This window comes from Aquarana catesbeiana, linkage group LG01 (genome assembly GCF_042186555.1).
Source record: "Aquarana catesbeiana isolate 2022-GZ linkage group LG01, ASM4218655v1, whole genome shotgun sequence".
In the NCBI taxonomy this organism is placed as follows: Eukaryota; Metazoa; Chordata; class Amphibia; order Anura; family Ranidae; genus Aquarana; species Aquarana catesbeiana.
Genome location: NC_133324.1, coordinates 40,910,074 through 41,198,431, shown reverse-complemented (window position 1 = coordinate 41,198,431; position 288,358 = coordinate 40,910,074). Strand labels below are relative to the sequence as shown.

At 44.7% G+C, this 288,358-nt stretch overlaps 1 protein-coding gene across 1 annotated transcript; it reads left to right on the top strand.

The window, feature by feature from the left end:
• Positions 1 to 109,809: 109,809 nt before the first annotated feature.
• LOC141140901 (vomeronasal type-2 receptor 26-like) lies at positions 109,810 to 283,583 on the top strand. Its single transcript, XM_073628474.1, has 6 exons — positions 109,810 to 110,027; positions 198,351 to 198,642; positions 203,124 to 203,906; positions 210,215 to 210,448; positions 224,569 to 224,692; positions 282,673 to 283,583. Exons 1-6 carry the CDS (start codon positions 109,810 to 109,812, stop codon positions 283,581 to 283,583), a joined length of 2,562 nt encoding a protein of 853 aa, XP_073484575.1.
• Positions 283,584 to 288,358: the final 4,775 nt, after the last annotated feature.

Sequence of the window (288,358 nt, the reverse complement as noted above, 5' to 3'; positions counted from 1 at the left end):
TCAATAAACTTCTTTTGACAAGGAGATAGAGAATATGAAAGCCTTGGAGAAAATTCTGATGAACTTATTTCTACCGCTCAGTGCCCTAGTCAAGCACTTGCCTCCTTTATTGAACCTTTGGTAAAGAATGACCTTGATCCGCCCCCTGACACTACTGGGTGGGCCACTAACTTGTTACTGACATAAACTGTCATAAACTTGATATGACTCTGCCTGATAATGTACATAAGTTTTTTTTAGAAGATCCCTCGTTGGATCAGTTGTTGGCTGTTGCAACTTCTAACAAGTAAATAAGTGTGGCGCTAAATCTTAATTGTGTGTTACTGGGCAAAGCCTGACAGAATGAATATCTGTGAGGACAACAGCCCAATAATGTGCATTTAATGAAACACAAAATCAATCGTGTATAATAATAGTGAGGATAAAGTGTGTGAAAAAGTTAAATCGATAAAGTATACATAACGGTCCTGTATACGCTGGTAACCAGTACTAGCAGGGTCCGATCGCCATGGGATAGTGATAGGAAAAAATATATTAAAGGGGTAGTTGATCACTATAAATCCTAAATTACTTTGTACATATGTGAAAAATTGAGTTTACATAAACTTATATGAAGTGTGGTAAAACATATAAATAAAAAGGATGAATAAAAATAATAAGACACTATAACAGCATACACCGCTGTCAAAACCAAACGTCCAGCATGTACTTAGAGGTAGCTGACATGGCTAAAAGTCCAACATCAGATAAATGAATAAACATTTAAAGATGTGGTTGGAAGGTCTACAGCAACCAAAACTAACGGTGTAGGGCCTTAGATCCGGGGATGACGTCCACAGGATCAGATGTCCTGCATATATGTAGACGGGATAGGAGAAAATACCCTTACCGGCAATGGTGGACCCCTCAGCCAGCCGCCTAGGGGTCAGACAAGCTTAAGGTATGGGAGGTGGTTCCACGGCAGCTGAAGATGTTGAAGGAAAACTGCAGCACTCACCAACCGAACCTCTCTGGTTACGGCGACTCCAGATATCCAAAATGCAAATCAGGAACTACTTATAAAGGAAGCCGCTTCCATAAATTGAATGTAGATCCTCAGAAAGAATGGGAATCAAAAAGAAGACCTCCCCATAGTGTGAATCCGCTTATTGGAAAGCATTTATTAAAAAATCGAGAGCAATACAATACACCATGACCTAACACTAGAGTCAGGTATAAAACAATAAAAAGCGCTTAAAATAAAAGTGGCAAGACAGGCAAAACCACCCGACGCGTTTCGTCCGATGGGACTTCAACTGGGGTACATGACTGTCTGCCACACATGCCTGTATATATATAAAACGTATGATTACCCCATATTAGCAGCTGTTCGCGCCATGTATGCCGCTACTTCCGGGTCGCCCAGAAGGTGGCGTCTGCATAGGTAGTACACCAATCACAGAGACTCTAGAACCGGCTATTAGCCAAGCCTCAATATGGGAAATCCAATGAAAATATGTTGTGGGCGGCGTCGACTCCCGAGCACCTCATTAACGGGCAGGTGACGTCCGTCCACCAATTAGATTGCGAGGCCGGGGAGCGACGCATCCAACGGAACACGTCGTCTCCCACAGCCAATCATAGCCAGAATGGGGGGAACGCACAGCATCCAATAGGAGGCCGCGCTAACAACGTATGACGTCAGTTCGGTAATAGCCAGAAGTGACGAGAAAAAAATGGAACGCAAGTGCGAACCTAGCCTCGCTATGATAAGGCTGCTGGTACGCTAGTGGGCGCAGATGGAACACATATTGAGGTCTGGAGCGCAAATGCGGTCCAACCTTCTTAATAGAGGGATAATTATGGAAAAAATAGCTTACCATGGCATAAACATTGCTAAGCTAAACAACTTTAAAAGAACTGATGTTCATAACATATTATTATCAAGCAAAATTGCAAAAAATTTACAAACCATAACTAAGTACAAAACAATACATATTGGAAATGATGTAACATTATGTATACACTGGTGATAAGAAACCCTTATAAGAGACTAAATAGTGAATAATATTCATATTCATTCTACAGTATATTGGACATACAGTGTAGAAAAAAGGCTACATCTACCTACACTCTGCCAGGAAAAAATAAATTGGAGTCAAAATTAATTTCTTTCTTTTTTCCTTCTTTCCTTCCTTAAAAAAAAAAAAAAAAGTGAACATATAAACTGCCAGTTAATGACCGATAGGTCAGATGGTAATCAAAGAGATGTAGGGATGGGGAAAAGGTTCCGCCATTTGGGCCTATGCTCCACAGCAAAGAAAAGAATAATGGGGGGACCAATTGTATATCAATTAAGACTGGTTGATAAAAGCATTTATATCCCAGTCGACATTGAGGCCAAATGGCAAGTAGCATTTTAATTGATGAAACTTTCTGGATAATTGATGAAACTTTCTGGATACATCAATTAAAATGCTACTTGCCATTTGGCCTCAATGTCGACTGGGATATAAATGCTTTTATCAACCAGTCTTAATTGATATACAATTGGTCCCCCCCATTATTCTTTGATTTGCTGTGGAGCATAGGCCCAAATGGCGGAACCTATTCCCCATCCCTACATCTCTTTGATTACCATCTGACCTATCGGTCATTAACTGGCAGTTTATATGTTCACTTTTTTTTTTTTTTTTTTTTTTTAAGGAAGGAAAGAAGGAAAAAAGAAAGAAATTAATTTTGACTCCAATTTATTTTTTCCTGGCAGAGTGTAGGTAGATGTAGCCTTTTTTCTACACTGTATGTCCAATATACTGTAGAATGAATATGAATATTATTCACTATTTAGTCTCTTATAAGGGTTTCTTATCACCAGTGTATACATAATGTTACATCATTTCCAATATTTATTGTTTTGTACTTAGTTATGGTTTGTAAATTTTTTGCAATTTTGCTTGATAATAATATGTTATGAACATCAGTTCTTTTAAAGTTGTTTAGCTTAGCAATGTTTACGCCATGGTAAGCTATTTTTTCCATAATTATCCCTCTATTAAGAAGGTTGGACCGCATTTGCGCTCCAGACCTCAATATGTGTTCCATCTGCGCCCACTAGCGTACCAGCAGCCTTATCATAGCGAGGCTAGGTTCGCACTTGCGTTCCATTTTTTTCTCGTCACTTCCGGCTATTACCGAACTGACGTCATACGTTGTTAGCGCGGCCTCCTATTGGATGCTGTGCGTTCCCCCCATTCTGGCTATGATTGGCTGTGGGAGACGACGTGTTCCGTTGGATGCGTCGCTCCCCGGCCTCGCAATCTAATTGGTGGACGGACGTCACCTGCCCGTTAATGAGGTGCTCGGGAGTCGACGCCGCCCACAACATATTTTCATTGGATTTCCCATATTGAGGCTTGGCTAATAGCCGGTTCTAGAGTCTCTGTGATTGGTGTACTACCTATGCAGACGCCACCTTCTGGGCGACCCGGAAGTAGCGGCATACATGGCGCGAACAGCTGCTAATATGGGGTAATCATACATTTTATATATATACAGGCATGTGTGGCAGACAGTCATGTACCCCAGTTGAAGTCCTATCGGACGAAACGCGTCGGGTGGTTTTGCCTGTCTTGCCACTTTTATTTTAAGCGCTTTTTATTGTTTTATACCTAACTCTAGTGTTAGGTCGTGGTGTATTGTATTGCTCTCGATTTTTTAATAAATGCTTTCCAATAAGCGGATTCACACTATGGGGAGGTCTTCTTTTTGATTCCCATTCTTTCTGAGGATCTACATTCAATTTATGGAAGCGGCTTCCTTTATAAGTAGTTCCTGATTTGCATTTTGGATATCGGGAGTCGCCGTAACCAGAGAGGTTCGGTTGGTGAGTGCTGCAGTTTTCCTTCAACATCTTCAGCTGCCGTGGAACCACCTCCCATACCTTAAGCTTGTCTGACCCCTAGGCCGCTGGCTGAGGGGTCCACCATTGCTGGTAAGGGTATTTTCTCCTATCCCGTCTACATATATGCAGGACATCTGATCCTGTGGACGTCATCCCCGGATCTAAGGCCCTACACCGTTAGTTTTGGTTGCTGTAGACCTTCCAACCACACATGTTTATTCATTTATCTGATGCTGGACTTTTAGCCATGTCAGCTACCTCTAAGTACATGCTGGACGTTTGGTTTTGACAGCGGTGTATGCTGTTATAGTGTCTTATTATTTTTATTCATCCTTTTTATTTATATGTGTCACCACACTTCATATAAGTTTATGTAAACTCAATTTTTCACATATGTACAAAGTAATTTAGGATTTATAGTGATCAACTACCCCTTTAATATATTTTTTCCTATCACTATCCCATGGCGATCGGACCCTGCTAGTACTGGTTACCAGCGTATACAGGACCGTTATGTATACTTTATCGATTTAACTTTTTCACACACTTTATCCTCACTATTATTATACACGATTGATTTTGTGTTTCATTAAATGCACATTATTGGGCTGTTGTCCTCACAGATATTCATTCTGTCAGGCTTTGCCCAGTAACGCACAATTAAGATTTAGCGCCACACTTATTTACTTGTTACTTTTATCACAATTAGTCTGATTGTTGTGTTGGCAGCTCTTTTTAGTTCATTTTGGTTGGCGCATTATTATTTTCATTTTCTTTGTTGCAACTTCTAGTTTGTCATATGATTAACTATACATTTCTTATATACAGTGAGGTGATCCTACAGGTTATGCTCTGTGTTCAGGGACCAAAGATTTCAAGTGGGGGGATGTAGCAATATGATTATAATTGCAACAACCCACTATTCCCTGCCTTATCTGTATATCATATTATCCTTCTAGTACCCAGCGTTATCAAACTGACATCATATTTGTGGGCCCAACTCAAGGGATTTTGGGATTGGTAGTTCCAACAGACGGCTGTTCCCCTGCATGACCATGCATTCAGACTACCTATCCCAGGGATCTTTGTTACCACCAGGGAGATTGCTGGGAAGAATCATAAAAGAAACCAGAGACTTGCCTCATGCTCTCTTCCTCCGGGGGCTCATGTGTGAAGGACCTCTCCACGCATGGAGAGTGAGGTCGCCGCCTACCACGCGGTCCACAGCATTCCAACCTGACCGAGAAGGGATCCAGCGCTGCCTGCTGTTTACCGGGTATCTGATCAGCACCATCTCGACAGTGCAGCTACCCACACTTCACGCTCCATAACGGGGGATCATCACAAGCGGATCTGCAGCCAGAACTTCCATTTGGAAGTCACTAGCTGGAAGGCGTTGAATCGGCCTGGTCGTTGGTGAGAGGGCCATCATCCATCTTTCAAACCTTTCCTCTGTTTCATTGGGACATTGTGCACAGACTGCTTTACTTTGGGAACACTTTACTGCACCTTCATTTGAACACTGTACATAATTCTCTTTAGCTACGGTAATCACAAGACATACTACCACTCTGTTCTACACCCTATTGGATACAATTAATTAGCTCCTAATGCCGGTGAAGACCATCAGATCTGCAACGGTGACACTCTGTCATTGCTACTTAAAGGGCCCTTACACCATCCATGTTTCTCTGCATCTTTCATTAGGATCAGAGGTTAAACAGGCCAGCCTGGGCTTCTCTTTCTAGAAGTATTGTCAGCATTGCTGTTTAACTTGCTTATCCTTTCAGATATGTCCAAGTGGTATACTACTGTACATAGGTGTATATACTATTCTGTTATTGCCTTCTGTTTCAACTGACATTTCTTAAGTAATCATTCGGCTGAGTTGTGCTGTTATCCCCAAACTCAGTTGAACCATTATTTTTTGTACAACCATATTTTAACAGAAGTATTCTAGTAAACATAATTAGAATATAAACACATTGAGTGCTGTCTTATTACTTAAAGGTGTTGCAATCATGTCTGAAACCAGAGTGTCATGTGGGTTGGTAGGATCACAGGGTCATGGCGATGCAGATGAGCAGGTAAATCCAAGCAGTCCCCTAGGGGCCATGCTACACATGTATGCAGAAAATGAAGGATTAGAGGATCCCAGATGAGAGTAGTTTCCAGATCTAACATGGGGGCTTTTACACTTCATTTTTGCCTGGGTGCCATGTGGGACCCTCCCAAACAAAAATTTTACACATTAAAGCATATGCTATAATTTGTAGAATTTGCACAAGCAACACATTGTTCACTATAATGCCCCGTACACACGGTCGGACTTTGTTCGGACATTCCGACAACAAAATCCTAGGATTTTTTCCGACGGATGTTGGCTCAAACTTGTCTTGCATACACACGGTCACACAAAGTTGTTGGAAAATCCGATCGTTCTAAACACCGTGACGTAAAACACGTACGTCGGGACTATAAACGGGGCAGTGGCCAATAGCTTTCATCTCTTTATTTATTCTGAGCATGCGTGGCACTTTGTCCGTTGGATTTGTGTACACACGATCGGAATTTCCAACAACGGATTTTGTTGTCGGAAAATTTTATATCTTGCTCTCAAACTTTGTGTGTCGGAAAATCAGATGGAAAATGTGTTATGGAGCCTACACACGGTCGGAATTTCCGACAACAAGGTCCTATCACACATTTTCCATCGTAAAATCCGACCGTGTGTACAGGGCATTAGAGACATTTATTACTGTTACTGTATCATGCTCAGCTGGTGGGCAGAACAAGAGAAATCTATGCATGTAACAGAGAATTTAAAATTAGAGAATAAAAAAGGTGAGCAGATCCTACGTGAGGCAGACTGTAGTAAGCAGCTGGAAGCAGGAACCAGATGGGAGCTTGCTGGATTGGAAGCTGTATCAGGCTGGATGAGCAAGGTGCATGGTCAGACAAGCCGGTAACGGTAACGGTCGGGTAGATCAGGCATAGATGGCAGACAGCAGGATGGTCAGGTAACAAGCCAAGTCAGCATGGGGAGATCAATCAAGCAGAAACAGGAGACAGGAGCAGAATCCAAAGACGATCCGGGGTCAGGGCAGGTAGCAGACAAATGCAGGTCAGAGGTAAGCCAAATTAAGATCAGAAGTCACACAGAATCAGGAACAACACAGAAGCTGCAGACCAATCAGCAACGAGCCCATACTGAAGACTGTTTAAATAGTTCACTTGGCGCCAGAATTAGTGACACATACTCGCATAGATGCACAAGTGCTGCCTTTGCCCACGGCTATGCACATCTGCCTGGGCATTTGCCAGTCTGCGCATGTGTATATGTGTGCGCAGTGAGGTACCATCAGCAACATGGACATGCCTTCCCTAACATTGCCCCCTCCCTACGGGCAGCCTCCGGATGTCCAACTGGTTCTTCTTCTGCAGGTGACTGTGAAAGAATGCACAGATTAAATCTGTGGCATGCACATTACAGTTTTGTTAGTTTTCTATGATCAGGGAATGGATCTGGCACTGCAGGCTTCAGTAGGGATATATGCAATACTGGGTGGATTCTGAGAGATTCTAGTAACATGAAACGTCATTAATTTTATTTCCTTACCAGAAATGGTCCTACAAACTTCGGTGCCACCTTCGAGGGACAAGCCATCTTCAAGTTTGCTGGGGTGAGCCATACTCAGCCCCCTGACTGTAAGACCAGTTCTCCCCCTCTTTTATTGTCAAATGCCCTCTTTTCTTGTCAAATGTACTCTGGACAGCAGGAACAGAGGATTCAGGGACAAGATCAAATAGAAAGGTAGGGTGAAATCAATAATTAGCAAAGAATGGGGACTGCTTGGTGGCACAGTGATTGGCATTGTTGTAAGTGAACTCTGCTAAAGGGAGAAGCGACACCCAGTCATCCTGGACAAAAGAAGTGAAGCACCGGATGTATTGCTCCAGGGTTTGGTTAGTCTGCACTGTTTCCCTGTTGGTTTGCAGATGGTAAGCTGAGGCTAAGGATAGCTCTTTAAAGTACCACACAGTGCTTTCCAAAATCTTGATGTAAATTGGACCCCTCGGACTGACACAATGTTTGCAGTTACTCTATGGAGCCTGACAATCTCCTTGACAAAGACCCGGGCGGTCCCAACAGCAGATGGCGTGTATGTAAGAAATTAGCTATTTGGGACAGATGATCTACCACCACAAAGCTAGTGGTCCATCCTTCAGAAGGTGGAAGTTCGACTATAAAGTCAATGAAAATCATCTTCCATGGTCTATCAGGTACAGGCAAAGGTCTGAGAAATCCCCAAGCTTTATTACGGGTATTCTTACTTACGGATACTAGTGGTACATGCATTTACATTACTTTGCAATTGTTCTCCAGCTCAAGCCACCAGAATGTTGGTTGCACCAACTCAACAGTCCTGCAAATCCAGAAATGATCTGCTAGAGGATGATCATAACAAGGCCCCAGGACAACCACCCAAGCATCTGCTGGCACAAAAATTTGCTCACCTCTCTATAATAGTCCATCTCCTCCCTGCAGTGTGATCCCTGGAGGACTGAGTGTTCTCACAGAAGATTGCAGTAAATTAGACAGAAGATCGGACTGTAGTAGGAGGGCGTTTCCAGCTGGCATGATGGTGTCTGGTACTGGTGTGGCTTTAGGATCCTCAAACATGTGTGACAGAGTGTCAGGCTTGGTGTTCTTTGATCCTGGTCTGTAGGTGATGTGGAACGTGAATCTCCAGAAGAAGAGTGCCTATTGAGCTTGGCGGGTCTTGAGACCGCAGATATTCAAGGTTTTTATGGTCTGTGTAAATTAATATCAGGTGGGTAGCTCTTTCCAGAAAATACCTTCATTCTTTCAGGGCTGTAGATAATTGCCAGGAGCTCCTGATCTCCCACATTATAATTTATTTCCGCTGAGGTAAGTTTTATGATAAGAATGCAACCGGATGGATCACATCTTTGAGGCCTTGACGCTGTGATAGGACTGCACCAACTGCACTTTCTTAAGCGTCTACTTCTAGGATATAAGGCAAGGTGGAATCTGGGTGACTCAGGACAGGAGCAGCGGTATATAACTTCTTTAAGGTCTCAAAAGCAGCTTGTGATAGGAGTGATGATGGGCGAGAAGTTTATAATAAATTTGCAGTAAATGTTGGCAAAGTCCACAAACTGTTGGATTCCCATTTTATTTGTGGGGGCAGCCAGTCCAGGATCGCTGACACCTTCTGTGGGTCAATCTCAATTTCATCTGTAGAAATAATTAAGCCTAGAAATTGAATGCTTCATTGTTCGAAGTCACATTTTTCGGCCTTGGCATAGAATTCATGCTGTCGGAGCCAACACAGCAAACTTCTCATATGTCCCCAGTGTACCTCTAATGACACAGAAAATGTCAGGATGTTGTCCAAATAGACAACGGCAAAGATATCTAGAAAGTCTCTGAAGATATTGTTAATGAAGTGTTGGAAGGTGGCTGGTGCATTGCATAGGCCGAATAGCATGACTTAGTACTCAAAATTGCCAAATCAAGTGCGGAACGCAGTATTTCACTCATTGCCCTCCTGGATATGGACCAAGTTATAGGCCTATCTTAAGTCCAATTTTGTAAAAATGATTTCAGATTTAAATCTCTGGAATAGTTCAGGTACCAAGGGCAGAGGGTAGCAGTTTTTCACTTTAGTCCTATTTAGGTCATGATAGTCCACACATGGCCATAGAGAATTATCCTTCTTCTCCACGAAGAATATGCCTGCACTAGCCGATGAGGTAAGAGGACAGATGAATCCTTTCTGCAGGTTTTCATTACCGTAGTCTTTTAAGGCCCCAAGTTCCCGTTCGGACAAGGCAAAAATAAAAATACGCCCAGGGAATTTTGGCTACAGGGAGAAGCTCAATGGGGCAATCATAAGGTCTGTATGGGGGGAGAACATCTGCCCCCCCCCCCCCAATTTACTCAAACCATTCAGGTACTCGTGTTAGGGCCTTGGAACTACTTGGCATACAGTGCCTTGAAAAAGTATTTATACCCCTTGAAATTTTCCACATTTTGTCATGTTACAACCAAAAATGTAAATGGATTTTATTGGAATTTTATGTGATAGACCAACAGAAAGTGGCACATAATTGTGAATTGGAAGGAAAATGATAAATGGTTTTCAATTTTTTTTACAAATAAATATGTGAAAAGTGTAGCATGCATTTGTATTCAGCTCTCCGGAGTAAATATTTTGTAGAACCACCTTACACTGCAATTACAGCGGCAAGTATTTTTGGGGATGTCTCTACCAGCTTTGCACATCTAGGGAGTGAAATATTTGCCATTCTTCTTTGCAAAATAGCTCAAGCTCTGTCAGATTGGATGGAGAGCATCCGTGAACAGCAATTTTCAAGTCTTGCTACAGATTATTAACCAGATTTAGGTCTGGACTTTGACTGGACCATTCTAACAAATAAATATGCTTAGATGTAAACCATTTCATTGTAGCTCTGGCTGTATGTTTACGGTCATTGTCTTTCTGGAAAGTGAACCTCCGCCCCAGTCTCAAGTTTTTTGCAGACTCTAAGAGATTTTTTTGTAAGATTGCCCTGTATCTGGCTCCATCCATCTTCCCATCAACTCTGACCAGTTTCCCTGTCCCTGCTGAAGAAAAGCATCCCCACAACATAATGAAGATACCACCATATTTCATGGTGGGGATGGTGTGTTCAGGGTGATGTGCAGTGTTAGTTTTCCACCACACATAGCATTTTGCTCCTAGACCAACACATTCCTCCAGGTGAACCTACCCCTCCTGCAGGGTCTTAACTGCTTGTGTAAGCGCAACAAGGTGCTGGCAGATTTCTTCCAATGGAGAGGGTCTTCTTGCATGCTCAGACATGGCTGCTTGGTACTTTCATGTACCTGGACAGTGAGCCTGATGTGTAGAGGAAGGCCTCTCATATAGCTCTGGCTTGAGGGCCACTACTAGTGGGATAGCAGCCAGAGGAGCACACGAGGTATGAGTGCCTGTAATCAGTCCAGTAGTCTGCGTGGCATCAGTCAGTGGGTAGAATTAGCAGCAGCAGAGCAGGCTGGTAGTAGATGAGCTGGCACAATGCTTGGCTGGAGGCAGACTGTAGTAAGCAGCTGAAAGTAGGAACCAGATGGGAGCTTGCTGCACTGGAAGCTGTATCAGGTTGGATAAGCTGTATCAGGTGCAAGGTCAGACAAGTTGGGTCGGTAACGGTCGGGCAGATCAGGCATAGATGGCAGACAGCAGGATGGTCAAGTAACAAGCCAAGTCAGCATGGGGAGAGCAATCAAGTAGAAACAGGAGACAGGAGCAGAATCCAAAGATGAGCCAGGGTCAGGGTAGGTAGCAGACCAACACAGGTCAGAGGTAAGCCGGATCAAGATCAGAGATCACACAGAATCGGGAACAACACACAGACACTGCATACCAAACAGCAACAAGCCCATACTGAAGCCTGTTTAAATAGCCCACTTGGCACCACCATTAGTAACAGATGCTTGCATAGATGCGCAAGTGTGCATGCTCATGCATCTTTTCCCGCTGCTATGCACATCTGCCCAGGCATTTTCCGGTCTGATCATCTGCATATGTGTGCTCCCAGAGATACCATCAGCACCATGGACATGCCTTCCCTAATAATGGATCTACATTGGGGAACATTTTTTATTTATTTTTATTAAAAGAATTCTCAAAAGCTGTCTTTGTGTTTTTATTACTTTTTGACACTTTTTTGATGAGAGAGTAGTGGTACTATGTACCCCATACTCATTCACATATGGGGGGCAGGATCTGTTTTTTTTTTATTTTGGCATGGGGTTCCCCTTAAAATCCATATCAAAAAATTTATTTTTGCTTTAAAAAATAATTACTTCTGCTCTAGACCAAGCGTGAGTGACATCATGACATCGCTCTGGTCTGCCTACATCATAGAGGTAATCAGAGATGATCTGGTCTCTGTTCCTCTCTATGGCCAGCAGCACAAGCCGTTGGATCATTTCCCAGTAGGGATGAGCCGAACACCCCCGTTCGGTTTGCACCAGAACATGCGAACAGGCAAAAAATTTGTTAGAACACGCAAACACCTTTAAAGTCTATGGGACACTAACATGAAAAATCAAAAGTGCTAATATTAAAGGCTTATATGCATGGTATTGTCTTTAAAAGTGTTTGGGGACCCAGGTCCTGCCCCAGGGGACATGTCTCAATGCAAAAAGAAGTTTTAAAAATGGCCGTTTTTTGGGGATTTTAATAATGCTTAAAGTGAAACAATAAAAGTGTAATATTCCTTTAAATTTCGTACCTGGGGTGTCTATAGTATGCCTGTAAAGGGGCCCATGTTTCCCGTGTTTAGAACAGTCTGACAGCAAAATTACATTTCTAAAGGGAAAAAAAGTTATTTAAAAGTGCTAGTGATGGCTATAATGAATTGTCAGGAAAAAAAGTCATTTAAAAGTGCTAGTGCCAGCTATAATGAATTGTCGGGAAAAAAAGTCATTTAAAAGTGCTAGAGCTAGTGCCGTCTATAATGAATTGTCGGTCCGGCAATACACAATAAAGTTCATTGATAAAAATGGCATGGAATTTCCCCAAAATTTAAAAAGAAAAATGCGTGGGGGTCCCCCTAAATTCCATACCAGGCCCTTCAGGTCTGGTATGGATATTAAGGGGAACCCCGCGCCAATTTTTTTTAAAAAATGGCGTGGGGGTCCCCCTCAAAATCCATACCAGACCTGAAGGGTCTGGTATGGATTTTAAGGGGAACCTCGCGCCAAAATTAAAAAAAAAAATGGCGTGGGGTCCCACCAAAAATCCATACCAGACCCTTATCCAAGCACGCAACCTGGCAGGCCACAGGAAAAGAGGGAGGACGAGAGAGCGCCCCCCCTCCAGAACCGTACCAGGCCACCTGCCCTCAACATTGGGAGGGTGCTTTGGGGTAGCCCCCCAAAGCACCTTGTCCCCATGTTGATGGGGAGAAGCGCCTCATCCCCACAACCCTTGCCCGGTGGTTGTGGGGGTCTGCAGGTGGGGGCCTTATTGGAATCTGGAAGCCCCCTTTAACAAGAGGACCCCCAGATCCCACCCCCCGCATGAATTGGTAATGGGGTACAGATGTACCCCTACTATTTCACAAAAAAAGTGTCAAAAAGGTTAAAAAACACAAGAGACTTCCACTGAGGCAGATCGTACAGACAGAGCGGAGAAGAAGCCGGAGAAAGATGCGGGACGAGAAGAGCGGAGGAAGAAGAAGATGGAGAAGAAGAAGATGGAGCAAGAACAAGAACACCAAAGGAAGATCAGAAGAAAGAAGATGGAAGAAGAAGCAGAAAGAAGAAGAAATTAATAAAGAACTTGTCAAAAACCATCTATTGTGTTTTTTAACCTTTTTTGACACTTTTTTTGTGAAATGTTAGGGGTACATTTGTACCCCATTAACAATTCACACGGGGGGTGGGATCTGGGGGTCCCCTTGTTAAAGTGGGCTTCCAGATTCCGATAAGCCCCCCACCCGCAGACCCCTACAACCACCGGGCAAGGGTTGTGGGGATGAGGCCCTTATCCCCATCAACATGGGGACAAGGTGCTTTGGGGGCTACCCCAAAGCACCCTCCCCATGTTGAGGGCATGTGGCCTGGTACAGTTCAGGAGGGGGGGCGCTCTCTCATCCCCCCTCTTTTCCTGTGACCTGCCAGGTTGCGTGCTCGGATAAGGGTCTGGTATGCATGCCATTTTATTTTAAACTTTGGTATGGGGTTCCCCCTAATATCCATACCACACCTGAAGGGCCTGATACAGAATTTAGGGGGACCCCTACGCATTTTTTTTTTTGTTCGGAGTTCCTCTGTGGGGAAATTCCATGCCGTTTTTATCAATGAACTTTTATGTGTATTGTCGGAACGAGAATTCATTATAGCCGACCTGGCACTAGATCTAGCACTTTTAAATGACTTTTTTTCCCGACAATTCATTATAGCCAGCACTAGCTCTAGTACTTTTAAATGACTTTTTTTCCCTTTAGAAATGTCATTTTGCTGTCAGACTTTTCTAAACATGGGAAACATGCGCCCCTTTACAGGCATACTAGAGACCCCCCCGGTACGAAATTTAAAGGAATATTACACTTTTATTGTTTCACTTTAAGCATTATTAAAATCACTGCTCCTGAAAAAACGGCCATTTTGAAAACTTTTTTTGTATTGATACATGTCCCCTGGGGCAAGACCCAGGTCCCCAAACACTTTTTATGACAATACCATGCATATTAGCCTTTAAAATTAGCACTTTTGATTTCTCCCATAGACTTTTAAAGGGTGTTCCGTGGCTTTCGAATTTGCTGCGAACACCCCAAATTGTTCGCTGTTCGGCGAACGGGCGAATAGCCAATGTTCGAGTCAAGCTCATGTTCGAGTTGAACTCATGTTTGAACCGAACATAAAGCCCATCCCTATTTCCTAAGCTTGCCGGCTTCCTTCTGCTTCTGAAAGCGATCCAGCAGCTAATTAGCTGCTCTAACCCTTTTCATGAGAAAGAGAATCGCTGGCTGAAAAAAAAAAAATCAGAGTTATGGCTGATAGCTTCTGCCACAACCCTGGCAAGCCGCAAAATGGCTATCAAACATAGAAGCACTTGCCTAATAATCCAATAATCCCTTCTGGTCCGGGTTTGCAGCTTGGACAGGACATGCGGCTGAGACTCTCTCTCTCTCTCTCTCTCTCATAATTCCCTCATTCTGGGTTTTTTCAAAGCTAACCTCCCATAAATAGGAAGTGCTAATATCTAATTATACATAACACTGTGACATTAGCAGCTAACAGCGGAAAGAAGCAAAACCCTACATATGTAATAAATATCAGTGATCATTTGAAAACATTAAAGTGGTATTAAACCTAAAACAAAAAATGTAATATATTGCAGCTTACCAATCTTTAGATGTGGTGGCTGCATTTGTTTTCTATTTTTAGGCCTTTCCCCTCTGTTTTCACCTGGCCAGTAACAAGCCTCCTGTATTTGAGTGCCCCCGCTCTGGATGAAAGAGCTTACAGGGAACCTTTGGACAGCAGCTTTGTCAGTCTGGGTGGGGATGTTAGATAGACTACCAATTTGAGATATGCTATAACAAATTGAAGCCAAACGCCAGCTAATACTTTATAATCAGTTACAGAAAACAGGGGTTTTTTTTGTTTCTTTTGGGATAAAGGTTTTACATTAATAAATAAAGCTGATCATGGTCAAGGAGGGGGGCTGTGGAGGGGACTGGAATACAAGGAGGGGGGCTGTGGAGGGGACTGGAATACAAGGAGTGGGCTGTGGAGGGGACTGGAATACAAGGAGGGATACTGTGGAGGGGTCTGGAATACAAGGAGGGGGGCTGTGGAGGGGACTGGAATACAAGGAGGGGGGCTGTGGAGGGGACTGGAATACAAGGAGGGGGGCTGTGGAGGGGACTGGGATACAAGGGGGGAGGCTGTGGAGGGGACTGGGATATGAGGAGGAGGGCTGTGGAGGGCACTGGAATAAAAGGAGGGGGGCAGTAGTGGGGACTGAGATACACGGAAGGAGGGGCTGGGATACAAGAAGGGGGGCTGTGGAGGGAACTGAGGTGCAAGGAAGGGGACTGTAAACGGGACTGGATTACAAGTAAAGGGGGGTTGTAAAGGGTATTGGGGTACAAGTAAAAGTTTTTTTAAAGGGGCCTGGGGTACAAGCAGGGCCATCTTAAGAGCATTATAGGCCCCCAGGCAATCACAATCACGCACGAGAATAAAAATGCAAATTATCAATAAGGCTATATTTATTGGTACTTCCAACAAATACAGTGTTTAAACATTAACACAACGTTTGGACAATATAACACGAGTTTGATGGGCACAGTAGCTGTGCTTGATGGGCACAGTGGCTGCGTTTGATGGGCACAGTGGCATCGTTTGATGGGCACAGTGGCAGCTTTGATGGGCACAGTGGCTGCATTTGATGGGCACAGTGGCAGCTTTGATGGGTTTAGTGGCAGCTTTGATGGGCACAGTGGCTGCATTTGATGGGCACAGTGGCTGTGTTTGATGGGCACAGTGGCAGCTTTGATGGGCACAGTGGCTGTTTGATGGGTACAGTGGCAGCTTTGATGGGCACAGTGGCTGTGTTTGATGGGCACAGTGGCAGATTTTGAGAGGCACAGACAGTGGCTGTGTTTGATGCACAACTTGAACTTACTTAAGTAGACAGTGTTAGACTTACTTGAAGCCGCTGGCCTGGTGCAGTACAGTGTGTCACTCACAGCAGCAAGGCAGCGCCAGCTATCAAGGGCCATCCTCCTGCTCCGCTCCCTCTCCACACTGTCTGAAGAACATGACAGAGGTGGGCGGAGCTTGTTCACTAGCTGCTGGGGCAGCCGCTGTGCGATATGAATGCTGGGGTGGCCGCGACCTCTGACTGATGTCACTGGTTGCTAGCTAGATGCTGGGTGGCAACCAGTGCAGACAGTCAACTTAAGCAGCAGATTGCAGCGCTGAGGATCGGCCCTCCAGACAAGTGGGGCCCCCGGGCAACTGCCCAGCGTGCCCAGTGGAAAAAGCAGCCCTGGGTACAAGGGGGGCTGTGAAGGGGACTGATGTGCAAAGAAAGTGGGATGCAAAGAAGGGGGCTGAGGACACTGATGTAAAGGGGGAAGGTCTGTGATATAAGGAGGGAGGCTGAGATTTAAATTGGGGGACTTGAATGAAAATAGGTCTGTGATGTAAAGCAGGCACTGTATTGTAAAGGGGTGCTGTATTGCCACTATTTGTCTTCAGGCCGGGTCCAGAGACTCAGGTGGAGAACACGGCTGAACAAATAGGTGGAGAGGTGCCACAAGTAAACTCCATCCCTGCCACCTCCACCGTATACATGGGCAGGGCAAAGGGGGTGGAGTCAGGGGCATAGCCAGGGGGCGGCAACATTTTTTGCCTAGGGTGTCAAAAATACTGCACCAGTCCTGAATACAGCCTACAAGGAATGCCCACTCTGTCAGTCTGACATCCACTCATGAGGGCATTCTGATATTTGCATAACTTATTTGCATAACTCCTCCCAAGATCCAGACCACTGCTTGCATCAGGACTGAAGTCTCTTGAGAAGAGTATTGGGGCAGGGTGCTCTGATGATTTAGGGAAGCTATGTCCAACGTTACATTGGGTGGCACAGTTACCCACTGATGACACCAATGAGTCTATAATAAGGTACATAAGGTATGTAATATAAACAGAAAGGTTTTATTAGAAAAAAAAGCAAGAGAGATAAAGAGAGATGGAGAAACAAGGGAAAGCAACATATAAAAAGTTTAAACTTAAGCTTTAACTTGTTTGGGGTTTTTTCTATCCTCCAGTTGCATTAATATATGAAACAAATAAAAAATCCATATAAGACAGTAGACAGAATGACCTTCTTTGATGAAATTGGTGAATTTCCTTTCCACTATAAAACAGTAAATTGGGTGAAGTTTTCCGGTCACATTAGAACAAGTGATACTGATTGTGGTTTGTACAACAATGGAATGAAGACAATAATACGTTGAGGAGGAGCACATGTGACACTCACTTTTCATGACATTGGCCGCCCATTGTACAGTTTTAACAACAGATGTATAACAATTATAGTCAAGCTATGATATTTCATGAACTTTATTGCTTCAAATATTATATTATCTCTCTCTGCCCTTTACATATAAGTATATGTAGCGCGGGTGTTGTGATCAGTTAGGCCCCTTTCACACTGGGGCGGTTTGCAGGCGTTATTGCGCTAAAAATACCACCTGCAAACCGCCCCTAAATAGCCTCCGCTGTCACACTGAAGCGGTGCGCTGGCAGGACGGTAAAAAAAGTCCTGCCAACCGCTTCTTTGGAGAGGTGAAGGAGCGGTGTATTCACCGCTCCTAAACCGCTACTGCCCATTGAAATCAATGGGACAGCACGGCTATACCGCGGTAATACCGCGGCTATAGCCGCGCTGTACGAGCGGATTTAACCCTTTTTCAGCCGCCAGCGGGGGTTAAAACCGCACCGCTAGCGGCCGAATACAGCCACAAAAACGACGGTAAAACAGCGCTAAAAATAGCGCTGTTTTACCGCCGACGCCCCCACCGCCCCAGTGTGAAAGGGGCCTAATAATGCTGAACAATGTGATGTTTATTAAGTTAAGGTTTGGCTCCCTCTAGTGTCCTTTTTTTATGCTAATGCTGTTATGACTAGGGATGAGCTTCGTGTTCGAGTCAAACCCATGTTCGACTCGAACATCATCTGTTTGCCCGTTCGCCGAATTGCGAACGATATGGGCCGTTCGCGCCAAATTCGTGGTTCTCGGCATCGCAGTGCATTGCTGGCTGATGATTGGCCAAGCATGCACTATGACCCACATGCTTGGCCAATCACAGCGCCGTCTGAACAGAGAGCCTTAGCCAAGGAGGCTTTGGCCAATTATGGCTCAGGGGATTTAGTACACACCCCACACTATATAAGGCCTGCACGGCGGCCCTGTGTAGTGTGTGTTCCGGCGTTGAAAGAGATAGACAGAGAGACAGATAGATTAGGCAGGACAGTCAGTGAGTTAGCTGCACTTACAGTGTATTGTGTATATATATGCATCCCAGGTGTTGTATATATATATATACACTGTATTCAGTTTAGCTAGATCCGTTCCTGTTATCTTCCTACTGACAGGCAGGCTTGTCTTGTTACAGTATTTACAGCTACCTGAAGAAAATTGCTGGTGTTCTTTTGATCCTATTAGTACCACAGTCAGGCAGCTAGACTATTAACAGTTAGTTTAGTGCGTCCTCCTCACAGTGTTCAGTTAAAGCTACAAGTTAGTTTAGTGTGACCTCTGCACAGTGTTCAGCTAAAGCTACAAGTAAGTGTAGTGTGTCCTCCTCACAGTGTTCAGCTAAAGCTACAAGTTAGTTTAGTGTGACCTCTGCACAGTGTTCAGCTAAAGCTACAAGTTAGGGTAGTGCGTCCTCCTCACAGTGTTCAGCTAATGCTACAAGTTAGTGTAGTGCGTCCTCCTCACAGTGTTCAGCTAAAGCTACAAGTTAGTGTAGTGCGACCACTGCACAGTGTTCAGCTAAAGCTACAAGTTAGTGTAGTGCGACCTCTGCACAGTGTTCAGCTAAAGTTACAAGTTAGTTTAGTGTGACCACTGCACAGTGTTCAGCTAAAGCTACAAGTTAGGGTAGTGTGTCCTTCTCACAGTGTTCAGCTAAAACTACAAGTTAGTGTAGTGCGACCTCTGCACAGTGTTCAGCTAAAGCTACAAATTAGTATAGTGCGTCCTCCTCACAGTGTTCAGCTAAAACTACAAGTTAGTGTAGTGCGACCTCTGCACAGTGTTCAGCTAAAGCTTCAAGTTAGTGTAGTGTGTCTTCTAAACAGTGTTCAGCTAAAGCTACAAGTTAGTGTAGTGTGTCTTCTGAACAGTGTTCAGCTAAAGCTACAAGTTAGTGTAATGCGTCCTCCTCACAGTGTTCAGCTAAAACTACAAGTTAGTGTAGTGCGAGCTCTGCACAGTGTTCAGCTAAAGCTACCTGTAGAAGGTTGGTGGTGTTTTCCTGATCCTATCACTACCGCAGACAGCAAAATAAGCTAAAAGTTAGTTTTTTGCGAGCTCTGCACAGTGTTCACCTAAAGCTACCTGTAGAAGGTTGGTGGTGTTTTCCTGATCCTATCACTACCGCAGGCAGCTAAATAAGCTACAAGTTAGTGTAGTGCGTCCTCCTCACAGTGTTCAGCTAAAACTACAAGTTAGTATAGTGCATAGTGTTCAGCTAAAGCTACAAGTTAGGGTAGTGCGTCCTCCTCACAGTGTTCAGCTACAAGTTAGTGTAGTGCGTCCTCCTCACAGTGTTCAGCTAAAACTACAAGTTAGTGTAGTGCGACCTCTGCACAGTGTTCAGCTAAAGCTACAAGTTAGTGTAGTGCGTCCTCTGAACAGTGTTCAGCTAAAACTACAAGTTAGTGTAGTGCGACCTCTGCACAGTGTTCAGCTAAAGCTACAAGTTAGTGTAGTGCGTCCTCTGAACAGTGTTCAGCTAAAGCTACAAGTTAGTGTAGTGTGTCCTCCTCACAGTGTTCAGCTAAAACTACAGGTTGGTATAGTGCGAGCTCTGCACAGTGTTCAGCTAAAGCTACCTGTAGAAGGTTGGTGGTATTTTCCTGATCCTATCACTACCGCAGGCAGCTAAATAAGCTACAAGTTAGTTTTTTGTGAGCCCTGCACAGTGTTCAGCTAAAGCTACCTGTAGAAGGTTGGTGGTGTTTTCCTGATCCTTTCACTACCGCAGGCAGCTAAATAAGCTACAAGTTAGTTTTTTGCGAGCTCTGCACAGTGTTCAGATAAAACTACAAGTTAGTGTAGTGCGAGCTCTGCACAGTATTGAACTAAAGCTACCTGTAGAAGGTTGGTGGTGTTTTCCTGATTCTATCACTACCGCAGGCAGCTAAATAAGCTACAAGTTAGTTTTTTGCGATCTCTCCACAGTGTTCAGCTAAAGCTACCTGTAGAAGGTTGGTGGTGTTTTCCTGATTCTATCACTACAGCAGGTAGCTAAATAAGCTACAAGTTAGTTTTTTGCGAGCTCTGCACAGTGTTCAGCTAAAACTACAAGTTAGTGTAGTGCGAGCTCTGCACAGTGTTCAACTAAAGCTACCTGTAGAAGGTTGGTGGTGTTTTCCTGATCCTATCACTACCGCAGGCAGCTAAATAAGCTACAAGTTATTTTTTTGCGAGCTGTAGAAGGTTGGTGGTGTTATATATATATATATATCCCAGATTAGTGCAGCTACAGACCATTAGTATGTCTGGAAGCCCAACAAGGAGAAGCAGACAGTCACAAGCCAATAAAAGAGGGCAAGCAGGCTCTGTGTCTATAGGCAACAATGCTGGCCGTGGAGACGGTGCATCCTCATCAGCATGTGGCCGTGGGACACGCTTGGCCTTTTTTTCGGCAGCTGGCGGTGTTGAGCCGCAACATGCGGAAGACTTGTTCGAGTGGATGACCAAGCTGTCCTTATCCTCCTCATCCTCTCTCACCCATGCTCAGGGTACTTTGGCAAAGCAGCTGCCAATGCGGCCTCTTCCCTCGGCTCAATGGCATCAGTGACTCCTTCCCTAGTCCCACCATGTCCCCCTGAGGAGTCCCTCGAACTGTTTGACCACAGTGTTGGGTACATGCTCTAGGAGGATGCCCAGCGTTTCGAAGGATCTGATGATGATACTGAGCTAGATGAAGGCAGTAACATGAGCACGGACAGAGGGGGTGCCCAAGAAGGACAGCAATCTGGCAGTCATGCTCCCCCTGCTGCAGCATACTGCCAGGTTTGCTCCAGTGATGAGGAGCGAGGGGATGATGAGGTCACTGACTCAACGTGGGTGCCTGATAGGAGAGGGGAGGAGGAGGAGGCACATCACCAATGAGGCAGGATGCCCTCCAGGGGCCAGCCTAAGGGCAGCACACTGACTGCATCACATCCCAAAGTTCCACATGTGCAGGGCGCTGCCGTCTCTGCACATTATTCCAAAAGTTCTTTGGTGTGGGCCTTTTTTGAGACGAGTGCATCAGATCGCACCGCTGCTATTTGAAACATATGTCTCAAGCGTATCTCGCGTGGCCAAAACATCTACCGCTTGGGCACCACATGCTTGACCAGACATATGTTGACCTGCCATGCAGTTCGTTGGCAAGCGTATCTAAAAGACCCACAGCAAAGAACAAAGAGGACCTCTCCTTGCTCCTCATCAGCTGAGATCTCCAACCCCACTATACCTTCAGTCCTCTCTGAGACCTGCACTGAGAGGAATGAAGGTGTAGAATTAGATGTGTCACAGCCAAGTACTTGTGGGCAATCTGCTTTCGGTACACTGACGTCAGATTGTACCAGGCATATTTCCCTGCCCCAGCTGCTGCACCGCCGAAAGAAGTTCGCACCCAGCCATCCACATGCCCAGCGGTTGAATGCTAGCTTGCCAAAATTGCTAGCACTTCAACTGCTGCCTTTTCAGTTGGTAGATTCTGCCCCCTTCTGTGAGTTTGTGGAATGTGTAGTTCCTCAGTGGCAGGTACCCAAACACCACTTTTTCTCACGGAAGGCGATTCTGGACAGGGCGGTCAGCGGTAAGGTGCATATTACCACTGACTCATGGTCCAGCAGGCATGGACAGGGACGTTACCTAAGTTTTACCGCTAATTGGGTGACTATACTGGCAGCTGGGAAGGATGCAGGACAAGGTGCAGTAGTGTTGGAGGTTGTTCTGCCACCACGCCTCAAAATGCCACTACTAATGATTGTGACACACCTCTCTCCTCCACCCCCTCCTGTTCTTCTTCCTCCATGGCCTCTTCCTGTGCTTTGTCCTTGGAACCAGCGGTGCTCCATAGCCGTTCAAGGGGCTACGCAAGTATGCAGGCCAAAAGATGCCATGTGGTGCTTGAGCTGGTGTGCTTGGGGGACAGGAGCCACACTGGGGCAGAGGTTCTGTCAGCTCTGCAGGGGCAGGTTCAGAAGTGGTTGACGCCACACCAACTTAAGGCAGGAATGATGGTTTGCGACAATGGCACCAACCTCCTCTCTGCCCTCCCACAGGGACAAATGACCCATGTGCCCTGTTTGGCTCACGCCCTTAACTTGGTGGTGCAGCGGTTCTTGGGCAGGTACCTGGGCTTACAGGATGTCATGAGGCAGGCCAGGAAAGTCTGTGTGCATTTCCGCCGGTCATATAATACCAGTGCTCGGCTGGCAGACTTCCAAAAGGAGTTTAACATGCACTGTCCTGTCACCATTTGAGGAGGATGGTGAGCAGTGACAGTGCACGCATCAGTGACACTGTCCCCCTTGTCCACCTGTTGGAGCACATGCTGCGTGGAATAATAGACAGGGCACTTGAGGCAGAACAGAGGTAGAAAGAGGAGGACTTCCTTAGCTCTCAAGGCACCCTTTATCCAGATAGTGTTCCTGTGTGCCCGCCGATCACACAGGAAGAGGATGAGGAGGAGGATTGTGTCAGTATGGAGGTGGAGCCTGGCACTCAGCATCAGCAGCAGTCTTTAAGGGATCAGTCTCAAGAAACCCATGGACTTGTATGTGGCTGGGAGGAGGTGGCTGCGGACCATGTCGTCCTTAGTGACCCAGAGGACTCCGGACTGAATGCCTCAGCAAACCTACGCTGCATGGCCTCCCTGATCCTGCAAAGCCTGCATAAGGATCCTCATATTCGTGGTATCAAGGAGAAGGACCAATACTGGCTGGTAACCCTCCTTGATCCACGTTACAAGGGTAAGGTTACGGACCTTATCTTGCCATCGCAGAGGGAGCAGAGAATGAAACTTCTTCGGGAGGCCTTGCAGAAAGGTCTGTGCAACGCGTTCCCAGAGACTGGGAGGTTACAAACTCCTGTTTCTGGACAACGTGTTGCTGAGGCTTCGGTCAGTCAAAGAAGGAGCGGTGGAGAAGGTGGCTGTCTGACCGATGCGTTCAGAAAATTTTTTAGTCTGCAGCCCCAAGGTATGATCAGTTTCAGCAACCATCACCAGCGTCTGTTTTACATGGTGCAGGAATACCTAAGGTCAAAATCTGACTTGGACACCTTTCCCACCGAAAATCCTCTGGGTTACTGGGTCTTGAGGATGGATCACTGGCTAGAGCTTGCACAGTATGCAATTGAGCTACTGGCTTGTTCTGCATCCAACGTTCTTTCGGAACGCACATTCAGTGCTGCTGGAGGCTTTGTAATCGATCACAGAGTGCGTCTTTGCACCGACTCGGTCGATCGACTGACCTTCATAAAAATGAATCAGTCTTGGATCACCACCAGCTACCAAGCACCTGATGCTGATGTAACCAAATATTTTTTTTTAAATGTCAGATCCCTTCAAAGACTGCCTATGCTGATGCTGAGTGACTATCCTGTTATGCTGAGTAATAATCCTCTTCCTCCTCAATGATCATGCTGATAGCACATTTTTGTTTCTGGGCACTGCCACCAGTGCCTAAGGCCCAATTTTTCAGCCTCTGTTTAACAGGGGCGTGTCATTACAATTTTTGATGCAATTCTTTGCAGCAGGGCTAGTTCCTGCGCTCCAAGTAGAGTATCTGTGAGGGGTTGCAGTGTTGTGGCACCAGCACCAGTGCCTAAGGCCCAATTTTTCAGCCCCTGTTTAGCAGGGGCAGTGATTTTAATAATGCTTAAAGTCAAACAATAAAAGTGTAATATCCCTTTAAATTTCGTACCTGGGGGGTGTCTATAGTATGCCTGTAAAGGGGCGCATGTTTCCCGTGTTTAGAACAGTCTGACAGCAAAATGACATTTCGAAGGAAAAATCCCATTTAAAACAACCCGCGGCTATTGCATTGCCGACAATACACATAGAAGTTCATTGATAAAAACGGCATGGGAATGCAACACAGGGAAACCCCGAACCAAAATTTAAAAAAAAAATGACGTGGGAGTCCCCCTAAATTCCATACCAGGCCCTTCAGGTCTGGTATGGATATTAAGGGGAACCCCGGCCAAAATTTAAAAAAAAAATGACGTGGAGTTCCCCCTAAATTCCATACCAGACCCTTCAGGTCTGGTATATATTTTAAGGGGAACCCCGCGCCAAAAAAAAAAAAAACGGCGTAGGGTCCCCCCAAAAATCCATACCAGATCCTTATCCGAGCACACAACCTGGCAGGCCGCAGGAAAAGAGGGGGGGATGAGAGTGCGCCCCCCCCTCCTGAACCCCAGGCCACATGCACTCAACATTGGGAGGGTGCTTTGGGGTAGCCCCCCAAAACACCTTGTCCCCATGTTGATGAGGACAAGGGCCTCATCCCCACAACCCTGGCCAGTGGTTGTGGGGGTCTGCGGGCGGGGGGCTTATCGGAATCTGGAAGCCCCCTTTAACAAGGGAACCCCCAGATCCCGCCCCCCCCGTGTGAAATGGTAAGGGGGTACTTACCCCTACCATTTCACAAAAAAACTGTCAAAAATGTTAAAAATGACAAGAGACAGTTTTTGACAATTCCTTTATTTAAATGCTTCTTCTTTCTTCTTTCTTCCTTCATCTTCTTCTTCTTCTGGTTCTTTTGGCTCTTCTGGTTCTTCCTCTGGCGTTCTCGTCCAGCATCTCCTCTGAGGCATCTTCTATCTTCTTCTCCTCAGGCCGCTCCGCACCCATGGCATGGGGGGAGGCTCCCGCTCTTCTCTTCATCTTCTTCTTCATCCTTTTCTCTTCTTCCTTCTTCTCTTCTTCTCTTCTTCATTTTCTTCTCCGGGCCGCTCCGTATCCATGCTGGCATGGAGGGAGGCTCCCGCTGTGTGACGGTGTCTCCTCGGCTGACGGTTCTTAAATAACGGGGGCGGGGCCACCCGGTGACCCCGCCCCCTCTGACGCACGGGACATGAGGGGACTTCCCTGTGGCATTCCCCGTGACGTCACAGGGAAGTCCCGTCAAGTCACCGTGCGTCAGAGGGGGGCAGGGTCACCGGGTGGCTCTGCCCCCTGTTATTTAAGAACCGTCAGCCGAGGAGATGCCGTCACACAGCGGGAGCCTCCCTCCATGCCAGCATGGATGCGGAGCGGCCCGGAGAAGAAAATGAAGAAGAGAAGAAGGAAGAAGAGAAGTGGATGAAGAAGAAGATGAAGAGAAGAGCGGGAGCCTCCCCCCATGCCATGGGTGCGGAGCGGCCCGAGGAGAAGAAGATAGAAGACCCCGCGGAGGAGATGCTGGACGAGAACGCCGGAGGAAGAACCAGAAGAGCCAGAAGAACCAGAAGAAGAAGAAGATGAAGGAAGATAGAAGAAAGAAGAAGCATTTAAATAAAGGAATTGTCAAAAACTGTCTCTTGTCATTTTTAACATTTTTGACAGTTTTTTAGTGAAATGGTAGGGGTAAGTAACCCCTTACCATTTCACACAGGGGGGGGCCGGGATCTGAGGGTCCCCTTGTTAAAGGGGGCTTCCAGATTCCGATAAGCCCCCCGCCCGCAGACCCCCACAACCACCGGCCAGGGTTGTGGGGATGAGGCCCTTGTCCTCATCAACATGGGGACAAGGTGTTTTGGGGGGCTACCCCAAAGCACCCTCCCAATGTTGAGTGCATGTGGCCTGGGGTTCAGGAGGGGGGGCGCACTCTCATCCCCCCCTCTTTTCCTGCGGCCTGCCAGGTTGTGTGCTCGGATAAGGATCTGGTATGGATTTTTGGGGGGACCCTACGCCGTTTTTTGTTTTTTTTGGCGCGGGGTTCCTTTTAAAATATATACCAGACCTGAAGGGTCTGGTATGGAATTTAGGGGGAACTCCACGTCATTTTTTTTTTTAATTTTGGCCGGGGTTCCCCTTAATATCCATACCAGACCTGAAGGGCCTGGTATGGAATTTAGGGGGACTCCCACGTCATTTTTTTTTTAAATTTTGGTTCGGGGTTTCCCTGTGTTGCATTCCCATGCCGTTTTTATCAATGAACTTCTATGTGTATTGTCGGCAATGCAATAGCCGCGGGTTGTTTTAAATGGGATTTTTCCTTCGAAATGTCATTTTGCTGTCAGACTGTTCTAAACACGGGAAACATGCGCCCCTTTACAGGCATACTATAGACACCCCCCAGGTATGAAATTTAAAGGGATATTACACTTTTATTGTTTGACTTTAAGCATTATTAAAATCACTGCTCCTGAAAAAACGGCCGTTTTTAAAACTTTTTTTGCATTGATCCATGTCCCCTGGGGCAGAACCCGGGTCCCCAAACACTTTTTATGACAATAACTTGCATATAAGCCTTTAAAATTAGCACTTTTGATTATTCATGTTCCCATAGACTTTAACGGTGTTCGAGTGTTCGAGCGAACTTTTTTCCTGTTCGCATGTTCTGGTGCGAATCGAACAGGGGGGTGTTCGGCTCATCCTTAATCACTAGACGATTTAATTCTTTCTCTGCTTCCCTTTTTTAGCACCTAATTGAATTAGTTCCCCCCTGACCACACACTTATTAGCTGCCCATGTGGTCAGTGGGGACACATTCTCTGAAATATTTTCATGCAAATATGTTTTGATAGTCTCTGATACCTTTTTATGAGCTTGTACTTTTATATGCACTTTTTATGGGGGAAGTGAAGAGACAGAGAGATAGGTGAATGATCTGAAAGGGATTTGATGCTGATCTTTGCTGATCATAATAAGAGAGATCTCTTTGTAATAAGAGAGGAGATCTCTTTGTGATAGGAAGATATAATCTATGCGCGTGTGTTTATTATGTAAAGTTGAGAAGTATGAGAAATCTCTGCCTTTGGGATTTGCTGTGCGCCATGTATCTACTAAAGAGAAGACAATATCGATTTTATTTTCTTACGTTTTTCATAGGGCATGCTGGTAGTGCCATCTGATGTGTCTTGGGATGGATTTAATGATAAGTTAAGGTCCCCGCCTAAAATAATACAGCCCTGGGCAAAACTCTTTAATTCCTCAATCATATTTTGGCAAAATGAAACCTGAGCGGTATTCGGAAAGTATACATTCACCAGTGTTATGGGGATCCCTGCCCAATGGCTTTTAAGGAACAGAAATCTCCCATGTGTGTCTGCATGATGTTGTGAAATGTCTATCACAGCATTCTTATGTAAGTGAGTGCGGGTTTGTGGTGTGAAAGACCTGGGGATAGTGTCTGTCTCCAATTTTCTGAATTGTCCCTGATTTAAAATGTTTTTCTTGTAAGAAAACTACTTTTGGGGTGATTTTCTTTATTTAAGTAGTGAGGTAGGTTTTTCTGGTGTATTCAGGCCTCTCACATTGTGAGAGACCAAAAACGGTCTTTTGTCCAGCATGGAATAGGCCATGCCAGGTTTTGATGATTGCTTATCTTAATCTGATTGCAATGCCCCTAGAGATTCTAGTATATGAGAAAGAGGGTAAACCCAGCTATCTCAGGTATACGGTGTAAAAGAGAGAACAAGAAAATAGAAAGCTTAAGCTCCTATTAAGAGAAATAGGTGTGATAGAAGAAGAAATGAGTAGTAGTATACATCTCTGGTTGTTAACCCAAAGAGAAAAAATAGGGGATTACTCACTCAGCTATTTGCCGAAGGTAATCCTCTGGTAGAGGCTATGGGAGGTGCTGCAGCGTAGATATAAAGAGAGTAAATTATATATCAAACTATATAATTAAATATGTGTCTATATCCGAAAAATCTCCAAACACTTCCCGCGGCTATTATACGAAAATCTCTTAAAGGAGCGAATGTACCCCTTCTAGCTCTAAATGCATTAATCACAAAAATATCGACAAATGTCCACACTTTAAATCAGGGGCGTAACTACCACCATAGCGACCCATGCGGGCGCTATGGGGCCCGCAGCCAAGTGGGGCCCAGTGAGGATAAGTGAGCACCGCTGGCACAGTCTCCCAGCCAGGGGAAGAGAGAGGAAAGGAAGAGGCGAGCTGTCCGTATTAGCAGAGAGCTGAATTGCCCAATGTAAGAGCTTTCATTAGAACTTCCAGTGCTCCTCACATCACATAGCTCCACCTTTTGGCCCGGTGCCTTTGATAGACAGAACGCCGATCCAATGCGGGACATGTGACGTCATCAAAGGCGTCGGGCCAAGAGGTGGGGCTATGTGACTATGAGCCCTGGGAAGACAGGAAATTCAAATGAAAGCTATTACAGCGGGCAATCCCACTCTCTGCTGATCCGGGTGGCTTGCCTCTTCCTCTGCATAGGTGGGGCTGTATGGGGCACAGGCAGACCAGGCTGTGTTGGGCACAGGTCACGCTGTATGGGGCACAGGTCACGCTGTATTGGGCACAGGTCACGCTGCATTGGGCACAGGTCACGCTGTATGTGGCACAGGTCACGCTGTATGGGGCGCAGGTCACGCTGTATTGGGCACAGGTCATGCTGCATTGGGCACAGGTCACGCTGTATGTGGCACAGGTCACGCTGCATTGACACTAGGGCAGCTGTGGGGGGGGGCTGTTTTCAGGGGGGCCACATACAACATTTTGCTATGGGGCCCTGCTATTTCTAGTTACGCCCCTGCTTAAAATGTTATAATAATTGAAAATTAGCAAAAAACATATTGAAAAAACATGACAACAGTGATAAAAACTACTTGAATTTCAGCCAGCCCAAGCTTATTATAATTTCAGAGTTCATATAATCTCGCCCTGAGTCCTGGGCATAATTATACATTAATACTCTTTGTCTATAATGTCCACAGTGTACCACTACCTGTGAAAAGAAACAGAATAATATTGAATATCTGGGTTACTGCGGTCATTATTCTTCCCCCCATGGCTAGCCAGTTTCCAAACATGAAAACCCCCCTCAGATCCTTTCATAAGGTCTCTCATTGAAAAACTGCAGAACCTGTTAATTCCTGAAATGTCTTTGTATGGTATTGCTCCTCATGCTATGCTTATGAGTAGACATCTTATCTTAATTAAGCATTTAACTATCTCCTGTGGCACCTTCTCCAAACAATCAAGCAGCATTACCTATAAGTGTCACTAGGTGTCATCAGTGTATAGAACATCTCTATAGAGACAATTGCCAGGATTTACAATTCAAAAACAGCATCCATTATAGAATGTCAGTTTCCAGGCATAAGTGCAATCCAGCCAAAAGAAAAAGGATTGGATGTGATCATTTGTCTGACATATGACCAACAATGTATAACCATAAGAAGAACTAAATTCAATAAAGAGCAATTTTCACAGTAAACTGGTGAAACAAGATGAGAATATCTGCATCCGTAAATAGCCTCCGCAGTATAGCAGAAGTAGATTTTCAAGAATAGTTACTCCGTTCAGGTCTTTTCCTGGTACCTGAATCCTTTGTTTGAATACGGAAACTTGCCGTGATTTGGGCGTGTGCGTTTGTTAAATTTAGATTTCTTGGAAGAAGGCGGCTTTGTTGGTGAAGCCTGTGGGGAATGATGTGGTGTTGAGCCATGCGGTGGGACCTTAAAATCCTGATACCACTCAGGAAGGTCAATTATTGGTAGGTGCAATTGCTCACAGAATGTCATGATATCCCCTGGTAAGTGAAGATAATATTGTCTGCCTTGGTATGTGGCGTTGAGGGCGAAAGGAAACTTCCATCTACTGTATATGGAATACCCTTCTCTCTCAGGACCTCCAGCAGGGGGCGCAGTGCTCGTCGGTTTTTGAGGGTAATGTGTGAAAGGTCCTGGAATAATGATATGGGGTGATCATTAAAGAGGATATGATCGGTCTTTCTAGATTTGTTCAGAATTTCCTCCTTAAGTGAGAAGTTTTGTAGGAAACATACAATGTCTCTTGGAGGTGCTGTGTCTGCGGGGCGTGAAGCCAGAGCCCTGTGAGCCCTGATAAATTCTATATCAGTATCAGTATCAGTATCTATATCAGTATCTTTGTCTGTTTACTTGAATAAAGGGATTAGCATGGGCATGTTCTACAGATCCCAGGTGTTCTATTGCCCTGTCCCTTTTAGCTTCTGCCTTCTCTGTGCTGGCCATCCACTCACTAAGGGAGAGAAGGTCAGCTTTCCGTTCTGTTATAGCTGAAGAGAAGGTATTTTTGATGTCAGCTGCTATCTGTGTCATCTCTGATAGTCTTACTGGGTGATCTTTGTGGTCTGTGTCTCTTACCAGATCCTCCGTAGCTGACAGGGAGTCTTCACTGGGGTCTGCCTCATGCTGCAGCGTTGCCATCTTTGCTCCACTGCGGCCTCTCGTTCGTGGGGTTTGTGAGCTGAAGCACTCCAGAATACTATGATTTCCAGGCACTGAGAGCGAGCGTTGCTGGCTGGGACCTGTAGTCTGTTTGTCTCTCTCACCCATAGCCACAATGAGTGGGCTATAAAATGCCAAGAGGAGTTATTCTGCTCTGAAATGCTTGTGCAATTATTTTAAAATTAGTGGAATATTCAGCCTGAATCACTTGTCATTAAATTAAGAGTAATATTTTGAAGATGTAATATAGATGGACCCATTGTATTAGCTGTTTTAATAACCATATCTTCTAATATCTGATTTAAATTTCTTTGTACCTTAATACCTTTACTTCCCACTAAACCAGCTGTTTCAAGATCAGACTTTAAAGTGTTAATATCCATACTATTTGTTATGCTTCTAATTGTGCCAATGCCTCCTAAAATACCTTCAACAATACCACACTTATTATGCTGTTATGTTATGATTTCTACTATTAATTCCAAACCATGTTTCAATACCCAATTCCATATTAACCAAATGTCCTTATTATTGTGGAAACCTTGTAGAAATTTTCCATTCTAAAACATTAAAGTTCCACAATATAATGACAAGCATTCCCTCTCTCAAGAGAGCTCTGGATTGGAAACAGTTAATCTGAAAAGGATTAGCAGGAACACTTTTCTTATTAATACATGGAATTTTCCTTGGAGACATTACAACAATGCTTGCCTTAGCACATTTTACCGGATAATTTCCTATTGATATGCAACATTCCTATATACCAGTATCATTCAAAGATACACTTATTTGCAGATAAACAAATGTATCATTGATCCAATTCACACTACCAAAAATTCCTTTATGAATTATATTAGTAATACTGTGAAGAAAGCTACCCAAAAATTCACCATTCCTTTTCCAAGTTAATAATGAATAGGGATGAGCTTCGTGTTCGAATCAAACACATGTTCGGTCGTTCGCCGAATTATGAACGATATGGGCCATTCGCGCCAAATTCGAGTGGCCCATAATTCACTGTGGCATCGCAGTGCATTGCTAGCTGATGATTGGCCAAGCATGCACTATGACATGCATGATTGGCCAATCACAGCGCTGTCTGTACAGAGAGCTGTAAATGGCCAAAGCCAGGGTGGCTTTGGCCAATTATGGCTCAGGGGGTTTAGTACACGCCCCACACTATATAAGGCCGCCTGCACGGCGGCCCTGTGTAGTGTGTTCCAGCGTTAAGAGAGAGATAGATAGACAGAGAGACAGTGTCATTTGACTTAAGTCAGATAGAGTAGGCAGGCGAGTCAGTTAGCTGCACTTACAGTGTATTGTGTATATATATATACACTGTATTCAGTTTAGCTAGATCCGTTCCTGTTATTCTCTTCCTACTACTGACAGGCAGGCAGGTGTTTTTACAGTATTTACAGCTACCTGAAGAAAATTGCTGGTGTTCTTCTGATCCTATTAGTCCTATTAGCTACAGTATTTACAGTTAGTGTAGTGCGTCCTCTGCACAGTGTGCACCTAAAGCTACCTGAAGAAAATTAGTGTTCTTCTGATCCTATTAGTACAGTACCGCAGGCAGCTGCAGTATTTACAAGTTAGTGTAGTGCGTCCTCTGCACAATGTGCACCTAAAGCTACCTGAAGAGAATTAGTGGTGTTCTTCTGATCCTATTAGTACAGTACCACAGGCAGCTGTAGTATTTATAAGTTAATGTAGTGCATCCTCTGCACAGTGTGCACCTAAAGCTACCTGAAGAAAATTGGTGGTGTTCTTCTGATCCTATTAGTACAGTACCACAGGCAGCTGCAGTATTTACAAGTTAGTTTAGTGCGTCCTCTGCACAGTGTGCACCTAAAGCTACCTGAAGAAAATTAGTGGTGTTCTTTTGATCCTATTAGTACAGTACCGCAGGCAGTTGCAGTATTTACAAGTTAGTTTAGTGCGTCCTCTGCACAGTGTGCACCTAAAGCTACCTAAACAAAATTACTGTTGCTCTTCTGATCCTATTAGTACAGTACCACAGGCAGCTGTAGTATTTACAAGTTAGTGTAGTGTGTCCTCTGCACAGTGTGCACCTAAAGCTACCTGAAGAAAATTAGTGGTGTTCTTCTGATCCTATTATTACCACAGGCAGGCAGGTACAGTATTTACAGTTAGTGTAGTGCGTCCTCTGCACAGTGTGCATCTAAAGCTACCTGGAGACAATTGCTGTTGTTCTGCTCCTATTAATACCACAGGTAGGCAGCTACAGTATTTACAGTTAGGGTACTGTGTCCTCCGCACAGTGTGCACCTAAAGCTACCTGAAGAAAATTGGTGGCGTTCTTCTATTCCTATTTTAATACTACAGGCAGGCAGCTACAGTATTTACAGTTAGTGTACTGCACCCTCTGCACAGTATGCACCTAAAGCTACCTTAAGACAGCGGGAGCCTCCCACCATGCCAGCATAGATGCGAGCGGCCCGGAGAAGAGGATGAAGAAGAGAAGAAGATGAAGAAGAGAAGAAGATGAAGAGAAGAGCGGGAGCCTCCCCCCATGCCATGGGTGCAGAGCGGCCCGAAGAGAAGAAGATAGAAGACGCCGTGGAGGAGCTGGACGAGAACACCGGAGGAAGAACCAGAAGAACCAGAAGAAGAAGAAGATGAAAGAAGATAGAAGAAAGATGAAAGAAGAAGCATTTAAATAAAGGAATTGTCAAAAACTGCCTCTTGTCATTTTTAACATTTTTGACAGTTTTTTAGTGAAATGGTAGGGGTACATACCCCCTTACCATTTCACACGGGGGGGCGGGATCTGGGGGTCCCCTTGTTAAAGGGGGCTTCCAGATTCCGATAAGCCCTGGTACGGTTCAGGAGGGGGGGCGCTCTCTCATCCCCCCTTCTTTTCCTGTGGCATGCTCGGATAAGGGTCTGGTATGGATTTTTGGGGGGACCCCACGCCATTTTTTTTTTTAATCTTTAAAATCCTTAAAATCCTTAAAATCCATACCAGACCTAAATGGTCTGGTATGGAATTTAGGGGGACCCCCAAGTCATTTTTAAAAAAAAAATTTGGCCAGGGTTCCCTTTAATATGGTTCGGGGTTCCCCTGTGGGGAATTCCCATGCCGTTTTTATCAATGAACTACTATGTGTATTGTCGGACCGGCAATGCAATAGCCGCGAGTAGTTTTAAATGACTTTTTTCCTTTGAAATGTCATTTTGCTGTCAGACTGTTCTAAACACGGGAAACATGCGCCCCTTTACAGGCATATTATAGACATCCCCCAGGTACAAAATTTAAAGGGATATTACACTTTTATTGTTTGACTTTAAGCATTATTAAAATCATTGCTCCCGAAAAAACGGCAGTTTTTAAAACTTTTTTTTGCATTGATTCATGTCCCCTGGGGCAGGACCCGGGTCCCCCAACAGTTTTTATGATAATAACTTGCATATAAGCCTTTAAAATTAGCACTTTTGATTATTCATGTTCGTGTCCCATAGACTTTAACGGTGTTCGCGTGTTCGAACAAACTTTTTTCCTGTTCGCATGTTCTGGTGCAAACCGAACAGGGGGGTGTTCGGTTCATCCCTAGTCACAAGCAAATAAAAGAGGGCAAGCAGGCTCTGTGTCTAGAGGCAACAGTGCTGGTCCTGGAGACGGTGCATCCTCATCAGCACGTGGCCGTGGGACACGCTTGTCCTTTTTTTCGGCAGCTGGCTGTGTTGAGCCACAACATGAGGAAGATTTGGTCCAAGCCGTCCTTGTCCTCCTCATCCTCTCTCACCTAGGCTCAGGTTACTTTGTCTGTCAAAGCAGCTGCCAACGCGGCCTCTTCCCTCAGCTCCATGGCATCAGTCACTCCTTCCCTAACCCCACCATACTCCTGAAGAGTCCCCCGAACTGTTTGACCATAGTGTTGGGTACATGCTCCAGGAGGATGCCCAGCGTTTTGAAGGCTCCGATGATGGTACCCAGCTAGAGGAAGGCAGTAATGTGAGCCCAGAGTGAGGGGGTGCCCAAGAAGGACAGCAATCTGGCAGTCATGTTCCCCCAGCTGCAGCATACTGCCAGCTTTGCTCCAGTGATGAGGAGGGAGGGGATGATGAGGTCACTGACACCATGTGGGTGTCTGATAGGAGAGAGGAGGAGGCACATCACCAAAGAGGCAGGATGCCCTCCAGGGGCCAGCTTAAGGGCAGCACACCGACTGCATCACAACGCAGAGCTCCGCATGTGCAGGGTGCTGCCGTCTCTGTGCGTTATTCCAAAAGTTCTTTAGTGTGGACCTTTTTTGAGACGAGTGCATCAGATCCCACCGCTGCTATTTGCAACATATGTCTCAAGCGTATCTTGCGTGGCCAAAACATCTCCCGCTTGGGCACCACATGCTTGACCAGACATATGTTGACCTGCCATGCAGTTCATTGGCAAGCGTACCTAAAAGACCCACACCAAAGAACAAAGTGGACCTCTCCTTTCTCCTCATCAGCTGGGATCTCCAACCCCACTATACCTTCAGTCCTCTCTGAGACCTGCACTGAGAGGAATGAAGGTGTAGAATTAGGTGTGTCACAGCCAAGTACTTGCAGGCAATCTGCTATCGGTACACCAATGTCAGATTGTATAAGGCAAATTTCCCTGCCCCAGCTGCTGCACCACTGAAAGAAGTTTGCTCCCTGCCATCCACATGCCCAGCGCTTGATTGCTAGCTTGGCTAAATTGCTAGCACTTCAACTGCTGCCTTTTCAGTTGGTAGAATCTGCCCCTTTCCGTGAGTTTGTGGAATGGCTGGTTCCTCAGTGGCAGGTTCCCAAACACCACCTTTTCTCATGGAAGGCGATATTGGCTCTCTACCAGCATGTGGAAGGCAATGTCTTGGCCTCGCTGGACAGGGCGGTCAGTGGTAAGGTGAATATTACTGCTGACTCATGGTCCAGCAGGCATGGACAGGGACGTTACCTATCTTTCACCGTGCACTGGGTGACTCTTCTGGCAGCTGGGAAGGATGCAGGACAGGGTGCAGTAGTGCTGGAGGTTGTTCAGCCACCACACCTTCAAAATTCTACTAGCGGTGATTCTGTCACACCTCTCTCCTCCACCCCCTCCTCTTCTTCTTCCTCCATGGCCTCTTCCTGTGCTGATTTGACTTCGCAAACCAGTGGTGCTCTGTAGGCGTTCAAGGGGCTATGCAAGCATGCAGGCCAAAAGATGCCATGCAGTGCTTGAGCTGGTGTGCTTGGGGGACAGGAGCCACAATGGGGCAGAGATTCTGTCACCTCTGCAGGGCAGGTTCAGAGGTGGTTCATGCCACGCCAGCTTAAGGCAGGTATGGTGGTTGGCGACAATGGCACCAACCTCCTCTCCGCCCTCCGACAGGGACAACTGACCCATGTGCCCTGTTTGGCTCACGTCCTTAACTTGGTGGTGCAGCGGTTCTTGGGCAGGTACCCAGGCTTACAGGATGTCCTGAGGCAGGCCAGTAAAGTCTTTGTGCATTTCCACAGGTTACATAATGCCAGTGCTCGGCTGGCTGACCCCCAAAAGGAATTTAACCTGCCCAAGAACCGCCTAATCTGTGACATGCCCACCAGGTTGAACTCAACGTTGGCCATGCTGTAGCAGCTGCACATGCAGCAGAGGGCCATCAATGAGTACCTGTGCGACTATGGAACCAGGACAGGGTCAGGGGAGCTTGTTTTTTTTTTCCCCACTCCAGTGGACCATGATCAGGGATGCATGCACTGTCCTGTCACCATTTGAGGAGGCCACGAGGATGGTGAGCAGTGACAGTGCATGCATCAGTGACACTGTCCCCCTTGTCCACCTGTTGGAGCACACGCTGCGTGGAATAATGGACAAGGCACTTGAGGCAGAACAGAGGCAGGAAGAGGAGGATTTCCTTAGCTCTCAAGGCCCCTTTTATCTAGACAGTGTTCCTGCGTGCCCGCCGATCACACAGGAAGAGGACGAGGAGGAGGAGGAAGAGGAGGATTGTGTCAGCATGGAGGTGGAATCTGGCACTCAGCATCAGCAGCAGTCTTTAAGGGATCATTTACAGTCCCAAGAAACCCATGGACTTGTACGTGGCTTGGATGAGGTCGCTGCGGATCATGTTGTCCTTAGTGACCCAGAGGACTCTGGACCGAATGCCTCAGCAAACCTACGCTGCATGGCCTCCCTGATCCTGCAAAGCCTGCGGAAGGATCCTCGTATTTGTGGTATCAAGGAGAGGGATCAATACTGGCTGGCAACCCTCCTTGATCCACGTTACAAGGGTAAGGTTGTGGACCTTATCTTGCCGTCGCAGAGGGAGCAGAGGATGAAAGATATTCGGGAGGCCTTGCAGAAAGGTCTGTGCAACCTGTTCCCAGAGACTGAGAGGTTACAAACTCCTGTTCCTGGACAACGTTTTGCTGAGGCTTCGGTCAGTCAAAGAAGGAGCAGTGGAGAAGGAGGCCGTCTGACCGATGCGTTCAGACAATTTTTTAGTCCGCAGCCCCAAGGTCTGATCGGTTCCCTCAACCATTGCCAGCGTCTGATTCAGATGGTGCAGGATTACCTAGGGGCAAGATCTGACTTGGACACCTTTCTCACCGAAAATCCTCTGAGTTACTGGGTCTTGAGGATGGATCACTGGCCAGAGCTTGCACAGTATGCAATTAATCTACTGGTCTGTCCTGCATCCAGTGTTCTTTTGGAACGCACATTCAGTGCTGCTGGAGGCTTTGTAACTGATCACAGGGTGCGCCTGTCCACCGAATTGGTCTATTGGCTGACCTTCATAAAAATGAATCAGTCTTGGATAACCAGCTACCAAGCACCTGATGCTGATGTAACTGATTGATTTTCTTTTTAATGTGAGATCCCTTCAAGACTGCCTATACTGATGCTGAGTAACTATCTTGTTATGCTGAGTCACAATCCTCTTCCTCCTGAATTTTCATGCTGATAGCTTGTAAGAACATTTTTGGTTCTGGGCACTGCCACCAGTGGCCAAGGTCCAATTTTTCTGCCCCTGTTTAATAGGGGCGTGTAATTACAATTTTTGATGCAATATTTTGCAGCAGGGCTCATTCCTGTGCTCCAACTATAGCATCTGTGAGGGGTTGCAGTGTTGTGGCAATTTTTTTGCCACTGTTTAACAGGGGCATATAATTACAATTTTTGATGCAATACTTTGGGACAAGTAATTAAAAATTCTTGATCTAATATTTCATAGCAGGGCCCATTCCTTCACCCACCAAGAGTATCTGTGAGGGCTTAGAGTGTTGTGGCACCACCATCACCACCACCAAGGGCCCAATTTTTCTGCCCCTGTTCAACAGGTGCATGTAATTACAATTCTTGATATAATATTTCACAGCAGGGCCCATTCCAGCGCCCACCAAGAGTAACTGTGAGAACTTACAGTGTTGCGGCACCAGCACCACCACCACCACCAAAGGCCCAATTTTTCTACCACTGTTCAACGATGGCATGTAATTACAATTCTTGATCTAATATTTCACAGTACTGCCTGTTCCTGTGCCCACCAATAGTAACTGTGAGGGCTTACAGTGTTGTGGCAACACCAACCCCTAAGACCCCAATTTCTGCAGAGTATATAGGGCAGGCCCCTACTTTCAAACATCCAACTTACAAACGACTCCTTCTTGCTAACAGAAGGAGACAGCAGGAATTGAGATGAAATCTACCCCTAGGAAGGGAAATTCACTCCTGTAAAAGTTAATAAAAGTTATATTTGTCATTGGGACAGAGAGTGAGGTGAAATCTTCTGAAGAGGTGCACAGACAGCAAAACAAAGATTACAGGGGTGATAACCCTTCCCTATGTTTTCCAAAAAGCTTAAAAATAGATTTTTTTGGCTGGAGCTACACTTTAAAAATGTACCAGTTCAAAATTACAAACAGATTCTACTTAACAACAAATCTACAGTCCCTGTCTTGTTTGCACCGCCTGTATACTGCTGTTCAGAGTGTATAGGGCCTGGGGGCCCCACGCCTTTCCTTTTTTTAATTTGGGTGCGGGGTTCCCCTTAATATCCATACAAGACCCAAAGGGTCTGGTAATGGACTGGGGGGTGGGGGGTACTTATGCCGTTTGTCTCACTGATTTTCATCCATATTGCCGGGACCCAACATTACATTAAAGCCGCAAGCAGTTTTAAATGACTTTTATTCCTTTAAAAATTTCATTTTGTGCAGGGACTGTTCTAAGCATGAGAAACATGTGCCACTTTACAGGCATACTATAGACACCCCCCAGGTATGATATTTAAAGGAATATTTCACTTTTTTTTTCACTTTAAGCATCATTAAAATCACTGCTCCCGAAAAAACGTCCGTTTTTAAAACTCTTTTTTGCATTGATACATGTCCCCTGGGGCAGGACCCGGGTGCCCAAACCCTTTTTAGGACAATAACTTGCATATTAGCCTTTAAAATGAGCACTTTTGATTTCGAAAGTTCGAGTCTCATAGATTTTAATGGGGTTCTAAAGTTTGCGCAAACTTTCTGTCTGTTCGCAGGTTCTGGTGCGAACCGAACCGGGGGGTGTTTGGCTAATCCCTACTGGCAGTGAAGAGGTTAACCACTAGTGGGCAATGAAGGGGTTAAGTGTGTCCTAGGGAGTGATTTTAACTGTGAGGGGGATGGGCTACTAGTTACATGACAGTGATCACTGCTCCCGATGACAGGGAGCTGTGACCTCTGTCATGACACAAGCCAGAACAAGCCAATTCCTTTTCCCAGCGATTTAGAGAAGTTTTCATCCCAGACCAAAAAATTTGTGTGGACGAGTCCCTCATACATTTCACTGGCCGACTGCACTTCAAGCAGTATATACCAAGCAAGAGATCCAGGTATGGGGTGAAGTTAAATAAATTATGCGATCGAGCCACTGGATATGTCTTCACATTCCGAATCTACGAAGGCAAAGATTCCCAGCTCCAGCCCCATGATTGCCCCACATATATTGGAACCAGTGGGAAAATTGTCTGGGAGCTGGCATACCCCCTATTCGACAAAGGATACCATTTATTTGTCGACAACTACTATACCAGCCTGCCCCTTTTTCGTCACCTTTATAGTAAAAAAACCCTGGCCTGTGGTACCTTAAAAAAAAACCGTAAGGGATTCCCACAAAATCTGTTGGCAAAAAAATTAAGAAAGGGAGAATCGGCATTCATGAGGAATGAGGAGGTGTTGGCCATGAAGTGGAGGGACAAGAAAGATGTCCACATGCTCTCTACCATCCACAATGACACCGTGGTGGAGATCCAAAGAAGACGCGGCCCCATTGTAAAGCCCAAATGTGTCCACGACTACAATATGTATATGGGGGGGTGGATTTAAACGATAAAATGCTACAGCCCTACTTATCAAACAGAAAGTCCCGTTACTGGTACAAGAAAGTTGCCTTTCACCTTTTTCACATGGCCCTTTTTAATTTGTTTGTCTGCTACCAAAAAGCAACTCAAAACCAACAAGTCACCTACCTCAAGTATTTTGAATCGATCATCACTGCCCTCATTTACCAACAAGGTCCCACCCCAGGAAGCATTCGCTCGGATGCTGTGAGTCGACTTCACAAGCAACACCTTCCCTATAGCATTCCCCCCACAGAATCTGGAAGAAGACGCCAAAAGAAATGCTGTGTATGCAGCAGAGGAGGAGTAAGAAGAGATTCCAGCTATTATTGTCCCCAATGTCCCTCGCAACCTGGCCTGTGCATCGGAGATTGCTTCAAAAATTATCATACATTCATCCAATATTAGTTCCCTGTATTATTACCAGACTGCCATTTCCCCATTTGCCTGCTACCATGTTAATTAACTGACCCTGGCCTGTTTACCGACGATGTCTTTGCTTGCCGATTTAAACCATGTTTCTGACTTGCACGTGTACCAACCTCAGCCTGTTTACTGATGATGCCTCTGCCTGCCGATTTAAACCATGTTTCTGACTTGCACGTGTACCAACCTCAGCCTGTTTACCGACGATGCCTCTGCCTGCTGATTTAAACCACGTTTCTGACTTCCACTTGGACTGATCTTTTGGCCATCTACTTTAGTACACAGGGGTCTCACATATGTGAGGGGCTTCAAAATAGCGTTCTGAGTAGAGAAAACCAGTTTTTCGTTTTCTGTGCTCCCAGAACAGGGTCTGGTTGCCCGGAGGCTTCAAAGCGATTTGGGTGGGAGAAGCCTCTACCCCTGTCCCCCTGGCCCTAAGCTTGATGGTCCTTCCTGCTGCCTGGACCAATACTTTGGCTGTGCTGACCATATTGCTGCCTGTAAAGACCCATGACATTATGGACCATGTTTCTTCCTGCTGTTTGGACCAATACTTTGGCTGTGTTGACCATATATCTGCCTGCTGCCTCTACTGACTTTGGACAGTATTTCTGCCGGGACACCTCTGCCTGCTACCTGGACCTGTGCTTTGGCTGTGCTCTGGCTGTGCTCTGGCTGTGCTCTGGCTGTGCTGACAGTATCTCTGCCTGTATGAACTATGGACAGTATTCCTGCCTGCTGCCTGGATGATTGCTTTTGCTGTCGCTGACCTCATTCCTGCCTGCTGCCTGGACCGATGCTCTCCTCTGTGGACCACTGCACTTCTAAAACCACAGGTAATCTTTTGTTATTTGGTATGTACCTGCTATGTGTTAGAAATATGAAGGGCCTTCAAAAATGTGATCGGTAGTCAGAAAATGATATGTGTAATTAATGCTGCTAGAATGCCTGGAGGTGCTACTTGGATTTTGGGCCTCCGTATGTGGCCAGGCTGTGTAAAAGTCTCAAACATGTGGTATCGCCATACTCAGGAGGAGTAGCAGAATGTATTTTGGGGTGTCATTTTGCTATGTACATGCTATGCGTTATAAATATCTTATAAAGGGACAACTTTGTGTAAAAAAAATGCATTTTCATTTTTTTTCCACTTTTTTCAAAACCTTCTGGAAAAAAATGAACCATTCAAAAGACTCATTATGCCTCATAGATTATACGTTGGGGTGTGTGCTTTCCAAAATGGGGTCATTTTGTGGACAATTCAATTGTCCTGGTGCTCCAGAGCCTTCAAAATTGTAATAGGTGGTTGAGAAAGGATATGTGCAATTTATGCTTGTAGAACGCCTGAAAGTGCTACTTCAGTGTTGGCCCTTTGTATGTGGCCAGGCTGTGTAAAAGTCTCACACATGTGGTATCGCTATACTCAGGAGGAGTAGAGGAATGCATTTTGGGGTGTCATTTTTGCTATGTACATGCTATGTGTTAGAAATATCTTATAAATGGACAACTTTGTGTAAAAAAAATGCATTTTCATTTTTTTTCCACTTTTTTAAAAAAGTCTCAAACATGTGGTATCGCTATACTCAGGAGGAGTTGCAGAATGTATTTTGGGGTGTAGTTGCAATTATACATATGCTGTGTGAGAGAAATAACCTGTTAATATGACCAGTTTGTGTAAAAAAAAAAAATCTTAATTTTCCCAAGAATTGTGGGAAAAAATTACAGCTTCAAAAAACTCACAATGCCTCTTAGTAAATACATTGGACTGTCGACTTTCCAAAAGGGGGTCATTTAGGGGGTATTTGTACTTTCCTGGCTTGTTAGTGTCTCAAGAAATGAGAAAGGCCTTCAGGTGAGATAGTACATCAGGTGTGATCAATTTTCAGTGATTGGCACCATAGTTTGTGGACTCTATAACTTTCACAAAGACCAAATAATATACATTAATTTGGGTTATTTTTACCAAAGATATGTAGCAGTATAAATTTTGGCAAAAATTTATGAAGAAAAATGACTTATTTGCAAAATTTTACAATAGAAACTAAAAAAAAGTACGTTTTTTTCAAAATTTTTGCTGTTTTTTTGCTTATATCGCAAAAAATGAAAAACCCAGTGGTGATTAAATACCACCAAAAGAAAGCTCTATTTGTGAGAAGAAAATGATAAACATTTTGTTTGGATACAGTGTAGCACGACTGAGTAATTGTCATTCAAAATGTGAGAGCGCTGAAAGCTGAAAATTGGTCTGGGCGGGAAGGTGCATAAGTGCCTGGTATTGAAGTGGTTAAAAGAGCAAACTGTAGGAACTAAGAGAAGTTCACTTTTTTTAAAAAATATCCTTTAAATCATTTTAACCTGGGGGGGGGGCAGAAGTAGTTTCCCATGGAGAACACCATAGTCCATGAGTATGAGTAAGAAATAATCCCTAAAAGTATTTTACTTTCTTGTTCAATTTCTGCATTATTTATACTTATATGTGAAGGGCAGAGAGAGATAATATAATATTTGAAGCAATAAAATTCATGAACTATCATTGCTTGACTATAATTGTTTTACATCTGTTGTTAAAACTGTACAATGGTTGGCCAATGTCATGAAAAGTGAGTGCCACACGTGCTCCTCCTCACCATATTATTGTCTTCATTCCATGTTATATTGTTGAGGTTGATGTTAAGTTCCTCTTTAGCCCATGGTGTGTACAAACCAACATCAGTATCTCTTGTTCTAATGTGGCGGGAAAACTTCACCCAATTTACTATTTTGTAGTGGAAAGGAAATTCACCAGTTTTGATTTTGTCTGCCGTCTTATATGGATTTTTTATTTGTTTCACATATTTATGCAACTGGAGGACACAAAACCTCAAACAAGTTAAAGCTGAAGTTTAAACTTTTTATATATTGCTTTCCCTTGTTTCTACATCTCCCTTTATCTACATGCTTTTTTTTTTCTAATAAAACCTTTCTGTTTATATTACATACCTTATTTTGGACTCATTGGTGTCATCAGTGGGTAACTGTGCCACCCAATGTAATGTTGGACATTCCCTAAATCATCACAGCACCCTGCCTCAGTACTCTTCTCAAGAGCCTTAAGTCCTGATGAAAGCAGCGGTCTGGATCTTGGGAGGAGTTATGCAAATATCAGAATGCCCTCATGAGTGGATGTCAGACTGACGGAGTGGGCATTCCTTGTAGGCTGTATTCAGAGCTGGTGCAAGGATTTTTGACACCCTAGGCAAAACCTAATTTTGCCACCCCCCCTGGTTCTGCCCCTGACTCCACCCCCTCTGCCCTGCCCTGGAGTTTTCTTGTGGCACCTCTTCACCTATTTGTTCAGCCGTGGTCTCCACCTGCATCTCTGGACCCGGCCTAAAGACAAATAGTGACAATACAGCACCCCTTTTACTATACGGTGTCCGATTTACATCACAAACCTCTTTCCATTCAAGTCCCCTAATTTACATCACAGCCCCTATCCTTACATCACAGACCTTCCCCATTTATATCAGTGTTCTCTGCCCCCGTTCCTTACATCACACTTTCTATGCACATCAGTCCCCTTCACAGCCCCCCTTGTACCCCAGGCCCCTTTAAAAAAAAAAAAACATTACTTGTACCCCAGTACCCTTTACAACCCCCCCTTTACTTGTAATCCAGTCCTATTTCCCCCTTCCTTTCACCCCAGTTCCCTCCACAGCCGCCCTCCTTGCATCCCAGTCACTCCTTCCATGTATCTCAGTCCCCTCCACAGCCCCCCTCCTTGTATTCCAGTCCCCTCCACAGTCCCCCTCCTGGTATCTCAGTCCCCTCCACAGCCCCCCTCCTTGTATCCCAGTCCCCTCCACAGCCCCCCTCCTTGACCATTGTCACGGAACGTCCCACACTCCGCTTGAGTGCTTCCGTCATATACCACTTCCTCCCAGTCTGTATACAGATATCCCAACCTCTCTGAGCACAAAACAAGGCGACACTTGCTTGTTGCTACCAAGAACTGTTTATTTAGACTCAAAATTACAAGACTTTATATGCCGTTGGAACCTCCTCTAACAATAGAACTGTAACCTAATTAACATAATTGACATGAGCTAATTAACTAATCCTTTATACAGCCTAGGTGACTGAGACATGACCTATTGCCCAGACTGAGTTAATTATCACAGGACATTTCTCACAATAGCAGCTCCAATAGGAGTCGTCCCGTCTCCTACATTGTATAGAGGACAATGCCATCAGCTCATTCAATTAACATAAACACAGGTAGTTGGAATTGATGACACCAGCATCTCCTCACAGGATGTGTCCCAACAGAATGAATCAGTCTTATCAGCAGGGGGCTGCTGGAGGAATCCCCCTTCCCTCTTCAGCGACACAAATCTACAGTAAGGAGTCCCCATACAATATATACATATATACACGACTGAGTCCGATTAGTACAGTTCAGTCTGGATTTCTCATTCACCTCACAAAGAGTATTGTTCCATTGAAAATCCAGGGCCCATAATCAAAAGGCAACAGGCTTGCATACAGTCCTCTCCAACAGCCTCTGTTCTGGCTAGGTCTGTCACAACCATGATCAGCTTTATTTATTAATGTAAAACCTTTATCCTAAAAGGAAAATAAAAACCCTGTTTTCTGTAACTGATTATAAAGTATTAGCTGGAGTTTGGCTTCAATTTGTTATAGCATATCTCAATTTGCTAGTCTATATCTAAATCCCCCCCCCCCCGACTGACAAAGCTGCTGTCCAAAGGTGCCCCGTAAGCTCTTTCATCCAGAGCAGGGGCACTCAAATACAGGAGGCTTGTTACTGGCCAGGTGAAAACGGAGGGGAAAGGCCTATAAAATAGAATACAAATACAGCCACCACATCTAATGATTGGTAAGCTGCAATATATTAAATTTTTGGTTTTAGGTTTAATACTACTTTAATGTTTTCAAATGATCACAGATATTTATTACATATGTCACAATGTTATGTATAATTATATATTAGCACTTGAGGAAATTATTAGAGAGAGAGAGAGTCTCAGCCACATGTCCTGTCCATGCTGCCAAACCCAGACCAGAAGGGATTATTGAATTATTAGGCAAGTGCTCCTATGTTTGATAGCCATGTTGCGGCTTGCAAGTGGTTTTCCAGGGTTGTGGCAGAAGCTATCAGCCATAACTCTGATATATTTTTTTTCAGTCAGCGATTCTCTTTCTCATGACAGGGTTTAGAGCGACTAATTAGCTGCTGGATCACTTTCAGAGGCAGAAGGAAGCAGCAAGCCTGCGGCTGGCCATAGAGATGAACAGAGACCAGATCATCTCTGATCACCTCTATGATGAAGGCAGACCGGAGCGACGTCATGATGTCATGTCCGGTCTAGGGCGGAAGTCATTATTTTTTAAAGCAAAAGTAAATTTTTTTGGTATGGTTTTTAAGGGGAACCCCATGTCAAAATTTTAAAAAATGGCTGAGCGAGCGCCCCCCCTTTTGAATCATACCAGGCCACATGCCCTCAACATGGGTGGGGTTCTTGGGGGTTGGGTGCTCCACCCCCCCGCCCCCCCGCCCCCAAGCACCTTGCCCCATTTTGATGGGGACAAGGGCCTCTTCCTGACAACCCTGAGCTGTGGTTGTGGGGGTCTGTGGGAGGGGGGCTTATCAAGGGGCGCCCAGATCCTGTCCTCCATATGTGAATGAGTATGGGGTACATAGTACCACTACTCTCTCACCAAAAAAGTGTCAAAAAGTTATAAAAACAGACAGCTTTTAAGAATTCCTTTAATAAAAAATAAATAAATAAAGTCCCCCAATGTAGATCCATTATTAGGGAAGGCATGTCTGTGGTGCTGATGGTATCTCTGGGAGGACACATATGCACATACTCTGGAAAATGCCTGGTCAGATGCTCATCGCCATGGGCAAAGGTGCACGAGCATGCGCACTTGTGCATCTATGCAAGTGTAGCAATAACTCTCGGTGGAGCTGCTGGTTTAAGCGGGCTTGTTACCTTCACTCTTGATACCTCTATTTCACCGACACCGGGTCTAGGGTTCCGTTGAGTTTACCTCTGGAAGATATAAGCACCAAACACTTGAGTAGGTTTTCCAATGCTTTAATAAACGAATAAGGGAAGTAGCAGGAAAGAGGTAGAAGGAAAGCTTCAGGGAAGCTCAAATACTCTTCTTAGTATTCTTTAGAACATTTCTCTGAGATTAATCACTTGTGGTTGAAAGCGCTCCCCTTGTGGGATTCAATCTTTGCCCGCCTGGATAGACATCTCTCACTGGTCTAGCAGCCAGCACGTAGCACAAACTAAAGTCTCTGCCACAGACTTGTTTGGAATAAAACCCATACGATCCTCTGCCACAGGATGAATTGGTTTGTGGTGAAAGTCAGATACAGTACTTGAACCTTTAAGCCAACCCGGCAGTACTATACTGTTAGATTACTTCAGAATGCGTCCTCCAACTGAGTCACCAGGCCCCTCTCCAGACCAGCACTCTGCATGATCCTTCCATGACGGGTCCTCCCCTGGGATCTTCTCAGTTGTCCAGCTTCTTCACTCAGGATAGACAGCTCAGGACCATTCCTCTGCTGCTGTGGTAGGCCCCAGACAGGCTTCTGGGCCCACCCACATGCCACAGCGACCACAACGTGGTATTCCTAGTGCATACCTGTCGGCCAGGAGCACCAGCAGGTGGCTGAAAACAAACCCCAAAATATGGCGTCTGTCCCATAAATACCCTCTCCCAGAATGCAACTTGGAGGACCACCTCCACCAAGTTATCTCCGGGACAGAGGAGCACTCATCCGCTTCAACACGTTGCTTTTCCAACACCAGCCAATGGTGACAACGACACCCACTGGCACAATGTGGAACCACACGCAACGTCAGCCAAGCTGGAACAGAGGCAAATCCAACTTCCTCTAATAAGCGACCCACTAAATTTACCTATCAGCGGTAGATAAAAAATCTACCAGCGCTACATACTCCCCCCACTACAATATACGTTGTCCTCAACGTCTGTCACAAAACAATAACTCCCAGGCCTGAGAGCAGGTATTTGAGCTTAAAACTTGGATTTAAATAAAGAAGAAGGAAAGACAGTAGAAAGACATTATAAGATTAACATTTGTAAAACAATATGTTCACATCCGCAAACAAAACCATCCTATGACTGTACATAACCTCACCATCTATTTTAGCTGAAAAGCCTAACAGCTTCATAGGAGATCAAATAGTTCCTGAAAAGGAAAACATATTGTAGCGCTGGTAGATTTTTATCTAACGCTGATAGGTAAATTTAGTGGGTCGCTTATTATAGGAAGTTGGATTTACCTCTGTTCCAGCTTGGCTGATGTTGCATGCAGTTCCACATTGTGCCGGTGGGTGTCGTTGTCACCATTGGCAGGTGTTGGAAAAGCAATGTGTTGAAGCGAATTAGTGCTCCTCTGTCCTGGAGATAACTCGGTGGAGGTGGTCCTCCGGGATGCATTCTGAGAAAGGGTATTTATGGGACAGACGCCATGTTTTAGGGTTCGTTTTCAGCCACCTGCTGGCCCTCCTGGCCGACAGGTATGAACTAGGAATACCACCTCGTGGTCCTCCGTTCCGGAGGCCCAGATTCGCTGTGGCGTGTGGGTGGGCCCAGAAGCCTGTCTGGGGCCTACCAAAGCAGCAGAGGAATGGTCCTGAGCTGTCTATCCTGAGTGAAGAAGCTGGACAACCGAGAAGATCCCAGGGGAGGACCCGTCCTGGAAGGATCATGCGGAGTGCTGGTCTGGAGAGGGGCCTGGTGACTCGGTTGGAGGACGCATTCCGAAGTAATCTAACAGTATTGTACTGCCGGATTGGCTTAAAGGTTCAAGTACTGTATCTGACATTCATCACAAACCAATACATCCTCTGGCAGAGGATCGTATGGGTTTTATTCCAGATAAGTCTGTGGCAGAGACTTTTGTTCGTGCTACGTGCTGGCTGCTAGGCAAGTGAGAGATGTCTATCCAGGCGGGCAAAGATTGAATTCCACAAAGGGGGACTATTCAATTGCAAGTGTTCAATTACAAAGGATGTTCTGAAGAAATACAACAGAAAGGTATTTGAGCTTCCCTGCAGCTTTCGTTTTATTAAAGCATTGGAAAACCTACTCAAGTGTTTGGTGCTTATATCGTCCAGAGGTAAACTCAACGGAACCCTATGAAACAGAGGTGTCGAGAGTGAAGGTAACAAGCCCGCTTAAACCAGCAGCTCCACCGAGAGTTATTGCTACATGTGGGGACGTCGTCCGGGATTTGTTAGCCGTCAATTCTCACAACCTGGAGAGGTGTTTCACCGTGAGTTTATGGTGAGAACTGGACTTTGTCATTTTCTCAGGAGAAGAAGAGGTTAAAAATTGCAGGATTTTATTTCTGAGTGCGTAGGTGGCGGGCGCCAGTGGAGGCCCAGGAGCTACATGATCAGAAGAACAAGTGGGAGGAGTCTACCCTACTTGATACCGCGTGGGACGTGCGTATGTGTTTGGCACCAGAGAAGAAGAGAGGCCTCGTGATCGTGCTGAGAAGATCAGAGTGTGGCCATGTCTTTTTCGGCAATGCAGTCAATTATGGGACCAAGAATGTTCCCAGTGAGCACCGTGTCGAGTACTGTGTTGACGGGAACCCTGCTTACAGATACCGGTATTCGTCTGAAGCCGCAGGGGAGGTTTGTTCTCTACACCGTTGGAGATATCGAAGGGCTGGGCATGATTTGCCACAAATGTGAGGGACTGGCCGTGCATCTCTATCCATTTGGTCGCTGCCCGCAATGTGGAGAATATTTGTTTGTGGTGGAGCAACCTACCATGTCACCCCGTGCTTATCGTATGGACTGGACTACAGGTGTCGCCACAGTGGAAGCTGCTACTTCTGATGGAAGAGAACAGCAGGCCGTGACTTTGCCTGTTGCTACCGAGAGTGTTCCGGAGAGAGACACTGCTGTTACCAATTCATCAGCGGACATTACTTTGATTTCCGCATCCACTACACCTATCCCTGTTGTACCTGTCCAGAAGAAGGTGGGATATGTGAAGGCTTCCCACGGCCGTGGTCGAGGCCTACCCCAGATACTACCCGAACCGGATCCAACAAAGTCCACGTCAGGAACGGGTGAGCAATTGTTGTGGAATGTATCTGGGACTGTAAATAGATACCTGCCAGCAGAAGAACTGGGAGATTTGGAGATAGAATCAATGCCGGATCTCTCTGGTGATGATGACCTATTTGAGACTATGTTACAAGAGTTGTTATGGGCCCAAGGCGAGGATGTCGCCTCTGCCATGACTCTGCCTGAATGGACAGCCCTGAGTTCTGGGAAGATGTCACCTTGTGTGGATCCACACAGCACTGTAAATGAGACATTGTCAAAAGTTACTAGTTCACTTCAGACACTGGCTGGGTCTATGGTGAGCAAGTCATTGGATTTGTGTGTGCCTCCTGGTATGGGGAAAAATAGATCCTTACCGAAACTTGCACGTTTGCAGAGAATGTTGAACAAGCGTGTCACTACGGAGTATGGTTTGGAGTTCCCATATGTCCCTCAGGACATAATTCAAGTGATTGAAGCTAACCGGGAGCTTTGGTACAGTGAAGCTGTTTGGGACTATTTGTCTGTGCCTAAGCCTTTCCGGAAAACTGGTTGTTCTGTTGCTATGGATGAACGTTGCAGTGGATGTTTTATGCACTGGAATTATGGTCGGCACATTCATGCTGACAAAGTGGTCATTTGTAGACTCGGAAAAGATGACGTTGTGTATTTCCTCACTACTGTGGATGAACTGGGAAAGACACTGACATTGCCAGATCCCCGGTTTTATTGGTAATTATGGACAAAAGGACGATCTGAATACTCATCTCAGTGTTTTAAATCCAAGGACTTCTTTTTTGCTAGCCGGATTTTCTTCATTTAAGAAAATTGTGTATATATATATATAGGGATGGACTCCTAAAGATTAATCTGATATAGATAATGGGAAGAGAGTTTCATTTTTTCAAATGAGACTTTGCTCCTAAAACAGTATAGGTCGCTTGTATGTTTAATATATTTTCTTTTCAGGAACTATTTGATCCCCTATCAAGCTGTTAGGCTTTTCAGCTAAAATAGATAGTGAGGTTGTGTACAATCATTGGATGGTTTTGTCTGCGGATGTGAACATGATGTTTTACAAATGTTAATCTTATAATGTCTTTCTGCTGTCTTTCCTTCTTCTTTACTTAAATCCAAGTTTTAAGCTCAAATACCTGCTCTCAGGCTTGGGAGTTATTGTTTTGTAACAGACGTTGAGGACAACGTTTTTGTACTGGGGGGGAGTATGTAGTGCTGGTAGATTTTTATCTACCACTGATAGGTAAATTTAGTGGGTCGCTTATTATAGGAAGTTAGATTTGCCTCTGTTCCAGCTTGGCTGACGTTGCATGCAGTTCCGCATTGTGCCGGTGGGTGTCGTTGTCACCATCGGCAGGTGTTGGAAAAGCAACGTGTTGAAGCGAATGAGTGCTCCTCTGTCCCGGAGATAACTCGGTGGAGGTGGTCCTCCGAGTTGCATTCTGGGAGAGGGTATTTATGGGACAGACGCCATGTTTTAGGGTTGCGTTTTCAGCCACCTGCTGGCCCTCCTGGCCGACAGGTATGCACTAGGAATACCACCTCGTGGTCCTCCGTCCTGGAGGCTTGCATCTCTGCGGTGTGTGGGTGGGCCCAGAAGCCTGTCTGGGGCCTACCACAGCAGCAGAGGAATGGTCCTGAGCTGTCTATCCTGAGTGAAGAAGCTGGACAACCGAGAAGATCCCAGGGGAGGACCCGTCATGGAAGGATCATACAGAGTGCTGGTCTGGAGAGGGGCCTGGTGACTCGGTTGGAGGACGCATTCCAAAGTAATCTTACAGTATAGTACTGCCGAGTTGGCTTAAAGGTTCAAGTACTGTATCTGACATTCATCACAAACCAATACATCCTGTGGCAGAGGATCGTACGGGTTTTATTCCAGATAAGTCTGTGGCAGAGATTTTTGTTCGTGCTACGTGCTGGATGCTAGGCAAGTGAGAGATGTCTATCCAGGCGGGCAAAGATTGAATTCCACAAAGGGGGACTATTCAATTGCAAGTGTTCAATTACAAAGGATGTTCTGAAGAAATACAACAGAAAGGTATTTGAGCTTCCCTGCAGCTTTCCTACTACCTCTTTCCTGCTACTTCCCTTGTTCATTTTATTAAAGCATTGGAAAACCTACTCAAGTGTTTGGTGCTTATATTGTCCAGAGGTAAACTCAACGGAACCCTAGACCCGGTGCCAGTGAAACAGAGGTGTCGAGAGTGAAGGTAACAAGCCTGCTTAAACCAGCAGCTCCATCGAGAGTTATTGCTACAATATTAAACATACATGCGACCTATACAGTTTCAGGAGCAAAGTCTCATTTGAAAAAAATGAAACTCTTTTCCCATTATCTATATCAGAATAATCTTTAGGAGTCCATATATATATATATATATATATATATATATATATATATATATATATACACACAATTTTTTCTTTTAAATGAAAGAAATCCGGCTAGCAAAAAGAAGTCCTTGGATTTGAAAAATTGAGATGAACATTCAGATCTTGACCACGAAGATCTCTATATACTGACACTAACTAACTACCCCAAAGTTCTTTTGTCCATAATTACCAATAAAACCGGGGATCTGGCAATGTCAGTGTTTTTCCCAGTTTATCCACTGTAGTGATAAAATATGCAACGTCATCTTTTCAGGGTCTGCAAATGACCACTTTGTCACCATGAATGTGCCGAGCATAATTACACTGCATAAAACATCCACTGAAGCGTTCATCCATAGCAACAGAACAACCAGTTTTTCAGAAAGGCTTAGGCACAGACAAATAGTCCCAAACAGCTTCATTGTACCAAAACTCCCGGATAATTTAATTTACTTGTATTATGTCCTGAGGGACATATGGGAACTCCAAACCATATTCCGTAGCTACACGCTTGTTCAATATTCTCTGCAAACGTGCAAGTTTCGGTAAGGATCTATTTTTCCCCATACCAGGAGGCACACATGAATCCAATGACTTGCTCACCATAGACCCAGCCGGTGTCTGAAGTGAACTAGTAACTTTTGACAATGTCTCATTTACAGTGCTGTGTGGCTCCACACAGGGTGATGTCTTCCCAGAACTCAGGGCTGTCCATTCAAGGAAAGTCATAGCAAAGGCGACATCCTCGCCTTAGGCCCATAACAACTCTTGTGACATAGTCTCAAACAGGTCATTATCACCGGAGAGATCCGGCATGGATTCTATCTCTGAATCTCCCAGCTCTTCTGCTGTCAGATATTTATTTACAGTCCCAGATACATTCCCCAACAATTGCTCACCCGTTCCTAACGTGGACTTTGTTGGATCCGGTTCGGGTAGTCTCTGGGGTAGGCCTCGACCAGGGCCGCGGGAAGCCTTCACATATCCCACCTTCTTCTGGACAGGTACAACAGGGATAGGTGTAGTGGACGCGGAAATCAAAGTAATGTCCGCTGATGAATCGGTAACAACAGTGTCTCTCTCCGGAACATTCTCTGCAACAACAGGCAAAGTCACGGCCTACCGTTCTCTTTCTGCAGCAGTAGCAGCTTCTACTGGGGCGACACCTGTAGCCCAGTCCATACGATAAGCACGGGGCGACATGATAGGTTGCTCCACCACAAACAAATACTCTCCACATTGGGGGCAGCGGCCAAATGGACGGAGATGTACGGCCAGTCCTTCAGATTTGTGGCAAATCATGCCCAGCCCTTCGATATCTCCAACGGTATAGAGAACAAACCTCCCCTGCGGCTTCAGACGAATACCGGTATCTGTAAGCAGGGTTCCGGTCAACACCGTACTCAACACGGTGCTCGCAGGGAACATTCTTGATCCCATAATTGGCTGCATCACTGAAAAAGACATGGCCACACTCTGATCTTCTCAGCAGGATCACGAGGCTTCTCTTCCTCTCTGGCACCAAACACACACACGCGTCCCACGCGGTATCAAGTAGGGTAGACTCCTCCCACTTGTTCTTTACGTAGCTCCCGGGCTCCCGGGCTTTTACTGGCGCCCACCGCCTACGCAGTCAGAAATAAAGTCCTGCAACTTTTAACCTCTTCTTCTCCTGAGAAAATGACAAAGTCCAGCTCTCACCGTAAACTCCTGGTGAAACACCTCTCTGGGTTGCGAGAATTGATGGCTAACAAATCCCGGATGAGGCCCCCACATGTAGCAATAACTCTCGGTGGAGCTGCTGGTTTAAGCGGGCTTGTTACCTTCACTCTCGATACCTCTGTTTCACTGGCACCGGGTCTAGGGTTCTGTTGAGTTTACCTCTGGACAATATAAGCACCAAACACTTGAGTAGGTTTTCCAATGCTTTAATAAACGAGCAAGGGAAGTAGCAGGAAAGAGGTAGAAGGAAAGCTGCAGGGAAGCTCAAATACTCTTCTTAGTATTCTTTAGAACATTTCTCTGAGATTAATCACTTGTGGTTGAAAGCGCTCCCCTTGTGGGATTCAATCTTTGCCCGCCTGGATAGACATCTCTCACTGGTCTAGCAGCCAGCACGTAGCACGAACTAAAGTCTCTGCCACAGACTTGTTTGGAATAAAACCCGTACGATCCTCTGCCACAGGATGAATTGGTTTGTGGTGAAAGTCAGATACAGTACTTGAACCTTTAAGCCAACCCGGCAGTACTATACTGTAAGATTACTTCAGAATGCGTCCTCCAAGCAAGTCACCAGGCCCCTCTCCAGACCAGCACTCTGCATGATCCTTCCATGACGGGTCCTCCTCTGGGATCTTCTCGGTTGTCCAGCTTCTTCACTCAGGATAGACAGCTCAGGACCATTCCTCCGCTGCTGTGATAGGCCCCAGACAGGCTTCTGGGCCCACCCACATGCCGCAGTGACGTTGGCCTCTGGAACGGAGGACCACGAGGTAGTATTCCTAGTGCATACCTGTCGGCCAGGAGGGCCAGCAGGTGGCTGAAAACGAACCCCAAAATATGGCATCTGTCCCATAAATACCCTCTCCCAGAATGCAACTTGGAGGACCACCTCCACCGAGTTATCTCCGGGACAGAGGAGCACTCATTCGCTTCAACGCGTTGCTTTTCCAACACCAGCCGATGATGACAACGACACCCACCGGCACAATGTGGAACCACACGCAATGTCAGTCAAGCTGGAACAGAGGCAAATCCAACTTCCTCTAATAAGCGACCCACTAAATTTACCTATCAGCGGTAGATAAAAAAATCTACCAGCACTACACAAGCATCTGTTACTAATGGTGGTGCCAAGCGAGCTATTTAAACAGGCTTCAGTATGAGCTCATTGCTGTTTTTCTGCAGTGTCTGTGTGTTGTTCCTGATTCTGTGTGACCTCTGATCTTGATCTGGCTTACCTCTGACCTGCATTTGTCTGCTACCTACCCTGACCTTGGCTCATCTTTGGATTCTGCTCCTGTCTCCTGTTTCTACTTGATTGATCTCCCCATGCTGACTTGGCTTGTTACTTGACCATCCTTCTGTCTGCCTTCTATGCCTGATCTGCCCAAACGTTACCGACCTGGCTTGTCTGACCTTGCACCTTGCTAATCCAGCCTACTACAGCTTCCAGTCCAGCAAGCTCCTATCTGGTTCCTGCTTCCAGCTGCTTACTTCAGTCTGCCTCCAGCCAAGCATTGTGCCAGCTCATCTACTATCAGCCTGCTCTGCTGCTGCTACTTTTACCTGCTGACTGATGCCACACAGATTACTGGACTAATTACAGGCACTCATACCTTGTGTGCTCCTGTGGCTGCTGTCTCACTACTAGTGGCCCTCAAGCCAGAGCTGTACGAGAGGCCTTCCTCTACACATTAGGCTCACTGTCCAGGTACAGGACAGTACCAAGCAGCCATGTCTGAGCCTGCAAGAAGACCCTCTCCATTGGATGAAATCTGCCAGCACCTTGTTGCTCTTACACAAGCAGTTAAGACCCTGCAGGAGAGGTAGGTTCACCTGGAGGAATGTGTTCAGCCCCTCGCTACAACAGCACCTGCCTCTGCTTCTGCCTCCACCCCTGCCACAGCACGATGGGTGGAGCTAGATACAGGCCAATCTTAGAAAAAAAACTGTTATGCCGTGTTCACACGGGCGGACTTTTCGACCGGACTGGTCCGACGGGACGAATCTTTCGGACAATCCGACCGTGCGTGGGCTTCATCGGACCTGCAGCTGACTTTTTCAGATGAAAATCGGATGGACTTTAGATTTGGAACATGTTTCAAATCTTTCCGCCGGAACTCCGCTAGACCCAGTTCCTATCGAGAAATCCGCTCGTCTGTATGTCGGTCCGATGGACAAAAAACGATGCATGCTCTGAAGCAAATACAAGACGGAACCCTCGGTCTGGTAAAACTAGTGTTTGTATTGGAGCTTGCACATTCCTCATGCTGCAAATTCTGTGATCGTTTAATGCAGCACATTATTGTCTTCTTTATAATGCTAGAAGAATGAAGTTGTTTTGATGCTCATATTCACGCAGAGTTCTCACAAACAGATTTCTGCATTATTTCTCATGATCTCATGAATGATGTTGTATTTTTTAAAAGCCCGATCTCCATAATAATGTTTACAAATTTATTTTTTGAGTCATCTTTTATTATTTTTTATTTCATCAAGATCTTTTTTTATAATTATTTATAACTTATTTTCTAGTGATCTCCATATTTTTTTTGTGTCAAGTTACCACAATAACATTAATAATGTTTTCTTTTTTTGTGTGTCAAGTTAACACAATAACATTATTAATGTTTTATTTTATTGTGTGTCAAGTTAACACAATAACACTATTTTTTTTTTTTTTTGGAACCTCAAGGAGGTTGTAGTCCCTTGTTAAATTGACATTGTCTTTTATAAATGTATTTGAATAAAAACACATAGGCAAGTATTTTCAGAAAATAAAATATCCATTTATTCTGGTTAACAAAATAAAGATGAAGGCAACGCTGGAGAAACTTTTGGAATTTGTGAAGCCTTTTGGCTCCAGGGCACACATCAAGTCTTTGGAAAAGAAAATTGGGATCTTGAGGAGTCCATATAATAGGGAGCACAATCTGGTCTAGGAATCCCAGAGATCAAGACCAGCAGCAGATGACATATATGTCCCCAGGCTGTGGTACTACACCAGCTTGCGTCTTCTGTCAGACCAGACTGAACCCAGGTCATCACGTTCTTCCCTTCGCTGCAGCCTTCCCTCCACGTTGCCCTGCAGCCTTCCCTGCACCCTTCCCTGCAGCCTTCCTTGGAGGCTGTGGCTCTGGTGGTGGACTTGTGGCAGGAGGAGGAGGAGGAGGGGGAGAAGGAAGAGGATGGGTGAGATCATATATTTTGCTGTTGGCAGTTAACACGCCCTTCAGCCCCTTGTGAAGGGCATCACTAATAGCGTCGAGTGGGCTCCTCAGGACCTCTGTAGCTTCTCTAATGAGACACAGTGATGCCTCCTGTGTCATCGTCCCATTCCTGGGCCTTTTTGTTTGCATGTGGAGGGGAGGCACCTGCGATTAGATGAGGCTCCTACTGGGCCCGGCCACCTCCTGGCTGACACTGGGCCCGCCCACCTCCTGGCTGACACTGGGCCCGCCCACCTCCTGGGTGTCACTGGGCCCGGCCTCCTCCTGCCTGTACTTTCCAGAACTTCCTCCTGGCTGAGCTCATCCTGTGTATAGAAAAGGGACATAGTTTTAGTTTTTGGTTCATCAATCACACGCAATTTTCAGCTCATGACTTGCAAATTCAATGTTAATACATATAAAAGAGTATCATTCTGACATTTTTTCAAGCTGGTGACAAACATTTTTGGCCACTACTATCAACTGATATGTATACATCATTTTTGGGATAAAATCGATCATAGTTGATAAATTATAACATCTAGTTAACATCATTAATATTAGGACACTAAATAAGTCTAAAAATAATATACCTGGCTCCAGCTGGGCCCATCTGGTTCTTCAAGGATGGAAGGCCCAGGTTGTTCCTCATCAGCCTCTGCTGGGGTGGAGGGAAGGGTGGAGGGAAGAGTGGATGGAAGGGTCAATAGCGATTCCTTGGCTTCAATCTGGTCATCAAGAAAAGGCACTTTTTCAAAGTACCACAGCTTGGGTACATACACATCATCTGCTGATGCTCCTGATTTCAGGGAAGCCTGGATCTTTTTATGCTCCCTCCTGTACATATTCCTCAAAATCCCAATTTTACATTCCAAAATTTCTTTTTTTTTTTTTAAACAATAGATTTTTATTGGTGTATTTGCAGAATATACAAAATTCAGAATGCAAGTAGATTATACATTTCACACATGTGCAATTTGTTTGACATTCATGAACTTATTACTTTAGAAATGTAAAACAGCTTAACTGGTAAAGGTACTAAGAAATGTTAACATTGTGTCATTGTGCATTTCTCGAGTCTGTCACCCCTAGTGGGTACATACTGTAACAGACTTTTTGCATAGAATTTCAAAGTTAACCATGAGAGGACCTTACTGAGGGTCCACTCCAACATATTATTATATAAGTTCTTTGTGAGCTTTTTGTTAACCTATATACTAAGTAACTTAGATTGACTAAAATACATTTGTTATACTTTCTCATTTTCCTAATATGAGGTAAGTTGTGTTTTGTTGCTGTAGTGTGTGCTAACTATAATACCAATTCTTGTTTGACCATACTCAACAGTGTGTTATACCACTAGACATTAGATGGTTATATTTCAGTAGTGGAGAAGCTGGGGTAACTGTATCTGTCATCCATGTGAGGAGGCATATTTAGAGGAACTCCAAGCCTCCCAGTGTTTGTGGAAGCTTGGGGCTCTCCTTTCTTTATATGCTAACATTTTTTCCATAGTGAATTGTGCGTTCACTCTGGAAACTATTTCTGCAAACTCAGGAGGTGTTGACGTTCGCCACCCTTTAGCTATTGCTATACGTGTTGCAAATAAAACATGTATTACAACTTTTCTCATCAAGGGAGGATAATTTTCGATACCTAGACTCAGAAGAGCAAGAGCAGGGCTAATGTCACAGTTAGAGCTGGTGATAATTCTAATTAGTTTCTGTATCTTTAACCAGAAAGGTTTGATAATTGCACAGTTCCAAAATATATGGAGGATATTGCCAATAGCTTGACAGTTTCTCCAACAAAGAGGTGTGTTACTAGGATCCATTTTATTTAGTCTATACGGAGTTATGTACCATCTATGTAAGAGTTTTTGTGCATTGTCCCAGTGATCTACACATGCTGAAGATTTATGATTGTATTTTATCGCTTCATGCCATTGGGACAAAGAGAATTCTTTTTGCAATTCAAATTCCCATTTTAGCATATTGGGGGACTTGGATTGCAAGTAAAGGGGGGTGGTAAATTTGTAAAAGAGCGATATTCCCTTTCTAGTTTTGGAGGATTTGCTTAAGAGGAAGTCCCACAGAACCTGTGGTATAGTTATTTGTCGTGGAGGGTTTTTGCTTTTGTAGTGCTGTATTTGATATGTTCTATATTTATCTATCGCATTTTGATGTTGTGGAGCAGGTGTGGCGAAGTTGTAACCCGAGGCTTTCCATGTTTGGACTGAGAAGTTTGGGATTAGGTGTTCATAAGATGCTAGTGGGATATTTAGTTTTTTAATTGGGGTGTCTGTAAGGTGGTTATGCACTAAGGAGGACCAGGCATCTATTGTTGCTTGTATAGTTAAGTAAGGTGGGGTTTCTGGTCTGTAGTGTATACATGCTGCTGTTGCCAACGCTGGGAGGTCATGGCCTGGTGTTACTGTGCGTTCAATATTTGACCAACGGTTGTCAGTTTGACAGGAGAACCAGTATTTCATTTGATCCAGTAGTGCAGCTTTATAGTATGTCTGTGCATTCGGTAGTCCTACCCCCCCTAGATGTTTAGGTTTATATAAGTGGGCCAGTGCTATTCTGGGTTTTTTTCCTCCCCATATGTACGTTTTCAGGCACTTCTCCAGTTGTGTAAAAAATTTCTGGGGAATTGGTATGGGTAGTGATCTAAAATAGTATAGTAGTTTTGGTAATATTTGCATTTGGTATGCAGCTATTCTCCCCAGCCAGGATAGATGTAGTTTGTTAATTTGAAGTAGTTCCTCTTCTATTTTGATTAGTAATGGAGGGAAGTTTTGTGAGTATATTTTGGAGGAAGAGGAAGTTAGCTGCACCCCAAGATAAGTGATGGAAGGGGGGTCCCAGTTGCAGGGAAAAATACTTTTTAATCTTGTTTTGGTATTGTTTGGTATATGGAGAGAAAGTGCATAGCTTTTGGTTGTATTAACTTTGTAGAAAGAGATTTTTCCAAATGTATGTAATAGTGTTTTGACAATGGGTAAAGAAGTTGCTGGTTTTGATAGGGAAAGAATTATGTCGTCAGCAAACAGACCTATTTTGTGGTTGACAGAGCCGACTTTAATGCCTTCTATTTTGTCATTTGCTCTGATAGACTCTGCTAGTGGTTCTATGACCAGAGAAAAGATAATTGGGGACAGTGGGCATCCTTGTCGGGTACCATTGGTTAGTGCAAAAGGATCAGATAGCAAACTAGAGGTGAAGACTCTTGCAGATGGATCTGAGTACAAAGACATAATTGCTGAGTGTATTAGTCCTGATAGGCCAAATTTGAGTAATGTCCTGGACAGGTATCCCCAATGGACCCTGTCGAAGGCTTTTTCTGTGTCTAATGCTAAAAAGATGCTGGGCTGCCTGCTTAGTTCTGATATATGCAGGAGGTCAAGCATCCTTCTTGTTCCATCTGGTGCCTGTCTGCCCTTCACAAAGCCTACTTGGTCGAGTCCTATAAGGGAGGGGGTTATTTCCATAAGTCTGTTTGCTAATATTTTTGCGTATATCTTTAAGTCGGAATTTAGTAGGGAAATAGGCCTGAAGTTTTGTGGGTCTGAAATATCTTTACCAGGTTTAGGGATAGTAATAATGATAGCTTGGAGCATTTCTTTTGGGAAGGCGCCGTCAGAGGCTGCTATATTGAAAATTTTTACCAGTTCAGGGGCGAGGATGGCGGAGAAAGCCTTGTAATATTCTGTGGAGAATCCGTCTGCTCCTGGCGATTTGTGCATGGGTAGAGATCGGATAGTGGATTCAACCTCAGTGAGTGTGATAGGGGCATTCATTTTTTGTAGAGTAGTTTTGTCAATCGAGGGAAGATGAACATTCTGCAAGAATTGTTCAATCTCTGTGTCCGAGGGCTGGTAAGTGTTTGGGTCATTTTTGAGATTGTATAAGGATTCATAATAATCTTTAAAGGCGTTGGCGATATCTTTGGGATTTTGGTATATTATTTTTGTTTTGTGATGTCTGATATTTTTGAGATTAGATCTTGCCTGTTTCTTTTTGAGCTGGGAGGCTAGGATTTTACCTGCTTTGTTGTTTTGGGAGTAGTAGGAGAGTTTGAGTTTTTTAAAAAAGGTATCATAGTCCGCTCTAATTTCTTGTCTTACTGTTTCTCGACATTCATTGAGATTTTTGAGAATTTCCCTTGAGGAGGTAGCAGAATTTTTGTGTTGCGCTTCTAAATCTGCTATCTTCTCAAGTAATTTTGTCATGCGCTGCTGTTTCTTTTTCTTTTCCCTAGAGGCTACCTGAATGAGGGCGCCTCTAGCGAATGCTTTGTGCGCACACCAGATATTCATAGGCGAGCAATCTTCAGTAGTATTGAAATGAAAAAATTCTTTAATTTTTGCTGCAATTTCGTCCCTAATTTCGGGGTGTGATAGAAGAAATGTGTTGTTACGCCACAGTGGTTTGTGGGAGTGTTTATTGACATCCACAATCTCAATAGTCACTGGGGCGTGGTCAGACCATGTGATACTGTGGATGTCAGCCCTTACTACATTTTGCAGAGTATACAGATCGGTGAGGAAGAAATCTATTCTAGAATAGCTCTTGTGTACAGCTGAATAAAATGTGTAGTCTCTCTCGGTGGTTCTAAGACAGCGCCAGGGGTCATAGAGCCTCTCTTCGTGGCACAGCGAGTCTAGAGAGGGACGCTTCTTAGAAGCCATCGAGGACACGTCTAACTCTGAGCTCATAATCAAGTTAAAATCACCACATATTATTAAGTTGCCTTTTTGCACCTTTTTTGCCTTAGCTATCACTTTGCGAACAAACCTGAGAGTTCTAACATTAGCTGCATACAAGTTGACTATCGTATACGTGACATGGTTCAGTTCTGCGATTACAATCAGAAATCGACCTTGGGGATCAACATGTTCCTGCAAAAGAGAGAAGGTTAGTGTGTCCTTGAAAGCAATCATCACTCCGTTCTTTTTTGTCGTATTCTTGGCCATATATACGTGCGGAAATTTGGGATGTGTACATTTCGGGGAGTTATCGTTGTTGAAATGAGTTTCTTGTACGCATAGAATGTCACACTTCTCTTCCAATGCGGACTTCCAAAGAGCTCTTCTCTTGTAGGGACTATTCAAACCTCTCACATTGTATGACATCAGTTTAAGATTCATTCTTGTGGAAAGTTGCGCAGCAGTGCCATCTAGTGGTAATTCCAGGGATTGGAGTGGAGCTGTTGAGCATGGTCAAGATGCATGGGATTTGAGAAAGCAATGTCCTCATAGCCTTGTGAGGGAACAGTGTAACTGAACAAACTTGAACTTTTGGCAAGTAATGAAGCGTAGGCCGCAGGTATTGCGGGTAGTAGGTCACGGGAATCATCTCGTAACTAATGTAGGGGGTTTAAAAAGGTAAACCCTTAATCAGCCGAACATCGGGTGGTGGATTGTAAAGGGCAACTTCCTAGAGGGTTGCATAGTACCAAAATTAGCCAGATGGTAATCATGAGAGGAGAGTACTCATTGAAAGGAAATATCTTCTAGTAATATAGCTTTAGGCAGAATGTTGCTGATATTTCTTAGTTGTACGTTGGTTGTTGAGTCTGGGATATTGTGGTTTAGGGTCCTCAGGTATTGCGTCTGCTGGGAGTAGGCGCCATTTTCGGAGAAGGTCCAGGCCCTTTTCGATTGATGTTATCGCATGGGATTCATTGTTCATTTCAACCAGAAGTTTTGCAGGAAACCCCCATTTGTAGAGGATCTTATTGTTGCGCAAGATCTTAGTGATAGGTACTAAGTTGTGTCTGGCTGACAGGGTGGCTTGTGACAGGTCTGCATAAAGTGCGATACCAGCGTAAGGATCAGGAAGAGAGGGATGCTGTCTTGCAAATCGCATGAGTTGGTCCTTTATGTGGTAGAAGTGGATTCTTGCAATCACATCTCTAGGTAATTGTTCAGGCAGGAAGGATGGTTTTGGCAGTCTGTGTGCCCTGTCGATAGTGATGTCTGCTGGGCTAAGAGAAGGGAGGACAGTCATCATGAGCTTTTGCAGGTAGGTAGTAATCTCTGCGGGTTTGACCGTCTCAGGGATCCCCCTGAATTTGACATTGTTCCTTCTGGCCCGATCTTCCATATCCGCCATTTTGAGGCGCATAGCCCTGATTTCATCTTCTACCTCAAAGTGGGCATCTACCAGTTCATTGTGTGCCAGGGTGAACTCCTCCATTTTATTCTCTACATATTCCACTCTGTTGCTGATAGCTGAGATTTCCCTTTTTGTGTTATTCATAAACATAGCCATATCAGATTGAAGAGCTCCCCTTAGTGTCTGCAGCATCTCTTTCATTGTGGTATCAATGATGGGTTGACCTGAGGTGGGGAATGCATCTAGCTGCTCTGCCTGTGTGGATGATTCATCCATTTCATTCCCTGCTGCTTCTGCCTCATCCTCATTTCCCCCTCCTTCCCCAATCCTCCTTTTTTGTTTAACAGGGCTGCAGAATGGGGAGGATAATAAGGGGTTATCATTTATGTGTGACTCACCCGAGGATGGCGTCGGATTGTTGTTTGTCTGTGCTGTGGAGCTGGCAGAACGGCTCCCGGCGCCGGCGCCATCTTGGATTTTTCGGCCCTCAGCGAGGCGGAAGAATTCCGTCAATTTTCGGGGTGCCTCTCTCTCCTTGCGTTTAAACATTGTGCCCGCTGTGTTCCCCTCTCTCTCCTCTCTCAATTTCTGTGCTTGGTCGCTGTTTTTGGTGCGCTGTGAGCCGCTGAGATCACCCGGTGTATCAGAGCTCTCTTCTCACACGTCCATGAGCTCTGGCTGCCGGCTCCGCCCCCCCTACATTCCAAAATTTCAAAGGTTGCTTCTGGGATCGAAGTCTGCAAAATGCCAGAAGTCTCTCCAGCGTTCCCTTCCTTACTGGTTTGTTGTAATATGCTGCCCTCCCACAGATTCCTCATCTCCCTGTACTTGTCAATAAATTGTGATATGAATTCAGGGTCCTTAAACTTATTATTCATTTTTTCTGTAAGACAATACACAAGACAAAAACACTAATGTTAGCCTAAACTCTCATAATCTTATCCCAATATAGACCTCAATGTATAAGCAATATAGGCCACTGATTTTCGAAAATTTGTATAAAAATTACCTTCGTTTTGGTTGCTCACAACTTCCCTTCCTATTTCCTCCATGCACATGTGGCACTTGCGTGTCAGCTTTATATACAGTATGCATGCATGAAACTCCATTTGCGTCTCCCGCCCCTGACGTTCTTTTTCACAAATATTCCTCGGTGCGCAGTAGAAGCAACATGGCGGAGACACAGCAGGTGTGTGCTAATTCTTCCAGTAATGAGGAAAGCCCGATCCGGGAAGAGGAGATTTAAGGCCTCCAATATGGCCTTTGAAGAGATGGTGGATATGGTGTACATCTTGCATAGGAACGACTATGATGGGAAGCATGGACCGTACACCCAGACAAATTTGTGCAAGGCCAAAATCATGTCCAAAGTGGTAAAGACCCTGTATCAGAATTTTGGGGTACGACGCTCTAAAGACCAATTGAGCAAACGCTGGTCCACCCTTAAATTGAGGGAGCCGGATCAGTACAGAAGAATAAAGAAAGTTATTCAAAAAAGTAAGTACTTGTGTGTTCCTATTCTGATTATAAACTTGCGTGCTGCTCCATGTGCTTTTCTTTACTGTTGTACAGTTTTAAATGGCTACTTTCATGTTCATGTACACACTAATCGTTCGTAGGAAACATCGCTCGTAGGAAGCATTGTTTGAAAAAATATACAATGTATTTAGTTGATACAGGGTTTAAACAATATTTTGGTCTTGGTAATTTGTCTTCTTAAAAGACGTTTAGGACATTGTTGTCTAGATGTCTTTGAAACTAGAATGAATAGTAAACTTCATTCAGTGGAATGTAAGGAGAGGACACTCAGCAGCTGTTTACACATCTGGACTCAGGAGCACTAGTGTGGGACACCAGAGACCTTTTTTTAGGGTAACCCACACAGGGGCTCAAGGGGATACTTGGGGTGTCTCAATCTGTGAAACTTGGCCAAAAAAGTTAAGTATTGCAGTTTGTTTAAAAGGGAATTTTAATCATGTCTTCAACTTGGATTTCTTCCCAGACAATTGTACAGCACTTTTAAGCAATGTTTCATATTCCTATTTCTTTACTCAAATATCTGTATGCTAAGTATACCTTTTGTTTAATTGTCATAGGGGAGAAAAGACTCAGACAGCAGGATCCCAGGGACCCCTGACCTCGACAGCCTGAATGGCAACTAAGCCCCAGCCCCCCGAGGATGTGAGCAACATGGGCACCCCACCAGGTGAGTGTCTGACACCCCAGCTTCAGGTAATCTATGTATGTCTGCATATTTCTAAATACATGTTTGTTCATCAATTTTAGGTGATGTGCTGGTTGTGGAAGGGGAAGCATTTACAACAGACAGTGCCCAAAGATTGATTGGCCAGATCATGGCCTAGAATGGGGATATTGATGCCATGCGCAATACCATTGACATCATGCATAATCTGCTGGACAATATGCAGCAGGAAATGAAGAACATGATCAATGTTTTGGGGAGAATCTATTCCCTTTTTCCCGAAAAAAACATTGATCATGTTCTTCATTTCCTTTTTTGCTGACCCCATTCTGGGCTTTGACTTTTAAAAAAATTTAAAAGCCAAATTTTGTAATAAAGCCTGTTTGTAAAAAAATAAAAAAATATATGCCTGTTTGTAAAAAAAAAAAAAAAAAAAAATTATGCCTGTTTGTAAAAGAGCAAAGCTCAGAGCTCAGTCCACCACTCAGGATGCCGAGGAGGAGAAAAGAGCCGCCACCGCAGCTCTGCAAGCTGCCAGGATACTTCACAGATTCAGAGTGGCTTCAACAAAATGGTGCCTGGACGGAGCTTAAGAATGGGAAGGCCGCAGCTGCCTCAGCACATAGTGGGATCACCCCGTGGAATCAGTCCAGCAGGTCCTCATCAGCAGCATTCACCCCCACCACTAGGAGCCCTGCCAAGTCCAGGCAGCGAATGGCTTCCCCTCGTGACAACCTGCATAATCAGGAAATGGAGGTGAGTTGACAGGGATCCTCACAGTCTCACACACCAGAGACATCAGACACCATGGCTGGATTCCCTACCTCAGGGCAGCCTGTGTCTGACACGGTCCTAAAAGATATGCTGATGCCCCTGCGATCATCATTACATCATGACATGCTAAACACAGTGAACAAATTTCAAGCAGAGGTTCACATAATGGGAGAGAAGGTGAATCAGATAGAACATGCCATGGGAGAACACGCAACCTCCTTCAACAAGATGGTGGATGCACACACTGCTCATAGTGATGACATCTCCTGGATCAAAGATAAAATAGCAGACCTTGAAGATAGATCCAGGAGGAATAACCTAAAAATAAGAGGAATCCCTGAATCAGTATCTGCAATACAGCTACCACAATATGTCCACGACCTATTCTCCGCAATATTGCCTGCAATGTCAGCGTTAGAGCTCTCAGTGGACTGAGTGCATAGAGTACCAAAACCGTCCTTCTTAGCAGACAATGTACCCAGGGATGTTTTGCTGGGGTTACACTTCTACAGAGCAAAAGAAAGCATACTCGCTGCCTTTCGCAAAGCTGACCAGCGCCCAGCTCAAAACACCTTCATACAACTGCTCCCTCTCTAGATACACTCTCCAGCAATGTCTCAACCTAGCCACCATCACCAAAGCCCTACGCAACCATCACATCTTACACAAGTGGAAATACCCTGCCACACTCTCCGTCACGTACAATGGTACTAACACTAATATTTCCACACTTGAAGAGGGACTGACAGTCCTCCGACAATGGGGAATTTTGCTGGAAATGCCTCCAGTCCCCATACAAGTAGATGGAACCTTGCACATACAGGCTGATTGGCAGGTGGTGTCCCGGGAAAAAAATGAAAAGAAAACTGGACATCCGAAGGAACGCTCCTAAACTACTAAATCAGTTCTAGTGTTATATGCCCCCCGGCAATGGCATACATGGAAATGCTTCCTATTCCCCTCCCCTTTATTGAACAGTGCATATCAAGAATCCCCTTGCAGATTCTCCTTTTACCCTGTGACCATTCTTTTTTCATATTTCAGTTTGTTTTGTTTTACCTTCCCATTTGAATTTATGGATCAACAACCAATACCAGAGGCATTTCCAAGGGAATTTCCAATGAAAAGAACCTCAGAATTCTTCAAGCATTTGTTAAAGTTAAAGTACATTCTTGGGACATCGTCGCCCTGGAACAAAGGAAACTCCTCCTCGATGGAACTGTCGCTCACCAACCTAATTGTGAGTACTATCGACACTTAACATCTACCGCACTCCCCAACTTGATACATGCCAGTTAAAATACTTTACATTAATACACATGGCCTAAACCATCTGGCCAAGAGAGCATCCCTCTGGAAGGAAGCAGACTCTTCCCAATGCGATATTAACTGTGTCCAAGAGACACACTTTCACCACGGAGCTCCACTCAGATGCTCTGATAAAAGCTTCCAACACTATTTTTTCTCCAATATGAGAGCGAAAAAAAGAGGGGTTATGGTGGCTATTAAAGACTCTGTATCCTTCCAACTTCACTCAGAAACATTGGATCCGGATGGTCGCTACATCATTTTTGTGTGTGACATTAATGCTACCCATTACACTCTAGTGAATGTTTACGTTCCCAACTTTCACCAAGTTAGATTTCTGAACAAGTTGCTGAAAAAGCTCAATGGTATTCAACAATGTTCCCTTGTAACATGTGGAGACTTTAACATTACACCTGATCCATGCATGGATTCCACATCAGTAACTTCCAACAGATCACCCTCTTTGGCTTTCTTCTTACGATCCCCTGACCTGTATGACGCATGGCGCTGCACACATGCCAACGAAAGAGACTTTTTGTTTTACTCTCATAGACACTGTACTTATACGAGGATTGATCTGTTTCTGATGGACAAGTGGCTGCTTCAGAAAGTAATACAAATCAAAATCAATAACATAACATGGTCGGACCACACTTTCATCCTCCTCACTCTAGGGGATAACTACCCTACCGATAGGGCCTATGTATGGTGCTCTAATCCTCATGTAATACAGAATCCATCAACTAAGACCATACTAGAAGGTCACTTGTCCGATTATTTTCAGATCAATTCCTCTCCTACAAATGACCCATTTGTACTCTGGAACGCTCATAAGGCGCACATTAGAGGTATGTTTATCCAACTAGCCACATGGCTCAAAAGGCAAAGGCAGCAGGGGCTTAATACCTTTCTCTCAGATATTAGTGCCCTAGAAGCCCAAAATAAAACAAATCCTACACATCTCATTAGCGTAAAACTCACAACCCTTAGACATGAACTTAGACTGGAACTACTCCAATCTTACAAACAAAAGGAGAGGAGGCTAAAAATGTCCTTCTATTCATCCAGCAATAAAGCTGCATATGCACTAGCCCGCAAACTGAAGGGCCAACGTTTTAAAACCAAAATACCCCACATCATCGACCCTAAGTCCAAACAAAAAGTATTTGATCCCCAAAATATCGCAGATGCCTTTAGTGAATATTATGGGTCCCTTTATAACCTGAATCAGAATAAGGGCACTGCAAAACCATCTCACTCAGCTATAGTTAATTTCTTAAAAGACATTAACCTACCTCAACTCTCCACTTCGCAACTGCAGGAGCTAAATACCCCATTCTCACAGTTTGAAATGCAGAAGATTATAGATACTCTTCCCAATAACAGATTCCTAGGACCGGATGGACTGACAGGGCAATACTACAAAAATTTTAAACACATTCTGAGTTCACACCTTCCTAGGGTATTCGAGACTGCTGCTGCCTCGGCTTCTTTTTCATCTGAGATGTTAGAAGCTTTGATAGTTACACTGCCCAAACCAGGCAAGTCACCGGACGTTCCCCAACATTTTAGGCCAATATCCCTATTGAACAATGACCTAAAGATTTATGCTAAGCTGATAGCATTGAGACTAGTGGACATCCTACCCACCCTAATTGACCCAGATCAATCTGGTAGACAAAGGTAGACAAACATCTGATGCCACCAGATGGCTAATCGACAATACATTTGGCTATGAAACACGGGACACCTTCTCTGCTTCTAGCTTTGGATGCAGAGAAGGCGTTCGATAGAGTGCACTGGATGTACCTAACTACAACACTGGAGAAATTTGGCTTCACAGGCCATCTACTTTCTGCAATATTAGCTCTATATACTTCTCCATCGGCTCAAGTGTATACCTCGGGCATGCTATCTAAACCCTTTAAAATCACAAATGGCAATCGACAGGGATGTCCACTGTCTCCCCTTATTTTTAATTTATTGATTGAGCCATTAGCAGCCAGCATTAGACAAACATCTAACATATGTGGTTTCATGATCAATAATTGCAAACATGTTATAAGCTTATTCGCAGATGACGTAATCTTAATGCTCACTGATCGGTGTCTTCCCTAGAACTAGTGTCTCAACTACTACATAGATATGGTATGGTGTCATACTACAAAGTGAATGAAGCCAAATCTTATATATTGGATCTACGTGTAAATCCATGTGATAGAGCAGATCTATTAGACACAATCAAGCCCAGCATGATATGATTGAGAAATGCATCTTAGAGAGGGCCAATCCCAATGTAGCTTATGCGATTTAAATGAACGATTGGCCCTCTCTAAGATGTCTTTCTCAATCATATCATGTTGGGCTTGATTGTGTCTAATAGCACTAGATGGGTATCAGGATTAGTTTGGAGATAAACTCTTGACATCACAATGTTAATCAATATGCATTTTCTGGTAATGACTCAGACTGTTATGCATTCAATTCATTTTTTTTTTTTCCTATGCTGTTTTATCATCTGTTCCCGATATTACAGTGTAATTTTTTACTGTACAGTTTCTTCTCCCTCCCTTCCCTCTCTCCTTGTTTATTCCCTGTAGTTCGCCCTGGTGCCACTGGGTGTCTGAAGCTTTGTGCCGATGCATGTCGGGGTACTTGTCTGGTCCGCACCGGGATACCTCACTCGGCGCATGGGGGCCAATAGCACCATATTTACTTGGTAGCGTTTGGCCTCCTTCTTTGTTCGCCTATGGCCGAGATAGTTTATCTCGTTGCCATGGCTACCAGCGTCAGCTCCCTCCCAGCACGGATCCTCTGTTCCCAGGATATGACGTACGTCTCCCTGGGCTGGTATGCCGTGCGTGGGGTTTTTGGGGGCTGGCCTGCGCGCCGGGGACTCGGAGGGCAGCCCCGCCCACCAGCGCTGACGCTTTTGTCAGCTGTGAGACATCTGATGCTAATCAGCAGCACAATTTAAACTACAAGTGGAGACGCCTCACTCCAGGTTGGAGTGGACATCTGACGGTATGTTATAGCTGTTTAGCCTCTGAAGGTAAGCCATGGCGCTCCTCTTTGCAATATATTAACAGTAACTATTCCTAAGCCTAGCATGTATTGTACATGCAGAGCATATGGATGGTGGATCCTGCATGAAGGAAGAATTCCCCTAATGCTGATCCCTAGTTACCATTAACCTTAATCTATTATGCTTAATTCAGCTTGAGCCTATATTCATGTCTCTTCCTTTTCTGCTTTTTCTGCTTTGACTACAGCCATTGGTTGCAGAGGTTATTGTGGTGATCTTTCTCTGGTGCTTAGACTGGACAGCATTTGTTGAAGACACCTTTATCTTTAGTCTGCTACTGGGGATAACTACCCTAGATATGCATGGCCTGGTATGTAGTAATTATATACAAATATATAGATATATACATATATTTTTTATTAAATAACCTCTAGCAGGTGTGAGTCTAATTTAGACAACACCCTGCTTATATACAAGTCCTTTATACTGTATATATCCTTCTCCTTTTCTTCTTCCTAGCAAACAACCATACTTTAATACTGTAACATCTACAGTGTCGCCATCTGGTGGACCAGACGCCCTTTGTGTTGTGTCTCAGGTGCGGAATACATTCAGTCCCTCAGTGACGGCAGAGGCTTTTCAGCTTTTGAACCTCAGTGGCTAACCATTCTATCCCTTCAAAGCTTTTAAGTTGGATGCTGAAGAATGTTCACCAAGGAATAATACGGTTAGAACCCTTTTATACAATACTGTGATATTTACATCATGCAAATATGCTAATAATGTGTCATGTTTGGTTCACACGGTATTGTCTGTTCTATGTTTTCCTTCATTTATATATATCTTTTGTCTATCAAATGTTTTTAGATGGATTAAGTACCTCACCACCAGCCCCTGAAGAAGAGGTCATAATACTGATAAAACCTCGAAATGCGTCAGGATCTACTGTACAGCTCCTCTTTTGCTGGAACAGTTTTTTGTGGGGATAAGTGTATTTTGTTTATCTGTCTTATATCATTGTTGTATCATCATCATTGGTAATCCAGCATCCGCTTTTTCTTTGGTCTTTTATTGATTGTCATGTCCTTTTAAACTTTTTGATAAATAAAATACAACTATTATTCATACTGTGTTGATATATCGTTCTGAGACTCCTGCCCTTAAAAGTCCCACCAAGAGGAAATTCCCCATTGTGTATTTGTATATAGGGATGTGGGCAAGGTGTCTCTTTCCACCAAATACCAGTCACTAACCTATGGTTATATCTTTCTATCAATACTCATATCTACCCTAGCTTTGATAATTCCGGAATTAACCCTGCACAAATGGAAAATCAGGGGACTGAACTGGGTATCGGATCTATACTCAGGCACTAATATAAAATCATTCCCTGATTTACAATCAGAATATGGTCTACCTGCCTCAGAACAATTTAATCACTTCCGAGTTACATCTTATCTGAAAAGTAAAGGCACCATTAAATACAACCTATTCTGGCAGATTCAAAACTACCTCACTGCTAAAACACATCGTAGAGGAGGTATCTCGCTGTTCTACAATTCTCTCCATGACAAAACCATACTCACCAAAACCAACTCCATGCTAGCATGGGAAACAGACCTTAACAATTCCTTTTCTGAAAAGCAATGGCATAAAGCCCTACAAAATACCCACTCAGCAGCTAAATGCACCAACCTCTGGGAACTCTCCCACAAAATTATACAGAGATAGTACTTGACACCATACTGGATAGCTAAATTTGACCCCAGCACATCTCCTCTGTGTTGGAGACATTGTGGACAGAAAGGCACCATCTTTCATGTTTTATGGAGCTGCAAGGGCCTAGGCAGATTTTGGCCCAACATCTTCTCAATCCTATGTCAAGCAACAGGTCTACAGCTTCAAACCTCTCCCTCATTAGCTCTCTTAAATATAGGTATAGAAGATATAACACCACTTCATAGGAAATTTACCACCCACTTATTTCTAGCAGCCAAGTTAGTGATACTGCGACGGTGGAGATCTCCGAACACCCCAGCAGTAAAAGAGGCTATACGTACTCTATCCATACACTACACTTACGAAAGGATGCTTGCATCCATTGAGGGAAAACAGGAAAAATTTCTTCTACATTGGCAACAATGGATAAATTGGTACAACGTGAACATCACATAAGAAAACTCTCCATAAGCGATGAACTTGTAAACTATCTACTGCTTAACTGTACTCTACTTACGGTTCAAATCCTTCTTTTTCCTTAATGTCTCTGAGTTGATCCTAGTTTGTTTGTTTATTTTCTAGTTAGTTATGAGCTCTATGCTCTTGGTGAACGAATGCTAACAGTAACAGCCCTGTTGTAGTTATATAAGACGTGCGGGCTAGCAGGGGCTGTACCTCCAACGAGCCACAGTGAGCTCCCAAGGGGATGGCGGGTGGAGGGAAACAGCACCTCCCGCCCTATGCATTTTCTTCAGAAACCATACAAATGTAATGTAATTGTAATGCAAATGTACAATGTTGTTAGCTATTAATATCTATATCACAGTCTACGATACCCATTGATATATGACAAATGTTGTTCACCTTTAATAAACACTATTGATAAAAAAAAAAAAAAAAAAAAAACAAAAACAAAAAATTCCTATTTGTAAAAAAAAAAGCCTGTTTGTAAAAAAAACAAAAAAAACAAAAAAACAAAAAAAATTGTTAAAAAAAATATATATTTTCTAAAATTTTTTGTTTTATAAACGCACATGTGAATGTGCGATTCAACAATGTGTGGCTTCTTCTTTCAATGCTCAATACCAGTTTTGTAAGTTATTTGGTGTTTACAGTGAAAATGGGGCTTTTTTACTAAAGGAAAATACACTTGGCACTACAGGTGCACTAGGAGAACCTAGGAGACAACCAAATATAAAGGCAAGCAATAAATACATTTCTAGATTTTATGTGATCATTATTTTTTATTCATAAAAATTAGACAATGTCTGGCATTGCAATGGCCCCCTACCCATAAAAAAATTAACATATTTATCCCGAATTTCACGGGCGCTTTGGGGGGCCAAGCCAGTACGGCCAGTATCCAGGCCCATCAGAGGATTCCCTGTAAGTCTGGCCTCAGGCCCAAGTGATGCAAGATAATTTCTTGAATTTTTGCATAAAAAATTGTGCAGGATGCAGCATGCTAGGACAATGTGATTAAGTTTGTAGTTCACCATGTGGATTGCTGTCTGAAACAGGTGAAACTGGTTGGCCATTTTCCCAAAGGCATTCTCCACAACTCTTCTCACTCTGGCCAGCCGGTAGTTAAAAACCCTCCTCTCTGGGGTGAGGGTCTTTTGGGGAAATGGCCTCATTAGGTGCTCGCCCAGACCGAAGGCTTCATCTGCAATGAAGACAAGGGAGAGTCCTTCCACGTTATCCACATCAGGTGGCAATCCCAGACCACCACTCTGGAAACTCTGGTAGAACTCCGTCTGGGTGAAGACTCCTCCATCTGACATCCGGCTATTCTTCCCCACGTCCACATACAGAAATTCATATTGTGCCAACACCACCACCATTAACACAATACTATGAAACCCCTTATAGTTAAAATAGTATGACCCCGAATGCGGTGGTGGCATGATGTGGACGTGCTTCCCATCTATAGCCCCTCCACAGTTGGGAAAGTCCCAACAGGTGGCAAAATGGGATGCCACAGTCTGCCATTGCTGTGGCGTTGAAGGAAACTGGGGAGTCAAACAAGAAAAAAAAAAGTACTTTTATACATAACATTGCAAGCACATTACACAAAAAACATTCTTGCCCAACATCAGTATAACATTTATTTTAAGTATTATTTAAAGACTAAAATATAAGGCCCACTTATCAGATTCCTCACCCCCCCATTGATAAAATTTAAGGGGGGGGCTTATAAATTAATTTAACGACACACAGACCATTTGGACACATTTTGGGGGGGGCTTAGAAATTAATTTAACGACACACAGACAATTTGGACACATTTTGGGGGGCTTATAAATTAATTTAACGACACGCAGACCATTTGGACACATTTTAAGGGGGGCTTAGAAATTAATTTAACGACACACAGACCATTTGGACACAATTTGAGGGGGTGTTTAGGCTAAAGCACTACAATGGAGCTGACAAAATACATTGTTAAGTGACTAGACTAGGTGGATATGGGCCCAGCATAGCATGCTGGGGAGGTTAGTGAAGGCAAATATGCATGAAGGACAAAAAAGGAGCATTAAAAGCTTCCAGTATGCATGAGGACAAAGGGGACATTCACAGCATATTGCAATCATGGTAATTAGGGATTGAGGAAAGAATTACAATACATTAGCAAACATTAAATACAATAAAATGTGATGTTAAAGGATACATCTTACCTTAATATAGTCTTTCTGCAGGACCTGAATGATGGCAGAGCAGGTCTCTGGGATAATGATCCCCAGAGCCTGGGGGAGATGCCTTTCGAGAACTTGAGGTCCTGCAGGTTTCTCCCAGTTGCAAAGTACCACAACGTGGCGACTAGCATCTGCTCCGGAGTGATGGCTTGCCTCATGCAGGTAAATTGCCTGCTGATATAAGGGGTCAGCAAACCCAACAAATGGTAAAAAACAAGGTCGGTCATCCTGAGAAAGTTCCTGAAATCGTCAGGATTATTCTCATGGATCTCACAAAGCAAAGGCATGTGGGAGAATTGGTCACGCTGGAGCATCCAATTCTTCCTCCATGAACTCCTCCCCACCCTGTTCATGGACTGGTCTTGGGTTGAAGAATGAACCCCAACACCAAGCCCAAGCAAAGTACAAACTCTACGATGAGTATGTACACGCAACATGGCTTCAAAATGGTTGGCTGGTCAGAACGAACTTAACAAAACGCACTGAAGAACAGCAAGGCCTGTGAAGAGCGAGTTGAAAATCAGCAATGAGCAGACAAGAACGCACTGAATAAACCAATGCAAACTCACTACACGCACTGAAAAGCAGATACAAACCTCACAAGCACAAACTGAACAACAGTTAAACCATCTGAAAAACACGAGTCTGAAAAGCGCGAATCGTCTCTCACCAAACTTCTACTAACACGAGGTAAACACGAAATTAGCAGAAGGGGCCCAAAGGGTCGCACAAGCTATTACACTTCCTTTTTATAGCCTTGTTGGACCTGGTGTACGTCACCGCATACTAGATGGTTGGACTTTGGTGTGATCGTGTGTAGGCAAGTCCGTTTTGGTGGAACTCCGTCAGAACTCCGTCGTAAGTCCGTTGATAGGTCCAAAGTGATTCAGTCCGTTGAAAGTCTGCTCGTGTGTACACAGCATTAGAGTCTGCAAAAGACTTGAGACGGGGCAGAGGTTGACTTTCCAGTAAGACCACGACTGTAAACATACAGCCAGAGCTACAATGGAATGGTTTATATCAAAGCATATTCATGTGTTAGAATGGTTCACTCAAAGTTCAGACCTAAATCCAATTGATAATCTGTGGCAAGACTTGAAAATTTCTGTTCACAGATGCTCTCCATCCAATCTGACAAAGCTTGAGCTATTTTGCAAAGAAGAATGGGCAAAAATGTCCCTCTCTAGATGTGCAAAGTTGGTAGAGTCTTCTACAAAGTCTTGACTCAGGGGGGCTGAATACAAATGCACACTACACTTTTCACATATTTATTTGTAAAAAAAAATTGAAAACCATTTATAATTTTCCTTCCACTTCACAATTATGTGCCACTCAGTGTTGCCAACTGCCCGTAGATTTACGGGCAGTCCGTAAATTTAACCCATTTTTCGGGCTGCCCGTTAAAGTCTGTTACGGGCAACGGTGCCCGTAAAAAAGATGGCCACGAGCCGACCATGCAACTGTGCATGCGCCGTTCTGAAGGCTCTGGAAAGCTCATACACACTCGTTTGGCACATGCAGAGTAACGTAATTGTGCTGCCTGGCACCATTTTTGAATAAACGATCGAGAGAGACCACGGTGGTCAGCGACTCCTGTCCTGCAGTGCACTCATCATAGGCGGGGGAGCCGATCAGGGTTGACTGTGAGGAGGAGGAGAGTGACTGAAACTGTGGGGGGATATCATAGTAAAAAGGGGACAGAGAGAGAAGAGGACATTACTGGGAGTCGGGAGGCTGAAGCCATACCATGCAGGTGACAGAGACTGATGTGCTCTGTCCACCATCATATTACTTCTCCAGTCCACATTATCAGTGTGCTGTGTCCTCCTCCTGTGCCCCTTTCACCTCTCCACAAGTCAGGGCAGCACAGTGCTGCCCTGACCTGTGGAGAGGTGAAAGGGCACAGCAGGAGGACACAGCACACTGATGATGTGGAGAAGTAATATGATGGTGGGCAGAGGAGGAGGCTACTGTGAGGGGGTGAGGACACTATCATGTTCGCAGCCTCTGTCCACTTCCTGTAGTATGTCTGCGGCCTCTGTCCACCTCCTGTAGTATGTCCGCAGCCTCTGTCCACCTCCAGTAGTATGTCCGCAGCCTCTGTCCACCTCCTGTAGTATGTCCGCAGCCTCTGTCCACCTTCAGTAGTATGTGTGCAGCCTCTGTCCACCTCCTGTATCATCTCTGCAGCCTCTGTCCACCTCCTGTATCATGTCCACACTCTGCAGCCTCTGTCCATCTTCTATATCATGTCAGCAGCCTCTGTCCACCTCCTGTATTATGTCTGCAGCCTCTGTCCACCTCCTGTATCATGTCCACAGCCTCTGACCATCTCATGTCTTTTATCATGTCTGCAGTCTCTGAGGGGATCCTAGAAAGGGATGGGGGTTACGGGAAGAGACAGACATGTGTGGACTGTGGAGAGGAGACTATAAAATAAAACAAGAGCCGCCAAGCTGGAGCCATCTGACTGAGCCCTGCACGGTTCACCTGAGAGGAGGTCAGTGACAGCACCACCAGGCCAGTCGGAGAGGGGTCACTGATGTAAGGGGGAAGTGAATACAATATTGTAAGGGGGCACCAATATAAAGGTTCCCCCCTATATTAGTAATCCCCCCTTACCTTAGTGTATTCACTCTGCAGAAGGTGGTCTCTGGTCACCATCCTGCAGACTCTGAAGTAAGGGAGAACTCTGTGCTGGCTGGGTTATAGTATCCTGACCTTCATGTAAACTGAGAAATATGTTGTTTGACTTTAGTTTAACCTAAACACATTGCTAATAGCACTAGCTATGTGTGTATACTGTAGTTCAAATATTGATATTTGCACTGTTTAGCACTAAAAACGGTCATTTTTGGGTCTTTTTTTGCCGTGCCAGTAAAGAATGTAGATCCATCAGTAAATGATTTTGCCAGTAAAAAAAATTGGTGCCGTTTGTAAATTTTGGCGTTCTGCCAGTGAATTTCACTTTGGAGGGTTGGCAACACTGGTGCCACTTTGTGTTGATCTATCACATGAAATCCCAATAAAATACATTTACGTTTTTGGTTGTAACATGACAAAATGTGGAAAATTTCAAGGGGTGTGAATACTTTTTCAAGGCACTGTATGCCAATTAGTTCGAAGGCCCTACCACGAGTACCTGAACAGTTTCAGTAAATGGGGGGCAGATACTCTCCCCCCATAAAGACCTTATGATTGCCCCATTGGGCTTCTGCCTGTAGCCAAAATTCCCTGGGCGTATTTTTTCCTTGTCCGTACTTGGGGCCTTAAAAGACTACAGTCACAAAAAACTGCAGAAAGGATTCATCCATGCTACCTCACCGGCTGGTGCAGGCATATTCTTCACGGAGAAGAAGGATCATTCCTATGGCCATGTGTGGACTATCATGATCTAAATAAAACTAAAGTGAAAAACCGCTATCATCTGCCCTTGCTATCTGAACTATTCCAGAGACTTAAATCTGAAACCATTTTTATAAAATGGGACTTAAGATGGGCCTATAACTTGGTCCGTATCCAGGAGGGCAATGAGTGAAAGACTGCGTTCCGTACTTGATTTGGCCATTTTGAGCACTGTCATGCTCAAGTCATGCCATTCGGACTATACAATGCACCAGCCACCTTCCAGCACTTCATTAACAATATCTTCAGAGACTTTCTAGATATCTTTGCCATTGTCTATTTGGATGACATCCTGATATTTTCTGTGTCATTAGAGGTACACTGGGGACATATGAGAAGTTTGCTGTGTTGGCTCCAACAGCATGACTTCTATGCCAAGGCCGAAAAATATGACTTTAAACAATGAAGCATTCAGTTTCTAGGCCTGATTATTTCTACAGACTAAATCAAAATTGACCCACAGAAGGTGTCAGCAATCCTGGACTGGCCGGCCCCCACAAATAAAAAGGGAATCCAACGGTTTGTGGGCTTCACCAACATTTACGGCAAATTTATTATAAATGTCTCACCCATCATCACTCCTATCATACAACTCACCAAGCAAGGTATTCCCTTTCTGCTAGGCTGCCGATGCACAAGCTACTTTTGAGACCTTAAAGAAGTTATTTACCACCACTCCTGTCCTGAGTCGCCCAGATTCCACCTTGCCTTATATCCTAGAAGTGGACGCATCTGAAAGTGCAGTTGGTGCAATCCGATCACAGCGCCAAGGCCTCAAAGATGTGATCCATCTGGTCCCATTCTTGTCATAAAACTTACCTCAGCAGAAAGAAATTATGATATGGGAGATCGGGAGCTCCTGGCAATTATGGCAATTATCTACAGCCCTGGAAGATTGGAGGTATTTTCTGGAAGGAGCTACCCACCCGATACTAATTTACACAGACCATAAAAACCTTGAATATCTGCGGTCTCAAGACCCGCCAAACTCAATAGGAACTCTTCTTCTTGAGATTTACGTTCCACATCACCTACAGACCAGGATCAAAGAACACCAAGCCTAACACTCTGTTACACATGTTTGAGGATCCTAAAGACACACCACTACCAGACACCATCTTGCCAGGTGGAAACTTCCTCCTACTACAGTCCGATCTTCTGTCTAATTTACTGCAATCTCCTGTGAGAACACTCAGTCCTCCAGGAATCACACTGCAGGGAGGAGATGGACTACTATAGAGAGGTGAGCAGATTTTTGTGCCAGCAGATGCTCGGGTGGTTGTCCTGGGGCCCTCTCATGATCATCCTCTAGCAGGTCATTTCTGGTTTTGCAAGACTGTCGAGTTGGTGCAAAGGACATTCTGGTGGCCTGAGCTAGAGAAGGATTGTAAAGTAATGTAAATGCATGCACCACTAGTATCTGAAGTAAAAATACCCATAATAAAGCTTGGGGATTTCTCAGACCTCTGCCTGTACCAGATAGACCATGGAAGATTTCTATGGACTTTATAGTCGAACATCCGCCTTCTGAAGGGTGTACCACTATCTTTGTGGTAATAGATCATCTGTCCCAAATAGCTAATTTCTTACCTCTGAAATACACGCCATCTGCTGATGGGAACGCCCGTCTTTGTCAAGTAAATTGCCAGGCTCCACGGTGTAACTGCAAACATTGTGTTAGACCGAAGGGTTTTTGGAGACCAAGATTTTGGAAAGCACTGTGCGGGACTTTAAAGAGCTATCCTTAGCCTCAGCTTACCATCCGCAAACCAAAAGGGAAACAGTGCGGAATAGGGATGAGCCGAACACCCCCCCGGTTCAGTTCGCACCAGAACCTGCGAACGGACCGAAAATTTGCACGAACGTTGGAACCCCATTGACGTCTATGGGACTCGAACGTTCAAAATCAGAAGTGTCCATTTTAAAGGCTAATTTGCTTGGTATTGTCCTAAAAAGGGTTTGGGGACCCGGGTCCTGCCCCAGGGGACATGTATCAATGCAAAAAAAACTTTTAAAAACGAACGTTTTTTCGGGAGCAGTGATTTTAATGACGCTTAAAGTAAAAAAAAAAAAGGTGAAATATTCCTTTAAATATCGTACCTGGGGGGTGTCTATAGTATGCCTGTAAAGTGGTGCATGTTTCCCGCGCTTAGAACAGTCCCTCCACAAAATGTCATTTTTAAAGGAAAAAAAGTCATTTAAAACTGCTTGCGGCTTTAATGTAATGTCGGGTTCTGGCAATATGGATGAAAATCAGCGAGACAAATAGCATGGGTACCCCCCAGTCCATTACCAGGCCCTTTGGGTCTTGTATGGATATTAAGGGGAACCCCGCATCCAAATTAAAAAAGGAAACAGCAGTATATAGGCTCTGTACTCTGAACAGCAGTATACAAGCGGTGCAAACAAGACAGGGACTGTAAGTTTGTTGTTAAGTAGAATCTGTTTGTAATTTTGAACTGGTACATTTTTAATGTGTTTAGCTCCAGCCAAAAAATCTATTTTAAGCTTTTTGGAAAACATAGGGAAGGGTTATCACCCCTGTGACATTTGTTTTGCTGTCTGTCCTCCTCTTCAGAAGATTTCACCTCACTTTTTGTCCCAATGACAAATGTTTTTTGAAAATTTGGGGTTTTTTGTGGAACAAGGATTGAAAAGCATCAATGGAAAGGAGAAATGTTTTTCCCATATTAACTCTTACAGGAGAGAATTTCCCTTCCTAGGGGTAGATTTCATCTCACTTCCTGTTGTCTCCTTCCGTTTGCAAGTAGGAGTCGTTTGTAAGTTGGATGTTTGAAAGTAGGGTCCTTCCCTATTTACTGTAAGCCCTCACAGGGCCCTGCTGTGAAATATTAGATCAAGAATTGTAATTACATGCCCCCGTTGAACAGGGGCTGAAAAATTGGGCCTTAGGCACTGGTGCTGGTGCCACAACACTGCAGCCCCTCACAGATACTCTAGTTGGAACACAGGAACGAGCCCTGCTGTAAAGTATTGCATCAAAAATTGTAATTACACACCCCTGTGAAACAGGGCAGAAAAATTGGGCCTTAGGCACTGGTGCTGGTGCCACAACACTGCAACCCCTCACAGATACTCTAGTTGGAATGCAGGAACGAGCCCTGCTGCAAAGTATTGCATCCAAAATTTTAATTACATGCCCCTGTTAAACAGGGGCTGAAAAATTTGACCTTAGGCACTGGTGCTGGTGCCACAACACTGCAACTTCTCACAGATACTCTAGTTGGAACGCAGGAACGAGCCCTGCTGCAAAGTATTGCATCAAAAATTGTAATTACACGCCCCTGTTAAACAGGGGCTGAAAAATTGGGCCTTAGGCACTGGAGGCGGTGCCCAGAAACAAAAATGTTCTTACAAGCTATCAGCGTGACCATTGAGGAGGAAGAGGATAATTACTCAGGATAGTCACTCAGCATCAGCATAGGCAGTCTTTGAAGGGATCAGACATTTCAAAAAAAATTATTCGGTTACATCAGCATCAGGTGCTTGGTAGCTGGTGGTGATCCAAGACTGATTCATTTTTATGAAGGTCAGTCGATCAACCGAGTCGGTGGACAGACGCACCCTGTAATCGGTTACAAAGCCTCCAGCAGCGCTGAATGTGCATTCCGAAAGAATGCTGGATGCAGGACAGGCCAGTAGCTCAATTGCATACTGTGTAAGCTCTGGCCAGTGATCCATCCTCAAGACCCAGTAACCCAGAGGATTTTTGGTGGGAAAGGTCTCCAAGTCAGATCTTGCCCCTAGGTATTCCTGCACCACGTAAAACAGACGCTGGCGATGGCTGCTGGAACCGATCATACCTTGGGGCTGCGGACTAAAAAATTGTCTGAACGCATCAGTCAGACGGCCACCTTCTCCACTGCTCCTTCTTTGACTGACCGAAGCCTCAGCAACACGCTGTCCAGAAACAGGAGTTTGTAACCTCCCAGTCTCTGGGAACGCATTGCACAGACCTTTCTGCAAGGCCTCCTGAAGATGTTTCATCCTCTGCTCCCTCTGCGACGGAAAGATAAGATCCGCAACCTTACACTTGTAACGTGGATCAAGGAGGGTTGCCAGCCAGTATTGTTCCTTCTCCTTGATACCATGAATATGAGGATTCTTACGCAGGTTTTGCAGGATCAGGGAGGCCATGCAGTGTAGGTTTGCTGAGGCATTCGGTCCGGAGTCCTCTGGGTCACTAAGAACGACATTGTGCGCAGCCACCTTCTCCCAGCCACGTACAAGTCCATGTGTTTCTTGGGACTGATCCCTTAAAGACTGCTGCTGATGCTGAGTGCCAGGCTCCACCTCCATACTGACACAATCCTCCTCCTCCTCCTCATCCTCGTCCTCTTCCTGTGTGATCAGCGGGCACGCAAGAACACGCAGGAACACTGCCTGGATAAAGGGGGCCTTGAGAGCTAAGGAAGTCCTCCTCTTCCTGCCTCTGCTCTGCCTCAAGTGCCCTGTCCATTATTCCATGCAGCGTGTGCTCCAACAGGTGGACAAGGGGGACAGTGTCACTGATGCATACACTGTCACTGCTCACCATCCTCGTGGCCTCCTCAAATGGTGACAGGACAGTGCATGCATCCCTGATCATGTCATACTGGTGTGGGGAAAAAAAAACAAGCTCCCCTGACCCTGTCCTGGTGCTATAGTCACACAGGTACTCATTGATGGCCCTCTGCTGCGTGTGCAGCCACTGCAGCATGGCCAACGTTGAGTTCCACCTGGTGGGCATGTCACAGATTAGGCAGTTCTTGGGCAGGTTAAACTCCTTTTGGAGGTCTACCAGCCGAGCACTGGCATTATATGAATGGCAGAAATGCACACAGACTGCCTCACGACATCCTGTAAGCCTGGGTACCTGCCCAAGAAGCACTGCACCACCAAGTTAAGGACGTGAGCCAAACAGGGAACATGGGTCATTTGTCCCTGTCAGAGGGCAGAGAGGAGGTTGGTGCCATTTTCACAAACCACCATTCCTGCCTTAAGTTGGCGTGGCATCAACCACCTCTGAACCTGCCCCTGCAGAGCTGATAGAACCTCTGCCCCAGTGTGGCTCCTATCCGCCAAGCACACCAGCTCAAGCACCGCATGGCATCTTTTGGCCTGCATACTTGCGTAGCCCCTTGAACGGCTACGGAGCACCGCTGGTTCCGAGGACAAAGCACAGGAAAAGGCCATGGAGGAAGAAGAAGAGGAGGTGGAGGAGAGAGGTGTGTCACAATCATTAGTAGTGGCATTTTGGAGCCATGGTGACAGAACAAACTCCAAAACTACTGCACCTTGTCCTGCATCCTTCCCAGCTGCCAGCAGAGTCCCCCAATGTGCGGTGAAACTTAGGTAACGTCCCTGTCCATGCCTGCTGGACCATGAATCAGTGGTATTATGCACCTTACCGCTGACCGTCCTGTCCAGCGAGGCCAAGACATTGCCTTCCACATGCCAGTAGAGAGAAAAAGTGAGAAAAAGTGGCGTTTGGGTACCTGCCACTGAGGAACCGCACATTCCACAAACCCACAGAAGGGGGCAGAGTCTATCAACTGAAAAGGCAGCAGTTGAAGTGCTAGCAATTTTGCCAAGCTAGCATTCAACCGCTGGGCATGTGGATGGCTGGGAGCGAACTTCTTTTGGCGGTGCAGCAGCTGGGGCAGGGAAATTTGCCTGGTACAATCTGATGTCGGTGTACCGAAAGCAGATTGGCCACAAGTACTTGGCTGTGACACACCTAATTCTACACCTTCATTCCTCTCAGCGTAGGTCTCAGAGAGGACTGAAGGTATAGTGGGGTTGGAGATCTCAGCTGATGAGGAGAAAGGAGAGGTCCTCTTTGTTCTTTGGTGTGGGTCTTTTAGATACGCTTGCCAATGAACTGCATGGCAGGTCAACATATGTCTGGTCAAGCATGTGGTGCCCAAGCGGGAGATGTTTTGGCCACGCGAGATACGCTTGAGACATATGTTGCAAATAGCAGCGGTGCGATCTAATGCACTCGTCTCAAAAAAGGCCCACACCAAAGAACTTTTGGAATAACGTGCAGAGACAGCAGCGCCCTGCACATGCGGAGCTTTGGGGTGTGATGCAGTCAGTGTGCTGCCCTTAGGCTGGCCCCTGGAGGGCATCCTGCCTTGTTGGTGATGTGAGTTCTCCTCCTCCTACTCCTCTCTCCTATCAGGCACCCACGTTGAGTCAGTGACCTCATCATCTCCTCCCTCCTCATCACTGGAGCAAACCTGGCAGTATGCTGCAGCAGGGGGAGCATGACTGTCAGATTACTGTCCTTCTTGGGCACCCCCTCTGTCTGTGCTCACGTTACTGCCTTCATCTAGCTCAGTATCATCATCAGAGCCTTCTAAATGCTGGGCATCCTCCTGGAGCATGTACCCAACACTGTGGTCAACCAGTTTGAGGGACTCCTCAGGAGGACATGGTGGGGCTAGGGAAGGAGTCACTGATGCCATTGAGCCGAGGGAAGAGGCCGTGTTGGCAGCTGCTTTGCCAGACAAAGTACCCTGAGCATGGGTGAGAGAGGGTGAGGAGGATGAGGATGGCTTGGTCATCCACTCGACCAAGTCTTCCGCATGTTGCGGCTCAACACGGCCAGCTGATGAAAAAAAGGCCAAGCGTGTCTCACGGCCATGTGATGCACCGTCTCCACGACAGGCACTGTTGCCTCTAGACACAGAGCCTGCTTGCCCTCTTTTATTTGCTTGTGACTGTCTGCCTCTCCTTGTTAGCCTTCCAGACATATTAATGGCCTGTAGCTGCACTAAGCTGGGATATATATATATATATATACTGATACTGCAGCTAGCAAAATCAACTGTCTGCCTGTAGTATGAGAACACCACCAACCTTCTACAGGTAGCTTTAGCTGAACACTGTGCAGAGCTCACAAAAAACTAACTTGTAGCTTATTTAGCTGCTTGCAGTAGTGATAGGATCAGGAAAACACCACCAACCTTCTACAGGTAGCTTTAGCTGAACACTGTGCAGAGCTCGCACTACACTAACTTGTAGTTTTAGCTGAACACTGTTCAGAGCTTTCAAAAAACTAACTTGTAGCTTATTTAGCTGCCTGCGGTAGTGATAGGATCAGGAAAACACCACCAACCTTCTACAGGTAGCTTTAGATGAACACCGTGCAGAGCTCGCAAAAAAATAACTTGTAGCTTATTTAGCTGCCTGCGGTAGTGATAGGATCAGGAAAAAAACACTGACCTTCTACAGGTAGCTTTAGGTGAACACTGTGCAGAGCTTGCAAAAAACTATCTTGTAGCTTATTTAGCAGCCTGCGGTAGTGATAGGATCAGGAAAACACCACCAACCTTCTACAGGTAGCTTTAGGTGAACACTGTGCAGGGCTCGCAAAAAACTAACTTGTAGCTTTTTTAGCTGCCTGCGGTAGTGATAGGATCAGGAAAACACCACCAACCTTCTACAGGTAGCTTTAGCTGAACACTGTAAAGAGCTCGCACTACACTAACTTGTAGTTTTAGCTGAACACTGTGCAGAGCTCGCAAAAAAACTAACTTGTAGCTTATTCAGCTGCCTGCGGTAGTGATAGGATCAGGAAAACACCACCAACCTTCTACAGGTAGCTTTAGGTGAACACTATGCAGAGCTCGCAAAAAAACTAACTTGTAGCTTATTCAGCTGCCTGCGGTAGTGATAGGATCAGGAAAACACCACCAACCTTCTATAGGTAGCTTTAGCTGAACACTGTGCAGAGCTCGTACTACACTAACTTGTAGTTTTAGCTGAACACTGTGCAGAGCTCACAAAAAACTAACTTGTAGCTTATTTAGCTGCCTGCGGTAGTGATAGGATCTGTCACTTACCTGGTAGGTGGACCCCGGAATGCAGAGAACGGCCTCTCGTATGCCTCCGACTTAAGAACCCCTGAAGATGTGAACAGGGACTCGAAAGTACAGAGGGGCACAAGTGCCTGACTGGAACACTGAAGTAGAAGGCAGGATCCTGTAGTCAGCAGGGAGGTGCACCGTAGTCCTGTAGCAGGTTGCAGACAGCAGGGAGGTGCACTGTAGTACTGTAGCAGGGTGCAGGTAACAGGGAGGTGCACTGTAGTCCTATAGCCGGATGAAGACAGCAGGGAGGTGCACTGTAGTCCTGTAGCAGGTTGCAGACAGCAGGGAGGTGCACTGTGGTACTGTAGCAGGATGCAGATAGCAGGGAGGTGCACTATAGTCCTGTAGCAGGTTGCAGACAGCAGGGAGGTGCACTGTAGTACTGTAGCAGGATGCGGATAGCAGGGAGGTGCACTGTAGTCATGTAACAGGTTGCAGACAGCAGGGAGGTGCACTGTAGTACTGTAGCAGGATGCGGATAGCAGGGAGGTGCACTGTAGTCCTGTAGCAGGATGCGGATAGCAGGGAGGTGCACTGTAGTCCTGTAGCAGGTTGCAGACAGCAGGGAGGTGCACTGTAGTACTGTAGCAAGATGCAGATAGCAGGGAGGTGCACTGTAGTCCTGTAGCAGGTTGCAGACAGCAGGGAGGTGCAGACAAGCTGGGTCAAGGTACTGGCGGGCAGATCAGGTACAGAAGGGCAAACCAAGAGAATAATCAGAGTCCAAGCCAAGATCGGGGCGGGCAGCAAGCAGGTAAGTCAGGAACAAGCCAAGTAAGTACTGGATACAAGAAAACTGGTAACAAGGTAGCAGGGGTCTCAGGAAACGCTGTAGACCGGACAGCAAGGCAGCATTGGAACAGTCTTCTTTAAATAGCCTATCTTTGGCGCCAAGTGGTGCTATTGCGCATGCGCATACGCCCGTTAGCGCTATTGGCGCTATTGCGCGCGCGCGAGCGCCGGATGGCGCTTCTATGCACAGGCATTAGTTTAACCCTCAATCTGCTGGGATAACTGCAAGAGGGCTTTTCCTGACAGGATCAGGAAAACACCACCAACCTTCTACAGGTAGCTTTAGGTGAACACTGTGCAGAGCTCGCAAAAAAATAACTTGTAGCTTATTTAGCTGCCTGCGGTAGTGATAGGATCAGGAAAACACCACCAACCTTCTACAGGTAACTTTAGAAGAACACTGTGCAGAGCTTGCAAAAAACGAACTTGTAGCTTATTTAGCTGCCTGCGGTAGTGATAGGATCAGGAAAACACCACCAACCTTCTACAGGTAGCTTTAGGTGAACACTGTGCAGAGCTCGCAAAAAAACGAACTTGTAGCTTATTTAGCTGCCTGCGGTAGTGATAGGATAAGGAAAACACCACCAACCTTCTACAGGTAGCTTTAGGTGAACACTGTGCAGAGGTCGCACTACACTAACTTGTAGTTTTAGCTGAACACTGTGCAGAGCTCGCAAAAAAATAACTTGTAGCTTATTTAGCTGCCTGCGGTAGTGATAGGATCAGGAAAACACCACCAACCTTCTACAGGTAGCTTTAGCTGAACACTGTAAAGAGCTCGCAAAAAACTAACTTGTAGCTTATTTAGCTGCCTGCGGTAGTGATGGGATCAGGAAAAGACCACCAACCTTCTACAGGTAGCTTTAGCTGAACACTGTGAGGAGGACACACTACACTAACTTGTAGCTTTAGCTGAACACTGTTCACAGGACACATTACACTAACTTGTAGCTTTAGTTCAACACTGTGCAGAGGTCGCACTACACTAACTTGTAGTTTTAGCTGAACACTGTGAGGAGGACGCACTACACTAACTTGTACCTTTAGCTGAACACTGTGAGGAGGATGCACTACACTAACTTGTAGCTTTAGATGAACACTGTGCAGAGGTTACACTATACTAACTTGTAGTTTTAGCTGAACACTGTGAGGAGGACGCACTACACTAACTTGTAGCTTTAGCTGAACACTGTGAGGAGGACGCACTACACTAACTTGTAGTTTTAGCTGAACACTGTGCAGAGGTCACACTAAACTAACTTGTAGCTTTAACTGAACACTGTGAGGAGGACACACTACACTAACTGTAAATAGTCTAGCTGCCTGACTGTGGTACTAATAGGATCAAAAGAACACCAGCAATTTTCTTCAGGTAGCTGTAAATACTGTAACAAGACAAGCCTGCCTGTCAGTAGGAAGATAACAGGAATGGATCTAGCTAAACTGAATACAGTGTATATATATATATATATATATATATATATATATATATATATATATATATATATATACAGCACCTGGGATGCATATATATACACAATACACTGTAAGTGCAGCGAACTCACTGACTGTCCTGCCTAATCTAGCTAACTCAAATGAAATAACACTGTCTCTTTCTCTCTCTCTAAGCACGCTGGAACACACTACACTCCCGCATCGACCACAGCTTAATGCATGGACTTCATGTAAGTACTCAGGGTGCTTCCCACCCTTCCTTGCTTGTCACGTCTAATTACCAGTGGAATCACCATAGATTTCATTTATGCTTTAGATGTCCCCTGAACACCTGCCCCTGATGAGTGTCTTTCACACGAAACGCGTTGGACATATGGGATCTAGACATATGTCTACAACACACTTTCAATTCAGAACATCTGAATTTTTTACATGTATATATATGAAATGTTTGTATGTATTATCTATCAAATGAGACCACAATGTGATGCCAAGTCTGATATTTTCTTGTCGCTTATTGCATATGCACATACTTATGTGTTTGCAATTCACTATGAAATGATGTTCACTATAATGTCTATCTTTATGTGGTTTCTTTCTTGACTGGGTTTTTTATGCATCTTATTTTTTCAATAAACATGTACATTTATTTTAGTTCCCTTCACTTTGTCTATGACCTCATTTAAAGTCCCGCCATGTCCAACAATTTTGAACACACTACACAGGGCCGCCGTGTAGGCGGCCTTATATAGTGTGGGGCATGTTCTAAACCCCCCTGAGCCATAATTGGCCAAAGCCACCCTGGCTTTGGCCAATTACAGCTCTCTCTACTGACGGCGCTGTGATTGGCCAAGCATGCGGGTCATAGTGCATGCTTGGCCAATCATCAGCCAGCAATGCACTTCGATGCCGCAGTGAATTATGGGCCGTGACTTCTGTGTGTTGTTCCTGATTCTGTGTGACTTCTGATCTTCATTTGGCTTACCTCTGACCTGCGTTTGTCTGCTACCTGCCCCGACCTCGGCTCATCTATGGATTATGCTCCTGTCTCCTGTTTCTGCTTGATTGATCTCCCTGTGCTGATTTGGCTTGTTACCTGACTATCTTGCTTTCTTCCATCCATGCCTGATCTACCTGACCGTTACCGACCCGGCTTGTCAGCTTCCAATCCAACAAGCTTCCACCTGGTTCCTGCTTCCAGCTGCTTGTTACAGTTTGCCTCCAGCCAGCTCATCTACTAATTGCTGTCATCTAGGATCTGCTCATCTTTTTTATCCTCTAACTTTAAATTTTCTCTTACATGCATAGATTTCTCTTGTTCTGCCCACCAGCTAAGCATGAGACAGTAATGCCCTGTACACATGATCGGACATTGATCGGACATTCCGACAACAAAATCCATCGGATTTTTTCCGACGGGTGTTGGCTCAAACTTGTCTTGCATACACACGGTCGCACAAAGTTGTCAGAAAATCTATAAGAAAATACGAAAAACCCCTATCGGGGCTTTAATGCAGCCAATTAATTCAGAGTGAGTGGGTAATCAAAAATAATTTTATTAATACAAAAAATTGTATAAAACAGATGGGTTCTGACCGAAGTCAGGACATGAACTGGAGTACAACATAAGATAAAAAACAACGGACAATGCCCATAATCAGGAACAGTGTACAGTACAATATATTTTAGACAACAAGATCATAGATACTAAAAGGTGACGCGTTTCGACCCTAACTGGGTCTTCTTCAGGGAATAGTTGTCAGCAGTCACAAGGTTCCTGATAGTTCTGAATGTTCATGGTGAAAAAGGTATGGTCCCTCCTGTGTCCTTTACCTCCCCAATGACAGGCCAGCTCCCCGGAGAGTGGGTAATAGGCCAACATGCCTTGCAAGGGATCACGCATAAACTACCCCCCGAGGGGGAACCGGAGGGTGAGGGGCACACACTGCACCCAAAGTGGAACAACGGTAATGCTAGTACTGAAGACAGGAAATGGCTTAAATCAAATTGCCCGGGGTTCAATCAATCAGACCAGTGGCTGCATGCGGGTGTTTCACAGAGTCAGGAGAGAGTCCATTGACTCTCACCCTCCGGTTCCCCCTCGGGGGGTAGTTTATGCGTGATCCCTTGCAAGGCATGTTGGCCTATTACCCGCTCTCCGGGGAGCTGGCCTGTCATTGGGGAGGTAAAGGACACAGGAGGGATCATACCTTTTTCACCATGAACATTCAGAGCTATCGGGAACCTTGTGACTCCTGACAACCATCCTCTGAAGAAGACCCAGTTAGGGTCAAAACGCGTCAGATTTTTAGTATCTATGATCTTGTTGTCTAAAATATATTGTACTGTACACTGTTCCTGATTACGGGCATTGTCCATTGTTTTTTATCTTATGTTGTACTTCAGTTCATGTCCTGACTTTATAGGTCAGAACCCATCTGTTTTATACAATTTTTTGTATTAATAAAATTATTTTTGATTACCCACTCACTCTGAATTAATTGGCTTCATTAAAGCCCCGTTAGGGGGTTTTCATATTTTCTTATGCATCTTGTGGGGTGCGCAGCCCATTTGTCTGTACTCCTGTGAGTGTCCCTGTTTTGTCGTTGTCAGTAAATCTGATCGTTCTGAACACGGTGACGTAAAACATGTACATCAGAACTATAAACAGGGCAGTAGCCAAAAGCTTTTGTCTCTTAATTTATTCTGAGCATGCGTGGCACTTTGTGCGTCGGATTTGCATACACACGATCGGAATTTAAATGATCGGATTTTGTTGTCGGAAAATGTTATATCCTGTTCTCAAACGTTGTGTGTCGGAAATTCCGACGGAAAAAGTCCAATGGAGCCCACACATGATCGGAATTTCCGACAACATAATCCAATCACACTTTATCCGTCAGAAAATCTGACTGTGTGTACAGGGCATTACAGTAATGAATGTCTCTTATAGTGAACAATGTGTTGCTTGTGCAAATTCTACAAATTATAGCATATGCTTTAATGTGTAAAATGTTTGTTTGGGAGGGTCTTACATGGCACCCAAGCAGAAATGGAGTGTAAAAGCCCCCATGTTAGATCTGAAAACTACTGTCATCTTGAATCCTCTAATCTTTCATTTTCTGCCTACATGTGTAGCACGGCCCCCTAGGGGACTGCTTGGGTTTACCTGATCATCTGCATCGCTATGACCCTGTGAACCTACCAACCCACCTGACACTCTGGTTTCAGACATCATTGCAACACCTTTAAGTAATAAGACAGCACTCAATGCATTTATATTCCAATAATGTTTACTGGAATACTTCAGTTAAGGTATGGTTGTACAAAAAGTAATGGTTCAACTGAGTTTAGGGATGACAGCACAAACTCAGACGAATGACTACTTAAGAAATGTCAGTTGAGACAGAAGGCAACAACAGAATATTATATACACATATGTACAGTAGTATACCACTTGGATATATCTGAAAGGATAAGCAAGTTAAACAGCAATACAGACAATACTTCTAGAAAGAGAAACCCAGGCCGGCCTGTTTTCCCTCTCATCTTAATCTGGAGTAGATATTTTCCAGCGGTTCTGAGTCAGGTTCTGATTCATGGTCTGGTTCAAACTCTGGTTCATGTTCTGGCTCAAGCTCTGGTGCATGTTCTAGCTCAAGCTCTGGTGCATGTTCGGGTTCAAGCTTTGGCTCAGAAACAGTTTCTCTCTCTGTTTCATTGATGAGAGGAATGGAGGTCTCTGGCACATCAATAATTTCAACAGGTTCTTGACATTCTTGTTTTCTCTCATCAGGTGGAAATCCAACATTCAACCTCTGGTGGTAGAGGACATGTCCCCTGCGTGGCAGGGTTGTCTTCAAGAGGGGAAATCCATAACCAATCAAGAGCTAGTTCCTCCCCATCACTCTCTTCTTCAGGTAGCATGGGTTGGCAGGCTTTCCCGGGCCTAGGCCTCAGAGTAGGGGACTGGTAAGTCTCTAGACAAGGAGATGGAGGTACCCGAACGGCCTCAGATATAGGTAACAAAGATGATTTCAGTGCCAGGTCTTCAGGGGACCAGTCTTACCCTCAGGCCAAATTTTGTATACAGGGAGCCTGGATAAATCACTTAAAGACAATGTAGGGTTGAGAGTTCCACCTATCAGCCAGTTTATGCTTTCCAGGCACTCCTAGATTGCGTAGCAACACTCAATCTCCGGGTTGTGAGTCCTGAACCCTTACTTTGAGATCAAAGTTTTTTTTTGTTGTTCCTCTGTTCTCTGGTGGTAGAGGCTTCCTTGGCTTTCTCATAGGCCATCTTTAGGCTCTTCCGAAGCCTGTCGACATACCCCCAGTAGGAAGCCTGGGAGGTGTGATCTAACGATGTTCCAAAAGCCAGGTCCGCTGGTAAATGAGCCTCTCTTCTGAACAATAATCTGTAAGGGGAATACCCAGTAGAGTCATTGGAGGTGCTATTTTAAGCATGAACTACTACAGCTATATGGTCTCCCCAATGCTATTTCTTCTCCGAGGGAAGGGTTCCCAACATATTCAGCAGGGTATGGTTGAAACATTTGGGTTGTGGATCCCCTTGAGGATGGTAAGGAGTGGTTCTGGATTTCTTTATATTCAAGATTTCGCACAATCTTCTGATTAACTTGCTCTCAAAGTCCCAACCTTGGTCTGAGTGTAGACATTGGGGCAGTCCGAAGTGGGTAAAGAACTTTTCCACCAGAGTTTTTGCTACAGTACTTCGTCCACTCAAGTCAGGCTCCAGACACAAGAAATCAATGCACATCAATTCCATTGGCCCTTGGCTCTGGAGATGGCCCATTGGGGCTGCCCTGCCGGGTAAAGTCTTTTTTTGTATGCACCTGATGCAAGAGCGACAATAGATTTCCCCCTCAGCTCTCATGGTTCGCCAATAGAATCAGTCCCTGACTAACTTGAAGGTTCTGTCCGGGCCTAAATGACCATGATCATCATGAAGAGTGGTCAAAACCTTTAACCAGTGTTTCTCAGGGAGGAACAATTGACAAACACCCTCTGGCTCTTCAGAAGGGGCTCTCCGGTATATGACCCTATCTTCTAATCGCATTTGTTCCCACTCTCTGTGGACTACTTTTGCTCCCTCAATGGAACAATCCAATAGCATCTGAGGGTCTTAAATGGATGGGGACTTCCTCAGAAGATTTCCCAATGGATCTTCCAGTTGGTCCCGCCTCATATCTTCTCTTGTCAGTTAAGGCAATTCTTGACTGCGCACTTGTGATCACTATAATATTTGGGCACTCCAGCTGGAGTGCCTCCTACAGCTTCAGTTCCTACCACTCCTCTGTGCCTGTGTTCGACACCCTGATACACAGCCAATACTCTTTCCAAAGGTAAATGGACCCAACTCTTTTGGCCAGCATTTGTGGTATGGGGTCTTGGGGAAAGGGCATCAGCATCCCAATTTCCCACTCCTGGTCAGTACTTCAGACTGAACCAAAACTCAGACAGAGCGACCAGCCACCGATGTCCAGTGGCATCCAGCTTGGCAGTGGTTATTAGGTAAGTCAAAGGGTTATTATCCGTCTTCACCACAAACGTGGCCCTGTACAGATAGTCACATAGTTTTTCTACCACTGCCCACTTGAGGGCCAAGAACTAAAATTTGTGTGCAGAATAGTTCTGAGGTCTGGTAGAACTGGCATTTTTCTAATGACAGCTTCAGTCCCTCTATGTGTAACCGTTGGAAAAATTTCTCCAACTGAGCTTCATGTTCCTCCAATGTTCTGCCAAACACAATGATATCATCAAGGTACACTAGCACTTCCACCAAGTTCATATTCCCCACAGTGTTCTCCATCAGTCTCTGAAAAGTGGCAGGGGCCACAGCTAATCCTTGTGGCTTTTAGTCAAATTCAAAAAATCCTAGAGGGCTGATGAAGGCCGTTTTTTCTCGGTCATCCAGATGCATGGGTATCTGGTAGTACCCGCTCTTTAGATCCAACACACTGAACCACTTGGCCCCGGACAGACATAGCAGGACCTCTTCTATGCGGGGGGTTGGGTACTGGTCTGGTATAGTCCTTCAGTTCAAGGTTCGGTAGTCAATACTAGGGATGAGCTGAACACCCTCAGATTCAGTTCGCAGCAGAACATGGGAACAGGCAAAAAATTTGTTTGAACACACGAACACCGTTAAAGTCTATGGGACATGAACATGAAAAATCAGTGACCCGGGTCCCCAAACACTTTTTATGACAATACCATGCATATAAGCCCTTAAAATTAGCACTTTTGATTTCCCCCATAGACTTTTAAAGGGTGTTCCGAGGCTTTCGAATTTGCCGCAAACACCCCAAATTGTTCACTATTCGGTGAACAGGCTTACGTTGGACTCGAACATCGGGCTCATCCCTAGTCATTACACATCTGGAGTGACCCATTCTTCTTTCTCATTATCACAATCAGGGATACATGAGGGCTCCTGGACTCCTTAATGACTTCTTCAGCTCGGTCAGCTGTTCTCTAAGGTCCTCCAGATCACACAAAGGGATCTGCCTGGCCCTTTCATGAAAAGGCTTGTCTTCAGTTCAGCCAAATTCGATGTTGGGTAGTCCTGGCGCAGCCCACACCAAAGTCATTTTTGGAGAACACCTTCTCCCATCGGGCTAATTGAGCTTTAATCTTCTCCTCCCATTCTGAGGGTCTATAGAAGCAAGAAAATCCCGAACTGCCGCACTCTGAAGACAGACATCTTTATTTCATAGTCAATTAAAATCCAACAATAGCCATCTCACAGGAACAGAGCGTAGCAATAGCTAACGCGTTTCACATACAGAGATGCTTATTCATAGCTAAGGTGTACATGAATAAGAATGCAGATAAGTAGAGAAACAGAATAAAAAGCTACCAATCAGAAACTGGCAGTAAACAAATGAAACAATTAAACCATTAAACAATTATCCATTAAAAGGACACACTTTGAACATCAAATGGGCCGGACATCCCAACAATGGAAAACACATGTAAAAAAATAAAGGGGGATTTATATTATCTCCACAAATTGAAAAACAACCTGTAAACCATGACATTATCTCCTCTTGATGTTCATACCATAATGGGATGACTGATATAATGGCAGCAGTGCAAAACGTAATGAGAAACAAAATACATATGTAGCAATATAGAGAACTCTCTCAACAGTTTACATACAATATACAAACCAAATGATCCTTTCCAAGAGGTTATTGTATATTGCAGCCACGACACATAATTGCTAAAACTCGAAAAACATTTCCAAATATTGATGCAAATGTTACCATCTTAAATTACTGTTACATGTTACACATTACATAAAGGAATTGCGAAAACACTATTCCCGAATGGAACATGAATGATAATAAAAAGAGACCTGTCAAAATATTTAAATATTTAGAAATCTCAAAGAACAAATCATGTATTATGACAGTTTAAAGGGAGGTATGTATCTTTATCATAAGTTCATGAAAAGATGGGAAAAGTAGCGTAATCTAAAAAACTTTGCTCACTGAAATACAGGAAAAGGAAATATTTTCAAAACGAAATCAGGTTAGAAAAAAATAAATTAATAGAGATGATCAGAGTGTCCCCACCTTAATTACAATAACAATATAATATTTGGGCACTCCAGCTGGAGTGCCTCCTACAGCTTCAGTTCCTACCACTCCTCTGTGCCTGTGTTCGACACCCTGATACACAGCCAATACTCTTTCCAAAGGTAAATGGACCCAACTCTTTTGGCCAGCATTTGTGGTATGGGGTCTTGGGGAAAGGGCATCAGCATCCCAATTTCCCACTCCTGGTCAGTACTTCAGACTGAACCAAAACTCAGACAGAGCGACCAGCCACCGATGTCCAGTGGCATCCAGCTTGGCAGTGGTTATTAGGTAAGTCAAAGGGTTATTATCCGTCTTCACCACAAACGTGGCCCTGTACAGATAGTCACATAGTTTTTCTACCACTGCCCACTTGAGGGCCAAGAACTAAAATTTGTGTGCAGAATAGTTCTGAGGTCTGGTAGAACTGGCATTTTTCTAATGACAGCTTCAGTCCCTCTATGTGTAACCGTTGGAAAAATTTCTCCAACTGAGCTTCATGTTCCTCCAATGTTCTGCCAAACACAATGATATCATCAAGGTACACTAGCACTTCCACCAAGTTCATATTCCCCACAGTGTTCTCCATCAGTCTCTGAAAAGTGGCGGGGGCCACAGCTAATCCTTGTGGCTTTTGGTCAAATTCAAAAAATCCTAGAGGGCTGATGAAGGCCGTTTTTTCTCGGTCATCCAGATGCATGGGTATCTGGTAGTACCCGCTCTTTAGATCCAACACACTGAACCACTTGGCCCCGGACAGACATAGCAGGACCTCTTCTATGCGGGGGGTTGGGTACTGGTCTGGTATAGTCCTTCAGTTCAAGGTTCGGTAGTCAATACTAGGGATGAGCTGAACACCCTCAGATTCAGTTCGCAGCAGAACATGGGAACAGGCAAAAAATTTGTTTGAACACACGAACACCGTTAAAGTCTATGGGACATGAACATGAAAAATCAGTGACCCGGGTCCCCAAACACTTTTTATGACAATACCATGCATATAAGCCCTTAAAATTAGCACTTTTGATTTCCCCCATAGACTTTTAAAGGGTGTTCCGAGGCTTTCGAATTTGCCGCAAACACCCCAAATTGTTCACTATTCGGTGAACAGGCTTACGTTGGACTCGAACATCGGGCTCATCCCTAGTCATTACACATCTGGAGTGACCCATTCTTCTTTCTCATTATCACAATCAGGGATACATGAGGGCTCCTGGACTCCTTAATGACTTCTTCAGCTCGGTCAGCTGTTCTCTAAGGTCCTCCAGATCACACAAAGGGATCTGCCTGGCCCTTTCATGAAAAGGCTTGTCTTCAGTTCAGCCAAATTCGATGTTGGGTAGTCCTGGCGCAGCCCACACCAAAGTCATTTTTGGAGAACACCTTCTCCCATCGGGCTAATTGAGCTTTAATCTTCTCCTCCCATTCTGAGGGTCTATAGAAGCAAGAAAATCCCGAACTGCCGCACTCTGAAGACAGACATCTTTATTTCATAGTCAATTAAAATCCAACAATAGCCATCTCACAGGAACAGAGCGTAGCAATAGCTAACGCGTTTCACATACAGAGATGCTTATTCATAGCTAAGGTGTACATGAATAAGAATGCAGATAAGTAGAGAAACAGAATAAAAAGCTACCAATCAGAAACTGGCAGTAAAACAATGAAACAATTAAACCATTAAACAATTATCCATTAAAAGGACACACTTTGAACATCAAATGGGCCGGACATCCCAACAATGGAAAACACATGTAAAAAAATAAAGGGGGATTTATATTATCTCCACAAATTGAAAAACAACCTGTAAACCATGACATTATCTCCTCTTGATGTTCATACCATAATGGGATGACTGATATAATGGCAGCAGTGCAAAACGTAATGAGAAACAAAATACATATGTAGCAATATAGAGAACTCTCTCAACAGTTTACATACAATATACAAACCAAATGATCCTTTCCAAGAGGTTATTGTATATTGCAGCCACGACACATAATTGCTAAAACTCGAAAAACATTTCCAAATATTGATGCAAATGTTACCATCTTAAATTACTGTTACATGTTACACATTACATAAAGGAATTGCGAAAACACTATTCCCGAATGGAACATGAATGATAATAAAAAGAGACCTGTCAAAATATTTAAATATTTAGAAATCTCAAAGAACAAATCATGTATTATGACAGTTTAAAGGGAGGTATTTATCTTTATCATAAGTTCATGAAAAGATGGGAAAAGTAGCGTAATCTAAAAAACTTTGCTCACTGAAATACAGGAAAAGGAAATATTTTCAAAACGAAATCAGGTTAGAAAAAAATAAATTAATAGAGATGATCAGAGTGTCCCCACCTTAATTACAATAACAAAAAGCAAAAAACAGAAAACAAAATGTAAAGAGAAAAGTAAAGGAAAGAAAACCTTTGGAGCTAAATGAACCCTCTATTAATCAGTTTTCTTAATCAGATAAAAGCCTAACTGGAATGGGCTCTGGAGATGATCAGAGTCTCCTTCCACTTGCTGCAGTCAAAGAGTCGGACCATATATCTCACTCTCACTACCGATACAAAAAATACTTTGAAGTTAAAATTATCTACCAATGTCTAAGGACTAAAGATTAAGGAACTAAACATTAAAGGGAAGCGAGAAACTGTATTTAATGTTTGCGACATACAGTAGAAACATATATCGCTCATTGTATCACATATATATGACATCAGCGTAACGGCGTAAGTCTATACCAATAATGGTGCCATACACATGTGGCACCAATGTGTCACATCTAAAGAAAAAGAAATGTATATGGCCAATAAAGTGAAAACTATATGTAAACATGTATTCTAATGTCCTGGGGTAGCCAGGTGAAGACCATGAGAATACATAAGAACTAGTATTCTATTTAATAGTGTACTTGGAGAAATACACTTCATACAACATTGATATTATGTAATTTATTGGTAGAAATGAGACACGTCCCATTCAAAATTGAGCCCGAATGGGAGCCTAGTGTTCAAAATGAAAATCCACCGGACCTCAGGCTTGCATAGTAGATCTTATTAATATCTTATTAATGCCTTGCATAACTAGACTAGAGGTGTTCTTATTGTTGACTTCATTCCAGTGTAGTGCAACATTCGTATTATGGTTTTTTTCGATGTCATAAACGTGATCGTATAATCGATCTTTAAGTCTGCGAATTGTTCTTCCAACGTATTGTGCAGAACATGCAGTGCAGGTTATAGTATATATAATATAACGAGTGTTGCAATTAACAAAGAAATTAATTTTATGAGATTTACCAGCTGATGAAGATGTAATCGTATCACCACCTTTGATAAATGGGCAATAGGCACAATTTTGTCCCCCACATCTAAAGGTGCCTCTAAAAGATAACCAGTTATATGTACTGCTCCTACTGGAGAAAAGACTAGGTGACAAAAGATTTCCAAGGGATGGGGCTTTTCTTGACACAGTATGTATCCCTCTAGCTAAAATCTGTGAATATATGGGGTCATGTGACAAGATTGGAAGATATTTATTTACTATTTTGCGCACTTTATCGTACTCCAAGCTATATGGAGTAGAAAAGGTAGGAGTGAAATTGTTATCCCTGCCTCCTCTATTTTTATTTTTATATTTTTATCCTTCTTTGTGGATTTCTCTGCAAGAAGTTTACCTTGGGGTCCTTTAGATGCTATAGACACACCCCTATTGATCACTGATTTGGAATATCCCCTATTTTCAAACCTAGAGGCCATATGGATAGCTTCTGTGTCAAAATCCGATACTCTGCTACAAAGTCTTCTGAGCCTCAGAAACTGGCCAACCGGGACACTCCGCATGGTGTGTCCCAGATGGCTGAAATCAGCCCGTAAACGTGTGTTGCCTGCACTTGGCTTCCTGAATAGATTGGAAACAATTTTATTGTCATGTCCAGTGAGCGTGACATCCAAGAAATTAATCCTGTGAAAATTAAGTTTTCCTGTGAATTTTAAATTCAATTCATTGTCGTTTAAGTAATTTAACCACTGTTCTAAATTAATCTGAGGATCTGAAGCAATGAATAGCAGATCATCAATGTACCTTCAAAAGAAAATAGTATCTTTTCTATCAACACCAAAAAGGCGGAGCCTTTCCCACCATCCCATATAAAGATTGGCCAGGGATGGCGAGAACTTAGCTCCCATAGAGGCTCCGCATTTTTGGATATAATAGTCCCCGTCAAACATAAAGAAATTATGAGTTAATAGATATTCCAGACACATAATAATGAATTCCTGTTCCACCAAAGAAAATTGACCCGACCTATCCAAGAAAAAAGCATCCGCTTGCAATCCCAGGTTATGTGGAATAGAGGAGTACAAGCTAGAGACATCGCATGATATCCAACAAAAATTCTCTTCCCATTCCATCCCATCCAATGTGGACAGTAGTTGTTTAGTGTCTCGTAGGAAGCCTGGCAAGCTATTAACCAAAGGTTGCAGTTGTTGATCAACCCATTTACCTAAGCGTTCATTAAGCGAGTTAAGCCTGCTACAATCGGTCTGCCAGTCAAGGGCATAAGTCACCTAAGGAAGTTTAGGAAGATGGTGAAAAATTAGCATTATTGGAAAGGTGGGAAAAAGTATTTCTTTCTCTTTGGGGGTAAAAATGCCAATCGAGACCGCTCTGTCCAAGAGGGACGATAATTCTTTTTTGAAAGAATCTGTGGAATCACCCTTAAGTTTGTGGTAGGTGGTCTGATAGTTGACGTAAAGCCTCCTCCCTATATGTGGAAGCATCCAGAACTACCACCACTTCACCTTTATCAGCATTTCTAATTACTATAGAGGAATCTTTACGTAAGTCATTAAGGGATAATTTTTCACCGCTTGAAAGGTTCTCAGAAGTATTGTTAGAGATATTTTTTGCTAGATAAGTCAAATCCCTTTCTACTAACTTTTGGTATAAGTCCATGTCCTTCCCTCTAGAATTAATAGGGTAAAAATCTGATTTCACATTAAGGGACACTGGATTGCAATTAGTATCATTAGTAGGTGTATCATGCGTTGATTTGTTTTCCAAATCTGACAAGGCTATGAGGGCACACAGTTCAGTAAATAACTTAGAACAAGAGAATAACTCACCACCTGATGTTCCATTCGAAGCAAGGGCAGGCTGAGCATCTTCCCTCTCAGAGAAGAAATGCTTTTGCAGTGTACGAGCCAGCCTATTGACATCAAGGATGGTTCCAAATAAATCGAATTGGTTTGAGGGACAAAAATTTAAGCCTTTAGATAGAAGTGATATATCAGCGTTAGAGAGTGGACATGATGATAGATTAATAACGTTCTGATCTTCTACTGTTTCCGGCCCCGGAGTTGGTAGCAAACCTCCATTGGTTTCTTTTATGTCTTTTACCGGCTCTCCGTGTTTTCTTTTCTTCTTTTTCTTTCCCTTCCTGCTGTGTCTGAAACCACCTTGGTTTAAAGAAGCGATATTCTCATTCGGTGTACGTTGGGAAGTATAATTATTATCATTGGAAGAATCAGATCCCATAGCTGCCAGGGTATCACAGGTACGTTCGCCCTCAGTATCTGAAAATCTAACTCGATTTTTAGAGAGGGTCTTCCTAGGGCAATTTGGATGGAAGGAAGTTTTCTTCCAAGTGTAAAGGATCAAATTATGGGAAACCATGTTGGCGTGCAACAAAGTGCATATAGGGGACGCCCCTTTGGATTATAAAGGCAGAAAAAGAGTAAAGAGAATGTGTAACCATAAAAGGCACCAGCTGTGCCAGCTTTATTTAATGTACAAAAAATAGATAAAAATGTCTGAAAAGACAAGACAAACATATACAACAGGTAATCAATAACTTTGCAGGGAATTGTGTGTAAGACATATAGAGCATAAATAGAGCATAAATAGGTAATGTCACCCAATGCCAGCGACCCCAAACCATTAACTCGCACAGGGTGAGTGTGGTGGGGGTAGGTGGCTAATGCATATTTCCCAACATGTTTCGGAGAAGACCATAGTCAAACTTGTATAATCCTTCTTCAGGGAAATTGTTTTACATACAGATGGGTGAAAGAAAATTATTTCTAGTCTCTAGAACATAAATATGAACATCAATAAGTAACATAGCAAAAAAAAGAGACCATATACATGGTCTATTTTGTGACCATTATTATATAACAAAAGATCATGGTACTTACATAATGAAGCTCATGTCATGAATAAAAACAAACAGATGAAGAAATCAATATGCTGGTTGTGAGGGTCCCAAGGTGACAGAGGGAGCGCCCGTGACAGCACGCAGAATCGCAAGGGCACCTTCACAAGGGACGCCCAATCCACCCTGTAGCAAACAATGTCAGCATTAGGGGGAAAGATTGCACAAAGGGAGAGGCTAAAAAAGTGTGTTTGTTTAGAAAAATCTATAAGTGTGTAAGGACTGTCCCTGTAAGGTGCCAAATCCATAAAAGACATGGTTCATACCTTGGTTTGAGAGGTAGATCAGGGGCATCTGCTGCTGACAATCCGGTGTCTGCCACTGTATTGGCATAAGACATCCGGATGTGAGCAAAAGAGTGGCCTATATAAGGAACAATAGATCATTTTGGCAAGATTACTCAAATCAATACAGCTGTGTTTTGACACAGCTGAAAGAGATTGAATCAGGGGTGTGTGAAGAGTGGCTAATTGGAGGCAGACCGAGAGACCGCCCCAGCCGCCGCGCTGACATGCACGGCGGGCGGGGACGTGCCTCAAGGGGTGTACCTCAGGCACAATGGCGTGCAGCGCAGCCACGCCCACAACTGGCGCGATGGTGTCACGTGTCAGCGTGCCACCAGCGAGGAAGCCTCACCGATCATCATGGAGATGATGGTGAGGGCATATAGACGCTCCACCCCGCACAGCCAGTGCAAGACGGGAGGAAGAAGCCATCACCGTCCTCGGCTGCAACAGGGGGAGCCCACCCGCCGGGTGTCAGCGCACAAGCAGCACCACGGGAACCACAGAGGCCCGATCCTGCCACCTTGTGGATAGATGAAAAAAGGCAACCAGCATGTTTCACAGAGAAAATAATCGCAGTGTGACATAAAAAATAATAATGAATAATTAAATAGACAATAATAGTACAAATGTGAGTAAAAAACAAAAAAAACCAAAAAAAACACAAGAAGAACAAAAACATAAACAAGGAAAAGAAGAATAACAGTGATTAAACACAAAATATAAAACAGCAATGAGAGGGATCAAGCCAGCACTATATACCGGGATATATTGTTGTATATGGTTGGAATGATTGGAAGGGGTCTAGATTGAGCTGATATCCTACATATTAAGTTCACATACCCCTGATGGGAAGCCTGGGAGGAAGGGTCTAAAGTTAAAAGCCTCATTCAGTCCTGGTGGCACAGTGGCTCGTAAACTGTGAATCCACCTAAGTTCACATTGAAGGAGGCTTTTATTGAAGTCACCACCTCGTGAGCTAAAGTGGATGCGATCAAGTCCCAAAAAATGAATTTTGGGGATCGAGATGGGGTGTGCCAGGGCCATATGTCGGCCGATAGTTACATCAGGATCACGTTTTAAGATGGTTGAGACATGTTGATATATTCTCTTCCATAAGGGATTAATGGTCTTTCCAATATAATATCCTCCACATTCACATGTGAGTAAATAAACTACACCTGGGGTCTTGCAATTGATAAAATGTCTTGGGTGAAATAACTGTCCATTGGGTAGGTGGATGTCCCTACGCCGGTCCATATACTGACAGTAGGGACATCCACCACACGAAAAGGTACCCAGGGTTTTACAAGTATCCCCCCTGCGTGACCTATACTCACTTTTCACTATTCAGTCACCAACAGATGAGGCCCTTCTGTAAGTCACAGCCGGTGTGTCTGGGACAAAAGCGGATAGAAGCGGGTCCATTTTTAATAAGTGCCAATACCTATTCAGGATTTGTTTCAATCCTCAGTGTTGTGTGGTGTATGTGGTAATAATTCTGGTAGTATTGGCAGTAGAAGATCGTGTCGATGTCTCCAATAAATCATGTCGTGACAAGGCTAATGTTCTTTTGTAGGCCTTTTTGAGAGAGGATCGAGAGTAACCTCTTTCGAGTAGTCTAATCCTTAATTTATCAGCCTCTTCCTTAAATGTAGAATCGTCTGAACAGTTTCTGTGTGTCCTAAGATACTGTGTGTAAGGTATGGAAGACAGCAGGGGTTTGGGATGAAAACTAGTTGCGTGTAAAAGAGAATTTCCCGCTGTGGGCTTATGGTACAGCTGACTAGAGAGACTGCCGTCCGACTGTTTTTTGACCGACACGTCCAGAAAGGTGATCTCGGTCTCACTGTATACCATAGTAAAAGCTAGATTGAATTCATTACAGTTAATTGCAGCCAAGAATTTGTGCAAAAGTTTGTCTGGGCCTTCCCATAAGAAAAACATTGTCTATATACCTGCGCCACGTTAAAACGTGGCACATGTAGATAGACAGTGAATCGTTGTGATCAGAGAGTGTTCCCACTCCCCCAGGTACAGATTGGCATACGATGGGGCACAACAGGTCCCCATCGCAACACCCTGTACCTGGAGGTAGTGGGAACCATCAAAGCAAAACACGTTGTGAGATAGTATGAATTCAAGGGAGTTTAAAATAAACTCATCGTATTCTGGTTTGGATTCACGGAATTGAGAAAGTACGCGGCGCACCATTGCAAGGCCTAAATTGTGTGGTATACTGCAATATAAGGACTCAACGTCAATACTGACTAGGAGAGTACCCTCAGGGATGTATATATCTCGTAGTGCTTGTAAAAAATGTATGGTGTCGCGTATATACGATGCTTGACATTCAACAAATGGTTTCAGATGGTTGTCGACCACCCGACTGAGATTTTCCGTGAGGTTGCCGCGTCGTTACTTCTTCCAAGTGTAAACTTTATCTGTGTCATAATCCAGCTGGTCTCTGGTTCGTTTATCTTTTTTAGTGGCAATGACACTCTTTTCCAGCTTGTCAAGTCTTCTGTTAAGCTGGCTATCCAAGTCAACATAATTAGGCATGTATTGTTGTTCAGCAAGCTCCTTTGGATACTAGTCATCTCACTTTGTGGATGGTCCAGGTCCTTTTGTTTGAAATCAATAATAATCTTCATTAACTTGAACGAACAAGTTTTTGTTTTTGTTTCTCCTTACGTTTTGCACTGCTGCCATATCAGTCATCCCATTATGGTATGAACATCAAGAGGAGATAATGTCATGGTTTACAGGTTGTTTTTCAATTTGTGGAGATAATACAAATCCCCTTTGGGATGTTTCCTCTTGATGTTTACTTTTTACATGTGTTTTCCATTGTTGGGATGTCCGGCCCATTTGATGTTCAAAGTGTGTCCTTTTAATTGTTTAATTGTTTAATTGTTTAATAGTTTAATTGTTTTACTGCCAGTTGCTGATTGGTAGCTTTTTATTCTGTTTCTCTACTTATCTGCATTCTTATTCATGTACACCTTAGCTATGAGTAAGCATCTCTGTATGTGAAACGCGTTAGCTATTGCTATTCTCTGTTCCTGTGAGATGGCTATTGTTGGATTTTAATCAACTATGAAATAAAGATGTTTGTATTCAGAGTGCGGCAATCCGGGATTGTCTTGCTTCTATAGACTTGTGCACAGTCTGCACCTGATATCAATCGAGGGTGGAGGCACTCATTTGTAGTTCTAAGGCTTGGTGAGCGGCATATCCTTTACGATTGCTCTATCCGGACATTCCCATTCTGAGGGTAGAGCAATTTTTTTTCCTTGCAAATTATTTTTTATTATTCAGCTCGTTGACAGCTGATGGCTTCCCGTCCCTGCTCATTAACAACCAGCTCATTAACAACCAGGCTGAACTGTTCAACCAGCACTAATCTCTACCACACTGTCCCTAACCAGAAGGAGCTCTATCCCTGCAATGCCTACTTCACAAAATGTGTGTCATTTTGTTTCACTAAAGATGGCCGCGGAGGTCACCAGGCTTCTAGTGTCCAATCTGACAGCTTCTCCCCTGAGCTCCAGAGGGACAAAGTTCTCCATTAATCCCTCCTGTACAGTGGCTATGACACAATGCCATCTACAGCCAGGAGGCCACATTGCACCTGCCTTATGTACTAATGCACTCATCTTCTTTTTCCTTAAAGAAGACTTCAAGGTAGGGCATTTTGTTACATAGCTTGGACCAATCTAACTATGCATCCCTCTAGAATCTGGAAATCACTTTAGTAGACAACCCTACTACAGTGATCTCCACTAGATTCTGGGTCTTGTACCAAATGGATTCCCTGCTGCATTGTAAACACAGGAGTTTGAGATATCACTGCCCCACCTTCTCACCTCATCCAATTAGAGAATGCTTTGCGAGTGCAAATGCAATGCAAAGCATTTTCTGAATCAGATCCTTGCTGTGTGGCTGACCGCCTGTGTTCAGCATGCAGCTGGGAAGCCATTCAGCACAAGACCTAGATACGAGTGGAGATCACAGTAATAGATACTGCTACTGTAGTGATCTCTACTATCATTTGGGTCCTGTGCTTCAGTTTGTAGAGGGATCCCATGTGTATTGTATGTGCATTGGTACATTGCTCCAAGCTACTATATTTGGAATTCTTTTTTTAGGACACATTAAAACCAGTACTTGGGGCTTCTAATGCCTCGTACACACAGTCGGACTTTCTGGGAAGCTAGTACTTGCGTACTTGCCGCCAGACTTCCTGCGGACTACCGCCGGACTTTCTGAATGGACGGACTTGCCTACACACGACCGGACTTTCCGGCAGACTAGGTCCGCCGGTCTTTCCGACGGACTTTCGCCGGAGTTACGGCGGACTTTCAGAATGAATGAACTTGCCCACACATGGCCAAGTCCGTTCATTTTGAACATGACCCAGGTACGACGGGACTAGAAAAGGAAGTCAATCTCACCACTTTTATCGGCGAGATTGACACCTTGGATTTTAAGGGGAACCCCCTACACCAAAAAAACGGCGTGGGGTCCCCCCAAAGTCCTTACCAGAACCCGATCGGAGCATGCAGCCTGGCCGGTCAGGAAAGGGGGTGGGGACGAGCGAGCGCCCCCCTCCTGAACCGTACCAGGCCATATGCCCTCAGCATGGGGGGGGGCTTTGGGGGAGGGGGCGCCCTGCGGCCCCCCCACCCCAAAGCACCTTGTTCCTATGTTGATGAGGACAAGGGTCTCTTCCCAACAACCCTGGCCGTTGGTTGTCGGGGTCTGCGGGCGGGGGGCTTATCGGAATCCAGGAGCCCCCTTTAATAAGGGGGCCCCCAGATCCCAGTCCCCCACCCTATGTGAATGAGTATGGAGTACATGGTACCCCTACCCATTCACCTAGGGAAAAAGTGTCAATAAAAAAACACACTGCACAGGTTTTTAAAGTAATTTATTAGACAGCTCCGGGGTCTTCTTCCGGCTTCAGGTGTCTCTCCGGTTCTTCTCCGTGCTCTCCGGGTCTTCTGCCGGGCTCCTCCGCTATCTTCTGCTCTTTTGCAGCTCTTTTGTTAGCAGGGGCCCGGACTTCTTCCTTCTGTCTTCCGCCTTCTTCCTTCTCTTCTTCTCTTCTTCTCCTCTTCCGATGTTGACACGACGCTTTCTCCGGCTGGACTGCTCTCTGAGCGCTCCGCTGTGACTTATATAGGCGGAGACCCCGCCCTCTTATGCCGTCACAGTCCCTGGGCATGCTGGGACTGTGACATTTTAGACGGCATGGTCAACAACCACGCCCCCTTATGCCGTCACAGTCCCAGCATGCCCAGGGACTGTGATGGCATAAGGGGGCGTGGTCTCCGCCTATATAAGTCACAGTGGAGCGCTCAGAGAGTAGTCCAGCCGGAGAGACCATTGTGTCAACATCTGGAGAAGAGAAGAGGGAAGAAGACAAGAAGCCCAGAAGTCCGGGCCTCCACTGGCAAAAGAGCGGCATGAAGACAGCGGAGGAGCCGGCAGAAGAACTGGAACACCAGGGGAAGAGGCCAGAGAGAGCGGAGAAGAATCAACCGGACACAGGAAGAAGAGGAACCGGAGGGACCCCCGAAGTCGGAAGAAGACCCCAGAAGCCGGAGGAAGACCCCCCCAGAGCTGTCTAATAAATTATTTTAAAAACCTGTGCAGTGTGTTTTATTATTGACACTTTTTCCCTAGGTAAATGGGTAGGGGTACCATGTACCCCATACTCATTCACATTGGGTGGGGGGCGGGATCTGGGGGCCCTCTTATTAAAGAGGGCTCCTGGATTCCGATAAGCTCCCAGCCTGCAGACCCCGACAACCAACGGCCAGGGTTGTCGGGAAGAGGCCCTTGTCCTCATTAACATGGGGACAAGGTGCTTTGGGGTGGGGGGCCCTGCAGGGCGCCCCCCTCCCCAAAGCACCTGCCCCCCCATGTTGAGGGCATGCAGCCTCTACGGTTCAGGAGGGGGAGCTCGCTCATCCCCATCCCCTTTCCTGACCAGCCAGGCTGCATGCTCGGATCGGGGTCTGGTATGGTCATTAGGGGGGACCCCACGCTATTTTTTCAGCGTAGGGGTTCCCTTTAAAATCCATACCAGATCTAAGGGCCTGGTATGCCCCGCGCTCGCTGCAATAGGAAAATTTGTTTTTCCTATTGCAGCGAGCGTGAGATGCAATACCCTGCCCTTGCGTCGTATCTGGTCCGTCGGACCAGCATACAGACAAATGGGCTTTCCGTCAAGAACTCAGTCCGGCGAAGTTACGACGTAAAGATTTGAAGCAGGCTTCAAATCTAAAGTACGTTGGATTTCTGACCGAAACGGTCCATCGGCAGTCCGATGCAGTCCGATGCAGACCACACATGGTCGGATTGTCCGCCGGATTTGGTCCGGCGGCGTCCGTCTGACTTTTGTAGCCGAAAAGTCTGACGGTCTGTATGCCCCATAATTCTTTGTTTTCTTCTTGCACAAGGGTACATGTCAGTAATTTTTTGGATTGCTAGTGCACACGTTCTCCTCCTCCTCCCTTTTTCTGTGTCTTGTACTACACAATAGCAGGTACCCAACCCTCATTATTTTGACCAAAAAGTTCAAGCCAGTGCCATTATTTTGCACAAAAGGCCATTCCATGTCCATGGCATGTGGAATGCCCTAAGGTAGCAGGAGGTAAAGGTGTAATATGAAGAGGAAGAGTGTTTGGGTGCTGAAGGTTAGGAGGAGAAGTGTTGGAGTGTTGAAGGTTAGGAGGATAAGTGTTGGGTGATGAAGGTTAGGAGGAGAAGTGTTGGAATGCTGGCAACAGCAGGAAATATAGTGGGACGTTTCAAGGGGGATATTTCACCACTTCTTGAAACAAGGGGAAAACTCTGGTAGATCTACTGCCACCATTCCAGAGGAAGCTCAACTAGAACAATTATTGTAGGAAAAGAAAATGCTAAGTCATTTCATGAGCGTAAATATAGAAGACATAGAGAAGCAGGTATTCAAACACTTAAACATGTTTGCAGGTAAGGGCCAAAAAAAAGGTAAGTAAAGACAGTCTTCTTTTACAGGCCTTGCTTACTTTACAGGGTCAGAACAATATAGAACAGTTATGTGCATTGTTAATGTGAGCAGAAATCATTATAAAAAATATATTTGGTACTACCTGTGTATTTCAGTTGTATGATATTTAGCATTGATCCTTGCTGAATAGGAGCTTATTTTAAAGAAATGATATGTCTTGGTTTAGAGTCGTTAAAATAATATGAATAATAGAGGACTAAACCACTCAAAAATAAACTACCTGCACAAACAATTAAAAGTAGATAGAAGATGAAGTCAGTATAATGCGAACAAAGAGAGATGTATGGTACTGAACTGTATAAAAAGAGAAAGAGAAGCCAGCTCATTGTATTGTCATTGTGATACCCATGCTGCAGAAGTCTGTGTCACAATGGAGAATTATGGGATTTAATTAAAGAAGAACCCAGTGATCGGAGCTATGGTCATATCATATACCTACATCTTCCAGTTCTGTGTGATCCTGCAATGTATGACACTCTGGAGATCAGGAATGCAGAGTCCAGCCTGTACCCTTCATTTTACTGATGTATTTGATGAATTCCAATATTTTCAGGATGGAGATTTGATCATTGGAGGAGTGCTCACTGAGAGGTCAAAAGAAGATAATCCCAATTTACCCGAACAAAAGATATACAGGTATGTAACTTGCTTGCTATGGAGAGAAAAAATTGATCAGGGCGACAAAGAACAACAAATCGGATTTTACAAAATGATTGTAAGAAATACATGTGGTGGAAATATTATAGGAATGTATATATTGGATATAAAATGTCTCTTCATTTACATGCAAGCCAAGCTGAAAGTGTCAGGGGATGGACTACAGTGATATGGGGTCGGTGACAGTGACAAACTATAACAGTGTCAGTGTGTTGGAGAAGTTGCTGGAAAAATCTTTTCTTTAACGCTGAAAAGTGTGGGGATTCCTCCATCTGCTCTGTTTGTGTGGATGGAGCGATCTGTCATGTTTTATTTGTTGTAACTAGGGTTGCACCGATACTAGTATCATTATCGGTGCTGATACCGAGTATTTGCACAAGTATCGGTACGGCAAATACACTGATACCTGAAACCAATACTTTCAGGCTCGGTTCTTTGAGCTGTCAGTGGGTCTCCCCTGTTGACAGCTGAAGTGCTAAAGAAGTCCAGTAACTGGAGGTGTAAAAAAAAAAAAAGCAGCCGGCAATATTTATTAACAACATGGCTCAGCAGCTGAAACACTAAAATAAAAAGAAAATTTGTTTCTTTTTGTATCTTTCTGTTTCTTCATCTGCAGATAAAAGGGATGAACAAAAGTTCCTCTGTTTAACCCCTTATTAACCCTAAATTTACTCTAATCAGCCTTAATTAACTCCCTATTCTCCTCCATTTAATTATTATTTTCCTGCTTTTTTTTTTTGTTTACGTCTATTTTTTTTAAACGATAAACACTTGAAACTTTTTTTTGTTTGCTTTGTTAAAATGGAGTTCCACCCAAAAATGGAACTTCCACTTTTTGGACCCCCCCCTCTGGTGTCACATTTGGCACCTTTCAGAGGGGAGGAGGGAGCAGATACCTGTCTAATACAGGTATTGGCTCCCACTTCCTGGCATAGATCACCGCGGTGATTGCGGTGACCTACGCAACTTCCGCCGCCTACCCCGTCCGCCCCTGCTGTCTTCTGTGAGGCACAGCTGTATTCTGTGAGACACAGAATACAGCAGAGACCTGTGAGGACGCGCAGCGCGGCTCGCGCATGCACAGTAGGGAATCAGGAAGTGAAGCCACACGGCTTCACTTCCTTATTCCCTTACCAAGGATGGTGGCGGCAGCAGCTGAGAGCCGAAGGACGGATCGGCTTCGGCTGCCGACACTGCGGGCTCCCTGGACAGGTAAGTGTCCAAATATTAAAAGTCAGCAGCTGCAATATTTGTAGCTGCTGGCTTTTAATATTTTTTTTCCAGCAAAACTCTGCTTTAATGAATAATTTTACATATATATATATATATATATATATATATATATTATATATATATATTAACATATATTTACACATTTCACATTGAAAAACCACAAAAAGGAAAAAAAAAAAAATTTATTTAATTTGAAAAAAACTTTTCAATGCTGTGTACCATTGCTGATAGCTGAAGTGAAAAAAAAAACTGTTGCGGTAGGTATTGGTAATTGGTATCTGCAAGTACTAAAAAAAAAAAGTATCGGTACTCGCACTCATTGTAAAAAAAAGTGGTATCTGTTCATTCCTAGCTGTAACAGTGATCACTACAGCTGTCCTTGGATGATTTTTTTTTTCATTCATCCAGGTAGATGGAGGGATCCTCCCTTTTGAGTCATTGTATTCTGGAAGCGGGACTCTTCACTGTCAGAATACTCTGACTTCTGTTCTAGGTAATTTTATAACCAAAAATGCAGATTTTAACCACTTCAGCCCCAGAACAATTTACCCCCTTCCTGACCAGAGCACCTTTTACAGTTTGGCACTGCGTCGATTTAACTGGTAATTGCGCGGTCATGCAATGCTGTACCCAAACAAAATTTGTGTCCTTTTTTTCCCACAAATAGAGCATTATTTTGATGGTATTTGATTGCCTCTGCGATTTATATTTTTTGCGAAAAAATGGAAAATGGAAAAAGACCGAAAAATGTTTTTAAAAAAAGATATTTTCTACTTTTTGTTATAAAAAAAAAATTTAATAAACTCAATTTTAGTCATTTTTTTATGCCAAAATTTATTCAGCCACATGTCTTTAGTAAAAAAATGTCAATAAGCATATATTTATTGGTTTATGTTATAGCGTCTACAAACTAGGGTACATTTTCTGGAATTTACGCAGCTTTAAGTTTATGACTGCCTATCTCATTTCTTGAGGTGCTAAAATGGCAGGGCAGTACAAACCCCCCAAATGACACCATTTTGGAAAGTAGACACCCCAGGGAAATTGCTGAGAGGCATGTTGAGCCCATTGAATATTCTATTTTTTGCCACAAGTGATTGAAAAATGACAACAACAAAAAAATTACATTTTATCTCTTATGCCCCATACACACAGTCAGAAATTCCGCCAGAAAAAAAACTTGAATAGAGGAATTCCGCTGAAGCTTGCCTTGCACACACACGGTCACACAAAAGCTCTCTGAACTTTCGACCATCAAGAACGCGGTGACGAACAACACTATGACGAGCTGAGAAAATGAAGTTCAATGCTTCTGAGCATGCATCAAATTGTTTCCAAACATGCATGATTTTTTGTGCGTCCGAATTGCATACAAACGCATTTTCAGATAGGAAGTTTTTCTGACCGAAAAATAGAGAACCTGCTCTCAATCTTTTACTGGATGGAGTTCTGCCAGCAAAGGTCCGATAGAGCATACACACAGTCGGAATTTCTGAACAAAAGCTCACATCCGACTTTTGCTGGCAGAATTTCTGATCATGTGTATGGGGCATAAGGGTGTAAATGTTTTATTTCACTCCTCACTACCTATCACAGTTTTGAAGGCCATAAAATGCCAAGATAGCACAAAGTTGTCACTAAATGATATATTGCTCAAACATGCCATGGGCATATGTGGAATGGCACCCCAAAATACATTTTGCTGCTTCTCCTGAGTACGGGGATACCACATGTGTGAGGCTTTTTTGGAGCATAGCCGTGTACAGGACCCCAAAAACCAATCACAACCTTCAGGCATTCTAATGCCCCGTACACACGGTCGGATTTTCCGACGGAAAATGTGTGATAGGACCTTGTTGTCGGAAATTCCGACCATGTGTAGGCTCCATCACACATTTTCCATCGGATTTTCCGACACACAAAGTTTGAGAGCAGGCTATAAAATTTTCCGACAACAAAATCCGTTGTCGGAAATTCCGATCGTGTGTACACAAATCCGACGGACAAAGTGCCACGCATGCTCAGAATAAATAAAGAGATGAAAGCTATTGGCCACTGCCCCGTTTATAGTCCCGAGGTACGTGTTTTACGTCACCGCGTTCAGAATGATCGGATTTTCTGACAACTTTGTGTGACCGTGTGTATGCAAGACAAGTTTGAGCCAACATCCGTCGGAAAAATTCCTAGGATTTTGTTGTCGGAATGTCCAAACAAAGTCCGACCGTGTGTACGGGACATTAGTGTGTAAAATGGTGATTTCACTTCCTTACTACCTATCACAGTTTCGAAGGCCATGAATAGCCCAAATAGCACAAAACCCCCCCAAATGACCCCATTTTGGAAAGTAGACACCTCAAGCTATTTGCTGATAGGAATGTTGAGTCCATGGAATATTTTATATTTTGCCACAAGTTTTGGAAAAATTATATATATATTTTTTTTACACAACATTGTCACTAAATTATATATTGTTCAAACATGGCATGGTTATACAGTCAGGTCCATAAATATTGGGACATCGACACAATTCTAATCTTTTTGGCTCTATACACCACCACAATGGATTTGAAATGAAACAAACAAGATGCGCTTTAACTGCAGGCTTTCAGCTTTAATTTGAGGGTATTTACATCCAAATCAGGTGAATGGTGTAGGAATTACAACAGTTTGTATATGTGCCTCCCACTTTTTAAGGGACCAAAAGTAATGGGACAATTGGCTGCTCAGCTGTTCCATGGCCAGGTGTGTATTATTCCCTCATTATCCAATTTACAAGGAGCAGATAAAAGGTCCAGAGTTCATTTCAAGTGTGCTATTTGCATTTAGAATCTGTTGCTGTCAACTCTCAATATGAGATCCAAAGAGTTGTCACTATCAGTGAAGCAAGCCATCGTTAGGCTGAAAAAACAAAACAAACCCATCAGAGGGATAGCAAAAACATTAGGTGTGGCCAAATCAACTGTTTGGAACATCCTTAAAAAGAAAGAACGCGACGGGGGCATGGCCTGGATGGAGACCAAGATGGCAGCTTAACCTCCTAGCTCCTGCGACCCGGGGACCGATACTAGCCTAGTGGGAAGCTGATATTGCCGATTCTCTCCCCAAACATCATGAACAGGACCACCCGGAGCTCCTCCACTTCCCGCGCTGCCATGGAATCCGGCACACAACTCAGCAGAAATATACCGGAGCTTTTTTGGACCCAGCGCACGTCTGCATACGCGGCCCTGCAGGCCCAGATACCGAGCTCACTTAACACTGATCCCAGTCCCTCAACGGCGGGGGGAGTTATGCCTACCGCAGACCATACACAACCCCCCAGCCTATTTGACTTGGAGAAGATCGCCTCTGATATTAAAAACACTTTTACAGCTGCCATTGCTGATCTTCGATCAGACATACAAGCTTCAGTGCACCGGACTGGCGATGTGGAACAGACAATACAGACCCATGCTGCAGCCATTCGTCAGGTACAACACAATTATGATTCCCAGCTACCCCATCTTCTTGACCTCCACAGGCACGTCGAGAACCTCGACAACCGAGGTAGAAGACATAATATCAGAGTGCGGGGTATCCCTGAGAATGGCGACCCGGGAAATCTCCACCAAACTCTCTGTGCAATCTTTAATGACCTGATTGATCGCCCTGCTGACTCTCCTATTGAGGTGGAAAGAGCTCATCGTGCTCTTCACCCTCAACCCTGGGAGAATGAACCTCCCAGAGATGTGATTTGCTGCATAGTCAATTTTCCACTGAAAGAGGAAATTCTCCGCAAGGCCAGAGAAAGAGGACACATTCACTACAATGGCACGGAGATAAAACTCTTTCAGGATCTATCACAGATCACGCTGCAGAACAGGAGAGCTCTACACCCCCTGCTGGAGATACTGCGCACACGGAACATACAGTATCGCTGGAAATTTCCTTTTGCCTTGTCAGCATCCTCCAGAGGGCGCTCTGCTATACTCCGCACGCCAGAAGACCTCCAGATGCACTGCGAACAACTTGATCTCCCACGTGTAGAACTTCCGGACTGGTATACTTTCTATTTCCCCCCAGAACCGTGGCTCCCGGTTTCATTAAACCCATCACCGAAAGCTTAACGCCACTGATCCCGCAAACAAAGAGCAGATCAGCCTTCACCGAATGCCGGCTCCTCCCGCCAGAACCTCTACCACCGCAGCTGGGATCTCCCTTATCACCTTCCACGAAGAAAGACTGCTTTGCTGCATAAGGACACGTTTCTCTATTCAGCCATGGACTAGCACATACATGTAAGTGCTATTGTTGCCTTTTATTTACCTTTCCCCCCTCAGTTTAACTCCTCCAGTCATCCTATCACCTTCCTCTTCCCCCCCTTGCCTGTATATGCCGGAAACTGGGACATCTCGCTTTCCGAACCCTACACAAATTTTGAAGTTGAGACTTCCATCACAGAGCATTCTGATGCGATCGAATTCCACCCATGTAAGGTACCCTGACCCAATAATTAAAGTCATCCAGGATATAAATACCCACATGTATCTCTCTTGTAACATGGTAAGATTTTGGCGACATTAATGTTACCATACGTCTCCCACAAACTGAATGCCCATTGCATGAGTTAAGTTGTCGTGTCTCCTGCTCTAAGCATACAAGGTGTTTTCCTATAGCAGTTGAACTGTACTGGATCTCTGCTGACTCTAACATTCTTCTACCTTGCATCCTCAACCTCAGCCAAAATAACATGGAAGCAACAATCATCATGCTTAGTACAAGACGCTACCCTTAGAAGATTTTTCTCCATTCTTAATGTACCCACAACACGTGAATAATTTGCACTATGGGTCGGTTCACACATAGCGGTGCTCCTCATGGAAGTTTCCAATAACTTTGGTACAATCTTGCTACAAACAGGTTGGGCTTCCAGCCCTCTACAACGTAACATGCATGTCTATGAGGCTCTGATGGATACTAGGGGTATGTGGTATCTTGGGAACCTAAAGGGGACTGACAGGCAATGCTTAATCTATTACCTTCATCTTACTAATTACCAATCAGCGCTAACACCCAATTTATAATGCAAAGCCATCCACACAGCTATTTAGGGAGTGTAGGTAATTCTATACCTCTGAGATATCGACACTAGGGATGAGCCGAAAACCCCCCTGGTTCGGTTTGCACCAGAACCTGCGAACGGACCGAAAATTCGCACAAACGTTAGAACCCCATTGACGTCTATGGGACTCAAATGTTCGAAATCAAAAGTGCTCATTTTAAAGGCTAATTTGCATGGTATTGTTCTAAAAAGGGTTTGGGGACCTGGGTCCTGCCCCAGGGGAAATGTATCAATGCAAAAAAAACTTTTAAAAATGGCCGTTTTTTCGGTAACAGTGATTTTAATGATGCTTAAAGTAAAAAAAAAAAAAAGTGAAATATTCCTTTAAATATTATACCTGGGGGGTGTCTATAGTATGCCTGTAAAGTGGCGCGTGTTTCCCGTGCTTAGAACAGTCCCTGCAAAAAATGTCATTTTTAAAGGAAAAAAAGTCATTTAAAACTGCTTGCGGGTTTAATTTAATGTCGGGTCCTGGCAATATGGATGAAAATCAGTGAGACAAACGGCATGGTTACCCCCCAGTCATTACTAGGCCCTTTGGGTCTTGTATGGATATAAAGGGGAACCCCGCACCCAAATTAAAAAAGGAAACAGCAGTATACAGGCTCTGTACTCTGAACAGCAGTATACAGGCGATGCAAACAAGACAGGGACTGTAGGTTTGTTGCTAAGTAGAATCTGTAATTTTGAACTGGTACATTTTTAACGTGTTTAGCTCCAGCCAAAAAATCTATTTTAAGCTTTTTGGAAAACATAGGGAAGGGTTATCACCCCTGTGACATTTGTTTTGCTGTCTGTGCCCCTCTTAAGAAGATTTCACATCACTTTTTGTCCCAATGACAAATGTTTTTTGAAAATTTGGGTTTTTTTGTGAAACAAGGATTGGTGATAAAGCATCAATGGAAAGGAGAAATGTTTTTCCCATATTAACACTTACAGGAGAGAATTTCCCTTCCTAGGGGTAGATTTCATCTCACTTCCTGTTGTCTCCTTCCGTTTGCAAGTAGGAGTAGTTTGTAAGTTGGATGTTTGAAAGTAGGGGCCTGCCCTATATACTCAGCAGAAATTTGGGCCTTAGGTTTTGTTGTGGCCACAACACTGTAAGCCCTCCCAGGGCCCTGCTGTTAAATATTAGATCAAGAATTGTAATTACATGCCCCTGTTAAACAGGGGCTGAAAAATTTTGTCCAAGGCACTGGTGCTGGTGCTACAACACTGCAACCCCTCACAGATACTCTAGTTGGAACGCAGAAACGAGCCCTGCTGCAAAGTATTGCATCAAAAATTGTAATTACACGCCCCTGTTAAACAGGGGCTGAAAAATTGGGCCTTAAGCACTGGTGCTGGTGTCACAACACTGCAACCACTCACAGATACTCTAGTTGGAAAAATTGGGCCTTAGGCACTGGGGGCGGTGCCCAGAACCAAAAATGTTCTTACAAGCTATCAGCATGATCATTGAGGAGGAAGAGGATAATTACTCAAGATAGTCACTCAGCATCAGCATAGGCAGTCTTTGAAGGGATCAGAGATTTCAAAAAAAAATTATTCGGTTAAATCAGCATCAGGTGCTTGGTAACTGGCGGTGATCCAAGACTGATTCATTTTTATGAAGGTCAGTCGATCGATCGAGTCGGTGGACAGACGCACCCTGTGATCAGTTACAAAGCCTCCAACAGCACTGAATGTGGGTTCCAAAAGAACGCTGGATGCAGGACAGGCCAGTAGCTCAATTGCATACTGTGCAAGCTCTGGCTAGTGATCCATCCTCAAGACCCAGTAACCCAGAGGATTTTCAGTAGGAAAGGTGTCCAACTCAGATCTTGCCCCTAGGTATTCCTGCACCATGTAAAACAGACGCTGGCAATGGTTGCTGGAACCGATCATACCTTGGGGCTGCGGACCAAGAAATTGTCTGAATGCATCGGTCAGACGGCCACCTTCTCCACCGCTCCTTCTTTGACTAACCGAAGCCTCAGCAACACGTTGTAACCTCCCAGTCTCTGGGAATGCATTGCACAGACCTTTCTGCAAGGCTTCCCGAAGATGTTTCCTCCTCTTCTCCCTTTGCGATGGCAAGATAAGGTCCGCAACCTTACCCTTGTAACGTGGATCAAGGAGGGTTGCCAGCCAGTATTGGTCCTTCTCCTTCACTCCACGAATATGAGGATCCTTACGCAGGCTTTGCAGGATCAGGGAGGCCATGCAGCGTAGGTTTTCTGCGTCATTCGGTCCAGAGTCCTCTGGGTCACTAAGGACGATATGGTCCGCAGCCACTTCCTCCCAGCCACGTACAAGTCCATGTGTTTCTTGGGACTGATCCCTTAAAGACTGCTGCTGATGTTGAGTGCCATGCTCCACCTCCATACTGACACAATCCTCCTCCTCCTCCTCATCCTCCTCCTCCTCGTCCTCTTCCTGTGTGATCAGCGGGCACGCAGGAACACTGTCTGGATAAAGGGGGCCTTGAGAGCTAAGGATGTCCTCCTCTTCCTGCCTCTGCTCTGCCTCAAATGCCCTGTCCATTATTCCATGTAGCGTGTGCTCCAACAGGTGGACAAGGGGGACAGTGTCACTGATGCATGCACTGTCACTGCTCACCATCCTTGTGGCCTCCTCAAATGGTGACAGGACAGTGCATGCATCTACGATCATGGCCCACTGGCGTGGGGAAAAAAAAACAAGCTCCCCTGACCCTGTCCTGGTGCCATAGTCACACAGGTACTCATTGATGGCCCTCTGCTGCGTGTGCAGCCGCTGCAGCATGGCCAACGTTGAGTTCCACCTGGTGGGCATGTCACAGATTAGGCGGTTCTTGGGCAGGTTAAACTCCTTTTGGAGGTCCGCCAGCCGAGCACTGGCATTATATGATCGGCGGAAATGCACACAGACTTTCCTGGCCTGCCTCAGGACATCCTGTAAGCCTGGGTACCTGCCCAAGAACTGCTACACCACCAAGTTAAGGACGTGAGCCAAACAGGGCACATGGGTCATTTGTCCCTGTCGGGGGGCAGAGAGGAGGTTGGTGCCATTGTCACAAACCACCATTCCTGGCTTAAGTTGGTGTAGCGTCAACCATCTCTGAACCTGCCCCTGCAGAGCTGACAGAACCTTTGCCCCAGTGTGGCTACTGTCCCCCAAGCACACCAGCTCAAGCACCGCATGGCATCTTTTGACCTGCATACTTGCGTAGCCCCTTGAACGGCTACGGAGCACCGCTGGTTCCGAGGACCAAGCACAGGAAGAGGCCATGGAGGAAGAAGAAGAGGAGGAGGTGGAGGAGAGAGGTGTGTCACAATCATTGGTAGTGAGATTTTGGAGGCATGGTGGCGGAACAACCTCCAACACTACTGTACCTTGTCCTGCATCCTTCCCATCTGCCAGCAGAGTCACCCAATGTGCAGTGAAACTTAGGTAACGTCCATGTCCATGCCTGCTGGACCATGAGTCAGCGTTAATATGCACCTTACCGCTGACCGCCCTGTCCAGCAAGGCATTCACATTAACTTCCACATGCTGGTAGAGAGCCGGAATTGCCTTCCATGAGAAAAAGTGGCGTTTGGGTATCTGCCACTGAGGAACCGCACATTCCACAAACTCATGGAAGGGGGCAGAGTCTACCAACTGAAAAGGCAGAAGTTGAAGTGCTAGCAATTTTGCCAAGCTAGCATTCAACCGCTGGGCATGTGGATGGCTGGGAGCGAACTTCTTTTGGCGGTGCAGCAGCTGGGGCAGGAAAATTTACCTGATACATTCTGACATCGGTATACCGAAAACAGATTGCCCACAAGTACTTGGCTGTGACACACCTAATTCTACACCTTCATTCCTCTCAGTGCAGTCTCAGAGAGGACTGAAGGTATAGTGGGGTTGGAGATCTCAACTGATGAGGAGCAAGGAGAGGTCCTCTTTGTTCTTTGGTGTGGGTCTTTTAGATATGCTTGCCAACAAACTGCATGGCAGGTCAACATATGTCTGGTCAAGCATGTAGTGCCCAAGCGGGAGATGTTTTGGCCACGCAAGATACGCTTGAGACATATGTTGCAAATAGCAGCGGTGCGATCTGATGCACTCATCTCAAAAATGGCCCACACCAAAGAACTTTTGGAAAAACGCGCAGAGACGGCAGCGCCCTGCACATGCGGAGCTTTGGGGTGTGATGCAGTCAGTGTGCTGCCCTTAGGCTGGCCCCTGAAGGGCATATGCCTCGTTGGTGATGTGCCTCCTCCTCCTCCTCTCTCCCATCAGGCACCCAGGTTGAGTCAGTGATCTCTTCATCCCCTCCCTCCTCTTCACTGGAGCAAACCTGGCAGTATGCTGCAGCAGGGGGAGCATGACTGCCAGATTGCTGTCCTTCTTGGGGACCCCCTCTGTCCGTGCTCACGTTACTGCCTTCATCTAGCTCAGTATCATCATCAGAGCCTTCTAAATGCTGGGCATCCTCCTGGAGCATGTACCCAACACTGTGGTCAAACAGTTCAGGGGACTCCTCAGGAGGACATAGTGGGGCTAGGGAAGGAGTCACTGATGCCATTGAGCCGAGGGAAGAGGCCACGTTGGCAGCTGCTTTGCCAGACAAAGTACCCTGAGCATGGGTGAGAGAGGAAGAGGAGGATGAGGACGGCTTGGTCATCCACTCGACCAAGTCTTCTGCATGTTGCGGCTCAACACGTCCAGCTGCCGAAAAAAAGGCCAAGCGTGTCCCACGGCCACGTGCTGATGAGGATGCACCGTCTCCATGACCAGCACTGTTGCCTCTAGACACAGAGCCTGCTTGCCCTCTTTTATTGGCTTGTGACTGTCTGCCTCTCCTTGTTGGCCTTCCAGTCATACTAATGGCCTGTAGCTGCACTAAGCTGGGATATATATATATATATATATATATATATATATATATATATATATATATATATATATATACTGATACTGCAGCTAGCAAAATGAACTGCCTGCCTGTAGTATGAGAACACCACCAACCTTCTACAGGTAGCTTTAGTTGAACACTGTGAAGAGCTCGCAAAAAACTAACTTGTAGCTTATTTAGCTGCCTGCGGTAGTGATAGGATCAGGAAAAGACCACCAACCTTCTACAGGTAGCGTTAGGTGAACACTGCAGAGCTCTCAAAAACATAACTTGTAGCTTATTTAGCTGCCTGCGGTAGTGATAGGATCAGGAAAAAAACACCAACCTTCTACAGGTAGCTGTAGGTGAACACTGTGCAGAGCTCGCAAAAAACAAACTAACTTGTAGCTTATTTAGCTGCCTGCGGTAGTGATAGGATCAGAAAAATACCACCAACCTTTTACAGGTAGCTTTAGCTGAACACTGTTCAGAGGACGCACTACACTAACTTGTAGCTTTAGCTGAATACTGTTCAGAGGACGCACTACACTAACTTGTAGCTGTAGCTGAACACTGTGCAGAGGTCGCACTACCCTAACTTGTAGCTTATTTAGCTGCCTGCGGTAGTGATAGGATCTGGAAAACACCACCAACCTTCTGCAGGTAGCTTTAGCTGAACACTGTGCAGAGCTCGCAAAAAACTAACTTGTAGCTTATTTAGCTGCCTGCGGTAGTGAGAGGATCAGGAAAGCACCACCAACCTTCTACAGGTAGCTTTAGCTGAACACTGTGCAGAGTTCACAAAAAACTAACTTGTAGCTTATTAAGCTGCCTGCGGTAGTGATAGGATCAGGAAAACACCACCAGCCTTCTACAGGTAGCTTTAACTGAACACTGTGCAGAGCTTGCAAAAAACAAACTTGTAGCTTATTTAGCTGCCTGCGGTAGTGATAGGATCAGGAAAACACCAACAACCTTCTACAGGTAGCTTTAGCTGAACACTGTGCAGAGGTCGCACTACACTAACTTGTAGTTTTAGATGAACACTGTTCAGAGGACGCACTACACTAACTTGTAGCTTTAGCTGAACACTGTTCAGTGGACGCACTACATTAACTTGTAGCTTTAGCTGAACACTGTGCAGAGGTCGCACTACACTAACTTGTAGTTTTAGCTGAACACTGTGAGGAGGACGCACTACCCTAACTTGTAGCTTATTTAGCTGCCTGCGGTAGCGATAGGATCTGGAAAATACCACCAACCTTTTGCAGGTAGCTTTAGCTGAACACTGTGCAGAGCTCGCAAAAAAATAACTTGTAGCTTATTTAGCTGCCTGCGGTAGTGAGAGGATCAGGAAAGCACCACCAACCTTCTACAGGTAGCTTTAGCTGAACACTGTGCTGAGCTCACAAAAAACTAACTTGTAGCTTATTTAGCTGCCTGCGGTAGTGATAGGATCAGGAAAACACCACCAACCTTCTACAGGTAGCTTTAACTGAACACTGTGCAGAGCTTGCAAAAAACGAACTTGTAGCTTATTTAGCTGCCTGCGGTAGTGATAGGATCAGGAAAACACCAACAACCTTCTACAGGTAGCTTTAGCTGAACACTGTGCAGAGGTCGCACTACACTAACTTGTAGTTTTAGCTGAACACTGTGAGGAGGACGCACTACACTAACTTGTAGCTTTAGCTGAACACAGTTCAGTGGACGCACTACACTAACTTGTAGCTTTAGATGAACACTGTGCAGAGGTCGCACTACTCTAACTTGTAGTTTTAGCTGAACACTGTGAGGAGTGTCTTTTTTGCATGTGCGCGCTGTAATATTTTGCTCCACTGTGAGGAGGACGCACTACCCTAACTTTTAGCTTTAGCTGAATACTGTGCACTACACTAACTTGTAGTTTTAGCTGAACACTGTGAGGAGGACGCACTACACTAACTTATAGCTTATTTAGCTGCCTGCGGTAGTGATAGGATCAGGAAAACACCACCAACCTTCTACAGGTAGCTTTAGCTGAACACTGTGCAGAGCTCGCAAAAAACTAACTTGTAGCTTATTTAGCTGCCTGCGGTAGTGATAGGATCAGGAAAACACCACCAACCTTCTACAGGTATTTTTAGCTGAACACTGTGCAGAGCTCGCAAAAAACGAACTTGTAGCTTATTTAGCTGCCTGCGGTAGTGATAGGATCAGGAAAACACCAACAACCTTCTACAGGTAGAGGTCACACTACACTAATGTAGTTTTAGCTGAACACTGTTCAGAGGATGCACTACACTAACTTGTAGCTTTAGCTGAACACTGTGCAGAGGTTGCACTACACTAACTTATAGTTTTAGCTGAACACCGTGAGGAGGATGCACTACACTAACTTGTAGTTTTAGCTGAACGCTGTTCACATGACAAACTACACTAACTTGTAGCTTTAGCTGAACACTGTGCAGAGGTCGCACTACACTAAGTTGTAGTTTTAGCTGAGCACTGTTCACAGGATGCACTACACTAACTTGTAGCTTTAGCTGAACACTGTGCAGAGGATGCACTACCCTAACTTGTAGCTTTAGCTGAACACTGTGCAGATGTCACACTAAACTAACTTTTAGCTTTAACTGAACACTTTGAGGAGGACGCACTACACTAGCTTGTAGTTTTAGCTGAACACTGTGCAGAGGTCACACAACACTAACTTGTAGTTTTAGCTGAACACTGTGAGGAAGACGCACTACACTAACTTGTAGCTTATTTAGCTGCCTGCGGTAGTGATAGGATCAGGAAAACACCACCAACCTTCTGCAGGTAGCTTTAGGTGAACACTGTGCAGAGCTCGCAAAAAAATAACTTGTAGCTTATTTAGCTGCCTACGGTAGTGATAGGATCAGGAAAACATCAACAACCTTCTGCAGGTAGCTTTAACTGAACACTGTGCAGAGGTTGCACTACACTAACTTGTAGTTTTAGCTGAACACTGTTCAGAGGACGCACTACACTAACTTGTAGCTTTATCTGAACACTGTGCAGAGTTCGCACTACATTAACTTGTAGTTTTAGCTGAACACTGTTCAGCGGATGCACTACACTAACTTGTAGCTTTATCTGAATACTGTGCAGAGATCGCACTACACTAATTGTAGTTTTAGCTGAACACTGTGAGGAGGCCGCACTACACTAACTTGTAGCTTTAGCTGAACACTGTGAGGAGGACGCACTACCCTAACTTGTAGCTTTAGCTGAACACTGTGCACTACACTAACTTGTAGTTTTAGCTGAACACTGTTTAGAGGATGCACTACACTAACGTGTAGCTTATTTAGCTGCCTGCGGTAGTGATAGGATCAGGAAAACACCACCAACCTTCTGCAGGTAGCTTTAATTGAACACTGTGCAGAGCACACAAAAAAATAACTTGTAGCTTATTTAGCTGCCTGCGGTAGTGATAGGTTCAGGAAAACACCACCAACCTTCTACAGGTAGCTTTAGGTGAACACTGTGCAGAGCTCGCAAAAATCTAACTTGTAGCTTATTTAGCTGTCTGCGGTAGTGATAGGATCGGATCTAACTAAACTGAGTACAGTGTGTATATATATATATATATATATATATATATATATATATATATATATACAACACCTGGGATGCATATATATACACAATACACTGTAAGTGCAGCTAACTCACTGACTGTCCTGTCTAATCTATCTAACTTAAATCAAATTACACTGTCTCTCTATCTATCTCTTTCAATGCCGGAACACACACTACGCAGGGCCGCCGTGTAGGCGGCCTTATATAGTGTGGGGCGTGTACTAAATCCCCTGAGCCATAATTGGCCAAAGGCTTTGGCCAATTATGGCTCTCTGTTCAGACGGCGCTGTGATTGGCCAAGCATGCGGGTCATAGTGCATGCTTGGCCAATCATCAGCCAGCAATGCACTGAGATGTCGCAGTGAATTATGGACCGTGACGCGCCACACAAATTTGGCGCGAACAGACCATATCGTTCGCAATTCGGTGAACGGGCGAACAGATGATGTTCGAGTCGAACATGGGTTCAACTCGAACACGAAGCTCATCCCTAATCGCCACTCTTTCAGGTGACAACATCAGAGACAATACGTTCCCCCTGGTTCTTGGGATACCATCCTTATTATCTTAAGCGACGATTAAACATCAAAAAATGTACTTAACGCACTCTAGGTTTCTGGTGGGCCTCTACTGTCTGCAAGATCACATCACTGCGGTAGTATTGTAGGTTATCCCAGGTTCTCCCAGGACTCCTAAACTCCTCCAACCCTCTCCGTATTCTCTATCCAACACCCTCCCCTCCCCCCCCTCTTTTCCCCCCTCTTTCCCTCCCCCTTTCCCCGTTCCCCCTCTTTCCCCTCCCCTTCCTTCCCCCCTCCTCCTCCCCATTCCTCTCCCCCCTCCTCCTCTTTCCCTCCTCCTCTCCCCTCCCCCCCTCTTTCCCTCCTCCTCTCCCATCCCCCCTCTTTCCCTCCTCCTTTCCCCACCCCCCCTTTTTTTTTTGTTGTTTAGGCTGCTCTACTTACCTTTAGGATGTACAATTGTCCATCCCTGTATGCTGAAGTTGTACTGAGCGTTCTGCCTCATTGGAGTGCTCATATTTACTGGGGCAAAGCTACCCGATGGCTGAATTATTGTTACTGTTATTGTTAACGTTATTGCCTTTATGTTTTTTACCTTGATTAAGAATCAATCTTATGCTACTTTGTTTAGATGGCTCCCCACCACATTAAAGCTCAATTTCAACTCTTCATTTCTCGCTCCCCGGCTCGCAGAGATCTTGGGATCTCCGTCTCTCTTTTCGTCCCCATACAGTGGTCCTCGTGGACCTCGGCTGACACCCTCAGCATTTCCCTCTTTAGGTGGAGTAGTTAACCTACCACCACCTCTGGTATTTCTTCTCTATTCCCACCCTTTGGTCTCTCCCATACTATTTCTTTCTGCTTTTTCTACTCTCCCACCCCCAAGGTTTAGCTCCCCCCTTCCTGTCATCCCCAGCAAACTCTATATACGCCCCTTCTTCCCCTCTCCCTCTTCACCCCCTATACCAAGTGATTCCTTCTCTTGTGGTTCCGCCCCCACTCAATTGCCTCTCCCCCCCAGTTCCAGTTCACTCACCTATCAGACACCCCTGCACTTAAATTTTGACGCCTCATCTACTTTTCATCATGCAAAGTAAGTTACTTGCCTCAACCCTCCTAACCTTAAAATGTATATCACTAAACACGAAAGGCCTTAATCTCCTGGAAAAGAGAACACAAGTGTTATCCTCGCTCATGAAACACAAGGCCCACTTCATTTACTTACAAGAAACGCACTTCCGTTCGGATTCTGTACCTAAATTATCCAATTATACATACCAATCTGCTTTTCAGGCCACTAACCCGACATCCAAGACTAAAGGGGTCTCTATCCTAGTATCTAGACACGTAGATTTTCACCTTCTTGATTCTCTTGTCAACCCTGACGGTAGGTTCATCTTTCTTTAAGGCATGTACGCCTCAAAACCAATAACACTGGCCGATATCTACTGTCCCAACGAACATCACGTTACCTTCTTTAGGAAGACCTGTGAACTTCTATCGTCTTTCCAGCAGGGAATGGTACTTCTTGGAGGGGATTTTAATGTCCCCTTGAACCCGATCCTCGATTCCTCCTCGAGCACATCTAATCTACCCTATAAAGCCCTCCGCCAAATTAAAATTGAGCTCCAGAAATTTACCTTACATTATGCCTGGCGAATCTTATCCCCCTCTGTCAAAGACTACACCTTCTTTTCAGCCCCCCACCAGAAATATTCCAGGATTGACTATTTTTTCCTTTCCCAAACAGACCTACCCTGCTTACAACAATCCACTATAGAACCTATGTTTCTTTCCGATCACCACCCGATTACTATCTCACTCTCCTTTCCTGAAACTTCCACTAGAACAAAAATTTGGCGTCTCAATCCCTCCCTTTTAAAAGACCCTGTGGTTGTTGACCACTTACGTGAACGCATCTGCTTGTACTTTGCAGAAAACACCCCCCCATATATGTCTCCTATCTCCTTCTGGGAAGCACAAAAATGTGTGATTAGAGGTGAACTACTGGCCTTATCCACAAAATACAAAAAAGAATCCCAAGCAAAGATGAACGCCTTAACAAAAACTATTAAATGGTTAGAACTAACACACAAACAGACTTGTGCACAGTCTACCCTTCGGGAATTAACTAAAGCCCGTTCCTCACTTTTGGAGGAATTGGGCATACTCTCTAAGCGTTGGTATGTTCTGGGCCAGAGGATCTTCTATGAACATGGAAATAGATGCGGCCGCCTACTTGCCCATTCGGTCCAGGCCTTCAAACCCTAGTCTAGAATACACCACATACGCGATGCATGGCGAACGCTTCTAGCCAAAAATGAGGACATCGCAGGTGAATTCGAGAAGTTCTACTCAAAACTTTATAACCTACAACCCTGCCACTCAAACCAGACTTCCGCTGAAATCCGCACTAATAACATCAGAGACTTCCTAGCCCAATATAGACCAAAAGCATTAACCCCCCAACAGGTCCAGGAGATGGAATGCCCTCTTTTGGGAGAAGAATTGGATATTGCCATTAAGCAAATGAAACTGGGTAAGAGCCCAGGACTGGACGGCTTCACCCTCCAGTATTACAAACTGTTCGCTGATATTCTTTCTCCAAAGCTTCTCTCGACCTTCAACGCAATCAGACCCTCGCATGCTCCCAAGTAGAATGTTATCGGCCCATATATCTGTTATCCCCAAGGAAGGAAAAGACCCCGCCCAAGTAGCCAGCTATAGACCAATCTTCCTTCTAAATGTGGACATCAAGCTCTATGCGAAAATGCTAGCTAAAAGGTTGCTTCCTCTAGTACCTGGCATTATTTCCACAGACCAAGTGGAGTTTGTCCCTGGCAGGGAGGCCAGGGACAACACCATACGCACTTTAAACATTCAACACTGGCTGACATCCTCAAAATCGCAAGGCTTTTTTCTTTCCCTGGATGCAGAGAAGGCGTTCGACAGGGTGGCCTGGGACTACATGCGCGAGGTACTCATGGCCCTGGGCCTAGAGACTTGCGTGCTAGCACATATAATGTCCCTGTATTCTGGTCCCACTGCGGCTGTAAGGGTCAACGACCACCTGTCGAGCGTCTTCTCCATCTCCAATGGCACACGCCAGGGCTGCCCCCTATCCCCCCCTAATATATATATTAACTCTTGAACCCTTTAATAATAGGCTATGAAACAATCCTAACATACAGGGAGTGAATGTAAAAGGAAGGGAATACAAAGTCGCAGCTTTCGCGGATGACGTCTTACTTTCTTTGACTTCCCCCCGAACCTCGCTTCCCAACCTCCTTAAAGATATTGAAACCTTCGGTATATTGTCCAGTCTCAAAATCACGCAAAATCTCAGGCCCTAAACATATCCCTCCCGCCGCAAGAAGTAATCCATTGTCAAGACTCCTTTCCCTTTAAGTGGGAGAAGGAGACGATCACATACCTTGGAATTCAGATCCCATTCCATCTCTCGGATCTTTACATGAAAAATTTCCACGCTGCCTTACTCACAGCTCAAAAACACCTGAGGGACTGGATGGGACTGGACGTTTCCTGGTTTGGCCGTTCAGCTCTTATTAAAATGATAATTCTCCCTCGCATTCTATACTTAATTCAATCTGTACCAATCCTTCTACCACCAAAATTCTTTGCGAGCTATCAGAAAGCCTGCTCCGCCTTCTTATGGAAAAACTCCCCACCGCGTATTAAATATTTCCGCCTCACACTCCATAAAACCAAAGGAGGCATTGGCCTACCAGACTTATGTAAGTACTATATGGCATGCCATCACACCATAATAGCTGACTGGGACATACACGCTCATACAAAAAAATGGGTAGATCTCGAAAAGCCCTTTACATTCAACCCTCTTCACCTGCTCCCCTGGATACCCTCCAAACACTGGTCTCCAAACATCTCCTCACACCCACTTATCTACCCCTCCCTCTTAGCTTTCAAAAAAGCTTCACATTCTGGGACACTCGCTCCTACCCCGGGACCCTTAACTACTCTAAGAGGTAACTCTGCTTTTCCTCCAGGTGACTCCCAGCATTTTCTCCGCCAGGAATGGCCCTTTGAAGATGGCTTATCCCTCTAGAGAAGGCAAAAGCCATCTCTAAAACCACCACTTTCCCCTTCTGGACATATAGGCAAATACGGCACTTTCTCATGACTCACACATACCAAACTAATTGGACAAGACAACTCACGCCCTTCGAAGACCTCTGCCACTGCAAAACACCACAGAGACACCTTATTTCCCTATTATACATCCTCCTTTCTGGGGAGACCAAACACGAGCCACATCCCTCAGCGTGGAATAGAGACCTACAACTATCTTTGACCAAGGAGGAATGGAACACCGTATACGAATACGGCCACAAAGGCTCAATGAATGTGGCTGTTCAAGAAAACTGTTACAAACTGACGACCAGATGGTATAGGACTCCATCACGCCTCCATAAATTTCCCCTACCATCCCTAACATATGTTGGAGATGTGAGAAGTCAGTTGGAACCATGTTCCACATTTGGTGGGAATGCGAGGAAATACAACCTTTCTGGAAAGAGGTCCATAGTCTCATATCCTATGTCACCACATTTACCCTAGATTACTCTCTGGCTCAGTTTCTCCTTCATCACACGTCTTTATCGAAAAAAACTATTACAAATCCTTAGCCATGCACATGGTAAATGCAGCTAAGCTCTGCATACCGATGCATTGGGGTTCTAAAAACGCCCCGACAATTAGGAAATGGTTGTCAAGAATCTCAAACATAAAAAACATGGAAGAATTGATCCATATTTCCCAAGATAGGATACATAAATTCACAACCACTTGGGCATGTTGGAATCACTTCACAACTATAGACCGTTTCCGCCAACACGCTACATAGATTGGACTTGCTTATGTAGTTTTAGGCCTCCTTGGACTACCGGAAGAATCGGGGGGAGGTGGCTGGCGGAACCACACGAGAACGATCTACCAACACCCCCTCATTTTCTACACCCCTCCCATAGCTAATTTTATATCTATCCCCCCTCTTCCTTCTCTTCACAACCAAGTCCCTCCTCGTTCCCCCTTCCTGGCTACCTCTTCTGCCCTCTTTTCCCCCCTCTCACTCTCACTTTCTCTTCATCTTCCCCATTCTCCCTTTTTTCACCCACAGTAGGGTTATATCCCTCTCTTTCCCTCAAGGTCGAATGCCCTGAATTCGATCGCAACCGTTAACATGCCCACCTTTCCCTCCCTCCCTACACCTATCCTGCTGTCGCCAATTAGGCCATCTCAGGTTATACATTGTGTACTACAAACACCTGGTGAAAGCCTTCTGGCTGCCCCCTACCCTTGGCGGCCTGGCGGGGGGGGGTGAAATTGAAAAAGAGATCCTCCACCTAACTACGCCTTGTTTAATCCACAAGTCTTGCTCCTGGTCGACTCATACCAGACTGTTATACTAAAGTGTATCTTAATGCCCCGTACACACGGTCGGACATTGATCGGACATTCCAAAAACAAAATCCTAGGATTTTTTCCGACGGATGTTGGCTCAAACTTGTCTTGCATACACACGGTCACACAAAGTTATCGGAAAATCCGATCGTTCTGAACGCTGTGATGTAAAACACGTACGTTGGGACTATAAACGGGCCAGTAGCAAATAGCGTTCATCTCTTTATTTATTCTGAGCATGCGTGGCACTTTGTGCATCAGATTTATGTACACACGATTGGAAATTCCGACAACGGATTTTGTTGTCGGAAAATTTTATAGCCTACTCTCAAACTTTGTGTGTAGGAAAATCCGATGGAAAATGTGTGATGGAGCCTACACACGGTCGGAATTTCCGACAACAAGGTCCTATCACACATTTTCCATCAGAAAATCCGACCGTGTGTACAGGGCATAAGACTGTATACCCAATAATCTGTTAATGTTGCGACTTTATCGAGTGAATGGAATGCATTCTTTGTATACTCTTTCTTTGCTTATATAAATAAAAATCTTTTATGGAAAAAAAAAAGAAAGAACGCACGGTGAGCTCAGCAATGTCAAAAGACCTGGAAGAACACGGAAAACAATTGTGGTGGATGACCGAAGAATTCTTCCCCTGGTCAAGAAAACACCCTTCACAACAGTTGGCCAGATCAAGAACACTCTCCAGGAGGTAGGTGTATGTGTGTCAAAGTCAACAATCAAGAGAAGACTTCACCAGAGTGAATACAGAGAGTTCACCACAAGATGTAAACCATTGGTCAGTCCCTATGGCGCCAGCCATTAGTGTGTTCAGGGACTTAGTCCTCAAAGATCTATCTGAACTTCCAGATAAACGTACATACCGCCACTCCTTGTCCAGCACTGGTTTGAAGTCCCTGTGCTCACAAAAAGATCTTGTGATTCGTCCAGCGGACAAGGGCGGTGGTATTGTGGTTTTAGATAAGAAGGACTATGTATCTGAGATGTATAGGATTCTTAACGAACCGGATACATACAAAATAATGCCCAATAATCCCACCTACGTCTATAAAAGAGAGTTGTCTGTCATCATAAAGAAGGGTTATGACCACGTGATCCTAAACAGAAAGGAGAAACATTTTTTGGTGCCCTTGGCACCCAGGGTTCCAACTATTTATTATTTACCTAAGGTGCATAAGAACCCAGTTCAACCCCCAGGCCGGCCTATCGTGAGTGGCATAGACTCTGTCACTTCACGTATAGGCCGTTACATTGATTTTTATTTACAGCCGCTTGTAAGGCGTTTGCCTTCTTACCTGAAAGATACAGGGGCCACCATACGTATGCTTGAAAGTTTAGAATTACAGGGTGACCATATCATTGCCACTGCCGATGTGGCTTCCCTGTATACGTGCATACCCCAAGATAAGGGCCTAGAGGCTGTCCGATACTTTCTTGAGAAGGAGCCCAGCATTGCTTCCTTCCAATGCTCTTTCATCATGGAACTATTGGAGTTCGCTACTAAGCGAAGTTATTTCTGGTTCGACCAGCAATACTATCATCAACTGCGTGGCGTGGCTATGGGCGCTAAATTTGCCCCTAGCCTCGCCAATTTGTTTATGGCCAAATGGGAGGAGGATGTCGTCTATACCAATAGGGACCCTTCTCTAACCATGTGGGCACGATATATTGACGACATCCTCCTCCTATGGAAGGGTAGTGCCGAATCATTAGATTCATTCTTTGAACTTCTTAACACCAACGATCGTGGCATTTCCCTGACCTACACGGCTAGTAAACAAAAAATTAATTTTTTAGATCTAGACATTGAGATCTGTAACGGCCGTTTCCATTTTCAGACTCACTTTAAGACCACGGACCGGAATAGTTTCATACCTCCAGATAGTTGCCATCACCGGTCCTGGCTGGATTCAGTTCCAAAAAGCCAATTTCTTAGATTACGAAGAAATTGCTCTAGCACTGAGGCCTTTAAAACACAATCTGCTCTTTTGAAGGCAAAGTTGTTAGATAAGAACTATGACTCCCAACTTATAGATCGGGAGTTTCAACATGCCCTTGGGATCAATAGGGAGTCACTCCTTGTTGAAAAGCCCAAAAAAGAACAGAGTGAGATCTTCAAGTGGTCTCTTTTGACTGCTTTTTCCAATCAATATAAACATGTTAAAGCCATTATGTCTAAGCATTGGGATACCCTCAAGAATGATCGGGTTTTGAGCACTGTCTTGCCCGACAGGGCAAGAGTCATTTTTAAGGGTGCCCCTACCTTACAAAGTAAAATCGCCCCAACATCATCAACCCCCCCACACGTCAACCACTCTTCCATGAAATGGAGGGATTCTACTCATGTAGAAGATGTATTGTATGTCAACACAATTCGGGCATAGGAAGGAAAACTGTATCGTTTACTTCATCAGTCACACAGAAACGATACTCCATCAAACGCTTCTGTACTTGTACCACCAGCCACATCGTTTACTTAATCACATGTCATTGTGGAAAACAATATGTTGGCCGCACCATTCGCTCTTTTGCCATAAGAGTAGCGGAACATATTGCCTTGATTAAGAGCGGTGATACTAAACACACAGTTCCCCGACACTACAAGTTACATCACAATCGGGTGATTGCTGGAACACAATTCATAGTAATAGACCGATATGTTCCCCCGTGGAGGGGTGGGGCCATGACTAGGGGTGTATCACGGTTGGAGACTTTCTGGATCCACGAGCTCCATACACTTTTTCCATCAGGTATTAACGTGGAGTTGGATGTCAATGCCTTTATTAACAGAGCTTGACACCCACCTCCAAGCGATAAACTCTCTCCTTTCTGTTTTTTGGTTTCGCTTTTTGTTTTTGTTTTTGTTTTTGGCCTTAGTTTGGCTTCTTATACATTTTTATCCTATTTTAACTGGTCTACATTCCACATACACACAATGGTCGCACTCAAGGGTGCATTTATTATCCACAGGGAGTGTCCTTTGTACATTTCCGTGGGAATTTATTTCATCATTCTGTGTATTAATGTATTTTATATTTTTTATTTGTGTTTATATATATGGGCGTATTGTCCTATGTACATTTTCATGGGAGCCCGCTCTACCATTGCTCTTTCCATTAATTTTTGCCATCCATTTATCAAGGTGTTCACCTGTTGTTCAGAGGTTCATCTTTATAACTACACATCAGTTCCCCTTACTTGTGTATTGGGGGTCACCATTCACCTTTTGAGTCATCATGATTTATTGCCGGTGCATCATATGAGGTGGCCGTTTTTTATTCATGTATTTAAGCGTTTTTATTTTTAGCGTTTTCATTTGTGCATTTTATTTACTCATGCACTTTTCAAGTCTTCACACTCCTCTTAGCACACATGCACGACATTTGGCTCTCCTTGAAACTCTTTCTATGTCACCTTACTGCGGTCTCTAGGTTATGCTATGTCCGCTGACATCACGATTGCACCAGCGGAGTTTCTCTCACTATTATATCTGAGTACCCTTTTGTCTCTACTGCGCATGCACAACCCAAGTGACTCTGTGCCATTCCTTTCACTCAGGCTCCTCCCAGCAGCGTCATTTTCTGTGTCGTCACGCCCACACACAGGAGACCATTCGTTCCCTTTCTCTTTGTACACATATTGCGCACGCGCAGTATCGGGGGCATTCTCTCGATCTGTGCTCACATCGCTGCACCTAATTTTTTACACTCTGCACATCATATGGCTTCTTGTCAGATTTCGTCTGACAAGACAAAATTTAGGCAATTATATATACATTTTTTATCCTTTGGATTAGATCATTCCTACACTTCCGGTTCATCACATAACATGGAAGGGAGGCATGGTACGCACGCCTGGAACGCACGCCGGACGGCCATTTTGGCCGATACCGGAAGTAAAGTTTTTTCTAACGTGGAGCCGTTTCCCATGATTATGGATGCATTTTCTATATATATTAGGTTGGCTACAGTGGGGGGAACCCCCCAGACGACGTCTATGAGGACGAAACGCGTCGGGTAGGACCCCACTGTCGCCATTTTTTCACAGCGCTGTTTTATATATTTTGGATCTATATGTGAGTGTATATCTATTTATTTTAAGTAAATAATCTTTGTTTTCGGATTTACACTATGTGGCCCTTCCTTTCTTTCCTTACCTAACAACATCATCTCCTGGTCCACGGAATGTTGCCTTGAGGGATTCACCCACGGAATACCCCACCCTTCTAGGACCTACAGGACCATCCATATCCGTGAGATTGCCCACACCCTTCAGGACCCGGGTGCTACTTGGAGGGATACAGCAATCCGCGAGATAACATCCTTCTTTGAGCCTAACACAGCCACTCACCACCCAAGCCTTATCTGACCCTATTTGGCGTATGCCCCTTTGGGTCCACCCTATCCGGTAAGCCTTTTCATCTCTCGGTGGGAGTGAGCTGGTCTGCATTTGGGATGCCGAAAATTTTCTGTTCATAATATGTTTTCACAAGGACTACCCATTTTTATTGTTTAGTCATAATGTCTACATGAGGACTACCTATTCATTAGGTTCATTTCTCAGATTCAGTTGATCCCTTTCACTGCATACTGATGGGCTTATTGTCGTTTTATGTTGGATATTGTTTAGCGCTACACTTTTTTGTTGTTTTTCACATTTGTACTTTGTTGGTCGTGTTAGCTGCTTTCATTTCCTTTTTTTCGGGCAGTGCAGAATTATTTTGCATATACGGAAAATTTTATAGCCTGCTCTCAAACTTTGTGTGTAGGAAAATCCGATGGAAAATGTGTGATGGAGCCTACACACGGTCGGAATTTCCGACAACAAGGTCCTATCACACATTTTCCATCAGAAAATCCGACCGTGTGTACAGGGCATAAGACTGTATACCCAATAATCTGTTAATGTTGCGACTTTATCGAGTGAATGGAATGCATTCTTTGTATACTCTTTCTTTGCTTATATAAATAAAAATCTTTTATGGAAAAAAAAAAGAAAGAACGCACGGTGAGCTCAGCAATGTCAAAAGACCTGGAAGAACACGGAAAACAATTGTGGTGGATGACCGAAGAATTCTTCCCCTGGTCAAGAAAACACCCTTCACAACAGTTGGCCAGATCAAGAACACTCTCCAGGAGGTAGGTGTATGTGTGTCAAAGTCAACAATCAAGAGAAGACTTCACCAGAGTGAATACAGAGAGTTCACCACAAGATGTAAACCATTAGTGAGTCTCAAAAACAGGAAGGCCAGATTAGAGTTTGCTAAACAACATCTAAAAAAGCCTTCACAGTTCTGGAACAACATCCTATGGACAGATGAGACCAAGATCAACTTGTACCAGAGTGATGGGAAGAGAAGAGTATGAAGAAGGAAAGGAACTGCTCATGATCCAAAGCATACCACCTCATCAGTGAAGCATGGTGGTGGTAGTGTCATGGCGTGGGCATGTATGGCTGCCAATGGAACTGGTTCTCTTGTATTTATTGATGATGTGACTGCTGACAAAATCAGTAGGATGAATTCTGAAGTGTTTCGGACTCATTGGATGGCGCTTCACAGTGCAGATGGACAATGACCTGAAGCATACTGCGAAAGCAACCAAAGAGTTTTTTAAGGGAGAGAAGTGAAATGTTATGCAATGGCCAAGTCAATCACCTGACCTGAATCCAACTGAGCATGCATTTCACTTACTGAAGACAAAACTGAAGGGAAAATGCCCCAAGAACAAGCAGGAACTGAAGACAGTTGCAGAAGAGGCCTGGCAAAGCATCACCAGGGATGAAACCCAGTGTCTATGATGTCTATGCATTCCAGACTTCAGACTGTAATTGACTGCAAAGGATTTGCAACCAAGTATTAAAAAGTGAAAGTTTGATGGATGATTGTTAATCTGTCCCATTACTTTTGGTCCCTTAAAAAGTGGGAGGCACATATACAAACTGTTGTAATTCCTAGACTGTTGACCTGATTTGGATGTAAATACCCTCAGATTAAAGCTGAAAGTCTGCAGTTAAAGCACATCTTGTTTCATTTCAAATCCATTGTGGTGGTGTATAGAGCCAAAAAGATTAGAATTGTGTCGATGTCCCAATATTTATGCACCTGACTGTATGTGGAATTACATCCCAAAATACATTCTGCTGCTTCTCCTGAGTACGGGGATACCACATGTAAAGTATAAAAGAATTACATATCCGAAAAGCAAACATGATAAAACATAGTAACAATAGAACATTGCATTTTAGAATACAGTAAAAAAGAGCAGAACAATAGAGAGAGAATAGAGAGAGAACAATAAAATGACAATCATTTTTGTTTATTTTATTTTATTTATTTATTTTTTTTTTAACTTTTTTTTTTTTTACACTTTTTTTTGTAGCTGTAGTGGTTGTAGTGGTTGTAACTGTAATGGTTCCAGGTTGGGTCTCCCAAAATGCGATGGCATCTTTGGAGACCCCGTGTCCTAGTCTGTGCAGTGCTGTACCCTATGCTAAAACTCCACTAGTGAGTGGTAGCATTCAAAACATTCACCAATACAAAGACCAGGATTGTCAGAACATGAGGGAAAAAAATAGTGGGTGTCACGCCTATATCCATGCTTTCTACAGACACAAGATTTTCTTTGGGGGGGGGGCTCGTTGGGTAGGGGTACCAGGGAGGACATACGGAAAATGCCTCTCATGCAACTGGCTTACTGCATTTGCTTTGGGAAGTTGAGCCAAAGCACCGTCTGGAAACAGAAGGGCTCTGATGATCTCTTCCTGGAGGAAGGATCCAGTTCATCCTGAAGCTTTGTATAGCACAAAAGCATTCAGCAAAGCCAATTGAAATAAATAAATAGACACTTTTTTGTAATAGAGTCTGGCCTTCCAGGCAATTAGGTACAGTGCCAACAGCTGGTCGTTGAGGTCCACTCCTCCCATATTAGGGTTATATTTGTAGACACAGAGGGGTTTCTCCACAACACCAGTCGCCGTAGGAATTTGGACCGTCGTGTCTGCTTGAAGGGAGGACAGAACGAAAACATTCTTAATATCACAGCGAGCAAGTTATTACACTACAGGCAGGCTCTTTCCCTCAGCCTAAGACGAGAGTCTACAAGCCGCTTGGGAAAGCACCGGCGATTAGATCGCAAGGTGCCACATGCTCCAATTTGTTCATCAAACATGTGACTAAAAAGTGGCACGCTTGTGTAATAATTGTCCACATACAAGTGGTACCACTTTCCGAATAAGGGTGACACCAAGTCCCGCACAATCGTACCAGCACTCCCTATGTAATCTGGGCAGTTCTCCGGCTCTACATGACTCTCTTCCCTCGTAAACCATAAAACTATATGTATAGCCTGTGGCCCTGTCACAGAGCTTATACATCTTGACCCCGTATCTGGCACGCTTGCTGGGAAGATACTGTTTGAAAGACAAGCGGCCAGAAAACTTAATCAGGGACTCATCAATGCAGGCAACTTGATGGGGAGTAAACAAGGCTGCAAAACATTGGTTGAAGTGGTTTATGAGGGGCCGAATTTTGTAGAGCCGATCGTATTCATGGTCACGCAGAGGATGACAGAGTTCATTGTCGTTGAAGTGCATGAACCACAAGATCTGCTCGTATCATGCCCTGTCCATGGAAGCAGAGAACACGGGCGTATGGTGATTTCGGTCAGTGGACCAATATGACCGCAACTCATTCTTTTTAGTTACGCCCATGAGGAGGGATAGGCCCAGAAAGGTTTTAAATTTGGAAACCGTAATTGGTTTCCATTCCCTGGCAAGGGTCAGCTAGGGATTAGCGGCAATGAATTGACCAGCATACAAATTATTTTGGTCCACAACAGATCTATAGAGATCTGAAAAAATAGCGAATAAAAATTAAGTGACGTAAAATCAACTGTTTCCAGATGAATTCTGGGTTGGTCAGTGATAGGGATGAGCTTCGTGTTCGAGTCGAACCCATGTTCGACTCGAACATCGGCTGTTCGATCGTTCGCCGAATTGCGAACGATATGGGCCGTTCGCGCCAAATTCGTGTGGCGCGTCACGGCCCATAATTCACTGCGGCATCGCAGTGCATTGCTTGCTGATGATTGGCCAAGCATGCACTATGACCCGCATGCTTGGCCAATCACAGCGCCGCCTTAACAGAGAGCCATAATTGGCCAAAGCCAAGGAGGCTTTGGCCAATTATGGCTCAGGGGATTTAGTACACGCCCCACACTATATAAGGCCGCCTGCACGGCGGCCCTGTGCAGTATGTTCCGGTGTGCTTAGAGAGAGAGAGACAGTGTCATTTCATTTGAGTTAGCTAGATTAGGCAGGACAGTCAGTCAGTTAGCTGCACTTAAAGTGTATTGTGTATATATATATGCATCCCAGGTGTTGCATATATATATATATATATATATATATATATATACACTGTATTCAGTTTAGCTAGATCCGTTCCTGTTATCTTCTAGACTATTTACATTTAGTGCAGTGCGTCCTGCTCACAGTGTTCAGCTAGATCCGTTCCTGTTATATTCCTACTGACAGGCAGGCTTGTCTTGTTACAGTATTTTGAAGAAAATTACTGGTGTTCTTTTGATCCTATTAGTACCACAGTCAGGCAGCTAGACTATTTACATTTAGTGCAGTGCGTCCTGCTCACAGTGTTCAGCTAGATCCGTTCCTGTTATCTTCTTACTGACAGGCAGGCTTGTCTTGTTACAGTATTTTAAAGAAAATTACTGGTGTTCTTTTGATCCTATTAGTACCACAGTCAGGCAGCTAGACTATTTACAGTTAGTGCAGTGCGTCCTGCCCACAGTGTTCTGCTAAACCTACAAGTAAGTGGGGTGCGTCCTGCTCACAGTGTTCAGCTAAACCTACAAGTTAGTGGGGTGCGTCCACCTCACAGTGTTCAGCTAAACCTACAAGCTAGTGGGATGCGTCCTGCTCACAGTGTTCAGCTAGATCCGTTTCTGTTATCTTCTTACTGACAGGCAGGCTTGTCTTGTTACAGTAAATACAGCTACCTGAAGAAAATTGCTGGTGTTCTTTTGATCATATTAGTACCACAGTCAGGCAGCTAGACTATTTACAGTTAGTGCAGTGCGTCCTGCTCACAGTGTTCTGCTAAACCTACAAGTTAGTGGGGTGCGTCCTGCTCACAGTGTTCAGCTAAATCTACAAGTTAGTGGGGTGCGTCCACCTCACAGTGTTCAGCTAAACCTACAAGCTAGTGGGGTGCGTCCTGCTCACAGTGTTCAGCTAGATCCGTTCCTGTTATCTTCTTACTGACAGGCAGGCTTGTCTTGTTACAGTAAATACAGCTACCTGAAGAAAATTGCTGGTGTTCTTTTGATCCTATTAGTACCACAGTCAGGCAGCTAGACTATTTACAGTTAGTGCAGTGCGTCCTGCTCACAGTGTTCTGCTAAACCTACAAGTTAGTGGGGTGTGTCCTGCTCACAGTGTTCAGCTAAACCTACAAGTTAGTGGGGTGCGTCCACCTCACAGTGTTCAGCTAAACCTACAAGCTAGTGGGGTGCGTCCTGCTCACAGTGTTCAGCTAGATCCGTTCCTGTTATCTTCTTACTGACAGGCAGGCTTGTCTTGTTACAGTAAATACAGCTACCTGAAGAAAATTGCTGGTGTTCTTTTGATCCTATTAGTACCACAGTCAGGCAGCTAGACTATTTACAGTTAGTGCAGTGCGTCCTGCTCACAGTGTTCTGCTAAACCTACAAGTTAGTGGGGTGCGTCCTGCTCACAGTGTTCAGCTAAACCTACAAGTTAGTGGGGTGCGTCCACCTCACAGTGTTCAGCTAAACCTACAAGCTAGTGGGGTGCGTCCTGCTCACAGTGTTCAGCTAGATCCATTCCTGTTATCTTCTTACTGACAGGCAGGCTTGTCTTGTTACAGTATTTTAAAGAAAATTACTGATGTTCTTTTGATCCTATTAGTACCACAGTCAGACAGCTAGACTATTTACAGTTAGTGCAGTGCGTCCTGCTCACAGTGTTCTGCTAAACCTACAAGTTAGTGGGGTGCGTCCTGCTCACAGTGTTCAGCTAAACCTACAAGTTAGTGGGGTGCGTCCACCTCACAGTGTTCAGCTAAACCTACAAGCTAGTGGGGTGCGTCCTGCTCACAGTGTTCAGCTAGATCCGTTTCTGTTATCTTCTTACTGACAGGCAGGCTTGTCTTGTTACAGTAAATACAGCTACCTGAAGAAAATTGCTGATGTTCTTTTGATCCTATTAGTACCACAGTCAGGCAGCTAGACTATTTACAGTTAGTGCAGTGCGTCCTGCTCACAGTGTTCTGCTAAACCTACAAGTTAGTGGGGTGCGTCCACCTCACAGTGTTCAGCTAAAGCTACCTGTAGAAGGTTGGTGGTGTTCTCATACTACAGGCAGGCAGTTGATTTTGCTAGCTGCAGTATCAGTACATATATATATATATATATATATATATATATATATATATATATATATCCCAGCTTAGTGCAGCTACAGGCCATTGGTATGTCTGGAAGGCCAAGAAGGAGAGGCAGACAGTCACAAGCCAATAAGAGAGGGCAAGCAGGCTCTGTGTCTAGTGCTGGTCATGGAGACGGTGCATCCTCATCAGCACGTGGCCATGGGACACGCTTGGCCTTTTTTTCGGCAGCTGGCCATGTTGAGCCGCAACATGCGGAAGACTTGGTCGAGTGGATGACCAAGCCGTCCTCATCCTCCTCATCCTCTCTCACCCATGCCCAGGGTACTTTGTCTGGCAAAGCAGCGGCCTCTTCCCTCGGCTCAATGTCATCAGTGACTCCTTCCCTAGCCCCACCATGTCCTCCTGAGGAGTCCCTCGAACTGTTTGACCACAGTGTTGGGTACATGCTCCAGGAGGATGCCCAGCGTTTGGAAGGCTCTGATGATGATACTGAGCTCGATGAAGGCAGTAACACGAGCACGGACAGAGGGGGTGCCCAAGAAGGACAGCAATCTGGCAGTCATGCTCCCCCTGCTGCAGCATACTGCCAGGTTTGCTCCAGTGATGAGGAGGGAGGGGATGATGAGGTCACTGACTCAACGTGGGTGCCTGATAGGAGAGAGGAGGAGGAGAAGGAGGCGGCACATCACCAACGAGGCAGGATGCCCTCCAGGGGCCAGCCTAAGGGCAGTACATTGACTGCATCACACCCCAAAGCTCCACATGTGCAGGGCGCTGCAGTCTCTGCGCGTTATTCAAAAAGTTCTTTGGTGTGGGCCTTTTTTGAGACGAGTGCATCAGATCGCACCGCTGCTATTTGCAACATATGTCTCAAGCGTATCTCGCGTAGCCAAAACATCTCCCGCTTGGGTACCACATGCTTGACCAGACATATGTTGACCTGCCATGCAGTTCGTTGGCAAGCGTATCTAAAAGACCCACACCAAAGAACAAAGAGGACCTCTGCTTGCTCCTCATCAGCTGAGATTTCCAACCCCACTAGACCTTCAGTCCTCTCTGAGACCTGCACTGAGAGGAATGAAGGTGTAGAATTAGGTGTGTCACAGCCACGTACTTGTGGGCAATCTGATTTTGGTACACCGACGTCAGATTGTACCAGGCAAATTTCCCTGCCCCAGCTGCTGCACCGCCGAAAGAAGTTTGCTCCCAGCCATCCACATGCCCAACGGTTGAATGCTAGCTTGGCAAAATTGCTAGCACTTCAACTGCTGCCTTTTCAGTTGGTAGACTCTGCCCCCTTCCGTGAGTTTGTGGAATGTGCGGTTCCTCAGTGGCAGGTACCCAAACGCCACTTTTTCTCACGGAAGGCGATTCCGGCTCTCTACCAGCATGTGGAAGGCAATGTCCATGCCTCGCTGGACAGGGCGGTCAGCGGTAAGGTGCATATTACCGCTGACTCATGGTCCAGCAGGCATGGACAGGGACGTTACCTAAGTTTCACGGCGCATTGGGTGACTCTGCTGGCAGCTGGGAAGGATGCAGGACAAGGTGCAGTAGTGTTGGAGGTTGTTCCGCCACCACGCCTCCAAAATGCTAATGATTGTGACACACCTCTCTCCTCCACCCCCTCCTCTTCTTCTTCCTCCATGGCCTCTTCCTCGGAACCAGCGGTGCTCCGTAGTCGTTCAAGGGGCTACGCAAGTACGCAGGCCAAAAGATGCCATGCGGTGCTTGAGCTGGTGTGCTTGGGGGACAGGAGCCACACTGGGGCAGAGGTTCTGTCAGCTCTGCAGGGGCAGGTTCAGAGGTGGTTGACGCCACACCAACTTAAGGCAGGAATGGTGGTTTGCGACAATGGCACCAACCTCCTCTCTGCCCTCCGACAGGGACAAATGACCCATGTGCCCTGTTTGGCTCACGTCCTTAACTTGGTGGTGCAGCGGTTCTTGGGCAGGTACCCGGGCTTACAGGATGTCCTGAGGCAGGCCAGGAAAGTCTGTGTGCATTTCCGCCGGTCATATAATGCCAGTGCTCGGCTGACGGACCTCCAAAAGGAGTTTAACCTGCCCAAGAACAGCCTAATCTGTGACATGCCCACCAGGTGGAACTCAACGTTGGCCATGCTGCAGCGGCTGCACACGCAGCAGAGGGCCATCAATGAGTACCTGTGCGACTATGGAACCAGGACAGGGTCAGGGGAGCTTGGTTTTTTTTCCCCACGCCAGTGGGCCATGATCAGGGATGCATGCACTGTCCTGTCACCATTTGAGGAGGCCACGAGGATGGTGAGCAGTGACAGTGCATGCATCAGTGACACTGTCCCCCTTGTCCACCTGTTGGAGCACACGCTGCATGGAATAATGGACAGGGCACTTGAGGCAGAACAGAGGCAGGAAGAGGAGGACTTCCTTAGCTCTCAAGGCCCCCTTTATCCAGACAGTGTTCCTGCGTGCCCGCCGATCACACAGGAAGAGGACGAGGAGGAAGAGGAGGAGGAGGAAGATTGTGTCAGTATGGAGGTGGAGCCTGGCACTCAGCATCAGCAGCAGTCTTTAAGGGATCAGTCCCAAGAAACACATGGACTTGTACGTGGCTGGGAGGAGGTGGCTGCGGACCATGTCGTCCTTAGTGACCCAGAGGACTCCGGACCGAATGCCTCAGCAAACCTACGCTGCATGGCCTCCCTGATCCTGCAAAGCCTGCGTAAGGATCCTCGTATTCGTGGTATCAAGGAGAAGGACCAATACTGGCTGGCAACCCTCCTTGATCCACGTTACAAGGGTAAGGTTGCGGACCTTATCTTGCCATCGCAGAGGGAGCAGAGGATGAAACATCTTCGGGAGGCCTTGCAGAAAGGTCTGTGCAACACGTTCCCAGAGACTGGGAGGTTACAAACTCCTGTTTCTGGACAACGTGTTGCTGAGGCTTCGGTCAGTCAAAGAAGGAGCGGTGGAGAAGGTGGCCATCTGACCGATGCGTTCAGACAATTTTTTGGTCCGCAGCCCCAAGGTATGATCGGTTACAGCAACCATCACCAGCGTCTGTTTTACATGGTGCAGGAATACCTAGGGGCAAGATCAGACTTGGACACCTTTCCCACCGAAAATCCTCTGGGTTACTGGGTCTTGAGGATGGATCACTGGCCAGAGCTTGCACAGTATGCAATTGAGCTACTGGCCTGTCCTGCATCCAGCGTTCTTTCGGAACGCACATTCAGTGCTGCTGGAGGCGTGGTAACTGATCACAGGGTGCGTCTGTCCACTGACTCGGTCGATCGACTGACCTTCATAAAAATGAATGAGTCTTGGATCACCACCAGCTACCAAGCACCTGATGCTGATGTAACCGAATAATTTTTTTTGAAATCTCAGATCCCTTCAAAGACTGCCTATGCTGATGCTGAGTGACTATCCCTGAGTAATTATCCTCTTCCTCCTCAATCATCACGCTGATAGCTTGTAAGAACATTTTTGGTTCTGGGTTCCACCATCAGTGCCTAAGGCACAATTTTTCAGCCCCTGTTTAACAGGGGCGTGTAATTACGATTTTTGATGTAATACTTTGCAGCAGGGCTCGTTCCTGCATTCCAACTAGAGTGTCTGTGAGGGGTTGCAGTGTTGTGGCACCAGCACCAGTGCCTAAGGCCTAATTTTTCAGCTCCTGTTCAACAGGGGCATGTAATTACAATTCTTGATCTAATATTTCACAGCAGAGCCCTGTGAGGGCTTACAGTGTTGTAGCCACAGCAACACCTAAGGCCCAAATTTCTGCTGAGTATATAGGGCAGGACCCTACTTTCAAACAACTAACTTACAAATGACTCCTACTTGCAAACGGAAGGAGACAACAGGAAGTGAGAATAAATCTACCCCTAGGAAGGGAAATTCTCTCCTGTAAGAGTTAATATGGGAAAAACATTTCTCCTTTCCACTGATGCTTTCCAATCCATTGGGACAAAAAGTGAGGTGAAATCTTCTGAAGAGGAGGAAAGACAGCAAAACAAATGTCACAGGGGTGATAACCCTTTCCTATGTTTTCCAAAAAGCTTAAAAAAGATTTTTTGGCTGGAGCTAAACACGTTAAAAATGTACCCGTTCAAAATTACAAAGAGATTCTACTTAACAACAAACATACAACCTGTATACTGCTGTTCAGAGTATATAGGGCCTGGTGGCCCCACACCTTTCCTTATTTTAATTTGGGTGCGGGGTTCCCCTTAATATCCATACAAGACCCAAAGGGCCTGGTAATGGACTGGGGGGTACCCATGCCGTTTGTCTCACTAATTTTCATCCATATTGCCAGGACCCGACATTACATTAAACCCGCAAGCAGTTTTAAATGAGATTTTTTCCTTTAAAAATGACATTTGGTGCAGGGACTGTTCTAAACACGGGAAACACGCGTCACTTTACAGGCATACTATAGACACCCCGATATTTAAAGGAATATTTCACTTTTTTTTTTTTTTTTTACTTTAAGCATCATTAAAATCACTGCTCCCGAAAAAATGGCTGTTTTTAAAAGTTTTTTTTGCATTGATACATGTCCCCTGGGGTAGGACCCGGGTCCCCAAACCCTTTTTAGGACAATACCATGCAAATTAGCCTTTAAAATGAGCACTTTTGATTTCGAACGTTCGAGTCCCATAGACGTCAATGGGGTTCTAACGTTCTTGCGAACTTTCGGTCCGTTCGCAGGTTCTGGTGCGAACCGAACTGGGGGGTGTTCGGCTCATCCCTAGTCAGTGAATGGGGGAAGTACGGGTTCTGCAGAAGTGGTGGGTTCCCAATTAGGATTGGTAAATGCAGCAGGAAGGGCACTATGGGCTCAACAGGCCTGTCTTTGTCTTCTTGGTGGCAGCGGGACACTACTCGTGCTTGCCACCTCGCCAGCTTGAACTCCACTTATGGGACTTGCCACGTCACCACGTGATACTGCAGTATTGGATGTACGACCAGGGTGTACAAGGCTGCTGGTGCTTGCCAGTTCACCAGAAGGAATAGCGGTGCTAGTACTGGCTCTCTGCTACATATGAGGGACCTGCAGTTCTTGCACCTCAACAACATCAGAACGGGGTCTGGTACGTCTGATCTTGGCAGGGACCACAACTCCGTCGTCAGAACTATCTGACAGGTTGCCGCTGCTGTCTACAGTTTCGTATTCTGAGCCTCAATCTGACAGATGAGTGACTTCCTCTACACTGTACCTTTGATTTAACATTTTGGTCTCTAAATTTACTGGTACAGTAGTGAGACTCACAGGTAAAAAAGCTCCGGACTGTCAGCAACTGATTCAAACTCTACCAAAAAAACTGTTAGCTTTCGCTGGGATCAGGCCTGACTCTGCGAATGCTGCAGTTATGTGTGCTGTGTTTTGTAAGTGACAGTGTTCGATTGATTAAGTAAAAAGTGTACTAAAACGCTGATATGAACTAGTAAATAAATAAATAACTGACAAATACTAGAAGATGACCAAATAATATAGCTGCAATTATTGTGTATGTGAACTGATATCACACAAAAAGTGTTGTATATTTTCGGAATGTATAATGCGCTAATATTAACCTCCCAATATAACACAGTGTAATCTCCTAATGGTTAATCATTGAATCATGTGCAAAATAATCAAATGGAGCCTATTATAAATAACATTTTTCCTCCTTTTTGGTTAATATATTCGTTTTGCTTCCTTTTTAGTATCAGCTCCTGTAATTCACTTTTATATTCTCTAGTGGGATTTCCTCTCAGTTTTATATAGGTATTCTGATTATTCAGTTGTCCTTGAAGTTCATTGTTGTAGTATTCTTTTGATAAAACCACAATTGCACCTTCTTTAGGGATTAAATAGTAAAAAATGTTTTGGACCCTCCAAAAATCTCACAGGGGTACACATTTTTTCAAGGAAAGGGTTTCTTTCCATGTAAAAGATGCTATGCTTGTAGAAATACAAAGCAAAATGGTCAAAAATGCATCAATTTCACATCTACCAGTAAAAACAAAGATTTTGAAATCAAAGATTTTGTGTCATGTAGAACTGAGGGAGTGGTGTATGTATTACAATGTCTGTGCTCCCTACAGTAGGAGAGAAGAACGAAACTCCTATGTGGAAACGCATTTGGGAGCACATACAGAATGTTGAAAAAGGTTTTCCAAAACACAGTGTGTCACGCCATTTTGCTCTATATCATGACAAAGACCCTGCATTACTGAAATTTTTGGCCATTGGAAAATATGAACCGCACTGGCGGGGTAGTAATAAAGTGAGATAATTAAGTAAAAACAAATCAAAATGGATTTTTGAAATGGGTACTCTTTCACCTTTTGGTTTAAATATAGATTTTGATATAAATTGTTTTATTTTGGATTTTTAATATATCTCTTGACACCTGCTCCTCCAAAACAAGTTCTAATATTTTAAAATATTTTTAATAATTTTATTATATATATTTTTAAATATTTTTGTCAAAAAATTATTTTAGCGATTTTTTTAGCGTCTTTCTAGCATCTTTCTACCTAATACACATCCATTTACCCTTAATTCATTACAGGATGATTATGTAGAGATGTAATTCCATTGGTTCACCACTGGAGGGAGTTCCTAGGTTATATCTGCTTACTTCATGTATTTAAATGGGTTTTAGGGTAGAGTTGTAAGTATGTTTTTAAATATATGTTTTATTGTAAAGATTATGTATCTATATGTTTTCAATTGTTACTTTGTATGGATATTATATTGTTTGAATGTAGTTCAGAACACATATAGCGGCATGATGATGCATTACACTCCCCGGTCACTATGGCAACAGACATGCACACTATAAATGCTAAGCAAGTTCGTCACATGGTCACCTTTGAAAAAGTCACATGTCTAGCGATGAAACCGGTCGGGAGGAGCCAGTGACGAGCAGTGCTGTGTGTACACTGTTGGCGTGTAAGGAGATCCCAGCTGTTAGCTGTATGCAACTGACCTTACCATATGCGATTTATTCTGCTAAAAAATGTGAGTGAAGTTTTACCCTTAGTTTATAGGGAATACATATTACACTACCTGCGCAATGGTCTCTTTTTTTGTTGTTTCATACTGCTGAAGTTCTTTGAAAGCCAGAAGCCAGCCTATGCCAATGAGCAGCTGAATATATGAGCAAGCCATCTGTCACTGGGGATTAGGGATGAGCTTCGCGTTCGAGTCGAACCCATGTTCGACTCGAACATCGGCTGTTCAATCGTTCACCGAATTGCGAACTTTATGGGCCGTTCGCGCCAAATTCCTGTGGCGCGTCACGGCCCATAATTCACTGCGGCATTGCAGTGCATTGCTGGCTGATGATTGGCCAAGCATGCACTATGACCCGCATGCTTGGCCAATCACAGCGCCGTCAGTAGAGAGAGCTGTAATTGGCGAAAGCCAGGGTGGCTTTGGCCAATTATGGCTCAGGGAGTTTAGAACACGCCCCACACTATATAAGGCTGCCTACACGGTGGCCCTGTGTAGTGTTCCGGCGTGCTGAGAGATATAGAGAGAGACGGTGTCATTTCATTTGAGTTAGCTAGATTAGGCAGGACAGTCAGTGAGTTAGCTGCACTTACAATGTATTGTGTATATATATGCATCCCAGGTGCTGCATATATATTTATATATATACACTGTATTCAGTTTAGCTAGATCTGTTGCTGTTATCTTCCTGCTGACAGGCAGGCTTGTCTTGTTACAGTATTTACAGCTACCTGAAGAAAATCGCTGGTGTTCTTTTGATCCTATTACTACCACAGTCAGGCAGCTAGACTATTTGCAGTTAGTGTAGTGCGTCCTGCTCACAGTGTTCAGCTAAAACTACAAGTTAATGTAGTGCGATCTCTGCACAGTGTTCAGCTAAAGCTACAAGTTAGTGTAGTGCGTCCTCCTCACAGTGTTCAGCTGCACTGAGAGGAATGAAGGTGTAGAATTAGGTGTGTCACAGCCAAGTACTTGTGGGCAATCTGCTTTCGGTACACTGACGTCAGGTTGTACCAGGCATATTTCCCTGCCCCAGCTGCTGCACCGCCGAAAGAAGTTCGCACCCAGCCATCCACATGCCCAGCGGTTGAATGCTAGCTTGGCAAAATTGCTAGCACTTCAACTGCTGCCTTTTCAGTTGGTAGACTCTGCCCCCTTCCGTGAGTTTGTGAAATGTGCGGTTCCTCAGTGGCAGGTACCCAAACGCCACTTTTTCTCATGGAAGGCAATTCCGGCTCTCTAACGGCATGTGGAAGGCAATGTCCATGCCTCGCTGGAAAGGGCGGTCAGCGGTAAGGTGCATATTACTGCTGACTCATGGTCCAGCAGGCATGGACAGGGACGTTACCTAAGTTTCACGGCGCATTGGGTGACTCTGCTGGCAGCTGGGAAGGATGCAGGACAAGGTGCAGTAGTGTTGGAGGTTATTCTGCCACCACGCCTCCAAAATGCCACTACTAATGATTGTGACACACCTCTCTCCTCCACCCCCTCCTCTTCTTCTTCCTCCATGGCCTCTTCCTGTGCTTTGTCCTCGGAACAAGCAGTGCTCCGTAGGCATTCAAGGGGCTACGCATGTATGCAGGCCAAAAGATGGCATGCGGTGCTTGAGCTGGTGTGCTTGGGGGACAGGAGCCACACTGGGGCAGAGGTTCTGTCAGCTCTGCAGGGGCAGGTTCAGAGGTGGTTGACGCCACGCCAACTTAAGCCAGGAATGGTGGTTTGTGACAATGGCACCAACCTCCTCTCTGCCCTCCGACAGGGACAAATGACCCATGTGCCCTGTTTGGCTCACATCATTAACTTGGTGGTGCAGCGGTTCTTGGGCAGGTACCCAGGCTTACAGGATGTCCTGAGGCAGGCCAGGAAAGTCTGTGTGCATTTCTGCTGGTCATAAAATGCCAGTGCTCGGCTGGCGGACCTCTAAAAGAAGTTTAACCTGCCCAAGAACCGTCTAATCTGTGACATTCCCACCAGGTGGAACTCAACGTTAGCCATGCTGCAGCGGCTGCACACGCAGCAGAGGGCCATCAATGAGTACCTGTGCGACTATGGCACCAGGACAGGGTCAGGGGAGCTTGGTTTTTTTTCCCCATGCCAGTGGGCCATGATCAGGGATGCATGCACTGTCTTGTCATCATTTGAGGAGGCCACGAGGATGGTAAGCAGTGACAGTGCATGCATCAGTTACACTGTCCCCCTTGTCCACCTGTTGGAGCTCACGCTGCATGGAATAATGGACAGGGCACTTGAGGCAGAACAGAGGCAGGAAGAGGAGGACTTCCTTAGCTCTCAAGGCCGCCTTTATCCAGACAGTGTTCCTGCGTGCCCGCCGATCACACAGGAAGAGGAGGAGGAGAAGGAGGATTGTGTCAGTATGGAGGTGGAGCCTGGCACTCAGCATCAGCAGCAGTCTTTAAGGGATCAGTCCCAAGAAGCACATGGACTTGTACGTGGCTGGGAGGAGGTGGCTGCGGACCATGTCATCCTTAGTGACCCAGAGGACTCTGGACTGAATGCCTCAGCAAACCTACACTGCATTGCCTCCCTGATCCTGCAAAGCCTGCGTAAGGATCCTCATATTCGTGGTATCAAGGAGAAGGACCAATACTGACTGGCAACCCTCCTTGATCCACGTTACAAGGGTAAGGTTGCGGACCTTATCTTGCCGTCGCAGAGAGAGCAGAGGATGAAACATCTTCGGGAGGCCTTGCAGAAAGGTTTGTGCAAACGCGTTCCCAGAGACTGGGAGGTTACAAACTCCTGTTTCTGGACAACGTGTTGTTGAGGCTTCGGTCAGTCAAAGAAGGAGCTGCGGAGAAGGTGGCCATCTGACCGATGCGTTCAGACAATTTTTTAGTCCACAGCCCCAAGGTATGATTGGTTCCAGCAACCATCGCCAGCGTCTGTTTTACATGGTGCAGGAATACCTAGGGGCAAGATCTGACTTGGACACCTTTCCCACTGAAAATCCTCTGGGTTACTGGGTCTTGAGGATGGATCACTGGCCAGAGCTTGCACAGTATGCAATTGAGCTACTGGCCTGTCCTGCATCCAGCGTTCTTTCGGAACGCACATTCAGTGCTGCTGGAGGCTTTGTAACCGATCACAGGGTGCATCTGTCCATCGACTCGGTCAATCAAATGACCTTCATAAAAATGAATCAGTCTTGGATCACCACCAGCTACCAAGCACCTGATGCTGATGTAACCGAATAATTTTTTTTGAAATCTCAGATTTCTTCAAAGACTGCCTATGCTGATGCTGAGTGACTATCCTGAGTAATTATCCTCTTCCTCCTCAATGATCATGCTGATAGCTTGCAAGAACATTTTTGGTTCTGGGCACCGTCACCAGTGCCTAAGGCCTAATTTTTTAGCCCCTGTTTAACAGGGGCGTGGAATTACAATTTTTGATGCAATACTTTGCAGCAGGGCTCGTTCCTGCGTTCCAACTAGAGTATCTGTGAGGGGTTGCACTATTGTGGCACCAGCACCAGTGCCTAAGGCCATATTTTTCAGCCCCTGTTTAACAGGGGCATGTAATTACAATTTTTGATGCAATACTTTGCAGCAGGGCTCGTTCCTGCGTTCCAACTAGAGTATCTGTGAGGGGTTGCAGTGTTGTGGCACCAGCACTAGTGCCTAAGGCCTAATTTTTCAGCCCCTGTTTAACAGGGGCATGTAATTACAATTCTTGATCTAATATTTCACAGCAGGGCCCGTTTCTGTGCCCACCAAGAGCGAGTGAGGACTTACATTTTTGTGGCACCAGCACCACCACCACCACCAAAGGCCCAATTTTCTGCCCTTGTTCAACAGGGGCATGTAATTACAATTCTTGATCTAATATTTCACAGCAGGGCCCGTTTCTGCGCCCACCAAGAGCGAGTGAGGACTTACAGTGTTGCGGCACCACCACCACCACCAAAGGCCCAATTTTTCTGCCCCTGTTCAACAGGGGCATGTAATTACAATTCTTGATCTAATATTTCACAGCAGGGCCCTGTGAGGGCTTACAGTGTTGTGGCCACAACAACACCTAAGGCCCAAATTTCTGCTGAGTATATAGGACAGGCCCCTACTTTCAAACATCCAACTTACAAACGACTCCTACTTGCAAACGGAAGGAGACAACAAGTGAGATGAAATCTACCCTTAGAAAGGTAAATTCTCTCCTGTAAGAGTTAATATGGGAAAAACATTTCTCCTTTCCACTGATGCTTTATCACCAATCCTTGTTTCACAAAAACCCCCACATTTTCAAAAAACATTTGTCATTGGGACAAAAAGTGAGGTTCAATCTTCTGAGCACAGGCAGCAAAACAAATGTCACAGGGGTGATACCCCTTTCCTGTGTTTTCCAAAAAGCTTAAAAAAGATTTTCCGGCTGAAGCTAAACACGTTAAAAATGTACCCGTTCAAAATTAAAAACAGATTCTACTTAACAACAAACCTACAGTCCCTGTCTTGTTTGCACCGCCTGTATACTGCTGTTCAGAGTACAGAGCCTGTATACTGCTGTTTCCTTTTTTAATTTGGGTGCGGGGTTCCCCTTAATATCCATACAAGACCTAAAGGGCCTGGCAATGGACTGGGGGGTACCCATGCCGTTTGTCTCACTCATTTTCATCCATATTGCCAGGACCCGACATTACAATAAACCCGCAAGCAGTTTTAAATGACTTTTTTTCCTTTAAAAATTACATTTTGTGCAGGGACTGTTCTAAGCATGAGAAACATGCGCCACTTTACAGGCATACTATAGACACCCCCCAGGTACGATATTTAAAGGAATATTTCACTTTTTTTTAATTTACTTTAAGCATCATTAAAATCACTGCTCCCGAAAAAACTGCCGTTTTTAAAAGTTTTTTTTGCATTGATACACGTTCCCTGGGGCAGGACCCGGGTCCCCAAACCCTTTTTAGGACAATACCATGAAAATTAGCCTTTAAAATGAGCAATTTTGATTTCGAACGTTCCAGTCCCATAGACGTCAATGGGGTTCTAACGTTCGTGCAAATTTTCGGTCCATTCGCAGGTTCTGGTGCGAACCGAACCGGGGGGTGTTCGGATCTTCCCTACTGGGGATTACTCATTGAAACTTGTCTTTATGCATCAATCACCAAAGACGTTATATTTCTTCACAGCAGTATGCTGTCCTATTGAGATATCTGTGCACTGTGTGGTTAATCACATTAATATATTTAATCTTTCTTTCTCTCTTTTTTATTGTGTTCAATAATTTATTATCACATTGATATTTAGTTATAGGATTTTGTTATGGTGAAGAATGTTATATTATTTATAATAGGCTCCATTTGATTATTTTACACATGATTCACTGATTAACCATTAGGAGATTACGTTATATTGGGAGGTTAATATTAGCGCATTATACACACGAGCGGACTTTTTAGCATCAAAGGTCCGACAGTCTTTCCGACGGACTTTCAATGGACTTTCGATTGACCGGACTTGCCCACACACAAACGGACTAAAGTCCGTTCGAAAGTCCGTTGGTTTGAACGTGATGACGTATGAAGGGACTAGAATAAGGAAGTTCATAGCCAGTAGCCAATAGCTGCCCTTGAGTCCTTTTTTTGTCCGTCGGACTAGCATACAGACGAACTGATTTTTCAACTGGACTTGAGTCTGTCGGAAAGATTTGAAACATGTTCCAAATCTAAAGTCTGTCTGATTTTCGACAGAAAAAGTCTGCTTAAGGTCCGATGAAGCCCACACACGGTCAAATTATCTGACGGATTTGTTCCGTTGGTCCAGTCCGGTCGTGTGTACACGGCTTTACATTTTCTTTTAGTGCATACAAAGATAGTAATATAATGTATAGTATATATTTTTAACTATAAAAGGTGAGATTGTGTCTAGTAAATAGATACCAAACATGTAAATCCTTAAAAAATGCCTGCACCCAGAAAACAAACATCTTTAAGTGACGTTTTCAAAAGCCCTTCCAGCTCATAATTTTAAAGTTAACCATAAATATTGGAAGTAAAACTCTTTCTCTCCTCCAAAATGTGTTACACTGGTGATGTCTTCCAATGCTAGCTATATGTATTTTTACATCTGTGCGTAAGGGCATCAATGGTCATTTGTTTTTGCTTTACTTTTTGCTTTACTCATTTATTTTTTCCAGTTTTATTCATTTTAACTTCAGTTTGAATTTTTCTTCTTTAAGGGCTGCTAAGCCCCCAATGTGATAGTATTCTGCAGTGACAGGTTCTCTTTATGGAGACATCAGGGGTCTATTATTTTCCCAGAGCTGATAAAGGACATACTGTAAACTCCCTGATCAGCTCCTACACCTGCCATTAGCGGCTGTTATTTGACAGTCACAAACCCAGAAGTGCTTCTGCGTTCGCTGTATGGAGGAGAGATCAGGTATGTTATCTCTCCTCTGTTCACACCGCTAGTCACCCTGATAGTTGTTGTGCTTGTGTGCTCCTGGTAGGAGTGGGAGAGTCTAGGAACCACAGTGGGGAGTCACATGCTGGGTCTTCACTAGTGATGGGCTTGATGTTTGAGTCCAATGTAAGTTTGACTTGAACATCAGCTGTCTGTTCGTAGAACTAACAAACATATGGGCCACTTGTGGGATGTTCTGTCGCTGTGGAGCTCCCCATAATGCACTACGAGATCACAGTTCATTGACAGCTGCTGATTGGCCAAATCATGCACCTGAACTGTATGCTTTGGCCAATCACAGCGCAATGTGCTATTAAAGCCATCATGGCTCTGGGGCTAAGTCCACACCCCACACTATATAAGGCTGCCTACATGGCGGCCGTATGTAGTGTGTTGTAAGGGAGAGAGATTAGGCAGGTTAGTTAGTGGATTGAGCATGTAGACAGTGTATAATATATAATACAGTGCAGTCATTGTAGTGTATATAATGCAGAGTACATACTACAGTGCTGTAAGAGAACTATTAGTTCCCGTTTGGTGCGCACTCGCACGCATGCGTGTGCACATGGACTGCTGAAGATGCCTGTGTGCATCAATGCATATGTGCGTGCGCAACGGACGGCGTGCACGTGCAGGAGCGCACCCATAATGCCAGCTGATGCCAGCTGGCCTATTTAAAGAATTGTTCTGCCCTCAGACCGGTGCTGACTGGTCTTTAGCTGTACCCTGATACCTGAACCCTGCTACTACCTGCTTGTTACCTGTTGATGAACCTGGCTTGCCTTGACCGTGCTTCTGGATCCTTTTTCTGCTGTGATTACCGGTTTCTGATCCTGGCTTCCCATTGGACTCTGTTTATGCCTACTGCCTTGCACTGCACTGCTCGCCTGTTACCAGACCCGGCTATCCATGTGACTTCGCTTCTGCCTGCTGCCTTGTACCCCGCTGCCCACCTGTTACCGAACCTGGCTACCCTTGAGACTCTGCTCCTGCCTCTGACGTTTATCCTCATTATTCTGCAACTGCCTGCAATCACAGTCCTGCAGTGCTGCGACTTCCTGCTGCAAGTATTCCAGGGACCTTACACCACCTAATGTTCCAGCACCACAGTTCCTGCGGAGTGCCTCCTTAAGCCCAGCTGATCCTTGGCACAGCACCGCTTATCCTGATCTGACGGTTTCTCTGCTCATCCAAGATCGCATCCTCCGCCACAAGTCTCCGGGTCCACAGCTGCAGGCACTCGTGTCCCTCCTGGCCCTCGGCTCCCACTGTTCCACTTCCAGCTGGACCTGGACTGGAGATACAAGAGATTCTGACCTCGTCATTTCAGTCTCCGACCAGGTACGTTAACAGTACCAGTCAGCCCGTAATGGAATCTGAAAGGGAGGTCTCTCTTCTGTCAACCCTCTGCTGGACTGTTACCATACTTTCTCATATGGTACAAGGGTTGCATAAGGACTTTGTTCAACTTCACGACCAACTACAGTCAATATCCAGTCAGGTCTCCACCTCTGAGTCTACAAGAGTCATGGATTCTGCTGCATGAATCACAACTTGTAACCATGTGGGACTTTCTTACCCTCCTGAGCCTAGAGTACCTTTACCCGAGTGCTTTTCTGGCGACCGTAAAGGATTAAGAACTTTTCAGAATGCCTGTGAGCTTTATTTTTCTCTACTGCCCCGCACTTTTTCTACCGAAGAAGTGAAGGTGGGCTTCCTCATCTCCTTGCTGCTGGGAGAACCCCAGGCCTGGGCTTACCAACTCTGGGAGCAACGTGATCCTGTCTTGGCTTCTGCAAGTTCCTTTTTTGTCGCCATGGCCCAACTGTATGCTGATCCGTTCAGTAAACAGACTGCCGAAACCACCTTAAGTCATCTGCAACAGGACCCTAGGCCTTTGGAGGATTATGTTTCGGACCTCCAATTATGGAGCGCTGATACCAAATGGAATAGATCTTCACTACATTTTCAGTTTCGTCCTGTCAGAGGCTATCAAGGATGAACTGGCCAGGGTAGATGCACCCACCTCCTGGGATGACTTGATTCATCTCTGCATTCTGATTGATCGCCGCCTGCGTGAAAGACAGTGCGAGAGAATCGGAAACCTTCATTTGTTACCTGCACAGCCCAAGGCCTAGTTATCTTCTTCCTCTGCAACTATGCCTAAAGACACAGCCAATGTTAAGAGGGTCGCACAGACCAGCTTCCCGAGACCTCCTCTGTCCAAACAGAAGCGATCTCGTCATCACCAGCTCAAACTCTGCCTTTACTGTGGCGATGAAGGACATTTTCTGCAATGTTGTCCCCGAAGATACCTTAGGAGATCATCTTCTCCACCTCATAGGGTTGCTTCCCTAAACCCTGGGCAGAACCACACCTTGCTGCCAATCTCTCTCCAGTATGCAGGAAAGACTCTCACAGTTTCTGCCAATGTGGACTCAGGGGCCTGTAGCTGTTTTGTGGACTCTTCTTTCGCAACTATGCATGAACTACCTTTATGTACCAAGAAAAACAGCTTCTCGGTTCACCTAGCTGATGGTACGGGCATTAAATCTGGACCTGTTATGCTAGAGACTGTACCTATTCCCTGTTCTACCACTTCTGGACATCTGGAGCTCCTTCGTCTTGGTGTCATCACATCCCCACTTTTTCCTGTTATTCTTTGGCAACCCTGGCTGAGGGCACATAATCCTCTCATCAATTGGTCATCTGGAGAAGTGTCTTTTTCCTCTGACTGTTGCAAGGAGTACTGCTTCCCTCCTATACCCAGTTCCGGAGAGCTACTCCTCTGCATCAGTGCAGATTCTGAGACTGTTAAACTTGTGCCATCCATTTATCATGAATACCTGGATGTTTTCAACAAGAATAATGCTGACACTCTCCCCCCACACAGACCGTATGACTGCCCTATTGAACTTTTGCCGGGCGCTGAAATTCCCTTTGGCAGAATCTTTCCTCTCTCTGAGCTTGAACTGGAGGAACTTCGAAAGTACATTAAGGGAAACCTTGATAAGGGCTTTATCCGGCCTTCCTCTTCCCCCGCTGGAGCCGGAATTTTCTTTGTTGAAAAAAAGGATCACACACTCCGGCCTTGTGTTGATTACCGGGACTTAAATAAAGTAACGATTAAGAACCGATACCCCCTGCCACTCATCGCTGAACTGTTTCAGAGACTGCGAGAAGCACGTGTTTTCTCTAAACTGGATCTAAGAGGAGCATATAACCTGATCAGAATTAAGGAAGGACATGAGTGGAAGACGGCCTTTAGGTCTCGTTTTGGGCACTTTGAATATTTGGTGATGCCCTTCGAACTCTGTAACGCACCAGCTACCTTCCAGCAGTTTGTGAATTAAGTTTTTCGGGACTTCCTTGATGTATTTACTATTGTCTACTTGGATGACATATTAATCTTCTCCTCCTCCCTTGAATCACATCGAGTCCATGTTAAGAAGGTATTAGACAGACTAAGGAAACATCACCTTTATGCCAAAGCTGAAAAGTGTGAGTTCGAGAGACTTACTATCCAGTTCCTGGGCCTCATTATTTCCGCAGATGGGATTGCCATGGACCCACAGAAAGTATCTGCAGTACTCGACTGGCCGGCTCCCACTGATAAAAAGTTTGTGCAGCGATTGGTGGGATTTTCTAATTTCTACAGGAAGTTTATCAAGAACTTCTCAGGTATCATATCCCCTATTACACAATTAACCAGATCATGCACAACTTTCACATGGACTGTAGAAGCTCAAGCTGCTTTTGAGAGATTAAAGGGTTTTTTCACATCTGTACCCATTTTAAGACATCCTGACCTTGCCTTGCCTTATGTTCTCAAGGTAGATGCCTCCGAGATTGCTGTGGGAGCCATACTGTCTCAGCGACAGGGGATAAAATCCTTACTCCACCCTGTTGCCTTCTTTTCCAGAAAACTATGTGCCTCAGAAAGGAACTATGGTGTGGGTGATCGGGAGTTACTGGCTATCAAATCTGCCTTGGAAGAATGGCGCTATCTTCTTGAAGGAGCAGCACATCCTATTCTTGTATTCACTGACCACAAGAACTTTGAATATTTAAAAGCAGCCAAGAGATTAAGACCCCAGGCCAGATGGGCCCTCTTTTTTGCAAGGTTCTGCTTCCATATTACCTATCGGCCTGGATCCAAGAATGGGAAGCCTGACGCCCTATCTCGTATGTTCCAAGACACTGAGGTTCCCTCTGAGCCTGATACCATTCAAAAATTTTCTTCTGTTACAGATGGACCTCATTCCTCAAATTAAGTCAGCAGTTCAGAACCATTCTCCACCTCAAGAACTCCACCTTCAGCTGAAAGAAGGTCTCTGCTTTCATGGCAAACAGATCTTCGTTCCTGAGCAGTTACGGTCAGCAGTGCTTTAAATGTGTCATGACCATCCCTTGGCAGGTCATTTCGGAGCACATAAGACATCAAATCTGGTCCTTCACTCCTTCTGGTGGCCAAACCTGGTGCAAGATTGCAGGGACTATATTAAGTCTTGCACAACGTGTCTTCGGAACAGGACTGATAGAGCCAAAAATCGGGGTCTATTGGAACTCCTTCCTATCCCTGATAAATTATGGACCATGATTGCCATGGACTTTATTGTTGAACTACCCCCATCAGAAGGCTTCACCACCATTTTTGTGATTGTGGATCGATTGTCCAAAATGGCCCACTTTGTGCCCCTGAAAGGCACCCCTTCTACTGCAGAGACTGCCTCTTCTTTTATCAAGGAATTTGTACGCCTTCATGGTATTCCTGCCAACATTACCTCTGACCGTGAGGTACAATTCACTTCCAGAGTTTGGAAATCCTTACGTGAAGCTTTGGGCATTAAACACTGTTTGTCATCTGCATACCATCCACAGACTAACGGTCAAACAGAGAGGACAAACCAGACCCTGGAGCAGTATTTGCATTGCTTTTCTTCTTTTGCACTCTGAAATCAAACAAACTCCTTTTTTTGCTTACTATGGGTTTCACCCATCCTTTTTGCCTGATGTTCCCCAGGAATCTTCAGTTCCAGCAGTACAGGATCATTTGGAGTTCTGGAGTTCCAATAACCAACACCTATAAGAAACCATCACCAAGTCCCAGGAAAATAATAAGAGGTTCTATGACAGGAGGAGAAGGGGTAACCTGGACCTTAAACTAGGAGATAAGGTATGGCTTTCCACCACGAACCTAAAGTTGGCCTGTCCCTCTAAAAAACTTGGACCAAGGTATATTGGTCCATTCTCAGTAAAGAAGAGGATTAATGCTTTTGCCTTCGAGCTCAACCTGCCGGCAAGTTTGAAGATTCATGCGGTATTTCACGTATCTCTCTTAAAGCGATCCGTGGCTGATCACTTCCCTGATCGAGAACCTGAGATTCCTCCACCCTTGCTTGTTGAAGGTAACAAAGAGTTTGAGGTTGAGGCTGTTATGGACTGCAGGAAGAGAAGAGGCCAGACCTAGTTTTTAATTCAATGGAAGGGCTATGGTCCTGAAGATAATTTGTGGGAACCCTCTTCCAATGTACATGCTCCACAATTGATTCATCCGGAGGCTGCCCGTAAGGGGTGGGGGCAATGTAAGAGAACTATTAGTTCCCGTTTGGTGCGCACTCACGTGCATGCGCGCACACGGACAGCTGCAGATGCCTGTGCGCATCAATGCGCATGCGCATGCGCAATGGACGGCGTGCACGCGCAGGAGCACGCCCATAATGCCAGTTGGCGCCAGCCGGCCTATTTAAAGAAGTGCTCTGCCCTCAGACCGGTGCTGACTGGTCTTCAGCTGTATCCTGATACCTGAACCCTGCTACTACCTGCTTGTTACCTGTTGATGAACCTGGCTTGCCTTGACCCTGCTTCTGGGTCCTGTTTCTGCTCTGATTACTGGTTTCTGATCCTGGCTTTCCATTGGACTCTGTTTATGCCTGCTGCCTTGCACTGCACTGCTCGCCTGTTACCAGACCCGGCTATCCATGTGACTTCGCTTCTGCCTGCTGCCTTGTACCCCGCTGCCCGCCTGTTACCGAACCTGGCTCCTATTGAGATTCTGCTCCTGCCTCTGGTGTTTATCCTCATTATCCTGCAAGTGCCTGCAATCACAGTCCTGCAACCTGCTGTGACCTCCTGCTGCAAGTATTCCAAGGACTTTACACCACCTAACATTCCAGCACCACAGTTCCTGCGGAGTGCCTCCTTAAGCCCAGCTGATCCTTGACGCAGCACCACTTATCCTGATCTGACGGTTTCTCTGCTCATCCAAGATCGCATCCTCCGCCACAAGTCTCCAGGTCCACAGCTGCAGGCACTTATGTCCCTCCTGGCCCTCGGCTCCCACTGTTCCACTTCCAGCTGGACCTGGACTGGAGATACAAGAGATTCTGACCTCGTCATTTCAGTCTCCAACCAGGTACGTTAACAGTACCAGTCAGCCCGTAATGGAATCTGAAAGGGAGGTCTCTCTTCTGTCAACCCTCTGCTGGACTGTTACCTTACTTTCTCATGTGGTACAAGGGTTGCATAAGGACTTTGTTCAACTTCACGACCAACTACAGTCAATATCCAGTCCGGTCTCCACCTCTGAGTCTACAAGAGTCATGGATTCTGCTGCACGAATCACAACTTGTAACCATGTGGGACTTTCTTACTCTCCTGAGCCTAGAGTACCTTTACCTGAGTGCTTCTCTGGTGACCGTAAAGGATTCAGAACTTTTCAGAATGCCTGTGAGCTTTATTTTTCTCTACTTCCCCGCACTTTTTCTACCGAAGAAGTGAAGGTGGGCTTCCTCATCTCCTTGCTGCTGGGAGAACCCCAGGCCTGGGCTGACCAACCCTGGGAGCAACATGATCCTGTCTTGGCTTCTGCAAGTTCCTTTTTTGACGCCATGGCCCAACTGTATGCTGATCCGTTCCATCAACCGACTGCCGAAACCACCTTAAGTCATCTGCAACAGGGCCCCAGTGCAGTGCAGAGTATATAGTGCAGAGTATATACTACAGTGCAGTGCAGAGTATATAGTGCAGTGCAGAGTATATACTACAGTGCAGTGCAGAGTACAGTGACTTGCAAAAGTATTCACCCCCTTGGCTTTTTACCTATTTTGTTACATTACAGCCTTTGGTTCAATTTTTTAAAATCTGAATTATATGTGATGGATCAGAACACAATAGTCTAAGTTGGTGAAGTACAATTTGAAAAATATATATACATAAAACTATTTTTCAGAAATAAAAAACTGATAATTGGCATGTGCGTATATATTCACCCCCCTTGTTATGAAGCCCATAATAAAAAGCTCTGGTTCAACCAATTACCTTCAGAAGTCACATAATTAGTGAAATGATGTCTACCTGTGTGCAATCTAAGTGTCATATAATCTGTCATTACATATACACACACCTTTTTGAAAGGCCCCAGAGGCTGCAACACCTAAGCAAGAGGCACCACTAACCAAACACTGCAATGAAGACCAAGGAACTCTCCAAACAAGTAAGGGACAATGTTGTTGAGAAGTACAAGTCAGGGCTAGGTTATAAGAAAATATCCAAATCTTTTATGAACCCTAGGAGCACCATCAAATCTATCATAACCAAATGGAAAGAACATGGCACAACAGCAAACCTGCCAAGAGACGTCCGAACACCAAAACTCACAGACTGGGCAAGGAGGGCATTAATCAGAGAGGCAGCACAGAGACCTAAGGTAACCCTGGAGGAGCTGCAGAGTTCCACATAAGAGACTGGAGTATCTGTACATAGGACGACAATAAGCCATACGCTCCATAGAGTTGGGCTTTATGGCAGAGTGGCCAGAAGAAAGCCATTACTTTCAGCAAAAAACAAAATGGCACATTTTGAGTTTGGGAAAAAGTTGTGAGGAAGACTCCCAAAATGTATGGAGGAAGGTGCTCTGGTCTGATGAGACTAAAATTGAACTTTTTGGCCATCAAAGAAAATGCTATGTCTGGCGCAAACCCAACACATCACCCAAAGAACACCATCCCCACAGTGAAACATGGTGGCGGCAGCATCATGCTGTGGGGATGTTTTTTAGCAGTCGGGACTGGGAAACTGGTCAGAGTTGAGGGAAAGATGGATGATGCTAAATACAGGCATATTCTTGAGCAAAACCTGTACCACTCTGTGTGTGATTTGAGGCTAGGACGGAGGTTCACCTTCCAGCAGGACAATGACCCCAAACACACTGCTAAAGCAACACTTGAGTGGTTTAAGGGGAAACATGTAAATGTGTTGGAATGGCATAGTCAAAGCCCCAACCTCAATCCAATAGAAAATCTGTGGTCAGACTTAAGATTGCTGTTCACAAGCACAAGCCATCCAACTTGAAGGAGCTGGAGCAGTTTTACAAGGAGGAAGGGGGAAAAATCCCAGTGGTAAGATGTGGCAAGCTCATACTTATCCAAAGCAACTTGGAGCTGTGATAGCCACAAAAGGTGGCTCTACAAAATATTGACTTTAGGGGGTGAATAGTTATGCACATTGGCTTTTTCTGTTATTTTGCCCTATTGTTTGTTTGCTTCACAATAAAAAAAAAACATCTTCAAAGTTGTGGGCATGTTCTGTAAATTAAATGATGCAAATCCTCAAACAATCCATGTTAATTCCAGGTTGTGAGGCAACAAAACATGAAAAATGCCAAGGGGGTAAATACTTTTGCAAGGCACTGTATATACTACAGTGCAGATTATATAGTGCAGTGCAGAGTATATATGCAGATGATATACTGCAGTGTAGTGTGAATAACAAAGTGTTATGGTGCTACTGAAGTGTCGGTGTGTAACCACTGATCCCATTTTTTTTCATTAATCTTTTTTTTTTTTTTTGCAGTATCAGGTTCTTTTGCTGCATTATTAGTACTCCCCCTTCTGTGTCATATGTGTTATTCCTTCTGCGTCAACACAGCAGTGGTATACTTTTGATTTTTAGGTGATATTTAGGGCATAAATGCTGTCCCCCTTCTGCGTCGCAGGTGTTTCTCTTTCTGTGTCAGCAGTGGTTCCCCATTTTTTTGGGGGGGGGCTTTTAGAATTTTTATTTTTCCAGCAGGAGCAAAAAAAAATCTCAGTGGTCTTCCTTCTGCATCACCACTCTTTGTTTTTTTGCCTTACTTATTTTTTTTTTACATTAATTTTATTTTAGTTTTTTTTGCAGCAGCAGCAGCAGCGAAAGAAAAATTCTCCACAATTGCTGCATCCTTATTTTCTTTATTAATACAAAAAAAACTATAATAAAACAGTTTACATTGCACCAAGCAAAAAAGTATTGCACCTAAGCACCATATTCCCTTCCCACGCTCTATAATAAAGAGTTATAAAAATTCCCCCCAAAAAATAAAAAAGAATAATAAAGCACCAAGCAAAAAATAAATCCCCCCCAAAAAATCCCCATCATGTCCGAAAGGCCAACAAGGAGAGGCAGACGCTCACAGGCCACTAAAAGAGGGAAAGCAGCCTCTGTGTCTACAGAAAAAAGTGGTGGTCGCAGACATGGCGATTCTTCCGCAGGCAGGGCATACGTGTCCTTTTTTTTCTGCTGCTGGCTGTGTTATTGAGCCACAACATGCAGAACAGTTGGTGGAGTGGATAACTAAGTCATCCTAATTCTCCTCATAATCTGTCACCCAGGTGAATTATTGGATCATAGTGTCAGTTACATGCTGCTGGAGTATGCGCAGCAATTTGAATGCTTCGATATTGGTTCCCAGGTTGAGGAAGGGAGTAACATGAGCATAGAGAGAGGGGGTGTCACAGAAGGAAAAGAAACTAGCAGTCATGTTCACCCAGCTGCAGCATACGGCCAAGTTTTCTCCAATGATGAGGAGGGAGGGGAGGATGAGGTCACTGACTATACGTGGGTGTCTGACAGAACAGAGGATGAAAGTGAGGAGGAGGAGACACAACTCCAATGAGGCAGGATGTCCTCCAGGGGCCGGCTTAAGGGCAGCCACCCTATTGCATCACACCACAGAGCTCCACAGGTGCAGGGCGCTTCTGACTCCCTGCTGACTTCCAAAAGTTCATTGGTTTGGGCTTTTCTCAACACATGTGCAGCAGACCGCAGCTTTTCTGTTTGCAATCTATGTCTGAAGCGGATCAAGCGTGGCCAGAACACCAGCGGCTTGGGCACTACATGCTTGACAAGACATATGATGACCTACCATGCACTCCGTTGGCAACAGCAAGACCCACATCATAAAAAAATGCTGACTTCTCTTTGCTCCTCATATGAGATCTTTACTCCTACTATTCCTCAAGTTTTCTCAAAAACCTCCACTGAGAGGATGGTATAGCAATGGGTGCTACAAGTACTTGCACCCAATCTACTAGCAGTACACCACCTGTTGATTTCACCAGGCAAATTTTGCTACCCCAGTTGCTAAACCATAAAAAAATACTGTCCCAGTCATCCACATGTTCAGCATCTAAATGCTAGCTTGGCCAAATTGCTAGCACTACAACTGCTGCCTTATCATATGTAAACTCTGCCCCCTTTCATGAATTTGCAGAATGTGCTATACCACAATGGCAGGTTCCAAAAATACATTTATTTTCACGTAAGGCCATTACAGCTCTGTACCGTCATGTGGAAGGCAATGTTTTGGCTTAGTTGGACAGGGCGGTCAGCAGCAATTTCCTTCATGGTGCACTGGGTAACTCTGCTGGCAGCTGGGAAGGATGCATGACAGGGTTCAGTGCTGGAACTTGTTCCACCACCACATTTCCAAAAAGCTAGTGGTGATTCTGCCACATCTGTCTGCTCCACCCCCTCCTCTTCGTCTTCCTCTATGGCCTCTTCTGCGGAATTGTCTTTCGGAACCAGTAGTGCTCCCTAAGCATTCAAGGGGCTAAAAGATGCCATGCGATGCTTCAGTTGGTCTGTCTAGGGGACAGGAGCCACATTGGGGCAGAGATTCTGTCAGCTCGACAGGGGCAGGCTCAGAGGTGGTTGACGCCATGGCAGCTTGAGCCAGGAATGGTTGAATGCGACAATAGCACCAACCTTCACTCCGCCCTCCAACAGCGACACTTGACACATGTTACATGCTTGGCACACGTCCTGAATTTGGTGGTACAGTGTTTCTTGAACAGGTACCCAGGCTTACAAGATCTTCTGAGGCAGGCCAGAAAAGTCTGTGGCCATTTCCAGCGGTCATACAATGCCAGTTCTCGACTAGTTGACATTCAAGGGTAATTCAACCTGCCCACCAACCGTCTGATTTATGACATGCCCACCAGGTGGAACTCAACATTGGCAATGCTGCAGCAGCTGCACATGCAGCAGAGGGCCATCAATGAGTACCTGTGTGAGTATAGAAGAAAAGAAAGCTGGAAGGTCGCACTCCTATGCAATTTCTTTATTCAAGTGCTGGATACAAAGGTGAACTACAGGTATCAGCTCACCTGTTTCACACCAAGGTCAGGTGCTTACTCATAGCTCAAAAAACTGTGTCTACAGTCAGGTATATATACACACAAGCACATAGATAATTACATGAGGGGAAGGTTATCAATTGACACTCTAATTAGTAATAAATTGTTAAACAAGTGTCAGTAAAACCTGTCAAACTGAAATTTCTCACCATTACCATATAAATGAGTAAATAAACCTCAAATGTGTGTATTTGCTGTGCCCTGTTGTGAACATCCATAATAATGTTGTAAAAACAATAATAGTGGAACCAAAACAAATGTGTGCTAGACGGACAAACAGAAAATCCATCTAAAAGTGTAGGTGTATTTAGCACAATCATTGAATATTAATGAAATTGATAACATAGGGTTTAATTATCAAAGGAATTTTATCATTTAAAGGAATTTTATCATTTAAAGTGCACATTTTATTGCTAAAACCTCACAACTTTCTCTAAGATATAATCTTTTTATACTGTGGTTTTTACAACTTCTAAAATGTTTTTTGGATTATAAAGTGGGTCTTACAAAACTTAGGTGATTGCTGTATGGTGACGATACCATACATGCAGAGACACAAAGTATCAGAAAAAAGGATATATTGTCCTTTCACCTGAATAGGTGTCTGAATCAAAGAACAGTCCCTTTTCAAAAAAAAAAGCACCCACTCTATTGGACTCTTAAATTGTTATACTGTTCCATAAAACATATTTCCCAACTCCAAAGATTTATTTTTCATTTATAAAATATCAAAATATGTTGAATGGTTAATAACATACATAAAGAAATGACCACTATTTTGGGATGACTAATTAAGCATGAATTTATTTTATTTTATTATATTGATTTAATTGATTCTATTCTGCCCCATCCACTCCATCGATCAATGTGTATTATTATTATTAAATCTGCATATACAGTACTGGTGGCTGGATCTAGCCTTTATAGTCTCAACATAGTGCCGCTCATACAGGATGGTATGCTATTCAACCACTCCCTGTATGTAGACACAGGCGAATAGATAACAGGGTCAAAAAAATCATTTGAGAGGGCAGGAGGCGGAGCCTAGCGGAGCAGACATGCATTGTTAGAGCTCCACACCGCTGAGGAGAGAAGAGAAGGACAAAGCGGAGCCTGCAGGCTCAAAAGGTATCCATTTGAACCTTTTTGCCCCAGGGAACAAACTGTGAAAGTTTGGGCAGGAAATATGGTACTGGGAGGGAACCGTGGCAGAAATAAAAATCACCTCACAAAGAGCTCACAGGCACTCACTGCAGCTGAAGCAGCTCCAGTCACCTCACAAGATACAGCATCAGGGCGCTCTCACAGACAGAAAATGTCACAGCAAGACTCTCCATTTGAGTCAGATACAGAACAAATCCTCTCACAAACTTCTCCACAAGCCTCCTCAGTATCCCCAGTAATATTATTACAATTTGAAAAGATGCTTCATAAGGCTTTAAAACAAACCTCAGACCAAATAACAAACAGCCTAACCAAAGAAATAAGAGAGCTGGGAAACCGCACCGCAGCTTTAGAAATAAAAATGGATGAAATTGAAATTACAACCCAAGAAAATATAACAGAATTGGAACAATTAAAAAAAGAGAATTTAATACTTCAAACTAAGCTCGAAGATTACGAAAATAGAGCCAGACGTTCAAACTTACCCATAAGGGGAATACCTGAAACTGTGACAGACCTGCAATCTACTATTACTGCTCTATTACAAGAACTAAAGCCAGATATCCCTATTGAACGTTTAGAACTGGACAGAGTACACAGAGCCCTCACAGCCAAAAAGAAAGATGGACCCCCACGTGATATAATCACAAAATTTCATTATTACAGAACGAAAGAACAAATACTAATTGCTGCAAGAGAAAAAAGGGAACTTAATTTTCAAGGACACAATTATCAAATTTTTGCTGACCTATCCCAACTTACTATTACTAAAAGACGATCCATGAAACCCCAACTAATGGAACTGCAACGCCACAACATTATGTATCAATGGGGCTTCCCCTTTTCAGTCAGATTTAATTGCCAAGGTACAATTTACAGAAGCAGATCAGCAGATGAACTACAACAAACCCTTTTAAAATTAAATCTGACAGAACCCACAAGCAGCAACACTCCCACACGCAGAAGAATGGCATCATCTTCACCTTCAGGCAGCACCCAGAAAATTTCAGAACAAAATGGGAATCATCATTCTCACAAAAGAGGCCGTTATGCCACATCATCCATGGACCAAGAAGATTCAATGGACTGACATCCTAATTCCTGATATCTCTTCATTTATTATACTAAGAGATGGTTCTCGATAAAAAACCTATATTTATAACTGAATGTAACTGCATTCTGATAGTCACACACTGTGTGGGATCATGTTACATTCCAGTTATATTTCTTATTACTTCTGATTCATATAGCCTTAGAATATATAAGTGAAATAAGGAAATTCTTGTTCAGTTATATATATCAGGTAATAACAATAGATTTATTACTTTTTAGGACAAATATGTTCAATAATCCAGAAGTAATGGAAGCTTTTTCTTTCTTTTCTTAAAACAAATATATTATTATCTAACTAGTTCCTAGAATTATGTTTTTGTTTATTCTAATCTGAAGCAATACAACCTCAATTTTATGAGTTAACATATCTAAACAGTTACGTATGAATAAAATATGTAATTGTTTACTCTAAAAGGGTTAAAATCCCAAAATAATTCAAACTATCTTCATCAATACCAAAGTTATTAACAGTACCTTTCTAACTGAATTATTTAGCCTAGGGCAAGACTAACCATATACAACCACCCTGGAATAAATAATTTCAACAAAAACTATATTCTGCACTCCAATTAATGAAACATCATTTTGATGTCTTTTGACATAGCACTTCTCTCCTGTAAGCGGAAGATCCGTGTACCCCCATTAGCCCTCCTCATTCTCCCAACCATATTATGTGGGAGTGTGACGAAGGCACTTATTCCCCTGAGAGAGATATTTATTCTCTTTCACGGGTAAATTATGATTACTTGCAAAAAATAATTTATACAATGTATCATCTAATCTCGTATGTTTTTTGTTTACTCTTTACTCCAGAATTCACTGGTTTCTTTTCTATCTATTCATCTCTTCAGTCCACACAGGTTGATCTGCGCAGTCAGCTCTGCATAACAAAAAGTAAGTCAAAACTATTTGATCTATTGCCATGGCACCACTGAATATACTTTCCCTGAATGTTCAGGGAATAAATGTCCCTCAAAAAAGGACCAAAGCCTTCCGTACTTTCCATAAAAAGAAGGCTCACATAGTATGCCTCCAAGAAACACACTTCACCAAAGATTCTACTCCAAAATATATTTCTCCTTTTTATCAACAAATTTACACGGCTTCTGCCTGTACCAAGCAAAGGGGAACGCTAATTGCATTTCACCGATCCACACCATTCACCTTATCATCAGAAATTAAAGACCCAGAAGGTAGATACTTGATACTCATGGGTTATATAATGGATACAGCAATCACGGTGATTTCCTACTACGCTCCTAACAAACAACCTACACCATTCCTCTCACATATATTACAAGTGATTAATACACACAAAATAGGAACAGTGATAATGTGTGGGGATTCGAACCAGGTCCTCCTCCCATTTCTAGATAAATCACCTTTTACACCATCCAAAATAACCTCTAGATTACCTTTTTCTCAACTTCTTTCCAAATACAATCTGGTAGATTCATGGAGAGAAAGTAACCCAATGAAAAAGAAATTCACTTATTTCTCGCACCCTCATCAAACCTTCACCAGAATAGATCATATTTTTCTAACAATAGGAATGATACCAGAAATTATTGCATCAGATATAATTCTGATTCCGTGGTCTGACCATAATGCAGTATACACTACTATAGCCTCAGCCATACCAAAAGCGCATGACCCAACGTGGTACTTACCGGACATAATGCTCAAACACCCATTACATCAGATGGCCATTGAACAAGCTTTAAAGGAATACATATCAATTAATAATACAACAGACATCTCCCCAATAACACTGTGGGAAGCTCATAAGCCTGTCTTGCGTGGTACAATACAAAGACAAATGGCACTATTTAAACGGGAACGCAAAAATCTAGCAAAAAAACTAGAACTCAATTTTAATGCAGCCTACATATCATTCCAAGATAATCCATCTCAGAGTACAAAATCTCATCTGGAAAAATCTAGATTGGAATACGATCTATTTCTCACGGAGTCAGTTGATAAATCCCTCAAACGCTCCAAACACAATTTCTACATGAATACAAACAAACCAGGTACATATTTGGCTCGGGCATTAAATTCAACCAACAAATCTTTCAAACCAATACGTTTGAAATTATCAAAAAATTTTTACACTTGTAATCCAGTTAAAATAGTCCATAAATTTCACTCACATCTCGCAACTTTATACAAGACAAACAATGAATTTAATCCTACAGAGGCTGAATCCTTCTTCTCAAAAATAACCTTACCTGAGTTATCTCAAAATCAAAAAAGCAGTTTGGATGAGCCTATAACTATAGATGAAGTTGCTAACGCCATAAAAGACCTAAAACTTAATAAAAGCCAGGCCCAGACGGCTACTCGGCTTTATACTATAAAACATTCTCAGAAATACTCTCTCCCATTCTCACTGAAACTTTTAACAAACTTCTAGATGGAAATTCTTTTCGGCAAGAAACACTAATGGCAATTGTTTGTATGATCCCAAAACCCCTTTCTGATGATACCTCCTGTGTGAATTTTCGACCTATCTCTCTGTTAAACCTCGATACTAAATTATTAGCAAAAATAATAGCAAAACGCCTCAATAGCATTATAGGAAAATTAATACATAGAGATCAAGTAGGCTTCATGCCAAATACACAGGCAGGCGATAATATACGCAGGGCAGTGTTATTGGCACATATTGCTAAAAAACGGAAAATCCCTTTATGTTTTCTATCTCTCGATATTAAGAGGGCATTTGACACAGTATCCTGGCAATATATGCAATATTCATTACAAAAATGGGGTTTTGGACCCCACTTTTTAACATGGATCAAAGCATTATATAATAAACCCAAAGCCTATATAAAATATGCTGGATACAAATCTGAAGCCTTTAATATCGAAAGAGGTACCCGACAGGGTTGCCCATTATCTCCCTTATTATTTGCCCTTATACTCGAACCCATGGCCCAATACATCAGAACAAACCAAACTATAACTGGCATTGAAGTAGGAGGTATTACACACAAATTATGTATATTTGCAGACGATATATTACTTTTTCTATCATCACCACAGGTCTCTGGTCCTAACTTAATACCAGCTCTTGATGGGTTTGCAGCCCTATCCGGCCTTATGATTAATCCTAAGAAATGCCTAGTGCTTAATATTTCACTCACAAACATGGAATTGATCCCGGCTAGGGCTGCACTCCCATTCACATGGGCAGAAAAATCAATCCCATATCTTGGAATTCATTTAACAGCATCTCATTCTGACTTATTCTCAACCAATTATCCTCCTGTATTAAGACAGATCACAAATCTAATAAAACAATGGTCGCAACTTCCTTTATCCTGGATAGGGAAGATTAATGCAATCAAAATGACTATTCTACCCAAATTGCTTTATCTATTCAGAGTCCTCCCTATTCCAATTCCTTCCTATTTTTTGAGAATAGTACAAAAAAGAGCAACTTCGTTTATATGGGGCTCTTCTAAACCACGTATACCTATACACACACTGCATCTTCCCAAAAATAAAGGAGGCCTGGGATACCCTAATTTTACTAACTACTACAGAGCAGCACATTTGGCCAGTCTGTCCAAATACCATGCAAAACAGGAAATCCCATTATGGGTATTTATAGAGGCTTCAGAAAATGACCCTCTATTAATATCAAATTTATTATGGCTTGATCCTAAAGACCGCTTTAAAATTCATAATCCCATAACTAAACACTTCTTATCTCTCTGGGATAAACTAAAAACCAAATATCAGTTACAATCTCCACACAATCCTCTCCTTTCTTTTATCAGAAATCCGGCCTTTTATCCGGCATGGATCTACCCAAATTCTTTTAAAGCTTGGACAACATCAGGCATTCAGACACTAAATGACACTGTGTCATCTAAATCATTCCTTTCATTCCCATCGCTTAGAGAAAAATATGATCTACCAAACTCTGAGATATTTAGATATCTCCAAATCAAAAATTTCTATACACCATTCCTAAAGGGGGATACACCATTATCCCAATTATCCATTTTTGAATCAATCTGTACAAAAGATCCATTTGCTAAAGGTACAATTTCATCACTTTATAATCAATTATATGGAGTAGCAAATCTTAATAGACCCTCTTACGTTCAGAGGTGGGAGGAGGACCTGGGACGAACTTTAGAAGACACGGACTGGTCTAACATATGGCTCACATCTAAGTCATCTTCACCCAACATCTTAGCACTGGAGACAAATTATAAAGTCCTAACTCGCTGGTACCTTGTACCCGCTAGAGTGGCAAAATATTCACCTAATACCTCAGCTCTTTGTTTTCGAGGATGCCCAGAAATAGGCACATATTTACACATATGGTGGACGTGCCCAGTAATCCAAACCTTCTGGAAGGAAGTCTTCGTGATTGCATCTAAAATATTTAAAAAAATAATACAACCAGATCCATATTTAACTTTACTTAATCTAAAACCGGAATGGTTAACACTCTCTCAATTCAAACTTATGATCCAACTAATAACGGCTGCAAAACAAACAGTGGCCAAGGCATGGAAATCTCCTACATTGGTACTAGCAGAAACAATTCACAGAATGAATAATACAATGTCCCATGCTAAGATGGTAGCCATCGATCAAAATCAAATTCCAAAATTTGAAAAACTTTGGCATCCTTGGATAAAACAACAGTTTCTGTCAAACTTCAATGACTCTGTCCTGTTGCCATGGTAACAGATTAAATGACTTACAGAGACACCCATTCTAAGGCTTCAAAGAGAACTAAAAAGAATAATAAACTGACGAGCGGGACAACCTTGTGGACCATACCTCTACCTTTCAACCCTTTTTCTTCTTTCTCTTTCCTTTTCTCCACCTTACGATTAAAGCTCATTATCAGAATTTATTTGACCTATATACACTCTACTTGTAAACAATATGTATAGTAGGTATAAATCATTTAAATACCTACAAAAGTAACTAAGGAAATTATATATATCTTTAATTTAGGTTTACGTGAACCCAATGTTTAATATTTGAAATTTCATGATATTTACCTATATAAACCCTACTGTAAAACAATGAGCTTACTTTATAGATCCTTGTAAACTTACTTTATGTATCTTTATAACATTGTATACTCAATAAACTTCTTTTGACAAGGAAAAAAATCGTTTGAAATAGTATTAGATTGGATTCCATTTTGCTTTTATTTCATTCTACTCCACTCCACCTTGTTCTACTTCATATCATCTGATTATTATCTCATTATTAACCCTTACCAATCCACCCCCATCATAAATTGCATTTTTATTTTCATTTTCATTTATTGCTAACAATATTTTTTATATAGTATAGTGTGGTGGAATGGTCATGGTTTGTGGAATAGAATGGAATGAAACAAAACAAAGCAAAACACCAAACAGAAAAAACAATCCATGTTCACATCTAGTTATACCGTGGACATGGATTATGTCTAGTTTGACATGGAGGGGATATGGGGAGGGAAAAAGTATAAAGGAAATGGTTTCACCCAACCAAAACTCCCCCACTTATTTCACACAAAGCTTTGTTATTCATAGAAGTGTGTTACATCCCACTCATGGTTAAGGCCAAGGGGTTTTCTGGTATTAAGGTTGAAAATCCAGAATACTTCTTTTTTATATAAGATTCTGAATTTGTCCCCTCATCTTTTTGTTACTGTAACTTTTTCTACTCCTTGTATGGACAAACTTGCCACGTTTTTATTGTGATGTTTGTTCCAGTGTTTGGCCACATTTGTCGCATGGTTTCTTTTGTATATCATAGAAATGATCATATAACCGAACTCTGAACCTGCGAGTTGTCCAACATATTGGAGCAAGCATAATTCACATGTAATAATGTGCACTAAATATCTGGTATTGCAGTTAATGAATGATTTTTTCCTGGCATCTTTGTGGGTAGTCATTGCATGAATCAAATCACCCCTCTTAATATGCAAACAGCATGAACAGATATTTGCTCCACATCAGAATGAGCTCTTAAATTGCAACCAATGTTGAGGATGGTGTGTACTTGTGTATAAACTCAGAGACCGGGTTTGACCTAAAGTAGGGGCCCTACCAGAAACTGTTTTGATGCCATTTGATAGAATGTGCGCATAAATGGGATTGTTGAAAAGTATGGGTAAATATTTCTTAACGGTAGATTCAACTTTCCTGAACTCACTGGCACACCAGTTGCAGTTGATTTCTTTTTCCTATCTAAAGTGGTTGTTCTATCACTTAACAAAGCATCTCTTTTAGTATTATTAGCCATGTTAATGGCTCTATTTAAAACAGATGCTGGGTATCCCCTTTTTCTGAAGCTTTCCTTCATGTTTAAAGATTCTACTTGAAAATTTTGACCATTACTGCATATTCATCTTAGTCTGAGAAATTGCCCTACAGATATTCCCTTGATGGTGTGCTTGGGGTGGCTGGAGTCAGCCCTCAACAGTGTGTTACCTGCAAGAGGTTTTCTGTAGAGCTTTGACTCAACTCCACCATCAATCCCATCAATGTGACATCAAGAAAGTTAATAGAAGTGGAATCCAGATGACTAAACACTGTAAAATAAATTCCTGATGAACTAAGGAAAATTTACTAAAATATGTTGAAAAAAATAAGAAACCGCTTGAAGACCTTTTGAATGGGAATGGATGAATAAAGGCTGCTCAGATCATAAGAAATCCATTCCAGGTCATGGTTCCAAACTTTGAGCAGCAAAGTAAGAGAAACTGCCTAATGCCGCGCACACGACCGATTTTGCCATCGGAATAAACTCCGAAGGTTTCTCCGACGGAACTCTGACAGAATTCCGCTCAAGCGGTCTTGCATACACATGGTTACTCCAAAGTCTGACCGTCCAGAACGTGGTGACGTACAACATGTACGACGGGACTAGAAAAAGGAAGTTCAATAGCCAGTAGACAATAGCTTCCATCTCTTACTTGCTTCAGAGCATGCGTCAATTTTGGTCCGTTGCAACAGCATACAGATGAGCGGTTTTCCTGATAGGCATTGGTTCCGTTGGAAATATTAGAACATGTTCCATTTCTAGGTCCGTCAGAATTTTCGAAAAGAAGAGTCCGATAAGTTATAACACGATCGAAATAGACGACGAAAAGCTTCCGTCTGACTTTTTCTGTCGGACATTGTGCTCTTGTGTACGTGGCTTTAGAGTACATGTACATATATGTTTTGGACTTTCTGCTAAAACATTGCTCAGGCTATATCTCCCCAAAGACCTGTCTCCCAGTTATTGTGATTGCATCACGCCTCCACCATTCCCTTCTTTTCATTATGAAAGAAATTCCTATAGCAGCGGATAACATTGGAATGAACTACAGTCAGACACTTAAAGCACCATCAGACATCCCGCGTGTGAGGTTTATATACCCATTTATATGGTAATGGTGAGAAGTTTCAGTTTGACACTGTCAGGGCTGACTCAGCCCTTCCTTCTCTGAGCTGGCCGCTCAGTTGTCGGCTAATTGCCAGCTCTCATCTCTCTCCACAGTTAACCAGCTGTGGTGGATCTGCTTGTCAGTCCTGCCTAGTTAAAGATCTCCAGCTCACTACCTACCTGCCTTCGCCTTGCTCACATCTCCAGAAACCATTTCCAGCGTTCTTGTTTAAGGACTGGCTTTGGTGACATTCCTTCTGGCTCCTTATCCTGCTTGCTTTTCCTTTAGTTGGATCCCTGACTTCTGGCCTGGCTGATTACCCGATCTGGTTACTGAACTCTGGCTTGGCTGATTACCCGATCTAGTTACGGAACTCTGGCTATGCTTTGACTATGCTTACTCTATTTACCTTTTTATTTTTATTAATAAACAAGTGTGATTTTACTGTACTTATGTCTCGGTCTGGTTTATGGTTTCTGACAGTAGGCACAGGCCATGAATTCAGAAGATACAGTCAATCCACTTGTTGGTAACATTTTTTCCAGATTGGATGAGCAAGATCACCACATGGATCAGTTTGCCATGGCGTAACAAATGCTCCTGAGTTGTAAGGCTCACCTGGAATCCCCCACTGTGGCTGCTTCTGTACAACCTGAGTTGCAGGCCGTCTCTGCTGCTGCGCCAGTCTCTGTGCAGGTACCCGCCTTAATTATTACCTCTATAAGAGGTATGTCTGGTTCCGCCCCGCTTCCCAAGCGATTTGATGGCGATCCAGTTCAATGCAGAGGGTTTCTCAATCAAGTTGAGATATACTTCGAGATGCTGCCCCAGGCCTTTCCCATGGACAGAAGCAAAGTAGGGTTCGTGATATCTTTGCTTTCTGAGAGAGACTTGGCCTGGGCTAAACCTCTATGGGAGACACAAAAACCTGTTGTCTTAAGTTACCCAGAGTTTGTGGCCTCCTTTAAAAGGGTATTTGACGTTCCCACATGCTCCGCTTCTGCTGCCAAGTGCCTCATGTCCATCAAATAGAGTACGAGAACTGTTGCCAACTACGCCATTGAGTTCCGTACTCTGGCAGCAGAAGTTGCTTGGAACAATGAGGCCCTCTTGGCTGTTTTTTCTCATGGTCTCTCGGATTTCATCAAGGATGAGATAGCATCCCGAGATATACCCACTGAGCTGGAGAGCTTGATCTCGTTTGCCATCCTCATTGACTCCAGACTCAGAGAAAGACTTTCTTTTAAGGAGCGTTTGGCGGAAGCCTCCTGTACATTTGCCTCCAAGCTGTGCACTCCCACCCATGCCTTCCTCACTTCCCATGCCTCCTGGTACAGAGTCAGCCAGTGAAGATGAACCCATGCACTTGGGCTTCACTCGTCTCTCTGCAGATGAGAGAGTCTTTTGGAGGAGGGAGAGATTGTGCCTTTATTGTGGCCAGGCAGGTCACTTTTTGAAGTCTTGTCCTACCCAGCCTGGGAACACCCGAACCTTGAGATCATGTCATGGACCTTAGGTGGTGTTGTGTCATCCCCAGTTATCCAGAAGGATAAGCCCCTGGTTTTGGTCACCCTTTCTTGGGCTAAGTCTTCTATCGAGATTCAGGCTCTAATCGACTCTGGGGCTGCAGGCCTGTTCATTGATGCTGCCTTTGTATCAAAGCACTTGATTCCACTGCAGCTGTGTGACACTCCACTTGCCATTGAGGCTCTTGACAGGAGATCTCTACAGCCTGCCCATGTGACTCATGAGATGGTTCCATTATCCATGGCTGTAGGGGCTCTTCACCATGAGATAATCCAATTCCAAGTGATTTCCTCTCCTAAGTTTCCACTGGTTATTGGTTTATCCTTGGTTACAGAGGCACAACCCCTCTTTTGATTGCCTCCATGCTGAGGTTCTCTCCTGGTCATCACAATGCAGTGAAACATGCTTCCGGAAGGTAGCCAGGGTCCTGTGTACCTCTTCACTCTCCTCCCTGCCAGAGGAGTACCGTGATTTAAGGTATGTCTATGACAAAGGTCAAGCTGGTAGTTTGCCTTCACACCGGCCATATGATTGCGCAATTGACCTTCAACCTGGTGCCACTCCCTCTCGGGGTTTACCCCTTGTCAGTCTTGGAGGATAATGCTATGGAGGAGTATGTTGCAGATGCACTTTCTCGAGGTTTCATCCGCAAATGCTCGTCTCCTGCTTTTGCTGGTTTCTTCTTTCTGAAAAAGAGAAGCGGTGAATTGAGACCTTGTATTGATTATAGGGGTCTCAGTCGTTTCATGATTAAGAATGCCTACCTGCTCCTGTTAAATACAGAGTTATTTGACTGTCTCAAGGGAGGAGTGGTTTTCACTAAGCTTGATTTGAGAGGGGCTTACAATCTCGTGAGGATTAAGGAGGGTGACAAGTGAAAAACTGCATTTTATACCAGAACAGGCCATTATGAGTATCTCGTAATGAGTTTTGGGATTTGTAATGCCCCAGCAGTTTTCCAGGAATTTATTAATGATTTCTTCTGAGATTTGTTGCAGTTATGTGTGGTGGTTTATCTCAATGATATCCTCATATTTTCCAAGTCCCTGGAGAGCCACCACACAGATGTCTGTCGTGTGCTTCAGAAATTAAGAGAGAACAATCTCTATTGTAAACTGGAGAAGTGTGAGTTCCATCGGGAACAGGTTAAATTCCTGGGCATTTCCACTGCTGGTTTTTCAATGGACCCAGAGAGACTTTCGGCAGTCCTACAGTGGTCTTGACCCATGGGGTTACGTCCTCTGCAGCATTTCCTGGGTTTTGCCAACTATTATTTTCGTCTCTGGTCAAGCCCCTGACCGATATGACCAGAAAGAACGGTAACCCACATAATTGGTCTCCAGAGTCCATTAAGGTCTTTGGAAGTCTCAAGGCTGCCTTTGTTTCTGCTCCTGTGTTGGCACATCCTGATCCTATATTACCTTTTATCCTTGAGGTTGATGCTTTTGAGACTGGTGTTGGTGCCCTTCTGTCTCAACGTCCTACTTCTGAGAGTGCTATGCATCCTTTTGGTTACTTTTCCAAGAAATTGTCACCTGCCAAGTACAATTATGAGATTGGTGACAGAGATCTGTTGGCAATCATTTTAGCCCTTAAAGAATGGAGACATCTCCTCAAAGGTACCACTGTGCCTGTTCTCATTCTTACTGACCATAAGAATCTCACGTTCTTGTCTGAGGCTAAATGCCTCTCTCCCAGAAGGGCACGATGGGCTCTTTTCTTGTAAAGTTTCAATTACATTGTCTCATTCTTACCCGGTACTAAGAATGTAAGGGCTGTCGCTGTCACGACAATTTTCCTGAACTTCCAAGTTGGAGTCGTTCCTATGATTCCTCCCTATCATTTTCTGGCTATGGTTCGCACCAGTCTTACTTCTCCTTTGGGTGACAAAATTCTTGCTGCTCAGGTCGATGCTCTTCCTGAGAAACCTTGTGACCGCTGCTTTGTCCCAGAGTGTCTCCGTACTGCCGTGCCTCAGACTTACGATTCTCCCAAGGCAGCTGGCCACCCTGGTAAGAATCAACTCATTTGGGCCATTTCCCAACAATTCTGGTGGCCTACACGCTGATGTAACTGCCTTCGTAGCTGCCTGTTCCGTGTGTGCTCAGAGTAAGACTCCACGACACCTTCCAGTGGGCCTCCTACAACCCATACCCAATGGAGAGATGCCCTGGACCAACCTGTCTATGGATTTCATTGTAGATTTGCCCAACTCCCAAGGCAACACAATTATCCTTATTGTGGTTGACCAGTTCTCAAAGATGTGTCATTGTATTCCACTTAAGAAGTTGCCCACTTCTAAGGAACTGGCTTCCATATTTGCTCGGGAGATCTTTTGCTTACATGGGCTACCCAAGGTGATTGTCTCAGACAGGGGTAGTCAGTTTGTGTCCCGGTTCTGGCGAGCTTTTTGTGCACAGTTGGGAATTCAGCTTGCTTTCTCCTCTGCGTATCACCCACAGTCTAATGGGGCCACAGAATGAGCCAATCAGACCTTGGAGCAATTTGTACGTTGCTATATTTCTTACCATCACAACAGCTGGTCAGACCTATTACCATGGGCAGAGTTTGCTCACAACAGTGCCTTGAATTCTGCTTCCCGATTGTCTCCATTTATGGCAAATTATGGTTTCCAACCTTCCATGTTGCCTGACTCATTTGTTCCACAGAGTATTCCTGTACTAGAGGAGCATCTCCGTGGTCTTCGTTTCACTTGAGCACAAGTCCACGACGCTTTGCGTCATGCTAATGAAAGGTACAGACTCCATGCTGACCGCAGATGCCTGCCTGCACCTTCCTACCAGGTTGGGGACAGGGTCTGGCTGTCATCCCGCAACCTCCGACTTCGTGTTCCCTTACTGAAGTTCGCACCTTGGTTTATTGGGACTTTCCATATCCTTTGCAGGATTAACCCAGTGGCTTACGTGTTGGACCTTCCTCCTAGTATGCGCATCTCAAATATGTTTCATGTCTCCTTATTGAAACCGTTGGTCTGCAACCACTTTACCACCTCGGTGCCACGTCCTCACCCTATACAGTTTGAGAACCATGAGGAGTATGAGGTACAATCCATTGTTGACTCCCGTAGGTTCCGTGGGCGCATTCAATACCTGGTGCATTGGAAGGGGTACGGTCCGGAGGAATGCTCCTGGGTCTCATCCTCGGACCTCTTGCTGTCACCTGCGAGGAGATGCCGCTGATTGTCTCTCCTCTCCACACACTCTGTCAGCACTTCCGTGTTTACATGTGACCGGTTGTGATTGGACACAGCTGATCACATGGTTAAAGAGCCACATCAGCGGCACTTTACTAAGATCGGGGTTGGGCCCTGCCCTAGCAACACAGAGTGGGTGCGATCATCGCGCTTCGCATCACCCAGAACAAGACCTGCACCGTTCTTCCATCATTTAACAGTGGGCAGGGGGGGAAGAGGTTAAAAATTATTGTTTTTAAAACTTTTTTTTTGCATTGATACATGTCCCCTAGGGCAGTACCCTGGTCCTCATACACTTTTTATGGCAATAGCTTGCATATGAGCGTTCAAAATTTGGACATTTGATTTTTCATGTTCTTGTCCCATAGACTTTAATAGGGTCTGCATGTTTGCTAGAACTTTTTGCGTTTCAAGATGTTCTGGTGCGAACCGAACCGGTGGGTGTTCAGTCCATCCCTAGTCTTCACTTCCACCACTTGTAGAAGTGACCAGGCATCTTTACATTTACATTAAAACCTAACACCCAGAGTTAAATTTTGAAACAAACTCACAGATGCAGCTGTAAGCTGTTTCTATACTTTCAATCCAACGACATTCGGCATACATCAGGTTAGAAAAAAACATTACCTGGCCCATTCACAACTTTGTGGTGTGGTGCATTATGTGCCTTGTGTTTAGACAGAACATTAAAGTGAAGGTAAAGTCTCATTTTAAAAAAACGAAAACCAAACATGTTATACTTACCTGCCCTGTGTAGTGGATTTGCACAGAGCAGCCCCAATCCTCCTCTTCTCGGGTCCCTCTTCATTGCTCCTGGCCCCTCCCTCCTGTTGAGTGCCCCCACTGCAAGCAGCTTGCTATGGGGGCACCCAAGCTGAGCCACAGCTCCCTGTGTCCATTCAGACATGGAGCCATGGCCCAGCCCGGCCCGGCCCGGCCCGGCCACCTTTCTCTCCTCATTGGCTGGCTGACTTTGATTGACAGCAGAGGGAGCCAATAGCCACTTCGCTGGATCAAGAGGAAGCTCAGGAAAATATTGGGGGGGGGGCTGAGGGGGGCTGCTGCACACAGAAGGCTTTTTATCTTAATGCACAGAATGCATTAAGATAAAAAAACCTTCTGCCTTTACAGTTACTTTTGTTAGGTTCGCACCAGAACCTGCGAACGGACCGAAAATTTGCACGAACATTAGAACCCCATTGAAGTCTATGGGACTTGAACGTTCAAAATCAAAAGTGCAAATTTTAAAGGCTAATTTGCATGGTATTGTCCTAAAAAGCATTTGGGGACCTGGGTCCTGCCGCAGGGGACATGTATCAATACAAAAAAAAGTTTCAAAAACGGCTTTTTTTAGGGAGCAGTGATTTTAATGATGCTTAAAGTGAAAAAAAAAGTGAAATATTCCTTTATATATCGTACCTGGGGGGTGTCTATAGTATGCCTGTAAAGTGGCACGTGTTTCCCATGCTTAGAACAGTCCCTGCACAAAATTACATTTTTAAAGGAATAAAAGTCATTTAAAACTGCTTAAGGCTTTAATGTAATGTCCGGTCCCGGTAATATGGATGAAAATCACAAAGACAAACGGCATGGGTACCCTCCCCCCAGTCCATTACCAGGATTTTTGGGTCTTGTATGGATATTAAGGGGAACCCCGCACCCAAATTAAAAAAAGGAAAGGCGTGGGGCCCCAAGCCCTCTGAACAGCAGTATACAGGCGGTGCAAACAAGACAGGGACTGTAGGTTTGTTGTTAAGTAGAATCTGTTTGTAATTTTAAACTGGTACATTTTTAAAGTGTAGCTCCAGCCAAAAAAATTATTTTTAAGCCTTTTGGAAAACATAGGGAAGGGTTATCACCCCTATGACGTTTGTTTTGCTGTCTGTGCACCTCTTCAGAATATTTTACCTCACTTTCTGTCCCAATGACAAATGTTTTTTGACAATTTGGGGTTTTTAGTGAAACAAGGATTGGTGATAAAGCATCAGTGGAAAGGAGACACATTTTTTCCATATTAACTCTTACAGGGGAGAATTTCCCTTCCTAGGGGTAGATTTCATCTCACTTCCTGTTGTCTCCTTCCGTTTGCAAGTAGGAGTCGTTTGTAAGTTGGATGTTTGAAAGTAGGGGCCTGCCCTATATACTCTGCAGAAATTGTGGCCTTAGGTGTTGGTGTTGCCACAACACTGTAAGTCCTCACAGTTACTCTTGGTGGGTGCAGGAACGGGCTCTGCTGTGAAATATTAGATCAAGAATTGTAATTACATGCCCCTGTTGAACAGGGTCAGAAAAATTGGGCCTTTGGTGTTGGTGGTGCTGGTGCCACAACACTGTAAGTCCTCACAGTTACTCTTGGTGGCAGCTGGAACGGGCCCTGCTGTAAAATATTAGATCAAGAATTGTAATTACATGCACCTGTTGAACGGAGGCATAAAAATTGGGCCTTTGGTGGTGGTGGTGGTGTTGCCACAACACTGTAAGTCCTCACAGTTACTCTTGGTGGGAGCTGGAATGGGCCCTGCTCTGAAATATTATATCAAGAATTGTAATTACTTGCACCTGTTGAACAGGGGTAGAAAAATTGAGCCTTTGGTGGTGGTGGTGCCACAACACTGTAAGTCCTCACAGTTACTCTTGGTGGGCGCAGAAATGGGCCCTGCTATGAGATATTAGATCAAAAATTGAAATTACATGTCCCTGTTAAACAGGGACAGAAAAATTGGGCCTTAGGCACTGGTGCCACAACACTGAAACCCTTCACAGATACTCTAGTTGAAGCGCAGGAATGAGCCCTCCTGTAAAATATTGCATCAACAATTTTAATTACACGCCCCTGTTAAACAGGGGCTGAAAAATTGGGCCTTAGGCACTGGTGCTGGTGCCGCAACACTGCAACCCCTCACAAATACTCTAGTTGATTGCTGCAACGAACCCTCCTTGCAAAATATTGCATCAAAAATTGTAATTACACGCCCCTGTTAAACAGGGGCTGAAAAATTGGGCCTTAGCCACTGGAGGCGGTGCCCAGAACCAAAAATATTCTTACAAGCTATCAGCATGATCATTGAGGAGGAAGAGGATAGTCACTCAGCATAACAGGATAGTCACTCAGCATCAGCATAGGCAGTCTTGAAGGGATCTGACATTTCAAAAAAAATTTGGTTACATCAGCATCAGGTGCTTGGTAGCTGGTGGTGATCCAAGACTGATTAATTTTTATGAAGGTCAGTCGATCGACCAAGTCGGGGGACAGGCGCACCCTGTGATCGCTTACAAAACCTCCAGCAGCACTAAATGTGTGTTCCAAAAGAATGCTGGATGCAGGACAGGCCAGTAGCTCAATTGCATACTGTGAAAGCTCTGGCCAGTGATCCATCCTCAAGACCTAGTAACCCAGAGGATTTTCGGTGGGAAAGGTGTCCAAGTCAGATCTTGCCCCTAGGTATTCCTGCACCCGGTAAAACAGACGCTGGCAATGGTTGCTGGAACCAATCATACCTTGGGGCTGCAGACTAAAAAATTGTCTGAACACATCGATCAGATGGCCACCTTCTCCACCGCTCTTTCTTTGACTGACCGAAGCCTCAGCAACACGTTATCCAGTAACAGGAGTTTGTAACTTCCCAGTCTCTGGGAATGCGTTGCACAGACCTTTCTGCATGGCCTCCTGAAGATGTTTAATCCTCTGCTCCCTCTGCGATGGCAAGACAAGGTCTGCAACCTTACCCTTGTAACGTGGATCAAGGAGGGTTGCCAGCCAGTATTGATCCCTCTCCCAGAATTGATCCCACAATGAATACATGGATCCTTCCGCAGGCTTTGCAGGATCAGGAAGGCCAAGCAGCGTAGGTTTGCTGAGGCATTCAGTCCGGAGTCCTCTGGGTCACTAAGGACGACATGATGCACAGCCACATACAAGTCCATGGGTTTCTTGGGACTGTAAATGATCCCTTAAAGACTGCTGCTGATGCTGAGTGCCAGGCTCCACCTCCATGCTGACACAATCCTCCTCTTCCTCCTCCTCATCCTCTTCCTGTGTGATCGGCAGGCACGCAGGAACACTGTCTGGATAGAGGGGGCTTGAGAGCTAAGGAAGTCCTCCTCTTTCTGCTTCTGTTCTGCCTCAAGTACCCTGTCCATTATTCCATGTAGCGTGTGCTCCAACAGGTGTACAAGGGGGGCAGTGTCACTGATTCATGCACTGTTACTGCTCACCATCCTCGTGGCCTCCTCAAATGGTGACAGGACAGTGCATGCATCCCTGATCATGGCCCACTGGCATGGGGAAAAAAAAACAAGCTCCCTGACCCTGTCCTGGTGCCATAGTCACACAGGTACTCACTGATGACCCTCTGCTGCCTGTGCAGCTGCTGCAGCATGGCCAACGTTGAGTTCCATCTGGTGGGCATGTCACAGATTAGGTGGTTCTTGGGCAGGTTAAATTCCTTTTGGAGGTCAGCCAGCCGAGCACTGGCATTATATGACCTGCGGAAATGCACACAGACTTTCCTGGCCTGCCTCAGGACATCCTGTAAGCCTGGGTTCCTGCTGCGTGTGCAGCCGCTGCAGCATGGCCAACACTGAGTTCCACCTGGTAGGCACGTCACAGATTAGGTGGTTCTTGGGCAGGTTAAATTCCTTTTGGAGGTCAGCTAGCCAAGCTTATATGACCTGTGGAAATGCACACAGACTTTCCTGGCCTGCCTCAGGACATCCTGTAAGCCTGGGTACCTGCCCAAGAACCACTGTACCACCAAGTTAAGGACGTGAGCCAAACAGGGCACATGGGTCAGTTGTCCCTGTCGGAGGGCGGAGAGGAGGTTGGTGCCATTGTCGCAAACCACCATACCTGCCTTAAGCTGGCGTGGTGTCAACCACCTCTGAATCTGCCCCTGCAGAGCTGACAGAATCTCTGCCCCAGTGTGGCTCCTGTCCCCCAAGCACAGCAGCTCAAGCACCTCATGGCATCTTTTGGCCTGCGTGCTTGCGTAGCCCCTTGAACGCATACAGAGCACCGCTGATTCCAAAGTCAAATCAGCACAGGAAGAGGCCATGGATGAAGAAGAAGAGGAGTGGGTGAAGGAGAGAGGTGTGGCAGAATCGCCACTAGTAGTGTTTTGGAGGCGTGGTGGCAGAACAACCTCCAACACTGCTACACCCTGTCCTGCATCCTTCCCAGCTGCCAGAAGAGTCACCCAGTGCGCGGTGAAAGACAGGTAATGTCCCTGTCCATGCCTGCTGGACCATGAGTCAGCGGTAATATGCACCATACCGCTGACCGCCCTGTCCAACGAGGCCAAGACATTGCCTTCCACATACCGGTAGAGAGCCAGAATCGCCTTCTGGGAGAAAAAGTGGCGTTTGGGAACCCGCCACTTAGGTACCGCACATTCCACAAACTCACGGAAGGGGGCAGAGTCTACCAACTGAAAAGGCAGCAGTTGAAGTGCTAGCAATTTAGCCAAGCAAGCATTCAACTGCTGGGCATGTGGATGGCTGGGAGTGATCTTCTTTCAGTGGTGCAGCAGCTGTGGCAGGGAAATTTGCCTGGTACAATCAGACCTTGGTGTACCGATAGAAGATTGCCCCCAAGTACTTGGCTGTGACACACCTAATTCTACACCTTTATTCCTCTCAGTGCAGGTCTCAGAGAGGACTGAAGGTATAGTGGGGTTGGAGATCCCAGCTGATGAGGAGCAAGGAGAGGTCCTCTTTGTTCTTTGGTGTGGGTCTTTTAGGTACGCTTGCCAATGAACTGCAAGGCAGGTCAACATATATCTGTTCAAGCATGTGGTGCCCAAGCGGGAGATGTTTTGGTCATGAGAGATACGCTTGAGACATATGTTGCAAATAGCAGCAGTGGGATCTGATGCACTCATCTCAAAAAAGACCCACACCAAAGAACTTTTGGAGTAACGCGCAGAGACAGCAGCGCCCTGCACATGCGGAGCTCTGCGGTGTGATGCGGTCGGTGTGCGGCCCTTAAGATGGCCCCTGGAGGGCATCCTGCCTCGTTGGTGATGTGGCACCCACGTGGAGTCAGTGATCTCATCATCCCCTCCCTCCTCATCACTGGAGCAAAGCTGGCAGTATGCTGCAAGAGGGGGAACATGACTGCCATATTGCTGTCCTTCTTGGGCACCCCCTCTCTCTGGGCTCACGTTACTGCCTTCCTCTAGCTGGGTACCATCATCGGAGCCTTCAAAACGCTGGGCATCCTCCTGGAGCATGTACCCAACACTGTGGTCGAACAATTCGGGGGACTCCTCAGGAGGTCATGGAGGGGCTAGGGAAGGAGTGACTGATGCCATTGAGCTGAGGGATGAAGCCACGTTGGCAGCTGCTTTGCCAGACAAAGTACCCTGAGCCTGGGTGAGAGAGGATGAGGACGGCTTGGTCATCCACTCTACCAAGTCTTCCGCATGTTGCGGCTCAACATGGCCAAGCTGCCTAAAAAAAGGACAAGCGTGTCCCACGGCCACGTGCTGATGAGGATGCACCGTCTCTACGACCAGCACTGTTGCCTCTAGACACAGAGCCTGCTTTCCCTCTTTTATTGGCTTGTGACTGTCTGCCTCTCCTTGTTGGCCTTCCAGACATACTATTGGCCTGCAGTGAGATGTAGCTGCACAAAACTGGGATGTATATATATATATACCGATTATACTGCAGCTAGCAGAATCAACTGCCTGCCTGTAGTATTATTAGTATGAGAACACCTGCACTTGTCTTCAGGTAGCTATACTGTAGGTGCAACTGTACAGGGTACACAGTACAGTTACTGGAAATACGTCAAGAGCCTACACAAGCACCTGGCTTCAGGTAGTTATATTGTAGGTGCAACTGTGCAGGGTACACAATACAGTAACTGGAAATATGTCAAGAGCCTACACAAGCACCTGGCTTCAGGTAGTTATACTGTAGGTGCAACTGTGCAGGGTACACAGTACAGGAGCTGGAAATATGCCAGGAGCCTACACAAGCACCTGGCTTCAGGTAGTTATACTGTAGGTGCAACTGTGCAGGGTACACAGTACAGTAACTGGAAATACGTCAAGAGCCTACACAAGCACCTGGCTTCAGGTAGTTATACTGTAGGTAAAACTGTGCAGGGTACACAGTACAGTAACTGGAAATACGTCAAGGGCCTACACAAGCACCTAGCTTCAGGTAGCTATTTTGTAGGTGCAACTGTGCAGGCTCTAGCTAAACTGAATACAGTGTATATGTATATATATATATATATATATATATATATATATATATATATATATATATACAGTGGGGACAGAAAGTATTCAGACCCCCTTACATTTTTCACTTTTTGTTATATTGCAGGCATTGGCTAAAATAATTTAAGATTTTTTTTTTCCTAATTAATGTACACACAGCACCCCATATTGACAGAAAAACACAGAATTGTTGACATTTTTGCAGATTTATTAAAAAAGAAAAACTTAAATATCACATGGTCCTAAGTATTCAGACCCTTTGCTGTGACACTCATATATTTAACTCAGGTGCTGTCCATTTCTTCTGATCATCCTTGAGATGGTTCTACACCTTCATTTGAGTCCAGCTGTGTTTGATTATACTGATTGAACTTGATTAGGAAAGCCACACACATGTCTATATAAGACCTTACAGCTCACAGTGCATGTCAGAGCAAATGAGAATCATGACATCAAAGGAACTGCCTGAAGATCTCAGAGACAGATTTGTGGCAAGGCACAGATCTGGCCAAGGTTACAAAAAAAAATTCTGCTGCACTTAAGGTTCCTAAGAGCACAATGGCCTCCATAATCCTTAAATGGAAGACATTTGGTACTACCAGAACCCTTCCTAGAGCTGGTTGTCCGGCCAAACTGAGCTATCGGGGGAGAAGAACCCAAAGATCACTGTGGCTGAGCTCCAGAGATGCAGTCGGGAGATGAGAGAAAGTCTTTATGGCAGAGTGGCCCGATGGATGCCTCTCCTCAGTGCAAGACACATGAAAGCCCGCATGGAGTTTCCTAAAAAACACCTGAAGGACCCCAAGATGGTGAGAAATAATATTCTCTGGTCTGATGAGACCAAGATAGAACTTTTTGGCCTTAATTCTAAGCGGTATGTGTGGAGAAAACCAGGCACTGCTCATCACCTGTCCAATACAGTCCCAGCAGTGAAGCATGGTGGTGGCAGCATCATGCTGTGGGGGTGTTTTTCAGCTGCAGGGACAGGATGACTGGTTGCAATTGAGGGAAAGATAAATGCAGCCAAGTACAGGGATATCCTGGATGAAAACTTTCTCCAGAGGGCTCAGGACTTCAGACTGGGCCAAAGGTTTACCTTCCAACAAGACAAAGACCTTAAGCACACAGCGAAAATAACGAATGAGTGGCTTCACAACAACTCCGTGACTGTTCTTGAATGGCCCAGCCAGAGCCCTGACTTAAACCCAATTGAGCATCTCTGGAGAGACCTAAAAATGCCTGTCCACCAACATTTACCATCCAACCTGACAGAACTGGAGGATCTGCAAGGAGGAATGGCAGAGGATCCCCAAATCCAGGTGTGAAAAACTTGTTGAATCTTTCCCAAAAAGACTCATGGCTGTATTAGATCAAAAGGGTGCTTCTACTAAATACTGAGCAAAGGGTCTGAATACTTAGGACCGTGTGATATTTCAGTTTTTCTTTTTTAATAAATCTGCAAAAATGTCAACAATTCTGTGTTTTTCTGTCAATATGGGGTGCTGTGTGTACATTAATGAGGAAAAAAAATGAACTTATAAAATTTTAGCAAATGGCTGCAATATAACAAAGAGTGAAAAATTTAAGGGGGTCTGAATACTTTCCGTCCCCACTGTATATATATACACACACAACACCTGGGATGCATATATATACACAATACACTGCAAGTGCAGCTAACTAACTCAACCTGCCTGCTCTATTTAACTTAAATCAAATGACACTGTCTCCCTGTCTATCTATCTCTCTCCACCGCAACACACTACACAGGGCCGACGTGCAGGTGGCCTTATATAGTGCGGGGTGTGTATTAAACCCCCTGAGCCATAGTTGACCAAAGCCTCCCGGCCTTTGGCCAGTTACGGCTCTCTATACACATGGCACTGTGATTGGCCAAGCATGCGGGTCATAGTGCATGCTTGGCCAATCATCAGCCAGCAATGCACTGCGATGCCGCAGTGAATTATGGTCCGTGATGCGCCACTCGAATTTGGCGCGAACGGCCCATAACGTTTGTAATTTGGCTAACGACCAAACACACGATGTTCGAGTCAAACATGCATTCGACTCAAACACAAAGTTCATCCCTAGCCGCCACGCCAGTAGTTTTAAATGACTTTTTTTCCTTTAGAAATGCCATTTTGTGCAGGGACTGTTCTAAACACGGGAAACATGCGCCACTTTACAGGCATACTATAGACACCCCCCAGGTACGAATTTTAAAGGAATATTACACTTTTATTGTTTCACTTTCAAGTGGATGTAAACCCGAATTTTTTTTTTAAATATCATACTGTAGAGTATGAGAGTTTTCTTATCATTTGAGCCCAGTCTTGCCACACAGAGTTAATCCATCTTTGAGCAATCCTCTTTTCTTGTACAGTAAGATAAATCTTGACAAACAGAGAAAAACTTTGTCAAATCCTACCCTTTGCTGTAAGTGACAGGTGATTTACAGGTGATATGGCATGCTGAAGTCATGTGGTTACTTTCCTGTCTTTTCACTTTATGTGTTAGAGATCATAGCAGAAGTTCAGTGTAAGAAATACACAGGAGAAATGCATATTGACAAGGGGATTGTAAAGGTGGGCGGGGAGTCTACTGACATCGCGACTCCACCCACCGAGCTCTAGACAACATACCCGCCCACAGAATATGCAGTTTCCGGGTCTAATAACAGACAGAGGGGAGACATTTGACAGGTAAAGATACATGCAGGAGGCATGTATATCCTTATAGATAACCCCTATGGAAGTAGTTTAGAAAGGATGACATTGGGTTTACATCCACTTTAAGCATTATTAAAATCACTGCTCCTGAAAAAACGGCCATTTTTAAAACTTTTTTTTTTTGCGTTGATACATGTCCCCTGGGGCAGGACCCAGGTCCTCAAACACTTTTTAAGACAATACCATGCATATAAACCTTTACAATTAGCACTTTTGATTTTTCATGTTCGTGTCCTATAGACTTTAATGATGTTCGTACAAAGTTTTTGCCTGTTTGCATGTTCTGGTGCGAACCGAACGAGGGCGTGTTCGGCCCATCCCTAGTCACCAGTATGGTATTTGTATATTGAAATCATATCCCCTCTAAAGTGTCTCTTCTCCAGAGAGAATAAGTTCAGTGTTTGCAACCTTTCCTCATAACGAATATCCTCCAGACCCTTTATTAGCTTTGTTGCACTTCTTTGTACTCGCTCCATTTCCAGTACATCCTTCCTGAGGACTGGTGCCCAGAACTGGACAGCATACTCTAGGTGCGACCGGGCCAGAGTCTTGAAGATCGGGAGAATTATTTTATCTCTGGAATTAATCCCCCTTTTAATGCATGCTAATATTCTGTTTGCTTTATTAGCAGCAGCTTGACATTGCATGTCATTGCTGAGCCTATCATCTACTAGGACCCCCAGGTCCTTTTCCATCCTAGATTCCCCCAGAGGTTCTCCCCCCCCCAGTGTATAGATTGCATTCATATTTTTGCCACCCAAATGCATTATTTTACATTTTTCGACATTGACCTCATTTGCCATGTAGTTGCCCACCCCATTAATTTGTTCTTTTTGCAAGCTTTCCACATCCTGCGGAGAAGTTATTGCCTTGGTTAGGTTAGTATTGACCGCAAATACAGAGATTGAACTGTTTACCCCACCCTCCAGGTCGTTTATGAACAAATTAAACAGGATTGGTCCCAGCACAGAACCCCAGGGGAGACCCCACTACCCACCACTGACTATTCCGAATACTCTCCATTTATCACCACCCTCTGAACTCACCCTTGTAGCCAGTTTTCAATCCATGTACTCACCCTATGGACCATGCCAATGGACCTTATTTTGTACAGTAAACGTTTATAGGGAACTGTGTCAAATGCTTTTGCAAAATCCAGATACACCATGTCTACGGGCCTTCTTTTATCTAGATGGCAACTCACCTCCTCATAGAAGGTTAATAGATTGGTTTGGCAAGAACGATTCTTCATGAACCCATGCTGATTACTGCTAATGATACCATTCTCATTACTAAAATACATTCCCAGGGATGTATTTTGAGCCCTTTTTAAATATTGGTGCTACACTGACTTTTCTCCAATCAGCTGGTAGTAGACTGTAAGTAAAAATTAGGAACAATGGTCTGGCAATTACTTGACTGAGTTCCCTAAGTACCCTCGGGTGCAAGCCATCTGGTCCCAGTGATTTATTAATGTTCCCCAAGTCTAATTTTAATTCTGTCCTCTGTTAACCACGGAGGTGCTTCCTGTGATGTGTCATGAGGATAAACACTGCAGTTTTGGTTACTGAAGCCCCCCCGATTCCCTCGTGAAGACTGAGGAGAAGAATAAATACAATACCTTCACCATCTCTCCATCCTTTGTAACCTTCCTCATTCTTTATGGGCCAGTATGGTCTGTCCTCCCTATTTTACTGTTTACATACTTAAAGAATTTCTTGGGATTTTTTTGCTCTCCTCCGCTATGTGTCTTTCATGTTCTATCTTAGCCGTCTTTATTGCACCCTTACATTTATTGTTGCATTCTTTATAAAGTCTGAATACTGATGATTATCCCTCAGCCATGTATTTTTTGAAGGCCTTCTCCTTTGCTTTTATATGCGTTTTTACATTGGAGGTAAGCCATCCAGGACTTTTGTTCGCTCTTTTAAATGTATTACCCAGTGGGATGCATTGGCTAATGCCCTTATTTAATATGCTCTTAAAGCAAACCCATCTCTCCTCCGTGTTCTTTGTTCCTAAGATTTTATCCCAATTTATGCCTTCTAGAAAGGTTTGTAGTTTAGGGAAGTTGGGTCTTTTGAAATTCAGTGTCTTTGTATTCACCTTATGTTTCCTATTTGTGTGATTTATACTGAAGCCAACTGACCTGTGATCACTGTTACCTAAATCGCCCCTTATTTCCACATCCGTGATCAGGTCTGTATTGTTGGTAATCAGTAGATCCAGTAATGCTTTATTTCTAGTTGGTGCGTCTACCATCTGACCCATAAAATTGTCCTGCAAGACATTTAGGAACTGGCAAGCCTTAGATGAATGCGTGGTTCCCTCCACCCAGTCTATGTCTGGCTAGTTAAAATCCCCCATTATGATAACACTTCCCATCCTTGCTGCTAATCCAAATTGTGATAGATCTGTCTCCCCTTCCTCCCTCAGGTTAGGGGGCCTATAGCATACTGCCAGTATTATTTTCCCCTTAACTTCATCCCTTTGGTGCTCTACCCAAAAGGATTCCACCTCCTCCCTAGTTCCCTTAGTGATGTCATCTTTCACACTTACTTTTACATTATTCTTGATATAGGCATACCCCTCCCTCTTTTTTACCTTCTCTATCCTTGTGATCAAAGGTATACCCTTGAATGGTTGCCAGCCAATCATGAGAGCAGTTGAACCAGGTCTCTGAAATTCCCACAAAATCCAAATCCTCCTCGAACAATAGTATCTCTAGATCACCCATCTTGTCTGCCAGGCTCCTGGCATTGGTGAACATGCCACGTAGTTTAGACCAGTCGCATATTCTCCTCTTATTGGGTGTTCCGAGATTGCAACTAGAACTTGCTACTATACTTACCTTGGGTTTATGTGCTTTGGTCAACCTACCACTAATGCCCCATCTCTACCTCCGGACCCCCCCATCGCCTAGTTTAAAAACCCCTCTAACTTTTTGGCCATCTTCATTCCCAGCAGATCTGCACCCTCCTCATTTAGGTGCAGTCCATCCCTTCTATAGTACTAGTTATCGACTGAGAAGTCAGCCCAGTCCTCCAGGAACCCAAACCCCTCCTTACTACACCAGCTCTTCAGCCACTTGTTTTTTTCCCTAATCTCCCTCTGCCTTTCTGGTGTGGCTCAATGTGCCGGTAATATTCCTGAGAATGCTAACTTCGAGGTCCTTTTCCTCAATTTACAGTAGGTGACCGCGATATTGTGTCAATCTCGCCGCATTTCTCAGCGAGATTTGACACCTGCGAGCCCCGTCGCAGGAGCCAGCGCCGAGATGGCTCACTCATTGGGAAAGGAAAACTTTTTTTCCTTTCGCGATGAGTGACAGGCAGTGCTGACAGCTGTCTGGTATGAATCCTGAGGGGGGAACGCCGTGCCAAATTTTAAATAAAAAACCGGCGTGGGGTCCCCCCTAAAATCCATACCAGACTCTTATCCGAGCAAGCAGCCCGGCCGGCCAGGAAAGGGGGTGGCAACGAGCGAGCGCCCCCCCCCTCCTGAGCCGTACCAGGCCGCATGCCCTCAACATGATTTTTCGGCGTAGGGGGTTCCCCTTACAATTCATACCAGACCTAAGGGCCTGGTATGCCCCTGGGGGGGAACCCACGCCGGTTTTTTATTTCAAATTTGGCGCGGCGTTCCCCCCCTAAGGATTCATACCAGACAGCTGTCAGCACTGCCTGCCACTCATCGCGAAAGGAAAAAAAGTTTTCCTTTTCCGATGAGCGAGCCAGCGCGACATGCACAGTGCCCTGTCACCGAGAACCAGCGCAATAGTATCGCGCTGGAAACACAATCTCGCGGTCAGGTACTGTAGCTCCCAAGTCCCTAAAATCGTTCTTTAGGACACTCCATCTGCCTCTGACTTTGTCATTGGTGCCAACATCCACCATGGCAGCTGGGTGTTCCCCAGTCCCTCCCAGTAATCTGTCCACCAGATCCATGATATGCTGAACCCGAGCGCCCGGTAGACAACATACTGTTCGACGCTTCAGGTCTTTTTTACAGATTGGCCTCTCTGTCCTTCTAAGAATTGAGTACCCTACCACCAGAATCTGTCTTTCCTTTCCCTTTGCTTTCCCCCCACTCTCACTGGGGGAGTTCTTCCCCCGGCATCTAGGAGAGTCCCTCAGCTCCAGCAGTGCTGGTCCCTGACTGGTTTCACCAATGTCACTCAATGGAGCGTACTTATTGGGCCTCCCTGGCACTTCCCCTCTACCCTTCCTGACTGTCATCCATCTACTCTTTCCTAGTGCCTACACCTCTTTGTCTCCACCCGCCTCTGTGCTGGCCCCTGCCATGTACATTCCTGGCTCTCCTTTAGTATGGAGGGACTTCTCAGTGCTGACAGTTGCTTCCCCAGATTCAGAACCTGGGCTTCCAGGCAAATAATGTGCTTACATTTTGCACAGCAGTATTCACCCTCAATCGGATGATCAAGGAACGCATACATGCTGCAAGATGTATAAAGAGTTGCCTCTCCACACCTGCTGGGTAGGGATGAGCTTCGAGTTCGAGTCGAACTCATGTTCGACTCGAACATTGGCTGTTCGCAAGTTCACCGAACAGCGAACAATTTGGGGTGTTCGCGGCAAATTCGAATGCCGCTGAACACTCTTTAAAAGTCTATGGGAGAAATCAAAAGTGCTAATTTTAAAGGCTAATATGCAAGTTATTGTCATAAAAAGTGTTTGGGGACCTGGGTCCTGCCCCAGGGGACATAGATCAATGCAAAAAAAAGTTTTAAAAACGGCCGTTTTTTCAGGAGCAGTGATTTTAATAATGCTTAAAGTCAATCAATAAAAGTGTAATATCCCTTTAAATTTCGTACCTGGGGGGTGTCTATAGTGTGCCTGTAAAGGGGCGCATGTTTCCTGTGTTTAGAACAGTCTGACAGCAAAATGACATTTTGAAGGAAAAAACTCATTTAAAACTACCCGCGGCTATTGCATTGCCGACAATACACATAGAAGTTTATTGATAAAAACGGCATGGGAATTCCCCAAAGGGGAACCCCGAACCAAAATTAAAAAAAAAAAAATGACGTGGGGGTCCCCCTAAATTCCATACCAGGCCCTTTAGGTCTGGTATGGATATTAAGGGGAACCCCGGCCAAAATTTTAAAAAAAAAATGACGTGGGGTTCCCCCTAAATTCCATACCAGGCCCTTCAGGTCTGGTATGGATTTTAAGGGGAACCCCGCGCCAAAAAAAAAACGGCGTGGGGTCCCCCCAAAAATCCATACCAGACCCTTATCCGAGCACGCAACCTGGCAGGCCGCAGGAAAAGAGGGGGGGACGAGAGTGCGGCCCCCCTCCCTCCTGAACCGTACCAGGCCACATGCCCTCAACATTGGGAGGGTGCTTTGGGGTAGCCCCCCAAAACACCTTGTCCCCATGTTGATGAGGACAAGGGCCTCATCCCCACAACCCTGGCTGGTGGTTGTGGGGGTCTGCGGGCGGGGGGCTTATCGGAATCTGGAAGCCCCCTTTAACAAGGTGACCCCCAGATCCCGGCCCCCCCCTGTGTGAAATGGTAAGGGGGTACATAAGTACCCCTACCATTTCACGAAAAAAGTGTCAAAAATGTTAAAAATGACAAGAGACAGTTTTTGACAATTCCTTTATTTAAATGCTTCTTCTATCTTCCTTCATCTTCTGGTTCTTCTGGTTCTTCTGGCTCTTCCTCCGGCGTTCTCGTCCAGCATCTCCTCCGCGGCGTCTTCTATCTTCTTCTCCTCGGGCCGCTCCGCACCCATGGCATGGGGGTGAGGCTCCCGCTCTTCTCTTCTTCTCTTCTTCTCTTCTTCTTTTCTTCTTTTCTTCTCTTCTTCTCTTCTTCATTTTCTTCTCCGGGCCGCTCCGCAATCCATGCTGGCATGGAGGGAGGCTCCCGCTGTGTGACGGCGCTCCTCGTCTGACAGTTCTTAAATAACGGGGGGGGCGGGGCCACCCAGTGACCCCGCCCCCCTCTGACGCACGGTGACTTGACGGGACTTCCCTGTGACGTCACGGGGAATGCCTGGTTCTGGGGGCCTCTTTGGGTAATTCCCATGCCGTTTTTATCAATGAACTTCTATGTGTATTGTCGACAATGCAATAGCCGCGGGTAGTTTTAAATGAGTTTTTTCCTTCAAAATGTCATTTTGCTGTCAGACTGTTCTAAACACAGGAAACATGCGCCCCTTTACAGGCATACTATAGACACCCCCCAGGTACGAAATTTAAAGGGATATTACACTTTTATTGTTTGACTTTAAGCATTATTAAAATCACTGCTCCTGAAAAAACGGCCGTTTTTAAAACTTTTTTTTGCATTGATCCATGTCCCCTGGGGCAGGACCCAGGTCCCCAAACACTTTTTATGACAATAACTTGCATATAAGCCTTTAAAATTAGCACTTTTGATTATTCATGTTCGTGTCCCATAGACTTTAACGGTGTTCGCATGTTCGAACGAACTTTTTTCCTGTTCGCATGTTCTGGTGCGAACCGAACAGGGGGGTGTTCGGCTCATCCCTACTGCTGGGCATCGTACCTAGTAAATTTAATGAGGTTTGGGGTTATACCCTGTCCAAATTACCTAACAACTAGCTTCCTGACACTAATACTCAACAAGACAATACACAGGCACTCGCAGAACTATGTGCACTCGCAGAACTACATGCACTCGCAGAACTATGTGCACTCGCAGAACTACATGCACTCGCAGACCTACGTGCACTCACAATACACAAGTACACAGTACACAATACACAAGTACTAACGATCCACACACACTACTCAGACAACAATCAGGTACTCACTCTACACTGGTACTGTGACCCCTGTTATAACCTCCTGTTTTAAACTCTGTTTTTTTAACTAACCATTTAGACCAGTTCTACTAACTCTGGTTTTTAATTCACCACTTAGACTAGTTCCACTAACTCTGGTTTTTAACTCACCACTTAGACCAGTTCCACTAACTCTGGTTTTTAACTCACCACTTAGACCAGTTCCACTTGGACAGAGTTCCAGCAAGCTCAAAGATGAGCAGGCACACAATGAGTTCTATAGAAGGTTATATAGGTCTCAAGCACCCCTGACCAATTAACCACTCCCCTTAAATGGTAAGCTGAGGGAAGCAAAGTAAAAAAGAGCTGTTTAAAAAGTGTCAGAAAAAGGTGTTAAAAAGCTACAAGGAAAAGCCCCAAAAAGAACCTAAAAATGCAACCCAGCAATCACCAGCAGTCAAAAAGCAAGACTTGTTCACTCTCCACTCAAGGTCCCCACTGTTTTGCTTCCAACCAGCAGTCTGGTTCACTTTAACGCCTTCCCGCCCAGCCGATTGTAAAATGATGGTCGGGTGGGAGCACTGTTGTTCTGGGGGGATGTCATATGACAACCTCCTAGGATTGCGCCTCCCCTTGCATTATTCTCGAAGGTAGTACTCGCTCCCTTTTTTTTTACACCCTCTTGCCTATTAGAGCAGAAAATTAGCATTTTCAATTTAACTGGTTTCAATGAAGTTCACCGAACACCTGCTGAACTGAACATTGGCAGTTTGGCTGATCATTACCTGCCAGACCTATGCAGAATATACCAAAACATTCCACAAGTAGGTGTTCTGGATCTTTAAAGGCCACATGATTGGTTTAAACATTCAGTGATGAGACTAATTTACAGACATGCTTTGTGAAACTTAGCATTAACTCAACATTATTTCTTTGTTTTATTCATTCCCCAGAAAGCATTGCCCAAAAGCTTTTCCCTCTATATTTAATGCTGATCACATGTATGAATATTTTTAAAACATTTGACATATCTGTGTATGTTAACGTACTGTTTTGGACAAAAATCTTTTTTGTAGCCCGACTTTCTGGTATCACTTGAACCTCCTAGCTTTCCTTTATGCAATTGATACTATTAACCAGGATCCAGATATCTTACCCAATATCACTCTAGGCTTCCATCTATTTGATTCATGGTTGGAACCTAGGAAGGGTGCACAGAGTGTGCTGCAGATCTTATCTGGACCAAATGGCACATTTCCTAATTATTCCTGTAAAGGACAAGTCAAGCTGGCTGGTGTTATTGGAGATCAATATTCATCCACTACAATCCCAATCGCCCAAATCCTTGGATTGTACAGATACACACAGGTGAGTGAAAAGTACTTGTATATTTGTAATAATATTCTAAGTCAACAGAGAAAACAATATACATTTTATAAAAACATGACAGTCTGTGAAAGTTAAAGTGTATATAAACTCTAACAATTAAAGTTTTTTAAAATGCAGTCAGTCAAACAAATGAAGACACCCCTAGCACAATCACTAAGGATTTTATCCCATTTTCCATCATTAGGCTTCATGCACACCGGGAGCTAAAAAAATGCTGGAAAAACACTGGACCAAAAAACGCTTAAGCAGGCTGTTTGACCAATTTTAAAAAAAAAATGGCGACAATGGGGACATTTTTGGGGTCTGCGGGTGAGGGGCTTATTGGAATATGGAAGCCTCCTTTAACAAGGGGGCCCTCAGATCCAGCCCCTCCATGTGGATGAGTATGGGGTACATAGCACCTCTGCTCATTCACCAAAAAAAAAAAGTGTTGTGTAATTACGGGAGGCAACTTTTGAGAAGTGCATTATTAAAAAAAAAAAAAATTGTACCACGGAGTAGGAAGGCTCCAGCCGAATGACAGCTTCACCACCTCCCGCCACTAATTACATTAAAAGGTGGGGCCACCCGATTATGTCACTGGGCGACCCCACCCCTTATGATGTCATTGGCCCAGCATGCCCCAGTCGATGACGTCACAAGGATACAGGGCCATACGGTGATGTCACCAAAGCCACTTCCCCACAACCCTGGCCAGTGATTGTGGGGATCTGTGGGCGGGGGGCTTATCGGAATCTGGAAGCCTCCTTTAACAAAGGGGCCCCAGATCCTGGTCCCCCCTATGTGAAAGAGAACAGTACCCCTACTCATTCATCAAAAAAAAAGTGTTTTGTAAATAAACACAGGAGGCAGTTTTTGACAAGCCCTTTATTTTAAAAAAATTAAACTGTCCCCAGGAGTAGATCCATCTTCAATTACGATGAATGCTGGCTGCTGACCCAAAAAAAAAAAAAAGAAAAGCCTGCACAAAGGCTTCCAAAGACTGACAGGTGATATCATTGGGTGACTCCGCCCCATGTGATGTCATCTGCCCAGCATGTCCTATTCGATGACATTACCAGGGGGCAGGGCCATACAGTGATATCACTAAAACACCTTGTCCTCATGTTGATGGGTACAAAGGGCCTCTTTCCCAAAACCCTGGCCGGTGGTTTTGGGGGTCTGCAGGCAGAGGCCTTATCAGAATCTTGAAGCCCCTTTCAACAAGGGGCCCCCAGATCCTATCCCCCATGGGTATATAGTAAAAAATGATGTCACAAGGGGGGCTATATAGTGACATCCCCGGGTGTCCCTGCCCTTTAGTTTATTAGCAGTGGAATTCAGCAGAGCTATCAGATGACAGCAGCCTTCATCATGTGAGGACCTTTTTTTGGGGGGGTCAGTAACCAGCGTTCATCACGATTGATGATGGATCTACACTGGGGGATATTGTGTTTGTTTTTGTAATAAAGGACTTGTCAAAAACTGTGTGTTCTGTGTGTAACCCATACTCTTTCACATAGGGGGACTGGATCTGGGGGCCCTCTTGTTAATGGGGCTACCAGATCCCGATAAGTCCTCCCCCGCACCCCCACAACCACTGGGCCAGGGCTGTGGGGAAAAGGCCCTTGTGCTCATCAACATGGAGACTAGGTGCTTTGGAGGGGAGTCCCCTACCTCAAAGCACCCCCCCATGTTGAGTGAATGTGGCCTGGTATAGTTCAGGAGGGAGGACGCTCGCCCACCCCCCTCCCCTTTCCTGGTCTACCAAGCTGTATGCTTGGATAAGGGTTTGGTATGGATTATGAGGGGACCCCAAGCCTTTTTTTTTTTTTTTTTCATTTTGGTGTGGGATTCCCCTTAAAAACCATACCACACCTGAAGTGCCTGGTATGGAATGGGAGGGACCCCCGCTCTTTTTTTTGTTTTCTTCTTTTTATTGTTGCCATTGTTTTTTACATTCAGCTGTCAACGGGGAACACAAGAAACATAAAGTAGGTTTCAACTAGGCTTTAATCAAAATGAATACAAAGCTGTGCTAGAGTTTGTAGTTATAAATATAAATGACATCTTTATGAATATATACTGATAGAAACATAGTTTATCTTTTGCTGACTTCTTTTTGAAAATGTGGGTAAACAGTTTTTTCTGGCTAGCCAGAATCGGTGATCCAAAGCAAGCAGATCACAAGTAAAGCCACCTTGATGTTGAGTCTCCTGATTTGCATAGTTTTTACATAGTGGGTATGTATAATTTAGCCTAAGTAGGGACGCCTGTCCCTGCCAGCCTGCTGCAGAGAAAGGTCACTGTTCTCTATGTGAAAACAGTGGTCTCTCTGCAGAGGTCCAACATGTCCACTGATAAACCCAAGCTGTATCATATAATACTTATGACCCTTGCTGATTGGAGAGCCACAGATTTGACTAAACCCGGGGCGTATCGTACCTCTGCAGGTAGACCACTGTTTCAACAACAGAGAGCAAGGATCCTTCTCTACAGCATGCTGGCAGGGGCCGGCTTTTCTACCCAGGCTCTGGCTGCATTCTACAGTATATAGAAATAAATGTTTTGTTTTAATGCACCTGAAATGTATTTAGCCAATTTAATCTAAAAGATCAGTTGTATTTTTAAATATTTGTATAGTGCAGTCTCTAATTATAGTTTTAGCGCCAACTGTATATGAATGTAACTTTGAAATATAGTAACATTATAGTTAATAGTCAGGGCCGGTGCAAGGATTGTTGTCTTCACAGCTAATAACATTTTTACCACCCCCACCATCCCCCCACCCCCTCCTCTTCACAATGAATACCCCATGTTCTCTGCTCTGACCATCCCACAGTGAATGGTGTCAGTAGGGTAGTGGAAGGTTTCAGTCAGTAGAGAAATGGACAGTGTCAGTATGGCTGTGGACTTTGTCAGTAGTGCAGAGAACGGAGTCAGTAGAACAGTGGATGGTGTCAATAGGGCAGTGAACAATATCAGTTGTTTTTACCTTTGTTATTTATTTATTTTTATTATTTTCTACAATTTTTTATCAGCCCTTTATCAACGGCTTGCTGACCAGCGCACGTGGATTTACGTCGGCAGAATGGCGCTGGCGGGCAAAAGGGTGTAAAGGTACGTCCTCTTTAAGAAGCGGTGCTGCGGGGGCATGCGCACCGGTGTGCGCGCCTGCTGTGTTCTCCATGACCGCAGGACCCGCGGACTCGATGTCCGCCAGGTGCCCGCAATCGTGTCACGGTTAAATGACAATGGTCCCAAAATAGTGTCAAAAGTTTACGATGTGTCCGCCATAATGTCTCAGTCCCGATAAAAATCGCAGATCATTGCCATTACTAATAAAAAAAAATTAAAAATAAAAATGCCATAAAACTATCCCCTATTTTGTAGACGCTATAAATTTTGCGCAAACCAATCATTATACGCTTATTGTGGGTTTTTTTTACCAAAAATATGTAGAAGAATACATATCGGCCTAAACTGAGGGAAAAAAACATTTTTTTATATATTTTTGGGGGATATTTATTATAGCTAAAAGTAAAAAATATTGCATTTTTTCAAAATTGTCGCTCTTTTTTTGTTTACAGCACAAAAAATAAAAACCACAGAGGTGATCAAATACCACTACAAGAAAGCTCTATTTGTGGGAAAAAAAGGACGTTAATTTTGTTTGGGTACAACGTTGCACGACTGTGCAATTGTCAGTTAAATCGATGCAGTGCCCAATCCCAAAAAGTGCTCTGGTCAGGAAAGGGGGTAAATTCTTCTGGGGCTGAAGTGGTTAAGGAGCTTTGGTGAAATATCAGGAGTCTAAACAGACCCTTGATGTCTCATTTTTGAGACAGTGAAATTAAAATGAGGACACAGTCCTCAATCTCCATCACTGCAGCCTTAGCTACACAGTGAATGAACAGGAAGAGCACATCCTCCTTGTTCATTCACAAACCAAAGCATAGTAAACACAGTTATAAATGAACACAGTAAGTGATCAGTACTGATCACTCACTGTTTTCATTCAGAAAGGATAGCGGCCTGTAAATTATGAATTTACCAGCCCCTTCCCTGTTCTACATCCTGAAGCAATCCTGCACCGCAGATGGCGGGAGAAGAGGTAAAGTCGGCAGTGCTGTGGGAGGGGGTACCAGGGGAGCACATACAGTAAGTGGCCCGGGAAGCAGGAGGAACCTGGATAGGAGGAGTGGGAGGGGCAGCATATACTGGAACAGATCCCCTGTATTTTCCTCCAGCAGCTGCAGAATGCCGACGAGAGGGAAAGGAGGAGAAGCAGTCTTTCAGAGGCTGCAGGAGGACAATACAGGGATCTGTTCCAGTGAATGCTAAAGTGTAAAACCTAATGTGAAAAGAAGGCTTCACGGTCCCCTAGAGCATAGGCAGGGTCACCATTGCGACCATCAAAGCTCCACCAGCGACACTGCCTATTCTGATGCCCTGATAATAGTTAATCCTCCTCCTTTCAGATCAGCTATGGAGCCACCGATTACTCTTTAAGTGACCGACTCCTTTACCCGCATGTATTCAGGACCGTTCAGAATGATTATGTCTATTATTTAGCAATTGCCAAACTAGTGAAACATTTTGGCTGGAACTGGGTTGGAATACTTTTTTCAGACAATGATGCCGGAGAGAATGAAGCGCAAATTCTGAAGAGAAATTTGGCTTCCCAGGAGATTTGTGTGGCTTTTGAAAAAAGAATGACCATGAATTCTGCTACAATGAATCAGTGGAAAGACACACTTAGTAAAGTGCATTGTAAAGTTTTAATACTTTGTGGTTCCTTCACAAGCAATGCTCGGGGATACCTTTTTGAATACTATCTGTTCAATATAAACAATATGCTTATCCTTCCCCCAGGCTGGACTTCAGGTGAAATCAAGATGATAACCTTTTTGACAAGTTTTATAACAAGTTTGTCTTTACAGTTGAATGATCCGCAAATTCTTATTGATGAAAGTCCGTTTGATGACAATCTATTGTCAAGACATTCACAAATTGGACAGCTAATGGATGATCTGATCATTACATTTTACAATATAACATCAACTGAAAATGGGAAAAATATTTATTTCCAAAACTTTACTATTTTTAGTCAGAGTTTCGTGAGAGTCTATTTTCAGCAAATTAAAAGAAGTATGCTTTGCGAAGAATCTCTACGAGTGTATATTGCAGTAGAAGCTATGGCTGAAGCTATACATTTTTTTAACAAGTTTAATCACAGTTTTAAAATTAACAGATTTAAGCAGGTAAAACAGTATAGTGCAATAGTCTGTAAATTATTTAACAAAAATTCAAAAAATTCCAAAAAAGCAAAATGATAACTAACTAACTAATAATAACTAACTATTACATTATAGGTATTGGAAATTCCTTTCACATTTGGCTGTTAGTGAATGTAACAAATACAAATTTATCTGAAGTTACAAATTATCCAAAATAAAGAATGGTGCAGCTAAACAAATGGAACAAAACTAAATAATAATAAATAATAATAATGCGTTTTTATTAGTATTATTATTGTTATTTATTATTATTAATTGATTGCGTTCCATTCGTTTAGATATGGCATTCATTATGACGGATAATTTATGACTCTGGATAAATTCGTAACAGCCAAATTTGAAAGGAAATTACAATACATATAATTTAATCGTTAGTAATAGTTAAGTTATTATTATTTAGTTATTATTTCAGATTTTTGTGTTTTCGGGTTTTAAAATTGTCGGATTTTTGTTCTTTTGTTCGCATTTTTGTTCTTTTGAATTTTCGGATTTTCATTCTTATTGTTAGAATTCCTAATTTCTGATTTTTCAAATTTCCAGATTTTTTAAATTTCAAATTTCTGAATTTTCAATTTTTAAATTTTTGAATTTTCGAATTTCTGAACTTTCGACTTTGTGACTTTTTTAATTTTCAAATTTTCTAGTATTCAGAAAAATTTGGAAATTCGGATATTTCCGAAATAACGATGTTGTCTAAATTTGTTAAAAAACAAATTTGGAACTAAATGAATTGCACGTCTAGTACGTAATAGAAACAGAAAAGGTTTATAAAATATATGTACGTATGTGAACTTTCATCTTTTTGTTACTTTCAATAAAAGTGGGCTACCATGCCCATAAACCTTAGTTCCTGTTGGCTGTGAACTCACTTAAAATGCATCTATCACTAAGCTAGACATCCCCCAATGTCACAATATATATATATATATATATATATATATATATATATATATATATATATATATATATATATATATATATATATATATATATATATATATATATATATATATATATTGTAGAGGGTCAGCCTGGGGCAGGGTTATGAAGGGGTTATTAATCGAAGTAGGCAGGTACTTCCCCTTCAGATATGCTTATTGTTAGCTGGGCTGAAAGTGTCAGAGAGGGGCTGTTTGAGTAGGAGAGAGAGACACAGCAGCACGCTGTGTGAAAATGTCCATTGCTGGATGGTGTACCTGCTGGGTAAGCTTAACCACATAAAGACTGTAGCTCTGATTGGAGCCATGAACTATTACCTGTAAGCCTGTGTTCTGCTGAACTGTGAGCTGTACCTGTGTGCACAACCGTGTGACAAGACAAGTCTGTCTTATCCTATGTTTATTTTTGCCATTTTTCTGAATAAAGCCACTTTTGTTTTACTGGACTGTCTCTGAGCCAGCTGTCCACCCCTCTGATCCCCTACAATTGGTGGAGCGTGCATCGGGCAGTTTGAGGAGTCCGGTCCAATCCCATGTCCTGGGTTAAAGCTGCACAGACGGTGAAATTTTCTGAACAAGTCATGGAGGACATGGTTAAGCAGCTGGTACTGGCTAATACACAAGTGCAGGCCCACCATCAGGAGGCCCAGCAGGCCCTTGTGCAAGCACGGGCTCGGCAGGAGCAGATCCTGGTGCAGACAGTCGCTGTACAACAGGAAACAAACCGCTTACTGAGTGAATAGATAGCGGGATTACAAAAGGTGGTGACCCAGCAGGCTGAAATGATGAAAGGTGACCCTGCTGTAAAGAGTGACCCCCGGAAGGCAGTGCAGCGGACCCTGCAAAAGATGATGGCCTTAGACAACGTGGAAGCATACCTAGCATTGCTTGAGCAGATTGCAGCAAGGGAAGGTCTGCCTGATAAAGACTGGGCAGATGTACTTGCTCCTTTCCTGACTGGAGACCCCCAACAAGCGTACTGTGACTTGACCCCTGAATCAGCACGGGATTATAAGCTCCTGAAAGCAGAAATCCTAGCAAGGCTGGGAGTGACTAAACTGAATCCATGGCTGGCACTTTGACAAGACTAAGCTTGCCCATGCGCAGCTCTACCACCTGATGCACTTGTTTCAAGATTGGCTGAAACCTGAGGAAAAGACAACCACTCATATTGTGGAAAGAGTCGCACTTGACCGTTTCCTGCATGGGCTACCCACTGAGCTCCACCGAGCCTCAGTGCCTGGATGAGATGGCTGCAACTGTTGAGTGCTACAGTTGTGCAGAAAAGTTACAGGAGAGTCCCTCTGGCCCATTCCAAAGAAGTGCGTTCCAGCACCATTGTGGCTCCCGGTGATCACATAGTGGCTGCTCAGAGGTATTATACAACTACCAGGAGCACCCTAGGACCTAAGCTTCCAGGGAACTGACAGGGGGAACCCCGTGAGGTTCGCTGTTGGTCCTGCCATCAACTGTGTCATCTGGTGGCCCAGTGTCCAAGTCAGGAAGAACCAATTGCTCCATGTATGCCCATGCATTATGTGCTGCAACCAGCCTAAATCCACATGAGTGTGTGGTGCAGGTCAATGGACTGGAGGTGGTAGCATTCCTTGACTCTGGGAGTGCTGTTAACCTGCTCGGATCGGATGGGTTGCCAAGAAAGCTGGTTGGGGTCATCTGTGTGCATGGTGATTTTAAAAACTATCCGGTGGCCTGTGTGCCCCTGTGTACACCAACAGGAATGGCTACACTAAAAGTTGGGGTGGTCCCGGGATTACTAATCGGGCAAGACTTCCCCATGTTTTGGGACTTGTATGAGCAAAAGCTCAAAAGTTCTGGGGTTTCCAGAAACCCACAGAGGTGTTAAATAATACTGTATTGTTGTTACTAAGGATCAGTACCAGGTTGCTAAACCTGCAGGAAGTGAACCCGGTTCCCTGGAGGTGTTTGCGAGATTGGAAGCAGAAAGTATCTCCTCTGAGCCAGATATGTCAGATCTCGGGGGCTCTCGGGAAGATTTCCTTAGTGCTCAGATGAGGGACCCCACTTTGATCCTTCACAGGGAGCAGGCCACTGTCTTAAACGGTGAACCACAGCACCATGGGGCAGACGTGCAGTTCCCCTATTTTACTGTGAATCATGACTAGTTGTACCGAGTAACTAAAGTCAATAAAGAAGTGTTGGAACAACTGGTGGTACCCAAACTTTTTATGTCTAGGATGTTGCATTTGGCTCATAGTCATGTACTTGGGAGTCACCTTGGAGCAGCTAAAACTCAGAAACGGGTTTTACAGTTTTTTTTGGCAGGTGTATATCGAGAAATTAAGGACTACTGTGAGTCCTTCCCTACCTGTCAAAGAACCGCTCCAACACCCCATTTTTGCAGTCCGCTGGTACCGCTTCCAATTATCGAGGTTCCCTTTGATCGCATAGCCATGGACTTGGTGGGTCCCCTTAACTAAGTCAGCTAGGGGACACCAATACATTTTAGTTGTCCTCAACTATGCCATTAGGTACCTGGAAGCGGTCCCTTTAAGAATTTGCTCATCCAAGGTCATCGCACAGGAGTTGTTTCAGATGTTCATGAGAACAGGGCTCCCATCCGAGATCTTGACAGACCAAGGGACCCCGTTCATGTCAAAAGTGATGAAGAAACTCTGTAAACTGTTTAAGATTAAACACTTGCGGACTTCAGTGTATCACCCACAAACTGATGGGTTAGTGGAGCGGTTCAACAAAACCTTAAAGGAAATGCTAAAGAAAGCATTTGCGGAGGATGGTGGGGATTGGGATTGCTTGTTGCCTCCCTTGTTGTTTGCCATAAGAGAGGTACCCCAGGCCTCCACGGGATTCTCCCCTTTTGAGTTGGTTTATGGGAGATACCCCCGTGGACTACTGGACATAATGAAAGAGGCGTGGGAACAAGAAGCTTCCCCGTATCAGAGTGTGGTAGAACACGTCTCTCAAATGCAGGACCGAATAACAAAAGTTATGCCCATAGTACGGAAACATTTGCAAGCTGCGCAAAACGCCCAGAGTCTTGTATGCAACCGATCTGCCAAGGTTAGAGAGTTTAAACCTGGGGATCGGGTGCTGGTCTGAGTGCCTGAGAGTAAGTTTTTTGCCAAGTGGCAAGGACCCTTTGAGATAGTTGAGAGGGTGGGCAGGGTCAACAATAAAGCCCATCAGCCCACCAAACGTAAACCCTACCAGATTTACCACGTCAATTGGATCAAACCATGGAAAGATAAACCGGTTTTTACAGTCAGTCTGAAGGTCCCGGAAGACCCTGATGCTCAGATTAAGAACATAGGGATTGCAGAGGCTCTCTCCCCTTCTCAAAAACAGGAGTCCTGGGAGTTTTTGCAGAGGAATCGAGACATTTTTTCAAACCTGCCGGGCCTAACCTTGGTAATTGAACATAATGTCATCGCAGACCCTGGTGTTCGAGTAAACCTCAAACCCTACTGCATACCCGAAGCTCACCGGAATATTGTCTTGGCTGAGCTTAAGAGTATGTTGGACCTTGGGATCATTGAGGAGTCTTCAAGTAGCTGGTCCAGCCCTATAGTCCTTGTACCCAAGCTGAATGGAACCTGGCAGTTCTGCAATGACTTTCACAAATTAAATGAAGTCTCCAAGCCAGATGCGTATCCCATGCCCCAGGTGGATGAGTTAATCGAGAGATTAGGACCGGCCCGCTACATCACCACTCTTGATTTGACCAAGGGATACTGGCAGATCCCGCTTTCCCCGGAATCAAAAGAAAAAACTGCATTTGCCACACTAGAGGGGTTATGGCAGTATGCCTGAATGTCGTTTGGGTTACATGGGGCCCCAGCCACTTTCCAGAGGGCCATGGACTTTGTCCTGAGACCTCATAAGGAATTCTCAGGAGCCTATCTTGATGACATTGTCATCTTTAGTCAGGACTGGGAGAGTCACTTACCAAAGGTTCAGTTGGTCTTGGATGCACTCCGAAGGGTGGGGTTTACAGTGAACCTGGAAAAGAGCAAGGTTGGGTTGGAGGAGGCCGCTACCTGGGGTATGTTGTAGGCAGGGGCGTGATTAAACCCCAACTAAACAAGGTGGAGGCTATTCAGAAATGGCCCCATTCACTCACAAAGAAACAAGTGCTTATTTTTCTTGGCATTGTAGGCTATTATAGGAGGTTTGTCCCCAACTTTTCTAGTCTAGCAGTGCCTCTGACTGGTCTCACCAAGGGAAAGAACGCAACTGTTGTTCAGTGGAGTGCAGAAGCAGAAGCAGCGTTCTGCCAGTTGAAGCAAGCTTTGTGCCAGGAACCAGTGTTGGTAGCTCCCGACTTCCAAAAAGAGCTCCAGGTACAAACAGATGCCTAAAGTTGGGTCTGGGTGCAGTACTGTCCCATATGATTGGGGGATGAGAACCTCGTGTGCTTGATCCGGAAGCTCATATCAGCTGAGAGGAATTATTCCATTGTGGAAAGGGAGTGTCTCGCAATAAAATGGGCTTTGGAGACACTCCGCTACTACTTGTTGGGCCGACCCTTCAAGTTAGTTTCAGATCATGCACCCCTTACATGGATGGTCCAAAATAAAGATAAAAACTCCAGAATCATCCGGTGGTTCCTTGCTCTACAGGACTTCAGGTTTGTAGTGGTACATAGAGCAGGAAAGGTACATCAGAATGCGGATGCCCTATTCCCGGGTCTATTGCCACTGGATTCGTGGTGTCCAGACCCCTGGCCTGGAACAAAGGGGGGATATGTAGAGGGTCAGCCTGAGGCAGGGTTAAAAAAGGGTTAATCGAAGAGGGCAGGTACTTCCCTTTCAGACCTGCTTATTGTCAGCTGGGCTGAAAGTGTCAGAGAGGAGCTGTTTGAGTAGGAGAGAGAGACACAGCAGCACGCTGTGTGAAAATGTCCACTGCTGGATGGCGTACCTGCTGGGTGAGCTTAACCACATAAAAACTGTAGCTCTGATTGGAGCCATGAACTATTACCTGTAAGCCTGTGTGCTGCTGAACTGTGAGCTGTACCTGTGTGCACAACCATGTGACAAGACAAGTCTATCTGATCTTATGTTTATTTTTGCCATTTTTCTGAATAAAGCCACTTTTGTTTTACCGGACTGTCTCTGAGCCAGCTGTCCACCCCTCTGATTCTCTACAATAAGTATATATATATATATATATATATATATATATATATATATATATATATATATATATATATATATATATACACACACACACTGTATATTGAATTGATAAAGGGAGATGGAGAAACAAGGGAAAGCAACATATAAATTGTTTAAACCTAAGTTTTAACTTGTTTGAGGTTTTTCTGTCCTCCAGCTGCATAAATATGTGAAACAAATAAAAAATCCATATAAGACAGCATACACAATCACCTTCTTTGATGAAAACGGTGAATTTCCATTCCACTACCAAATAGTACATTGGAAGAAGTCTAACCGCCACTCTGGAACAAAGTCTACTGATGTTGGTTCGTACACTCCTTGGGGTAAAGAAGAAGACCAACTTCACATTGACCTCAACAAAATAACCTGGGATGAAGACAATAATACGGTGAGGAGGAGAACATGTGGCACTCACTTTTCATAACATTGGCCGCCTAATGGACAGTTTTCACAACAGATGTGTAACAATTGGGGTTGACCCGAACACCCCCTGGATCGGTTTGCACCAGAACAAATCGAACAGACAGACAATTTGGAAGAACCCACGAACACTGTTAAAGTCTATGAACACAAACATAAAAAATACAAAGTGCTAATTTTAAAGGCTTATATGCAAGTTATTGTCATAAAAAGTGTTTGGGGACCCGGGTCCTGCCCCAGGGGACATGTAGCAATGCAATTTTTTTTTTTAAATTGACGTTTTTTTCGGGAGCAGTGATTTTTTTTAATGCTTAAAATGAATCAATAAAAATGAAATATTCCTTTAAATATCGTGCCTAGGGGGTGTCTATAGTATGCCTGTAAAGTGGCACAGTTTTCTTGAGTTTAGAACAGTACCACAGCAAAATGACATTTCTAATAGAAAAAATTTAATTTAAAACTGATCGCGGCTGTAATGAATTGTCTGGTCTCGGCAATATGGATAGAAGTAATTGAAAAAAAGGGCATGGGTTCCACCCCCCAGTCCATTACCAGGCCTTTTGGATCTGGTATGAATATTAAGGGGAACCCTGAACCAAAATAAAAAAAATTATGTGGGGGTCCCCCTAAAATCTATATCAGGCCCTTCAGGTCTGAAATGGAAATTAAGGGGAACCCTGTGCCAAATTTAAAAAAGAATGGAGTGGAGTCCCCAAAATCGATACCAGACCATTATCCGAGCACGCAACCTGGCAGGCCGCAGGAAAAGAGAGGGGACAAGAGAGTGCCCCCCCTCCTAAACCATACCAGGCCACATGCCCTCAACATGGGGAGGGTGCTTTGGGGTAGCTCCCCAAAGCACCTTGTCTCCATGTTGATGGGGACAAGGGCCTCATCCCCACAACCCTTGCTGGTGGTTGTGGGGGTATGCGGGCAGGGGGATTATCGGAATCTAAAAGCCCCCTTTAACAAGGGGACCCCCAGATCCCGCCCTCATGTGAATTGGTAACGGGGTACCCGTTAACATTGTAACATTGTACCCCTACCATTTCACAAAAAAGTGTAAAAATGTTAAAAAACAAGATAGACAGAGAGACAGTGTCATTTGATTTAAGTTAGATAGATAAGGCAGGACAGTCAGTGAGTTAGCTGCACTTACAGTGTATTGTGTATATATATGCATCCCAGGTGTTGTATATATATATATATGTATATATATATATATATATATATATATATACACTGTATTCAGTTTAGCTAGATCCGTTCCCGTTATCTTCCTACTGACAGGCAGGCTTGTCTTGTTACAGTATTTATAGCTACCTGAAGAAAATTGCTGGTGTTCTTTTGATCCTATTAGTACCACAGTCAGACAGCTAGACTATTTACAGTTAGTGTAGTGCGTCCTCCTCACAGTGTTCAGTTAAAACTACAAGTTAGTTTAGTGTGACCTCTGAACAGTGTTTAGCTAAAACTACAAGTTAGTGTAGTGCGACCTCTGCACAGTGTTCAGCTAAAGCTACAAGTTAGTGTAGTGTGTCCTCCTCACAGTGTTCAGCTAAAACTACAAGTTAGTGTAGTGCAACCACTGCACAGTGTTCAGCTAAAGCTACAAGTTAGTGTAGTGCGTCCTCTGAACAGTGTTCAGCTAAAACTACAAGTTAGTGTAGTGCGACCTCTGCACAGTGTTCAGCTAAAGCTACAAGTTAGTGTAGTGCGTCCTCCTCACAGTGTTCAGTTAAAACTACAAGTTAATGTAGTGCAACCACTGCACAGTGTTCAGATAAAGCTACCTGTAGAAGGTTGGTGGTGTTTTCCTGAGCCTATCACTACTGCAGGCAGCTAAATAAGCTACAAGTTATTTTTTGCGAGCTCTGCACACTGTTCATCTAAAGCTACCTGTCGAAGGTTGGTGGTGTTTTCCTGATCCTATCACTACCGCAGGCAGCTAAATAAGCTACAAGTTAGTTTTTTTGCGAGCTCTGCAAGTGTTCAGCTAAAGCTACCTGTAGAAGGTTGGTGGTGTTTTTCTGATCCTATCACTACCGCAGGCAGCTAAATAAGCTAAAAGTTAGTGTTCCCCACAGTGTTCAGCTAAAACTACAAGTTAGTGTAGTGCACAGTGTTCAGCTAAAGTTACAAGTTAGGGTAGTGCGTCCTACTCACAGTGTTCAGCTAAAGCTACAAGTTAGTGTAGTGCGTCCTCCTCACAGTGTTCAGCTAAAACTACAAGTTAGTGTAGTGCATCCTCCTCACAGTGTTCAGCTAAAACTACAAGTTAGTGTAGTGCGACCTCTGCACAGTGTTCAGCTAAAGCTACAAGTTAGTGCAGTGTGTCCTCTGAACAGTGTTCAGCTAAAACTACAAGTTAGTGTAGTGCGAGCTCTGCACAGTGTTCACCAAAAGCTACCTGTAGAAGGTTGGAGGTGTTTTCTTGATCCTATCGCTACCACAGGCAGCTAAATAAGCTACAAGTTAGTGTAGTGCATCCTCCTCACAGTGTTCAGCTAAAACTACAAGTTAGTGTAGTGCACAGTGTTCAGCTAAAGCTACAAGTTAGGGTAGTGCGTCCTCCTCACAGTGTTCAGCTAAAACAACAAGTTCGTGTATTGCGACCTCTGCACAGTCTTCAGCTAAAGCTACAAGTTAGTGTAGTGCGTCCTCTGAACAGTGTTCAGCTAAAACTACAAGTTAGTGTAGTGCGACCTCTGCACAGTGTTCAGCTAAAGCTAAAAGTTAGTGTAGTGAGTCCTCTGCACAGTGTTCAGCTAAAACTACAAGTTAGTGTAGTGCGACCTCTGCACAGTGTTCAGCTAAAGCTACCTGTAGAAGTTTGTTGGTGTTTTCCTGATCCTATCACTACCACAGGCAGCTAAATAAGCTACAAGTTAGTTTTTTGCGAGCTCTGCACAGTGTTCAGCTAAAGCTACCTGTAGAAGGTTGGTGGTGTTTTCCTGATCCTATCACTACCGCAGGCAGCTAAATAAGCTACAAGTTAGTTTTTTGCAAGCTCTGCACAATGTTCAGCTAAAGCTACCTGTAGAAGGTTGGTGGTGTTTTCCTGATCCTATCACTACCGCAGGCAGCTAAATAAGCTACAAGTTAGTTTTTTGCGAGCTCTGCACAATGTTCAGCTAAAGCTACCTGTAGAAGGTTGGTGGTGTTTTCCTGATCCTATCACTACCACAGGCAGCTAAATAAGCTACAAGTTAGTGTAGTGTGTCCTCCTCACAGTGTTCAGCTAAAACTACAAGTTAGTGTAGTGCACAGTGTTCAGCTAAAGCTGCAAGTTAGGGTAGTGCGTCCTCCTCACAGTGTTCAGCTAAAACTACAAGTTAGTGTAGTGCGACCTCTGCACAGTGTTCAGCTAAAGCTACAAGTTAGTGTAGTACGTCCTCCTCACATTGTTCAGCTAAAGCTACAAGTTAGTGTAGTGCGTCCTCCTCACAGTGTTCAGCTAAATAAGCTACAAGTTAGTGTAGTGTGTCCTCTGAACAGTGTTCAGCTAAAACTACAAGTTAGTGTAGTGCGAGCTCTGCACAGTGTTCGCCTAAAGCTACCTGTAGAAGGTTGGAGGTGTTTTCCTGATCCTATCGCTACCGCAGGCAGCTAAATAAGCTACAAGTTAGTGTAGTGCGTCCTCCTCACAGTGTTCAGCTAAAACTACAAGTTAGTGTAGTGCACAGTGTTCAGCTAAAGCTACAAGTTAGGGTAGTGCGTCCTCCTCACAGTGTTCAGCTAAAACAACAAGTTTGTGTATTGCGACCTCTGCACATTGTTCAGCTAAAGCTGCAAGTTAGTATAGTGCGTCCTCTGAACAGTGTTCAGCTAAAACTACAAGTTAGTGTAGTGCAACCTCTGCACAGTCTTCAGCTAAAGCTACAAGTTAGTGTAGTGCGTCCTCTGAACAGTGTTCAGCTAAAACTACAAGTTAGTGTAGTGCGACCTCTGCACAGTGTTCAGCTAAAGCTAAAAGTTAGTGTAGTGAGTCCTCTGCACAGTGTTCAGCTAAAACTACAAGTTAGTGTAGTGCAACCTCTGCACGGTGTTCAGCTAAAACTACAAGTTAGTGTAGTGTGACCTCTGCACAGTGTTCAGCTAAAGCTACCTGTAGAAGTTTGTTGGTGTTTTCCTGATCCTATCACTACCGTAGGCAGCTAAATAAGCTACAAGTTAGTTTTCTGCGAGCTCTGCACAGTGTTCAGCTAAAGCTACCTGTAGAAGGTTGGTGGTGTTTTCCTGATCCTATCACTACCGCAGGCAGCTAAATAAGCTACAAGTTAGTTTTTTGCGAGCTCTGCACAATGTTCAGCTAAAGCTACCTGTAGAAGGTTGGTGGTGTTTTCCTGATCCTATCACTACCACAGGCAGCTAAATAAGCTACAAGTTAGTGTAGTGTGTCCTCCTCACAGTGTTCAGCTAAAACTACAAGTTAGTGTAGTGCACAGTGTTCAGCTAAAGCTGCAAGTTAGGGTAGTGCGTCCTCCTCACAGTGTTCAGCTAAAACTACAAGTTAGTGTAGTGCGACCTCTGCACAGTGTTCAGCTAAAGCTACAAGTTAGTGTAGTACGTCCTCCTCACATTGTTCAGCTAAAGCTACAAGTTACTGTAGTGCGTCCTCCTCACAGTGTTCAGCTAAATAAGCTACAAGTTAGTTTTTTGCAAGCTCTGCACAGTGTTAACCTAAAGCTACCTATAGAAGGTTGGTGGTGTTTTCCTGATCCTATCACTACCGCAGGCAGCTAAATAAGCAACAAGTTAGTGTAGTGTGTCCTCCTCACAGTGTTCAGCTAAAACTACAAGTTAGTGTAGTGCACAGTGTTCAGCTAAAGCTGCAAGTTAGGGTAGTGCATCCTCCTCACAGTGTTCAGCTAAAACTACAAGTTAGTGTAGTGTGACCTCTGCACAGTGTTCAGCTAAAGCTACAAGTTAGTGTAGTACGTCCTCCTCACATTGTTCAGCTAAAGCTACAAGTTAGTGTAATGCGTCCTCCTCATAGTGTTCAGCTAATCCTACAAGTTATTTTTTGTGAGCTCTGCACAGTGTTCAGCAAAAGCAACCTGTAGAAGGTTGGTGGTGTTTTCCTGATCCTATCACTACCGCAGGCATCTAAATAAGCTACAAGTTATTTTTTGGCGAGCTCTGCACAGTATTCAGCTAAAGCTACCTGTAGAAAGTTGGTGGTGTTCTCATACTACAGACAGGCAGTTCATTTTGCTAGTTGCAGTATCAGTACATATATATATATATATATATATATATATATATATATATATCCCAGCTTAGTGCAGCTACAGGCCATTAGTATGTTTGGAAGGCCAACAAGGAGAGGCAGACAGTCACAAGCCAATAAAAGAGGGCAAGCAGGCTCTGTGTCTAGAGGCAACAGTGCTGGTCGTGGAGACAGTGCATCCTTATGAGCACATGGCCATGGTACATGCTTGGCCTTTTTTTTGGCAGCTGGCCGTGTTGAGCCGCAACATGTGGAAGACTTGGTTGAGTGGATGACCAAGCCGTCCTCATCCTCCTCGTCCTCTCTCACCCATGCTCAGGGTACTTTTTCTGGCAAAGCAGCTGCCAACGCGTCCTCTTCCCTTGGCTTAATGGCATCAGTGACTCCTTCCCTAGCCCCACTATGTCCTCCTGAGGAGTTCCTGTTTGACCACAGTGCCTAAGGGCAGCACACTGACTGCATCACACTGCAAAGCTCCGCATGTGCAGGGCGCTGCAGTCTCTGCGCGTTAATCCAAAAGTTCTTTGGTGTGGGCCTTTTTTGAGACAAGTGCATCAGATCGCACCTCTGCTATTTGCAACATATGTCTCAAGCATATCTCGCATGGGGCACCACATGCTTGACCAGATATATCTTGACCTGCCATGCAGTTCGTTGGCAAGCGTATCTAAAAGACCCACACCAAAGAACAAAGAGGACCTCTCCTTGCTCCTCATCAGCTGAGATCTCCAACCCCACTATACCTTCAGTCCTCTCTGAGACCTGTACTGAAAGGAATGAAGGTGTAGAATTAAGTGTGTCACAGCCAAGTACTTGTGGGCAATCTGCTTTCGGTACACCAACGTCAGATTGTACCAGGCAAATTTCCCTGCCCCAGCTGCTGCACCGCCGAAAGAAGTTCGCTCCCAGCCATCCACATGCCCAGCGGTTGAATGCTAGCTTGGCAAAACTGCTAGCACTTCAACTGCTGCTTTTTCAGTTGGTAGATTCTGCCCCCTTCCGTGAGTTTGTGGAATGTGCAGTTCCTCAGTGGCAGGTACCCAAACACCACTTTTTCTGATGGAAGGCGATTCCGGCTCTCTACCGGCATGTGGAAGGCAATGTCAATGCCTCGCTGGACAGGGCGGTCAGTGGTAAGGTGCATATTACAGCTGACTCATGGTCCAGAAGCCATGGACAGGGACATTACCTAAGTTTCACCACGCATTGGGTTACTCTGCTGGCAGCTGGGAAGGATGCAGGACAAGGTGCAGTAGTGTTGGAGGTTGTTCCGCCACTACGCCCCCAAAATGCCACTACTAATGACTGTGTCACACCTCTCTCCTCCACCCCCTCCTCTTCTTCTTCCTCCATGGCCTCTTCCTGTGCTTGGTCCTCGGAAGCAGTGCTGCTCCATAGCCGTTCAAGGGGCTATGCAAGTATGCAGGCCAAAAGATGCCATGCGGTGCTTGAGCTGGTGTGCTTGGGGGACAGGAGCCACACTGGGGCAAAGGTTCTGTCAGCTCTGCAGGGGCAGGTTCAGAGGTGGTTGACGCCATGCCAACTTAAGCCAGGAATGGTGGTTTGAGACAATGGCACCAACCTCCTCTCTGCCCTCCGACAGGGACAAATGACCCATGTGCCCTGTTTGGCTCACGTCATTAACTTGGTGGTGCAGCAGTTCTTGGGCAGGTACCCAGGCTTACAGGATGTCCTGAGGCAGGCCAGGAAAGTCTGTGTGCATTTCTTCCGGTCATATAATGCCAGTGCTCAGCTGGCAGACCTCCAAAAGGAGTTTAACCTGCCTAAGAACCGCCTAATCTGTGACATGCCCACCAGGTGGAACTCAACGTTGGCCATGCTGCAGCGGCTGCACATGCAGCAGAGGGCCATCAATGAGTACCTGTGCAAATATGGCACAAGGACAGGGTCAGGGGAGATTGTTTTTTTTTCCCCACGCCAGTGGGCCATGATCAGGGATGCATTCACTGTCCTGTCATCATTTGAGGAGGCCACGAGGATGGTGAGCAGTGACAGTGCATGCATCAGTGACACTGTCCCCCTTGTCCACCTGTTGGAGCACACGCTATGTGGAATAATGGACAGGGCACTTGAGGCAGAACAGAGGCAGGAAGAGGAGGACTTCCTTAGCTCTCAAGGACCCCTTTATCCAGACAGTGTTCCTGCGTGCCCGCCGATCACACAGAAAGAGGACGAGGAGAAGGAGGAGGAGGATTGTGTCAGTATGGAGGTGGAGCCTGGCACTCAGCATCAGCAGCAGTCTTTAAGGGATCAGTCCCAAGAAGCACATTGACTTGTACGTGGCTGGGAGGAGGTGGCTGCAGACCATGTCATCCTTAGTGACCCAGAGGTCTCCGGACCGAATGCCTCAGCAAACCTACGCTGCATGGCCTCCCTGATCCTGCAAAGCCTGCGTAAGGATCCTCGTATTTGTGGTATCAAGGAGAAGAACGAATACTGGCTGTCAACCCTCCTTGATCCACGTTACAAGGGTAAGGTTGCGGACCTTATTTTGCCATCGCAGAGGGAGCAGAGGATGAAACATCTTCAGGAGGCCTTGCAGAAAGGTCTGTGCAATGCGTTCCCAGAGACTGGGAGGTTACAAACTCCTGTTTCTGGACAACGTGTTGCTGAGGCTTCAGTCAGTCAAAGAAGGAGCGGTGGAGAAGGTAGCCGTCTGATCGATGCATTCAGACAATTTTTTAGTGTGCAGCCCCAAGGTATGATCGGTTCCAGCAACCTCTGGGTTACTGGGTCTTGAGGATGGATCACTGGCCAGAGCTTGCACAGTATGCAATTGAGCTACTGGCCTATCCTGCATCCAGCGTTCTTTTGGAACGCACATTCAGTGCTGCTGGAGGCTTTGTAACTGATCACAGGGTGCGTCTGTCCACTGACTCGGTCGATCGACTGACCTTCATAAAAATGAATCAGTCTTGGATCACCATCAGCTACCAAGCACCTGATGCTTATGTAACCAAATAATTTTTTTTGAAATCTCAGATCCCTTCAAAGACTGCCTATGCTGATACTGAGTGACTATCCTGAGTAATTATCCTCTTCCTCCTCAATGATCATGCTGATAGCTTGTAAGAACATTTTTGGTTCTGGGCGCCGCCACCAGTGCCTAAGGCCCAATTTTTCAGCCCCTGTTTAACAGGGGCATGTAATTACAATTTTTGATGCAATACTTTGCAGCAGGGCTCGTTCCTGCGTTCCAACTAGAGTATCTGTGAGGGTTTGCAGTGTTGTGGCACCAGCACCAGTGCCTAAGGCCCAATTTTTCAGCCCCTGTTCAACAGGGGCGTGTAATTACAACTTTTGATGCAATACTTTGCAGCAGGGCTTGTTTCTGCGTTCCAACTAGAGTATCTGTCAGGGGTTGCAGTGTTGTGGCACCAGCACCAGTGCCTAAGGCCCAATTTTCTGCCCCTGTTTAACAGGGGCGTGTAATTACAATTTTTGATGCAATACTTTGCAGCAGGGCTCGTTCCTGCGTTCCAACTAGAGTATCTGTGAGGGGTTGCAGTGTTGTGGCACCAGCACCAGTGCCTAAGGCCCAATTTTCAGCCCCTGTTTAACAGGGGCATGTAATTACAATTTTTGATGCAATACTTTGCAGCAGGGCTCGTTCCTGCGTTCCAACTAGAGTATCTGTCAGGGGTTGCAGTGTTGTGGCACCAGCACCAGTGCCTAAGGCCCAATTTTCTGCCCCTGTTTAACAGGGGCATGTAATTACAATTTTTGATGCAATACTTTGCAGCAGGGCTTGTTCCTGCATTCCAACTAGAGTATCTGTGAGGGGTTGCAGTGTTGTGGCACCAGCACCAGTGCCTAAGGCCCAATTTTTCAGCCCCTGTTTAACAGGGGCATGTAATTACAATTCTTGATCTAATATTTCACAGCAGGGCCCATTTCTGCGCCCACCAAGAGCGAGTGAGGACTTACAGTATTGTTTCACCAGCCCCCCCACCACCAAAGGCCCAATTTTTATGCCCCTATTTAACAGGGCGTGTAATTACAATTTTTGATGCAATACTTTGCAGCAGGGCTCATTCCTGCATTCCAACTAGAGTATCTGTGAGGGGTTGCCGTGTTGTAGCACCAGGATCAGTGCCTAAGGCCCAATTTTGCAGCCCCTGTTCAACAGGGGCATGTAATTACAATTCTTGATTTAATATTTCACAGCAGGGCACTGAGAGGGCTTACAGTGTTGTGGCCACAACAACACCTAATGCCCAAATTTCTGCTGAGTATTTTGGGCAGGCCCCTACTTTCAAACATCCAACTTACAAACTACTCCTACTTGCAAACGGAAGGAGACAACAGGAAGTGAGATGAAATCTACCCCTGTAAGAGTTAATATGGGAAAAACATTTCTCCTTTCCATTGATGCTTTATCACCAATTCTTGTTTCACAAAAAAACCCACATTTTCAAAAAACATTTGTCATTGGGACAAAAAGTGAGGTGAAATTTTCTGAAGAGGAGCACAGACAGCAAAACAAATGTCACTGGGGTGATAACCCTTCCCTATGTTTTCCAAAAAGCTTAAAATAGATTTTTTGGCTGGAGCTAAACACGTTAAAAATGTACCAGTTCAAAATTACAAACAGATTCTACTTAACAACAAACCTACAGTCCCTGTCTTGTTTGCACCGCCTGTATACTGCTGTTCAGAGTACAGAGCCTGTATACTGCTGTTTCCTTTTTTAATTTGGGTCCGGGTTTCCCCTTAATATCCATACAAGGCCCAAAGGGCCTGGTAATGGACTGGGGGGGTACCCATGCTTTTTGTCTCACTGATTTTCATTCATATTGCCAGGACCCGACATTACATTGAACCCGCAAGCAGTTTTAAATGACTTTTTTTCCTTTAAAAATGACATTTTGTGCAGGGACTGTTCTAAGCATGGGAAACACGTGCCACTTTACAGGCATACTATAGACACCCCCCAGGTACGAGATTTAAAGGAATATTTCACGTTTTTTTTTACTTTAAGCATCATTAAAATCACTCCTCCCATTTTTAAAAGTTTTTTTTTGCATTGATACATGTCCCCTGGGGCAGGACCCGGGTCCCCAAACCCTTTTTAGGACAATACCATGCAAATTAGCCTTTAAAATGAGCACTTTCGATTTTGAACGTTCGAGTCCCATAGACGTCAATGGGGTTCTAACGTTCTTGCGAATTTTCGGTCCATTCGCAGGTTCTGGTGCGAACCGAACCGGGGGGGTGTTCGGCTCATCCCTAGTGCCTAGGACTATAGGCACGAGGGACCCCCCACAATCGGGGCAATTACTACTCTGGTCCCTGCTTCACAACCAGGATGTAGGCGAGGTAGTCCAAATTAGCACTGGCTTCAGCTTAGGTTGTTGTTTTTGGCCTTCTTTGCTTTTCCTGTGGACCACAAGGGGGATTGAGGGCTGGTGGGGGTCGGTTGTTTGTTGGCGCTAACACCGGCATTGAATGTGTCCATCTCAGCTTCCTAGGTTATGATTTTAAGGTGCAATAGAAGTTTCTCTCCTTCTGGGAAGGAGGAGAAAGCGTAGTGTTTCCCCTTAATGGAGAATTTAACTGCAAACGGGAAGGCCCATCTGTACTTTATGTCTCTTTGGGTGAGAGCGTGAAGCAGGGGTTTCTATGATCTCCTCCTCTGGATCATTGAGGGTGAGAGATACGCAAAGATCTGCACCTGGTGACCCTTGCACATCACAGTGTGAGTGGACCTGGCCTGTCTCATCACTTCTTCTTTTACTGTGTAATGATGGGATTTGGCAATGATGTCTCTTGGGGTTCTATCTTTTCTGGTGGGCCCCAGGGCTCTGTGGGCCCTGTCCAGCTCAAGGCGGTGAGGGGGAATGTTGGGAATTAGTTGTTTAATCAGGTTTTGCGCTGCTTCTGGAACATTTTGAATTATTTCCGGTAGGCCACAGATTCTGATATTGTATCGTCTTGACCTATTCTCAAGTTCGTCGATACGAGCCGTGGCTAGGTTGAGTTGATCCTGCACAGTGCAGATGTGCTGAGAATTTTGGTTAGTGATGGCTATAGTTTCCTCCATTATGTGTTCGATCGTGTCGATCCAGGCTCCTAAATTGATAAAGTCAGCCTTTAGATCCCCTATGATTTTAGCAGTCGTTTGTGCCAGGCCTTTGTCCAGTAGTTCAGAGAACCTGTGGAAGAGGGTGTCCATGTGAAAGGCAGGGTCTCTGGCTGGGAAGTCATGAAGAGGATAGCCCATGTGTCCTGTGTTAGATCCCATGAGGGACAGGGAATAGTCATTTATAGAGCGTTCTATGAGGGATTCCGTGGAAGCTGGGGAAAGGGTGATAGCAGGTGGGAAGCCCGTTTGCCTTCCAGGTGTGAAGCGGAGGGGGATGAGGGGTTGCTCTGACCTGCAGTCCGCCTGTCCTGTGGAGCAGAGATCCTGTGTCTGTGGCTGTGTTGCAGCAGCCATCTTGGATATCCTGGCCATTCTTGCTTTCTCCAATTGTGGCCACAGATTCCGTTTTACCGGGGCCCCGGTCATATGGGAGTGTAGCCGGGACTGTGGGTGGTGCCTCCCGTTGTTTTGGGTCCTTGCGTTGTGCCGTGGATAGTGCTGTGGGCGCCGCTGTTTCGTGAGGGAGTGGAGCTCTAGGCGATAACGGCCATTTTGTGAGCCCAGTGCATGCGCACTCCCTCAACCCAACAACTTTTTTGACCTTTTTTGACACTTTTTTTGTGAAATGGTAGGGGTACAATATACCCCGTTACCAATTGACATAGGGAGGCCAGGATCTGGGGGTCCCCTTGTTAAAGGGGGCTTCCAGATTCCGATAAGCCCCATGCCCGCAGACCCCACAAACACTGGGCAAGGGTTGTGGGGATGAGGCCCTTGTCTCCATCAACATGCTCTTTTTTTCAATGAGTTTTATCTATATTGCCGAGACCTAACAATACATTACAGCTGCGACCAGCTTTAAATTACATTTTTTCCATTAGAAATTTAATTAAAGGTGCGCGCCCGCCGCGAGCTCCGTGAGTAGGATCGCGGGTCCTGCAGACTCGATGTCTGCGGGGATACCCACGATCGTCTCATGGAGAGGAAGAATGGGGAAATGTTATTGTAAACAAGCATTACCCCATTCTGCCTAGTGACAGGACACTGATCAAAGCTCCCTGTAATCGGGAGCGGTGATCAGTGTTGTGTCACACACAGCCCCCCCCCCCACAGTTAGAATCACTCCCTAGGAGACACACTTAACCCCTACAGTGCCACCTAGTGTTAACCCCTTCACTACCAGTCACATTTACACAGTAATCAATGCATTTTTAATCGCACTGATCACTGTATAAATGTGAATGGTCCCAAAAATGTGTCAAAATTGTACGATGTGTCCGCCATAATGTCGCAGTCATGATAAAAATTGCTGATCGTCGCCATTACTAGTAAAAAAAATTGTTAATAAGAATGCCATAAAACTATCCCCTATTTTGTAGACGCTATAACTTTTGTGCAAACCAATCAATCAACGCTTATTGCAAATTTTTTTTTTACCAAAAACATGTAGAAAAATACGTATACTAAACTGAGGGAAAAAAAAATGTTTTTTTATACGTATTTTTTGGGATATTTATTATAGCAAAAAGTAAAAAATATTGAGTTTTTTTCAAAATTGTCACTCTTTTTTTATTTATAGCACAAAAAATAAAAACCGCAGAAGTGATAAAATACTACCAAAAGAAAACTCTATTTGTGGGAAAAAAAGGACGTCAGTTTTGTTTGGGAGCCACGTCGCACGACCGCGCAGTTTTGTCAGTTAAAGCGACGCTGTGCCGAATTCCAAAAATTGCTCTGGTCTTTGACCCAGCCAGATGGTCTGGGGCTGAAGTGGTTAAATATACGATTGCAAGCATTTTGTTATACCTGTTCAAATTACAAAAAAAAAGGGCAAGGCTGACAACAGTCTACAAAAAAAAATATTACACTTTAAAGTGCAAGTAAACCTAAAAAAAATATATATATATTTTTTTTTTTTTAATATGTTAATATGTTAGGCATCACTATATCACTGTATTCAATTTTTTTTTCTTTGGGAATCCTTTGCAGTTTCTTACCCGGAGATCACACCAGTAGCAGCACTTCCTATAGCAGGCTGACAACACTAATCAACTTCCTCAATATTATCATCATCATTGTAAGTTGGCCATGAGTACTCCTCCAGTGTGAGGCGGTGGCTTATGAGCAGACTTTTCGACCGGACTTTTCCGGCGGACCGAGTCCGGCGGACAATTCGACCGTGTGTGGGCTTCATCGGACCTGCAGCGGACTTTTTCAGTCAAAAATCTGACGGACTTTAGATTTGGAACATGTTTCAAATCTTTACATCGGAACTCCCAGTTCCTATCGAAAAGTCTGCTCGTCTGTATGCTAGTCCGACAGATGAAAACTGACGCTAGGACAGTTATTGGCTACTGGCTATCAACTTCCTTATTTTAGTCCGGTCGTACGTCATCAAGTATGAATCCGTCGTACTTTGGTGTGATCGTGTGTAGGCAAGTCCGTTTGTTCAGAAAGTCCGTAGGAAGTCCATCGAAAGTCTGTCGGATAGACCATCGGACCAGTCCGGTCAAAAGGCCACTCGTGTGTACGCGGCATTAGTGTTGTCATCCTGAAATAAGAAGAGTTGTTCCTGGCACGATCTCCAGACTGTACACTGAGAGACTTGCTGGCAGCTCTACTGAAAAATAGAAATAATATGCAATGGAAGTCACAGATAAGGAGCTACAACAACAGTTTCAACACACTCTTATTTAATCTCCAATATTATTTCACACAAGTAAATACATTTTTTTTCACTTCCTTTTAGAAGCTGGAGTCTCGGTGTGTGGACTCTTGTTTGCCCGGATACAGAAAAAAGCCAAGATCTTCAATCCACTCTTGCTGCTATGACTGTGTGCCATGTTCAGAAGGGCAAATATCCAATATGATTGGTATGCTTTATATTTTTATATACATACTGCATAAACAGTATATATATGCATATACTATGTTTTTTGTTTTAATTGTTTTTAACTTTAACATGAAATTCACAGATGTGCAAAAGCTGTAACATATATATATACAGTATCTCACAAAAGTGAATACACCCCTCACATTTTTGTAAATATTTAATCTTATCATTTCATGTGACAACACTGAAGAAATGACACTTTGCTACAATGTAAAGTAGTGTGTGTACAGCTTGTATAACAGTGTAAATTTGCTGTCCCCACAAAATAACTCACCACACAGCCATTAACCACTTCACTACCCGGCCATAGTAAAATGACGTCCACAGATGGGATCTCCCATCCTGCGTGGACGTCATATGACGGCCTGGGCTTCCCGGCCGTCTAGGGAGCGCTCGCCGTGTTGCTCGGGACCCAGGGTGTGTGCCCGGTGGCCGCGATGTCTGCTGGGCACCCGCGATTGCCGGTTAACCGGGCTGGACCGTGGATCTGTGTGTGTAAACACACAGATCCACTTCCTGTCAGGTGAGAGAAGACCGATCTGTGTTCCCAGTACAGAGGAACACCGATCGGTCTCCTCCCCTTGTGCGTCCCCTCCCCCTACAGTTATAATCACTCCCCTAGGAAAGATTTAACCCCTCGTCTCCCCCTAGTGGTTAACCCCTTCCCTGACAGTCACATTTATACAGTAATCAATGCAATTTTATAGCATAGATCCCTGTATAAATGTGAATGGTCCCAAAAATGTGTCAAAAGTGTCCGATGTGTCCGCCATAATATCGCAGTCATGAAAAAAAATCACGATCGCCGTGATGCTATAATTTTTGCACAAACCAATCAATATACGCTTATTGCAATTTTTTTACCAAAAATATGTAGAAGAATACGTATCGGCCGAAACGGAGGAAAAAATTTGTTTTTTTAAAAAAACATTGGGATATTTATTATAGCAAAAAGTAAAAAATATTGTGTTTTTTTTCAAAATTGTCGCTCTTCTTTTGTTTATAGCGCAAAAAAAAAAACTGCGAAGGTGATCAAATACCACCAAAAGAAAGCTCTATTTGTGGGAAAAAAAAGGGACATAAATTTTGTTTGGGTACAACGTCGCACGACGCAACTGTCATTTAAAGTGCGACAGCACTGAAAACTTAAAATTGGTCTGGGAAGGAAGGGGGTGAAAATGCCCTGTATTGAACTGGTTAATGTCTAAACCTCTGGCAACAAAAGTGGGTACACCCCTAAGTGAAAATGTCCAAATTGGGCCCAAAGTGTCAATATTTTGTGTAGCCACCATTATTTTCCAGCACTGCCTTAACCCTCTTGGGCATGGAGTTCACCAGAGTTCGCCACTGGAGTTCTCTTCCACTCCTCCATGACGACATCACGGAGCTGGTGGATGTTAGAGACATTGCGCTCCTCCACCTTACGTTTGAGATGCTCAATAGGGTTTAGGTCTGGAGACACGCTTGGCCAGTCCATTACCTTTACTCTCAACTTCTTTAGCAAGGCAGTTGTCGTCTTGGAAATGTGTTTGAGGTCGTTATCATTTTGGAATACTGCCCTGCAGCCCAGTCTCCGAAGGGAGGGGATCATGCACTGCTTCAGTATGTCACAGTACATGTTGGCATTCATGGTTCCTTCAATGAACTGTAGCTCTCCAGTGCTGGCAGCACTCATGCAGCCCCAGACCATGGCACTCCCACCACCATGCTTGACTGTAGGCACACACACTTGTCTTTATACTCCTCACCTGGTTGCCACCACACACGCTTGATAACATCTGAACCAAATAAGTTTATCTTGATCTCATCAGACCACAGGACATGGTTCCAGTAAGCCATGTCCTTAGTCTACTTGTCTTCAGCAAACTGTTTGCGTGCTTTCTTGTGCATCATCTTTAGATGAGGCTTCCTTCTGGGATGACAGCCATGCGGACCAATTTGATGCAGTGTGCGGTATATGGTCTGAGCACTGACAGCCTGACCCCCACCCCTTCAACCTTGGCAGCAATGCTGGCAGCACTCATACATCTACTTCCCAAAGACAACCTCTGGATATGACGCTGGGCATGTGCACTCAACTTCTTTGGTCAACCATGGTGAGGCCTGTTCTGAGTGAAACCTGTCCTGTTAAACCGCTGTATGTTCTTGGCCACCGTGCTGCAGCTCAGTTTCAGGGTTTTGGCAATCTTTTTATAGCCTAGGCCATCTTTATGTACAGCAACAATTCTTTTTTCAGATTCTTTAGAGAGTTCTTTGCTATGAGGTGCCATGTTGAACTTTCAGTGACCAGTATGAGAGAGTGAGAGCGATAACACCAAATTCAACACACCTGCTCCCTAGTCACACCTGAGACCTTGTAACACTAATGAGTCACATGAAAATGGAGGGAGGGAAAATGGCTAATTGTGCCCAATTTGGACATTTTTACTTAGGGGTGTACTCACTTTTTTTGCCAGCGGTTTAGACATTAATGGCTGTGTGTTGAGTTTTTTTGAGGGGACAGCAAATTTACACTGTTATAAAAGCTGTACACTCACTACTTTACATTGTAGCAAAGTGTCATTTCTTCAGTGTTGTTACATGAAAAAGATATCATAAAGTATTTACAAACATTTGAGGGGTGTACTCACTTTTGTGAGATACTGTACATATTCAAAACAAGTGGGGTGAATGGCACCTCGGCAGTCTCTCTGTGCAGTGCAATCAAACCATCCCACAGGTAACTAGAGATGGGCCGAACAGCCCCCGGTTCAGTTTGTGACAGAACTTTTGAACATCACAAAAGTTCGGAGCCGAACCCTATTGAAGTCTATGGGACCCGAACTGGAAAAAATCAAACGTGCCCATTTTGGGGATAAGAATCAATAAAAAAAAGTTTGTAAAAAATATTTTTAAATAAGCAGTAATTTACTGATGCTTAAAGTGAAATAATAAAAATGAAAAATTCCTTTAAATATAATGTCTGGGGGGTCCCATTAGTCTGCATGTAAAGTGGGGCATCTGTACCATGTATAGAACCTGCTGCAATTCTATGCAGCCCTACCCGCCCCTCTTAAAACACATCCTATTATAGGCCCTACACTGCGAATGAGATCTGGATTTTGTCGGAACCCTACATTTTCCATGATGCAATCACCCTTGTTCCCAATATTGGGAAACCCTAGTTTACCTCTAGGCATGGAATTATGTGCGTTTAATAACCTAATAGAGAAGGGCTGTTTTCAGACATCGCACTTTTTGGATCATGAGAATTGGCCCACAGTGGCCACATTGACACACCCGGGGGGGCGGTATGAAATAAATCTCTGGCAGGCGTTGCAGCTACGTCACTTCTTTAGGTCCTTGGGATCACTGATAAATTATCAGCACCAACTAACTACATTTGAGTCATATTGCTATGGAGACGAACCCCTCCCTCGGACGATTTCTAAGATATATGCTTTGCTTAGCATGCCTTCAGAGGATTTTGTGATGCCAGGCCTTAGTAAATGGGAGAGAGAGATCTGGATAGGACCTTTAGCCCCGCCCAATGTCAGAATATTATCCATCTTTCGCTGAACTCATCAATATGCATGCAGATTCAGGAATCTAATTATAAATTACTGACACGATGGTATTACACTCCGGCAAGGCTAAGTAAATTTTCTCCAGAGGCCTCAGACCGTTGTTGGAGATATAGAGAGGATCGGGGACACTATTTCACATATTTTGGTCCTGTCCTAAGATTAGACAATGTTGGCTGGAGATACAGAAGACTTCTCAAAAGTTTACAGCCTTTCCAATACCAGATGACCCCGCCTTTTTTTTGCTTCACTGTTCACAAATCCCCCGGCAGGTATATAAAAAATCTGTGCTATGTCATATGGTCAATGCTGCCAAAGCCTGTATTATTCCCCGTACACACGGTTGGATTTTCCGATGGAAAATGTCCGAACGGAGTGTGTTGTCAGACATTCCGACCGTGTGTGGGCTCCATCGGACATTTTCCATCGGATTTTCCGACACACAAAGTTGGAGAGCAGGCTATAAAAATTTCCGACAACAAAATCCGATCGCGTCAATTCCGACCGTGTGTGGCCTGTTCCGACGCACAAAATGCCACGCATGCTCAGAAGAAATTCCGACACGGAACAGCTTGGTCTGGTAAAATTACCGTTCGCAATGGATACAGCACTTTCGTCACGCTGCAATGTTAAAAATGGTTTAATACAGTGCACTCTCTTCTTCTTTATAATGTGACAAGAATTAAGTAGTTTTGCTGCTCATATTCACACACACTTCTCACAAAATTTTTTTTTTTCTTGGGATTCCCTGAATATATTGTTATTTGTCACATCTGACATAATTTTTTTTTTTTTTATTTAAAGCCATTTTTCTTTTAGATTTTATGTTTGTATTTTTTCCAAGGCTGATCTTTGTTTAATGCTATTTTTAGTTTTACTCCAGAATATTTTTGTGTGTGTTTTGTGTGTCAAGTTACCACAACACCATTGATATCTTTTATTATTTAATCTCAAGGAGATTGTTTGTTGTTTGTGTCCCTTGTTAATTTCACATTGTATTTTTGAAATCTACCAGAATCCTCACAAACTGTCCTTTTTGAAGTAAAACACACATAGGCAAGTATAATTCAAACCAAAAATCCTTTATTAAGGGATCAGAACCAAACAAAGAGGGAGGCAACGCTGGATAAACAGGAGAAATTAGCGAAGCCTGAGACCCCCAGGGCAGACATCAATTCTTGAACATCAAAATTGGTGGCCTGAGGAGTCCATATGTAAGGGAGGGCAGTCTGGTCCAGAAGTCCCAGAGATCTGGAAAGCAGGTGGTACCACAAGGCTGCATCTTTTGGCTGACCAGACTGAACCCAGGGCCATCACTTTCTGGTCTTCCTTCCACGCTTCCTTCCTGGCTGTGGCTCTGCTGCTGGAGATGTGGCAGGAGGAGGAGTAGGACCTGGAGGAGGAGGAGGACTAGGAGGACCTGGAGGAGAAGGAGGAGGAGGACCTGCAGGAGGAGGAGGAGGACCATGTGTGAGTTCATAAAGGTGTGTATCAGATGTAATTTGGGCCCTCATCCCCTTATTAAGAGCCTCCAATATTAATGACTCACACATGAGTTGTTGTCCCTCCTCCATCCTCTGCATTTTACAGGCAATGATGGCAGCGAAGTCCTCCTCCACGGTGTGTGGTGCTCCCAGGGCCTCTGTAGCCTTCCAAAAGAGGCCTATGGCAGCCTCCTCTAGGGTACAACTCCTCCTGCCACTTTCTCTTTCCAGGTGTAGGGGAGGGACCTGCAGATCAGGCAGCCTGCTCGGCCCGGCCACCTCCTGGCTGAGACTTCCCTGTGTATGAAAAAGGGACATGGTTTTAGTTTTTGCATCATCAATCATAATCATAAATTAGTACTCCAAACTAACATCTAGTTAACATCATTGATTGGACATCCAACAATATTTAGAGGAATGCTATACCTGGCTCAATCTGGGCTCCTCCACATGTTGTTGCCTGGAACGCCCAGGTTGGGCGTCAGAAGCCTCAGCTGGAGGGGAAGGAAGCGTGGAAGGAAGACTGGAGAGTGATGACCTGGGTTCAGTCTGGCCTGCCAGAAAATGCAGCCTGTCATAGTACCACATCCTGGGGACATAGATGTCATCTACTGCTCCGGATCTCTGTGAATCCTGGACTTTCTGGCGCTCCCTTACATATGTGCTCCTCAGGCCACCAATTAGGATCTTCAAATATGTGATGTCTGCTGTGGGGATCACCTGCTTCACAATTTCACACAATTGATCCAGCGCTGCCTTCCTCTTTGTTTGGTTCCTGTAATGTGGGTGGTTGATCTCCCACAGACAAGGCAGCTCCCTGAACATGTCAATGAATATTGCCATGAAGTCATTTTCTTGAAAGATATCCATTTTCACTGCAAGACACAACACAAGACAAACCCTAATGTCAGGCCAAACTCTCCTAATCTTGTTACAATATAGGCCTCAATGTAGAAGCAGTATAGGCACAAGTATGTCTCTTACCTTCGTTCTTACGATCGGCGCCTCCAATGCTCCTTCCTCCGCTCACAGATCATACGTAATACGCACATGTGGTACGCTTTATACACACTGCGCATGCGTGTAACTCCGCCCACCCCTGATGTTCTTTCTAGTCTGTTCCCCACCCCTTTTCGTTCTGCGCAGTGGGGGAAGAGCACATGGCGGATACACAGCAGGTGCGTGCTAATTATAGGAACGAGGAGGAGGAAAGCCCGGATCAGGGCACGTCCCGATCCAGAAGGAGAAGATTTAAGGCCACAAATATGTCCTTTGGGGAGATGTTGGAGATGGTGGACATCCTGAAGAAGGCCGACTATGACGGGAAGTATGGACCTTACCCCAACCCCAATATCAGAAAGGCCAAGATCATTGCGAAAGTGGTCAAAAGTCCACACCGGAATTTCGGGGTACGACGATCGAAAGATCAGCTCAGGAAGCGGTGGTCGGACCTGAAATTAAGAGAGCCCGAGCAGTACCGAAAGATCCGGAGAGTGCTGCAAAAAAGTAAGTAGTTGTGCTGTGTTCCTATTCTTTTTGTCTTTATTACGTTCGTGCTGCTCCATATGCTTTTCTTAATTGTTGTACAGTTTAAAATGGCAATTTTAATGTTCATGGGCCCATTATTCGTTCGTATCAAACATTTTTATTTCGGCCTCTAAAACACCATTGTTTAGGCCATATGCATTTTCCTACATTTTTTAGGGCCTACTTTGATGAAAAATATTTGGTTGTGTAGATGGCTTTGTTACTAGAATGAAATGCAAACTAGATTCTGTGTAAGGAGAGGACACTGAGCAGCTGTTTTCACATCTGGACACTGGAGCACTAGTGTGGGACACAAGAACACCCTTTTTATTAGGGGGCCCACACAGGTGCTCCAGTGTATACTATAGGGGGGTCTCCATCTGTGAAGCTTGTACAAAACAGGTAAAGTATTGCAGGTTGACAAAGGACACTAAAAAAGCTACATCTTGGAACTCTGCTAAAATTGACAATTGTACCCCACTTCCAAATAATGTTTCCTATTTATAGTTCTGCCATCAAATATCTGTGTGCTAATTATACCATTTTTGTTTTACAGAGGAGAGACCACATCCGAGGAGACCACAGACCCCCCCACCTCTGAAAACAGGGGAAATACCCCAAACACAAGCTGAGCAGGAGGAGGAAGAAGATGTGGTGGAAATTGGCACCACAACAGGTGAGTGTCTGCGACCACAGACTCAGGTAAGAGATGGATGTTGGCAGATTGTTGATACCTGTTTTTGTTTGGTTTCTCTCTTTTTAGGTGATCATGATGTTATGGATCAAGATCCTTTCACATCAGAAAGTGCCCAGATCCTGATCGGGGAGATCATGGGGTGTAATTTAGAATTGGAAAACCTCAAGAAAAAAATCAATGATGTTATTCAAAAAAATAATAACATCATTGATGTTTTGGGGCGAACTTAAAACCCCACAAAATCACTTTTTTTTGTGTGCTACAATCTTAAAAATTTTTGTGCAATGTTTCGAAAAGCCAAATTTGGAGGATGCACACAGTGTGCCAACATGTGCTATCTGCCATCACGGGAGATCAATGGACGCGTTTTGGGGATGCAACCCCTTCCTCAATAATAAAGTAGCGGTGAGGAAGGGGTTGCTCCCACAAAACACGTCCCTTGATCCCCCGTGATGGCAGCTAGCACATGTTGACATTCGTAAATTGGTGTGCATCTTCCAAATTTGGCTTTTCAAGGGGTGACTTCACCCCATCTGAACGCAATATCAAACACAGTTCCTAAATACTCATGTCTGATATTGCCTTCAAGTTTTACCATATGTGAACTTTGTAAGTTCAAGATTTTTGTCTTTCTTGTTGGTTTTACACAGGCCTGTTTTATCGTAAATGGACATTTCTATTTTTGATAATGCCACCCCAAAAATTGTTATACAACAAACATGTTGGTTTGTTTTAAAAACCTTTTCTAAATGCACATGTGATTGTGCAGGTATTAAAAAGTTTGTTAATCAAGAATGTGTGGATTATTGTCTCAACGCCACAACACTTTTGTGTTGATGTAATTGCTGTTTTCTGAGAAAATGGTGGTTATTTCCTAAGGGCAAATCCTCTTTGCTCTACAAGTGCAGTTTCAGTGCAGTTTCAAGTGCACTTGTAGTATAAAAAGTGTATACGCCTTTAGTAAATAAAACCCAACAGTGCTTTGTATAAGGTTACACAATCACGCCATTTTTAGGACTCCCCACATTGCTGTTAGGGTCAGCTAAAACAAACACAAGCAGTAAATGTCACCAAAGATTAGCTTTTTTTTTATTTGATAAATGCTTCACAAATTGTCTGGCATATTGATGGTCCCCCTACCCGCAAAGAACTCAAGGTATCTTAACCGGACATCACGGGCACTCAGGGAGGGCAAGCCAGGACGGCCACTTTCAAGCACCGTCATGGTTGTATTATGTAGAATTCTGGCCTCAGGCCCAACTGAGCCAGCATAGTTGGCAGAATGTTTGCATAAAAAGTTATGGAGAACACAGCACGCCAGGATTAGATGATTAAGTTAATACTCCGCCATATGGATGGGTGTCAGAAATAAGCGGAACCGGCTGGCCATGATTCCAAATGTGTTCTCCACCACTCTTCTGGCTCTGGCCAGCCGGTAATTAAAAACCCTCTGTTCCGGGGTGAGGGTCCTCATTGGGAATGGCCGCATAAAATGGTCCCCCAGCGCAAATGCTTCATCCGCAACAAAGACGAATGGGAGTCCTTCCACATTGTCCTCTGGAGGTGGCAAGTCCAAGCTGCCATTCTGGAGAAGCCTGTAGAACTCCGTCTGGGTGATGACTCCACCATTGGACATCCGGCCATTCTTCCCCACGTCCACATACAAGAAGTCGTAATTAGCCGACACCACCGCCAACATCACAATACTATTGAACCCCTTATAGTTGAAATAGTATGACCCTGAGTTGGGTGGTGGGACGATGTGGATGTGTTTCCCATCAATTGCCCCTCCGCTGTTAGGAAAGTCCCACCGCTGGGCAAAGTGGGAGACCACAGTCTGCCATTCCTGTGGCATGGAAGGAAACTGTTGAGGAAAACAAAAATAAATTACTTTTTTTGCACATAAACCTGGCAAGCAGATTAGGCACAAACATTCTTGGCCAACCTCCAGATAGCATTTATTAAGGGGAAATTAACACCAAAGTATAAGGTACACTTATCATATTCCCCCTCCCGCCTTCTCATGGGCCATTTCTAACATTATAGGGGGGGTGGAATCCTGGACAGGTAACCCTCTTCACTTCATTGAGAGATGAATGCCTAAATACAGGGTATTACTTGGAACAGCCCCTCCTTAGTTACACTATTGCCAGCCCACTGGACAGGTAAGAAGTGTCATAATACAAAGATATAAATACACACTGTACACATTTGAGGACATTTGGACATTCTGATATTACCTATCAAGATAATAATAGAATACAAAAACTTTAAACAGTACCATTGGAAAGTATACAGGCAGGTCCTTGCACTACATGCTTTGGGGAATTCATCCATAAATCTGAACAGTAAAGAGATGGGTATAGTGTGTATGGGTTTGGCAAAGTCAGCAGATAGATGATTGAGGATAGATAGAGAATTGGGATCAGCTGACTTAGCAGTTAGGAGGAGGGAGGGTTTAAAAAAATGTTTTGGGGACACTACAAAAAAAGACTCTGGCACTCTGCCTGAATTTAAAGCACAAATCACATTTCTAAACATTTTAGGGGGTGTTTGGGGTAAAGCACTACTATGGAGCTGATAAAATACATTGTTAAGTGACTACATGAGGTGAATATAGGGGCATGAGAACATGTTGGGGAGGTAAGTGAAGGCAGATATGTATGAAGGACTAAAAAATAATTACATAAAAATCCAGCATGCATGAGGACAAAGGGGACATTCTCAGCATATTCCAATCATGGTAATTAGAGAATGAGGAAAGAAATACAATATCTTAGCAAACATTAAATACAATAAAATGTGATATTAAAGGATAAAAATCTTACCTTCATATACTCCTTCTGCAGGACCTGGATGATGGCAGAACAGGTCTCTGGGATAATGATCCCCAGAGCCTGGGGGGAGATGCCTGTTGAGAACTTGAGGTCCTGCAGGCTTCTCCCTGTCGCCAAGTACCGCAGGGTAGCGACGAGCCTCTGCTCCGGAGTGATGGCTTGCCTCATGCAGGTATCCTGCCTGCTGATATAGGGGGTCAGCGAAGCCAGCAGAAGGTGAAATACGGGGTCCGTCATCCTGAGAAAGTTCCTGAAATCATCAGGATTATTCTCACGGATCTCACGGAGCAAAGGCATATGACAGAACTGGTCACGCTGAAGCAACCAATTCTTGGTCCATGAACTCCTCCCCACCTTGTTCATGGACTGGACTTGTGTCAAGGTCAGGACCCCAACACCAAGCCCCCACACAGCACGAACTCTACGAGGAGTGCATATACGAAACATGGCTAGAAAACGGTCAGCTGCTCAGAACGAAGTAACAGAACGCACTGAAGAACAGCAAGGCCTGTGAAGAGCAACCTGAAAAACAGTAACGAATGAACAAGAACACAATGACTACTTAAAGTAATGCGGAACTTGCTTGCACGCACTGAAGAGCAGGTACAAACCCTCAAGCACAAACTGAACCGCAGAAAACGATCTGAAAAAGCGCGAATCGTCTCTCACCAAACTTTTACTAACACGAGATTAGCAAAAGGAGCCCAAAAGGTGCCACGCTTGGTTCAGAACTGGCCTTTTCTAGTCTCGTCGTACGTGGTTGACGTCACCGCATTGTTGGCGATCGGAAATTCCAACAACTTTGTGCGACCGTGTGTACGCAAAACAAGTTTGAGCCAACATCCGTCGGAAAAAATCCTAGGATTTTGTTGTCAGAATGTCCAAACAAAGTCCGACCGTGTGTACAGGGCATTACTCTTTGCTGGAGGGATCCCAAACCTCCTTCCATCACCCAGTGGCTAAATAGGGTAAGAAATATCAGGGTTATGGAGGATCTAGTATTGTCAGCACAAGACAGAAAAAAGCAATACACTAGAACATGGGCAGACTGAGATCAATTTGTATATTCAGAAGAGGGGAGGAGACTGCTGGGGAGCATGTCTGGGGAATGAGGTGTCCTACGCCTATGTGTTTTCGCTTTGGCCGCCCGTCTCCTCAGGGAACGGAGGATGACCCCCCGGTTTTTTGTTTTGTTTTGTATTGTTTCATTTTCTGTTTTTGTGGGTTTATTGATTTATGAGTGGATACATAGATATATGTATTGGTGAATGAGGATGTATATATGCATGCTTTCATAATCATGGAATATTAAGTTAGTACAAATTGCAATTAAAAGAAAATGTTTTTTTAATTGATGGAAACTGATAGGATATTGGTCTCCCTGCCTCCCTTTGAATAAAAAAGAATATTAAAAAAAGAACCTGCTGCAACAAAAATTACATTTATAAAGCCAAAAAATGACATCTTCCCTGCAAATTTTCTTTATTTTATAAACAACTGCTTAGGGAGCCAGTCTGTATGATGTGATGAAGCCACAATTTAGTGTATTAGGAACAAGGTTAAAGTTTTTTTTTGGATAAATTCTGGTGTTTGCTTTGCAGACTTTGGATAGAAGTAACAGATGCAGAATAATTGGGCTTTGGGTGTTGGTGGTGCCCTCACACCGTAAACCGTTAGCGGTACTCTTGATGAAAGTAAATATTGGCCTTGCTGTCAAAAATGTTAATTATATGCAACTCTCAAAAAGGTGAGGAAAAATTAGGTCCTTTGGTTTTAATTGTGTCCATGAAACCTATACCAAAAAATTTCTTGCAGATAAAATCAATACCCACAAATCTAGGCAGCGTAGACAGTCTTTCAGAGATTCCAGATCCAGAAAACACTTAATCATTGGCATCAGGGACCTAATAGCTGCTGCTATTCCAGAAATAATCCATTTTGATAAATGTCAGCCGGTCAACAGAGTTAGTGGACAGACACGCTCTTTCATCAGTCACAAAACCTCTGTTAGCACTGAATAACTGTTCATAAGGCACACTGGATGCAAGGCAGCCCAACAGCTCAATTGCATACTGGGCAAGTTTTGGCCAGTGGTCTATTGTCATGACCCAGTAACCCAGTGAATCACCAACTGGAAAGCTTTCCATGTCTGTTTTTGCCCATAGATAATCTCCCACCATATGATACAGACACTGCTGATTGGATGTGGATGCTGACATCCCTGGGCACTGAGGACTAAAAAAATTTCCATCACTGAGGCAGCCCCCTTGTCCACCACTCCACGCTTGACCAACACAAGCCTCAGAAATAGCTTTTCCATTAGATTGTAACCTACCAGAGTCTTGAAAGGTGTTACATAAGCTCCTCTTTAAGGTGTCCTCAAGATATGTCATTATCTGCTCCCTCTGTGTGGATGGGATGAGTCCCTAGACTTTCCTTTTGTACAGTAACGGTAGTCAATAGTGATCTTTCTCCCTGATGCCACAAATTCTCTGTCCTTTTGCTGGCTTTAAAGAATGAGAAGGCCATGCAATGCAAGTCTGCACCATATTCCTGGCTAAAGCTGAAAGAATCTCTGCGGTGTGGCTCCTGTCCCCTAGACTGAAGCACTGCATGACATTTTTTAGCATGACTCATTGAATAGCCCCATGAACACTTAGGGGTACTGGTGGTTCTTAGGACAATTCAGCAGAGGAGGGCATGGAGGAGGAGGAGGGGTGGGGATGACAAATCTCGCATCATCATTACCAGCTGTATGGAGACGTGGCGGCAAAACAAGCTGCAGCACAGAGCCCTGTCCTGCATCCTTGCAAGTTGCAAGCAGAGTTACCCAGTGTGCTGTGAATGAAATATATCATTCCTGACCATGCTTTCTGGACCACATGTCAGCAGTAACATGGCCCTTGCAGCTGACTACCTTTGTCATCGATGCCTTTTGTACAGTAACGGTGGTCAATAGTGATCTTTCTCCCTGATGCCACAAATTCTCTGTCCTTTTGCTGGCTTTAAAGAATGAGAAGGCCATGCAATGCAAGTTTGCACCACATTCCTGGCTAAAGCTGAAAGAATCTCTGCGGTGTGGCTCCTGTCCCCTAGACTGAAGCACTGCATGACATTTTTTAGCATGACTCATTGAATAGCCCCATGAACACTTAGGGGTACTGGTGGTTCTTAGGACAATTCAGCAGAGGAGGGCATGGAGGAGGAGGAGGGGTGGGGATGACAAATCTCGCATCATCATTACCAGCTGTATGGAGACGTGGCGGCAAAACAAGCTGCAGCACAGAGCCCTGTCCTGCATCCTTGCAAGTTGCAAGCAGAGTTACCCAGTGTGCTGTGAATGAAATATATCATTCCTGACCATGCTTTCTGGACCACATGTCAGCAGTAACATGGCCCTTGCAGCTGACTACCTTTGTCATCGATGCCACAGAATTGTCTTCCATGTAATGGTAGAGAGCTGGAATGGCCTTGAAAAATAAATAGTGACCGGAACCTACTATTGTGGTATAGCACATTCTGCAAATTCATGGAAGGGGCACAATCCATAAGACTGAAAAGCAGGAGTTGTAAAGCCATAAGCTTGGATAAACTGGAATTTAGATGCTGGGCATATGGGTAGCAGTGACTGTATTTTTTTCCACTGCAGTAACTGGGGCAGAGAAATTTGCCTACTATACTCTACAGCTGGTGGTGTGCTGCTGGCAGACATGCTGCAAGGACCTGTGACACCCTTTGCTATACCATCATCCTTGTTAGTGGAGGCTGCTGAGAGGCCATGAGATATAGCGTGGGTAGACCTGAAAAGTGAGGAGTGAGAAGAAACAGAATTTCGTCTCTTTTGTGTGGCTTTCAGGTAGATATACGCAGGATGAAAAAATTAGCTTAGTTCAGTTTTGAGTTGTTGTTTAACTAAATTTGTTTAGTTAAATTAGTTGTATTCATTTTTGGGATTAATTTTTTTTTGTATTCGAATTCGAAAAAAATTCGACCAATTTAAAAAAAATTTGATAAAATTCCATCAAATTCGAAAAAAAAAATTGAGCGCATTCGCAAAAAATCTACCACATTCGAAAAAGATTGATTTTGAATTTGAAAAAAATTCAGCCGAATTTGAAAAAAGTAAACTATATATAACCATCTTCTGAAATCCGAATTTCATATAGAATGAATTAGAATGGCAAAGAAAAACAATAGAGCAGAACAAAAAAGGATAGTTACACACATTTTCACTAAGGCAGGGGCTCCCACTCTCACAATACATATATGTATATATATATATATAGATAGATAGATAGATAGATAGATAGATAGATAGATAGATAGATAGATAGATAGATAGATAGATAGATAGATAGATAGATAGATAGATAGATATTTTTTTTTCTATTCTACTACATAATATAATGTGACATGAAATTATCCCGGCACAAAAAATCAACAGATGTAACAACATTTCCACACTTCACAGATTGTATCAATCGATCGGGAATCCTATAGGGAATGAAAACTTTTTTAAAAACCACAAAAGATGGTAAATTTGATTCATGATGATACAAGCTATAACCTGGCACCCTTGAGTGTGGACTCAACATGTTTCATGGCATTTAAAGCCAATCATCAGGAGCAGGATGCTATAAAATAAATAAAATAATGAATAGATAAGTAAGTGGACCAAGATCTAGTGTATTAGGTAAATGTTTGCTCTCCAACTGAGAGACAAAGGATGAGTATAGTTAGTAATAATACTTTACCTATAGAGTATCTCATGGGTATAGACCTACAGCTACTGTGATGGACCGAACATAACCTGGGAAAGTTTGTCTCATCCGAGGTTGAGGCGGGAGAACCCACAACAATGTATTCCCCACATTATCCTGCCCGTGCAATCGGGCGGACTGGGTGGGAGGCCACAGGGCTAGACAGCTGGGAAAAGGGGCAAACAACCACAGCCTGAGATCAGGATGGAGGGTCTGGAGACCCAGGATATGATGAAATGGCTGTATAATTGGCACATCCATTAGTAGAGTGTCCATCGATTAACCCTGCAAACATATGATGGGAAACTAGATGAGTGTGTGGTGTGAGTGTAAGTGTATATGAAAGTAAGGTCTGAACGGGGTGAGGAGTAGGTCATCCTGTCAGGATGGAAACAAGGTGTGAGCAGCCATATCCCAGCTTAAGTACCCGTGCATCGGAGTGGGACCCCGCCAGCTTCATGTGTCAAAGTAAAGCGGCAGGGAGGATGGAGGAACTCCATCCCCTCTGCAGCGTGAGATGTTAAAAAAAAAAAAAAAAACACATACACAACCCTCCAGCGGCGCTGGAACCAAAATGGGGTACCAAGAAACAGACGGGGTGGCAATAGAGAGAGATAGATAAATATATATAAATTATATTCTGTTCTATTGTTTTGTTTTTCAATGCTATTCTTTGATTTGATTGATTTCATTCTATACGAAATTTGAATTTCGGAAGATGGATATATATATCCAACAGAAAGGATTGCTGTACAAAAAAATGTTTTAATGAAAAACATCAAAAATATACAGGCAGTCATGATAGTTAACGGTTTCAGGCTAATACTGATCACACCCTTCTTCAAAACATCATGCCTATGAATGATTACATCCAGGATATATATATATATATATATATATATATATATATATATATATATATATATATATATATATATATATATATATATATATATATATATATATATATATATATACCTATCTCTCTCTCTCTCCCCCTCTCCCTCTCTCTCTCTATATATATTTTTTATACTGCTCTATTGTTTTTTTATGCTATTCTTTTTTATTCTATTCTAATCTTTTCTATTCAAATTCATTCTATACGAATGGTTATATACAGGGCTTTTTTTTCTCAGAGAAAATGTGCAGGAACTCACCCTCTCTGTCCAACTCTCCGCCCCAGCCACCCCCAAACCCTGCCCCCAGCCACACCTTCCTTAGAGGAGAGATTTACAGCTGCGCCAAATTTATCACATAAGGCAAATTCCCCAAAACCCCCCCAGATCTCCTCATCACAAATCCCCTCCTAGCTCTCCTCTCATCACAAAGTCCCCCAGCTCTCCTCTCTGCTGACCTCCCACTCCACACACATACTTTCTCAGCTCCCCTTTCATCACAAATTCCCTCCAGCTCTCCTCTGTGTACAATGCTCTCCCCTCTGATAAACGCACACAAACTTTACCACTCTGCACATATTCCCCCTCCCCCATACACTTTCCCAGTGCACTCCTCTCTGAATGAACTCAGTCTATGCAAAGCTCTCCCTAAAAAAAAATCCCCCTTCCCAGCACAAATCTCCTTCCACCCCACAAATCCATATCCCAGCACAGCTCCTCATCCCAGCAAAAATACCCCGCCCCAACATCCCCCAAGCATAAATCCTCCTCCCAGTACAAATTTTCTCCCCCAATGCTCCCCATCCTGGAACAATTCCTCTCCCCTTATCTTCATTCCTCCAAGCCCCTCCTACACAAGTCTTCTCCCCAGTTCCATCACATATCTTCCCACCTAAATCCCCCCTGCCAATACAAACTTTTCCCCCACAAACACAAATCCTTTCCCCATTTCTAATCCAAATTCAAACCTCCATACTGTCCCAGTTTTAATGGGCCTTTCCTGAGATTTAAACAAAATCCCAGTGTCCCATGAATCCGGGCTGATTCCAGGAGCCCAGTGCTGGAACAAGTTCTGGCACTAGGCTCCACTAACTTGGCAAGCAGGAGCTTGTGTGGGCCTCCAAGGTAAATGTCCTCCATCTCTAGGGGTCCCAGATGCCACGATCATGCCCTCTGTGAGGAGGAGAATATCTGGGAGGGAGAGGGCTAGTGCTGGAAGGGGGGGAGAGGGCTAGTGCTGGAAGGGGGGGATAGTGCTGTAGGGGGGGAGGGCTAGTGCTGGAAGGGGGAGGGGGGAGAGGGCTAGTGCTGAGAGGGCTAGAGCTGGAAGGGGGGAGGGGGCTAGTGCTAGAAGGGAGGGGAGAGGGCTAGTGCTGGAAGGAGGGGGGCTAGTGCTTGAAGGGGGAGGGGGGAGAGGGCTAGTGCTGAGAGGGCTAGTGCTTGAAGGGGGAGGGGGGAGAGGGCTAGTGCTGAGAGGGCTAGTGCTTGAAGGGGGAGGGGGAGAGGGCTAGTGCTTTAAGGGGGAGGGGGGAGAGGGCTAGTGCTGAGAGGGCTAGTGATGGAAGGGGGAGAGGGCTAGTGCTGGAAGGGGGAGGGCTAGTGCTGGAAGGGGGGGAGAGGACTAGTGCTGGAAGGGGGGGATAGGGCTAGTGCTGGAAGAGGGGTAGAGTGCTAGTGCTGGAAGGGGGGGAGGGCTAGTGCTGAAAGGGCTAGAGCTGGAAGGGGTGAGGGGGCTAGTGCTGAAAGGGAGGGGAGAGGGCAAGTGCTGGAAGGAGGGGGGCTAGTTCTGGAAGGGGGAGGGGGCTAGTGCTTGAAGGGGGAGGGGGGAGAGGGCTAGTGCTTCAAGGGGGAGGGGGGAGGGGGGAGAGGGCCATTTGTGGGCACTGATTGGCACAGATTGGGCACATTGGGCACATGTGGATGGCCATGGGGTACATACCTGGCCATCCACATGTTGCCCCTTCCCTGGTGGTCCTAGTGGCGATCCCTGGTGGTCCAGTGTGGTGATCTGAGGGGGGCTACGCTGATATACAATCAGCGCAGACCCCCCTGTCAGGAGAACCGCCGATCGGCTCTCCTCTACTCGCTTCTGTCAGACGCGAGTGAGAAAAGGCCGATCAACAGCTCTTACTATTGACATCGTGATCAGCCATGATTGGACACGGCTGATCACGTGGTAAAGAGCCTCTGCCGGAGGCTCTTTACCAAGATCGGTAGAGCGGTGTGTCAGGCTGACACACCGCTCCACCGATCGCCGTGATGCGTGCCCCCCGGGTGCGCAATGGCATGTTATCCTGCTGGACATCATAAGACACCCAGTCAGGATAACGGAACCACTTCCCGGATGTCAATCCGCTATAGGTCTGGTGGGAAGTGGTTAAACTTGTTACTATTGTAATTTGGTATTTCGGATGCATTAAAATTTCCGAATAATGAATAATTTGGCCAAATTTCGATTTGGAATAAAACAAAATGCACATGTCTACTTTTAGGTGCTCTTGCCAGCTGGCTGAGTGGTGGGAGGTTAAATGCCTTGTCAAGCATGTGTTACCCAAACGGCTGGTATTTTTGCCATGCTTGATCTGCTTGAGGCAAAGTTTGCAAATTGCAACAGTCCGATCAGCTGCACATGTGCTAAAAAAGGACCAGACAGCTGAGCTGTGGCAAGTGGGCCAGGAGATAACAGCTCCACAATGTGATGAAATAGGGTGGCTGCTCTCTACTCTTCCATGATGGCTGCTCTTGAGGACATCCTGCCTCTTTGGGGTTGTGCCACACCCTCACTTTCCTCCTCTCCTCTATCCAGCACCCAAGTCATGTCAGTGACTTCATCATCATCATCCCCTTCATCCTCATAATCACTGGAGCCAACTTGGCAATATGCTGCGGCTGGGGGAATATGACTGCCAATTTGTTGTTTACCAGTGTTCTCCCCTCTCTGTAGGCTCATGTTCTTGCCTTCCTCAACCTCAGAACCAACATCAGAATCAAGTAATGGCTGCGCATAATCAGAGAGCAATTGTTTCAAATAACTAAGTTGACTCCTCCATGCATGATGCAGGGGCTATAGCAGGAGTAGCTGTGGACAATGTGGCCAAATAAGCCACTCTGGCAGCTTCGGTGGACTGCACATTAGTCTCTGTTTGGGTGATAGAGGATGAGGAGGATGAGGATGGTTTAGTAAGCCAGTCTACCACCTCATTTGCATGCTGTGGCTGGATAGCATGGACAACATCACTAAACTAAATTGCCTGAGCATGGACCATTTCCACCTTTGCCTGTGGACACAGATGCTGTTGGACTCCCAGACATGATGGGGGTACTAATCAATGAAATGTAATAGAGACGGGGAAATGTGTACTTGAATGCACTTTAATCAATTGAAAGTGGTGTTTGGTGCACTTTAACTTGTGTACTCACTACACAGGCACACTCCACTGACACACTACAATATACTGCAGTAAAACCGCACTGACACACTACAATACATTGCAGTAAAAGTCCACTAATGCACTTCAATATACTGCAGTAAAACTGCACTAACAAACTTAAATATTCTGCAGTAAAAGTGCACTAACACAATTTAATATACTGAAGTCAAACTGCACTGACGCACTCAACTGACACTACAGTAAAAATGAATGGTCGCACTACACTTACACTGCACTATCACTATATTCACACTACACTGATACTTTACACTCATAATAGAATCACAATCGCACACTATAGCACACTAATCAGGGCTTCCAATGCACTGTGCAGCATTTGATTTACAGGGGTGAATCTGTGAATTCCATACACTTGAACTTAGTATTTGATCTCAATGAAGTCTGGGGGGGGGTCATTCTTGATACTGCATTCTGCCTAGGTTTTGTAGGTTAATAGGCTAATATGTTGTCAAAAAAGGGCATGGGTGGCTGGGCACTGTAGCTGGGGACATGGGGACTAAATGCATGAGAGATCCCTTTAAGCTGTATTTGATATTGTGAAACACTACAGCTTTCTTGGGTGTGACCAGCATCACTGTATTCTGCATTGGGGCTCATTCAGAGGGCTTAAAAATGCCATCACCATGCAGAGCCATTGGCAGATGCATGTGCATCCACTTCCACTGCTCAAGTGTTGTACAGTGGCTAGACTGTATGTAAGCAGCGTGGAAAGGCTCACACTTAAGAGGGAGAGATGCAGTAGGTTTATCTTGAAAAATAAACGTGGGTTCAATATTTGAAAGGCAAAAGCCACAAATATTGTTCAGTGGCTGGACAGTATGTTAGCAGATGGCAAAGTATCAAATTAAAACAGAGCGGTAAGGCACGTTTTATTTTGAAATAAACATTACAATGCATTATTTGAGAGACAATTGCCACATTTATTGTTCAGTGGCTGGTCAGTTTGTAAAAAGTTTGGCAAAGTTGAAATGTAAGTAGGAGAAGCAAGCTATACTGCATCTGAAATAAACATTAGAGTTTATTCTCTGCTAGCTGATAGCCACAAATATTGTACAGTGGCTCAACAGCTTGATAAGTCTGCAATGTAAAAGGGAGAGATGAGGCAGGTTTTATCTTGAAAGGAACATTGTAATGTATTATTTGAGAGACAATAGCCACAGTTATTTGTAGTGGTCATAATATATGTATAACTTAAGGTAATGTCATATCTTATCCTCTGGCGCCATCTAGCGGCCAAAATATAAAAGGATGTATCTTTATTTCTTTTACTATTCAAGTTGACATGGAAGTATTTTGTTTGTTTACATCTGGACATTAACTTGACCTACCCATAATGCTCAGTAACTCCCACAAACCTCAGGGAACAGAACTGCATTGTGGGAAGCCTATAAAAAGGCTGTGAGCGACCATCTTAGGTCTTGTGACATACCTAGCTGGGAAAGAGACTTTTGGAGGGGACTGTATGCTAGCCTCTTGCTGATCAATCGGGGGCCCTTGCATTTGGGGCAACAGTGCTCTTTGTGAGCTGTATGCCTGGGGACCCTTGAGGTGGTATTACTGTGGATTCGGGTCCTGGTCCCCCAGGACACACAGACTCTGGGGACCCTGGATTTGCCATATTGGAATAGTGGCTGATTCATAATGCTGGGACAGATACTGTTAGGAGATGCTGATGTAAATTCCAAAACCTGTCTGTCTACTGTCTGCTAAAATGTGTATTGTAAATAAGTCTACTATGGGATCTAAGAGTCATTAGATCCCCATTGTTATTTGTGTTAATTAACTCTGCTATTGTGTGAAGAAGAGTCTATGTTGATTGTGATAATGTTGATTGGATTTTCTGAACTACAAGACAGCCAGTCTGGCCTAACGGTCATGTCTGAGTCATCTAGGCTGTCTAAAGGGATTGGTTAATTAGCTCATGTTAATTAGGTTAATTAGGTTACAGCTGTATTGTTAGAGTAATATGAGCAGGAGGTCTGCACCTCCATTTTTAGTGTATAAAAGCCTGTATTTTGCAATAAAAGAGATTCCTGTTTGAACTTACATACAGCATGCCTGGTGTTTGTTCTGAGCTATCACAACTGGACTAGAATGACACAGAGCTGTCGTTCTAGTCCCAGAGCATCGGATGACCGAACCATCAGACGTTGCAGTCTGATTCAATAGCTGCAGAGGAGTGTCGGGAGAGTGGAACCGAGTGAGCAAGGGGCTCGTTACATTGGGTGGCAGCCGTGGGATTTGCTCTCCAGTTACTGGGACACTCCAAACCAGCCTGCAGGAGAGCCACGCTGAAAGACTTACTTGAGAGCCGTGGAGGGAATGGTGGGATCGTGCTTCCTTGCCATGAACACATCCAAACCATCACCCAGATCCAAGGTAGCAGGATAGCAGGAGAGGAGAGATACCAGCCACCATGGATGAGGAATTCAGAAGGAGGTTGCGAGAGAAGGAGATATAGCACAGAGGACCAGTATCAGCGCAGGTCCTGCTAGGATGGTTTGATTCTATCCGCTGTGAACTCTGGAAGGAAGCGTTAGTCCGTGAGCAGCGACACCAGGGAAAAGTTCTCCCCTCCATCCATGTAAGGTACTAGTCGCAGTATGAAGTGCGAATGCTGTTTTTGGGGGAACAGTCGAACCAGGAGTGCACAGCCGAGTTAAGTAGGCTGATCCGGGCAGAAATGCGGTTGGACGAGAGCTACAGAGCCCTTCAGTGGTATGTGGCCCAAGTGTGCCCATGGACAGCGGATGACAGCCCCACGGAAGGCTTTGACTACAATGCCTGGGATTGTTATACTGGAGGCTGTCCAAGGACTTTGACTTTGGAAGTGATCGGGAGTGGCGTTTGGAGGAAATAATGGAGCACAGTGAGCGGGGACTGAATGTCTCAGAAGTGCACTGGGCAATGGAAGATTTGGAGTTTCTGGCCATTCAGGAATGGGAGTTGGAGATCGCCTACAAACAGCTGTTAGACTCTGCTCAGCAGCAGGGTGGTGCTCCCTTTGCCTGGGACTATCATGAAATACCAGTTGACAACTCTGAAAACCTGGCTGAAGAGTTGACAATGTGGCAGAGTAACGGTGTGCTTTGCCAACCTGCACCCGCAGCTATGGAGGCGGAGGTCTTATGGTGGATGCAGCAAGTGCTGACTGACCTTGATGAACCTGTTTCTGCATTGGATGATCTTGGATGGAGGAATGTGCCTGTCCAGCAGAATGCCAGAGAATCAGCAGTGGAAAATCTAAAGATTGCCGTCCCCAAACCTGAAGTGCTGACAACAGGGCAGAGCTCTGCTAACCTCTGCCCAGCACTGATAGCATCTTCTGGGTTCCACGGAGAGGAGATGGTGAACCTTTATCCCCAGACACCAGTTGCAGAGACAGGGGATTTGATAGACTTTTCTGCTGAGGAAGAACAACCTGGTGAGCCTCCAGCAGAAGAGGAGCTGTTATTAGGGCCAAACTTCACTATGCTCTGCCCAGCACCAACAGAAGTATTTGTGAAGTCACAAGGAACTTCCCCAGCTGAAGCACTGGCAACCGGACCGAGGGTCCAAGATCTCTGCCCTACACCTGCGGCAGTTCCGGAGGATCAGGGTGAGAAGGAGGTGGTCACTTCCCAGCAGCAGAGAAGGGATACAGGGGGAGAAGGGAGAGGAGGTGTTCGTCGTCCCTCCCCAACAGTTAGCTGGAGCAGATGGTGTGGGGTTTCCAGCAGAAGGGCTGGCAACAGGGCCGAGTACTGCTGGACTCTGCCCTCAACTAACAGAGGATGGATGTCCTGTGAAGGTGGATGGGACTTCAGTCTCCACCTGTATACCCCAGGGATGCTGGCCGGTCGGCCCAGATTCCCAACAGCATGACGGAGTGAGCCCAGACACCCTGTCTTCTCTCCAGCGGCAGAAAGGACTCCAGGGAGAAGGGCCAGTCCAGGCCTCTCCCCAGCGGCAGATATGTTCTCTGAGAGAGGCAGAGGTTGGCTGGGTGAGTATTGCTTTGTTTGGAACAATTTGTTTGTGGTACTGTGTGAGTACGGGCATTAGAGGACTGGAACTACTGACTAACTTTGGAGTCAACCCGTCCGGGGCCTCCTCCTGTGTTAGTCTCCTGCTGAAAGGGGAGAAATGTGACAGACCTAGCCGGGAAAGAGACTTTTGGAGGGGACTGTATGCTAGCCTCTTGCTGATCAATCGGGGGCCCTTGCATTTGGGGGAACAATGCTCTTTGTGAGCTGTATGCCTGGGGACCCTTGAGGTGGTATTACTGTGGATTCGGATCCTGGTCCCCCAGGACACACAGACTCTGGGAACCCTAGATTTGCCATATTGGAATAGTGGCTGATTCATAATGCTGGGACAGATACTGTTAGGAGATGCTGATGTAAATTCCAACACCTGTCTGTCTATTGTCTGCTAAAATGTGTTTTGTAAATAAGTCTACTATGGGATCTAAGAGTCATTAGATCCCCATTGTTATTTGTGTTAATTAACTCTGCTATTGTGTGAAGAAGAGTCTATGTTGATTGTGATAATGTTGATTGGATTTTCTGAACTACAAGACGGCCTGTCTGGCCTAACGGTCATGTCTGAGTCATCTAGCCTGTCTAAAGGGATTAGTTAATTAGCTCATGTTAATTAGGTTAATTAGGTTACAGCTGTATTGTTAGAGTAATATGAGCAGGAGGTCTGCACCTCCATTTTTAGTGTATAAAAGCCTGTATTTTGCAATAAAAAAGATTCCTGTTTGAACTTACATACAGCATGCCTGGTGTTTGTTCTGAGCGATCACAACTGGACTAGAACAGCACAGAGCTGTAGTTCTAGTCCCGGAGCATCGGATGACCGAACCATCAGACGTTGCAATCTGGTTCAATAGGTGCAGAGGAGTGTCGGGAAAGTGGAACCGAGCGAGCAAGGGGCTCGTTACAGGTCTCTTGGACATGCATGGCCAGCCTGGGAGGATCTTTGTGAGGTCTCCAGCACAGCGCGGCCTACCTCCACAGAACAGCGATCCGAGCTGCATTATTGCGACATCCCAGAGAGTTGGGCTGACAGCGGGGCATGACTGGGAATGACTGGGAAGGAGCCAGAGGAGCCTGCCGGAGTCATCTGGGAGTTCCAGAGCGTCTCGTGGAGCGGAGCATCTCAGCAGTGCCAGCCAGCAGTACAGAACCCTGTAACCTCAGAATGGAGTTTTCTGACAACACTCTCCTGGTTGGGTGAGAGGGCTGTTGCCCACAAGTTTCTTGATGCATTACATCCGTCTACATAAGACAGAGTTGCTGGGAGCCATAGACCCAAAAGCAAAGTCAAGAGAATTTAGTACTGAGTCCTTGGTATCAAAGTCAGTTATAGTGCTGCTGCACCAGAACCTCACTGTCACATTTTCAGTCTACTTTGATCAGGAGTCATTAACCCTTTGGATTACAAATCTATTTTGTTTGCTAGAAGAAGAAAAGAAGATAAAGAAGGACTGCTTAGTAAAACACAAGGCCTTGTGAACCTTTACTATATTGGAGTAGTGTGATACTAAAGGAGGGATCTCCCTAGTTTTGTATTATACTTAATCAAATCAACATTTGATTTAGTATAGCCTTAAGCGCGCAGGAAATAGGACAGTGCTCATAGTGAGATACATTCACTCTGACAGTTATCCTATATAGTTTGTTATATCTCTCATATATTATTTCATACATTTGATACCTGTATTGTATACAGTATTTGTAATATAAAGTTTAGTTGTCTGTCAGACTATGTTGGTCTGACAGTACAACCATTGTAGTTTAACCCTTCTAATACAACTACAGTAAATAAGGTTATTATTCAAGTATAACTGTGTGAGTGTTGTTTTACTCTTCATCCCCAGCCAAGAGGAGAGTAAGGTAACTACATGCAGGTATATAATATTGAGTATTGTGAATTTGCCTTTATGATTTCGGTTTGATTCCCACTATTATGCCCCGTACACACGGTCGGATTTTCCGATGGACAATGTCCGATCGGAGCGTGTTGTCGGAAATTCCGACCGTGTGTGGGCGCCATCGGACATTTTCCATCGGATTTTCCGACACACAAAGTTGGAGAGCAGGAGATAAAATTTTCCAACAACAAAATCCGATCGCGTCAATTCCGACCATGTGTGGCCTGTTCCGACGCACAAAGTGCCACGCATGCTCAGAAGAAATTCCGACACGGGACAGCTCGTTCTGGTAAACTTAGCGTTCGCAATGGATACAGCACTTTCGTCACGCTGCAATGTTCAAAATGGTTTAATACAGCGCACTCTCTTCTTCTTTATAATGTGACAAGAATATCTTAGTTTTGCTGCTCATATTCACACACACTTCTCACAAACTTATTTCGTTACTATTTATCGGGATTCCCTCAATATATTTTGATTTCTCACATCTGACAACATATTTTTGTATCTTTTTTTTTTTTTTGCCTTTAATGTAGAATCTTTTTTTGTGTTTCTCTTTTTTTTTTTTGGTGATTTTGATTTGTACTCCCTGTGTGTTTTTTGTGACAAGTTCCCACAACACCATTGATATGTTGTTCTATTTAATCTGTAGGAGATTGTTTGGTGTTGTTGTCTCTTGTTAATTTCACATTTTATGTTAGAAATGTACCTGAATCATCACCAACAAACTGTCCTTTTTGGATGAAAACACACACAGGAGAGTAGAATTTACCTTAAAAAATTTTATTAAGGGGTCACAACTATAAAAAAACAAAGAGGGAGGCAACACTGGAGAAACTGCAGAAATTGGCGAAGCCTTGGACCCCCAGGGCAGACATTAATTATTTAAAAGCAAAATAAAATTGGTGGCCTGAGGAGTCCATATCTAAGGGAGGGCAGTCTGGTCCAGAAGTCCCAGAGATCCAGAAAGCAGCAGATGACATCTGTGTCCCCAGGCTGTGGTCATACAAGAGACTGCATCTTCTGTCAGACCAGACTGAACCCAGGGTCATCACTCTCTGGTCTTCTTTCCACACCTCCTTCCACGCGGTGGCTGTGGTGGTGGAGTTGTGGCAGCAGGAGGAGGAGGAGGATCGTCGATCTCAATGACATCCATCTTGGGTGTTAGTTCCCCACTCTCCCCCTTACGTAGGACTTTATAAATCAGGTCCTCAGAGATCCTGCGTTGGCCCTCCTGCATGCCCTGCAATTTGGTGGCAGCCATGCAGGCAAAGGCCTCTGCAGGACTGGGGAAGGCTCTGAGGGACGCCAAAGCCTCCTGGATCAGCCTGTATGCTGAATCCTGCACAGGACTCGGAGTGGCCTTCCTGGCTCGTTTATGTGGCAGGCGGAGGGACCTGAGACTCAGTCAGGCTGCGACTTGTCCCAGGCTTCTCTTGGCTGACACTTAGCCCCGCCTCCTCCTGGCTTACACTAATCCCCGCCTCCTTCTGACTGCCACTAATCCCCGCCTCCTCCTGACTGCCACATTCCACAACCTCCTCCTGGCTGAGGTCTTCCTGTGTATGAAAAAGGGACATAGTTTTAGTATTGTTTTCATCAATCACACACAATTTTCACCTCCTGACTGCTGCAAATTGAATGTTAACAAATATAACAGACTATCCTTCTGAGCCCAGCATTTTGCATTCTTGTCCAAATTTTGGGTGCCCACTACTGTGTATTGATATATAAAACACTTTTTTCAATCATCAATTAGTGATTAATAATAACATCTAGTAAACATCATTTATTTATTGACCAGAAATCTGTAGAAGAATGCTATACCTGACTCCAGCTGGGCTCCTCCACTTCTTCCTGGCTGGAAGGCCCAGGTTGGACATCAGAAGCCTCAGCTGGTATGGAAAGAAGTGTGGAAGGAAGAGTAGAGAGGGATTCCCTGACTTCAGTGTGGTCTGACAGAAATCGCAGTCTCTCATAGTACCACAGCCTGGGGACATAAACGTCATCTGCTGCAGCTCCGGACCTCTGGGAATCTGTGACCTTCTTGCGCTCCCTAAGATACGTGCTCCTCAGGCCACCAATTTTAGCTTTTAAATAAGGGATGGTTGCTGTGGGGACCACTGGCTTCACCAACTCCAGCAGTTTCTCCAGCGCTGCCTGCCTCTTCTGTTTGTGATTATAGTGGGGGTGTCTGACCTGCCACAGACAGGGCAGCTCCCTGTATTTGTCTATGAACAGGGGCAGGAAATTGTGGTCGTTGAACCCATCCATTTTCTCTGCAAGACACAACACAAGACAAACCCTAATGTCAGGCCGAACTCCCCTAATCTTGTTACAATATAGGCTTCCATTTTGAAGCAGTATAGGCCCAAGTTTAGATCCTACCTTCATTAGCACGATCGGCGTCTCCGATGCTCCTTCCTCCGCTCACAGATCGTACGTAAGACGCGCGCGTGTTACGATTTATACACACTGCGCATGCGTATAACTCCGCCCGCCCCTGACGTTCTTTCTAGTCTATTCCCCGCCCCTTTTCGTTCGGCGCAGTGGGGGAAGAGCACATGGCGGATAGACAGCAGGATCGTGCTAATTGTAGCAACGAGGAGGAGGGGGAGGAAAGGCTGGAGCCTGAAACGTCCCGATCCAGAAGGAGATTAAAGGACTCAAATATGTCCTTTGGGGAGATGTTGGAAATGGTGGGCATCCTGAAGAAGGCCGACTATGACGGAAAGTATGGGCCTTACCCCAACCCCAATGTCCGAAAGGCCAAGATAATGGCGAAAGTGGTCAGAAGTCTGCACCGGAAATTCGGGGTACGACGATCGAAAGATCAGCTCAGGAAGCGGTGGTCGGACCTGAAATTACGAGAACATGAGCAGTACAGAAAGATCCGGAGAGTGCTGCAAAAAAGTAAGTAGTTGTGCTGTGTTCCTATTCTTTTTGTGTTTATTACGTTCGTGCTGCTCCATGTGCTTTTAGGAACTGTTGTACAGTTTAAAATGGCAACTTTCATGTTCATGGGCACATTATTCGTTCGGATCACACATTTTTATTTCGGACGATAAAATACCATTGTTTAGGCCATATGCATTTGGCCACCATTTTGACGCCCTATACTTGGCTTCAAAGAATTGGGTTTTGTAGATGGGTTTGTTACTAGAATGAAATGCAAACTAGATTGTGTGTAAGGAGAGTACACTCAGCAGCTGTTTTCACATCTGGACACTGGAGCACTAGTGTGGGATCCCAGAACACCATTTTTATTAGGGGGCCACACAAGTGCTCCAGTGTATACTATAGGGGTGTCTCCATCTGTGAAGCTTGTACCAAACAGGTAAAGTATTGCAGCTTGACAAAGGACACTAAAAAAGCTACATCTTGGAACTCTGCTAAAATAGATAATTGTACCCCACTTCCAAGCAATGTTTCATCTTTATAGTTCTGACATTAAATATCTGTGTGCTAAGTATACCATTTTTGTTTTACATAGGGGATAAAAGACTCGGAGGACACCCCTCATCTGAGGAGACCAGAGCCCCCCTGGAAGAAGAGGAAATCCCAACAACACAAGATGAGCAGGAGGATGAAGACGTGGCTGAACTAGTCACCACAACAGGTGAGTGTCTGCAACCACAGGCTCACGTAAGAGATGGATGGCGGCATTTTTTTGCAAACCTAATTTATTTTGGGGTTCCTCTCTTTTTAGGTGATCGTGAGGTTGTGGATAAAGATCCTTTCACATCCGAAAGTGCCCAGATCCTGATCGGGGAGATCATGGGGTGTAATTTACAATTGGAAAACATCAAGCAAAACATCAATGATGTTATTCCAAAATATAAAAACATCATTGATGTTTTGGTGCGAGTTTAAAACCCCTCCAAATCACTTTCTTCTTTTGTCTGCTACAATGTGCAAAATGTTTTTGTGATTTTTCCCAAAGCCAAATTTGGAGGATGCACACAGTGTGTCAACATGTGCTATCTGCCATCACGGGAGATCAATGGACGCGTTTTGGGGGTGCAACCCCTTCCTCAATAACAAAGTAGCTGAGAGGAAGGGCTTTCTCCCCCAAAACACATTCCTTGATCCCCCGTGATGGCAGATAGCACATGTTGACATTGTGAAATTTGTGTGCATCTTCCAAATTTGGCTTTTCCTGGGGTGATTTCCCCCCATCTGAACGCAATATCAAACACAGTTCCTAAATACTCATGTCTGATATTGCCTTCCAGTTCTACCAAATGTGAACTTTGTAAGATCAAGATTTGTGACTTTTCTTGTGGATTTTACACAGGCCTGTTTTCTATAAAATGGACATTTTGATTTTGGATAATGACATCACAAAAATTGTTATACAACAAACATGTTGGTTTGTCAGAAAAACCTTTGGTAAATGCACATGTGATTGTGCAGGTATTAAAAAGATTGTTCATCAAAAATGTGTGGATTATTGTCTCAACGCTACAACACTTTTGGGGTGATGTAATTGTTGTTTTATGAGAAAATGGGGGTAATTTCCTAAGGGCAAATCCTCTTTGCACTACAAGTGCAGTTTCAGTGCAGTTGCAAGTGCACTTGTAGTGAAAAGTGTCTTTGCATTTAGTAAATAACAGCCAACAGTGCTTTGTATAAGGTTACACAATCATGACATTTTCTGGACTCCACACATTTCTGTCAGGGTCAGCTAAAACAAACACAAGCAGTAAATGTCCACAAAGAAGAGTCTGGGGGGAGATGCCTGTCGAGAACTTCAAGTCCTGCAGGCTTCTCCCTGTGGCCAAATACCGCAGGGTAGCGACCAACCTCTGCTCCGCAGTGATGGCTTGCCTCATGCAGGTATCCTGCCTGCTGATATAGGGGGTCAGCGAAGCCAACAAACGGTGAAATACGGGGTCCGTCATCCTGAGAAAGTTCCTGAAATCATCAGGATTATTCTCACGGATCTCACGGAGCAAAGGCATATGACAGAACTGGTCACGCTGAAGCAACCAATTCTTGGTCCATGAACTCCTCCCCACCCTGTTCATGGACTGGACTTGTGTCAAGGTCAGGACCCCAACACCAAGCCCCCGCACAGCACGAACTCTACAAGGAGTACACATACGAAACATGGCTAGAAAATGGTCGGCTGCTCAGAACGAAGTAACAGAACGCACTGAAGAACAGCAAGGCCTGTGAAGAGCGACCTGAAAACCAGTAACGAACGAACAAGAATGCAATGACTAAGTCACGCGGAACTTGCTGCACGCACTGAAGAGCAGATACAAACCCACAAGCACAAACTGAACGGCAGAAAACGATCTGAAAGCCACGAGTCTGAAAAAGTGTGAATCGTCTCTCACCAAACTTTTACTAACACGAGATTAGCAAAAGGAGCCCAAAGGGTGCCGCGCTTGGTTCTGAACCGGCCTTTTCTAGCCTCGTCGTACGTCGTGTACGTGACCGCGTGGTTGTTGATCGGAAATTCCGACAACTTTGTGCGACCGTGTGTAGGCAAAACAAGTTTGAGCCAACATCCGTTGGAAAAAATCCGAGGATTTTGTTGTCGGAATGTCCGAACAAAGTCCGACCGTGTGTACGCCCTACTACACCACAGCTGTGTCAGGGGGACTGAGATATTCAGGGGGGAAACAAAGCAGAGTACAGGCCCAAATATACCAGCAGCTCCGTCGGTGGTCAGTACTACATATTGTTTATGAGAGACAATACTGTAGCCACAAATATTGTTCAGTGGTTGGACAGTATCAAGCTGCATCTAAGGTTGCAATGTAAAAGGGAGAGATGAAGTGTTTTATTATCTTGAAATAAACATTAGAGAATAATCTTAGTAATACAACATCAACAAATTTTGTACAGTTACTAGACAATATGTAAATAGCTTGGTTAGGCTGCAATGTAAAAGGGAGAGACATGGCAGGTTTTATCATGAAAAAAAATTACAGCATACTGTTCGGGGGACACTAGCTGGAAATATCTTACAGTTGCTGGATAGTATGTAAGCAGCTTGGTAAGACTGCAATGTAGGAGAGGTGAGGCAGGTAGTATTTTAAAATAAATAATGCAGCCGGTGTTATTTAGTAAAACAGCAGCACCCATAATCTGGGCATAGAAACTAATTAGATTGTAACCTCAGCTTGTTCAATTAAGCTTACTCACTTAAGGGCCAGAAGGATTTGCCCCCAGAAGGATTTGCCCCCTTAATGACGAGGCCATTTTTTTGCAATACGGCACTGCATTGATTTAACTGACAATTGCACAGTCGTGCGACACTGTAATCAAACAAAATGTCCTTTTTTTCCTTCAAATAGAGCTTTCTTTTGGTGGTATTTGATCACTTCTGCAGTTTTAATTTTTTGCTCTATAAACAAAGACAACAAAATATATAGAGCTTGTAGATTAGAAATTATGTGAAGCTTCTCCAGTGTATCTACTTGAGCTTAGCATCGCATCAAGGACACGTTGGATATGCCAGGCCAGGGAAAAAAAGGGTACCCCGTGGGCCCCCCCACCCCAAAGCACCTTGTCCCCATGTTGATGAGGACAAGGGCCTCTTCCCAACAACCCTGACCATTGGTTGTTGGAGTATGTGGGCGGAGGGCTTATCGGAATTCGGGAGCCCCCTTTAATAAGGGGGCCCCCAGATCCCGGCCCCCCACCCTATGTGAATGAGTATGGGGTACATTGTACCCCTACCCATTCACCTAGGGAAAAAAGTGTCAATAAATAAAACACACTGCACAGGTTTTTAAAGTAATTTATTAAGCAGCTCCGGGGGTCTTCTTCCGACTTCGGGGGTCTTCTTCCGACTTCTCCGCTCTCCGGCCTCTTCTCCCGGTGTCCGGCCTCTTCTCCCAGTGTTCGGCCTCTTCTCCCGGTGTCCGGTTCTTCTGCCGGGCTCCTCTGCTATCTTCTGCCGCTCTTTTGCTAGTGGTCGCCTGGACTTCTGCGCCGTCTTCTCTTCTTCCGATGTTGACATGACGCTCTTTCCGGTGACCACGCCCAATGCCTATATAAATGGCTGCGCAGCTCACACACAGAATTCTAGCGGGAAAAAGCTTATTAGAGGGGGCTCCCAGATTCTGATAAGCTCTCCGCCCGCAGACCCTGACAACCAACGGCCAGGGTTGTCGGGAAGAGGCTCTTGTCCTCATCAACATGGGGACCGGGCTGCGTGCTTGGATAAGGGTCTGGTATGAATTTTGAGGGGACCCATGCCAATTTTTCGGCGTAGGGGGTTCCCCTAAAATCCATACCAGACCTAAGGGCCTGGTATGCCCCTGGGGGGAACCCACGCCATTTTTTTATTTAAAATTTGGCGCGGCGTTCCCCCTCTTAATTCATACCAGACAGCTGTCAGCACTGCCTGTCGCTCATCGCGAAAGGAAAAAAAATGTTTCTTTTCCCGATGAGCGAGCCAGCTCGGCGCTGGCTCCTGCGACGGGGCTTGCAGGTGTCAAACCTGGCTGATAACAGCGATGAGATTGACACAATATTGCGGTCACCTACTGTATGGTTTCCAGAAAGTGTCGTAACTGAAGAGCTGGCCAAAAGGTCAATGTAAAGGGGCCCTCCTCCATCATTAATTCCTCAATTGAGGGCTTGGGTTATGCCCAACTGACGCAGGTTGCCAAACTTGTGAGGGCAAAGACCCGGGGAAAATTGTGGGTTCCCTAAAATAGGGAACAACGGGGAGTCCAAAGAGGATAGGGAATATCATTTAATAGCTACGGAACCTATACGAAGCATCGTCCCTATTAGGGGTTGGCTTTTCAATAGTGATTGGAGGTGATCATAACACCACAAGGTCCTTGAAAGTGGAATGTGTGTTTGGGCTTGTTTTATCTGAGCCCATAGTTTAGATCAGCCATGGCGGCACCAATCAATGATTATGCCTACATGGATTGCCTGATAATATACTAGGATATCTGGAAGAACCAAACCACCGTGTTGCTTAGGTAGAGTCATTAAATAAAAAGAAAGTCGTGGCTTCTTATATGCCCACACAAACTTGGTGAAGAGTGAGTTAACTTGTTTAAAATAAGATATAGGGATCCTGATTGGTAAGGCTTGGAGTAAATAAAGAAATTTAGGTAGGATACACATTTTCAGTAGATTAATTCTGCCGAACCATGAGTGCAGGCCCCTATTCCAAGTCTCCAAAAGCGTGTAGGTTTTGGACAGCAGCAGATAAAAGTTAAGTTTGAATATACGTGACATATCCAAAGGAATATAGGTAACTATATACTGCAAAGCCGTTGCTGTCCATTTAAATTTGAAACTAGACTTAAGTGGAGACAACACGGGGAGGGATATCTCTATCGCCATGGCTTCTGAATGAAGATTAATTTTCAAGTTGGAGAGGGATCCATAGATCCATAGGGGAGAGCAGACATCCCTGTCTAGTACCATTCTGTATAGAGAAAGGATCAGAGAGTACCCCATTGACTTTAACCTGAGCCGTAGGGTGTGAATAAAATATAGTAATCCATTGAATAATGGAATCCCCTAGGCCCAGTTGTCGAAGGACCGTGAACATATATTGCCAGTTCACCCAGTCGAACGCTTTCTCAGCGTCCGTGCTGAGGAAAACGCAGGGTGTGAGGGAAGTTCTGGCTATGTGAAGCAAGTTTAAGGCTTTAGTCGTATTGTCCCTCACTTACCTAGTGGGGACAAACCTACTTGGTCTAAATGCACCAAGTCTGGTAGATGAGTTGCTAGGCGAGTCGCCAGAATTTTAGTGAACAGTTTAAGGTAGGCGTTCAGAAGAGAAATTGGCCGGCAACTGCCACATGAGGTCGGGTCCTTACCTTCCTTCGGGATGACGGATATATAACCTTTTAGTGTGTCTCTAGGAAGGGCCTTGTCTTTGCACAGCTCATTAAACAATCTACCATGTAGGGTCCTAGGATTGGAAGCAGGGTTCTGTAGTACTGCAGGGTGAGGCCATCCGGACCGGGGGGCCTTTCCCGGTTTGGTAGATTTTACCGCTAATATCAATTCCTCTAAACTTATCGACTTGTCTAGTCCTGCTTTGATTTCAGGTGTAATAGCAGGCATCTAAGCTGATTGGACGTATTCATCCATCAGCGATTGGGAGTTTGTGGCAGATGGTATATTATGGAGGGACGCATAGAGATCTTGAAAAACCTCCGAGATCTGCAAGGGCAAGGCCATCTTCTGGGCATTCGGGGACATAATATGTGGTATGTATGATTGAAGTTTTTGTTCCTTAATCGACCTAGCTAATGTTTTCCCACACTTATCACTATATGCGTAACTGATTTTCCTGCATTTCTGCAGTGCCGCCTTGGCCCTATATTGTAGGAGATCATTAATTTGTACCCGAATTTCATCTAGTTCATGTTCTATAGCAGGGGAGGGTGCATGTTTGTGTTTAGACTCCGTACCTTGAAGTTTGGTCAGGAGCAGTTTTAATTGTCGTTCTTTGTCTCTTTTAAGCCTGGAACCATATTTGAAAAGTATACCTCGTGACTGTTTTATGAGCTTTCCATACCATGCCTGGGCTACTATCAGGAGTTCTGTTTGTCTGGAAATATAAAGGCAGCTCTTTAGTGATTTCTGATACTACTTCCAGAACCTGTAAGAGACTTTCATTCAATTTCCAGACGCGTGTCGCCTGTGAGGCGACCTGCGATAGAGCATAGGTCATTAGTATGGGAGAATGGTCAGACCATGTAATCAAACCAATGGAAGTTTTGTGAACCACGTGCAACTGGGCATGAGGGATTAAGAAGAAGTCAATTCTCGAATAGACCTTGTGAGGGGGAGAATAAAATGAATAATCTCTTTCGCCAGAAAGTTGGAGGCGCCACACGTCGATCAGTTGGGCATTGTGTATAGCTTGATTAATCTGTTTATGGGAGCCTATGGGGACAGATGACTTTCCAGAGAACGTGTCTACTTGAGGGGTCAGTGAGACATTAAAGTCCCCTCTCAAGATCAATGAGCCCTCCGTAAAGTCGATCAGTTTGGCCAAGATTTGACGAATAAAGATATCCTGGTGATCATTAGGCGCATAGATCGTCGCAAAATTTTAGCGCACCCCATCGAGGAGACCTTTTATAAACGCAAAGCATCCCCCTTCATCTAACAAAGTCTCCCTGCAAACCCATGGAAGTTTGCTAAAAAGGAGGATAAATACACCTCTAGATTTAGCCATTTTATTAGTGGCATGATATATCACAGGAAAAAAATCTGCTTTTGAGCACGGGCAGCCTATCCTCTCCAAAATGGGTCTCTTGTATGAATGCTATATCAGTATGAGTAGCTTTCAAATCATGTAGCAACATTTTCCGTTTCTCAGGGGTGTTTAACCCCTTGGCGTTGAGTGAGAACACCTTAAGGCTATCCATTACCAAAATACCAAAACCCCCCAACAAAAATTGGGGAGCAAAAGAGGGAGGGGGTTGTTAGGGAGGGAAAAGGGGAGAAAAGAAGGAAGGGAGGGAAAATGGAAAACTAAAAGAAAGAAAAAAAAAAAGGGGGGAGAGAAGTGGATCGAGAGACGGAAACCCTATCGGTCCCTCACTCCACTTAGAAACAACTAATTTGGTTAATACCAACTAATGTAGTCACATCTGCCCCCCCAAAATAGGTTGGGGGGTCTGTGTGATGGCCTATGTATGGAAGATGATAGAGCAAGCTCCGTAAGAGCATCTCTAATCCCCCCCACCCCACTCCAGTCATCATATGTATGTTTAAACCTTAACCAAAATCATAATTGTTATTAGCACCAACAATTCAAAAGACAATATTTCATATCAAAAAGGAATTTAGCTAGTGATGTCTGCATCTCGCCCTGGCCAGACACCTCCCATAAATAAAAGGGAGCATCTCCGACCGATGGCAAGAGGTCGACACCGCTAGGCCCTCTCCCCTTCCCACACCCCATATACAAAAATGCCCCCATCCCATGGGGTCTCCCATATCCCAGGTGCATATATCTCCCAGTAAATTTGGGGTGGGTTGGTAACTTCTCTCCTGGGCCTGACAATGGCCAGCTCTTCTTATCCATAGCTAAACACCAGGAATCTGTGCATCCTAGGGCACCAATCATAGGAAGCACTGTAGCACTCCAGTGCCCCTATATCAGTCCCCCCATCCACAGCAACACTCCCATCCAGTCCAGGAGAGAGCAGGGACCCCCTCCCGAGGCCTTAAATTTTGTCGCCATGTGCATCTCAAGGCTTAGTGGTGGGGCAGGGTAACTAACTCCCCTGGTGCCTGCTGCACCCTGAGCGTTAGAGCCCCCCCACGTTAAAGAGCATGGTCAACCAAGAGGAGGTAAGTGGCCATCGACCTATAAACATCCCATGCCTCTCTCCACATGGGCACAATTAGCCTGGTCGCAGCGAGGCGAGATGCATAAAAATGAAAAATAAATTCCATAGTAAGCCCTAATAACTAGTATGGCCATAATACAACTCATAGTTACATAGTTACATAGTTACATAGTAGGTGAGGTTGAAAAAATACACAAGTCCATCAAGTCCAACCTATGTGTGTGTGATTATGTGTCAGTATTACATTACATATCCCTGTATGTTGCAGTCATTCAGGTGATTATCTAATAGTTTCTTGAAGCTATCAACGCTCCCCGCTGAGACCAACGCCTGTGGAAGGGAATTACACATCCTTGCCGCTCTTACAGTAAAGAACCCTCTACGTAGTTTAAGGTTAAACCTCTTTTCATCTAATTGTAATGAGTGGCCACGAGTCTTATTAAACTCTCTTCTGCGAAAAAGTTTTATCCCTATTGTGGGGTCACCAGTACAGTATTTGTAAATTGAAATCATATCCCCTCTCAAGCGTCTCTTCTCCAGAGAGAATAAGTTCAGTGCTCGCAACCTTTCCTCATAACTAAGATCCTCCAGACCCTTTATTAGCTTTGTTGCCCTTCTTTGTACTCGCTCCATTTCCAGTACGTCCCTCCTGAGGACTAGTGCGCAGAACTGGACAGCATACTCCAGGTGCAGCCGGATCAGAGTCTTGTAGAGCGGGAGAATTATCGTTTTATCTCTGGAGTTGATCCCCCTTTTAATGCATGCCAATATTCTGTTTGCTTTATTAGCAGCAGCTTGGCATTGCATGCCATTGCTGAGCCTATCATCTACTAGGACCCCCAGGTCCTTTTCCATCCTAGATTCCCCCAGAGGTTCTCCCCCCAGTGTATAGATTGCATTCATATTTTTGCCACCCAAATGCATTATTTTAAATTTTTCTACATTGAACCTCATTTGCCATGTAGTCGCCCACCCCATTAATTTGTTCAGGTCTTTTTGTAAGATTTCCACATCCTGCGGAGAAGTTATTTCCCTGCTTAGCTTAGTATCGTCTGCAAATACAGAGATTGAACTGTTTATTCCATCCTCCAGGTCGTTTATGAACAAATTAAATAGGATTGGTCCCAGCACAGAACCCTGGGGAACCCCACTACCCACCCCTGACCATTCTGAGTACTCCCCATTTATCACCACCCTCTGAACACGCCCTTGTAGCCAGTTTTCAATCCATGTACTCACCCTATGGTCCATGCCAACGCACCTTATTTTGTACAGTAAACGTTTATGGGGAACTGTGTCAAATGCTTTTGCAAAATCCAGATACACCACGTCTACGGGCCTTCCTTTATCTAAATGGCAACTCACCTCCTCATAGAAGGTTAATAGATTGGTTTGGCAAGAACGATTCTTCATGAATCCATGCTGATTACTGCTAATGATATCATTCTTATTACTAAAATCTTGTATATAGTCCCTTATCATCCCCTCCAAGAGTTTACATACTATTGATGTTAGGCTAACTGGTCTGTAATTCCCAGGGATGTTTTTTGGGCCCTTTTTAAATATTGGTGCTACATTGGCTTTTCTCCAATCAGCTGGTACCATTCCAGTCAATAGACTGTAAAAAATAGGAACAACGGTCTGGCAATCACCTGACTGAGTTCCCTAAGTACTCTCGGATGCAAGCCATCTGGTCCTGGTGATTTATTAATGTTAAGTTTCTCAAGTCTAATTTTAATTCTGTCCTCTGTTAACCATGGAGGTGCTTCCTGTGTTGTGTCATGAGGATAAACACTGCAGTTTTGGTTACTGAAGCCCCCCGATTCACTCGTGAAGACTGAGGAGAAGAATAAATGTAATACCTTCGCCATCTCCCCATTCTTTGTAACCAGATGTCCTTCCTCATTCTTTATGGGGAAAATATGGTCTGTCCTCCCTTTTTTACTGTTTACATACTTAAAGAATTTCTTGGGATTTTTTTTGCTTTCCTCCGCTATGTGTCTTTCATGTTCTATCTTAGCCGTCCTAATTGCACCCTTACATTTATTGTTGCATTCTTTATAAAGTCTGAATGCTGAGGATGATCCCTTAACCTTGTATTTTTTGAAGGCCTTCTGCTTTGCTTTTATACCCTTTTTTTACATTGGAGTTAAGCCATCCAGGATTTTTGTTCGCTCCTTTTAAATTTATTACCCAATGGGATACATTGGCTAATGCCCTTATTTAATATGCTCTTAAAGCAAACTCATCTCTCCTCCGTATTCTTAGTTCCTAATATTTTATCCCAATTTATGCCTTTTAGCAAGGTTTGTAGTTTAGGGAAGTTGGCTCTTTTGAAATTCAATGTCTTTGTGTTCCCTTTATGTTTCCTATTTGTGTGATTTATACTGAAACTAATTGACCTGTGATCGCTGTTACCTAAATTGCCCCGTATTTCCACATCCGTGATCAGGTCTGTATTGTTGGTAATCAGTAGATCCAGTAATGTTTTATTTCTAGTTGGTGCGTATACCATCTGACCCATAAAATTGTCCTGTAAGACATTAAATAACTGGCGAGCCCTAAATGAATGCGTGGTTCCCTCCGCCCAGTCAATGACTGGATAATTCCCCCATTATGATAACACTTCCCATCCTTGCTGCTAATCCAATTTGTGATAGGAGATCCGTCTCCACTTCCTCCCTCAGGTTAGGGGGCCTATAGCATACTCCCAGTATTATTTTCCCCTTAGCTTCATCCCTTTGGAGCTCTAGTTGGAGCACAGGAAATCGCCCTGCTGCAAAGAATTGCATGAAAAATTGTTATTACATGCCACTGTTAAACAGGGGCTTAAAATTGAGCCTTAGGCACTGGTGGTGGAACCAAAAATGTTCTTACAAGCTATCATCATGATCACTGAGGAGGAAGAGGATAATTACCCAGTATAACAGGATAGTCACTCAGCATCAGCATAGGCAGTCTTTGAAGGGATCTGACTTTTCAAAAAAAATTTATTCGGTTACATCAGCATCAGGTGCTTGGTAGCTGGTGGTGATCCAAGACTGATTCATTTTTATGAAGGTCAGTCGATCGACCGAGTCGGTGGACAGATGCACCCTGTGATCGGTTACAAAGCCTCCAGCAGCACTGAATGTGCATTCCGAAAGAACGCTGGATGCAGGACAGGCCAGTAGCTCAATTGCATACTGTGCAAGCTCTGGCCAGTGATCCATCCTCAAGACCCAGTAACCCAAAGGATTTTCGGTGGGAAAGGTGTCCAAGTCAGATCTTGCCCCTAGGTATTCCTGCACCGTGTAAAACAGATGCTGGCGATGGTTGCTGGAACCGATCATAGTTTGGGGTTGCGGACTAAAAAATTGTCTGAACGGCCACCTTCTCCACTGCTCCTTCTTTGACTGACCGAAGCCTCAGCAACACGTTGTCCAGAAACAGGAGTTTGTAACCTCCCAGTCTCTGGGAATGCGTTGCACAGACCTTTCTGCAAGGACTCCCGAAGATGTTTCATCCTCTGCTCCCTCTGCGACGGCAAGATAAGGTCCGCAACCTTACCCTTGTAACGTGGATCAAGAAGGGTTGCCAGCCAGTAACAATCCCCCTCCTTGATACCACCAATACGAGGATCCTTCCGTAGGCTTTGCAGGATCAGGGAGGCCATGCAGAGTAGGTTTGTTGAGGCATTCGGTCCAGAGACCTCTGGGTCACTAAGGACGACATGATCCGCAGCCACCTCCTCCCAGCCACGTACAAGTCCATGTGTTTCTTGGGACTGTAAATGATCCCTTAAAGACTGCTGCTGATGCTGAGTGCCAGGCTCCACCTCCATACTGACACAATCCTCCTCCTCCTCCTCCTCATCCTCTTCCTGTGTGATCGGCAGGCATGCAGGAACACTGTCTGGATAAAGGGGGCCTTGAGAGCTAAGGAAGTCCTCCCCTTCCTGCCTCTGTTCTGCCTCAAGTGCCCTGTCTATTATTCCAAGCAGCGTGTGCTCCAACAGGTGGACAAGGGGAACAGTGTCACTGATGCATGCACTGTCACTGCTCACCATCCTTGTGGCCTCCTCAAATGGTGACAGGACAGTGCATGCATCCCCGATCATGGCCCACTGGCGTGGGGAAAAAAAACAAGCTCCCCTGACCCTGTCCTGGTGCCATAGTCGCACAGGTACTCATTGATGGCCCTCTGCTGCGTTTGCAGCTGCTGCAGCATGGCCAACATTGAGTTCCACCTGGTGGGCATGTCACAGATTAGGCGGTTCTTGGGCAGGTTAAATTCCTTTTGGAGGTCTGCCAGCCGAGCACTGGCATTATATGACCAGCGGAAATGCACACAGACTTTCCTGGCCTGCCAAGTTAAGGACGTGAGCCAAACAGGGCACATGGGTCATTTGTCCCTGTCGGAAGGCAGAGAGGAGGTTGGTGCCATTGTCACAAACCACCATTCCTGCCTTAAGTTGGCATGGCGTCAACCACCTCTGAACCTGCACCTGCAGAGCTGACAGAACCTCTGCCCCAGTGTGGCTCCTGTCTCCCAAGCACACCAGCTCAAGCACCGCATGGCATCTTTTGGCTTGCATACTTGAGTAGCCCTTCGAACGCCTACGGAGCACCGCTGGTTCCGAGGACAAAGCACAGGAAGAGGCCATGGAGGAAGAAGAAGAGGAGGGGGTGGAGGAGAGAGGTGTGTCAGAATCATTAGTAGTGGCATTTTGGAGGTGTGGTGGTGTAACAACCTCCAGCACAACTGCACCTTGTCCTGCATCCTTCCCAGCTGCCAGCAGAGTCACCTAATGCACCGTGAAACTTAGGTAACGCCCCTGTCCATGCCTGCTGGACCATGAGTCAGCGGTAATATGCACCTTACCAATGACCGCCCTGTCCAGCGAGGCATGGACATTGCCTTTAACATGCTGGTAGAGAGCCGGAATCGCTTTCCATGAGAAAAAGTGGCATTTGGGTACTTGCCATTGAGGAACCGCACATTCCACAAACTCATGGAAGGGGCAGAGTCTACCAACTGAAAAGGTAGCAGTTGAAGTGCTAGCATTCAACCGCTGGGCATGTGGATGGCTGGGAGCAAACTTCTTTCGGCGGTGCAGCAGCTGGGGCAGGGAAATTTGCCTGGTACAATCTGACGTCGGTGTACCGAAAGCAGATTGCCCACAAGTACTTGGCTGTGACACACCTAATTCTAAACCTTTATTCCTCTCAATGCAGGTCTCAGGGAGGACTGAAGGTATAGTGGGGTTGGAAATCTCAGCTGATGAGGAGAAAGGAGAGGTCCTCTTTGTTCTTTGGTGTGGGTCTTTTAGATACACTTGAAAACGAACTGCATGGCAGGTCAACATATGTCTGGTCAAGCATGTGGTGCCCAAGCGGGAGATATTTTGGCCACGCGAGATACGCTTGAGACATATGTTGCAAATAGCAGCGGTGCGATCTGATGCACTTGTCTCAAAAAAGGCCCACACCAAAGAACTTTTGGAATAACGTGCAGAGACAGCAGCGCCCTGCACATGCGGAGCTTTGCAGTGTGATGCAGTCAGTGTGCTGCCCTTGGGCTGGCCCCTGGAGGGCATCCTGCCTCGTTGGTAATGTGCCTCCTCCTTCTCCTTCCTCCTCTCTCCTATCAGGCACCCACATTGAGTCAGTGACCTCATCATCCCCTCCCTCCTCATCACTAGAGCATACCTGGCAGTATGCTGCAGCAGGGGGAGCATGACTGCCAGATTGCTGTCCTTCTTGGGCACCCCCTCTGTCCGTGCGCACGTTACTGCCTTCATCTAGCTCAGTATCATCATCAGAGCCTTCTAAATGCTGGGCATCCTCCTGCAGCATGTACCCAACACTGTAATCAAACAGTTCGAGGGACTCCTCAGGAGGACATGGTGGGGCTAGGGAAGGAGTCACTGATGCCATTGAGCTGAGGGAAGAGGCCGCGTTGGCAGCTGCTTTGCCAGACAAAGTACCCTGAGCATGGGTGAGAGAGGATGAGGAGGATGAGGAAGGCTTGGTCATCCACTCGACCAAGTCTTCCGCATGTTGCGGCTCAACACGGCCAGCTGCCGAAAAAAAAGCTAAGCGTGTCCCACGGGCACGTGCTGATGAGGATGCACAATCTCCACAACCAGCACTGTTGCCTCTAGACACAGAGCCTGCTTGCCCTCTTTTATTGGCTTATGACTGTCTGCCTCTCCTTGTTGGCCTTCCAGACATACTAATGGCCTGCAGTGAGATGTAGCTGCACTAAGCTGGGATATATATATATATATATATATATATATATATATATATATATATATATATACTGATACTGCAGCTAGCAAAATCAACTGCCTGCCTATAGTATGAGAACACCACCAATCTTCTACCGGTAGCTTTAGATGAACACTGTGCAGAGGTCGCACTACACTAACTTGTAGCTTTAGCTGACCACTGTGCAGAGGACGCACTACACCAACATTAAAATAATGTAGCTGCCTGCGGTAGTGATAGGATCAGAAATACACCATCAACCTTCCACAGGTAGCTTTAGCTGACCACTGTGCAGAGGATGCACTACACCAACGTTAAAATAATATAGCTGCCTGCAGTAGAGATAGGATCAGGAAAACACCACCAACCTTCTACAGGTAGCTTTAGCTGAACACTGTGAAGAGGACGCACTACACTAACGTTAAAATAATGTAGCTGCCTGCGGTAGTGATAGCATCAGGAAAACACCACCAACCTTCTACAGGTAGCTTTAGCTGAACACTGTGCAGAGGTCGCACTACACTAACTTGTAGCTTTAGCTGAACACTGTTTGGAGGATGCACTACACTAACTTGTAGCGTTAGCTGAACACTGTGAGGAGGATGCACTACCCTAACTTGTAGCTTTAGCTGAACACTGTTCAGAGGATGCACTACACTAACTTGTGGCTTTAGCTGAACACTGTGAGGAGGACGCACTACACTAACTTGTAGCTTTAGCTGAACACTGTGCAGAGGTCACACTACACTAACTTGTAGCTTTAGCTGAACACTGTGAGGAGGACGCACTACACTAATTTGTAGCTTTAGCTGAACACTGTGCACTACACTAACTTGTAGCTTTAGCTTAACACTGTGAAGAGGACGCACTACACTAACTTGTAGCTTTAGCTGAACACTGTGAGGAGGACGCACTACACTAACTTGTAGCTTTAGCTGAACACTGTGAGGAGGACGCACTACACTAACTTGTAACTTTAGCTGAACACTGTGAGGAGGACGCACTACACTAACTTGTAGCTTTAGCTGAACACTGTGCTCTACACTAACTTGTAGCTTTAGCTGAACACTGTTCAGAGGACACACTACACTAACTTGTAGCTTTAGATGAACACTGTGCAGAGGTTGCACTACACTAACTTGTAGCTTTAGCTGACCACTGTGCAGAGGATGCACTACACCAACATTAAAATAATGTAGCTGCCTGCAGTAGTGATAGGATCAGGAATACACCATCAACCTTCCACAGGTAGCTTTAGCTGACCACTGTGCAGAGGATGCACTACACCAACGTTAAAAAAATGTAGCTGTCTGCAGTAGTGATGGGATCAGGAAAACACCACCAACCTTCTACAGGTAGCTTTAGCTGAACACTGTGAAGAGGACGCACTACACTAACGTTAAAATAATGTAGCTGCCTGCGGTAGTGATAGGATCAGGAAAACACCACCAACCTTCTACAGGTAGCTTTAGCTGAACACTGTGAAGAGGACGCACTACACTAATGTTAAAATAATGTTGCTGCCTGTGGTAGTGATAGGATCAGGAAAACACCACCAACCTTCTACAGGTAGCTTTAGCTGAACACTGTGCAGAGGTCGCACTACACTAACTTGTAGCTTTAGCTGAACACTGTTCAGAGGATGCAGTACACTAACTTGTGGCTTTAGCTGAACACTGTGAGGAGGACACACTACACTAACTTGTGGCTTTAGCTGAACACTGTTCGGAGGACACACTACACTAACTTGTAGCTTTAGCTGAACACTGTGCAGAGGTCACACTACACTAACTTGTAGCTTTAGCTGAACACTGTGAGGAGGACGCACTACACTAACTTGTAGCTTTAGCTGAACACTGTGCACTACACTAACTTGTAGCTTTAGCTGAACACTGTTCAGAGGACGCACTACACTAACTTGTAGCTTTAACTGAACACTGTGAGGTGGACGCACTGCACTAACTTGTAGCTTTAGCTGAACACTGTGAGGAGGACGCACCACACTAACTTGTAACTTTAGCTGAACACTGTGAGGAGGACGCACTACACTAACTTGTAGCCTTAGCTGAACACTGTGCACTACACTAACTTGTAGCTTTAGCTGAACACTGTGAGGAGGACACACTACACTAACTTGTAGCTTTAGCTGAACACTGTGAGGAGGACGCACTACACTAACTTGTAGCTTTAGCTGAACACTGTGAGGAGGACGCACTACACTAAATTGTAGCCAACGTTAAAATAATGTAGCTGCCTGCGGTAGTGATAGGATCAGGAATACACCATCAACCTTCTACAGGTAGCTTTAGCTGAACACTGTGAAGAGGACGCACTACACTAACGTTAAAATAATGTAGCTGCCTGCAGTAGTGATAGGATCAGGAAAACACCACCAACCTTCTACAGGTAGCTTTAGCTGAACACTGTGAAGAGGACGCACTACACTAATGTTAAAATAATGTTGCTGCCTGCGGTAGTGATAGGATCAGGAAAACACCACCAACCTTCTACAGGTAGCTTTAGCTGAACACTGTGCAGAGGTCGCACTACACTAACTTGTAGCTTTAGCTGAACACTGTTCAGAGGATGCAGTACACTAACTTGTGGCTTTAGCTGAACACTGTGAGGAGGACACACTACACTAACTTGTGGCTTTAGCTGAACACTGTTCGGAGGACACACTACACTAACTTGTAGCTTTAGCTGAACACTGTGCAGAGGTCACACTACACTAACTTGTAGCTTTAGCTGAACACTGTGAGGAGGACGCACTACACTAACTTGTAGCTTTAGCTGAACACTGTGCACTACACTAACTTGTAGCTTTAGCTGAACACTGTTCAGAGGACGCACTACACTAACTTGTAGCTTTAATTGAACACTGTGAGGAGGACGCACTACACTAACTTGTAGCTTTAGCTGAACACTGTGAGGAGGACGCACTGCACTAACTTGTAACTTTAGCTGAGCACTGTGAGGAGGACGCACTACACTAACTTGTAGCCTTAGCTGAACACTGTGCACTACACTAACTTGTAGCTTTAGCTGAACACTGTGAGGAGGACACACTACACTAACTTGTAGCTTTAGCTGAACACTGTGAGGAGGACGCACTACACTAACTTGTAGCTTTAGCTGAACACTGTGAGGAGGACGCACTACAGTAAATTGTAGCTTTAGCTGAACACTGTGCACTACACTAACTTGTAGCTTTAGCTGAACACTGTTCAGCGGACGCACTACACTAACTTGTAGCTTTAGATGAACACTGTGCAGAGGTCGCACTGCACTAACTTGTAGCTTTAGCTGACCAATGTGCAGAGGATGCACTACACCAACGTTAAAATAAAGTAGCTGCCTGCGGTAGTGAAAGGATGAGGAATACACCATCAACCTTCTACAGGTAGCTTTAGCTGACCACTGTGCAGAGGAAGCACTACACCAACGTTAAAATAATGTAGCTGCCTGCAGTAGTGATGGGATCAGGAAAACACCACCAACCTTCTACAGGTAGCTTTAGCTGAACACTGTGAAGAGGACGCACTACACTAACGTTAAAATAATGTAGCTGCCTGCAGTAGTGATAGGATCAGGAAAACACCACCAACCTTCTACAGGTAGCTTTAGCTGAACACTGTGAAGAGGACGCACTACACTAACGTTAAAATAATGTAGCTGCCTGCGGTAGTGATGGGATCAGGAAAACATCACCAACCTTCTACAGGTAGCTTTAGCTGAACACTGTGCAGAGGTCGCACTACACTAACTTGTAGCTTTAGCTGAACACTGTTCAGAGGATGCACTACACTAACTTGTGGCTTTAGCTGAACACTGTTCAGAGGATGCACTACACTAACTTGTGGCTTTAACTGAACACTGTTCGGAGGACGCACTACACTAACTTGTAGCTTTAGCTAAACACTGTGCACTACACTAACTTGTAGCTTTAGCTAAACACTGTGAGGAGGACGCACTACACTAACTTGTAGCTTTAGCTGAACACTGTTCAGAGGATGCAGTACACTAACTTGTGGCTTTAGCTGAACACTGTGAGGAGGACACACTACACTAACTTGTGGCTTTAGCTGAACACTGTTCGGAGGACACACTACACTAACTTGTAGCTTTAGCTGAACACTGTGCAGAGGTCACACTACACTAACTTGTAGCTTTAGCTGAACACTGTGAGGAGGACACACTACACTAACTTGTAGCTTTAGCTGAACACTGTGCACTACACTAACTTGTAGCTTTAGCTGAACACTGTTCAGAGGACGCACTACACTAACTTGTAGCTTTAATTGAACACTGTGAGGAGGACGCACTACACTAACTTGTAGCTTTAGCTGAACACTGTGAGGAGGACGCACTACACTAACTTGTAACTTTAGCTGAGCACTGTGAGGAGGACGCACTACACTAACTTGTAGCCTTAGCTGAACACTGTGCACTACACTAACTTGTAGCTTTAGCTGAACACTGTGAGGAGGACACACTACACTAACTTGTAGCTTTAGCTGAACACTGTGAGGAGGACGCACTACACTAACTTGTAGCTTTAGCTGAACACTGTGAGGAGGACGCACTACACTAAATTGTAGCTTTAGCTGAACACTGTGCACTACACTAACTTGTAGCTTTAGCTGAACACTGTTCAGCGGACGCACTACACTAACTTGTAGCTTTAGATGAACACTGTGCAGAGGTCGTACTGCACTAACTTGTAGCTTTAGCTGACCAATGTGCAGAGGATGCACTACACCAACGTTAAAATAAAGTAGCTGCCTGCGGTAGTGATAGGATCAGGAATACACCATCAACCTTCTACAGGTAGCTTTAGCTGAACACTGTTCAGAGGATGCACTACACTAACTTGTGGCTTTAGCTGAACACTGTTCAGAGGATGCACTACACTAACTTGTGGCTTTAGCTGAACACTGTTCGGAGGACGCACTACACTAACTTGTAGCTTTAGCTAAACACTGTGCACTACACTAACTTGTAGCTTTAGCTGAACACTGTGAGGAGGACGCACTACACTAACTTGTAGCTTTAGCTGAACACTGTGAGGAGGATGCACTACACTAACTTGTAGCTTTAGCTGAACACTGTGAGGAGGATGCACTACACTAACTTGTAGCTTTAGCTGAACACTGTGCACTACACTAACTTGTAGCTTTAGCTGAACACTGTTCAGAGGACGCATTACACTTACTTGTAGCTTTAGATGAACACTGTGCAGAGGTCGCACTACACTAACTTGTAGCTTTAGCTGACCACTGTGCAGAGGACACACTACACCAACGTTAAAATAATGTAGCTGCCTGCGGTAGTGATAGGATCAGGAATACACCATCAACCTTCTACAGGTAGCTTTAGCTGAACACTGTGCAGAGGATGCACTACACTAACGTGTAAATAATGTAGCTGCCTGCGGTAGTGATAGGATCAGGAAAACACCACCAACCTTCTACAGATTGCTTTAGCTGAACACTGTGAAGATGACGCACTACACTAACGTTAAAATAATGTAGCTGCCTGCGGTAGTGATAGGATCAGGAAAACACCACACACCTTTTACAGGTAGCTTTAGCTGAACACTGTGAAGAGGATGCAGTACACTAACATTAAAATAATGTAGCTGCCTGCGGTAGTGATAGGATCAGGAAAACACCACCAACCTTCTACAGGTAGCTTTAGCTGAACACTGTGCAGAGGTCGCACTACACTAACTTGTAGCTTTAGCTGAACACTGTTCAGAGGATGCACTACACTAACTTTTAGCTTTTGTTGAACACTGTGAGGAGGATGCACTACACTAACTTGTAGCTTTAGCTGAACACTGTGAGGAAGACGCACTACACTAACTTGTGGCTTTAGCTGAACACTGTGCAGAGGTTGCACTACACTAACTTGTAGCTTTAGCTGAAGACTGTGAGGAGGATGCACTACACCAACTTGTAGCATTAGCTGAACACTGTACACTACACTAACTTGAAGCTTTAGCTGAACACTGTTCAGAGGATGCACTACACTAATTTGTAGCTTTAGCTGAACACTGTTCAGAGGATGCACTACACTAACTGTAAATAGTCTAGCTGCCTGACTGTGGTACTAATAGGATCAGAAGAACACCAGCAATTTTCTTCAGGTAGCTGTAAATACTGTAACACAAGCCTGCCTGTCAGTAGGAAGATAATAACAGGAATAGATCTAGCTAAATTGAATACAGTATATATATATATATATATATATATATATATATATATATATATATATATATATACATACAACACCTGCGATGCATATACACAATACACTGTAAGTGCAGCTAACTGACTAACTGTCCTGCCTAATCTATCTAACACTCGAATTTGGCGCGAACGGCCCATATCGTTTGCAATTCGGCGAATGATCGAACAGACAATGTTCAAGTCGAATATGGGTTTGACTCGAACATGAAGCTCATCCCTACTTAGGAGCGGGAGCGGAATCGGGAGAGGCTGCCTGGGGGTCCGTGAGATAGCGTTCTATCTTTCTGCAGTTTATCGCTGCCTTTGTTGCTCTTGTTGCTCCTTTTACTTTCTGACTGCTTCCTGGTGCCTTCTTCTTTCTGGTGGTGGGCATACCGCAAGAGAGAGAGAGAGTAGTAGCAGGGGTAGTCGTGCGGGGAACGGGAGTTCAAGTTTTACACATCTTCTTTCATCCATGATGTTCACACCCCGCCTCTTCTTTATGTCTGTACGTAAGTTTGTCTTTATTATCAATAAAAAATCTTTAAAAAAAAATGTTAAATTAGAGAAAGGGGAGATATATGCAGTTAAACTTTATGGATCCTATGCAGACTCTCCTCTTGTTGGTGGACAACTGGGCAGCCTCAGGAGAATACATTTGGCCCAGTGTCTCTCAACATTTTACAGACCCGGCACCCTTGTTTTAAAGTATGAAAAATCCTAAGGCACCCCAATTTAATATGTAAAAAATGCATATGTTGCTTATCAATGGGGAACCTGAGCCTTTGATGTTGCAGTCACTCACCTTGATTAATTAATTTCACATCAAAAGCCCCTCTTCACATCAGATCTCCCCCATCACGTCAGAGGCACCCCTAAACATGTCCAATAAAAAAAACTAAAAAAAATAATCGTAATGGTGGTGATCCACAGCTTATAGCAAGACTGTGATAGTATGGCAGGCAGTCAGACACCATAGCTCCCAAATGTCCCTGATTTTGGAGGGACTGTCCCTGATTTGGAGCAATGTCCCTCTGTCCCTCATTCCTCCTCATTTGTCCTTCATTTTGGTCTGAGCTATATAAATGTATATAAACTGCTCTTTTTATCTATCAAAAAGTGTTTTCCAGCACAAAACCTTTCATCTGATTTCTAAATTGCTGCATTTGTAAATTCCAAAAGCCAATATAAGCCAATTCTCCTTTAAGGGGTCGGGGCCAGGGGTGTGTCTTATGCCTGCATTCTTTTGCTGATAGGTGTCCCTCATTCCCACCTCAAAAATTGGGAGCTATGAGACACTAATGCCGCGTACACACGAGCAGACTTTATGGCAGACTTTGCCTGGCAGACGGGATTTCGTCAGATAATTCGATCGTGTGTGGGCTCCAGCGGACTTTGTTTTCTCAAAAGTTGGACGGACTTAGATTTGAAACATGTTTTAAATCAATCCATGGAAATCGAGTCCGGTCGAAAAGTCCGCTTGTCTGTATGCTAGTTCGACGGACAAAAAGCCATGCTAGGGCAGCTATTGGCTACTGGCTATGAACTTTCTTGTTTTAGTTTGGTCATACGTCATCACGTACGAATTCGACGGACATTGGTGGATTGTGTGTAGGCAAGTCCGTTCATTCAGAAAGTCCATTGTAAAGTCCGTTGAAAAGTCCGCTGGGCAAAGTCTGCCGTAAAGTCCGCTCGTGTGTATGCGGCATTACTGATACTTTGTGGGAACCAGTAACACTAATACAGTGATCAGTGCTAACAATATACACCGACACTGTACTAATGACACTGGCTGGGAAGGGATTAACATATAGGGCGATTAAAGGGTTAAATGTCTGCCTAACAGAGCTTGGTACATTCACTGTGAGATGCTTTTACTAAAGATAATAAAAACTGGCACATCCACACTAACAGGACAGAGCTCTGTATTGCTTACAGTCAGAGAGCTCTGTCCTGTCATCTTCTTCGCCGATCAGCAGGTGCCAAATGTCATCCATTGGCCAGGACCCACTGATGGGCTTGTGCTGTGACTAATGAGAAAATAGCCGGCGTGGCCCCTACCCGGAAGTGCTGGATTACATATCTAATAATGTTATCCAGTGCAGGAGAGCCACTGTGCCGCCATACTTCTACATGAGGCAGTCGGCAAGCGATTAAGATGATCTGAATGGTTGGTGGTAATAAAACTACAGATTCAACTCAAGTTGGTGTCTTCTAACTCATTGTCAGGAGTGTGGCAAAGTGGTTAAATTGATATTATGAATAGTCCATACACCAGATTAGTCTTATTCCCTCAGTAGCTCCTTCAGGAGTGTGCTACATATGTACAAATTATATAACCACTGCTCCTCCAAAAATGGCTGTTTAATTAATTACAATAAAAATTAATCTGTGAAGGCACATGTGCAGCAGCTTCTAAGATGGCCGCTGGCTACTAGAGCTCTTCTCCACCACAGCCCTTAAATCGCCACCAGAGCCACCAGAACAGACCCCCGAGCACTGAACTAGGACACACGAGTGGGGGAGACCCCCAGGAACCCGCACAGGATAATGGTGCAAGCCAGGAGAAGCCTCTCGAGCCAGATGACCGCGGAGGCCGTCCCGGTCTGCTACGCTAAGATGGCAGTGGCTCCACGAGGCTCATACAACATGGGAATGCAGAGGAATCCATCGCGGATCAGGACTCACAGCCGCCACCTTCCCCAGATACTGACTTTCCTCCCCTACCCCTGGTCACTTCACCCACATCCACTGAGTCCCTGCTGGGCAGACTGGGATCTGGCCTCCCCTCTACTCCTATGACTAGGGATGAGCTTCGAGTTCGAGCCAAACTCATGTTCGACTCGAAAATTGGCTGTTCGCAAGTTCGCCGAACAGCGAACAATTTGGGGTGTTCGCGGCAAATTCGAATGCCGTGGAACAACCTTTAAAAGTCTATGGGAGAAATCAAAAGTACTAATTTTAAAGGCTTATATGCAAGTTATTGTCATAAAAAGTGTTTGGGGACCTGGGTCCTGCCCCAGGGGACATGGATCAATGCAAAGAAAATGTTTTAAAAATGGCCGTTTTTTCAGGAGCAGTGATTTTAATAATGCTTAAAGTCAAACAATAAAAGTGTAATATTCCTTTAAATTTCATAGCTGGGGGGTGTCTATAGTATGCCTGTAAAGGGGCGCATGTTTCCCGTGTTTAGAACAGTCTGACAGCAAAATGACATTTCGAAGGAAAAAACCCATTTAAACCTACTATTGCATTGCCGACAATACACATAGAAGTTCATTGATAAAAACGGCATGGGAATTCCCCACAGGGGAACCCCGAACCAAAATTAAAAAAAATGACGTGGGAGTCATTACCACAGGGACATGACGGGACTTCCCTGTGGCATTCCCCGTGATGTCACAGGGAAGTCCCGTCAAGTCACCGTGCGTCAGAGGGGGGCGAGGTCACTGGGTGGCCCCGCCCCCCCGTTATTTAACAACCGTCAGATGAGGAGACGCCGTCACACAGCAGGAGCCTCCCTCCATGCCAGCGGAGAAGAAAATGAAGAAGAGAAGAAGAGAAGAAGAGAAGAAGGAAGAAGAGAAGAAAACAAAGAGAAGAGCGGGAGCCTCCCCCCATGCCATGGGTGCGGAGCGGCCTGAGATGAAGAAGATAGAAGAAGCTGTGGAGGAGATGCTGGACGAGAACGCCGGAGGAAGAACCAGAAGAGCCAGAAGAACCAGAAAAAGAAGATGAAGGAAGAAAGATGAAAGAAGATGAAAGAAGAAGCATTTAAATAAAGGAATTGTCAAAAACTGTCTCTTGTCATTTTTAACATTTTTGACAGTTTTTTAGTGAAATGGTAGGGGTAAGTACCCCCTTACCATTTCACACGGGGGGGGCGGGATCTGGGGGTCCCCTTGTTAAAGGGGGCTTCCAGATTCCGATAAGCCCCCCCACCCGCAGACCTCCACAACCATCGGCCAGGGTTGTGGGGATGAGGCCCTTGTCCTCATCAACAAGGGGACAAGGTGTTTTGGGGGGCTACCCCAAAGCACCCTCCCAATGTTGAGGGCATGTGGCCTGGTACGGTTCAGGAGGGGGGGCCGCACTCTTGTCCACCCCTCTTTTCCTGCGGCCTGTCAGGTTGCGTGCTCGGATAAGGGTCTGGTATGGATTTTTGGGGGGACCCCACGCCGTTTTTTTTTTTTTTTGGCGCGGGGTTCCCCTTAAAATCCACATCATTTTTTTTTAAACTTTGGCCGGGGTTCCCCGTAATAACCATACCAGACCTGAAGGGCCTGGTATGGAATTTAGGGGGACTCCCACGTCATTTTTTTTTTTTTTTTTGGTTCGGGGTTCCCCTGTGGGGAATTCCCATGCCGTTTTTATCAATGAACTTCTATGTGTATTGTCGGCAATGCAATAGCCGCAAGTAGTTTTAAATGGGTTTTTTCCTTCAAAATGTCATTTTGCTGTCAGACTGTTCTAAACACGGTAAACATGCGCCCCTTTACAGGCATACTATAGGCACCCCCCAGCTACGAAATTTAAAGGGATATTACACTTTTATTGTTTGACTTTAAGCATTATTAAAATCACTGCTCCTGAAAAAACGTCCGTTTTTAAAACTTTTTTTGCATTGATCCATGTCCCCTGGGGCAGGACCCAGGTCCCCAAACACTTTTTATGACAATAACTTGCATATAAGCCTTTAAAATTAGCACTTTTGATTATTCATGTTCGTGTCCCATAGACTTTAGCGGTGTTCGCGTGTTCGAACAAACTTTTTTCCTGTTCGCATGTTCTGGTGCGAACCGAACAGGGGGGTGTTCGGCTCATCCCTACCTATGACGGACTGAAGTAAAGGCTGTCACCCCCTATGCCCACGGACTTTCCGTCCATGATCGAAGCTTTCTCCCAACTACTCTCCAAGAGCTTGGCCCTGAATGCAGCCCAAATAGCCTCCTCCATCCAAGCTGACCTGCAGCAACTAGGGCAGAGGATGGACACAATTGAAAAGAAAGCACATATTAATCAAAACTCAGCCAGAATACAAGAAATGCAGGATCAACTTGAAACAGCTTTTGCAAAAATCGATGACCTCGAAAATAGATCAAGACATTATAATTTCCGAATTTATGGGCTCCCCGAATCTGAGAAGGATGTACACGCTTCAGTGAAAACACTGCTGAAGGGCCTTATTCCTGATATCGCAGGACACCATCTGGAGCTAGGCAGAGCCCACAGAGCCCTGCAACCACCCCGTTAGAATGGTCTCCAAAGAGACATAATCGTGAAACCCCACTTCTACTCCCTTAAGGAGGAGGTGATGAGGAGGTCTAGGGGTTCAGATGATCTCAAGCTGCTTGGTCACAGGATCCAGATTTTTGAAGATTTATCACCATACATGGTACAGAAAAGATGATCTCTCAAATCGTTACTCCAACTGCTGATTGAGAAGGAAATCACATACTGCTGGTCCTTTCCCCTGCGATTGAACTTCTTCTACAGAAATAAAAGCTACGGCTTCTCAACATTCGCAGAGGGAGAACGTCTTCTGCTACAATTGGGCCTGATTGCACAAGATCCAACACCTTCCCAGACGGGCCGGAACACCCCCTCATCTATGAAGAGACCACCACCGGCGAGCCCACTGCAACCTACCTGGCTGAAGCAAAACTCCAAACGCTTTAAAGAAAATCTCCCGCCATGATGTACTGGCCCCCTCTAGGATCAGGGCCCTGATCCAGAACTTCCCTTGTGCCAACTCCTGATCCATGATGACCTTTTGGATCCTCTAATTGTATACCCTTCCTGCTGTCCCCATGGTGGAAGTGTCATGCCTATGATACGGTCTAAACCGTAAACCAGCTCACTGATATATTAAATCAGGTGGCAGCCTCTTATGTGAGCCTTCAGGGATGGTATGGAGGAAGGAGGATACCTGTTCCTTCGCCAGTCCTGGTACCCTAATGGCTGGACGGGAACTTTATCAGGACATCATACCTAGTTATATTTTTTTCCCTCAGCTGGACTTTATATGTGTTATTTAGGGGTGGCCGGGTGGGCACAAGTTTACTTAAAATGTTCTATTTGGTCGGGTTCCCACTCATTCAGTATACTAGACGCTGCTGATATGACTCTCTGTTTTAGCTTAGCGGTACAACCTCTCATTACGCAGCAAGAGAATACCGTATACCCCATGTTTTGGGATATGGTGCTCTCCCCATTTTGCGCTGGCTTTCTCCCCTGGGCCCCTTGGAGGGAGGATGGGGGCCCTGGGTGGAGGTCGGACTAGATAGAAAGCTCTCTGTTAGTTATATGTATTTATGTTGATTTTTTTCGTTGGGTTGTTCTGTTTTTAGTACATAGCAGAATACCTTAATGCCTTAATTTACCTTGTACTACTGGTGGCAGGGCTGTGGTGGACCCAGTGCACCTCCAGTAGGAACCAAGAGCGCAGTTCATGCCTTTGGTTTCTTGTCCGGCTGCCCTACAGACAGGGCGCCTGCCCTCTCAGGTTAAAGGGTTAGGTTGGGGTAGCCCATCCTGCCCTGAAAATCCGTCGGACTTTGGTTGATCGTGTGTAGGCAAGTCCGTTCATTTGAAAGTCCGTCAGAAAGTTCGTCAGAAAGTCAGTCGAAAAGTCAGCCCGTGTGTACGCGGCATAACACAGCTTTTGATTTCTCCATGGATAAAACTGGATCTGGAATACCTACAGTATCTGACCGCGAGATTGTGTTTCCAGCGCGTTCTCAGCGACAGGGTGCTGTGCATGTCACGCTGGCTCGCTTATCGGGAAAGGAAAACTTTTTTCTTTCGCGATGAGTGACAGGCAGTGCTGACAGCTGTCTGGTATGAATCCTGAGGGGGGAACGCCGCGCCAAATTTTAAATAAAAAAACGGCGTGGGTTCCCCCCCAGGGACATACCAGGCCCTTAGGTCTGGTATGTATTGTAAGGGGACCCCCTACGCTGAAAAATCGGCGTGGGGGTCCCCCCAAAATCCATACCAGACCCTTATCCGAGCACGCAGCCCGGCTGTCCAGGAAGGGGGGTGGGAACGAGCGAGCGCCCGCCCTCCTGAGCCGTACCAGGCCGCATGCCCTCAACATGGGGGCATGAGTGCCTTGGGGGAGGGGGGCGCCCTGTTGCTCCCCCAACCCAAAACACCTTGTCCCCATGTTGATGAGGACAAGGGCCTCTTCCCGACAACCCTGGCCTTTGGTTGTCAGGGTCTGTGGGTGGGGGGCTTATCTGAATCCGGGAGCCCCCTTTAATAAGGGAGCCCCAGATCCCGGTCCCCCCACCCTATGTGAATGAGTATGGGGTACATGGTACCCCTACCCATTCACCTAGGGAAAAAAGTGTCAATAAAAAAAAAACAGTACACAGATTTTAAGAGTAATTTATTAGGCAGCTCCGGGGTCTTCTTCCCACTTCGGGGGGTCTCCTTCCGACTTCTCCCGGTGTTCGGCCTCTTCTCCCGGGCCCCTCCGCTATCTTCTTCCAGCTCTTTTGCCAGCGAAGGGCCCGGTCTGCTGCCGCTGTCTTGTCGCGCTGTCTCATCGCTTCTTCTCTTTTTCTCTTCTTCCGATGTTGACACGACGCTCTCTCCGGCTGGAATGCTGTGTGCGAGCTGTGGAGCCATTTATATAGGTGGTGACCACGCCCCCTAGTGATATCACGGTCCCAGCATGCGCAGGGACTCTGGCATCATAAGGGGCATGACCCCAGAGTCCCTGCGCATGCTGGGACCATGACGTCACAAGGGGGCGGGGTCACCACCTATATAAATGGCTCCGCAGCTCGCACACAGCATTCCAGATGGAGAGAGCATCGTGTCAACATCGAAAGAAGAGAAGAAGAGAAGAAGTGACGAGACAGCAGCAACAAGACAGTGGCAGCAGACCGGACCCCTAGCTGGCAAAAGAGCTGGAAGAAGATAGCGGAGGGGCCCGGGAGAAGAGGCTGAACACCAGGAGAAGAGGCCGAATACTGGGAGAAGTCAGAAGGAGACCCCCCAAAGTGGGAAGAAGACCCCGGAGCTGCCTAATAAATTACTCTTAAAATCTGTGTACTGTGTTTTTTTTTTTTATTGACACTTTTTTTCCCTAGGTGAATGGGTAGGGGTACCATGTACCCCATACTCATGCACATAGGGTGGGAGGCCGGGATCTGGGGGCCCCCTTATTAAAGGGGGGCTCCTGGATTCCGATAAGCCCCCCGCCCGCAGACCCCAACAACCAATGGCCAGGGTTGTCTGGAAGAGGCCCTTGTCCTCATCAACATGGGGACAAGGTGCTTTGGGGTGTGGGGGTGGGGTGTATACCACTCGTCCCAGGAATGGCATCGGGAACTGGTATTACTCCCTCCTCTCCTTGACCCAACTCGGTCCTTCTCTTCTATCCTCTCTCCATTTCCCACGTTTCCTCTCTCTTCTGGGACTACCTAGTTCCTTCCATCCCCACAGAGCAAAATGACCTGTAGTTTCCCCCCACGGGGAAAGCTTTTAAGGTTGATTTCAGGACTGTCGGAGGGACCTCGCACTCCCTACAGTACAAGTATTTCTCCGCCTTGGATGTAATCTAAAATAGAGGGCTCCACTTTTATAGCCTTCGATTCAATCCATGGTGACCCCACCTACCGGAGTGGAGACGGACTCCGGGGGGACACTGTACACACCCACAGGAAGATCCCACTGGGGAGGTGTGTATGAGGCCTCTTGGTCCATCTGGAACCCATATCCCGGAGATAAAATTATACTTTTTTTTGTTATTTCCTAAATGTTCGTCCCCCTGACAGTCCTGTCCACAAAACAAGAGTACACTGAGACCGAATCATCTTCACTCCTGTAGAGTGTACCCCTAGCACTTTTCTCTGCCTCCCTTCATGTATTCCTGTACACACAATGCTTTTGTTTTGATCTATGATTTTTGTACGGTCATTATTCATGTATAATTTCTTATACACTATTTCTCATATAAAATCAATAAAAACATTTTAAAATAAAAATTAATCTGTGTTATATGTATTACTCTTCGCAGATAGTGAGAACTGTATGAATTGTCCAGAGGAAGAATGGCCCAATGAGAAGAAAGATCGGTGTATTCCAAAACACCTTGAATTCCTTTCCTACACTGATGGCATTTCTAAAGTATTCCTAACAGTTTCTGCTGTACTCTGCATTGTGACTGTTTTAATAAAGGGGATTTTTATTACCTATCTGAATACCCCGATCGTCAAAGCTAATAACAGAAATCTGAGTTTTGTTCTTCTTGTCTCCATTTTATTGAGCTTCCTCTGTGTGTTCTTGTTCCTTGGGCAGCCACTGGATATAACCTGTATATTGCGTGTCATGACATTTGGAGTCATCTTCTCCATAGCTGTCTCCTCTCTTCTTGCTAAAACCACCATGGTTTATATTGCTTTCAAAGCCACCAAACCTGGCAGCTACTGGAGGAAATGGCTTGGAAGCAAACCGGCCAATTCCATAGTATCAGTGTGCTCATCTATTCAAGTAATAATATGTATTAATTGGTTGTCCTCTTCTCACCCTTTTAAGGAAATAGACACTCACTCTTATCAGGACAAGATCATTATTCAGTGTAATGAAGGGTCTGTTATCGGGTTCTACTCTGTGTTGGGTTATATGGGGTTTCTGGCAGCTGTGAGTTTTGTTCTGGCTTTCATGGTGAGGACATTACCTGACAGTTTTAATGAGGCCAAATACATCACTTTCAGCATGCTGGTTTTCTGCAATGTCTGGATTGCCATTATTCCGGCCTATCTGAGCACTAAAGGGAAATACATGGTGGCTGTGGAGATATTTGCCTTATTGGCCTCAAGTGCTGGACTTCTAAGCTGTATATTTTTTCCAAAATGTTTCATTATCTTATTTAAACCTGAATTGAATACACAATCATGTTTACTTGATAGCAAAAATAGACATGAATAACTACTCTTAGGAATTTGTTTATAAATGCTTTCACACAACATTCAAATAGATTTCACCCAAGTCTAATGAATTTCAAATGTTGTTAATCCTCAGTCAAAGTTGTGTAAATCTCATGCATTTTTGTTTTTAATGGTAGATGGAGATGAAACCTGGGGCTGGAGGTGGGTGATGGTTTTCAAATTAATGTCATTGTTATGTCGGTGTATTCCCTGTAGGGCATTTGATCAGTAAGTAGGCAGCTATTGCAAGCCAAGCATGTCCAGAATGACATTTTTTTTCAAGATTAATTAGGTACTGATGGATTAGGCCCCATTCACACCTGTGCGTTTTGTAGCTTGAAGCCTCAAGCTACAAAACACTGGAGGGGAAAATATCAATTATTCTCTATGGAGATGGTTCACATCTCCACTCCAAAACACCTGAAGCCAGAAGCTCAAATGCCTGAAGCTCAAACAAGTTCTGGAACAGATTTTAGACAGATTTGGGCGTTTTTCTGCTTTTTACACTGGTGACCTTTTTGATCAAAATCGCATCAAAAACGCGGTGAAAACCATGGCAAAAATTGCGGCAAAATCGTGCGACTTTCTGCCTGAAAATGCTATGCTCAGGTGTGAATGGAGCCTTAATATGTGTGTGTTCACACCGCAACACAATTTAATTCATTAGTTATGTCCGAGTCACTAGACTGTCAACCCTATATTTTGCTAAGCCTTGGTGAAGGGGGTGATGTTGGACTCCTAAAACGTGTTGGCTATTTTACCCATTTAATATTTGAAATAAACCTCATATTGGACTTAAACTATTTAGTGTGGCACTTCAATATTCCGAAATTAAGATTTTTGAACAAACCCCCCAGTAACCTTTTGTCAAAGTTCTCCTCTCCGTACAAAACCTGCCTCTGAAATTTGCCCATACTAAACCCAAAGTGTCTTTTCATAAAAAATTTGATTTTTGAATGTTCAGTCAATGTTCTAGTAGTAGATGGGGTCAAATAGATTTTTTACTGTAGCAATAAAAAAAATCAAAGGAAAAGTATGGACATATTTTCTCCAAACAAACAAAATTCTAATAATGATTGTGGTTTCTGTCTTCATAAGCAAATGTTAAAAGCAAATGAAATGTTGAAATACTTTTGAGTGACATTTGTCAAGTTTCTGATGGCAGTATCGAATGAAACAAGAATTTTTCTGCAAATGTTTGTATAGAAAACTATTTCTGTATAGCCAGCTTAGGAACCAACAATGTAAAAGGAGCCAAGAGCTTCACCTGCTGGCTGGAATTGTAGGTGTGGGGAAAAATATTCTAAAAAAAAAAAGCTTAAATAAAGTTAATAAATCAATATAAAACATTATACATTTCCTTTAACAGGCAAATCAATGGAAAGCTAAGGATATCCATAGACTTGTGAAGTGGAAATGATCTTGTTTCGGGCCCTTCTAAACTCATTTTAGTTATAATAAAATGATTCTCAAGTTTTTTTGAAATATAAATCACATTTAAGATCACATTTAAGTGAACCTGTGTTTTTCCCCAGAAGAGTAAATAGTTATCTTAACTGCCCACTCCCCACCTGATCATATTCACATTCTCCTTGATTGCCACCTTTCCCTTCTCTACTGAAAGTGAACACTAATACCTTATACTTCCAGGTATGGGGGCATGTGGTTTACTCCCCTTCCTCCCATGTGACAACATGGTGCTTGGTGATTGGTTGCTCAGACATCTGGCACTGTCTTTTGGAGTCATAGAGAGATGCTTGCCTTGTGTAAGCCCCAAGTCAGGTTGTGTAGTCAAGGTTGTCTCTCTCCTCTTTTCTTGGAGGATGAATAATTAGCAGTTATTCAACAATAAGCATTTACATACACACAGGTTTAAAATGTCAAAGGCTCATTGCTTGATTTTAATATGGAATCAAATTTAGCAATTATTCCCAAGCACAGGAGATGATATGTTCATATGTATGCACCCCCTGACTAGGGTTGTCAACCTCCAGAAGTGAAAAGTACTCACACAACACAACATAATTACTGACACAGACACTTTTTTACTGACATTTTAAACCATTAGCCAAAATGTCAGCATGTAAGCTACATACATTTAGCTAGTGGGATTTGCAATGTACTTGAGATATAATAAGAGACAAAACACATATTTCTCCTTTTACATGAAGATCAGGGTAAGATAAGATTTGTCACCAATCTTCAATTTGAGAGATTCCCCTTCAATTTCAGTTCCATAGCCACCACAGAAAGTGAGGGGAAATTCCAGGTAGCCACCAAGATCACAAGAATTATGCCCCGTACACACTGTTGGACATTGATCGGAAATTCCGACAACAAAATCCTAGGATTTTTTCCGACGGATGTTGGCTCAAACTTATCTTGCATACACACGGTCACACAAAGTTGTCGGAAAATCTGATCATTCTGAACGCGGTGACATAAAACACGTACGTTGGGACTATAAATGGGTAGCCAATAGCTTTCATCTCTTTATTTATTCTGAACATGCGTGACACTTTGTGCTTCGGATTTGTGTACACACGATCGGAAATTCTGACAATGGATTTTGTTGCCGGAAAATTTTATAGCCTGCTCTCAAACTTTGTGTGTTGGAAAATCCGATGGAAAATGTGTGATGGAGCCCACACACGGTCTGAATTTCCGACAACAAGGTCCTATCACACATTTTCCGTCGGAAAATCCGACCGTGTGTACGGGGCATTCGTTTCCCAATTTATGAAGGTCCCTCTATTCCTGTTGTAGATTGGATTTTAATTTTGGTGATAATAGTAAACAGCCAGCCGGGGCACAGAGATTTTAATAAACAACTGACATTTCAACTATCAGCTGCCACAGAGATAGAAATGTGAGTATTATGGAAATAACAAGAAAGTACCTTGCGGAAGGATTCAGTAGAGCAGGTGTCCCCCATGTGAAGTTTGAGGGATTCCCAAATCAAAGTGTACCTAAAAACAGGGTGACACTGTACGTACTTCTATAGTAGTATGCCAACGTACCTATATCAGATAGATAGAGTGTGAAAGCTAGAAAAATGGACTTTAAAGACACACAAGTAATTTAACTATAAAAAGTAAAAATTATTTTATTTGGTTTAAATTACAAAAATGAAAACAGATACTATAAATATTACATTTTCCATATAAAAGTATTAAGTATTCAGTGTTTCCTACCCTACATGCAATTTAGGACACCACTTGTTATACATATAACTTATAATCAAACATTCAAAAGATAAATGGGGAATGAATTCCCAAACCAATGTTACGATTTGTGAGTGTAAGATGAGGAGTTGTGGGTTAAATTGCAGATCCGGGTAGGTATTCGCTTAGTCGCTCAACCTGTTGCACGTCTAAATAACGCTTCCTCAGGAGCTAAGGGTAATTCTGCTGAATATATATAAAATACATCAATAAGTATATATAAGGTATAGAAACAAAACATATTTCCTAGGTGTAATACCAGACATTGAATAAAGTATAAAATCTGTTCCGACCGAATATGATGGTCACATGGAAAAACCCCATAAAGGAGATGGTCACCTGGGGGCAGACGGTAAAGCCAAGTAACTGGGGAAACTATTATAAAGTATATGCATACATCTGTATAAAAATGTCAAATCAAATAACCTGGTATATAGTAGATTAATAATTCCTCCAAATTCCACAAGGAAGTATCAAAGGTAAGTATTCATAAGGTACTGGAAAAACGGTATTTCTACCACATTTACTGAATTACAATCAATATATATTGGGAGGAAATAAATCGAGTGTGTTTAGTAAGTACAGGCAATTAGAAAAGATTACCAACAAATATATATATATATATATATATATATATATATATATATATATATATATATATATATACACACAGCTTACCAATATAGCCACAGTTCCCAATATTAAGATAGACGTCAGTAGAAAGCCTTTTAAATAGCTGTAGCTTGTAGAGGCTACTGTTTATAAAGTAAAAAACATAAAAATATGATGTAAAATCTTCTTCGTACTGACGACCCTTTAATAAATTTCAGGGTAAGAAAAAATATATGTATATATAATGAGCTACGGTGATAATGGCTTACCTCAAATTTGTTATGGGAAGGCTGTAAGATATAGTGCAGCTCCCTCTGATAGAGCAACGTCTGCTGATCATATGGCAAAACTGTGTGTGCTTAAATAGCTCCCCCACCGGAAACGCCGAGAGCCCAAGTGGGCTCGGCGCATCTCGGTCCGACCGCCGGCTGCTGCGCACATCCCGAATGACACCGATGACACAGCGGCGCCTTACCAATGCAAACGCAGGACTCAAAGGAACCCGCCGGCTATTGCGCATGGGGCGGGCGGTCTCACCAGTGTGGCGATGCTCAGCCAACGCAACAGCAGCAAGGGTGGGGACTGGGAGGGAGCCCGAGGGCGCCCCGTGTCCCCGTCAATCGCCGCACATCCGGTCAGAGGAGAGGACCAGATGTGCGGCGCTATGCGGTCAAGTTTACTGGCCAAGAACCATGAAGCCAGCCAAGCGACCAGGACCAGGGGGATATGCCATGAGACCATGGATAAGGGGGAACAAAAAGTAAAACAAATTGCAAAAACATCAATATGACAAATACAAAATAGCTATACTTATAAAAATTGCATAATATTCAACAATTATATTGGTATCCAGATTTATGGCTAGATGAAATAGATAGTGAATTTGAAAATCACCGCAGCCATCTTTAAATATTAAAGACTGAAGAAATGTCAGTGTCTA

What these genes read in the sequence shown, in the direction of transcription:
- LOC141140901 (XM_073628474.1), top strand. Translation starts at nt 109,810, where the DNA reads ATGGTCATATCATATACCTACATCTTCCAGTTCTGTGTGATCCTGCAA. An exon ending in CCCGAACAAAAGATATACAG is followed by an intron (nt 110,028 to 198,350) that starts GTATGTAACTTG and finishes TCTTTTTTGTAG; the next exon opens with CCCGACTTTCTGGTATCACT. An exon ending in GCAAATATCCAATATGATTG is followed by an intron (nt 224,693 to 282,672) that starts GTATGCTTTATA and finishes TACTCTTCGCAG; the next exon opens with ATAGTGAGAACTGTATGAAT.